This window comes from Coturnix japonica, chromosome 23 (assembly GCF_054131305.1).
Source record: "Coturnix japonica strain WE chromosome 23, WE-NBRP24, whole genome shotgun sequence".
In the NCBI taxonomy this organism is placed as follows: domain Eukaryota; kingdom Metazoa; phylum Chordata; class Aves; order Galliformes; family Phasianidae; genus Coturnix; species Coturnix japonica.
Genome location: NC_140685.1, coordinates 1,173,036 through 1,418,309, shown reverse-complemented (window position 1 = coordinate 1,418,309; position 245,274 = coordinate 1,173,036). Strand labels below are relative to the sequence as shown.

At 42.7% G+C, this 245,274-nt stretch overlaps 8 protein-coding genes and 6 long non-coding RNA genes across 53 annotated transcripts; 8 read left to right on the top strand and 6 right to left on the bottom strand.

Annotated features, from left to right (window-relative positions):
* Window positions 1–3,204: 3,204 nt before the first annotated feature.
* TMEM220 (transmembrane protein 220) lies at window positions 3,205–9,180 on the top strand. Its single transcript, XM_015879640.3, has 6 exons — window positions 3,205–3,312; window positions 3,491–3,520; window positions 4,316–4,376; window positions 6,004–6,127; window positions 6,934–6,993; window positions 7,837–9,180. The coding sequence occupies exons 1-6, from the start codon at window positions 3,226–3,228 to the stop codon at window positions 7,967–7,969; spliced, it is 495 nt and encodes a 164-aa protein (XP_015735126.2). The 5' UTR covers window positions 3,205–3,225; the 3' UTR covers window positions 7,970–9,180.
* On the bottom strand, window positions 8,466–11,773 carry ADPRM (ADP-ribose/CDP-alcohol diphosphatase, manganese dependent). Of its 2 annotated transcripts, XM_015879514.3 has the most exons (3): window positions 11,179–11,773; window positions 10,908–11,024; window positions 8,466–9,731 (listed from the first exon to the last, which is right to left on the bottom strand). In XM_015879514.3, exons 1-3 carry the CDS (start codon window positions 11,741–11,743, stop codon window positions 9,445–9,447), a joined length of 969 nt encoding a protein of 322 aa, XP_015735000.2. In that variant the 5' UTR covers window positions 11,744–11,773; the 3' UTR covers window positions 8,466–9,444. The 2 variants fall into 2 exon arrangements, 1 of the variants encoding a protein (XP_015735000.2); XR_014936702.1 differs by lacking the exon at window positions 10,908–11,024 and having other exon boundaries at window positions 11,060–11,773.
* Window positions 11,774–11,789: 16 nt separating this feature from the next.
* Window positions 11,790–17,956, top strand: SCO1 (synthesis of cytochrome C oxidase 1). 2 transcript variants are annotated; one of them, XM_032448300.2, is made up of 6 exons: window positions 11,790–12,028; window positions 12,243–12,333; window positions 12,882–13,079; window positions 13,486–13,578; window positions 13,689–13,804; window positions 17,105–17,956. In XM_032448300.2, the coding sequence occupies exons 1-6, from the start codon at window positions 11,813–11,815 to the stop codon at window positions 17,231–17,233; spliced, it is 843 nt and encodes a 280-aa protein (XP_032304191.2). In that variant the 5' UTR covers window positions 11,790–11,812; the 3' UTR covers window positions 17,234–17,956. The 2 variants fall into 2 exon arrangements, with proteins under 2 accessions (XP_032304191.2, XP_085378837.1); XM_085522711.1 differs by lacking the exon at window positions 13,689–13,804.
* Window positions 17,957–21,950: 3,994 nt separating this feature from the next.
* LOC146757301 (uncharacterized) lies at window positions 21,951–28,057 on the bottom strand. Its single transcript, XR_014936736.1, has 2 exons — window positions 27,905–28,057; window positions 21,951–22,838 (listed from the first exon to the last, which is right to left on the bottom strand). It is a non-coding gene; the product is annotated as an uncharacterized LOC146757301 (long non-coding RNA).
* A 905-nt stretch (window positions 28,058–28,962) lies between these two features.
* Window positions 28,963–29,667, bottom strand: LOC146757300 (uncharacterized). Its single transcript, XR_014936738.1, has 2 exons — window positions 29,542–29,667; window positions 28,963–29,051 (listed from the first exon to the last, which is right to left on the bottom strand). It is a non-coding gene; the product is annotated as an uncharacterized LOC146757300 (long non-coding RNA).
* Window positions 29,668–29,704: 37 nt separating this feature from the next.
* Window positions 29,705–138,736, bottom strand: LOC107322053 (uncharacterized). Of its 29 annotated transcripts, none has more exons than XR_014936706.1 (5): window positions 135,594–135,725; window positions 96,444–96,679; window positions 95,900–95,958; window positions 50,444–50,532; window positions 40,486–40,625 (listed from the first exon to the last, which is right to left on the bottom strand). It is a non-coding gene; the product is annotated as an uncharacterized LOC107322053 (long non-coding RNA). The 29 variants fall into 29 exon arrangements; XR_014936711.1 differs by having other exon boundaries at window positions 96,573–96,679; XR_014936709.1 differs by lacking the exon at window positions 135,594–135,725 and adding an exon at window positions 114,305–114,442.
* Window positions 37,553–54,717, top strand: LOC107322041 (myosin heavy chain, skeletal muscle, adult-like). The gene is made up of 38 exons (XM_015879637.3): window positions 37,553–37,759; window positions 37,845–37,988; window positions 38,084–38,240; window positions 38,925–38,952; window positions 39,051–39,162; window positions 39,260–39,352; window positions 39,459–39,522; window positions 39,615–39,713; window positions 39,817–39,920; window positions 40,006–40,144; window positions 40,944–41,062; window positions 41,161–41,310; window positions 41,881–42,051; window positions 42,805–43,114; window positions 43,222–43,298; window positions 44,433–44,520; window positions 44,608–44,725; window positions 44,915–45,038; window positions 45,497–45,633; window positions 45,725–45,980; window positions 48,568–48,810; window positions 48,902–49,078; window positions 49,173–49,318; window positions 49,407–49,497; window positions 49,586–49,975; window positions 50,200–50,326; window positions 50,432–50,550; window positions 50,813–51,009; window positions 51,386–51,569; window positions 51,666–51,831; window positions 52,005–52,129; window positions 52,313–52,621; window positions 52,720–52,923; window positions 53,163–53,288; window positions 53,379–53,549; window positions 53,636–53,740; window positions 53,881–53,976; window positions 54,427–54,717. The coding sequence occupies exons 1-38, from the start codon at window positions 37,553–37,555 to the stop codon at window positions 54,577–54,579; spliced, it is 5,826 nt and encodes a 1,941-aa protein (XP_015735123.2). The 3' UTR covers window positions 54,580–54,717.
* Window positions 69,926–86,897, top strand: LOC107322047 (myosin heavy chain, skeletal muscle, adult-like). The gene is made up of 39 exons (XM_015879643.3): window positions 69,926–69,943; window positions 70,712–70,954; window positions 71,040–71,183; window positions 71,279–71,435; window positions 72,640–72,667; window positions 72,766–72,877; window positions 72,967–73,059; window positions 73,561–73,624; window positions 73,717–73,815; window positions 73,922–74,025; window positions 74,106–74,244; window positions 74,702–74,820; window positions 74,912–75,061; window positions 75,334–75,504; window positions 75,670–75,979; window positions 76,126–76,199; window positions 76,885–76,972; window positions 77,066–77,183; window positions 77,504–77,627; window positions 77,711–77,847; window positions 77,950–78,205; window positions 79,773–80,015; window positions 80,107–80,283; window positions 80,368–80,513; window positions 80,602–80,692; window positions 80,778–81,167; window positions 81,323–81,449; window positions 81,622–81,740; window positions 82,308–82,504; window positions 82,881–83,064; window positions 83,161–83,326; window positions 83,500–83,624; window positions 83,808–84,116; window positions 84,215–84,418; window positions 84,658–84,783; window positions 84,874–85,044; window positions 85,131–85,235; window positions 85,378–85,473; window positions 86,604–86,897. Exons 2-39 carry the CDS (start codon window positions 70,748–70,750, stop codon window positions 86,757–86,759), a joined length of 5,826 nt encoding a protein of 1,941 aa, XP_015735129.2. The 5' UTR covers window positions 69,926–69,943; window positions 70,712–70,747; the 3' UTR covers window positions 86,760–86,897.
* Window positions 100,895–107,790, top strand: LOC146757299 (uncharacterized). Its single transcript, XR_014936737.1, has 3 exons — window positions 100,895–101,344; window positions 102,226–102,525; window positions 106,441–107,790. It is a non-coding gene; the product is annotated as an uncharacterized LOC146757299 (long non-coding RNA).
* LOC107322040 (myosin heavy chain, skeletal muscle, adult) lies at window positions 108,143–130,010 on the top strand. The gene is made up of 39 exons (XM_015879635.3): window positions 108,143–108,274; window positions 109,074–109,318; window positions 109,406–109,549; window positions 109,645–109,801; window positions 114,269–114,296; window positions 114,390–114,498; window positions 114,584–114,676; window positions 115,175–115,238; window positions 115,331–115,429; window positions 115,536–115,639; window positions 115,720–115,858; window positions 116,741–116,859; window positions 116,958–117,107; window positions 117,909–118,079; window positions 118,722–119,028; window positions 119,131–119,207; window positions 120,071–120,158; window positions 120,249–120,366; window positions 120,690–120,813; window positions 121,457–121,593; window positions 121,696–121,951; window positions 122,597–122,839; window positions 123,055–123,231; window positions 123,317–123,462; window positions 123,550–123,640; window positions 123,726–124,115; window positions 124,260–124,386; window positions 125,383–125,501; window positions 125,923–126,119; window positions 126,496–126,679; window positions 126,758–126,923; window positions 127,097–127,221; window positions 127,379–127,687; window positions 127,836–128,039; window positions 128,317–128,442; window positions 128,534–128,704; window positions 128,791–128,895; window positions 129,031–129,126; window positions 129,729–130,010. Exons 2-39 carry the CDS (start codon window positions 109,112–109,114, stop codon window positions 129,882–129,884), a joined length of 5,823 nt encoding a protein of 1,940 aa, XP_015735121.2. The 5' UTR covers window positions 108,143–108,274; window positions 109,074–109,111; the 3' UTR covers window positions 129,885–130,010.
* Window positions 138,737–156,330: 17,594 nt separating the features above from the next.
* Window positions 156,331–196,902, bottom strand: LOC107322054 (uncharacterized). Of its 5 annotated transcripts, XR_001558791.3 has the most exons (6): window positions 196,742–196,902; window positions 196,472–196,573; window positions 167,527–167,670; window positions 166,026–166,142; window positions 156,642–156,789; window positions 156,331–156,521 (listed from the first exon to the last, which is right to left on the bottom strand). It is a non-coding gene; the product is annotated as an uncharacterized LOC107322054 (long non-coding RNA). The 5 variants fall into 5 exon arrangements; XR_001558794.3 differs by lacking the exon at window positions 196,472–196,573 and having other exon boundaries at window positions 196,742–196,865; XR_014936735.1 differs by lacking the exons at window positions 156,331–156,521; window positions 156,642–156,789 and adding an exon at window positions 161,149–161,258 and having other exon boundaries at window positions 196,742–196,865.
* On the top strand, window positions 174,285–192,271 carry LOC107322045 (myosin heavy chain, skeletal muscle, adult-like). Its single transcript, XM_015879641.3, has 39 exons — window positions 174,285–174,421; window positions 175,447–175,689; window positions 175,773–175,916; window positions 176,012–176,168; window positions 177,217–177,244; window positions 177,343–177,454; window positions 177,547–177,639; window positions 178,435–178,498; window positions 178,638–178,736; window positions 178,835–178,938; window positions 179,016–179,154; window positions 180,357–180,475; window positions 180,575–180,724; window positions 181,556–181,726; window positions 182,466–182,775; window positions 182,868–182,950; window positions 183,446–183,533; window positions 183,616–183,733; window positions 183,821–183,944; window positions 184,028–184,164; window positions 184,267–184,522; window positions 185,577–185,819; window positions 185,923–186,099; window positions 186,184–186,329; window positions 186,417–186,507; window positions 186,593–186,982; window positions 187,211–187,337; window positions 187,437–187,555; window positions 187,794–187,990; window positions 188,417–188,600; window positions 188,679–188,844; window positions 189,018–189,142; window positions 189,519–189,827; window positions 189,972–190,175; window positions 190,716–190,841; window positions 190,935–191,105; window positions 191,192–191,296; window positions 191,443–191,538; window positions 192,005–192,271. The coding sequence occupies exons 2-39, from the start codon at window positions 175,483–175,485 to the stop codon at window positions 192,158–192,160; spliced, it is 5,835 nt and encodes a 1,944-aa protein (XP_015735127.2). The 5' UTR covers window positions 174,285–174,421; window positions 175,447–175,482; the 3' UTR covers window positions 192,161–192,271.
* Window positions 196,903–205,420: 8,518 nt separating the features above from the next.
* LOC107322052 (uncharacterized) lies at window positions 205,421–235,138 on the bottom strand. 6 transcript variants are annotated; one of them, XR_014936730.1, is made up of 8 exons: window positions 235,012–235,138; window positions 214,805–215,015; window positions 211,909–212,042; window positions 211,547–211,735; window positions 207,130–207,263; window positions 206,835–207,020; window positions 206,492–206,545; window positions 205,421–205,702 (listed from the first exon to the last, which is right to left on the bottom strand). It is a non-coding gene; the product is annotated as an uncharacterized LOC107322052 (long non-coding RNA). The 6 variants fall into 6 exon arrangements; XR_001558775.2 differs by lacking the exon at window positions 235,012–235,138 and adding an exon at window positions 233,214–233,396; XR_001558778.2 differs by lacking the exon at window positions 235,012–235,138 and adding an exon at window positions 233,214–233,396 and having other exon boundaries at window positions 205,526–205,752.
* LOC107322046 (myosin heavy chain, skeletal muscle, adult-like) lies at window positions 210,007–227,803 on the top strand. The gene is made up of 40 exons (XM_015879642.3): window positions 210,007–210,027; window positions 210,209–210,255; window positions 212,347–212,587; window positions 212,669–212,812; window positions 212,908–213,064; window positions 213,655–213,682; window positions 213,781–213,892; window positions 213,984–214,076; window positions 215,133–215,196; window positions 215,289–215,387; window positions 215,479–215,582; window positions 215,665–215,803; window positions 216,054–216,172; window positions 216,266–216,415; window positions 217,391–217,561; window positions 218,415–218,721; window positions 218,826–218,911; window positions 219,096–219,183; window positions 219,266–219,383; window positions 219,472–219,595; window positions 219,679–219,815; window positions 219,918–220,173; window positions 220,487–220,729; window positions 220,893–221,069; window positions 221,154–221,299; window positions 221,387–221,477; window positions 222,651–223,040; window positions 223,182–223,308; window positions 223,518–223,636; window positions 223,910–224,106; window positions 224,421–224,604; window positions 224,683–224,848; window positions 225,023–225,147; window positions 225,522–225,830; window positions 225,973–226,176; window positions 226,397–226,522; window positions 226,616–226,786; window positions 226,873–226,977; window positions 227,118–227,213; window positions 227,519–227,803. The coding sequence occupies exons 3-40, from the start codon at window positions 212,384–212,386 to the stop codon at window positions 227,672–227,674; spliced, it is 5,832 nt and encodes a 1,943-aa protein (XP_015735128.1). The 5' UTR covers window positions 210,007–210,027; window positions 210,209–210,255; window positions 212,347–212,383; the 3' UTR covers window positions 227,675–227,803.
* Window positions 235,139–245,274: the final 10,136 nt, after the last annotated feature.

The window sequence follows — 245,274 nt, the reverse complement described above, 5'->3', positions numbered from 1 at the left end:
ACAGGGGTGTGCAGTACGTTTTGTTTGACTGATCAAACAAAACGATCAGAGCTGATCCGAGCTGAGTTTTCTTTTTGCAAAATCAGCTAATACAGTTGGAGAAAATTGACAGAAATTCACACTTTTGCTTCCCAGCTGAAAAGAGATGGTGTATAAACTCTGTTTTTATTTTCCCATTATATAAATTGCCCTAACAATATATACACTCTGTCTTATGTTCAACTCTCTTATTCTTCCAAGCACCACTGTTACATTTTATCTATCTAGAATTCCTTGGCTTTTCTCTTTTATAGCCTGAAATACCCTTCCCTTCCTTAGCAAATACATTCAGAAGACCTGGACCTGGAAGTTACACATAAAAACTAACAGCTCTTGTGCTGTCCAGAAGGCTGTGCAGAGAGGTGACTGTTCCAAGCCATTACTTCTCTCACTGTCTGTGCTTCCTAACCACTGGACTATTTCAGGCACACACAGTACACTGCCCCCTGCACTCACTGCTGGAGCTCAGCTCTTCCAAGGTTAAGGGACTGGAGTGAAGATCTGGTAACAAAGACTGCAACACAGAGACAAACTCAAGTGCTCTGCGGTGAGGTCTTGAATCCTAAAAAACATGAACTAAGGAATAAAGTGTAGTTCCTGGTGCCTCACCAAGGGGATGCAGCTCCTTGGAGACATACGGAAAATCTGCAAGGACATTTTGCCTGTTCCTCTTGGAAGTCCACAGTTCAAGATGGGTTTGTTGAGAAGAAAACAAGGTGTACACGCACTGCTGCAGTGTAATCCCTGAGCTTTTCTCTAAGGATTGGTACCCTCTTCCTGGAATGCTTGTTAATAGGAAAGTTGTACACTTATGGACACCTGTGGAGAGCAGTTTAATTTTAATGGGCTTCAGGACAGGAGTGTGAATCAATTTAAACATGAAGGGGGATTTAGTTATATTGGATGTGTCCTGCTGCTCTGCCTGCAGCCACCAGCAATTGTTTAATATACAGAATAAAATAATTACTATGAAACACAAAGCCTACTCAGTGGGGCTGTAACAATGACAACCATTTACAAAGAGAGCTCTTGCTTCTTTGTGACATACTCTGCAGCAGTTTAGTTTCTCATAACCTGTCCAAGAGAAGACTTAATTAAAAATAGCAGGACTAGATGAGCATTAATCCCCTCCACAAATGCATTCACATGTCTTCCATATAATAATTTAGTGAGATGTAAATGGAGTTGAATGCTGCTACAGAAATCAGTGGGACTAACAGCCCATCAGTTTGTAACTACCACTGTGGGAGATAAGTGATCAGGAAATGATGAGGAAGTACTGTTTTTCTGAGCAGTGCCCTTTTTGTTCTCCAGGCAATGGAAAAAAAAAAATCCCCAAATCATTTCTTCAGTGCAAAATCCTCAAACATTGGGTCTATACAAAAAACAGTGATTTAAATCCCAGCGTTCTGGTTGGAAAAACCATAAGGCCTCCTTTTATCCCTGACTAGTATTAATTACTCCTCAACACTCCAGGATGCTTTAGGCCACCATGGTGACTAGCACTGTAAGCCCACAACTGTCCCAGGCGGCCCGTACCAAGGCCTGCACTTCAGCCCTCCCCCACTTCCCTAACTGCACCTTCCTGCACTTCCTGGGTGCTGGCACACACATACAGAAGTGGGTAAAGGAACTCCTCAGGGAATAGCAGGGGCTGGCTGCTCCCCCAGGGACAAGAGCTGGGAAGGACAGCACAGGGCAAAGGATCATAGAATGATAGAATTTCTCAGGTTGGAAAAGATCTTAAAGATCACCAAGTCCAATCACAATCTAACCAAACTACCCGAACTCTAACAATCCTCTGCTAAATCATGTCCTTGTGCACCACATCCAAATGGTTTTTAAACACATCCAGGAATAGTGACTCAACTACCTCCCTGGGGAGCCTATTCCTGTGCTTAACAACCCTTTCTGTGAAGAAGTTTTTCCTGATATCCAACCTAAACTTCCTCTGGAGCAACTTGAGGCCATTTCCCCTCCTCCTGTCACCTGTCAACAGTGAGAAGAGACCAACCCCGCTCTGCTGCAATCACCTTTCAGGTACTGGAAGAGAGCAATCAGGTCTCCCCTCAGCCTCCTCTTCCCCAGACTAAACAGCCCCAGTTCTTTCAGTCATTCCTCTTAGGGCATATTCTCCAAGCCCTTCACCAGCCTTATTGCCCTTCTTTGGACCTGCTCCAGCACTTCCATGTCCTTCCTGTACTGAGATGCCCAAAACTGAACACAGTACTCAAGGTGAGGTCTCACCAGTGCTGAGTACAAGGGCAGGATGACTTCCCTAGTCCTGCTCACCACACCATTCCTGATACAAGGGAGATACCAGCCAGGGTCTGTCCTACCATCTCTGTGGGGTGAGCAGTTCAGGACCAGGAGCTGCAGCCAGACCCAACTGAGAGTCTGAGCCACCAGGAAAGGCCTTGGTGACAAGGCAGGTCTGACATCAAGCTGGGCAGTCAGTCTACAGGTGATGGCCAGACAGACCCATGGTGGTGAGACAGGACTGAGGTTAGGCCTGTGAGTCAGTGACTGGGTCAACAGGCAAACAGACCAGGCTTTGCTGAGATGGAGATTGGAAGTCCTGGGGCATAGGCCACTTAGTCCACAGGCAAGGCCGCTCTTGTAAAGGCTCATGCATTTTCATAACTACAGCAATCACAGAATCATTTACCTTGGAAAAGACCACTTACATGATGACGTTTGTCTATTAGTCCAGCACTGCCACGTTCCCCACTGACCCACGTCCTTAAGCACTGCATCTGCACATCTTCAAAATACCACCATGGGTGGAGGCACCCCTAGGCAGTTCTCAAAAGTCTTATCGTGTACATTTCTACATTTATTTCTTGTTTATTTCTTCAGACGAAATGATCTAATTTATTTCCTCAGACCAACGATCTAATTTTCTTCCCGGTACATGATTTTTGGCAGAAACACACAAATGTTGGCATGAGGGATGTCGGGACGGCTGTAGTCCAGCAGCCCATCCGCAGCAGGTTTATCACCATCAGCGGCCCAGCCGAGCTCAGCCCAGGCAAGACTCGGAAACCTCCGCGGTCGGAGCTCCCACATCCCGCCCACACACCCGCTGCCGGCTGCACGACCCGGCGGCTCGAAGGGCAGCCTGCCCCTCCCGCAGCCCGCGGCCAGCCCGGCCCTCTCCCGGCCGAGGCGGTGAGCCGCGCCGCCATGGCGGGCTGCAGCACGGCGGGGCTGCTGTGGAGGCTCTGCAACTTGCTGATGGCCGCCTTCTTCGGGCTGGCGGCCGCCGTGCAGGTGAGGGCAGCGGGCGCGATTCTGTCCCAGGCCGCGGCGGAGCTCGGGCCCACGGCGGTACCGCGGCCTGGCGCAGTCCCGGGCCCCCTCACCCCGCTCCCCTCCGTGTCCCGCATGCCGAGCCCGGCCTGGCCGGTGCGTTGGCCGCGAGGACACAGGGTGCGCTTCCTCCCTGCAGGTGAACGACCCCGACGCCGGGCTGTGGGTGGTGAGTACGGCCTGCAGCTGTGCGGGGCTGAAGGTGGGGGCCCCGCTCGGGTAGCGGCAGAACGGCCGAGCGCTTCGGTCCGGCCGTGCCTGGGCCCTGTGTCCCCGGAGCAGCTCACCGACAGCCCTCTGACACCAACTGTGCTCCGTCTGGGTCACAGGCTCGATTGCCTCCTGCCAGCGCGGGCCTCAGCAGGGATCCCTAACTCAAGAAAATTAAATAAGACTCGCTCTATTCTGTCTGCGGCTGTCGTTCTCAGGAGCAGCCATCAATGGTCCTGGGGCAATGTCAGCAGGGCTTGGAGCCGCAGAGGCCCGAGGGTTCCGTTTATGGCAGGAGCTGTGGGTGGGTGCGGGCTGTTCTTGTCCCTTCTGTGTCCCTTGCACTCCCTGCGCATACCATGAGCCGTGACCCCAGATGGCAGCAGCAGGGCCAGGATGCAGGAACAGGGGCTGCTCTGTGCCCACCCAGAATGGACGAGGATTGGGGTGTGCCGGGCAGTTTGTCACGGCCTTTCCCTAGGGGAACCACAATGTAGCTCAGGTAACCCTGAGCTGGGGCACAAGGGCTGGTGCTTGGCTGATGGTCTCACAGCTGTGCCACACAAGGATTTGGGGTGGCAGGTGTGGGAATACTGGGTTGCTTCTGCTCACAGGGAAGTGCTAGCATTACCAGGGAATGGGAAAGGGAGAGAGCCGTACAGCTGTTCTGTGCATCTCATAAAATGCTATGGAGAAGTGCTGCTGTAGGTGACTACTGGTTCCTTAGCTTGCTAAGTTTGTGTTTGATTAACAGGTTGTCTACTTGGTTCCAGCTGCCCTTACACTGCTTGTTGTCCTTAACCCTTTGGTAACAGGTATGATATTGGTGTGTAAAACACAATCTCTGCTCAAATTTTGCCCCTGAAAAGTTTGTTTTCACTGAGTCATGGGTCAGGCTAATATGGACTCGAGTCCTATTACATTTTGTGTGCTGAAAGCTGACGGACCTGCTTCTACTGAAGGTAGTGTTAGTACTTGTGATTGGAAATGCTGCAAGTGAACACAGGAGCCCCACTTACAGTGCTGCCACTGTGTTGGTGTTATCACTACACCTTGATTCAAGTGCTCATGGAATAAATGGAGCGCAATCCTGGAAGCATGTTCTGAACCTGGCTCCGTTGTTGACCTTAGTACATAGTTTAATCTGTGCAGTCTCCCTGTTGTAAAGTTGGGTTTTTGCTTATCTGTGTCATATACAAGCTGTTAAGCTCTGTTACAGTGCTTTGGGAGAGAGCTAAAGATCTTGTTTAGCATCAAGTAGTGCAGCTGCTCCATACAGCACAAAGGCAGTGGTGCATATGCTCAGATAAGTCTGTGCAGTGACTGAGTTTCCAGTATTGCACACTGAGGGCTGACCTATGTGAAGTGTTGAAAGAACTGTTCAGATCAGATACTGTCCAGCACTCCAGAAAATAATTATTTTTTTAACTTTTAAATGACTGCAGTAAGTGCAGCCTGGCATTCAACTGGCCAGGAGTATCTGCAAGCTAATCTACAGGTATGTCACTTGCACTAGAGTCTTTAGGAAATAAAGATTGAAACTGCACAACTGTTGTGTAATTTGGCATTTGTGCAAATTCAACAAGTGGTCTTTGCCACTCAGGTCTGTGTAACTCAGATTCAGCCTCTGCAGAGCTGCAGTGAGTTTGGCCGTATGATTAATTTACTGTGCGATTGATCATGAAATTAGGTCACACTGAGTTCTTGAATTTTGGCAGCCCATCATTTTTCACACTTGCTTGGAGAGGTCAGTGCCTAGAAAAGACAGCTTTTGATTTTACAGTGTTTGCTATGGAAGTTGCTGACATCAGCTGGAGCTCAGCGTATGTCATTTGCTCACCTCTCCTCCTAGAGGGAGTGGACATGGAAAGCAAGAAAAAAGCATGGGTCCTTTCAGATTTTTCATGTCTCTGTTTCTGTCTTTAAAACATCAGTCCCCAGCCCCAAGGTAGAGATGTCAGGGCTGCTCATGATCACTGGCAAAAGGTCGAATGAAGGCTAGTCAGGGAGCTTGAAGGCAGATGCTCCTTGTGCCATGGTGTTAGCAGCGCTGGTCAGCACTCTGAGCATGCACTCCAGAAGAGCTGTTTCTCCAAATTAAGCAAACTCCCATTTGTAGTCTGTCTTGTGATTTTCTGTGCATACTGAATGCTGGAACATGTTTTGCTTTCTTGGGCTAACAGGGAACTGTTTTCTTTGCAGCACTGCTGCCAACAAGTTGCATTCCTGGGAAAGGAAGACCCCAGCTCACTAGCATACAATTTCAGCAGCACTTTCTAGCAGCTTTCCATAATCATACAGATGCTGGTATTAATTCTGTCTTCCTGTCTAGGGCATATGTGCTTGCTGCAGGCATGTCTGTTAGCAGCTTAGTTACTCTTCAATTCATAGAACGTATTTCATGCTACATTGTAGTTCCTGCCAGCTTATTTTTTTCTTCAGAAAACTTTTTTTGGAGGAGGCTCTGTGACCTTCATTCTGCTGGCTGTACTATCGGGACCATTTCCTTGGCTTACTCTTTGTTTGCATATACTCAAGGAAACATTTTGCACGAAGAGGAGGGCAGGTAAGTACTGAATTTCCATGAAAGACTTTGGTACACCAGGCTGTCTCCCATCGGTCATGTTGCTGAGCTTTGTTGGGCTGCTGCAGTGGTGCTGTTCGTTCTGGTGAATCAAACCAAAGAGTAAGGAACACAGCATTACAAAGCAGCAATCTGTTGGATAAAAGAACTGAAAGGTGGATGAAGGATCATGTCTGAATCCTTCCCCACTGAGGCAGCTAGATTTAACTGGGGACAGTTCTGGCTTTCAGAGACCACAGCACAGTACTGTGAAATAGCTGGGTGCTGTGCTACAGGAGCTGTATAAATTGCATTTAGTGTTAAAAACTCTTGAGGTGATACCAGTTTTGTGCTTAACTGTCACAGCCTGCTGAGTGCTCTGAATTGTTGGGTACTGAGGGGGAGGGAGGATCTTTCACCTGGATATTCCTTTGATTGCTTGGCTAAACTGGCTGCTTGCTCAGCACAGAGGGGAAGCAGTAGCAGCTAATGCTTCTTTTTACAGTGAGGAGTACTGGAGTGTTGCTTTGTTATATATTGATGAGGGAAATGTGCTATAGAATCTACGTTTAGCAATGCAACAAAAAAAGAAGCAGGAATTTCTGCAGCTGTACAGCTTAGTTGCGTGTTTGTAGATTTGAGATGGGAGGCAATACTTTAGTTTTAAGTGCAGACCCTATAACGTATATTTAACATCTCCAAAGGGAGACAGCCCATACTTACCTATTCTTTTGGAGGCAGTTTGCGTTTTTCATAAACAAGCAGTTGTTTACGTTATTTTCTGATCTAGTTTTTGTTTGGCTTTTTAGAGAGTTGTTTGGTCTGGTGATTATTACAGTATGGATGAGTCTTTGTCGCAGTTCAGCAAAGTAAGTTTTTCTTAATTCACTTGTGTTCAGATTTAGTGAGTAGCTTCTTGGAAACCCGTAGGTGATTTTGGCTGCTTATTTTTCTACTTCATGTTTTGATGTTTGCGTGGTCCTTTGTGGAGCCAGGATCCTCTCCAACTCAGGATGTTCTGTGATTTTCTGACTCATGTTACGGTCTAAATCTTAATCCTCAGCTGCAGTATTTGGTACTGCAGCTTGTAGGGTTCTTCACACCTAGAAGTCTGCAGAAGGGGAAGGAAAACTTTCTTTTCTTGCTTCTTCTGCAGTAGTGAGCAGGAGACACATTCCCCTTTTGTACAAGGACAGTGTACTCTGCATGTGGAACAGGCCAATGAACATGAGCCACAACCGCTAATGAAAGCTACAAAACCATTTCTACCATTGCTCCCAAATTAGGAACTTTCCAGTGGGGGAATTTGTCTAATGGCGTCTACTGCATTCTGCCAGCACAGACAGGGATGCAAGTGCTTTCCCTTCCAGCCTCTCTAGAGATCTACAGCAATTTCACTAAATTAATTCCTAACAGCTGGGAGCATGAAAAGTCTCAGGCTGCCAAACAATGTTTTGTAATGTTGAAACATGTAATATGCTCTGGGCAGTGCTTTTGTCACCTGTTTTATATAGCCTGAGATGGTGGCAGAAAACATTTCTGCTGGCATATGGTATGGCCATAAGGCCTAAAGGACTCTGCTGATGCAACTATAGAAGCTACGTAGAGATGACACAGTGGCCAAAGGCTCTCTGCTGTTTTTAGCCAACCACAGCCATGGCAGTGGTAGCAGTCTGATCTGAAACAGCACTGTTGCATTTGCTTCTTTCTAGGAATCCGCTGGGTGGAATTCATTTAACTACTGCAATCTTGGTCGCCCTCTTCCCCTTTGTTTTGTGGCTGTACATTCATATGAACAAAGAGATGCGAGAATCTTGGCCAGAACACTGCAAAACTGTGATTTGACCTGGTGGAGATGGCACATAAAGAAGTATTATGACCTCATTTTACACTGCTTTTTTTTTTTTTTTTTTTTCTTAATGAAAGGTTAGTATCGGTTTGATAGGACAGGAATGTCTGGCTGCTTCCCACAGTGTAGCTTGAGGTTTCCAGAAAAAAACTGAAGAGCGTTGTCAAATCCCAGGGGAGAATTTTTCTATGGACACTGTTCATCCTGCTGCTTTGGATGTTTTCAAAGCACTGTTGACCTTCAGTGTGTTCTTAGATTGATTATTCAAAATATCTGGGCATCCCCAGTTCAGTCTCTCCTTCCACCTTGTATCTGGGAAAGCTACTGTGCTGGAACATTAAGGGAAAAGGAGATCAAACATTTTGTTTCAATAAATGACTCATTATGGATATAAAACTTGAAAGATGTCTGCCAAGATAATCCATTGAGATTTGCTGAAAGATTAACCACTCAGTGTTTCTGTTCCTATGCTAAAATCATAAGTGGAATATATTTAATTTTTTGCTATTATCTTTAATTGACAGTTACAGTTTTGAGTAGTAAATACAATTTTTCTAAAGAAAATCCAGTGAAAGCTTCTTTATTTTCTGCAAAAAGCATGCTCAGAGTGCCGCCAGCAGACATGGTCACTATTACAACTTGCTTCTCCCAGAATGTCTGCTCCTGGAAAGCAGAACCTATACAGCAGCCCAGAGACAGTGAGCATGCTTCATCATCACCACTAGTGGAGAAGGAAGCACAGGTGAATGACTACTCAGGCTGTGAGAGACAGCATGGATCCAGATGCAGCACAGCAACACACTTCAAGTCATCCCAAGTTAGAGCTTGTTCCCTCAGTGCTGCTGCAGGTCAGGCACACATGTATCCCACCTGCTGCATCTGTGGCATTAGAAGATGCCAGTTTTCCTGCCTTCATTTTAATTTAAAGCCTGGTCCTCTCAGCACTGTGCTCTGATGTAGCACAGACAATGCCCATTTTCATTGGCTTTGCTTTTTTTTTACCAAAATGACTCGAGTCTTTTAAAGCAGAGTTCAGAAGACTGCTTTAGGCTACAGGTTAGACTTTCCGGCTAGATGTATGTAGCTACTTCTGGGCAGGTACAACTTTGAATGCTTTAAATCTGACAAATATGCCCATAAAAACAAAACTACCAACTAGGATTTTTGTCTGATGGTTGTTTTTCACAATAAATAACAATCTGTTCAAGACTGCCTGGTTAAGTCAACATTTTGCATTCTTCAAACACGGTTACTGGCCTTCTCTATTCTCCAAGAAGTAGTTGAGTCTTTTTCCTTACAGAAACATGATTTTTAGAGTTCTGCGTCTGAGAGAGAGAAACATGAGAGTTAAAACTGTAAGGATCAGCCATGTAGATCTTTCTACAAACAAAGAACGTGCTGGATCCCATACTACTTAGTCTGAGTACTTCCAAAGAAGAAAAGTTTGCAATTAGACATCTGCTCAGCATTTTCAGAAGCACATCACTCTGTCTGAAATTCTGCCCCTTCCCTTTAATACCATTTTATCATCATAGACATAAACAGTTCCAAAGGCATTGCTTTCGGGTGGAGTTTCAATAACCCCCTCCAAAGTCAAATGATGAACACCATGCGAGTCTAAACAATAGGCACCATGGTGCAGGTGCCCTGCAAGAAAGCAGACCACACACTGATGAGAGTGTATGACAGAAAGGGCATCTCTGTAATTCCAGGCTAGGCAAACTTCATTTGAAGCATCTGGGTGGATGGGCTGATGACCTGCAGTGGGGAGGGAAAGAAGCAGGAAGGTTACTGACCAAATAACAGAATCACCTCCAGTCCAACCACCCACATACCACCGACCACCACTAAACCACATCTCTCAGTACAACATCTTGAATACCTCCAGGGATGGTGACTCCAGCACCTCCCTGTGCAGCCTACTCCAACACCTGATTGCTCTTTTGGAGAAGAAATTTTTCCTAATATCCAACCTGAATCTCTCCTGATGCAACATGAGGCCATTCCCTATTGTCCGTTCACTAACTACAACCTGCAGGAGGTTATGGCAAGGTGGGGGTCAGCTTCTTATGCAATGCCCTGTACCCACACCTTGTTTGGGCATTTTCTATATGAACAGAACCACTTTGATTTGGAGTGCAGGAAAAATGAGGGTGTGGTGGAATTCTGAGCTCACAGTCTGAACCAGTGAGTGACTACATGACTGTGGGTGCCTGGAACAGGGGGTGTCTGCAGCCACCCCTTCCATCTCTGCAATAGCTCCTGTGCAATCTGAGCCTGCACAGGTCCCCCTTTCCCCTGCCCTTCTCTCCAGTGGCACGACTGTACAAATGGGGGATGATCATGTTCCTCATCTCATCCCTTTCTCCAGACTGTTACTGGGACGGGATATCTTTTCCTATAGCACCTATTTCTCAATCAAAGTTCTGTCATTGCCTTCATTAGTTCTACACAGAGCATCTGTAAGATTCTCGTATTTTATTTCTTTCTTCCTTTCAAGTATCTTTCATTTTTTCTTTATGCAGCATCTTGATTTCAGAATATGAGGTCCCAGCTTAACAATACTCACTGACACTGCAAGATCGATTCTGGGGGGATGTGGATGCCCCATCCCTGCAGGCGTTCAGGGCCAGGCAGGATGTGGCTCTGGGCAGCCTGGGCTGCTGTGGTGACCCTGCACACAGCAAGGGGTTGGAGCTGGATGAGAACTGTGGGCCTTTGCAACCCAGGCCATTCTATGAATCAAACTGCCTTCCTGGGTGGGAAGCTCAGGCTGCTGCCTCTATCCAACGAGCTTACCCAAGTGTGAGACACAGCTGCTATTCTCCAACGACACCACTTACATACATACAACTACAATACTATGTTTTCCCCTGCTAACATGTATTGTAATGCTCCCTAACCATTTTGTCTATATCCTTCATATCCACCTACCCATAACGACAACTTTTTCTTGGTTTTCATCGGAGAACTTGAGTACGTCATTGAACCAGTCCAGCTGGGCTTGGCTGAATCCTCCATTGAATAATACAAACCGCGGTTCTTCAAGTCCTGCAATGAAGAAGATTAGGCGCACATATACGCACCTGCTGTATGTCCGTTACTTGCTTCACATTTATCAATATTTAGGCCTCCCTTTACGAGGCCAGGCGCCGCGTCAGCACTGCGGGGCGGCCGTGCCGCACTACCCCGAGCGCGGCGGTACCTGCGGGGCTGTTGAGCTCCGCGTTGTGGTTCTTCTCCCTCAGCAGCCGCAGTGCCGCCCGGTGCTGGGGGCTGTCGGCGTCCCGGCCCAGCGGGCTCAGCTCGTAGCCGTCCAACAGCACGAAGCGGAAGCGCGGCGCCGGGCAGAAGTGGTAGGCCTGGCAGTCCCCGGGCGGCGCGGCGGGCGGGCCGGCGGAGGGCGGCGGGCGGCTGCGGAGGCCGCTCTGTGCCAGGCGGGCCCGGCTGAAGTTGTACAGCTCGTGGTTGCCCCAGGCGTGGTGCACCGGCACCCGCAGCCGCCCCAGCGCCTCCAACACCCGCCCCAGCGCCGCCTCCGCCTCGGCCGCGCCGCTCCGCGCGTTGACGCCGTCGATGCAGTCGCCCAGCTGCAGCACGAAGGCGGGCGGCGGCCGCTCGGCGGCCCAAGCGTCCACGGCGGCCCGCAGCAGGCGGAGGCTGTGCCGGTAGTACCGCCGCTGGCAGCCCCAGAAATCGTGGCCATCATCCGCGTCCGCGTACTGGACGTCCGCGATAACCCCGAAGGAGAAGCGCGGGGCGGGCTCCATGGCGGCGGCTGCCCGGGGCCGGAAGGGGCGGGCGGCGGGGAGGGACGGGGCGGAGCAGCGGGCGGCGGCATGGCGGCACTGCGGGGACCGCGCTGCTGGCGGCTGTGGAGATCGTGCTGCGTCCCGCCCGGCGTCGCCGCCTTGTTCCCGAGCCGGGCGCAGTCGCTGCGGGGCCGGACGGCGGCGTCGCTGCTGCTGCCCCGCGGGGCCGTGCCCGCACCGACCTGCCGCTCCGCGTCACGACTCCCGCCCGGAAGCGGCTCCCGCGCGGCCCCGCAGCGGACGGTGAGTGAGCGGCACGTGGAGCTGGTGGTGGGGATGGGGGGAAGGGGGAAGGAAGAGCTCCGTGCTGTCTCCTGCCCTGCATCCCTGTTATCCCCGCTATCCCTGTTATCCCCGCTATCCCTGTTATCCCTGCTATCCCCGTCCCGGGGCCGGGATCCCGCCCCGCGCGGTGTGCGGGCTGTGCCCGGCCCCTGACCGAGCTCTCCTCCGGCAGCCGGTGTCATGGCGGGCGCTGGGAGCCGCCTTCATCCTGTGCGGGGGGCTGCTGCTGGCCATGAAGAGGGCGAAGAAGGCGAAGGAGGACAGTGAGTGTTCCCGCAGCCCGGCAGCGGTCGCGGGGGGCCGGGGGTGGAATCGCAGCGCCCTTCTGCAAACCGCTGCTCCTTCCTTTTCCTCTTCACGTTCTCACGTGCGCTGTCGCTGTCGCCACTCTCTGATCGTTGTTGTCTCCGCGTGCGAAGCCCCCGAGGGGTGCGAGAACCCTCCGGGAGCTGCGGTTCTCGTGCGCGCGTTTCCTCGCTTTTAATGCTGAAGCTGAGGGACGGCACGGCTTCCACATGCGTTCAGTGCGTATCGAGCCGGGCCACGCAGCCCTCGGTGTGATGCACCTGTGACAGCAACGTGAAGGTGCAGTGACCGTGAAACGTCGTTGTGTTTTTTGGATGGTACGGAAGTTTGGCTAAAGCAGAGGGTGCTGCTGGGGAGCACTGTCTGCCTGGGAGCTGTGTGCGGTGGTGCCAGCAGAGCTCGGTGCTCTGAGCAGCACTTACAGGGATGCTGCTGCTTTGGGTCCTGAGCTGCGGCGATGGGGATGGATTGCAGGGCGGGAATTCACCTCCTGCTGTTCCTGTAGAGCTGGAGAAAGAGCGGAACCGAGGCATCGGGAAACCGCTGCTGGGAGGACCCTTTGCGCTCGTCAGCCACGATGGGCAGCCCAAGACCAACAAGGACTATCTTGGCCAGTGGGTGCTCATCTACTTCGGCTTCACGCACTGCCCCGACATCTGTCCTGAGGAACTCGACAAAATGATGGAAGTGGTGGATGAAATTGGTATGGGAATTCAGCTGGCGGAGCTGTAGGAGGGCAAGGCTTATGGTGGTGACCTATGGGAGTAAATGACTGTCTTACAAAACACTGTTAATTGCTAATTAACAACATGTTCAGTAGTTGAATTAATTACTAAATGATTTATAAATCAAGCTTCCTGTCTCTAGGATCAGGTATTTGGGATGCGACAGCACTGACCTTTCTAGAACAGAGGATTTGTCTTTAATAAGGCACAGCTATGGCAGGTTACATGTGCTCGCGTTCTGCACCAGAGCCTATTTGTTTTCTCCTCCAGCTGGGAGCTGTGCACAGCACAGATTTTGTAGCAATCCGTGTGTGACCGTGTTTGAAGGGAAATGACTTTTAGGTTGCTAAGAAAAACTGTAATTGTTGATGTTTCTATGCACAGATGGGATCCCATCCTTGCCTGATCTGACCCCGCTCTTCATCACCATTGATCCCGAGAGGGACACTGAAGAAGCCATTGCCAAATATGTTAAAGGTACATTTTTCTTTCTACCTTGGAGCTTTATAACGTTCAATGAAGGGTACTGAAAGGGAGGACTCGAGAATTCCTTTCACTCGAATATCTGAATGTCTTTTTCTCTGTAGAATTTTCTCCAAAGCTGGTTGGATTGACTGGTACCAGAGCACAGATTGACCAAGTGGCCAAAGCCTTCCGTGTGTATTACAGCGAAGGTCCCAAAGATGAAGACAATGATTACATTGTGAGTAAATGTAGGGCCTTTGCCTCATGGAATGCTTTGGTTGAGAACGGGATTAGGATTTTAATCAAAAGGCAGCTGTTATAATCTGTGACAGCCCTGCTGCACCTCCATGTTGAGCTGTGTTGTAAGAGGGCTCTGACTGAGAGCTCTACAAGCTCAGCACCTCACTGCAGCGTAGCTCCGAAAACATGCAGTCCAAGTTCTTCATACAGAATGCACGCGAGCTCTCAGGCCTGGTAATGAAGTTTTTTTTTTCATCACATAACCTTTTTGTCTGGCTGTTTTCTCGTGTGCTCCAAAGTGAAGGTAGAACTGAGGAATTACAACAAGACTGAGAGGAAGAACTAAGAGGAAAGTGATTGACAGCTTATTTCCTGCCAAACTGAGACCAAGAAGCAGGATTTTCCTGGCAAGAGACTGGGATGATGCAAAATTGGCCTGTAGATAATATGGGAATCTTCCTCCTGTGTCAAATTAATGTGGTGGGGTTTATTGAAGTGAGCAGTTAAGTCCATTGCTGTAGATGCAAGCAGTAGACATATAGATGAGCCTTGATTATTCTTTGAGAAAAAAATTCTCTTGATGATGATGAAATGCAGAGAAATCATGCACAGACTGGGAGGCCAGTGAGATAGAAATGTTTGGAAACTGGCAGATCAAAGGGGAAAGTAGTACTTCATTCTGGTTTTAGTCTGATCCAGTGGTTTTATTCTTATTCGCATTTTTAAAGCTGCCTGACTGCAGCAAATGAATTATGTGTGTGGACAAAAGGTTGGTGGAACAAGATGCAGGTAAAGAAAAGGCAAAAGCAACACACAGTCTAAGTAAAGGGAAGACAGTCACACGCTCAGCTGAACTCCTAAAGAGTGCCAGGTGGGACATCAAGAACCAGCTTTTGCTTAAAGTGGCAGCTCAGTAGCTAGAGGGCAGTGTGCAAGGCAGTACATTTGGATGGAGGGAGGAGCTTGCTGGGGAAACTCAACAGAAATTGTGGTCAGTCTTCTGTCAGTCAAAACGTAATGCCTAAAATCAGATTTATAGAAGGGAGATGTAAGAATAGGAGGATTAGCAAAGGATGTGGATTAGAGGAGAAAAATCTGTTGGATCTTAAAATAAATGTGCGAACAGAGTTTCAGAAGAGATGAAAAGAGGCCACGAAAGCTGAAGGAGGGCTGCTGTTTGTGAATTAAACCACATGTGGCTTCTAGTAAAGCACTTCGAGGTTTTAATACAGGGATCTTGCCATGATAATGAAGTAGTGAGAGCAGCTTCAAGAGAAGCTGGAAGGAGAAACAAAAAGAGACCATAACTACAGATGTAAGTAATTATGAGAAAGGATTCAGGCTCCAGAGAAAACAGCTGTGCTGTGCCAGGGTTGTGCTGAGCACCTGGAAGCCTGGAGTGTCAGAAGAGCAGTAGGGAACAGGGAGGAAAGCGGTGTTTGGAGCAGGAGAACAGCCTGAGAGCTGCAGCTGTGGTGCCACAGGGAGCAGTGTGTGTGCTTCCTTTCTGGCTGCTACTGCAGTGAGCTCTGCGTATTTGCTGCAGGAAGGTGAGGAGACATAGGTCTCTGAAACCGACTGGAAAGAGGGTAACGGCAACAGGAAATCTTGGAAAGAGAGCTTGAGGCTGGTTTTGTGCCCGCCTGTTACCCAGGCAGTTACTGCTCTGCCACTTCTTTCAATAAGGGTTGTTTTTTTTCCTCACTGTGTCGAGCACGGAGCTGCCTTCCAGTCAGTGAGGAAGACTGATACTTGTGCAGGAGCGAGTGCTGTGTGCTCTGCTTGCTGCTGAGCAGTGGGGAGGAGGTAGAGGTCAATTCTCTGTGTGCTTTGGCTTGAAAAGAACATGGAGATGAGCATTTACAAATAATCATTACTAAACATCTATTTGTATTTTTCAAATATTATTTGAATATTAGTAGTTCCTATGTCATAATCTCAATTCATTATTAACTACATTGTGCAATTTTTTATCTTTTATTTATCTATTTTATTCTGTACTTCCTTGCACACAGGCAACACACCCTTCTGGCTGTCCTTACCCTCCTGTAGGCAGGGAGTTCAGGTTCTATAGGCAGGCTGCCTGCTCTGGATTTTGTTGTTGGTCTGGATTATAATTCAGACTCCCTTAAAAGGTTCTTGTGTTTGATTTTGTGATCATTTCTCAAGTATTTGATACCAAGAGTAAAATATTTTAGATAAACGTAGTTCAGTAAAGTCTTAAGAAATATGAATTCCTTTATAGAAACGCTATAAAATTTAATGCATCCTTTTAGCTTCTGATGCTGGAAATGCTTATGCGATTCCTTGGTTCCAAACACAGGACTGCTTTTGGTCCTTTTTGTCCGGTGGCACCAAGGTTTCATAGTTTCATGCGGGTTGGAAGGGACCTTAGAGATCATCGAGTCCAGCCCCCGGGATTCGAGCCTCTGTGTAGCAGAGCGGCACTTCTACCACTTGCGCCACAGGGGGGATTCAAACTCCGGGCCCCAGTGTTGCAAGGCGGCGTCTTTAACCACTGCGCCACCGGGGCACACACACAGGTTATGTACTAACTGGAGCAATCACAGGTTCCTAACCTCCATTTTCAGTTTATTACATCTTTTCTCATAGAGATGCTGTTAGATGAAGGCTGTGCTTTCAGTGATGCTTTAAAGATACTTTAAATAGATATATTTTTTTAAACATAAAATTGTTAATTTTTTTCATGTTATTTCAAGTTCAGTCCCATTATCTTGGCTCAGATCTGTGTGGTATCTGCAGATGCCATCACAGGGAGCCAGCAGAGGGAGCCCTCTCCCAGCACCTGATATTTGTGCACCAGCTCCCATGAATGCAGCTCCTGTGTCCCAGCGGGCAAATTCACTTCACTGAAGTATCCCCATTTATACTGGAATTACACGATAAGAGCAACAGAAACCTGGATACTTTCTGGAGTTGGAGAATAATAGGAGAATTAGAAGGAAACTAGGAAAAGTGAGGGGAAAAAGACCACCAGCCTGTGCCTTCCTCATGTTTTCCCAGCTCTCTGTGTGATTAGGGAGGGTTGCCTCTGCCTGGGGAGGATCTGTCTGCGATCTGTCATGCGTCCTGAGTGCTAATGAGGCATTTGTTTTGTCAGGTAGAACAACAGAAAGTCACTGAGGTGATGATAAAGTTTCCCCAGATCTTACTTTAATTTGTTGGCAAGAAGTCCTGTTGGACAGCTGGATGCACAGCTGAATGGAGCGTGGTTGCTGCAGTCTTTGAGAGATGTGCGGGATCTTTTTTCACCAGATAACAATGTGCTTTCTTGCAGGTGGATCACACAATAATAATGTACCTCCTTGGGCCAGATGGTGACTTTGTGGACTATTACGGCCAGAATAAGAGGAGTGCTGAGATTTCTGCTTCTATTGCTGCACACATGAGGAAATACAGATTGTAAACTATGAGGTCTCCGGACATTGGCTGTAGAGTTGGCTATAATGGGGCACAGTGGAGCTCAAGCAGAAATACATGAGCGTAATGTCCAGCCACCACACACCTCTTTTCTTCCAAATACAAAAGGCAACAGTACTCAAAAATCTACAGCACCTTTCTGATGGATAGCATTTATAGTGAGATCTGGACTACAGAATGAAGTTCAGGACTTCTTGGAAACGTTGTGGTGTGCAAAAGATAAAAAACACTTTTCAGAAGAACACCTGGTAGAATTAGTTGGTATCTCTCATCCAGACATCATCGAGAGGACCTTTGCTTTATTTATTCATGCCTTCTGGGAATGGCACTTAGAATATTGTGAGTAGAGAGGCTGAGAGTACTCCATTGCTGAAGTCAAGAAGGTGAAGAGTGCTGGAAGCATCAGCAGCTGCCATGCATGGCACCAGCGCTGCGCCGTGCCCAGCCTTCCTCATTTGATGCAGAAATGGTGGTTGTTTTTCCTGGGGATTTCTCCAAGGAAGCAATGTTGGCTTGTAAGGAAATGATTAATGAGATACAAATATGTTTTTCTTCCAATCTAAATGATTTTATGCATAGTCAGCTTGATTGTGCTCTGTTGAGTAATGAAGTGGGGAGGATGAAGAGGGGTGTGTTTCCATGCATAGGACTGTCAAGCAGATAAAATTAATGCATTGCAGCATTTGAGAATAAAGATTGCTTTGTGTAATTGTTTATCATTTTCTGAGGTTTCCAGGAAGTGCCTCCTGGTAAAGTGGCTGCAGTGCATGTCTGGAGTTGTCTGCACTTGGGGACAGCATTATGGAGAGCCTGGAGTGTGTTAGCAGCTCTGCAACGCTAGAGGGGTTTGTGCAGAAGAGGTCTCACTTGCAGAGTGGCTGTGAGGCATCTGTTTGCGTTTTCTTTAATTTGATTTGATTGATAATGGGATATCATCAGAACTTTGCATGCTGGTCAAACCTCGTGCTGGATTTCATCTCTGTAGAAAGTAGTGTCAATATATACAGTATAGCAGGAAAGGCCATTGTGTAGTTCGGATTTGCTCGTCAGCAGGAATTTTTGTGTATTGGTTTATACCAGCTGTTTTGTTGTTGTAGTAGAATTTAACATCCTTTTCAGCTGTTGAGCTTGTGGTATTTTTCCTCTTGTTCTGGATGCTTTGGATGCAGGTAGCAAAGAGAAGCAGCTTCCAAAGGAATTTTCTTATGCTGGGTCTCGTGTCACTTAGAGCCCTGTCACATCCAAGACGTTATCAGTAATATCAGTGTCTGGGATGAGTGGCACTGGCAATAAGAATTTGGTTTTCATAGAGTCAATATAGTTTCTGAGGAGTCTTATCTCACCTTTTATTTTTTTCCTACAATCCTGGAGGCAATAAATTAGTTTAGTTCTAAACTTTCCTTATGATGAAGATATTTGGCACCTTCCAGTTCTTTATTCCTTGTCCAGGTGGGTGGATCAGTTCATCTCCAAGTCCTCCTGCCTTAGGTGGGAGGCACTTTTCCAGCTGGCACTTCTGTGTTGCTGGGAGTTCTGCCTTGAAGTTGTACTTAATTTTGTTGCTTGTCTACATTAATGATGTTACGTACAAAGGCTGCTCTGAAAGCAATGCCTCCTGTTTCATCATATTGGCCCACAGGTGGATATTGGTGGAATGGTAGTAGAGGCTCAGCCTTCCCGCCTGTATCCCGTTGTATGTTGCTGTCTGATAGATGGCAGCAGAGGGCACTGTGACACAATGATGCCTGTCAGAAGTGCATATGAAGCAGAGGTGTGTCATTGAATTCCCTCATGCAGAACAAATGGCACTCACTAACATGCACCAACGCTTGCTGAATCCACCAAATGGTGGATGTGAGCACAGAGAGGTGATGGGTGCTGCATTTCAGCAGTGGTAACAGCAACAGCATGTTGTTTGGTTGCTTGGCACTGCCATTGTCAGTTGTTACCAAGAAACACTGAAAAATTGATTTCCATTCCTGAAAGATTGCTGCTTATTGGCAAATCACTGTGACATGGCTGCTGCTCTCTTCTCATGTGTGCAGTGAAATCTGGCTCTGTAATGAATGCACAGCTGACTGCCAGCTTTGGGGAGAAATATTCCCCTCAATCCATCATGGCACATCTCAGCAGGGCTGCACTGTGCCTGTGCCAGTCAGAGAGGTGGGGAGAACAAGGGCACAGAACCAGCCAAGATACCAAGGCCTACTGCTTCATGTCTGACCCCAGGTGGAGTACACCAAAAGAAAGATCATGGCTGTGCAGAACGGGAAGGAAGCTGCTGGGACAGACGGTGGCAGATTATGTGCGTTCCTCCTGGTCCTCTGAGCTGTGGTTGATAGCTGTCAGATCTGGTGGTTTATCTGCAGTGAACCCACCTGGCTGACAGAGCTGAGGATGTGGCCATACTGACACACCTACATCAATCTGCTGTTCTTCACAACAAAGGGCTACTGCTGCTCTCAGATGGTCTGTGTAAGTTTCCCTTCATTGCAAAGGAGAAAAACCAGCTGTCTGGGAGAGGGTCTTCCATGACTATTCTCTTCTGTTTTTTCTACAGACCTACTCAGGCCTCTTCTGTATCACTGTCAACCCCTACAAGTGGCTGTTGGTGTACAACCCGGAGGTGGTGTTGGCCTACCGAGGCAAAAAGCACTCGGAGGCCCCTCCACACATTTCCATCTCTGACAACGCCTATCAGTTCATGCTGACTGCTTCTGTCAAATACTGCTCCTATCTGCCAGGGGTTCGCTTGCCTTGAAGCCACCTTCTGCAGTGTACTACCTCAGTGCCTTGTTCTGTGTCATCTTGCAGATTTTCTACTCAGTCTCCCAGTTATTGTACTGTGGAATCAGGTGTGCCTACCTGGTTTCTACGTGATGCAAAATCTGCTCTTGACTGCTTTCCCTGTCTCCTGAAAGTGGATTTTACTTTAAAATTGCTGTGCAATAATGGTATGGCGTAATATCTGCATTTCTGGTTGAACACCGTAAGAGGAACCATGGCAGAAGGTGAGTGCTGTTAGGTAGGACATACATAACTGCCTGGTTTGCAGACCAGCATGTGGCTCGAGGCAACTGCAGGTAGGTTCTGAATGGAGCTGGAAGGAATGTTTTCCCCAAAATACATGGTTTCGATTTGAATTAAGTCCTGTCCTGTATTAAATAGCAATAAAGAAGGTAAAGAGTGGAAAAGAGAGAAACAGAGAGGGAAGCAGAAGGTGGAAAAAGGGATAGAAGAGGAAAAGTGGAGCAAAGGAGTGGAAGAGAGGAGGAGGGAAAGGGCTTTGCAACCTTTTTGGTTCTCCCCCTCTATGACACTGGGCTGCTGGTTCCCTACCACTTCTCTGCAGCAGTTCTTTTTCCCTTTGCTGGGTATGAAAATCAGTCAATCCTAGTCATAGAAGTAGATCTGTCCCTTTGGCCAACAAAAAGCGGGTATATAATGCTTTGCTCCATGCTTGATTTCAGCAGCAATGCAAAGAGTGTCATCCAGTGCTTAGTAGCATTCATAGCAAGTGGAGACCTGTCCAAGAAGAAGGAATCATGGATGAAGGTACAAAGCTGAAAAACATTGTGGAGAGACGCTTACCAACTTGTGGCTGTGGACAGCATCAGTGACAGACACTGGCCTCTAAATATGAAGCGCCTTCTATTGGCTTCAGCCACTCTTAAAAAGCAATAAGAGCAGGGGCTGATTGGCAGTGAGAGAGATGCAGCAGATAAAAACCACCAGAGCTGCCAGCAGCTGCTCCTCAAATGCAGATAGATCTGGGGGATGCTCTCTGAGAATAGGCAGAGGCTTCAATTTCTCCACATGAGCTGACAGCAGTGAGCATGAGTGAAAATAGGAATAAGAGGAATTATTTACCATTTAGACAGAGTGCTGATTCTTGGTGCTGTAATGAAGCTGGCACAGCATGAGACTGTGCAGCACATGGTTGTGCACATGACTGCTGAGCTGCAGCACTGTCACTTTGTCCCACCACACACCCTGTGACATTGGAAACTGTTATTCAAATATTCTCACAGGTGCCCCTGAAGATCGAATCATCAGTATCAGCTCACTGCTGGAGGCTGCTGGGGATGCTGTGCTCCACAGGGTTTGTCTCTGCCCTCCTGCATTTTGCATCCTGTTTGCCCATTTGTTGCTTGCATCTGGGAGCCAGTGGGTGGGAGAAGTGCCTCTAGTGACAAAAACATGGTTGTTTTTCAGGTACTGATGTGCTTGCAGCTGTTTCATACTCACACTGCATGGCTTGCTGCCTGTTCCTCAAGACTCCCTGTCTTCAGTGTTTAAATTTCACCACCACATCATTACTCTTGTTTCTTACAAACTGTTCCCTTTATCCCAGGGAGATTTCCTCAGTGTCTATAAACACCTGCGGGGAAGGTGCAAGAGAACAGAGCCCAGTGGTGTCAGTGACAGGACAAGAGGCACTGTGCATAGTGGCTCTGTCGGACCATCAGAGAGCACTGCTGTGCTGCATCGAAGGCTGAACACTGGCACGGGTACCCAGATGTTTCGGAGACTTCCCTTTGGAGATATCCGCACATATCTGTCCCAAACCCTCCACTGTCCCAAACTACTCCATTCTCTCGTTTTTCTCTTGTTTTCTTCTTGTTTAAACTGAAAGGTAAAAGAGCCTAATGTCTTTTTGCTTTAACCACATATGTATATAATTAATATATATCTGACAAAACTTATTTTTAAAATATTTTTTTATTAAAACATAAAAAAGTGAGAACACCAAAAGCACAAAATGAAAGGGAAGGTAACACTCTGAAGATAAAGCAGCTATCAAGTTGTAAGTCTGACTGCATCACCTCTGATCACAGCATTCACCTGCACAAAGTTATGTGCCGATGCTTTAGGGATGTGGCCAAAAACAAAGCAGGCAGTGGAGTGCCTGAGCTCTGGGACAGGTGGGCCTGAGGCCTGCCCTCATTTCCCCAGGGAATTCTCAGTTCCTTCCTGGCCGCCATCTTCTGGGCTCTCAGGTCCCACCACATCGCCCAGCAGCTTCACAAGAGTCTTCCCCAGAAGCGGTGACAGGCTGTGTCAGTTGTGCACAAAGCTCTGGGGGTTGCCTGTGCCAGGAGGATCGCTGTCACTTGTCTCCCTTCATCCTCAGGGCCCAAAGCTCAAAATAACCCCCTCTTGCAAGGCTCCTGCATGGGGCCGGGCCTGCTGCTGTAGATGAGACGCCTCCATGAATAGCACTGGAAGACATTCCTCAGCAGGTAGCTTGCCTTCTATATCTCACTGCAACGTGTTGCCGTGCAGGAGCTGGACAACTGTGCTGTGTCCTAAGATGGCAGGTGCTATTCTTATCCCAGAAAGTCTTGCTCCGTCCGGCACAGCTCCTTTCTGGGCTGAAATGGTAACAGTCAGAAGCCAGAGCAGCCCCTCTAAGCCAGTGGAATGGCAGTGTGTGAAGGCAGCGCCTGGGTGCTTGCCCTGCTCTGCTGGGATGTGCTGTGCCACCAGGAGCACGGCAGCTGCACAGGTACTGCCGGTGTTCAGCTGGGAATCAGCTTGAGATGAGTGAGGGCATCACTTCTGCTGACATCAACCACGAGAAGCAAAGTCTGTGGATGTGAAAAAAGTGAAAGATCACTTTTTGCTGCTTAGAATGAGAACCCAAATCCGTGAATCTCTTCCCACACTGAGGAAAGCAGCAGCGTTTGTTCTAAGCTTCCTTCAGGGCTGGTAGCATTGCAGAGAGCCATGCCCCCCCCAGCCAGGTGTACTAAGAGCAGCCCATGCTGACATCAAACACTGAATTGGGGCCCCGTCGCATGACATGTGATATGAGTCACAAAATGCACCGTGATGTGACTCCTGTTGCTGAAAAAATTAATAAGCTGGAAAAGAAGAGAGAAGTGTGTCTAACCACAGTGCTGAAGGGAGTTTGAAATGGTGATGGTAAGAGCAGGGAGGAGATAGGGAGGGGGAGAGCAAGATGTGTATGTGTGAAGGAAGAGGGAGGAGTGAGAAGATGGTAGAGGTTGTGGGAGTGGGAGAAATGACAACTCAGTATCAGGTTGAGGGAAGAATGGTCAGAGGAAACAGGAGGATAAATTACTGGTAAACACTAAAATGATGACATACACATGACCATCTAACCCATGGGTGTCCAACCTTTTGGCTTGCCTGGACCACGTGGAGTGAAGAGGAAGCCCGGCTTGTGGCTACCATCTTTGCGCGTGGGTTTTTTGGCAGTTTAAGAATAGGACGAGAAGGAAAACAACAAACACAGCGGAGGAGGAGAAAGAAGCAGAGGCTGAGCAGCTTTGAGGGATTCCAGGAAGGAGAGTTTAGGTATATAACGGGGAAAGGATCGAATCAGTGCTCTGAGCCAGGGAGGATGTGTGCAGGAGGAGCAGAGGCTGGGAAAAACACAGAAAGACGTTGCTATAAAGTCTGCTGTACGATCAGGACCAAAGTGGGACACTGATGTGAGAGAAACAGAAGATGAGTTGCTCACTGCTTTATGGAGAATGGGGGTCATTTTGCATTCTCACTCTATTTGTGGAGTCAGAATGCCTGTCATCTGATCAGGGCTTCTGCAAAGGTCTTGAGAAAAACATCAGTTCATAGCAGCCATAAACAAGGACCTTCAAGAGAAAGTTTAAAATAGATGCAGCTGATGGGCTTATATAGAGCTGCTGTCCTGTGTGGACGGTATGAACTGCAGGAAACCTCCTGGGCCCAACAGCAGCAATTCAGTTCTAGCAGAACAAGTGGTTGGAAACATTTTCCCTCAGACACTCTATCAGTAGAGCCACATTCATTAGTTCACAGTAAGGAGTCCTGGGAGAGAAAGAAGTCACGCAGAACCAGAGTTTTGCTGTTAGGGCTTCAGAGCAGTGAGCAGGTAAATTCCACAGAACAGAGAATGTAAGGACTGCTAGACCCCCCAGCTACTCAAATCCCACATGGGGCACCCTGGCTGTGCAGTGGCACATCACCATCACCGTCTCCTGATGGAACTGGTCTGCTCTGTGCAGCTAATTTGCAGTTCAGAGGGAGCAAAGACGTGTGTGCCTCCCTCTGTCTGTCAGGTGGATGCAGAGAGCAGTTAAAAAAACGTTTTGGTTGATCACTGCGGATAAAAAGAGTCTATTGGCAAATTTCCTGAGGATGCAAGAGGAATTTTTCCATAACACAGGAGGTTAGTTCAGAAAATATTCTGCTAAATAGGTAGCTGTGCTGCTGTGACTGTGGCACTCAGAAGATTTTACTGTGTCCTAACCTTAAAAAGTCTAACACTGAAAGAGAACAGGATTATACAAATTCCAGTACCAGTATATTTCCACTTACAGCACTAAAACCTGCCCAGAAGTGGGATTTGTGCATCTAAGATGAGTGTCAGCAAAGGAAGATATCACTTCATTGCTCTCTTTTTTAGGATGCAGTTGTTGCTAGTTCTAATATTACGCTCTTAATCCTGATTTTCCTTCCCTCCCCTTCCCTCCCCCTTTTGCCACTTGCTCTCTTTCTTCTCCGTCTTACCCGGAGGCCTGCCCACCCCACTCCCCTGCTCTGTAACTGGAGCCCCTCAGCTGCTTTGGTGGGTGACAGAAAGGGCATCCTGAATGTCACCTCCTTGGCAGTGGCTGCTGCCCAGATCTCTTCTGCTGATGTTTGCACGAAGAGCCTGAGTAATGGTGCACCTCTGATAGCCCAGAGCTGGTCATCCCCAAATAACAGGCGGCCTCTACCTGTCTCTCTGCAGCTCTGCTTGCTGCTTTGTGCCGCCTGAGTCTCACGCACTGTGATGTTGCTGAAAGCCACTTACTACATCATCTCTGTAAGGGAGGCTGTGCAGTCACCAGACAAAAAAACCCTTTATGTGGCTGCAACCAAATGTCACCTCTGCCCATTCAGTGCCTCTGAGCCGTACATAGGCCAAACCCTGCAGAAATCCAGTCTCTGAAAGGAAAATCAGGTTAAGAGGTAAGAAGGCCACCAGATAGCAAGCGTCTCCAGATGTCGAGTCAGTGCTTGATAGTGGTCACAAAAGGCAATCAGAGTATTAGGAATGATCAGGATCAACTGCCAGCAAAACAGAAATCATTGTGCCAGGCTCACAAACCACGTGCTCTCCACAGCTTTGGCCTGCGCAAAGTAGAAAGGCTGTACAGAAAGATGTAGAAGATGGAAGATGTGTTTCTTAGCATATGTACTGTTTGTGCCTGTTAAGACATTTGCTATTGAACTCAGAGGGGGTGGGAGAGAGGGGGGCAAAGAAACAGTTGCAGCTGTGTCTTGGTGGTAATGCTGCCTTTCCCAACTTAAAAATATCACCGATATCACATTTAAAACCTCTCTCCAGTTTCTTCCAAGAAGAGTAGACAGGAGATGGGGGTGGTCCAGTTAATTCTGTGGAGAGCAGACAGGGGAAGGAGGAGGGGGAAGGGGAGGGGGGGTGTTGTTGTAGTTCTACTGCTTTGCTCCTGCAGCCAAAGAGGGAAGAGAATCCTTCTCTCAGTCAAACATCAGTGGTTGAGAAATCCCTCTAATTTGTTCTTTCTTTTACTGCCATGAACTAAAAGAAGGTATGAGACTGTTTCTGTAAAATCCATTGCAAGCCCCTGAGAGGCTGATAAAGCAATCTGCTTTGATCCCCTTGCCTCTTAGCTCAACTGCTTTAATATCAGACTATCTTATTTAACTGCACAGATCACATTACTGGTGGGCATGTAGAACAGCAGGGAACTCGGTGAGTTTCTGTGTTTTGCTCTGAAGCAGTTCTGTGGTGAATAAGAACACAGGAGGGAACTCCACATCCCCAAACCACCCTTGCTTTTAGAGAGGATGATATTTGCAGAAATACACAAACACACATAATGTAATTTTGCGTCTTTTGTGTCTGCTTTCCCTAGAGAGGGACTGGGCAAAACCTCCCTGTTGTGACAGGTTCCTAGTATTGTCTAATCCCAATTTGCAATTTTTGTTCAAATATAAGATGGAGTTTTTAAGAGAAGTTGTCTTGGAAATGTACCTTGTTTTATATTCCCACATTGTCTGAAATTCACAGTGAGAATTTGGATCTGCTGCCTTACACAGAACCATACTGGAGCCATGGGCATCTGGATAAAACAAAGCAGTACTGGGGTTATTATCCCATAGCATCAGCCATTCAAATTGTAATAGGTTTGCAATCTTCCCTCCATGGTCAATGGAGAGGAATGGACTCCTCCATAAGAATCAAGGCTAAGGAAAGTTTCTTATCTGAACAGATAAGAGAACAGATATCTGTTCTTCCTCTTTTACTATGAAGGGGGCCCAGGAAACACAGAGTACATGCATCATTTTCATGTGGTTGTGGGTAGGATTCCTACCACCCCTTTACACAGACCTTCCTCTACGACCCAATTTTGTGCTAATGAATAACAGTGCATTTGGGAAAATGTGCTTTAAACTAAATTACTGATTGTACTACTTCACAATTATCACTATTATTGCTTATTTTGCAAATAAAGAGTAGACAAAGTAGCAGAAATGGTCTGCTGCTCTGAGTCAGCAGGGATTTCAGGAAAAAAAACCCACTAACAGTTATCTTCAGAGGCTCTAACAGAATTCATTAACAATGGAAAGCCATTTTTTCCTTTTGTGATTCTTCATGATGGAGGATTGCTAAAATCACTCTGAGGTGAACACTCAGAGTCTTGTAATTCTTGTGTTGCCCAATGTGTACCCTCCTGCTACTCTCTCATGACACCTTCATTTACCTCTGCTCCTTCCTTCACTAACTGCCTGACCCAGGTTGTGTGTCCCTAAGTGCTGCTGAGGCACCCATCCTCTGCAGGGGAGGTGTTCTCTGGGAGGGAAGCCCCAGCTGTGCCTCACAAAATGCAATGCTTTCAGCCAATCTGGAGCTTTAGGACTGTGCATGTCACAGAGCAGAAAGCAGCCACCCTCCAGAAGGAATGTTGTTCTAATTCTTGTTTCTACAAGTTCGGCTGCCTCTAGTGATGCCTGCAGTCACATCAAGAGTCCTGAGAGAAAAAGGCCATGATGTGCTTGTAAAGAAAGCCCAAGCCAAACAAATATGATGCTCTTCCACAAACTCTGCTAGCAGCCAGGCCCTCCCAGATTCTGCATGAACACCTCGTTTATCTTCCCCAACAGCTCTTGGCTTTTTTTCCTTCAAAGTCCTCATCAGATCACATCCATGCTGGATGGGGCTGCGAGCAACCTGGACTAGTGTGAGATGTCCCTGTCTGTAGCAGGGGGTTGGAATGAGGTGATCTTAAAGGTCCTTCCAGCACAAACCATTCTATGATTCCATGATCTCCAGGTGCACATTTTTTGTTTCTTTCCACATTCTCATCTCTTACACTGTCACCTTTCACTCGTCATTCTCTCCCATTCCTTTTCCCTTCCTTCCTCTGACCTCAACCTGTCCTGGTGGGATTTCCTTTACAGGGCACTCACAGAGCTGCATGCCAGCCCTTCCCCTGCCCATGTTCAGAACCAATGGTCTGTCGGAGGAGCAGAACATCCACACAGGCATTCCTGGTCAGGGCACCAGGGCTACTGATCACCTGGGGAGGATCAGATGAAGTCACCTGTCCCCAGGTACAGGAGACACCTAACCCTATTCTTCAGACTCACGGGCATTGACCCACAAGAGGAGGTTTCCTACCTGAGCAGAAGCCGAGCAGCTCTGAGCTCTCTCCAGTCTTCCAGGGCTCAAAAACAAGGAGTGTAAGGGGATCCCTGTTAAAGGAGATGTCTGCTCTGTCTGTCCTGCGAGCATTACAGACTCTGTGTGGGGTGGACACATGGACAAGTTTCTGAAAGCTGAGAAGGTTAAAGGGTTTTTAGGCTTCACGTAGAGGTAGCAGGAAAGTGCTTATGCACATAACACAGGGTTAGGTGTCTGCCATTACTGGTGGTAGCACAGATTATAGTTTTCAGTACGGTTTCCCATGTGTGGCTTGTTTTTGCTTTAGTCACATGACGTCTTTCACCAGCTTGAGGGGGTTTGTACTTTAGAAGTCTTCACTACTGGGATGGTGAGAAATATCTCAGGAGGAACACACTGTGCAATCCTTTGATCTCCCTCTGTACAGACATTTGTGAAGATTTTTCCTAGTGACTAACTGGTGCCTCTCAAGTTGTGATTCCTGATCACTGTCCCTTGTTACACTGCCTACAACTAATTGTAAAAGATTAGAACATTATATTTTTAACTGCCCTTCATGGAACTTAGTCCTTTTCCCCTCACATTAAAAACCCCAGAAGTCTCTTTACAGGACTAGTTTTCGAGACCCTCGACCATCTTCATCATCTTAGTTCATATCCTGTTTGAACTGGAGAGCCCCACATTGGACAAACCATTTCAGATGACAACTCACTCATACCAAACAAAAGGGATTATGGCTTCTGACAGTCAGCTGGACATGCTCAGAGCATCATCCAGTATCTTTGCCTTGTTTGCAGGGAGAGCACTCGTTATCCCTCTGGGCACCCATCAAAACTCTGAAGTCCTTTTTAGCAGAGCACCTGCTGAACTGGTCAGTTCCCAGCTCATACTGACACCTCAGGCTACTTTTCTTCCAGGTGTGAGCTTTCCACTTGTCCACACTGATCTTCATAAGCTTTGTGTTGATCCAGTCTTCATGTCTCATAATGTATCTGGAATGAAGCTCTGTCATTTGTCATCTGCCTAATTTAGTGTCATTCACAAATTTGACAAAGTTGAATTTTGTGTCATTGTTTGAGTTGACTCCTTGAATTCCTTTCAACCAAATGCGTGTTTTTCAAGGAAAAAGAGAATACCCAGGAAGCTGGGAAAGAGGAAACAAGTGAGAGTGACTCAATAAGGTTAAAGTTAGTAAGGCTAAAAAAAGCTTTGAACAGTTGAAGCTTGTAGCACTGCACTAATTATAAATGGAAACAGGCAGTTTCCAGCAGTACATCTGCCATAGTGGAATTTGTGAGGACAAGTATTTAATGTGCATTTTGACTTAGAAAAAATATGAAGAATTTCTTTGTCCAGATGAACACAGGATGGCTGCCTACAGCCCGTAATATGTCAGAGGTTTGTAACCGTGTTTTCCCTCCTTTCCTCTGGCACAGCACTCTGTTCTAGTCAGAGGAGCAGAGGGCTGGAGAGTAGTTCTCAGAGGGAAAGGCTGAGGATCACTAGGACCCAGTAAAAAGTAAAAGGATTCCTTTCCATGCTGCAAAACCTCCTGTCATACAAGTACACTGGTGCGTTTCCAACTCATGAACTCAGCCGCACTGAACACACACAAGAGGGAGTTTCCCACTAACCAACATATGGCAGCCTGTAGGTTATTCCACTTTCTCACTTCGTTCTTGTTGTGCCACCCTGCTAAAAAACATCTTTTCATGCTTTGTCTCTCAGGACTCAAGAGAAAAAAACCTATATCTGAAAAGCTAGTAGACAGAGAGGCAGCTGCCCGATATCCATCTCAGGAGTGATCTATTTTCAACATGCCTAAACCCCTCTCCACCACAGACAATATCAGCATTGCCTCGCAGTCCTGATGCATAGGACAGTCTGTATCCAGAGATGGCTTTCTGTCTGCCTCTGCTCCTTTACCCGCTGTGCTTTGCTTCTAGTCCCAGAAGAGTCCAGACCTGCAGAAATGGAAACAGAATTGACAGAAAATTAATGGCAGACAGAAAGTTTTGTGTTCTTAATCCATATCAGTATTTCATCAAATAGGAAAAGCATAAAATAATATGAAGAGATAGATATATGTGGTACTACTACTGACGATATGTTTGATATGGTACTTAGAAGTTTATTTTCTACATCATATAATGTAATCGTACCTTCAGTTACAGTTGGATGGGATGTTATTTAAGCTGATTTGAATATAGGCATGGCTATTGAGTCACTTTTGCCAGCATGAACTGAAGGATTTTAGCTTTCAGACTTGTCCAGATCTTTCCCATTTAAACTGAAGAGTTGCGACTGTTAACAGGCAGCATTAGCAAGCAGAAGCAGCACAGCAAATATACTACAAATGGTGGGAAATGGTGAAAAAATGTGTAAAAAACAAAACCAGAATGCAAGTTTTAAGGGTCACATGAACAGAGAGATGCATTTATTTCTCACAGTAATAAAATCTGAATTTCAGATATGCTGTGGTAGCCCTGGAAGGCAAGGTGAGGTCTGGGAAGATGTCCTGCTATGCAGGGAAAGCTGTGCAGCTGCATCGTTGTGACCATGGTGTTTGACTGCATTGATGAAGTTCCATCTTCCATACTTCTTCCTAGTAACTCTATGCTTGATTAATTCTTGAATTCATGGAATAATTCTGGGAATGACTGCAGCACTAAATGGATCTTCTCTATCAGGGACAGGCAAAGCACTCATCTCTGTAAACAGTGGCGAGACCTAACAGAATGGGCAGAGTTTTGTCAGGGGAGGGTCAGGTTGGGTGCTGACAAAAGACTCTTCTTGACCAGGGGGTGGTCGGGCACTAGAACAGGCCCCAGGGCAGTACTCATGGCACCAAGCCTGCTGAAGCATATCAAGTGTCTGGACAACACTCAGAGATGTGCCCCGGTGGTGCAGTGGTAGGAATGCCACTTTGCAACACCGGGGCCTGGGTTCGAATCCCCCTGTGGCGCAAGTGGTAGAAGTGCCGCTCTGCTACATAGGAGGCTCGAATCCCGGGGGTTGGACTCGATGATCTCTAAGGTCCCTTCCAACCCGCATGAGACTATGAGACTATGATATATATGTGGGTTGATTTTGGAGTGAATCTATGTGGAGCCAGGAGTTGGACTTGATCATCCTCGTGGGTCCCTTCCAACCTGGGATATTATATAATTCCTTCTGCATCACGGCAGTTGCACAAGTACCTCCTTGTTGTGGTTCTTCTAGAGTGATTTCTTTCTTCTGGAGGGGTTTCTAGAACAACTCTGATATCTTGTTTGAATGGCGCTGCACTGTTTCATGATGTTAGGTCCCTGTCGGGTCCCTGCATACTTTCTAACTTAAGCTACCAGGATTTTTTTGTATTACAGTCAGCTGACACAGGAGTAAGCAGACATACTTGGTGTCATCTATAAAGCCTTCTTCATGGTGAAGCAGGCTTTAATGTAAAATGTGTTTAGTCTGAACTGTGTTTGCAAAGTGTTCTCAGCATGAGAGCTACATCTCCATATATAAGATCTTGAAGAATTTTGCTATGTTTCAGTAAACCTTCAGACTCAAGACTGATTAATACTGATCTCTTTTCACACATGGTTCACTCTGAGGTACTAAACAAATCTCACATACCCATAATCACATTATGCTAACTTTGGGGTTTATACTGGTATCAAAGTATTAACAATGAGCTATTAATGTGGACATAGCTCAGTGCCTGTGATAGACACAGAAATCCAACTTATAAATCCACAGTAGGAATAGTTTCTCCTTCACTGAAGTCAGCATATATAGTTACATTGTGGTTTTGTATACGCCTGCATAAATATTCTGCTAAACAAGGACTTGCTCCAGCACCTAATGCAGGGTTATTAGGACAGTATATACTGAAGTTTTTCTGTGCCCCTAACTGTCAGGAATCATTTTCAGTCTTCCTTGCAGGACGAGACTGCCAGCAGTTTTCTAAGTTCTCCTTTGAAGATTTAATACTTTTCACACCCAGGTAAGCTCCAGTAACTATTTTCATTTTATATATGCATGGCTCCTTCCCTTGATGTATGCCTATGTTTGATTGAGCTCTGTACTCCTGAGGCAGACTCCCCTCAGTCAGAGATGGAGTCATTTAACCCATGAAGATTGTTAAGTTTTCAGATCTCTTCATGAAGGGCTGCCCTCTGTGTCAATTTACTGTGGGTGGGACTACCCAAACCTTTCAGGCTCCTAAATTAATCCTCCATAATTCCTCAGCATGCCAGGTTTCTTTCCTTCTTAAAGAGATGACCAAGAGGTGCCTAGTCTGGCACAACCCAAGGTCCGCAGTTTTGGAGCAATCAGAATACATTGGTAGAAAGCCTTTTCCTTCTTGACTCTCGTTAGAGGGAAGCTGCTTCTTCACATTTCAGTTCAACAGTTCTACAGCCAACAATCTACTTGTGTGTTTCAAGAAACATGGTGATTCTTTCTGATGATAGGAAAACTGCCAGATTTCTAATTTTGAGTTAATAATAATGATGCTAGAAGTCTTACTAATCCCTCTTCTGAATGGGGTCATGAGCTCCTACCCCTCAACCTTCAGGTTGCCTATTTCCACAGGGCTGTTATGGCCTTATATGCGGAACAGCTTCAGGCTCAGTGAGCCAGAACCTCTATTAAAATGAGATCCTACTATCTGGTAGTCTGGACTCTCCTCCAAGGATCAATCAGAGACTGGTGTCAGTGAAATGCATAGTGCAATATTTGAGATGATAAAGGCTGAATTCCTGAAGGAGATGGCAGACAGTTTAGTCTCGATACCAACCTATGTATTCTTGCCTCCTTTGCCATTATATTGACTCTACAGGAATCGCATGCTGTTTCTATACAGGGCCTGTTTATTAGAGGAATATCAAGGTGCCTGAGGACTTTGATTGCTTTGTTTTAATGTCACAGGGGACATTTAGATATACCTGAAAGTCCACATGGAAGCTCATTAACTCAATTAGCAATATTGATTAACATGTGAGAGAAACATTAGAGACTCCATCCTGTGCCACAATTACACTGTGAGCAGGACTTAGGACTCACAGAAGAAGCAATGCAAGATAATTGTTCTCCTACTTAACATTTCCTCCTCATGCCAATAAAGTCATTAAATTTGTACTTTACTCATTTCCTCCTGTAAGTTTTCTTCTTGACAGGATGACAGGGGCACAGGGGAAAGTGTTTAACTAGGCTTCTCAATAAATTAAGCTCTTCTTTTCATTGGCTGTGTTTTCCCTTAACTAAGTCGATGCCAAAATAATCCTGTCATTACATCTGTACAGAACCAAGTCCTGCAGACTATTAGGACTGTCTAAGAAATAGTAAAATACTGAAAATGACAGCAAACGTCACATGAAAACTAACAGGTTGGCATTAAAGTTGAAGAGTTATAGGGAGTCCAACTTTGTTGACTCACTTGTAGTAATCAGACAGAATGCAAACCACAATATCACAAAGAATGACCTCATTCCTGTTATCATCAGATCAGAAAACATGTGACTGCATCCTTTTGTGTGAGGTAAAACTGTGTATTAGCTTCCTTAGAAAACCCATATTTTCATGAATAAAAATTAAATGAGGAGATACTGCTTGAAGATATTTTAATATAAATGTGCAAACAGACATTCAGAAATGTGTTTCCTTGTCTTTAAGAATGGATGTCTGATGAATGTTCATTTCCCTCTTCATACTCAGTTCTACCTCAGAGTCTCAGAGGAGTTCTGAATGCTTCCCAATTCTGCAGCTGCTAAGACCCACTTAACGAAAAGAATCTTTTATTCTGTGTCTGCATGTGCACCAATAAGTACTACTTCATCAAAATCCAGGACTGAATACTAGTTCCAATAGTTCTAGGGAAGGGGAAAGTCCCCCAGATGGGAAGGAGCGACTACACAGGAAACAAAAGATGTTGGAGGCCAAGCAGCCAGAAAATGGAAAACAACTTCTGAATAAAGGACATGAGGTTCCTGGTGGACACCAGATTGAATCTGAGCCAGCAACAGGTTCTTTCTATAAAGAAAGTGAACGGTAACTTGGTCTCTATTAGAAGATGTTCTATAGCAGGTCAGGGGAGGTAGTCCTTCCCCTCTGCTCAGCACTTTTCAGGCAACACCTGGAATACTGCATCTATTTCTGGACTGTCCACTATGAGACTACACCAATGTATCTGAGAGTCCAACAAAGCGTCCTGAAGATGATAAAAGGACTGGAGCATCTCTGATATGAGGAAAGGTTGAGAGAACTAGACTGTTCATCCTGGAGATGAAAAAATTCAAAAAAGATCTCATCACTGAATAAATACATGAATGAAGACAGTACAGAAGACAGAGCCAGGCTTTTTTCAGCGGTGGCCAACTGAGGACAAGAGGAAATGGGAGTACAGAAGATGTGGGAGGCTGTGTCTGAACTTCAGGAAAAACTTTCTGACTCTGAGGCTGAATCAGCAATGGAACAGGTTTCCTAGAGAGGTTGTGAAATCTCCATCCTTGTGCATGTTTAACAGCTATTTAGTCTCTCCTTCATTTCCTTGCCCTAGTCACAACATTTTTCTGAGATTTAAACCTCTCTGAAAAGGCATTAGGTTTCTAAAACTGGCTTATAGGGACCTAGTGACCTAGTAACCTCTGAGTGATTGCCAACACTGAAGAGACATTTGCTAACCACTTCCTTTTCAGACTAGGCCTGTCTGTGGCTGACTGCATGCCTAGAGCTGCATCTGACCTAGGACACTCAGCTGCTCCCCATTAGTCCCTGGAGACACAGGTGCATCCTGACAGCAGGGCATAAGACAGGCTTGCTACCTACTGCTGAGAACAGGACCCCACAGGAAAGCAACTGCAGCTACTTAGTACTACACCTGCAGCTGCCAAGGGATGCTGCCTGGACAGTGCAGATGCTGCAGCTTCCCAGGAAGTGGGAGATTGAAGCTCCCTCCTCCACGTGGGGAGAGGAAACCTGCAGCTCTCCCATCCTGGGAGAGGCCTCAGCCATCTCTGCTCCTCCCAGGCCTTGCTCTGTGTTCATGGTCTTCTGAACGCTGAGATTGGAGCTGCCAAGGCCCTCTCGTCCCCTCCTTAGAGAGACCTATAACCACTGGGATGCAGGGCACCACGTGGTGCTCATCATCCTGATTTGGATGGGTTTGAGCTCCAGGTTGAGGCCCAGACACCCAGAATTTGGGAGCTGCAGTAGCAGAGTCCTCTTCAGCAAAGTCAGAGCTTGGTGCTGGCTTTTACACCAATTCTCACAAATCATTTTTCTTACCTTGTCCCTGTTCCCCGTGTTAACTACTGATTTTTGTTAATGACCAGGAGAAGAATATGCTGAAATTTAACAGTTTTTAAAGCAGCTCACATGACAATGCCCATTTCCTACGTCATTCACTCTTCAGAACTACAAGCAAATCCCTCTTTCCAATGCAAACAGCACTGTACTGGCATGTTTGCCAGGCCTGGTGCTCTGGTCTACATAACACTGTGTTTTTTGGACTGTGTGAATGTGTGCAAGATATGTTTGATGAGATGTGAGGTATGTATCAGGCACAGAGAATCTGGAATGTCTAGTTATTTCTAGAGCTATGACTGACTAGAGGGACTTTTCTGTGAATTGTAGGTAGGAAAAAAGCTTTTCTATATAAGTTATCTTTCCTTGGGTTATAGGCATGGAGACACCCAGATAATCTTTTTTTGCTGGTTTTCAGCAAAAGAATGGAGCATCTCTTGCTCGCTGGCACTGACCTACAGATCAGAAGGGATCTTGGAAGGTCATAACCTCTCTTAAAGCACGCATTGGTGCACAAGGTCACAACAACAAATGCACATGCCTCAGTATGTATGCTCTTTCTGATATCTCTGAAGTTGCCTCATGTTGCTCTCAGAGGCACCAGCTTAAAAATCCAGTTAGAACCCAATCTCTCACTTACTGCAACTTCTGCCTTATCATCCTGCTGTACTTCTAACATTTGTGTTGTATGCCCACATTTTTGCTTTCAGGATTTTACCATCACAACTGCTAATTTCTCTTTCAGCATCCTGTTCTATCTATTGTACAGCTGGGGTAGCTGCAGCACACACATACCAAGCAATCCACCCTGGGTCATACAGTGAGTCGGTGGGAAAGCCAGCAATAGAATCCATAAGTCCTGCATCCAAGTTCTCTAAGTGCCTTGACTAGTCCAGATTCCCTCCTTAACACCCTTGTCAAATTGTTTATAGGAGATGTATTCATATAGTCCGTAAGACATCAAAATTTTCTAATTATATCTAGTCATGTCAAATGACAATTATGCCCTTAGTTCAGTTTGCCAGACAATGCTTTACTAAAGAAGGCTTGCCAAAAATTTTTTGACCGAAGAAAGAGTAGGCATCTGTAGCATCTGCAGATGAGATCGTATAAAACGTCCCTGCAGCAAGACTGCCCTGTCGCCACGGAAAGCCTCAAGGTAAGTGGATGGGGTCTGCAGCCGTGCAGGAGTCTTTCTGTGTTACAGCATTCCTCTGCCTCCATTGCTCATTTCCAAGAGGAAGCTCAATTCCTCAGCTCAAGTTTTAAATCTGCTTTCAAGACACCTGCACATTTTCACTCTGGAATTCTGTGCAGCTGCAAGTAGGATTTCTGCATTTCTGTTCTGCAGCATTGACCAGCTGCCAGGCTGCAAGCCACCCATCTGGTGTCACGAGAGGTAAGAACCTGAATTATTTATGCTTTTGGGTGGGATTTCTGTATGGATGAACAATTACCTTTTTCACCCTGCATTCCAAGCTGGTGTGATTACAGTAGGCAGGCGGTGGGGTGCTCATGGCTGGTAAGGCTTTCAAATGGTTGTGTTTATATCTTCCTGCCTCCGATGGCAGATGCAGCAAAACATCTGAAGAAGCATTCTTATTTTATTAAAGTTTTGAGAACTCCCCTGTTCCTGGATTTTTTCAGAAAGTATTTATTTGGGAGCTTTGTGCAGCCATGGCAATTCCAATTTCAGTGCATGGATTTTGTTTCATACAAGTCAGAACTTTGAAGATGAGTGTATTTGGACATTGTAGTCATGAATGACAAATGTATAAACAAATTAAATTACAGCAGAGTATTAAAAGGTCACAGATCCTGCCCTTTTCTTCCTGATGGCAACTTCAGTAGCAAAATTCATTAGTTTTCTCTGCCTTCCTGTTACAATTACAGTTAATAAGTAAATGCCCCACAAGTTCAAAGTTTTTCAAGTTTATAGGTCTTTAAATTACGTGTTATTAGAAATGTTTCTCCGCCTTTAAACAAAATGCTCCACCTTTATTTCAACTGCTAGTAATGATGTCTTAAAATAAATCTTGCTCAGCAACTTCACTCATCTTGCAGACATGATGTTCTTAAAGCCCCAAGCCTACAGTTGTGAAAGGTGATCAGATGTTGCTCTTCTAGAAGTCTGAACACCTAGACTGCATCAGTTATGACCTCTTGTTTCCCAAGTCAACCTAAGTCAATCAAATCTTCCATTAGGACATGTTAGACATTCCATATAGTACAAGTTGAAGAAAAACCAAGTCACAGTCAGTCTCACAGTGTTATAGAATATATCTAAATGAGCTGTGCCATGTTACTTCTCCCTGTTAGAGTATTCTGCTGAGGTGCCTTCAGTGAAGAGCAGCCATGGCTTCTTCAGATGCTGAAATGGCCGTCTTTGGGGAGGCAGCTCCTTATCTTCGAAAGTCAGAGAAGGAAAGAATTGAGGCCCAGAACAAGCCTTTTGATGCCAAGTCATCAGTCTTTGTGGCTCATCCAAAGGAATCCTTTGTGAAAGGGACAATCCAGAGCAGGGAAACAGGGAAGGTCACTGTCAAGACTGAAGGTGGAGAGGTGAGAAAAAAGCAAGTTTCACATCAACATTTAATCTCCACTCTGAGCTTCTGGCTGACAGACAGATCTTTCAATTCCTTGACAGACTCTGACTGTGAAGGATGATCAGGTCTACTCCATGAACCCTCCCAAGTACGATAAAATTGAGGACATGGCCATGATGACTCACCTCCATGAACCCGCTGTGCTGTACAACCTCAAAGAGCGTTATGCAGCCTGGATGATCTACGTAAGTACCAGCAGCTCTTCCTTGGGTAGCGTAGCTTGGGAGGACTGTTGTGCCAGGCTGAGTGGAATGCAACATGCTGTGTCCCTTCCTTGCAGACCTACTCGGGCCTGTTCTGTGTCACTGTCAACCCCTACAAGTGGCTGCCGGTGTACAACCCGGAGGTGGTGTTGGCCTACCGAGGCAAAAAGCGCCAGGAGGCTCCTCCACACATCTTCTCTATCTCTGACAACGCCTATCAGTTCATGCTGACTGGTGAGTGCCTGATCTCCTTCAAAGCAACCTGAAGAGCCCCATTGCTCTTACTGGAGTGTATGAAAAGCCAGTACAATCATCATGGAGCTGTGTGACAGAAACTGATCAAGTTAAGGAGGAACTAATTTCAAGCACTGTACTAGAAGCATGCATACATTCAGCAGTGTGTCTTATTTCTAGCAGCATATCATACATAATGCTACACTCTCTCACTGCAGAATTAATGCTGGACTCATAATTTACTTTTTTTGCAGTGACTGAATTCAACATATTATTATTCCATACAATATTTTACTTTGAACAGAGGTAGGCAGCTTGATCAGATTCCTGCATGAAAACTGTGTGAGGGACAAGAAGGTACACGGTTTGTGTGAGGACCACAGGCCTCTGACAGCTGTATACCTCAATTTGAGCTTATACTTACCACCGTTGGGACATGGAAGGAAATACATTACTTGCTTTGGGGAATTAATGCTTGGACTTTTTGAAGAAGATCCAACTTACATTTTAAGCCAGCTCAGTGCTACTCAGGACAATAGCTAAAACTGGAACTCCCAGGGGTTTTCACTGTCTCCCATCCCTGCACTCCCTGCAGATTTCAGTTCATATTTGTCTCCCACATTTTGTGTTTCTTGTTATTTATGAGCAGTAGGAAAAGCCTCCTTATCTCTATCTCTTTCACAGACCGCGAGAATCAGTCAATTCTGATCACGTAAGTATGCTCCCAGCTCGGGTCCCTGCGGGGCTGCCCTGTGCCAGGGGACCTTCTCCCTGACCTCACGCTCTCTGCTTCTCTGTTTGGTTTGACAGCGGAGAATCTGGTGCAGGGAAGACTGTGAACACGAAACGTGTCATCCAGTACTTTGCAACAATTGCAGCTAGCGGGGAGAAGAAGAAGGAAGACCAGCCTGGCAAAATGCAGGTACATTAAGCGATACTGGCTGAAATAAATGTTTATTCTGTTCCTAGCATGAATTTTGGAAAATAAGGATTATCCAGGAATAATTGTTATCCTGTAGGGAACACTGGAGGATCAAATCATCAGTGCCAACCCCCTGCTGGAGGCCTTTGGGAATGCCAAGACTGTGAGGAATGACAACTCCTCACGTTTTGTAAGTCATTGCTCCCCACAAAGTAATGATGGGGCTAGTGATATTCTTAAATAAGGAGCTGTCCAAAGAAGCCATCCAGGCTGAAATGATCCCATTTCCTCAACAGGGTAAATTCATCAGAATCCATTTTGGGGCCACAGGCAAACTGGCTTCTGCTGACATTGAAACTTGTAAGAGTGGCTCCTGGCCTGTTCAAATTCCTTCCTGAATTTCCACCTCCATGTCCTGTCTTGTACCTAACTCTTTTCTCCTTCCTCGGCAGATCTGCTGGAAAAGTCCAGAGTTACTTTCCAGCTCAAGGCAGAAAGAAGCTACCACATCTTTTATCAGATCACATCCAACAAGAAGCCAGAGCTAATAGGTAGGAGACATCACTGAGCTATTTGGAGGAAGATTACAGAGCAACAATTAATAACATTATGAAAATACTGAAATTTAATCCATGAACATCCATTTATTTTCAGAAATGCTCCTTATCACCACCAACCCATACGACTACCCTTTTGTGAGTCAAGGTGAGATCACTGTCCCCAGCATTGATGACAAGGAGGAGCTTATGGCTACAGATGTGAGTAGCGCATAAAACAGGTCATCTTTTATAGGTCATATATCATATTCAGACAAATATTTCACTATATTGAATCTATTACTAGAGTGCCATTGACATCCTGGGCTTCAGTGCTGATGAAAAGACTGCCATCTACAAGCTCACAGGGGCTGTCATGCACTATGGGAATTTGAAATTCAAGCAGAAACAGCGAGAGGAGCAGGCAGAGCCAGATGGCACAGAAGGTACTGTTAAACTCAGTAGCTAATGGTCCTTTCAGCCACTCCGTGTCTTAGCCAGTGTTGAGCTTGAGAAACCCAGGGAAAACATCAAGTCAGAAACAGTCACTTGTCCTCCCATTGTATCAATTTCTCTGATGTAAAATCTCTGGATTTGTTTATCATATCCCAAATTAACAATTTAAACCATCCTGTGTACACTGCCGGGAGATGTGGATGTTTTTTCTGTAATGTTATTATTACTCATACTTTTCTTGGACATACCTTGCAACCCTTGTGGAACAGTAAAGTGGTTCAGCCCTAATTAAATGGGTGGCCGTGTTCCTTTTCTCCTTCATCTGCCAGACGCTCAGGGAACTCTGTTGTGAAAGGTGCATTTGTTTCCTCTCTGCTGGATTAGGATCTTGAAACCATGTCTCCAGTTTTCCCAGTGATGGCTTCTCTTGCTGAAGGACTGGGCAGAAGGTTGGAAGTACTGCAGTTGCATCTGAGACAGGACAGAATCCAATGTTTTTACTTCTGAGCTACATACATACCACGGATATTCAGCTTTCAGTTGTGTTCCTGAAATTTTAACAAAACATCATTATATTTTGCATGCCTCAATGAAGAACTTCAAACATAAGCTCTTTCAAAAAGCTCAGCATGCATAATGGCTTTGATGTCACTAAGATTCTTTCTGTGAGAGTCTGTCAGCAGATTTCAAAGAACAGAAACCTCAGCACTGCAGTGCTTAGAAAATACTTCAAGATACAAAATGTTAGTAATGCTGAGTTCTTCTTTTCCATCTCTCTTTGCTGATTAGTGGCTGACAAGGCTGCCTACCTGATGGGCCTGAATTCAGCTGACATGCTCAAGGCACTGTGCTACCCCCGAGTCAAAGTTGGGAATGAATATGTGACCAAGGGTCAGACTGTACAACAGGTAAGAAATACAGTAACCTGAAACCATTCTTTGAATTAAGATCTCTTTGGTTCTCCTCTGCTCAGTATGGTAAATGCAGACATCTGCCTTTGTTTTAGGTGCACAATGCTGTGGGTGCTCTGGCAAAAGCTGTCTATGAGAGGATGTTCTTGTGGATGGTTGTTCGCATCAACCAGCAGCTGGATACCAAGCAGCCCCGGCAGTACTTCATTGGTGTCCTGGACATCGCTGGCTTTGAGATCTTTGATGTGAGTAACAAAGATTTGTAAGAGATGATTGGAAGTCACAGCTGGATGTTATCATAACGTAATTTATTGTAATTGTTTGGAACCTGATCATCTTTTAAGGTCTTTTCCTACCCAAGCTACTCTACAATTCTATGGTCCTATTTGCCTATTTATTTATTTTTTTCCTATAAAGCAATTTTGACCCTTTTAAGGATTTTTTTTCATGACAATAGGCTCATTATTAAGAGGTAAAAACTCAAAAGAGCAGAATGGTTCAGACAGAAAAGTTCTTTGGTTTAAATGATCATAACACAAATACTGTTCATGATATGTGTTACCGTTTTTCTGCAGTGTAGCCTCAGGTGATGTAGGAAGTATATTCTATCTTCACAGCTAAATCAAGGATTAAAATATTGTTATGAACAGTGACTTTTAAGCATTTCTCTATTTTGTTACATAGCCTGCAAGCTGAATGAAGAAATGTGCAGGCACAATGAAACCAATATAGCTGCTTTCTGTATTTTTAAAGGATGAGGTTTTGCAGTTAATACTGCATCTTGCAAATATGAGTCTTTATCATTTTATTTCCAGTTCAACAGCTTTGAGCAGCTGTGCATCAACTTCACCAATGAGAAACTGCAACAGTTTTTCAACCACCACATGTTTGTACTGGAACAAGAGGAGTACAAGAAGGAAGGCATTGAATGGACATTCATTGACTTTGGGATGGACCTGGCTGCCTGCATTGAGCTCATTGAGAAGGTGTGAGAATACAGATTTTATAATTACTAGATCTCAAGTTTTCAAAGGAACCTTCCATGTTCATAAGCAAATTTTTAGATCTTGATATTCAAAAATATATTTATGTTTAGTTTATTTTAGCTGTCAATTGAGATATTAAGGCTGTTTATGGCAGCAGGTTTGTACTGATCTCTTCTGAAGTGCAAAAAGATTGTTAAATTCTCAATCAAAATGTTTTCTCAAAACAGCTAGAATAGGTTTCCATTTGAGTTTCCACCTAACCTCTTAGCTGCAACAGACTTGTGCTCCTAAAGCAATATAGCTGTATCTTTGTAAAATAAACTCAGGAAATGGAAATGCATAATTAATAGCAAACAGTTGCACTTTAATCCTTTGACTTTGAATAAGAAAACATTCACATTATATACAGGATGCAGTCTTCGGTGGCTGACAGAATGGTAAGAAATTAGAATCACAGAATTTCAGAGTGCAGAGGATCTATGAGGTCACTTAATCTAACCCCCTTGGTCAAATATGTCAGCTAGAACAGATTTCTAAGGACCACAAAGCTCTTTTGAATATCTCAAACAACAAACTTGGATAACAATGATCTGTTTCAACACTTGATCATCCTCACAGTAAAAAAGTATTTTCTTGTTTAAATGGACTTTCCTGTATTTTAATTTGTGTGTGTTCCACATTGCCATGTCACTGGGTACCATAAGTGTCCTGAAAACTGAATTGCTGATTGTCTCTCCTGTGTACTTCTTTCAGCCCATGGGCATCTTCTCCATCCTGGAAGAAGAGTGCATGTTCCCCAAGGCAACAGACACCTCTTTCAAGAACAAGCTCTATGACCAGCATCTGGGCAAGTCCAGCAACTTCCAGAAGCCCAAGCCTACCAAAGGAAAGGTTGAGGCCCACTTCTCCCTGGTGCACTATGCTGGCACAGTGGACTATAATATCACTGGCTGGCTTGAGAAGAACAAGGACCCCCTGAATGAAACTGTCATTGGGCTGTACCAGAAATCTTCACTGAAAACTTTGGCCTTACTGTTTGCCAACTACGGTGGAGCAGAAGCAGGTCAGCTTTCAAACTCATATTTTTACCAATTTACAAAGTAGAAAAAGTACCATAAAAGGCAAAACCAAAAATATTAAATCTCTTAAATCTATTTTTTTATCTTGCAGAGGCTAGTGCTGGTGCTGGCAAGAAAGGTGGCAAGAAGAAAGGTTCTTCTTTCCAGACTGTCTCAGCTCTTTTCCGGGTACAATACAGAGTTCAATATTTTTTCCTAAGATGAGGAAGAAATTCATTATTTAAAATAGCTTTTCCCCTCAACCGCCCCCCCCCGTGCTGAGCTGTGATAAAAAAGAAGCCCTGAAGTTCTTGAGCCATGCTTTGATAGAAGTGAACCCACTGTAACTTACTTCATCTCTTACACTGACTGCATGAATTTTCTTTTTGTCTACTTTTCATAAGACAGTGTCTTCAGATGGAACAACATTATACAGGAAACTTCAAAGATATATCTAAAATATGCATATTTCCTTCGAGTGCACACCTCTGGCTTCAGAAACGTTTATTGCCCTGTAACAACATTCTTTCTGCCTGCTGGTTTCCTTCATTAATATGTCTAATATTATTTTCATGATTAATGGATCAGCCTATTATGGTTGAAATACCATCACACCTTGGGATGTGGATTTTTAAGATGTTGTATACTTTTTTTCTCATAACCAAGTCTTGCTGCCTGTCAGCACCATACATATCTAAACTCTCCTCAAGGCTATTATGATGTTTGCCCTTCATTTGGTGTTTCCTTCTTAATATAAAATAGTTCCTTCTACAGAAGGATGTTGAGAATGCTTTTTTGGAAATATCCCCTGGGGGTACCTGCCTCCCTCCACTAATTATAGACAATATAAAAACTTACTCAGAGATTAGTTACAAACCAACATTGGGATTAATGTCACCTCATTCTCCTCTAACCTTACTAGAGAAATATGCGACCTAGACATATAATATTCAGCTTTATATTTTTGTTCTATGCAGTGTGATCCACTTTAAGTGCATACTGTAGTATGCTTCAAACTGGATCACAGAGCTATCTGTGTATCTCTCCTGGTACATATAATGGAAAATGGATATCATTTCTACTGAAAGCATTCCACTAGATTCAGAGAATGTCATAAAATGTTATGTTTGAGAATATAATATATTCTACAGACAAAACAGACAAATTTTCTACATTAAATGAATAATCTATGTGGAAACAGAAAAACTTCTGCAGGTGGCTTCAGTTCAGGATTCTGTCTAATAGGTTATATCATTACAGAGGGCTTGATGCTTAGTGGAGATTATATTTGCTAATATAAACTTTTTTTGATGACTCTCCCAGGAGAATTTAAACAAGCTGATGACCAATCTGAGAAGCACCCACCCCCATTTTGTACGCTGTATCATCCCAAATGAAACAAAAACACCTGGTAAGAGACCCACCCACAGACAACCTTGAGTATCTAATCTCTGCTGTACTACAGAATACAGTGCTCATTTATACTCTGAATTGCTAGGTGCCATGGAGCATGAGCTGGTTCTGCACCAACTGAGGTGTAATGGTGTGCTGGAAGGGATCAGAATTTGCAGGAAAGGATTTCCCAACAGAGTCCTGTATGCAGATTTTAAACAGAGGTAAGACTACATTCCATTCCTGGATTTTGTCCCTCTTGAGTAGTTTATGAAATTTAAACTTCTCCCCTGGTGACAAAATCATTCTCTGAACATTTACATTTAGCAGTGCAGTTATGTTCTCTTTCTTGCAGCATACCAGGTAACTGATTGCAACAACAGACCTGTTCATATTATCATTTTGTCCCCTAGATACAAAGTACTGAATGCAAGTGCTATTCCAGAGGGACAGTTCATTGACAGCAAGAAGGCTTGTGAGAAACTGCTTGGATCAATTGATATAGACCACACTCAATATAAATTTGGCCACACCAAGGTATGAGAAGTGTTTGTTTCAAGAACTATGTGTTTTTTGTTTTGTAAAGCTTGCGGATAATACTGAGATTTATCAGATAGCACGTGAAATTAAACAATGAGTATAAAACACATAAACTAGACACATACTCAGTCAATACTTTGAAATTATTGGTGAGGAATAATTCTAAGGGATAATTGAAGATGAAGTGGTAGAAAAGATGAATCAAGAATTAATAAAAACCATGGAATGAGGTCTGGCTTTTATAGTTTTCATGTACTACAATATGACTATAATAGCCAGACCCGCATGACTGAAGATAATAAAAAGAGGAACTACACATGGTAACTACACATATTCTTTGTGTTTTTTGCTTTTTCTCTTAACTTCCTGTGTTATCTGCCATGGAGGAACTGGTTACTTGGCTGCAGTGACCAATAAGCACATACGTTGTACTTATCTTTGTTTTATAACCTAAGGTGTTCTTCAAAGCTGGACTGATTGGCCTTTTGGAGGAGATGAGGGATGAGAAGCTGGCACAGCTCATCACTCGCACACAGGCCAGGTGCAGGGGCTTCTTGATGAGAGTGGAGTACCAGAAAATGGTAGAGAGGAGGTAGACATTTCCGTAAATTAGGTTTACTGGATTTGGTATATTGTGTCATCCGACTCTAAATTGCCAATATTTATTTGACTTAACCTTTCAGAGAGTCCATCTTCTGCATCCAGTACAACATTCGTGCATTCATGAACGTCAAGCACTGGCCCTGGATGAAGTTGTTCTTCAAGATCAAGCCCCTGCTGAAGAGTGCAGAGTCTGAGAAGGAGATGGCCAACATGAAACAAGAGTTTGAGAAGACTAAGGAAGAGCTTTCAAAGTCAGAGGCAAAGAGGAAGGAACTGGAGGAGAAAATGGTGAAGTTGGTGCAGGAGAAAAATGATCTGCAGCTCCAAGTGCAGGCTGTGAGTACTACCAGTATGACTGATTCTAACTGTGAACTTAAGGCTGACTACATTTTCAAAAGACACATAGGAAGTACAATGTAATTTAATTTAGTTGTACTTCATTAAATGCTGAAGTGAAAAACCTACCTAGCTACTGTAGGAGCTGTCAGAAGGCTGCAGTCATGGCATTTCATGACCACATGGATACCATAGGTGAGACATTTCACAAAACCATAGAACGACAGCATATCCTGAGTAGGAAGGAACCCAAGAGTGACTGAGTCCTACTCCTGTCTCAACACAGGATCTGCTCAAATTCAAACCAAGTTTCTGAGAGCACTGACCAAACAATTCTTGAATATTGACAGGTTTGGTGCCATGACCACTTCCCTGGGGAGCCTGCTCCAGAGCCCAATCACCCTCATTTTGAAGATCCTTTTCCTAATATCCAATCTTCTGATGCAGCTTCATGCTGCTTCATCAGGAACTACTGCTGGTCACCAGTTCTGTGGTGTTGGCTGAGACCATTATCACTTACATTCAGTTGAACTGATCAGAGCAATTAAGAAATTTTACTTTTAGTAATATACTTTTGTTCTTCTAGTTATGCTTTCCAACCTCTCCAAAACAGAGAACGTCTGTCCTTATAAATACTTTACTTTAGGGAATATAAAGAGAGCATTTTTTCTTTCTATATCCCAGTTAAACAAGATAATTTCTTCCTTTCCAATATAGGTGGTCTTCCTATTATAGAGATTACCATGTTATAATGCTGAGCTAAGAGTAAACAATATATTCATTTTACACTCTAAAAGTGCTCAGAATTACTAGATAAAAATACACGGTACATCTATGAGATTTCAATCCTGTGAATTCTGAATCAAAGCATTCGTAGAATTGAAGAGACTATATCATCACAGCAGCACTATGCAGCTTAAGTGACACCTAGGAAAGCTTAAACGATCTCCTTTTGAAAATATCTTGAACTGTAAAATGACTGCTGAAATTATCTTCCCCCCCCCCCCCCGTAAAATTTCTACTAGACTGAAAGATGAGATAAAAGTAAACACCACAAGACATCTGCTGGAAAAAAAAATAATTAAAAAATAACTAAAAGCTTAGAAGCACAGAATCAAAGAATCACAGAATGGCCTGGGTTGCAAAGGCCCACAATGCTCAGCCAGTTCCAACCCCCTGCTGTGTGCAGGGTCGCCAACAAGCAGCCCAGGCTGCCCAGAGCCACATCCAGCCTGGCCTTGAATGCCTGCAGGGATGGGGCATCCACAGCCTCCTTGGGCAACCTGTTCCAGTGCGTCACCATCCTCTGGGTGAAAAACTTCCTCCTAATATCTAACATAAACCTCCCCTGTCTAAGTTTAACACCATTCCCCCTTGTCCTATCACTGCCCACTCTCACAAATAGCCGTTCCCCCTCCTGTTTATACGCTCCCTTCAAGTACTGGAAGGCCGCAATGAGGTCTCCCTAGAGCTTTCTCTTCTCCAATCTAAACAAGCCCAGTTCCCTCCACCTCTTCTCACAGGAGAGCTGCTCCAGCCCTCTGACCATCTTAGTGGCCTCCTCTGGACCCACTCCAAGAGCTCCATGTCCTTCCTGTGCTGGGAGCTCCATCTGCAGCACTGCAGATGGGGCCTCACTAGAACTGAGTAGAGGGGTACAATCACCTCCCTCTCCCTGCTGGTAACTCCTCTGTTAATGCAACCCAGCACACAGCTGGCCTTCAGGGCTGCAAGCTTACACTGCTGGTTCATGTCCAGCTTCTTGTCCACCAGGACCCCCAAGTCCTTTTCTGCAGGGCTGCTCCCAAGGAGATCTTCCCCCAGTCTGTATAAATACCTGAGGTTGCCCTGGTCGAAGTGCAATACCCTGCACTTAGCCTTGTTGAACATGATTAGGTTTTTCTGGGCCCACTTCTCCAGCCTGCCCCGGTCCCTCTGAAAGGCTTCCCTTTCCTCCAGTCTATAAGGCACTTCTCAGCTTGGTGTCATATGCAAAAGTATATTCCAAATGACTCAGTTTCTGGCAGCTACTGGAGGTGACAGAAGTATTGCAGAGAAGCTGAAACTACTTAATACAGAGTATTTTTTGAGATATGGTGAAAACCTAAAGCAGAAACAGTTGCTCTAAAAAGCCAGTAGGGTAAAAAAGAGAAACAAAAAATGGTGTCAACATAACTGTCATTTTGATATTTGTATGTATCTTGGCACACGATTATCACTCAGCACTTTGTAAATGTTTGTAATTACGAGAGATATTCATATGATTAAACCCAAATTTACATATTCTGTTCATTATCATGGGTTAAGATGCATATACACTTACATATGTATTTTAATCATAAAGATTAATCAGATCTTTGTATAGATAACAAAGGATTTTGTTTGGTACCTGTTCAATACACCTGTTTAAAAACAGGTGTATTAAAATCACCAATATAAAATAAATTAAAAGGTGTATTTCTTTCTCTTGCAATACAAAACAAACATTTAACTAAAAAATTGCTTGTAAGGAATCTACATCTAAGAAGCTGAGAATCACAATATCCGGCAAAGGGCATATCTAAAAAAAGTGCATTTTTCTCCTCAGGAAGCTGATGCCTTGGCTGATGCTGAAGAAAGATGTGACCAGCTCATCAAAACCAAAATCCAGCTGGAAGCCAAAATTAAGGAGGTGACAGAACGGGCTGAGGATGAGGAGGAAATTAATGCTGAGCTGACAGCTAAAAAGAGGAAACTGGAAGATGAATGCTCAGAGCTGAAGAAAGACATAGATGACCTGGAGTTAACACTGGCCAAAGTTGAGAAGGAAAAGCATGCCACTGAAAACAAGGTATGAGGCAGAACAAGTCGCTCACTTTTGTTGCACAGTACTAAACTGTAAACATCATTTTTTATCTATACTTACTACCTTCTTGTCAAAGGTGAAAAACCTCACAGAGGAGATGGCAGCCCTGGATGAGACCATTGTGAAGCTGACAAAAGAGAAGAAAGCCCTCCAAGAGGCCCATCAGCAGACACTGGATGACCTGCAGGCTGAAGAGGACAAAGTCAATACGCTGACCAAAGCTAAAACCAAGCTGGAGCAGCAAGTGGACGATGTAAGCAAAATGCACACAGCCATTACAGGACAGTTGTAGAGGTAAATGTGGCTGGCACATTTCACATCATCACTGATGATCTCATTCTGTTTAGCTGGAAGGATCCCTGGAGCAAGAGAAGAAGCTGCGCATGGACCTCGAGAGAGCTAAGAGGAAACTTGAAGGAGACCTGAAGTTGGCTCATGACAGCATAATGGATTTGGAAAATGATAAACAGCAGCTGGATGAGAAACTGAAGAAGTAAGTGTGTTTACGTGACACCTGACTGCCGGGCAGATGCACTTGGGAATTTTGTTCAGGCACTAACACCATTTATCTTGTTTCAAAGGAAAGACTTTGAAATCAGCCAAATCCAGAGCAAAATTGAGGATGAACAACTTCTGGGCATGCAGTTACAGAAGAAGATCAAGGAGCTGCAGGCAAGTCTCTGGTTCTTTTCCTCTATCACACAGACTGAGATCAGGTAGGAGAAGGACATGGGTGTGAAGAGTCTCTGATGTTCCCCAGGCCCGTATTGAGGAACTGGAGGAGGAAATTGAAGCAGAGCGAACTTCTCGGGCAAAAGCAGAGAAGCACCGGGCTGACCTCTCCAGGGAGCTGGAGGAGATCAGTGGGCGCCTGGAGGAAGCAGGAGGGGCTACGGCAGCTCAGATTGAGATGAACAAGAAGCGTGAGGCAGAATTTCAGAAGATGCGTCGTGACCTTGAAGAGGCCACGCTGCAGCACGAAGCCACGGCTGCCGCCCTGCGGAAGAAGCATGCGGACAGCACAGCGGAGCTTGGGGAGCAGATCGACAACCTGCAGAGAGTCAAGCAGAAGCTGGAGAAGGAGAAGAGTGAGCTGAAGATGGAGATTGATGACTTGGCCAGCAACATGGAGTCTGTCTCCAAAGCCAAGGTACAGAAATGCTTTTTATAGCACATTTTTAGTATATTTATATTCAGTCTTACCTTGCTTAAACATTGTCAGTTGTACATTCTCCAAATTGAATATATAAAACCCTAAATTAATGCACATTGTCCCTATATATGTAAAGTGTATCTTCTGGCCATATTTTCCTTCTGTAAATAAGATAGAGTCTGGGTATTAACTCTTTTTTCATATGTATGTTTGATAACTAGGCAAACCTGGAGAAGATGTGCCGCACTTTGGAAGACCAACTTAGTGAATTTAAAACAAAGGACGAGCAGAATCAGCGCATGATCAGTGATCTCAGTGCTCAAAGAGCTCGCCTGCAAACAGAATCTGGTTAGACACCCCAGCTCTAGTTTAGAAATGAGATATTCCCCTTAGTTGCATAATTGAATCTAAGATTGGTTGCTGAAGTGTTTTCTAAGTATTAATATTTTCCAGGTGAATACTCACGCCAGGCAGAGGAAAAAGATGGTATAATTTCTCAGCTGTCCAGAGGGAAACAGGCCTTCACGCAACAGATTGAAGAACTAAAGCGGCAGCTAGAAGAAGAGATAAAGGTAAGGATCATTAATGGTTTCTGTGCAATTCCAGTAGTTCAAAAAGTGACCTAATTAAAAGTACACAATAAATGACAAGGACATGCAGTCTAGGCTCTTTTGGTGCAGACTCCCGGCCTTCTGTAGAGCACTGAGCTCTGGCCTCATTTTTTCCATGTTGTGGGTAAATCACTGTTTCACTTGGGAGAAAATACAGTTTTCAGGTGAAAGTAAGAGATTCCCAGAATACTGTAACTCTTTATTCCAATCATTTAATTCCCAGGCCAAGAATGCCCTGGCCCACAGCTTGCAGTCTGCCCGCCATGACTGTGACTTGCTCCGGGAGCAATATGAGGAGGAGCAGGAAGCCAAGGGAGAGCTGCAGCGTGCCCTGTCCAAGGCCAACAGCGAAGTGGCCCAGTGGAGAACCAAATATGAGACAGATGCTATTCAGCGCACAGAGGAGCTGGAGGAGGCCAAGTATGTGGGGATAGCGGGGAAAGCTGGCAGAAAGTAGCAGAAACTGGAAGAAATCACTGACAGACTGAAGGGCAAAAGCTAAATAGTAGTTTGGAGAGGAGTGATATGAAGGGGAAATTGGTGCTGTTGAGATGGTGGTTTCAAAAGGACAAACAGTCCACATGACGGAGAATGAAGAGAAAGGCAATGTATGATGTATGCAGTGAGATGAGGGATTTCTAGACTTGAGGAAAGGAAAAGGGACCAAAGTTTGGGAAAGGCTCTGCACTAGGTGCATTTGGGCAGAATACTGTGGAGTGCCTGAGTATGATGATGAAAACTACAGAAAAATCTCCACTTTCCTCCCAAATACTGAGCTGTGCTTACAACCTCCCAGAAAGAAGCTGGCCCAGCGCCTGCAGGATGCCGAGGAACATGTTGAAGCTGTGAACGCCAAATGCGCTTCCCTGGAAAAGACAAAGCAGAGGCTGCAGAATGAGGTGGAGGACCTGATGATTGATGTGGAGAGAGCAAATGCTGCCTGTGCAGCTTTGGACAAGAAGCAGAAGAACTTTGACAAGGTAGTCTGGGCTCCAGATTGATTCTGAATCACAGCCCTGTGATTCCTGAGCAGAAGGTGGTTGCCACATCCATACTCACACTCTGCTGCTCCTCAGATCCTGGCGGAGTGGAAGCAGAAGTATGAGGAAACGCAGGCTGAGCTGGAGGCCTCCCAGAAGGAGTCTCGGTCCCTCAGCACAGAGCTGTTTAAGATGAAGAATGCCTATGAGGAGTCCCTGGACCACCTGGAAACGCTGAAGCGTGAGAACAAGAACTTGCAGCGTAAGTTGCTCAGCGTTTGTTGCTGGCAGGGCTTTCTCAGAAGCTTTCCTGCCCATCTCTCCACCTGGGTCTGTGCCTGCAGTGATGGGAGGAGACCTGTTTATGCTGGTGCCACGGGGCCTTTCCCTGTATGCTCTATATCTGACCACGTGATTATTCCTTTTTCTCTACAGAGGAGATTTCTGACCTCACGGAGCAGATTGCAGAGGGAGGAAAGGCGATTCATGAGCTGGAGAAAGTCAAGAAGCAGATTGAGCAGGAGAAGTCTGAAATCCAGGCTGCTCTGGAAGAAGCTGAGGTACATGCTCATAATAACTGTTAGCCACACTAAAAATATCAGCAGTGAGAAAATCAGGCCAAGAAAGGCATGCTTGCCCTCTGTTCTGGCTACAGAGCTTATCTACCTCAGACTTCCTGAGATATGCTGTAATGAGCTAGAAAGTTTTACTTACATTATAAGTGATCACGACCATTTATCCAGGCCTCCCTGGAACATGAAGAGGGGAAGATCCTGCGCCTCCAACTGGAGCTCAACCAGGTCAAGTCTGAGATTGACAGGAAGATAGCAGAGAAAGATGAGGAAATTGATCAGATGAAGAGAAACCACCTCAGAATTGTGGAGTCCTTGCAGAGCAGCCTGGATGCTGAGATCAGGAGCAGGAATGAAGCCCTGAGACTGAAGAAGAAGATGGAGGGAGACCTGAATGAAATGGAGATCCAGCTGAGCCATGCCAACCGCGTGGCTGCAGAGGCACAAAAGAACTTGAGAAACACACAGACAGTGTTGAAGGTCTGTCCAGCAAAATACACAGAAGGGAATATCTTCTCTGACAATTTAGGTACACATGTTTGTTGTGCCCCTTGTCATTTCTCTTGCCTCTTCTACAGGATACCCAGATACACTTGGACGATGCTCTCAGGACGCAGGAGGACTTGAAGGAGCAGGTGGCCATGGTGGAGCGCAGAGCAAACCTGCTGCAGGCTGAGATTGAGGAGCTACGGGCAGCTCTGGAGCAGACGGAGCGCTCGAGGAAAGTGGCTGAGCAGGAGCTTCTGGACGCAAGTGAGCGTGTGCAGCTCCTCCATACCCAGGTGAGGCATTGATGCTCAAACTAGTTGTGTAGACACTTTTCTAGTGGCAGGGAATAGCAGTGCCAGCAATGGAAACATGGTCACAGTCCACCACCTTAGCCCTCCACTGAAATTGTGTGAAGAGCCATTTAACAAGGAATTCCAGATTTTGAATAGTTGAAGAGTAAAGTATTCATTTAAACTGCAGCTGGTGTATTTCATGTCTCAGAGTACAAGTCTTGCAATCTCTTTTTGTACAGAACACCAGTTTGATCAACACCAAGAAAAAACTGGAAACAGACATTGCCCAAATTCAGAGTGAAATGGAGGACACCATCCAGGAAGCCCGCAATGCTGAAGAGAAGGCCAAGAAGGCCATCACTGATGTGAGTCGGGGCTCTTTCTCTGCTGACAGCCGATGCATTCTCCCAAAAGGTTTCTGACTCCAACCTAGCTTTGCTGCTTTGTCTCTCCAGGCAGCCATGATGGCAGAAGAGCTGAAGAAGGAGCAGGACACCAGTGCCCACCTGGAGAGGATGAAGAAGAACCTGGACCAGACGGTGAAGGACCTGCAGCTCCGTCTGGATGAGGCAGAGCAGCTGGCCCTGAAGGGAGGCAAGAAGCAAATCCAGAAGCTGGAGGCCAGGGTGTGTGGGACTGGTATTTGTGCAAGTGTGTGTAATCCCAGGTCAGAGAGAGCAGGGAAGCTCCAATGATGGGTTTCTCATTGCAGGTGCGGGAGCTGGAAGGGGAGGTTGATGCTGAGCAGAAGCGCAGCGCTGAAGCCGTGAAGGGTGTGCGCAAGTACGAGAGGAGGGTGAAGGAGCTGACCTACCAGGTAAGGCTGATGGCATCTTTGTGTTGACACAACCACCTGACAGAACGTCAAGGTATTTTTCCATGAAGTCCAAGAGAAAATGTCATTCTGTGTTGTGGGGAAAATAATTCTTTTTCTTTCCTGCTTACCAACTGCTTTAGTCTGAGGAAGATCGCAAGAACATTCTTAGACTCCAGGATCTGGTGGACAAACTTCAGATGAAGGTGAAATCCTACAAGAGACAATCTGAGGAGGCTGTAAGTATTATTCTGAATAGTGGTAAGAGTTTTCATCAAGAAAATGAGAGATTTTGGAAGTGTAGTTTGTTAGCTGTGGTGGGCTTCAAGATCTTTGACACATTTATAGATCTGCTTTGCCTTCCAGTATAAAAGTAATGAGATGATAGAAAGGAAATAGATAGCCCAAATGCACTTAAATTATTTTGGAGCATATGACAGAAATGTGTCTAAAATATACGTCTTGTCAATAATGTTAAATATACAATAAAATGAGAACTTTTCCAAAAAAAAAAAAAAAAAAAGAAAGAAAAAAAAGAAAAAAAAAAGGGGGGGGGAGGGGGGATGGGATGTTTTGACTTTTATATAAGCAAAAAATGCCTATGATCCTTTGCAATTCAAAGAACCTTGACAATCATGTGGAAAGAAAAGAGCTGGGCTCTTCACCACCAACTCCTTGTCCTTTTACAGGAGGAGCTGTCCAATGTCAACCTTTCCAAATTCCGCAAGATCCAGCATGAGCTGGAAGAAGCTGAGGAGCGGGCTGACATTGCAGAGTCACAGGTCAACAAGCTCCGAGCAAAAAGCCGGGAATTCCATAGGAGGATTGAAGAGGAAGAGTGAGGATGTCATGAGGCTGCAAAGAGACCTGAGGAGTGTACAAAATGTGAACTCTCTGTCTCTTTCTTCTGCAATGTCTTTGTAACCGTGTCAATGTCTAGTGAATAAAAACCATAGATTAATATGCACAAGCACTACAAACAGTGGCTTCCTTGTTATTGTTTCTTTTACCCCTTTTTTTTTTTCAATCGTTTTTCCTTTTATTTTTCCTGAATAAGCTTGGGATATTACTGACACAGCTACATATATTGTTTTCAAGCTCCTTGCCCTCATATATTTTTAATGCTTCTCCTAGTGTCCTGTCAGAACAGCTTATGTGCCATGTGAGTGGCAAGGGAGAGTGTTCTCTTCCCTTCTCCGTTCCCTTCTGTGTATTGCCACCTTGGCACTCACAGATCCTGAACACTGGTCTCTTTACTAAGCTATCAGATGGTGCAGTGTATCATACCATGAGGGACAGACAGTTCCTCAGCAGAAGCCGTTTCCTGCAGACAACAAAATTAGTGCACTGTTACAACACTTGGATGGTGCCTCTAAACTGTGCATTTTCTCTTTAGATTCTCTGAGCTGATGCCATCTATTTGTGCTTTTCCTCCATCGTGGCAAAAGGCTGAGCCCTGCTTGGGGCCACCTGCTGGAAGGAAGCCCGCTCAGGGCTCATTTCCCACATGCTGCATAGAAGAACGCATCTCTTCAGCACATCACCTCCAATGTCAGCCTTGTCAGCTCTTGCACAACAGTCTGTGTGTGGCACAGCCTCAGGCAAGGGAAAAGAAAGCTGATGGGTATTTTATCTCTCAGATAGCAGGTCTTTCCTTTTGGCCTACACACAGGCTGAGCTGAAAGTATTCTGGGGGTATAGGGGTCTGAAGGGAAAGGGGAAATTGGGAAATACTTTTCCCTCTATTCAGACCCTGATCTAAACAGGACACATGTGGGGCAGGTATAGCTGTGGTCTCCTGCCCTCTATTAGCTGTCCTGGCTGAAGCCTTTTGACATACTGCAAATGGCCTTTGGCTGGGGTGAAAGGCACAAGGACAGCATCACTGTGTGTCAAAAGCATATGCAAAGATGTCAGCCTAAATGGATTTTTATCTGGCAGATATGTACTTCCTAGTATCTTCTCTCCCTTACTTTCAGGAAGACCACATAGACCTGGAGGATTCTCTCAGAAAGAACAAAGGCCACAAGGCTGAGCATACAATGAATCAAAACCAGGTTAGTGGTAACTGAGGTCCATTAAGTGAGTTTAGTCATGCTTTATGTCATTTAAATTTGTACAATTACACCCAGTGTTGCATCATTTCCCCTGGCTGAAACATTCACCATTCAAACCCATCACTCAACACTGCAGGAGTCTTGGTCCTGACTGATGTGGAGCAAATGAGGAGCCATTAGCAGTAGCTGAGGAACCAGGTTCAACTGAAGGGAAGTAAGAAGGCCATGTAAGAACAGAGAACAGGGAATGTGTTGATGCTGAAATTTTGTGAGAGTCTGTGGGTTTCCCACTCTGTCTATTGTACAAGAGCTGCTGTTCAGAAGTAGAAGTTGGTTCTCCACGGAGTACTAAGCCTAGCAGGGCAGCAAAGATGGGAGTGGGGCTAGTGCTACAAGCTGAAGGAAAATGACTGTGCAGAAAATGACTGTGCTCAAAGCTGAGCCTCTGAGTGTTTTCAACCTTGATTTGCCTACAACGTTTTAAACAGAAAGCTTCTGAGTGGAGTTCCTTGGATGTCATGGGAAGTGATAACAGCAGTCTCTTGGTCTAAGCTTTGTTAGTCCATGCCAACAGCTCTGCCTTCAAGCAGACATACTACTGTGAAGTTGCAGCCATAGCTGCATGTGAAGCTGCCCCACAGCTGCATATCTGTGACAGTATTATCTACCCTACCTGGCTCCCAGGTGCAGTCTCATGAACACACCAGTACTTGCAAGGAAACCCAGCTTGCTTCCAGTATCTCTAAGTACAGCTAGTGAGCAGAACCCTACTCAATGCTGTCTGAAGAGATCAATGAGAGATGTTTCTTCAGGAGCAGACCTCCATTTTCAGTCACCAAGATCTTAAGAAAGCCACACAATGCAATGCAGAGATACCAGACTAGTTTTCCCTTCTCATGACACTGCATCATTTCCCCCCATGGCTCCTTTACAGGCTGCCAACATTTTTCATGCCTCTTCATCTCTTTCATCTAGCTTCCTCACCTGATATCAAGCATGGCTCTGCCATAACGACCAGGACCTCTCTGGTCAGCACTGAATTTCCAGACTCACCTATAATCTCAGTGTTCCCTTTTGGTGTCTCTAGAATCCCTGTCCACAATACCTCACGCCTGCAGGCTTCTCCAAAGCCACCAGTGACACTGAGTAGAGTCTAGATGCCATAGCATATAATGAGCATCCCCATTAACTGTAATGGCAGGGCAACCCTGAACAAACATAAACCTCTAAGACGCTGAAATTCTACACTGCAGACCCTGCACTGCCATTGGCTCCATTGTAGAAGATAAAGGAAACGTCACCACATTAGAAGAATGCAAGGCAGCCACAAAGACAGCCAAAGGGAGAGAGAAGGCAGCAGCTGTGAAGAAGAATAAGCATGCTCCTGGACAAACTGGTTAGTGTGGCACTTGAAACTATTTTCTTTGATAACCTGTACAAAGGAAAATGTTACAACAAGCACTGATATGAAAGGGCAAGTAATTCACTGAAGATAAAGCAGCTATCAAATCAGAAACCTGTGTCTGTTCTCCACTGACCTATCACAATATTCACCTGCACCAAGGTATGTGCCGATGCTTTAGGGATGTGGCCAAAAACAAAGCAGGCAGTGGAGTGCCTGAGCTCTGGGACAGGTGGGCCTGAGGCCTGCCCTCATTTCCCCAGGGAATTCTCAGCTCCTTCCTGGCCGCCATCTTCTGGGCTCTCAGGTCCCACCACATCGCCCAGCAGCTTCACAAGAGTCATCCCCAGAAGCGGTGACAGGCTGTGTCAGTTGTGCACAAAGCTCTGGGGGTTGCCTGTGCCAGGAGGATCGCTGTCATTTGTCTCCCTTCATCCTCAGGGCCCAAAGCTCAAAATAACCCCCTCTTGCAAGGCTCCTGCGTGGGGCCGGGCCTGCTGCTGTAGATGAGACGCCTCCATGAATAGCACTGGAAGACATTCCTCAGCGGGTAGCTTGCCTTCTATATCTCACTGCAACGTGTTGCCGTGCAGGAGCTGGACAACTGTGCTGTGTTCTAAGATGGCAGGTGCTATTCTTATCCCAGAAAGTCTTGCTCCGTCCGGCACAGCTCCTTTCTGGGCTGAAATGGTAACAGTCAGAAGCTGGAGCAGCCCTCTAAGCCAGTGGAATGGCAGTGTGTGAAGGCAGCGCCTGGGTGCTTGCCCTGCTCTGCTGGGATGTGCTGTGCCACCAGGAGCACGGCAGCTGCACAGGTACTGCTGGTGTTCAGCTGGGAGCGTGTGTGTTGGGGGTGATCATCTCTCCCAGGTATCAGCAAATGGAAAAGACCAGCAGTTGCTCTCGGAGTGCATAGCTGCCTCTCCTTGCAGCCTCAGTGGCTGAGGGTGAAGTTAGAGGCAGAGCTTGCTCCCAGCTTCAGACGCTTGCAGACAGTTCAGTCCCCACAGGCAATTAGGTAGAGGTAGTCAAGGCCCAGAGACATCAGCTGGGAGAGTAGCTGCGCCTATCCCCTTGCCCCCTGGCCTGTTTTGGAGCACACGGTCCCTGTGAGCTTTCTCCTCAGCCTCGGGCTCCAGCAGCTGCTGTCAGTCACAGGCAGCCGTGCTCTATTTGTGCTCCGGGCACAAGTTGCCAGCAGGTGGCAAAACGGAGCCACTGAGATGGACCCTCCTTTGGGTCGCATGTGCTACCAGCCAGCAACCAGCTCTCACTAAAAACTGAGCTCTTCTAAACCTGGTGAAACTACCTGGCCCAGCTGTTATCACCAAACTCATTCAAATGAGTTGAAATCTTACTAGATTTGTCACCCAATCTTTTGTACCCACTGGACCAGGACAGAGACAGGTGGTCTGGAGAAAAGAATGGCTTGAAATTCAACAGTTATTAATTAATACATAAGGTACTGAGCTGACATGAACAGGCACTCGTCTCGTCCCTGTACAAGGGCTTATTTGCATTGAGCCTTCTGCTTAGAAAAGACAGCACACAGCTTCTCTGAAGCATGTAACTATTGGAAGGCCAGTATGAAGCCTTAACCACACTGCCAGCTCCACCACACATCTGACTGATCCACAGAGGAGAGCAATTGTAGCAGTTCTCCTGGTAGCTGTGCTCTGACTGGACCTTTACTGTGCAGGGCTCTATAAGAGCCTGGGACTCTAGAATGCTTGTCACAGAGGGAAGAACAAATCATCTCGTCTCCCTCCTCTGCCTCTCCTTTCCAGAAGCTCTGACTTATAGTGGGTTCCCTGGGAGGGTGTGAGAAGAATAGCATGTGAGGTTCTCTTTTCCCTCTGAGACTTGTGAGCAGGACCCCGAGAGACAGCTGCTGTGAGCATCAGTCACTAACAGGCACTGTCTCCCCTCCAGTGAGTAAAGTGGCATGATAGGAGACTGTCAGTGGGGCAAGAAGAAGCAGCACCAGAAGCTGGTGATGAGGACCTGATACCTACACTACATGGTTTTAGGGAAAGGTGTGTGCAGGTTCTGGGACATTAATGGCAGTTTGAGATGGGAGCACAGCGGAGGTGTCCATGCTGCACAGCTGCAATTTAATTAGAAGTTATTCCCAGCATGAGTCTGGAATACACCTTTGTCTACAGGGCCTGAACAGTCCCTAGGATAAAATTCACTATAGCCAGCAAAGAGCACAGAGATATTCTTTGATATCATTCTTTTGCGTTTAAAAGCAGTAATGTTCACTTTCACACTTGGGAACCATGTAAGATTACCAACACATGAGATGCCATTTTCACCTCTCAGAGAAAATGAAGATTACTTCGATGGTGACCATGACACTATGGAGTTTCAGATACTTATAGCAGTAAGGAAGGCACAGATGAAGCTCACTGCTGGGCTCCAGGAGATTAGATGTTGGCCTCTTCAGGGATCTGCTTGGTATAGTACTGTGGGATAAAGCCCTGGAGGGAAGAGGAACCCATGAAGGCTGGATAGTATTCAAGGATCACTTCCTCCAAGCACAGGAGTGATGCATTCCAACAAGAAGTTGGGCAAAAGCACTAGGATGCCTGTAGGGATGAAGGAGATGCTCCTGGACAAAGTCAAACACGAAAAGGAAACCTCCAGAATATGGAAGCAAGGATAGGTAGCTTGGGAGTAATAGAGACACACTGTCTGAGCACCCAGTGATCAGGTTAGGATAACTAGAACTGAATCTGGCAAGGTATGTCAAGGGCAACAAGTAAGGCTATTAAAAGTGTCTCAGTAGTAAAAGGCAGACTAGGGCCTCTTCAAAATATGAGCCCTCTTTATAAGGAGACATGAGACCTGGCATAAAGAGCATGATTTATGAAGGGTTATATACTGATGTTGTTAAATCATGATATAAGAGAAGACCACATGTGGGAGTACAGAAATATTTTTCTAGAATGAAAAATACTTCTATTAAAGGTTGTAGGTGGTTCTATGATCAAAACCATAATTGTTTAATTTGCATTAAATATTATGTGGAGTAAAGATTTACAAAATATTTGAATGAGAAATACTGCATACTAGCACAAAGTATCTATAGTCTAGAATAATCTCCTCTGGCCTATTCTTTGAATGGTTAGATAAGCGTCTGTCAAGGGCTGCCTAGATAGTGAATGGTATTATATGAAATTTTGTAAGTTATATGAACTTTTTAAAGTTCATATAATAATATATTAGTAAGTAAATCAGTAGCTTTCCTACAACTGAAACAGTGTTAATCATCGTGCCTATTTTTACATTTATATTTCATAGTTACTAATCTTGTGTGGAACAGCTGCTGTAATTTCTGAGAAGGTGTGTATGTCTGATTTTGCCTTGTAACACCCAGCAAAATTCCATGGAAGCGTTATACCTGTCTTATTTTATCTATAAAATATTCTTTTTCCAGTCAGAGAGACTTCCCATTTTTGGGTTCTGTTTATTTGCCTACCTGAACAGCAAAGTTTGTTTGGGGATTGCATTCTGAGGTATATAAAAACATCAACTTCTAAAATAGATAAATTAATTAATTGCCTTTAATTTAAGTGAGACTAAGCGCATGTTAAAAATGAGAACTTTGATTATTTTTACTCACTAATTAGGAAACTATTTTTTCAGAACTATTCAGATTGTAAAAACATCCCTAACAGTGCAATGTATCACTGTTCTAGTCTAAACTAGATATATCATATACCGATAGAATATGTGAAAAGGAAACAAAACCAAGCATTCTCGCGGTTTGTTTTCTGCTGATCTAACAGTACAATTCAGCTGGGGAGGCCAGAAACGATAATGAATTATCAGAGCCAAAGAAGCACACCAAGGAGAGGGACACCAAGGATTCCTTACTCATTCTTACTGCCATCACTGCAGAATAATAGCCTTTTGCACTGACATGCTATTTATGGAGTTGTGCTGCCTGCCACCTGACAAGCACTAACTGACCAGGGAGAAAACACTGCTCCTAAATGGCCATAAAGGACCATCCATGCATGAAAGTTTAAAATAGATACAGTGCACATGTTCCAACAGAACTGCTGCCCAACAGCAGAGGACCTGGGATCCATAATTCCTGGACTAGAGGGACATGCACTTCCTGAGTAAGAAAGTGCTTTTCTGTATCAGGAGAATAAATTTCTAGACAACACGAGGAAAAAAAAATCAATTCAAAAGCTGAATTCTCCTTGCATTTACTGACTGATCTGGCATACAAACAAGAAAGCTGCATACAAAGGAGGTCCATTCTCCATTTTCCCTTGAATGCAGAACTGTACTTCTATGAGTAGAGGGTTTCAAGACAGATAGGACTGTGGACAAAATGCATCAGTTTACTAAGAGGCAAACTGTAGACTTACTACGAGTACAGATTAACTGTAGAATACTCTACTGAGGCATCTTGTAGATATTCAATGCAGTTCAGTAAGTGTTTATGCTTCCTCAGTGTGCGACTTAATATGAAAATTAGAAGCGTGAAGAATATATTTATTAGTAGCATTCAGTCAGAGATAGTAACAAAGTGAAGAAAACTATGTTTGCTTGTCTGCTTTTCTCTGAATTATCCTCAGTAGTGCATCACAGCATTATGCTATACATTCAGAGAACAGTCCACAGGTTGAAAAAAATATTTGGACCGATTAATCTGTTGAAATTCATAATGAGCTATTGAATACCCAGACATCATGTCCTGCTCAGGGGTTCCATAAATACATATTGCTGGCATCTGGGTGAGTTTTGATGAAATGTCACTCTACATTGCCGCAGGCAACGTCTCTCCTTCCTGGGCATCACTTTCAAAGACAGAAAGTTGGGTCACAGGGACCTTTAATATCAAAAGTACAGCTCATTCTATGTTGCCCACAGGGAGTAATATCATGCTCCCTCTCTCCTTTCCTTTCCTTCAGCTTCCTTCTCTCTGATTCCTGTCACTTGCTGTTTCCATTACTTTCTTTGATCCAGTGGTCTCCCAGCCTGCACACCCCACTCACCTGCTCTGTAACAGGAACCCCTCAGCTGCTTTGCTGAATTACGGAAAGGGCATCTTGAATGTCATCTTGTTGGCCAGAACATGCTGCCCAGATCTCTTCCACTGCTGTTAGCACTGCAGACAGGAGTCTCAGTAATGGTGCACCTGTGGTCTGCATCTGAAATCTGCCCATTTTCTGATCACAGATTATGGGGTTTGTTTGCCTCTTGTGTTCTGTTAACTCATTCTAGGAACTTCTAGGGGTGCCACTCTATAGGAAGCTACTTCACAACACATCTGTCACCAGTGCTTCTCCTAGAGCAGACTCACTCGCCTTCCTTGACATTCAGTGAACGTAAATCATAACTGCATTCCAAGCTGTAGAAATTAGTTCTTGAATGGAGCACAAGGGACAAGGCATAGCAAGGCCATCATAATTCCTTCACAACCAGTCTGCAACTTTAGCTTATCTTCACAAATCCTCACAGATAAACCAAGGAAGTTTTGTTTGCATTCACCTTAGCAAAGAATGTATGACTCACAATGATTTTCAGCCTGTGGGTTTTAAGTCTCATTCATTATGACCCTAAGTAATTCTTCCTGGGAAAGTGTGTATTGCTTCTGGAAGTTCTCTCAACTCATTCCTTCAGGCACACTTATTGGTAGTGTTAGTTTAATGGCACATTTCCCAAGTAGATGATGCATCAAAAACATGGAGTAAACACACTCTGCAGCAAACACTGAGAGCACATCTAAACTGAACTGATAAATGCCCTTTTGATATAGAAAATGTTTTCTTACCATCTCCAGGGTCTTGTCATATCCTACCAGAAGCACTGGGATGAAAGGTTTTGTCAGAGAGCAGCATTCTGACATTTCTACTTATCCAATGCTGACATTCCTGTGAGCTCTCCTATTACACTGAGAGCAGAATTGCTACAGCAGAGGTAGGGTATTCCCTCTCAGCGTCCAGCAGGAGCTACAGAGCAAACCAATGTCTAGACAGACCCTACCATAAGAACTTGGCCAAGAGCAGTGGTTGCATGCTCAAAATCTTGAAAAGTTTTTTTGGTTTTTTTTTTTTGTTTTGTTTGTTTTTGTTTTTTGTTTTTTTTTAATGGAAAGTTAGTCAGGGAACTTCACCCATTCAGCAGCACAGACTACTTGCTATCCATGGGTTTGGCTATAGCCAGGTTCCTCCTTGAGGAAGTCACTCAGACATCAGCACTGAAGGGATTAGCTGGGGCAGCCAGCTAAGGCTGCCAGCAGGGCCTGGGAGGAAAGAAGGCCTGGAGAGATTGGTGGAGGAAGGGGTGTGTGGTTGAGGAGCTCCTGGTAAAGGAACAGCTAATGAGAATGATCAAGGATGCATAAAGCATATAGAGCCTGCCAAATTCTCCTTTCTCCCTAGCTCAATCCTCAAAGGCAAACCACAAGATTGACCTACATGTACTTTACCCACACAGCCCTATTGCATATACAGCAATCTCCACACAGCACAGAACAGTAATACAGAAACTTCAGGGCTAGGCTGCAAAGGATTGCTCTCCTCATCCAAGCTTCTTGCTGAATTCAAAGAATGCCTCCTGTCACCCAGCGGGACATGGACATAGAGGGTGGCAGGAAGGCCAGAGGAGAAGAGATGCAGAATATGTACTTAGCTCCTCCTGCTAGGCAATGCTGCACTCAAGATGTAGATGCCTGGTCCTCTTCAATATAGCTTAGAGCACAAGAGACCTCCACACTGTTGTCAGATTTTTCACCTCAGAAAGATTTCGGTTCTTACAGTCATTCATGTTAGGAAACACCTCCAGAACTTGCCTCGTGATAAAAGTAAGCATAAAGCCATCCATGGCTAGAGAAAAACTGTGACCATGAGACTGGAGGGATCTAAGTACATTTGTCTCTATGGGAACTACAGCCATAACCTGGGAATAGTGCTGCCATAGGTCTAGTGTGCCTGCCTGCACAGTGGAAAAGCTTTGAGGTGGGGCTGTGGACAGTGAATCCAAACAGAATACATCTTTACCTGCTGGTAAGGGACCAAGATCTCAGGACATGTAAAGGATGCTGAGCATGCACATCCCTCCTTAGTTGTGAAGAGTGGTGCACACAGACCTCTCACTTCCTAGGCAAATGCTCTGCGAATGGGACTCTTAGAGAGACGGCAGTTAATGTTGGGATCTCTGCCCTAGTGATGCCACGTTTAGAATATTGTGCCCAGGTCTCTCTCCCCAGTTCAAAAAAGATGGGGATCTTCTGGAAGGAGTCCAGCAAAGGGCCACAAAGATGATAAAGGGCCTGGAGCATCTCCCGTATGAGAAAAGGCTCGGTAACCTGGGTCTGTTCAGCCTGGGGAAATGGAGACTGAGGGGGGGGGGGATCTGATAAGTGTTTATAAATATCTAACGGAAGGAGGAAGGCAAATGGATGATGTCAGAATCTTCTTGGTGGTGTGTGGACAAGGAAGAGTGGCCCAGAATTTGAACACAGGAAGTTCCATACAAACATGCAGAATAAGTTCTTTACAGTAATGGTGACAGGAGCACTGGAGCAGGCTGCCCAGAGATGTTGTGGAATCTCCTTCTATGGAGATACTGAAGACCTGTCTGGATGCTGACCTGTATGACATAGGGATTTAGCAGAGAGGTTGAACTCAATGATCTCTTGATGTCCCTTCCAATCCCTGTAATTCTGTGATTCTGTGAATACCTTATTTTGTTTTGCTTGCTTTTGCTTTATCTGTTAAGGTATCTTCACCTCAGCTCACAAATATTCTCATTTTTACTTTTTCAGTCTCTCCTGCTGAGATAGCGAGCAAGCAGTTGTATTGCACTTAGCTGTCTACCACAGCTAAACTGGAACTGCAAGGCAGCACTGGGGCTGCAAAGCACTATGGCCAATGACAGTCTAAGGGATGGAAAGGCATCTAGGCAATCCCCTGTGAGGAACTGGAGGACAGTTGGGTGGCATCTTGCCCATAGTTACTTTGATTCTGTTGATCTCTTCAGCCTTACTTCCTGGATTTGTTCCTGTGGTAGAATTTAGGAGCCAGTAGAGGCTGCTGAGGGAGCCTGTAGACTGCTATCCCTTGAAATTGAAGATACTGAGATGAGAAAGCATTTATCCAGCTGTGTGGAACTGTGACACTTTGGGTATTGTACTGCAAAAAGTGGAAGCTCACTGTACTGTTGCTATACAAAGTTTGCATGTCGTTATTCTCACACAAAATCATTAAGTCATAGAATGATAGAACAGTTTGGATTATAATTATATGGAATCCTAAATATCTTTTTGTTCCAACTCTCTTGCCATGAACTGGTCGCCCTTCACCATCTGAAGCTGCCCAAAGCTCCATCCAGCCTGGCCATGCTCACCTTCAGGCACGGGGCACCCACACTTTCCCAGGCAGCAGTGCCAGTGAACCACCACTCTTTGAGTAAATAATTTCCTCCTAACATCTAACCTAAATCTCTCTTCTTTTAGTTTAAAACTTGGTCTCCATCTTTTTTTTATATGCTCCCTTTTAAGTACTAAAAGGCTGCAATGAGGTCCAAAGCATTCCCTTCTCCATTCTGAATAACCCCATAGTACACGGTCAAACTGGAGCCATTCCCAGCTGCTCTGCCACAGTTCACATTGCAGGCATCTGCAGTTCCATGGAATGTTTCCTACTGGAGCAGAAACCAAACATTCTCGAGTTTTCTCCATCCCTGCAGGACTGACTAGCATGGAATGCAAAGGGATCTGTATTTAAAGAGGCATAACAGGCCTCACCTAGGAGTCTTGCATGTTATTTGCAAGTGTGAAGACCAATAATTTAATTCTGTGTACAGTACAGGTTGCCTTACCTGGTCTGCTGCAGGCTGCTATCCGTAAGCACTCTTGGCTCTCCTGCTTCTCCTGCATTGAGCTCATTTTTGATATAAGCAAAATTCACCAAGCCTGAAACTGCTGAAACACGACATTGAAGGGGCAGGGTGAGATCTGTGCCATTTTGAGATCTCCTGCTAATCTTTAATTTGAATGTGTTCTTTTCAAACTTGCAATCAAGTAAAAGAAGATGATGCTGATCAGGATGATAAAAAGCTTTGTGAGAATGTGGGAGAGCCTGTGGATCCCAGTGCAAAGGAAACAACTAAATATCTTTTTAAAAGCATCCTTCATTTGGTGAAGAAGATTCATGTATCAGAATGTCCTATTTTTTGGCATCCACTGGCTGGATACCCACCTGACTTGAGCACACCTCCTCTAAATGTCTGTGAAATCCATAGTGCAGCTGCTCTAGGATGCATGAATGACTAGCAGAATCTAGAGACAGTAACGAAGGTACATGTTCTCATGAAGGTACATGCTCTCATGAGAGCATGAACTGTGTGACAGTGACTGTGATGCTGTGCTTCTTCAGTGAGACGACAGCTCACTTATAAGTACTTTTTGGTATTGGAATTCACCAACTGCCAAGGTTAACTCTTCTGTCATGCATAATGACTCCCAAGAAGATCCATTCTTAAACTTTCCCAGATGATCCTCACATGGTCCTACAGGACTGACTTTATTTGATCCTCTTTAGGCATGATTTTTTGTTTTGTTTTTTTTTTTTTTTTTATTTTTTTCCCTGTCTCCAAGCTCTGCAGCAATGAAAACAGGGATGGCAGAACATCAGTAGCCGTCAGGATCCTCTTCCTTCTTTGTTCTGCATCAAGATATTGCTGCCTCCTCCTGTAGACCCCTAGCTTGTCAAGGACAGGTGCTGACTTGGTCACCCCACGTTTGGACAGAGGAAGTGAGTCAGAGTTTTCTGGGGCTTAACCCATCTGGCTTCTGAATCCAGTAATTCAGATTACTGAGTATTCCTATTCATGAAGCTGGAATGCCCAGTGGATCCTGACACAAAAATGTATTGTTTGTGTAGGACTGATAATCTCTGTAAATTAAAATAAATCTGAATCATGTGATCTGAATACAAGAATTTTTAAAGGGGTATCTGTCTGGGTCTCCTTATCCCTCAGGTTTTTAAATCTTGTGGGTGAAAATTCTCCAATATAGTCTGCCTGCAAGTACGATTTAAAATATTTTTCCTCTTCCAAAAGAACAACTGGAGAATATGTTAAAAAAGGGGGAAAAAACCCACAAAAACAAACAACTCAACAATTTTGGTCTTGTTTTCTCCTGAAAGTTCTTCTGAACTGCCCATGTTCTGAACTGCCCACTCTTTTTCTCTTTTCTTCCAACAGCCTTATCAGTTTTTACTCCCTTCACATCTAGTACAAAGGGCAGGGATTTTGCCCTTTGAAATCTGTTCGAACAAGTAATGCATCATTTGTTGTGAACAGTATGCACACAAATGTCAGTACTGCAGTTCACAATTTTCCTTCTACATCATTGTTTAATACCACCTATTAAAGCTTCGGGGCAAAAATGATGGTTTTATACTCTATTTTGTTTGTGTGGAATGGAAAGCAGGCATTTTCTAAAAAGGAGACTCAAGCCAAGTGTTTAGACAGTGCCAATGAGGCCAGGTGATTCTGGAGATCACAAGCACTAAACACTGCATGCAGCTCTATCTGCTACCAGAGACTGCACTCAGAAATAGACTTATTTAGCACTGAAGATGCAGTCTTAATAGTTAAATCTCCTCACCTACATTATCTTAGCTTTAAGTGATCAAAAAGCCCACTAAGTTTGAGAAGCATGACTTCCTTTTACAAATACAAATAAAGGGCTGTCATTTTTTTTCCTGTGTCCATTATTTCTGGCCTATTGTGCCTTTGATTTGTCCAGTACAGATGTCACACTTACTGCACTGTAGTTCTCGATTTCCCTGTAAGCCCTTTTAATACTATAGGATTCCATTAATCACTCAAATTTTCAGGGAGGAGCTTCCATGCCAAGCTTGGAAATTTAACTTTATCTTTGTTTTTGTCTAGATCTTTGGACATCTGCATTTGAGAAATAAGAAACAAAGTTTTTGCAGTGAAAGTGCTAACCTGCAGACAGGAGTATGAAATTGGCTTCATCATCAAAAGTTAAGTCCATAATTGGCAGAGGAACAACTGCAAATACAACATTTCGAAAGGGAGAAAGCGAACATGTTCAGAATCGTGATGGTATATTGTGCACTACTGGAGCATATGCATAGGAGGGTACAGGCTGCTCAGAAAGAATAGCAGGGGAGATGAGGAGGGGAATTTATGCTTTATGTTAAGGTACTCCTTGATTATGTAGAGCTGCTGTTTGAAAATGTAGATGAACACTGAGATGAGATGAAAATGAGGCAAATTTTGATGGGGGTCTGTTAGAGGATGGTTGATGAGAAGTGAGAATTGGGGAAGGGCTTGAAGATGGAAAGTTAAGGAAACCTACTCCTGAATTCCCTGACCAACATAAGCATGAAGAAATGCTGAAACAGGTCTTCAGTGCTCAACATGGCGTGCATCTTCACAATTTCCAAATCCTTTGAGTACAGTCTATTTGATTTGAATCTGCTATGCAACTGAAAAGAAAGACAGTGCCAAAAGCCATTGACAGTATATGTTCCTAATAACTGAATGCCTAATTTTTCTCCAAGATTCCATGAATGACTGGCTGGAGATCTCCTTTTCTTGTACTGTCAGTGTTACAAAAGATAGTCAGTTACCTCTGTAGCTCTTGTATACATAGTACTGTGGTGTTAGACATTTTATTGGATAGTGAATGTGCAAATACATGCATTTCAATGGAATTGCAGTGGTGGATAGTGGATTTATTAGAATGCACAGTATCTACAACTGTAGGCTGAGGTAATAATATGTGTGATTGTGTCTACAAACATGGTGAAGAGTGGGTGAAAACTGGGTGAGGGATACTGTCTTGGGGACTTGTAGGTAAGGAAAAGATTGGGGGCCTCTGTATCTCTGGTTTGACAAGAGGGGATTAGTTATTTATGTAGATGACACATACATCAAATGCATGTGAAATGTGTAAGAGAGTGAACAGCGAGAAAGCAGAAGTTCTTGGGGAGTCCTTTTTTAATGACATATGCACAAAAGCATATATTATCTATGCATACATAAGTATATATTTTAATTTGATATCTCAAAAGTCAGCTCAGGAATCTGTTTAGAGTTCCATTTCAAACTAGAGTCTCCTGTTACTTGGAAGAGCCTCCTGAACTTCAACTCAATGTATTTCAAACCATCTCAACTATTGTGACTGTCCTATATAGAAACTGCAGCTGTAATACATTTTGACTTCCTGATTTTTAGAATATACTAATGCAAAGTGGTTCTTAAAAGCAATGTGCTGTTTTTTTACCTACCGTTCCTGTTGCTTTCAGTGTGTTTGTTCATAAACCATCATAGACATGATATCATTGCCATTGTATGACTGAAAAACTGGTATAAACATACCAAGCAAACTGCCATGGGTCAAACAGCAAATCACTGAGAAAGCCAGCAATAGAAACTGTAAGTTCCAGCATCCAAGTTCTCTAAGTGCCTTGAGTAGTCTAGATTTTCTCCTTAACACACTTGATAAATTATTTATAGATATATTCACATAGTCAGTAAGATATAAAAACATTCTAATTATATCATTCAAATCAAATGACAATTATGTCTGTAGTTTGCCAGACAATGCTTTGCCAAAGAAATTTTGCCAGAAATGTTTTGACCGAAGAAAGGGGGAGCGAGCATCTACAGCTTCTGCAGGCGAGACACTATAAAATCTCCCAGGGAGAAGTCTGGCCTGTCTCCACAGAAGGCTTCAAGGTAAGAGCATGCATTTTGTGAGCTTGAAAAAAGAGGATGTTGTCCTTGCAATATTCCAGTCAATATATCATGCCTCTGCCAACAGTCATAATTCCCATTATGGACTGTCCACATGAACAAAGCTGTTAATATAATTTCAATGCATGTCTGTAACTGCAATCTAGGAATTTTCTTTAAAACTCTTTGCTGCATCAAGAAACAACTGCCATTCCTGTTTCACAGGACTGACTGGTTTCCCCTGTACAAGTCATTCTTAAAGGGTAATATACTGAATAATACACTTCTACAGTACAGACTAATGCAGGATTATTTACAGCTGCATGATTTCTCATCGTAACAGACTTGTATTGCTACAGACTCTTGCTTAGGCTAGACTGTTGAAAACAGGAAAGATCTCAAAAGTGAAGTAACTTAATTTATAGGCCACCTGGTAATATTTTAAAAAGGAAGGACTATCTTAAAGAATCATCATTTGTAATTAAGGACCAGAGAGTGGTTTTCACTGGCTGTAGGTTCTTTTAGTGAAAGTCTCAAAACTGATGAGAATTCATCAAAGTGAGATGCCAAATTGTAGTCAGGATTGAGATGATATTCTATTATATATTGCTGAGGATTTTTAGAAGTCCAAGTCTCTCTCTTGAGTAGGACTTAGTACTTTTAAGTTTAAGTCAAAGTGAATGTAAGTGGTTGTTGCTAGGAGGTTTTCTGGAAGATTAGCTTAAGTGTAAGGAGTTCTATCCGTGATCCACAACATTTTTTCCCTACCAGACTACTCTGCTGACGTGCCTTCAGTGAAGAGCAGCCATGGCTTCTTCAGATTCTGAAATGGCCATCTTTGGGGAGGCTGCTCCTTATCTTCGAAAGTCAGAGAAGGAAAGAATTGAGGCCCAGAACAAGCCTTTTGATGCCAAGTCATCAGTCTTTGTGGCTCATCCAAAGGAATCCTTTGTGAAAGGGACAATCCAGAGCAGGGAAACAGGGAAGGTCACTGTCAAGACTGAAGGTGGAGAGGTGAGAAAAAAGCAAGTTTCATATCAGCATTTAATCTCCACTCTGAGCTTTTAGCTGACAGACAGATCTTTCAATTCCTTGACAGACTCTGACTGTGAAGGATGATCAGGTCTACTCCATGAACCCTCCCAAGTACGATAAAATTGAGGACATGGCCATGATGACTCACCTCCATGAACCCGCTGTGCTGTACAACCTCAAAGAGCGTTATGCAGCCTGGATGATCTACGTAAGTACCAGCAGCTCTTCCTTGGGTAGCGTAGCTTGGGAGGACTGTTGTGCCAGGCTGAGTGGAATGCAATGTGCTGTGTCCCTTCCTCGCAGACCTACTCGGGCCTGTTCTGTGTCACTGTCAACCCCTACAAGTGGCTGCCGGTGTACAACCCGGAGGTGGTGTTGGCCTACCGAGGCAAAAAGCGCCAGGAGGCCCCTCCACACATCTTCTCCATCTCTGACAACGCCTATCAGTTCATGCTGACTGGTGAGTTGTTCCCAAATTCATTCTACTAAAAAGGTATTTTAAAAATAACAAGATTTTCCTGATGAGATATTATGAATGTTTTATTTCAGTTATAGCATTAATCACTGCTTATTTAAACATGCTTTTTGACATCTATATTTCTACAAAGCAAGTGTACAACCACATGTCTTACAAAAAATGATATGCTAGCTGCTAGCATATATGCTAGCTGATGAGTTCTTGATCTCCTTCAAATTGCTGTTGTAAGGAGCTCTTTGTAGGAGGAAATACTGGAGTCTTTTTTTGGAAATTCAGTGCAACAATCAAAATACAATGTTTGAGATTAATAGAAGATAAATGCACTCAGCTGTAAGGATCTGTGTAGGCTGAGTGTATTCCCATTACAATCAACAAAGACCTGGACAATGTAATGAATGTAGTCTAGGAGTAACTTTTTTTGGGAAGAAGACACCTAGTGTCTGGTCCAGACTATACTGATCCATTGAGAATGAGCATAAGATGCTGTGCTTTTAGAAATACAGTGTAAAGGGAAAATAAAAAGCTTTTAGTATTCAACCTGACTGGCTTTCCTTAATTTATTTCATTTAGACTTTTTCTTTTCCTTATTTTCTCTTCTCTATGAGTGTATTGAAATCAGTGGTGTACAGGCTTTGTATCTTCTTTTCCTGTTCTTCTGTTACATGATGGAAAGTGCATAAAATATAGAATAAACCTGTCTTTGTATGATCTCAGAAATATATGATTTCTGTATACGTAGGATAAAAAATGAAATAAGTTAAAAACGATGAGAAGGATTGGTTAGGTATTATTGTTTGTGAGCTCTCCAGATTTTCTCAGCTATATTTTATCTCCAGGAGAATTCAAGTGAGATCAGTCCCCATCTCAATAATTGTGTTGTGTATACTTATCAAATATTAGAGAAATCAGATGAAATAAAGAATACCTTTAAAGGCATATGGAAGGCATGTAACTTTAAAACAACATAAAAGTCACTCTAAAGTGGTATCTTTACCTAACTTGTTGAGAATGCATGTGGTGGGGCTACATAGCACTGCTGCACATTAACTGGAATATCCAGGGATTTTAATTGCCTTCCGTCCCTGCAGCCCCTGCAGATTTCAGTTTGAATTTGTATCCTAGATCTTATGTTTGTTGTTATTTATGAGCAGTAGGAAAAGCCTCCTTATCTCTATCTCTTTCACAGACCGCGAGAATCAGTCAATTCTGATCACGTAAGTATGCTCCCAGCTTGGGTCCCTGCGGGGCTGCCCTGTGCCAGGGGACCTTCTCACTGACCTCACGCTCTTTGCTTCTCTGTTTGGTTTGACAGCGGAGAATCTGGTGCAGGGAAGACTGTGAACACGAAACGTGTCATCCAGTACTTTGCAACAATTGCAGCTAGTGGGGAGAAGAAGAAGGAGGAGCAGTCTGGCAAAATGCAGGTACATTAAGAGACACTGGCTTAAAACAGTGCGTTTTTCTGTTTCCCCATTTTTGGAAATAATAACGAGGAATAATGATCATCCTGTAGGGAACGCTTGAGGATCAAATCATCAGTGCCAACCCCCTGCTGGAGGCCTTTGGGAATGCCAAGACTGTGAGGAATGACAACTCCTCACGCTTTGTAAGTTGCAGCTTTGGACAAAAACTTCCATAGAATCAGAACATGGCTGAGGTGGGAAGGTATGTTTGGAGGTGATCTGCTCCAGCCTCCCTACTCAAGAGAGTGTACCCAGAGCAGGCTGTCCTGCAGCACATCCTGGCAGCTTTTGAAGGAAGGAGATTCCACAGACTCTGTGCAGTCTGTGCCAGTGCTCAGCCATTGGCAGAGTACAGATGGAACCTCTTGTGTTCCAAGTGTGTTTGTTTTGTTTTTTTCTCCTAGTGTTTTGCCCTGTCATTAGGTAGCTCCGGAAAGAGCCTGGCTCTGACCTGTTTGAACCATCCCTTGAGACATTTCTAGACATTGAGAAGATGCCCCTGACATTTCTCTGTTCCAGACTGAACAGGGCCAGCTCTCCCAGCCTTTCCCTACAGAAACTGTGTTTCAGGCCATTATTCTCCCTGTTTTATATGGGGGCAGTGAAATGCAGCCAGGCTGAAATTGTTCTTTTCCCCTCAACAGGGTAAATTCATCAGAATCCACTTTGGGGCCACAGGCAAACTGGCTTCTGCTGACATTGAAACTTGTAAGAGCTGCTCCTGTCTTGCTCACCTTTCTTCTCAAATTCTCACCTCTGTGTCCTGTCTTGTACCTGACTCTTCCTTCCTTACTTGTCAGATCTGCTGGAGAAGTCCAGGGTCACTTTCCAGCTCAAGGCTGAAAGAAGCTACCACATTTTTTATCAGATCATGTCCAACAAGAAGCCAGAGCTAATAGGTAGGAAGGATCATTATGTCTGTTTGGAAATGAAAACTGAGCAACTGTTTCCTCTACTGCCCTTCTGAAAATGTAAGCCTGTGTCCTTTCCTATCCCTGCTTTCAGACATGCTCCTTATTACCACCAACCCATATGATTACCACTTTGTTAGTCAAGGTGAGATTACTGTTCCCAGCATTGATGATCAAGAGGAGCTTATGGCTACAGATGTGAGTAATACATAAAACAGGTAATTTTATGGACAGGAGCTCTAGTACGAATGTATTTATTTTACTGAGTCTGTTCCTAGAGTGCCATTGACATCCTGGGCTTCACTGCCGATGAAAAAACAGCCATCTACAAGCTGACAGGGGCTGTCATGCACTATGGGAATTTGAAGTTCAAGCAGAAGCAGCGAGAGGAGCAGGCAGAGCCAGATGGCACAGAAGGTATCAGCTAACTGAACAAACTTTGCAAAAGATTTGGTATTTGTCACTAAGATCATTCAGGAAGATTTCAGGTTTTTAGTATGAAAAATTAAGATAAAATATAGAATTACATGGTTGTGTAATCTTTGATACATCTACCTCATCTATCATATTTCCATTTTAATTCTATGACTACTTTTTAAATAAAAGATTTGACATACTCTGGCAGGAATTCAGTATCCATAGTTGCCTTCTGCCATAATGTTATTGGTCACTAATTCTCACTAATAACGTTTGTAGAAACCAAAGCTTAGAAAGGACTTTGTGTTGTACAGAGAACAGAGACATTGGCTTTGTAGCTCTCAGATACCTTCTTTGCAAATCTTTAACAGTGAACACTGCTGTTACTTTTGAGACAGTCTCTAAGGACCAAACTTAAGGCACCATTCAACATTTGTTTCTCACTCCTGGTGCTTAGTTGCAGACAAGGCTGCCTACCTGATGGGTCTGAACTCAGCAGACCTGCTCAAAGCCTTGTGTTACCCTCGAGTCAAGGTTGGGAATGAATATGTGACCAAAGGTCAAACTGTGCAGCAGGTAAGAAACACATTAAATTGAAACATGCTTTGAATTAAGAACTCTTTGATACTCCTCTGCTCTATTCTCCAAACCTCTTTCCATGCATCAGGTGAACAATGCTGTAGGTGCCTTGGCAAAGGCTGTCTATGAGAAGATGTTCTTGTGGATGGTTGTTCGCATCAACCAGCAGCTGGATACCAAGCAGCCCAGGCAGTACTTCATTGGTGTCCTGGACATCGCTGGCTTTGAGATCTTTGATGTAAGTAGCACAGTTTTCCTAGCAGCTTCTTAAAATGGCAATTGAGAATAGAGCAAATTCTGAGACATATTTAAGAGAAGATCTAATCCTCCTGCACTTTTTTCTTTGACTCCTGGAATTACCTTTTCTTTAACCACGGGGAAAAAAAAAAAAAAAAAAAGGAAGAGGCCTTGAACTATAATCCGTGAAGAACTGGGATTACACAGCAAAAAATCCTGCTGTTATTCCTGAACCTTGCAAACATTTTTTGCATCTCTTTTTACTTTCTGCAGTTCAACAGCTTTGAGCAGCTGTGCATCAACTTCACCAATGAGAAACTGCAACAGTTTTTCAACCACCACATGTTTGTGCTGGAGCAAGAGGAGTACAAGAAGGAAGGCATTGAATGGACATTCATTGACTTTGGGATGGACCTGGCTGCCTGCATTGAGCTCATTGAGAAGGTATATTTCCATCAGTAAAAAAGATGAGCCCCAGTTAATTTTCTCTGTCAAATGATCGTGAAATTCACAGAAACAATCTTTTCTTTTTCATTTATCTTCTTTTTAATCAAAATATGTCTCCTTTTTAATCTGTTTCTCTGTCCTATCTGTTGTAATATCTTCCAGCCCATGGGCATCTTCTCCATCCTGGAAGAGGAGTGCATGTTCCCCAAGGCAACTGACACCTCTTTCAAAAACAAGCTCTATGACCAGCATCTGGGCAAGTCCAGCAACTTCCAGAAGCCCAAGCCTGCCAAAGGAAAGGTTGAGGCCCACTTCTCCCTGGTGCACTATGCTGGCACAGTGGACTACAACATCACTGGTTGGCTTGAGAAGAACAAGGACCCCTTGAACGAAACTGTCATTGGGCTGTACCAGAAATCATCTGTGAAGACGCTGGCCTTACTGTTTGCCAGCTATGGTGGAGCAGATGCAGGTCAGTTCTGTAAACTCTATCCTTTCATAAACGTTCAAAGTTAATTAGAGCAGGGAACAATAAATGTTTAATGTTATTTGTTGTTCTACACTCTCCAATATGCAGAATCCATTTTTATTACTCTTCTTCATTTTTGTCATTTGCAGAGGCTAGCGGTGGAGGCAAAAAGGGGGGCAAGAAGAAGGGTTCTTCTTTCCAAACTGTTTCAGCTCTTTTCCGGGTACAGTACTGTATTCCTTATCTCTTTGTAACATGGAGAAAGGGTAAAAGCAATATTAAATAATATGGTACTACTTTTGTATTACGGTGAAGTTGATCAATTATTTTGAAAACTCATTACCATTTTTTCAAGATTAATTTTAATATTGCTAATAAGTATTGTTCAAAATCAAGCATTTAGGCTTCAATGATTAAAAAAACTGAATCCTATTTTTTATTTGTTTTTGAAAAGATTGTACTAAATTTTTTTTTTTTTTAAGTCTTTGGGTCAGACCAGCTGTAATTTTAGAATACTTGCATTTCTATGATTCTTGCATTGTGGTGGATTCAGAATCTCCTTAGAAACACTTTCCAAGAAGGTATTTAACTTACTTAAAAACAGACTAAAACTGATTTTTACTCAAACAGATTAACTTTTGTAGGTAGAACACAAAAAACCTAGTTACTTTGTATGGAAGTGAGAAACTGTATAATAGTTTCTACTGGATTAACAGCAATATAGAAGTATATCAGTCTTCAATAATGACATTAACTGTCTACAAATGGAATAAATGTTTGGGTTTTGTGGCTTTACAGAAGTGCTCTGAAGCCTAGCTAATTCTGACAAGTCTCAAAAGTCATTCCCATATGCTTGATGTATCAGACACCAGACATACAAAACTGACATTACTTACTGATCCCTCTAGGAGAACTTAAACAAGCTGATGACCAATCTACGGAGCACTCACCCACACTTTGTTCGCTGCATCATTCCAAATGAAACAAAAACACCCGGTAAGAAGCTTAAGCAAAAAGAGATTTTCCTCTTATACAGTCATTCCCTCTGTACAAAACCAGTATTCAAAAAAAAATGCGATGAATTTTTAGGTGCCATGGAGCATGAACTTGTACTACACCAGCTGCGTTGTAATGGTGTGCTGGAAGGGATAAGGATTTGCAGGAAAGGCTTCCCCAGCAGAGTCCTCTATGCAGACTTTAAACAGAGGTAAAAGGCTTTCTGTCCTTAATGATTTTAGCTATGCTGAGCACTTTGTACAACTGATTAAACCCTCTCTATTTCCTACTCTATGCACTGCAAGTTTTCTTCATTCTATTCAACAGAGACTAACTCTATGGACTCATCTCCATAAATATCAGCTTCATTAGAACTGAAATTCCACACACATCTGTTTCATACAAATGACAGAATTCATTAGCATGAAAGCAGTTCCTATTAAACTATCATTTCTCTCACACAATATCAAGGCACTCAGTATAAGCAGTGGTTTGCTGGTTGAATACATCCTAATCTGTTTTTGACTGCAGATACAAAGTCCTTAATGCCAGTGCCATCCCTGAGGGACAGTTCATTGATAGCAAGAAAGCTTCTGAAAAACTCCTTTCATCTATTGATGTGGACCACACCCAGTACAAATTTGGTCACACCAAGGTACCAGGTCTCCTCAACTCAGTGTCTATGTTTGTGTTTTGTTCCACCTGACAGTGATGTGCTGCAATGTTCCCTATCTCCAGGTGTTTTTCAAAGCTGGGCTGCTGGGACTCCTGGAGGAGATGAGGGATGAGAAGCTGGCACAGCTCATCACTCGCACACAGGCCAGGTGCAGGGGCTTCCTGATGAGAGTGGAGTACCAGAGAATGGTGGAGAGGAGGTAGGTGTTCCCCATCCTCACTTAAAGGCACCATACTTTGGGGAAAGTGTGGATGATCACATCACACAAAATAATCAAATGTACATTTTAACTGTGCTTTAGGGAGTCCATCTTCTGCATCCAGTACAATGTTCGTGCCTTCATGAATGTCAAGCACTGGCCCTGGATGAAGCTGTTCTTCAAAATCAAACCTCTGCTGAAGAGTGCAGAGTCTGAGAAGGAGATGGCCAATATGAAAGAAGAGTTTGAGAAGACTAAGGAAGAGCTTGCAAAGTCTGAGGCAAAGAGGAAGGAGCTGGAGGAGAAAATGGTGAAGCTGGTGCAGGAGAAAAATGATCTGCAGCTCCAAGTGCAGGCTGTGAGTTTACCATTCACTTATCACAGAGAAAATAAGTTAGTATGTTCAGATTTTTCTTTATCAAACAAAAGGTCAGATTACAGAAGACTATAAGACAGAAATTTGGTGATTTATGAATTGAATGTATGCATTGTTTAGGAAACAAGTGTTTCCTCATGATAAGTCCTCCTGAAAGTCCATACAAAGAATAAGTGAACCTGAAGTCAGTGCTTTTGTTACCTACAGCTAGTGAACATGAAATACTCAGAGTAGAGTTCTACCTAAACCCTAGATACCCTAAGCAGGTGAATTCTGCAGAGGCTGTCTTTATAGCACAAGGACATAGAGCAATGAACTCCTTCTGTAGTGTAAATGCAAGCAAGAGTTGAAACTAGTGTAAACTGTTGCAGGGAAAGCCATCCACCCTTTTCTTATTTACTATAGACTGACTAGTCATTCACTCAGAAATTGGGAAATACGTCTTCTAATTTCCACTTAGTTTAAGAAGTTACAGACACAAAGTTCATGTTTCTTTCTTTTTCCTCCTCTATTTATTACATAATAGAACTCTATGTGTTTTAGACTTAACTAGAATGAACCAAGGTCAGAAATTCAATTTATAATGAAAAAAAAAAACCAAACACATTTTAAAGTTGGTCTTTTTTTGTTCTGAACACTGAAATTTTTTGCATTTTTTTTTTTTTTCCTGCTATGCACTGTATGGTAGCTTGCTGTAAACAGTGCTGAGAACCCTGTAGAGATACGGCACTTCACAAAATAAAACACTGATTAAGAAAAAGCACAAATATATTTATCATTCACAAATCGCCATAAATATCAGCTTAGATTAGAAAAATTAACAGCTAAAGCCAGTACACAGCACTTAATTATTCAGTTATTTGAACATTCCCATAGAAAAATATGAAAATTGTGTTATCTATTTTCTCTGGTATTTGAAGAAAAATAAATATCACATTAAATTTTCTTGTAAGATATTTAGCACTGAGGAGTATTTGGGAAAAAGCAAATTCATAATATCAAAAATCTCACCAGAGTAAGAGGATGTGGTGTTTGGTTGAAATCTGCATATGAAACTCCAGGCAAACCTTGGGAAGATGATATGTAGGAAGAAGATGTGCACAAGTTGTATCTGATTTAATGAAGGAGCATTCTTAATAAATTTATAGAAAGAGTCCTCTTCTTCCATTAAATTATTCCTTAGATTACCAAAACTATTACTTCCCACACAATAGTGTTTTCTACAGAACTAAATCACAAAAGAAAGTCTATTCACTACAGCATTTTTGAAAAACAAAAAGTGCTTAACATCTGTATTTTCTGTGCAATTGATAATTTCTCACACTTACCCCATACATTACGTATATTAAGGAGACAAAAACAATTGGGAATCAATGTATTTTCCAGAGAAAGGCTGCATACCCTTCTCAGAAACAAACAAAAAACCAAAAACAACAGATTGGGCAAAATAAGTGAGTTGTGTGAGAAACAGTCAATTTCATCCCTGCTTTTAAGACATCCTTAGAAAACTTCAGAACATAAATGAAGAAAATATGTGTCTTCCCATCAGGAAGCAGATAGCTTGGCTGATGCTGAAGAAAGATGTGACCAGCTCATCAAAACCAAAATCCAGCTGGAAGCCAAAATTAAGGAGGTGACAGAACGGGCTGAGGATGAGGAGGAAATTAATGCTGAGCTGACAGCCAAAAAGAGGAAACTGGAAGATGAATGTTCAGAGCTGAAGAAAGACATAGATGACCTGGAGTTAACACTGGCCAAAGTTGAGAAGGAAAAGCATGCCACTGAAAACAAGGTATGAGGCAGAACAAGTCGCTCACTTTTGTTGCACAGTACTAAATTGTAAACATCATTTTTTATCTATACTTACTACCTTCTTGTCAAAGGTGAAAAACCTCACAGAGGAGATGGCAGCCCTGGATGAGACCATTGTGAAGCTGACAAAAGAGAAGAAAGCCCTCCAAGAGGCCCATCAGCAGACACTGGATGACCTGCAGGCTGAAGAGGACAAAGTCAATACGCTGACCAAAGCTAAAACCAAGCTGGAGCAGCAAGTGGATGATGTAAGCAAAATGCACACAGCCATTACAGGACAGTTGTGGAGATAAACATGGCTGGCAGAGCACTGATAGTCATATTCTGTTTAGCTGGAAGGGTCCCTGGAGCAAGAGAAGAAGCTGCGCATGGACCTCGAGAGAGCTAAGAGGAAACTTGAAGGAGACCTGAAGTTGGCCCATGACAGCATAATGGATTTGGAAAATGACAAGCAGCAGCTGGACGAGAAACTGAAGAAGTAAGTGTGTTTACGTGACACCTGACTGCCGGGCAGATGCACTTGGGAATTTTGTTCAGACACTAACACCATTTATCTCATTTCAAAGGAAAGACTTTGAAATCAGTCAGATCCAGAGCAAAATTGAGGATGAGCAAGCCCTGGGCATGCAATTACAGAAGAAGATCAAGGAGCTGCAGGCAAGTCTCTGGTCCTTCCCTTTTCCCTTCAGAAAACATCAATTTGAGGAAGGCATGGTTGTGAAGGGTTCCTGATGTTCTCCAGGCCCGTATTGAGGAACTGGAGGAGGAAATTGAGGCAGAGCGAACTTCTCGGGCAAAAGCAGAGAAGCACCGGGCTGACCTCTCCAGGGAGCTGGAGGAGATCAGTGAGCGCCTGGAGGAAGCAGGAGGGGCTACAGCAGCTCAGATTGATATGAACAAGAAGCGTGAGGCAGAATTTCAGAAGATGCGCCGTGACCTTGAAGAGGCCACACTGCAGCACGAAGCCACGGCTGCCGCCCTGCGGAAGAAGCATGCGGACAGCACAGCGGAGCTTGGGGAGCAGATCGACAACCTGCAGCGAGTCAAGCAGAAGCTGGAGAAGGAGAAGAGTGAGCTGAAGATGGAGATTGATGACTTGGCCAGCAACATGGAGTCTGTCTCCAAAGCCAAGGTATAGGATTACTTTAGGCTTATGACCAAGTACATGATACCAAACTTTTAAACTGCAATTTGCAATTGTACCCAGTAGTGTTACTTTTCATCAAAAGAACAACATGCCAGAATGTAATGATATTCTTACTGTACTTAAATGTTTTTCATACCTAGGCAAATCTGGAGAAGATGTGCCGCACACTGGAAGATCAGCTGAGTGAGATTAAGACAAAGGAGGAAGAGCATCAGCGCATGATCAATGACCTCAATACTCAAAGAGCTCGTCTGCAGACAGAAGCAGGTAAAGTATCCATACACTCCTCTAGATTGCGAGAATTTGCAAGAGATCTGCCAATAAAAGTGTCAAATTGTATTCAAGTTGGTCTATCCTCTATAAGCTGGCATACAGTGCTATAAGCACATCTTGTTTTAGTATTTCTCTTAACAATACCATCTATCTGTAAATTTTTCAGGTGAATACTCACGGCAAGCAGAAGAAAAAGATGCTTTGATATCTCAGTTATCAAGAGGCAAACAGGCATTTACTCAACAGATTGAGGAATTAAAGAGACATCTAGAGGAAGAAATAAAGGTACTCCCTGTAGCAGGATAGGCTTGGGATTTAGCTAATTTCTTATTAAATAATTCCTGATTCTATAAAGAATCAGAATTTTCATTTTGCACATTTCAAAACTGGTGGACAACTCTGAAAACCCTATGTATTAGGGGAAGAATGCCAGTGAAGGCATCACCTCCAAACTGGATATAAAAATACAAAAGGACATCCTTAGATTTTCAATTGGTTTAATAATGGTGTATAATGTTTTATACCACTGGCAAATGGTTTATAAACAAGGCTCAGATATATTTATATAGACTGAGTTTCTATTTTACTTTAATGAAATATGACATTCAGAACAAATTTCAAAGAATTCAAAATTTCCAAGATTCTTGTTTAGAATTTACTCATCATATCTCCTGAACAAACATTCCATAATGTGATGAATGGACTATTAAGAACATTTGAGAATACATATGCACTTTATCAGTTGGAGCTGACTGCACATTTCTGATTCCAATTGCCTTAAACAATGTTCTCTTTCTTACCATCCTACTGTTTCAGAGGCTGTTCATTACCTTAATACAATTTTCTTCACAGGCCAAGAACGCCCTGGCCCACGCCTTGCAGTCTGCTCGCCATGACTGTGACTTGCTCCGGGAACAGTATGAAGAGGAGCAGGAAGCCAAGGGTGAGCTGCAGCGTGCCCTGTCCAAGGCCAACAGTGAAGTGGCCCAGTGGAGAACCAAATATGAGACAGATGCTATTCAGCGCACAGAGGAGCTGGAGGAGGCCAAGTATGTGGAGAAAGCGGGGAAAGCTGGCAGAAAGTAGCGGAAATTGGAAGAAATCACTGAGATACTGAAGGGCAAAAGCTAAATAGTAGTTTGAAGAGGAGCAATATGAAAGGGAAATTGGTGCTGTTGAGGTGGTGGTTTCAAAAGGACAAACAGTCCACATGACGGAGAATGAAGAGAAAGGCAATGTATGGTGTATGCAGTGAGATGAGGGATTTCTAGACTTGAGGAAAGGAAAAGGGACCAAAGTTTGGGAAAGGCTCTGCACTAGGTGCATCTGGGCAGAATACTGTGGAGTGCCTGAGTATGATGATGAAAACTACAGAAAAATCTCCACTTTCCTCCCAAATACTGAGCTGTGCTTACAACCTCCCAGAAAGAAGCTGGCCCAGCGCCTGCAGGATGCCGAGGAACATGTTGAAGCTGTGAATGCCAAATGCGCTTCCCTGGAAAAGACAAAGCAGAGGCTGCAGAATGAGGTGGAGGACCTGATGATTGATGTGGAGAGAGCAAATGCTGCCTGCGCAGCTTTGGACAAGAAGCAGAAGAACTTTGACAAGGTAGTCTGGGCTCCAGATTGATTCTGAATCACAGCCCTGTGATTCCTGAGCAGAAGGTGGTTGCCACATCCATACTCACACTCTGCTGCTCCTCAGATCCTGGCAGAGTGGAAGCAGAAGTATGAGGAAACGCAGGCTGAGCTGGAGGCCTCCCAGAAGGAGTCTCGGTCCCTCAGCACAGAGCTGTTTAAGATGAAGAATGCCTATGAGGAGTCCCTGGACCACCTGGAAACGCTGAAGCGTGAGAACAAGAACTTGCAGCGTAAGTTGCTCAGCCTTTGTTGCTGGCAGGGCTTTCTCAGAAGCTTTCCTGCCCATCTCTCCACCTGGGTCTGTGCCTGCAGTGATGGGAGGAGACCTGTTTATGCTGGTGGCACAGGGCCTTTCCCTGTATGCTCTATATCTGACCATGTGATTATTCCTTTTTCTCTACAGAGGAGATTTCTGACCTCACGGAGCAGATTGCAGAGGGAGGAAAGGCGATTCATGAGCTGGAGAAAGTCAAGAAGCAGATTGAGCAGGAGAAGTCTGAAATCCAGGCTGCTCTGGAAGAAGCTGAGGTACATGCTCATAATAACTGTTAGCCACACTAAAAATATCAGCAGTGAGAAAATCAGGCCAAGAAAGGCATGCTTGCCCTCTGTTCTGGCTACAGAGCCTATCTACCTCGGATTTCCTGAGATATGCTGTAATGAGCTAGAAAGTTTTGATTATGTTATAAGTGATCATGACCATTTATTCAGGCCTCCCTGGAACATGAAGAGGGGAAGATCCTGCGCCTCCAACTGGAGCTCAACCAGGTCAAGTCTGAGATTGACAGGAAGATAGCAGAGAAAGATGAGGAAATTGACCAGCTGAAGAGAAACCACCTCAGAATTGTGGAGTCCTTGCAGAGCAGCCTGGATGCTGAGATCAGGAGCAGGAATGAAGCCCTGAGACTGAAGAAGAAGATGGAGGGAGATCTGAATGAAATGGAGATCCAGCTGAGCCATGCCAACCGCATGGCTGCAGAGGCACAAAAGAACCTGAGAAACACACAGACAGTGTTGAAGGTCTGTCCAGCAAAATACACAGAAGGGAATGTCTTCCCTGACAATTTAGGTACCCGTGTTTGCTGTGCCCCTTGTCATTTCTCTTGCCTCTTCTACAGGATACCCAGATACACTTGGATGATGCTCTCAGGACGCAGGAGGACTTGAAGGAGCAGGTGGCCATGGTGGAGCGCAGAGCAAACCTGCTGCAGGCTGAGATTGAGGAGCTGCGGGCAGCTCTGGAGCAGACGGAGCGCTCGAGGAAAGTGGCTGAGCAGGAGCTTCTGGATGCAAGTGAGCGTGTGCAGCTCCTCCATACCCAGGTGAGGCATTGATGCTCAAACTAGTTGTGTAGACACTTTTCTAGTGGCAGGGAATAGCGGTGCCAGCAATGGAAACATGGTCACAGTCCATCACCTTAGCCCTCCACTGAAATTGTTTGAACTGCCATTTAACAAGGAATTCCAGATTTTGAATAGTTGAAGAGTAAAGTATTCATTTAAACTGCAGCTGGTGTATTTCATGTCTCAGAGTACAAGTCTTGCAATCTCTTTTTGTACAGAACACCAGTTTGATCAACACCAAGAAAAAACTGGAAACAGACATTGCCCAAATTCAGAGTGAAATGGAGGACACCATTCAGGAAGCCCGCAATGCTGAAGAGAAGGCCAAGAAGGCCATCACCGATGTGAGTTGGGGCTCTTTCTTTGCTGACAGCCGATGCATTCTCCCAAAAGGTTTCTGACTCCAACCTAGCTTTGCTGCTTTGTCTCTCCAGGCAGCCATGATGGCAGAAGAGCTGAAGAAGGAGCAGGACACCAGTGCCCACCTGGAGAGGATGAAGAAGAACCTGGACCAGACGGTGAAGGACCTGCAGCTCCGTCTGGATGAAGCAGAGCAGCTGGCCCTGAAGGGAGGCAAGAAGCAAATCCAGAAGCTGGAGGCCAGGGTGTGTGGGACTGGTATTTGTGCAAGTGTGTGTAATCCCAGGTCAGAGAGAGCAGGGAAGCTCCAATGATGGGTTTCTCATTGCAGGTGCGGGAGCTGGAAGGGGAGGTTGATGCTGAGCAGAAGCGCAGTGCTGAAGCCGTGAAGGGTGTGCGCAAGTACGAGAGGAGGGTGAAGGAGCTGACCTACCAGGTAAGGCTGATGGCATCTTTATGTTGACACACCCTCCCGACAGAAAGTCAAGGTATTTTTTCCTTTAAATCCAAGAGAAAATGTCAATCTGTGTTGTGGGGAAAATAATTTTTCTCTCTTTCCTGCTTACCAACTGCTTTAGTCTGAGGAAGATCGGAAGAATATTCTTAGACTTCAGGATCTGGTGGACAAACTTCAGATGAAGGTGAAATCCTATAAGAGGCAAGCTGAGGAGGCTGTAAGTATTTCTTGTAGAGTTGACAAACATAATTTTCTGAGGTGGACAAGAGAATATATCATGTGCTTGGGAAGCACTGAAACTGGTGAACATTGGACAGGACATTGTTTTGTGTTTACCTTCAAGAAACTCCTCCTTAAGAAACCTGTGAGGGATGGCTTCCCTAAAGAAATTTAATGGCTCTAGTAACATATGCTTGATAGTATAACTGGCCTTGTTTTCTTTGGGCCATGCTGTTTTCAGGAGTAAACTGAGAGAAATGCTGCAGACTGTTTCATACTGGAGGACAGACTGGCAGTCAGGGCTCACAACCATTCTCTTAGATGATAAATTTCTGTGATCTGATTCCTTCTTCCATACAGCCAAATACAGAGAAATGCTGCTGAACTATGATGAGTAGTTGATTTGAGAGGGAGATTTAGGACATCCTAACTGACTTACCGCTTCCAAGTTCCTCACCTTATATTAGGGACTGCAGAACTAGGACACTGAACCAGAATAGGAGACAGAAATTCTTAGTTTATCTGTTGAAATATCTGGAACTTATCTGGAAATAAGTTTCCATTTTCTCTGCAAGGCAACCAACTTTCTAAAAAAAGTAAGAGTTACCTCCCACAGAGGCTAGCATTGTGGATTGTAAGAGGTTTGTTTGGCTATGGAAGGAGATACTATGCATTTACCTATCAGTGCTGTCACAGCAGATGTAAAGAAGGAATGTGAAACTACACTCATAAGTGGCACAAGAAGGCAGTTCCCTAAAGACCACTTATAAACGCACCTGTGGGGAACAAGTGTTCTTCCATGGAGCTATTGCTCTCCCCTAGCCCGAACTTTTGAGGATAATGACTAAACGGACTGTCAAAATTACATTATAGTTAGACTGTTAAGCTATGCTCCTTCTATAGAGGGCAAAAATGAGCTAAAAATTAAAAAATGTTTTGCTTAGTTCAGATGGGATGATTTAAATAAGTGATGATGAAAAGGTCTTTGAGAGGGTTCTGGGCCAGCAATGAGATACAGGAGGCCTGTGCTTTGTGCTGGGGAGCCACCACAGCCCCTGAAAGCCTGTGCACAGGAAGACTGAAACCCTTGTCTTGAGTCCTCACCACCAACTCCTTGTACTTGTACAGGAGGAGCTGTCCAATGTCAACCTCACCAAGTTCCGCAAGATCCAGCATGAGCTGGAGGAAGCCGAGGAGCGGGCTGACATTGCAGAGTCACAGGTCAACAAGCTCCGTGTGAAGACTCGGGAGTTTCACAGTAAGAAGATAGAAGAGGAAGAGTGAGAATGTCATGAGGCCACAAAAAAGCCTGAGGAGTGCACAGAATGTGAACTCTCTCCTGCTTTATTCTGCAATGTCTTTGTAACCACGTCAATGTCTAGAGAATAAAACCCATAGATTAATATACATAAGCACTACCAACAGTGGCTTCCTTGTTGTTTACTTTTTCTTTTCCTCTGATTTTCCTTTTTCTTTCTGTTTTTTCTTTTTTCTTTTTATTTTTATATCTTTTTCTTTTTCTTTGTTCTTTTTTTTAATTATTATTTTAATCTCAGATTCCTATTATGTTTCATTTTCTTTTGAGTAAGCCTGGTATTCTACTGATGCAGCTACATACATGGTTTTCAAGCTCCTTGCCCTCTCATATTCTCAGTGCTTTACCTAGTGTCCTATCAGCACAGCATACGTGCTGTGTGAGTGGCAAAGGAGAGTGTTCCCTTCCCTTCTCCCTTCCCTGCTATGTACTGCTGTCTTGGCACTCACAGACCCTTAACACTGGTCTCTAACTAAGCTATCAGATGGCGCAGTGTATCGTACCATGAAGGACTGACAATTACTCAGCAGAAGCAATTTCCTGCAGACATCAAAATTAGTGCACTGTTATGACACTTGGATGGTGCCTCTAAACTCTGCATTTTCTCTTTAGATTCTCTGAGCTGATGCCATCTATTTGTGGTTTTCCTCCATTGTGGCAAAAGGCTGAGCCCTGCCTGGGGCCACCTGCTGGAAGGAAGCCTGCTCAGGGCTTATTTCCCACACTCTTCATAGAAGAACGCATCTCTTCAGCACATCACCTCCAATGTCAGCCTTGTCAGCTCTTGCACAACCGTCTGTGTATAGCATAACCTCAGGGAAGGGAAAAGAAGAAAGCTGACGGGTATTTTACTCCCTCAGATAGCATGTCTTTCCTTTTGGCCTACACACAGGCTGAGCTGACAATGCTGATGGGGTCTGGGAGATGTAGAGGAAGGGAGAAATTGGGAAATACTTATTATACAAAGTAAAATGCTACAACAAGCACTGATATGAAAGGGCAAGTAATTCACTGAAGATAAAGCAGCTATCAAATCAGAAACCTGTGTCTGTTCTCCACTGACCTATCACAATATTCACCTGCACCAAGGTATGTGCCGATGCTTTAAGGATGTGGCCAAAAACAAAGCAGGCAGTGGAGTGCCTGAGCTCTGGGACAGGTGGGCCTGAGGCCTGCCCTCATTTCCCCAGGGAATTCTCAGCTCCTTCCTGGCCGCCATCTTCTGGGCTCTCAGGTCCCACCACATCGCCCAGCAGCTTCACAAGAGTCATCCCCAGAAGCGGTGACAGGCTGTGTCAGTTGTGCACAAAGCTCTGGAGGTTGCCTGTGCCAGGAGGATCGCTGTCATTTGTCTCCCTTCATCCTCAGGGCCCAAAGCTCAAAATAACCCCCTCTTGCAAGGCTCCTGCGTGGGGCCGGGCCTGCTGCTGTAGATGAGACGCCTCCATGAATAGCACTGGAAGACATTCCTCAGCGGGTAGCTTGCCTTCTATATCTCACTGCAACGTGTTGCCGTGCAGGAGCTGGACAACTGTGCTGTGTCCTAAGATGGCAGGTGCTATTCTTATCCCAGAAAGTCTTGCTCCGTCCGGCACAGCTCCTTTCTGGGCTGAAATGGTAACAGTCAGAAGCCGGAGCAGCCCCTCTAAGCCAGTGGAATGGCAGTGTGTGAAGGCAGCGCCTGGGTGCTTGCCCTGCTCTGCTGGGATGTGCTGTGCCACCAGGAGCACGGCAGCTGCACAGGTACTGCTGGTGTTCAGCTGGGAGCGTGTGTGTTGGGGGTGATCATCTCTCCCAGGTATCAACAAATGAAAAAGACCAGCAGTTGCTCTCGGAGTGCATAGCTGTCTCTCCTTGCAGCCTCAGTGGCTGAGGGTGAAGTTAGAGGCAGAGCTTGCTCCCAGCTTCAGACGCTTGCAGACAGTTCAGTCCCCACAGGCAATCAGGTAGAGGAAGTCAAGGCCCAGAGACATCAGCTGGGAGAGTAGCTGCGCCTATCCCCTTGCCCCCTGGCCTGTTTTGGAGCACACGGTCCCTGTGAGCTTCTTGCTCAGCCTCGGGCTCCAGCAGCTCCTGTCAGTCACAGGGAGCTCACACAGGCAGCCGTGCTCTATTTGTGCTCCGGGCACAAGTTGCCAGCAGGTGGCAGAACGGAGCCACTGAGATGGACCCTCCTTTGGGTCGCATGTGCTACCAGCCAGCAACCAGCTCTCACTAAAAACTGAGCTGACACACAGGCTTACTAAGTTTTCAGGGATACGTGGCTTTCCAGGACATTAATGGCAGTTAAAGGTGGGAGCACAACAAAGGTCTCGATGTTTCATAGCTTTCATGGATGCAAATACCTGAAACTGAGATATCTGCTACAAGATTGAATTCCTCTTTAGCACTAAGCATTAATGAAGACATGCTCAAAGATTATGCATACAGTTTGTTCTAATTACACCATAGTGGTTCACACAGACCTCAGGTGATTCAGCAGCTGGGTAACAACATTCCCTAGAGATGCTGTCTGCGCCAAAGAGAAGAAGATCAAAATAATGAGAAGCTTCTGTAAAATGAAGAAATTGTCTCCAAATCAAGAAAGAAATTTATTGAAGAGGATCAAAGCAGTTTTGGGAATATATGACAGAGAAATGCAGGTTTTAGCTGTCAAACTGAAAAAGAAATGAACTGAGGTCTGGATCAAATCACATATTGGCACTGTGTTACAGCCACGAAAAAGGGATATTTTGATGTTTGTGAATATGTTCCTAACAATTTATTTGGTTTGTCTTGTTGTTTGGATGCTATTTTTGTAAGCCTACATTGTTTCTATAGAAGGAAACAACTTATATTTCACTGAGTTGGACTGGTAGTTACATGAATGTGAAAATTGCTAGCTTTATCTTATAGTTTTTAACAAAATAATATCATATTAGTATTTACCTTAATTTAGAAATACCTTAAGTATGTAATCTATCTTACTTGAAAATTATCCTATTTGAATCAGAATTATAGAATCCTTAGAGCAGGAAGGGACCTCTGAGGACCATCTAGTCTAACTCCTGTGCAATGCACAGGGACACCACAGCTACATCAGGTTGCCTGTAGTCCAGTCTCACCTTGAAAGTCTCCAGGGACGAGGTATCAACCACACTAGGAAATCCGTTCCTGTGCCTCACCACCCTCATTGTAAAAGATTTTTTCCTTATATCTACCCTCCCTGAGGTTAAAGCTATTTCCCCTTGTTCTACTACCACAGACCCTACTAAAAAGTCTGTTCCCTTCTTTCCTGTACCTCTCCTAAGATACTTAAGGCACTGTTTTCTGATTATGTGCCATGTGTGAAGATCAAGGGTTGATTTACACTGAGGCACTATTTTTGGAGTGAAATTGCCTGTCACCTGATTGCTATTAGTGCAAAGGTCCTGAGAAAAACATTGGTCTCTGGTGGTCTAAAGAAAGATCTCTCAGAAGAAAGCTTAAAATAGGTGTAGATGGTGCACTCATATAGAGCTGCTCTTCTGCATGGTCTGAATGCATGATCTGTGTTTAGTTGCAGCAGCAAAAACAGCTGCAAATATTACCCTTCAGACATTTCTCTATGTCACTAAAGCCATACCAAATGGTTCACACTTGATCTCCTGATAGGAGCTTGAAGAGGAAAACACACAGTACCATAGCCTTCCTGCTTGGGTTTCATGACAGTGCTCTTACATCTCCAGCAGAATAGACACCACCACCTTCTCAGACCAGCAGCTCCCTGAAGTCAGCACAATGCTGCTTGAAAAAATACAATTCAGTGTACATGGAAGGTTTGGACATGAGGCACTAAGGGATAAAATGCTGGCTTAGCAAACATGAGAGGCAAACCATAGTGCAGTCATGAGATACCTCCGCTCTGAGGCCCAATGAGGCAACCTGCTCACAAATGGTACTGGTCAATAGGAAAGCTTGACAGGGAGCTGAAGACACTGATTTGGCATGGAGATGATATACACCTGTGCTGCCTAGCAAAGCAGTGACCAAGTGAAATGGTCACTGAAATTTAGCTGATTAGGCTAATTTAACTTAGGCTAATTTTATATCAATGACAGTAAAATCTGTTATCTGTGAGAGGTATTCTTCCACAGACTAGTCTCCAAACTGAAAATAAGTTTTAAGAACATTGCTCTTTCAATGTAAATAATGAATATAGGAATAACCAGCAGAAAACATTTCACGTTATATCAATACTGTATGTTGTTTCTGCAGATATGAGTGCCTTTTATAATTTATTACTATGACTTTTTAATGTTCAAAAGCCTATTTTTATTTTTTTTAATAGATAAATAGATCTATCTGAGGGTAGGGATGCCCTCTAGAAGGATCTGGATAGACTGGATCACTGGGCTGAGGTGAATGGGATAAAGGTTCAACGTGCCAAACAACCAGGCCAAGATGCCCTTCATATGACCAGATTAATCAGCCTTTTCATTTGTTGGGCTTATCACTGGGTTTTCCCAAGAAATCTTTCCCAACTTCTTTTCTTATCCATCCTTTCTAGCACTGCTCATATGGAATGATAGCTAAAAACCCTGAAGAGGTCTTATCCATATAAACCACAGTTATTCAGACTAGATAAACTACACCAGGAACAAAAGAAAACTCTCATCATAGTCCATTTAAGCTGACACATCATCCAACTTTCAGCAGAATAAAGGGAACTATTTAAATGGAAAATGTCTTTACCATCCCCAACATCCATTGCTCAGCCACATCTTAGTAGAAGTGTCAGGATGAGGGGATTTGCTCCAGAGAATTAGTATTCTGGCATTTCTCCTTGTCTCATGCCAGCATTCCTGAGAGGTCTTATTTTACTCAGGGGTATGAAGCTACACATTCATTGTCAGCCTGTTCATTAAGGATCCAAGGGCGCAAAGATTCCTCTTGGAATGTCCCATAAATATTAACAGCATAGCTGAGAACAGCATTTGCAAGCTGCAAATCCCATCAGGAATGTTCTTTAAGATTACTGTAAAAACTAACATCAAACAGTAAAAAGTACTGAACATCTTTTATTATTAACAGGACACATGTATGTTTTAGCTTTGTGTTCTGTGAGCATTTCAGCATTGACAAAACCTATTTTGTTGCATGTTGACTGTTTCTTTAGCTGAAGACTTGCCATATCCTATCACACTCACTCCCAAGACAAATTATTATAGTAACTCTGTGCATGTTAAGTCCACTTCCCAAATCAATGCATTAAGAAACACAATTTGGCAACAAATATGTTTTCTGGGTCTGGTACTTGGCTAAGTTTTTGTTTGTTTGTTTGTTTGTTTGTTTGTTTTTGCTGGGTTCAGTCCACAGAAACAAAGCTATTTCTATCACCAAAACTGAGAAAAACCTTGAAAACATTCAAATATTAAGAGTTTTGTCCTTAATTACAAAGAGAAGCTTTAGATCAGAAAATATTTGAAACACAAATGAATTTTATGGAAATCCTAGAGAGTCTTTTGTTCTGTGAAGTATGTATCTTCTAGTGAAACATGTCAGCAGAGGGAATCTAATCATACATCACTTGATTTTCTGAACAGATGATCTGTATTTTGCCAAAAGCCAGAAGGAGAACCTTGAGTTTTCCCCACTTCACAGTAGAAAATGAAAAATTAGGTGATCTGTGTATGACTCCTTACTCTCCATCTGTACAGGAAACATGATCAAGAACAAAGGAACAAAGACATACAAAATTTAACTCCAGTATCTCTGGTCATAATGGAAGCTAAGTATCTCTCTGCCTAAGACTGAACATTGTTGTCTTGCTGTTTATTCAGTGTTGTGTGGTTAATGTCTTACACCAATACTTAAGACCTTTTGTTTCCTTCAATGGAATTCCAATAATCATATTAAGTGGTAAGTCCCTACTTAAGGGAACTACAGTGTAGGATATCCACTTTGAATCCAAAAAATAATCACAGAATATATTTAAGAAAAAACATAAGGTGATGTTTCAATTAAGATCTTTCATTGAAAGATCTCACAGAGTGAATTGCCTGAAGGTTTTATTTGTAAAGTCTACTTGCATTTTTGTGTTTGATTTCTAGAGGCTACAGCCTGCAAATGACTATAATGTATTGGCAAAAACTTAGAACTGATGAAATGTGGAAATGTCTATGGAAAACCTGACACACTACTATGCTCAAATTAACAAGTCTTTATTAGTTGTCTTCAGCACTGCAGAAGAGAGGGCAGGACATAGGAAAGCTTTGTCCCCCCTGCTTCAATATGGGTAGGGTGAAGTCTTCTGAAGAGAAGACTGGACCTTATGTCATGGTTTTGTAATTTTGTAATTTTGCTATCAGTATTCCACATCATAACATCATGTCAAGTATGGATACTTCTATTGAATGTGCAGTCCACAGAAGAAGACTACATATCCCAGAGAACAACAGGAGTAACAATAAGTCACGGGACCAGGACTCTATATAATCTCGTTCCCAAGCTGGAGTGCCCTCCTTCTTCTCTCGAACTTCTTGGAGAGTGGGAAGCATTCCAGCCGTGTCGCCTAGAGTTCACAGTAGGCCTCTCGGTTTTCGGAGACTCTCTCTCTCTGTTTCGTTCGATTTGTTAGCCTTAATTATATTATATTGTGTTATCTTGTATTTCGATATCATATTTAGTAAAATAAGTTTTTCCTCCTTAGATTGTCGCTGTTTTATCCCACTCCCCTTTTCCCCCTCCTTTCCGGGCCCCGGGGGGGGGGCCCGCGGGGTGGCTTCCCCTGTCACGGGCATAGGTAAATCTAAATAACCCGTGACACCTTATCTGACAACAATTAAACAGGACAGGAACATGATGAAGTAACTTCCAGAGTGAGTGTGAGAGATGCAAGAGAGAGATCTGAACACAGGGCCTGCAGCATGACTAGGGAACAGCGGTCAGCATAGCAGGAAGCAGGCACACTCAGGTATCAAAAGTGTAAGGCAGGAAGACTTCCCACAGTCAGGAAAGCTCTGCACATAGGAGACTTTGTAGAGCTTGTTGAACTCAGACAGCTAAAATCTTACAGCTGGTGAAAGACCTAGGTATCCAGTGTATAGAAATTTGACCTAATCATGTTCATCTTCCAGGCCCTTTCAGAAAATCACAAAATGGCCTGGGTTGGAAGGGACCTCAAGGATCACCAAATTCCAGCCCCCTGCTGCAGGCAGGGTTGCTAACAGTCCTTTGTCCCTATGATTAGCTCAGGCTCTGTCAGAGGTATTCTGGTGACACCTCAGTAAAATTTAGAAGTTGTTTTGATTATACCTTTTTTATAAAAAGACTCCAGTCAACATGGAGCCTTAAAGTTGTGCCCAAGTACCCAGGTACTTGGCACAGAAGGCAGCCACATGCACTTTCAGCAGGAATTTCTGAAGTTCTATTGTTCTGACATGAGAGCTCCTTATTTTGAAACTCATGGGATGAAAAATAGGTGGCTTCTTATGAACTTGAATTTGACATTTCAAGCTATGCAGGGTAGATGACTGACTACCATCCATGCCCTGCCATGTAACTGGTTTAAATAAAGGACAGTGAAGATAGCTACACCCCTATAGGAAAGCGCTGCAGGCTGTGTGCTTTCCACTAAATGCTTTTAGGGTCCACACTCTTGAGAGTCACAGAGAAACATTCAAATAAGAAAATGTTATGCAGGAAGCCAGTGTGAAATGATAATTCACAAAGACAAACTAAGTTTTGAGGAAAAGATTTCTCAAATCTCTCATCTACTTTTCAACTTCAATGTAATCAAATTAGACACCAAGACATCTGCAGCTCCACAGAATGCACTGCATTCCCACATCGCTCCTACAGAATGCACTGCACGTTGACATGTTGCATGTGCAAAAAAATATGATTGTGGTGGACATGCAAATTGGCATGAAAGGGTACAGAATTTCATCACAAATGTAAACTTTAATCCCCAGAGGACACAGCTCCTCTTGGCACTTTTGTTTGTTTCTCTGAAATTGAAATGTTAAAGAGAAAACAACCAACAAGCAATCAAAGAACACTCTATTCTGAAATTGCCAGTGTTTTAACAGGTCTCCCTCTTGGATTTTGACAGGTACCATATATGAGATTAGCTAAAGCCCTTTCGGTTCCCAAAATTCGTGGTACATCACCTTCTAGTATACATGTGGTACATCACCTTCTAGTATACAACACACATTTTTGCATCCAATTCCTATCCTCTCCTATAGGCTCTTTACTCAATTCTTCCTCCTCTCACCACATTCACTATCTTGCATTCTTCCATCTCATCTTTCTCACTCAGTCTCTTTCCTCTCCTACTCACTTCTCTGATTTCAGTCTGTCACAGAGCTGTATGTCAGCCCTTCCCCTGTCCATGCTCAGGGCACTATGTCTTTCCCAGCTGCATTCACAATCAGTTCATGCAGGGCCACAGTCTATCAGAGGAGCAGCACATCTACACAGGTATTCTAGGTTCTTTCTGTGGCCTTGAACCTTCTTTAATTCATTGTTAGGGCATCAGGCCCCCTGATTAATGGGGGAGGAGTAACTGAAGTGAACTGTCCCCAGTCACAAGAGATACTATCTTCTGAGTAAGCTCCTAAGCCTGTTTTTCAGGCATAGGACTGTTAAACTATAAGAGGTTTCCTACCTAACAGAAGCTGAGTAGTTTTTAACATTCTCCAGCATCTCAGGGCTCAGCAGAAGGGGCTGTTAGCTGTATCTTGTGAGTTTTATAGGCTTCATGCTGAGAGGGGCATCAGTAGTTCACTTGGAGTCATGAAAGCTAACATACTTTTAATCTTCATCTGCTGGCAACGCATCTTGTTATCCACACAGTCACTTTCCATCTTCGTCTTTCCAATGCCATGCTGATACGGAAACAGTAAAATCTTGTAAGGCACAGATCACAACTGTTTTACACTGGAAGCTTCTGAAGCTTATTGACTGGAATGAATTCTCTTCAAAACAGTTTTCAGGAAAAGTTGCATGACCGAAAACAACAATCACACTTTTTAATTCAAGGAATTATACTACAAAAATTAGAAATTACTGATGTTGAACATTTCTTTATGAGATGAATCTGTAAACTAGGAAATCCTAATTTATTGCCCATTGAGCAGATTACCTAGTGGATAAGCCAAATCTCCACAGCGTATCTCAGTTATTGCGACTGTACCAGGAAACCTAGTGAAAAAGAGGGAAGCTAATGAGACTCTCGCAAACACTCTCTCTCTGCTGCGCTGTAATTTTCTGGCTGCCACTGTGCATCCTGTTAAGTTTTACCCTAGAGAGGATGCAAACTGAATGTAAGAGATAAGCAGTATTTTCAATTACTCCCTTCAAGTTGTAAAATAGAACAGATGAGTGCTAGATCATTCTTTTCCTTGGTTCACTTTGGTCAGAAGACTTAAGAACAGTGGCCACTGGGTTTCTTCCACTGATGACAGTACTGAAACCAGTGGATAACAGCAATGAAAGAAAGCACTACTAGATTGTGAAATTTCTTTCCAGTGGAACATGGCAAGGTCATGATGTCAGTTCAGAATGTAAACCTAAAAGCAAAATTCACTGTTTCTGCATGAAGGCTGCAGAGGGAAATCTGTGCCTATATGCATATTTTCATTTTAGTTGTGATCTGTTGCTAAGTATTCTCTCTGTGTCTTACTAACCTTAAAGACCAATTGTGGAAAAGGGCTGGCAGAGAACAAGGCAGCTGCATGATCCCTTTCTCAAGATGGTTCTATTTTCAGCATGCCTGAAACTCTTCACCTCCACAGGAAATGTCAGCACTGCAGTACCTTGCCCACACATGACTTTGAAGGACATTCTATATCCAAGTCTCTCTCATTCTGTCTCTTCTCTTTTTTGTGCTGTGCTTTATACGCAGCTGCAGTAGAGTTCATCCCTGTAGAGACAGGAACAGAATTGGGAGAAAGTTAAGTTACTAGATGATCTAGTTCATTATTCCTTTTCCAACATCTTCAAATCTGATCCATCCTTCTTTCCTAAACCTGTACTGGGAATTCTTGTCAGTCTTGTAATCAACATCACATGCTGTGTCACAGCTGCCATTGATAGCAATCATTTTTCCTTGCTTAAAATATATGCATTTTATTATAATTCATAGAAAAGCATGGAATTCCTTGTTGATGATAAGAACTGGAAAAAGAAAACTGTATGTTACTACAGATTTTAAAAGAAATGTTGTTTTGTATCTCTTCCTCCCCCCCCCCCCCCCACGCAGAAAGTTGTTAATTACCATTTGCAACAGCAGAGCTTACTTAATTTACACAGCTGTTTATTTTGTTAGCAGTAAGTGGATGTCATGGGGTTACCCCTAGATATCAGTCCTTGACGGGGGGCATAGGGCCCTGGAACAAGTAAAAAAGAGAGAAAAAGGAGTGGGGGAAAAAAAAAAAAAAAAAAAAAAAGGAAGGAGGCCACACGCTCTGGGAAAGGGGGAAGGGAGGAGAGCGAGCAGATCGTTCTAACAAAGAGAAAACACAACAGAAACAATCTGAAGAGGAACAGGAATTATGACCGAAATGTAACCAAACCAAACACAATGAGAGAGATGAGAGTACCAAAGGACGAGTCCAACCACGTTAGTGCGAGGGCAGCACATGCTTTGCTCCATGGCAAACTGAGACAGGTCCGGTCCTCAGTCCCACCCCAATATTGTTGTTATGTCCTTGAAGCCATCATAGTATCTTAGTATCATAGTATCATAGTCTCCTGCGGGTTGGAAGGAACCTTAGAGATCATCGAGTCCAACCCCCTGGAATTCGAGCCTCCTGTGTAGCAGAGCGGCACTTCTACCACTTGCGCCACAGGGGGGATTCATGTCCTCCCTGTTCTCTCAACCAACTCCCAACAATTCCCCCTTTTTCTTTTTGGGCTATAAATACCATGGGAATCATGTTATGTCACATTGGCTTGTTTTTCAGCCCAACAAGCAAGTCTCTCAATCTGCTTCATGGCATGTCCAGCAGCAAAGCCAGGCCACAGGAGTGATGCAAAGGTCTTAACAGTAAGAGATCATAGTTCAATCCGGTCATTGGCAGAAGGGAGTGATCGTATCTCTGTCGGCTCGATGCCAGTGGTGATGCAAGACTAGTAACCGACTCGGCCATATCTCGATGCTGTGAAGCCAAAACCACTGATCTTCCAAGACAACATGGCTCACCCTGAGCATCTGCAGGAATACCATTCCATGCATGATCCCCACAGATCAGGAATATATATGGGGGCAATGCTCTAGTGCTCTTATTGTTCCATAAATACGGTCCACTATTGTTCCCATTTTTTTGTAGTCCCATATGGGACAGCACATTATGGCTGCTTGTCTCCTGTTGTATCATTATGCTGGCCACACCAACATGAGGTTGGTGCAACCTGAATTTTTTCTAGCAATTTCTCTCAACAGCCAATTGGGTATCTCGTTGCCAAAGATCAAACATGCTGATTCACTCATTGGCATTGGTCCCACCACTTTTGACCTTAATATAATTCAATTCCTGCAGATCCCATTGAAGAGTGATGTTTACATTTTTAGTTAAGCATGCAAAAAGATTGCTAACAGACAAGCTATTGTTACGTTCAACGTTAGGATAACTAGTAAACTCATGAAACAATTCTGATCAGTTAAGTATCAGAAGACCTGTCAAGCACATCTGAAATGGACTACTAACAGAATGTAGGCTAAAGACAAATCTGACTGGTTAACAGAATTGGCCCATGTTACATTCGTTTGAGGCTCAATCTTGTGAATGATTGCACCCATCTGACTCAGCAACAGGAGGATGGTAAGGGCAAGTCCAGCTAACCAGAACCCACAGAAAACCTGGCTGCTTCAGACTGTACCTGTTTTCTGCAACCATATTTTCTAACTACTGCAGCAGTTTTCCAATCAAAGTTAACGTGTCAGGCCACCTTGCATCCTCGTCGGGGTGAGGAGCTTCTGACCAAACCTCAGGTGGGGGCTCTGGTGGCAGGACGGGGCATTAGGCGCCATCACAGGATCCGATGTGTCAGATGCCGCGGCACGATGGCGCACCGACACCTCAGGGACGGTCGGCGGGGGACAGAGATCGAACAGGGACTGCGGACCGGCCCCAAACGTCGAAGCTGACGAGCCTGGTGCCCTCCCGTCGTCTCCTGTGCTTAGGACCTGCACGGTGGACAGGACTTAGGACACATAATGTGAAGTTCCTACAATATGCAAAACAGCAAATGTGGTCTATGAGATCTCTGCTCACAAGCTACTACTACCCCCTGAAATTCATATTGACACACTGGTCGCTCCAGAAAGGAGCAAATCCCCAGCTCTCCCATCCTGGGAGAGGCCTCAGCCATCTCTGCTCCCCAGAGGCTTTTCCCTTTGTTCATGGTTTTCTGAATCCTGTGCTTTGAGCTGCCAAGGCCCTCTTTTCCCCTCCTTGGCCAGACCTATAACCACCGGGATGCAGGGCACCTCAGGGCACCTCGCATGGCACCTCAGGGCAACAGAGTGGTAAAGAAGTCTGTCAGAGGAATGCTTACAGGCCTCACCCTGGGGAGCCCATTTGTACTCTATCTTGCTGGAGGCAGGTGCCCACAGTGTCCAATCCCAGATAGACAAGACTTTATATGTACCCTGTGGACACCATTTCACATTGGTTTGTTCTGAGCATATCCTGGACAGGACATTTCCATCAGTGAGGTAGAGATAAGTTCTAGGTTTGGGCTGCATGAAGGGACCTGGACATAAGAAAAAACAGGCATGGCAGTGCAAGAGTCACCTTTGGAACAAGTTTTCTTGTACATGGCAGTCCTGATGCTGGATTTTGCATCAGTTTCTATGCATTGCTTTTTTAACCTTGTCCCTGTGTTTTTCACTGAACTCTGTTAATGATCAAAATACCATTGACCAAAAGAGGAACTTGTTTAGTTCTGAAACAATTCAAATTTGCTCAATAACAGCTGTTGAATATTTGCTGTGGCTGAACCCTGTAAATAAGGAATTTTGTATTTGCTCAATGGATTATACGTCATTTTTTTTTACTTACACAAGGATACTGTGTTTTTAGCTGTTAAAAGACAGCTTTTTGATGCTTTTTGAACTTAATAGATGCTTTTTGAACTTCTCACAATGCATAACAAATGTTAAGATTTGCAATTCCTTGTTCATTACTAGTGACACACGCAATGTCTTTTTCTCAGCATTTTTAAGAAATACAGTATATTTATGTATCCATCTGCATTTGTATTTATCTTCTAACCATGGAAATCACCTCAAAAGCTCTATAAAAAGCTGTATTTCAAGAGCTGACACAGTGCCTATACAGTAAGCTGAACTACAATAAGTTTCTTGTTTCTGCTATTCAAGAAAACTTTCCTGGTTTAAGAAGCAATGGGTTTTATGAGTTTTAGTTTTGTTATTTTTCAAGTACTTCTTTACACACCTTACAGCATCATGGGGTGAAAATCAGTGCATTGATCTGCCTACATTACAGACTTGGAATTTTTGCAGCACTATATACAAAATAATCTGTCTTGGATGGATCAGAAAGTAATCCGAAAATCATGGAATCGCAGAATCATAGCATCACCAAGGTTGGAAAAGACCTCCAAAATCATAGAATTCAACTGTCCACCTACCACCAATATTTCCCTCAAAACCATAAAACAGACACAGAATTTGTAAGATATTAAAAAAAGAAAAAAGAAAAAAAAAAAAGTATATCTAGTCAAATCAGTTTACAGTTACGTCTCTTTAAGTAAGTTTGCAACACAGTGCTTTGCCAAAGAACGTTGTCCAAAAATGCTTTAACCAAGGAAAGAAGATGAATCCAAAGCATATGCACACCAGATACCATAAAATCTCCCAGGAAATCCTCTGTCCTGTCCTCGTTGAAAGTTTCAAGGTAAGTGTGCTGGTTCTGTAGGACTGCATAAACTAAACAATGTCTGTTTAGAAGGAGTTGCTTCTGTCAGCTAGAATTTGCAATCCATTTTCCACAGTCTGTTTCAAACTTAACATTTCTCTCTGGAATGCTGTAGAACATGAGAGGAAAGTTAACTTGATAATAGACTAGTAAGTAAGAACATGTGATGTTATGACAAGCAACACCCTAATAGTGCCTAAATGTTAGGCAAGTTAACTGGAGGTAATTCTACCTTATTTTCTCCCCTTTTTCTGTTCTCACACATTGCACAAAGATAAGACTGAGCCTGATAACGTGTATTTAATGTAAAAGTAAGTAAATGTATTTTCTACAATCACGGGCATCAGAAAGACCAATTAGAGATTCATTGATGATAGTCATGAATAAGAAGAGACCTCAGTCTTTAAGAGTGAGAACAGCACGGGGCCTTGTGACTGTTACACCTTAAGAATATTCTTTTTCTTAAATATGGCAGTTCAGCAGCTTTGAGCAGCTGTGCATCAGCTTCACCAATAAGAAACTGCAACAGTTTTTTAACCACCACGTTTGCATTGGAACAAGAGGAGTGCAAGAAGGAAGTAACTGAATGGGCATTTATTGACTCTGGGATGGACCTGGCTGCCTGCATTGAGCTGATTAAGAAGGTACCCATCCTATTCATATGCATTAATGTCTGAGTTCTCTAGATAGTGAAGGATAAATAATGAACTGGTGTATGTTGAATTAAAATGTTAAATTTCAGTTAATAAGCTGCTCTCTATTTTTGTGATTTGTCATGGCAAGAAAAAGATTTTCCAGACTTTCTCAGATCTTTTCCATAGTTTCCTCACTTTGACTCTCCTTACTTGAAGAAAGAGAATTTAATGTTAAAAGTGAAGTTATAACCTAAAGCTGAAGAACATATACTATAAAGAGAAATGGAAACGAGTGTTCCTTTTTTTTCACATGGCATATTATGATGCTCACATTAAGATTTGAAAAAGAAAACTATTTTAAATGGTTGTGGATGTTGTTGTGCAGATCTTTTTTCATGCACCTCTTTTTTTAAGCTAAGTATGAAGCTGCAATACATCAAATTCTTCCTGCTGATTCACAACATTCCAAACATTCTTACAAAATGAGGTTTGGGACTTGTGAATATTTCAGCACTGCTGCCACACACCACTCATAAATAATGGAATAATTCTTAGAAAAAGAGAGACTATCTATAAGACCTTTGCATAGAAAAGCTTAGCTGTTCTAATGATTCATGAGTGCGGACACAGAGAATTGTTCATTGTTTCCAGAGCTACGGTCTTGGGATACTAAATGAGTTATATCCCAGCCTCTGTAATAAAGAAATTATGATGACAGAATAGCCAAATTGTATTTTCTGTTAATAGATGGACAAAGACAAATGAAGGATAAAGCTATTTGCATTAATATGAAAACATTACAATCCAAAGATTAACTCCTTTCCATGGCTGAAATACAGACAGCTACAGGGAAGAGATCTTTCACGTTTGTTCTAAACTTTATCTTGCAGTCTCACAGGAGAACTTAAATAAGCTGATGATGAACCTATGCAGTACTCACACCCACCTTGTTTGCTGCATCATCCCAAATGAAGAAAAACCATCTGATAAGGAGTTCAACAGGAGGAAAGAAGATTTTCTGCGTGTCAAACAATAGGGTAATAATGAATAGTGATGCTCGGCAGGTACTATGGAACATGAACTGCTGAACTGCTGCTACATGAATGGTGTTGCAATGGTATGCTAGAATGGATCAAGATTTACAAGAAAGGATTCCCCAGTGGAGTCCTGTATGCTGGCTTCAAACAGAGGTAAGAGTGTTCAGTATTAAATTAAGCAAAGTATGGACTTCCACAAGAGCAGAGAGGCCTTGCAGATTTTCATACAGCACTGGGCAGTCACCAACTGTATAAGATTTAACAAGATCTAATACCAGATTCTGCATGTGGGACAGTGTAATCCTGGATATATGTATAAGTGCAGGACAAAATGCCAGAGAGCAGTCCTGTGGAAAGCAATTGGGTGGTTTTGTTAGATGGCAAGATGAATCTGAGTCAGTATTATGCCCCAGCAGCCAAAGTGACCAAATGTGTTCTGGGGTGCATTTAGAACAGCATTGCTAGTCAGGAAAGGAAGGAATTGTCCTGCTCTGTGCTAGTATGGTCTCGTCTTGAACACTGTGTGCAATTCTGGGTGCCACAATATCTAATCACAAAAAGGACATTAAAGAATCTCCCAATATTTAAAAGTTTTGGCCATGTGGTTCTTTATCATGTTAGGAGGCTTTGCTATCTTTGGGGTATGCTTCAGTCAGGGATGGACTGAGGGATGTTCTGTGACCTGTTTTATCCAGATAAATCAAACTAAAATTGCCACAAGCCACATCCATTAATTAGAAGCTTATGAATCTCTGTCAGTGCTCAACATCTCTGGGTTTCCCATCCCTGGGATGGGATTCACACAGACATATGCATCCAGATGAAGCAGCAAATGCCACACAAGTTTGGGGTTGTTTGGGAGTTCATTGTTTCTGCAGTCACAGTTTTCATCCAAGGGCTTATCACTGGTGTTGAAGATAATGACAAAGAAGGCATTAGATATTTCTGCTTTATATGTGTCCCTGTTTGTAAACTGACCATCAACTCATCAGCTAATGGATCAGTATTTTCTCTGGTCCTTGGTTTGCTGTTCAGCATCTCAACAGGACAGGGGATGCAAGCACTGTTAGATCCCCTGATAACTAGTCTCCCACAGTGGGCATCATCATCCTATCTATGATCGTCGTGGCTGGCTACCTGGAGTCACCATCAGTTTTCCTGCTGGCACTGGTCTGCTTTATACAGCTGACTTGCTCTACAAGTGAGTAGAGCCTTGTACCTGTCCCTGTTGATATGAGAAGGTTGCCATGCAATGAGCTAAAGAGACAATCTGACTACCCGAGTGAACTTTAAGTGTGGAGATGAGCCTTTCCAGTGACAAGAGCTGAGGTGAGCAATCTGGCTTCCAGTCCTAAAAAGAGCTGTGAAAAACATCATTGTGAAATATTCAGCCCCCACATAAGTAAGGGTATGTGTACTGCAGCCCTTTCTGGAAATTATCAGTTTATCTCTAGAATCCCACAGATGGTTTAAGCATTGAAGTTAAAAGTGTCAATATTATACCCTTCCTTAGCTGTTCAAGAGTCAGACTGATAAGCCAAGCCTGTATACAGACAGAGTGGGACATTTCTGATCAGCAAAGGAAAAAAAGGACATGCCTGCCTTCTTTCAGAAATAAATTACCTCTGTTTTTATTGCTTATTAATTATTTTCTAACCTACACTAACCTCCTCTTATCCAAGAGACCTGCTTCTCTCTTCACCTGCTCTGTATCAGGAGTCATCCACTTGCTTTCATGGCTGATGGAAAGAAAGGACATTCACAAGGTCACCTTATCAGCCAATATCCACTGCCCAGCAATGACTGATTAGCTGAGAACGTGAGAGGTGTCTGAGCAAGTATGCATCTTGGACAGTTGTTCATCTGAAGCCAGACAGGACTGTCCTACTGTCCTCTCTGCTTATCTGTCAGCTAACTCTGGTTAGCTGATCTGGTTCTTCTCCAGTGAGATGCTCAGTGGAGCTTGGGCTACAGGAAGACATGTAAGGTCAATCACTGGAGAGAGAAAACACAAACAATGCAAAAAGCTGCTATTCGAACTCCCCATAAGAAAGCTGCATTCACTTCCCTTTCCCCTTCCTTCAAGGAAGACCTGCAGAAATTGTTCTCTGGATGGAGAAGCAGGGTTAGGAGATGGCATCCCGGTCTCTCCATGGCTATCCTGACATAGAGTATGTCTTAATCAAATAACGCTCAGACTCCTACATGGAATAGGTATGTTTTGCTAGGAGTGGAGAAAGCACTCGTTTTTAATTCAACATGACTCAATGCCTATAAGCAAAGCAGACAGATTCTTAATGAGGATCATATGCCTGTACCATACCCAGGTTTGAGCAAACACTCAGCTGTGCTTCAGCACAAAGGCAGGGAAGAGGAGGTTTTCTCTAAAGAATTAGAGTGCCAGAACTTCTGTTTGGCTGGGGCCAGCATTCCTGGGAGGTCTCCTTTTACACAGAGGGCAGCAGAAACTGCTGAACTTGTAGGCATCCTCTGTCACACTGCCCATCAGGTTCAATGACATCTCTCTCAGCACGCATAACAAATAGCTGTAGCATAACTGACAGCACCATTTGGAAGCTGCACCTTTTGCCATGGTGTTTTCAAACATTTCTTGCCCCTGCTCATACTGAAAATTCCTTTGCTTTATCTCTAAGTTCCTTCCTTGGTTCAGTGCTGAGCAAATGCCACACAACTCATTACTTGAATGGATGTTTACAAGGACTTTATTTATTCGCCTGTGAAGAGCCATAAAGCTCCACCCATGGGAGACAGTACCCATTAATGCCGTGACAAGAAATCCACTGTCTGAAACAAATCACAGGTTCTGGAAGGATATAGATGTTTTGATGACAAATTAACATCTCATCTCTCCTGTAGCTGCCACTTCAGAAACCAGCATTCTCTGTCAAGTCTGCTTTGGTACATACCAGCTTTAGGCCACATCTTCCATATCACACTATCCACTGGTCATTCACAGGACACAGTGATCTCTACAAGCATGTTCTGCTTAGCCTGGTAGCATGGCTGATAGCAACACTGGCATGCTGCAAATCCCTCAGGGAATGCTCTTCCAAGTCTATCAGAATCACAGATTCTATTCCACTTTTCTAGACTTAGCAGAAGAGGAATAGGTCCAACACCATTCCACACAAGCACTTAAAAAAACACTGAGAAAGTGTCTGCCCTCTGCTTTTTCTAGGGATGTCTGATTCCTTTAGTTAGGAATGTGTTCAAGACTGAACTATCTGTGTGAAATAATGGCACCAACAGCAACTGGGGGAGAAGCCCACTCTGGGTGGAAACAGGCTCTGTGGTGCCCAGGGAACGTAGATGCTTCTGCCAAGACTCCAAAGGCCAAGCTGAGACCTCATATAAACCATGGTTGAGGCCTGGAAGAATGTCTGCTGGCTGGTATGAAATGGAATCCCTCCTGCTGTGTGCAGGACCAAGAGGCACCTTCCTGTTCACTGACAGTCACAGGCTTCACTACCAAGAGAATGCATGATGCTGCACAAGGAGCTGGTGGGCAGGTCTGAAATATGTTTGACATGCTCTGCAATTGGTTCTTGGGGGCACTTCCACCAAAGGCAATCAGGCCAAAGTGGGAAAGAAATTTTAACGTGTATAGGTACATTGATTTCTTTCAACTACACCCATTCAGCAGCACAGACTTCTTACTCTCTGATTGCTCCAAGGGTTCTGCTCTAGCCAGGAGACCTTGAGGAAGTCAGTCAGTCATCAGCACTGAAGGCATTAGCTGAACAGCCAGGTAGGGCTGCCAGCAGGGCATGAGAAGGTGGGGTATGGAAGGAAGGACTGGAGAGATTGGTGGAGGAAAGGGTATGTAGTTGAGCAGCTCTTGGGAAAGGAGTAGCTAAGGAGAATCATCAGGCAGGAACTAGGACGTATAGAAAATGGGGCCGTGATCTTTTTCCAGCATTTCTGGATACTCTCTCCACTGTGGGGAATGTCATCACCATGTTCACGCTGTGCTGCTGTGCAAGACTGCTTGTATCCATGGATTTCTCACACTCTGCCCCTTCCAGCTGTGCTGTGGTTTCCTTCTAGGACCACTGGACTCCAGGCTCTGCAGCAATGAAAGCAGGGATGGCAGAACATCAGTGGCTGTGAAACATGACCTGTGTGGATTCTGGACCAACAACCTCCCTTGACAGACTTCCAGCGTCTGGGAACCTTTAGGTGCATGCCCCAGACACCCAAAACATGGATGCCATAGTGCCAGAGTCCTCTTCATTCACAGGTCTATACCTGGTTCTGGGTATTAGATCAGTGATATTCATTAATCTTTTTTTTCACGCTTTTAATAACCAAAATGTCAACTACTAGCAGAAGAGCATGTTTAGATTTTACAGCATTTAAAGCAGTTCAAGTGACAGTGCCCTTTACCTATACCTAGGTTAGTCACTCTCCAGGATTACCAGCAAATTCCTCCTTTCTCAGAGCATTAGCATTGTACAGTACTGCCTGTCTCTTCTCATATTCTGCTATAGACATCATTGTGTTGATAGCTTTTGTTGTGCTGAAAGTGTATGAATGTGTAAGTGTACAAAATATTTGGGATGGTATGGGAATGCTGAACTAGGAATGTGTCAGAGTGCATTGGGCTGTGAAATGTATGTGAGTGATTGTGTGTACAGTTGTGGTTGTGTGGAGTGGCTCCTATTTTTGAAATTGTAAGTAGTGAAGGTCTACAAGGACCCACCTTGCTTTCTGGCATGGTTGAGGATATTGCTTGCACAAACAATCATGAGACAGATGCTTAAGAAGTTTAAGCTGAGGTAATAGGGCTTGTTCTAGTGAGGGGAAATGGGTAGTATCACTATATATTTATGATTTATAAATATAGTTGTTATTGAAGGTTTTTATAGGTCTAGGTTACTTTTGCCTATTTGTTGCTCAGATGTCTTGGAGTATTTTCAGTAAAAGTGGAGAAACATAAATAAATAACTGCTAGTGACTTCTCTGTGAGGGTGTACAAGTGCTAGTCATTAAATGTTATGCATTTCTTCCAAATAATCTTTTAAAACAATCACTGAATATTTTAAAACTAGAACTGTTTCAAAAAATACTGTATCATTTCTTTCCTTTGAGTATGAGGTACTGCAAATAATTTTTGTTTTAGACTACATGTGCCCTTTCTTTAGTATCAGTTTTGTCTGACTACGAAAACAGTAAAAATTTCCCTAGCTTGCATTTTTTGATTATCTAGTTTTTGCTAACAAGTCAATTTCCACACTCTAAGTACAGATGACATGCCCCAAATTGAATTCTTATTCTGATATGCTGTATCATTGATTTCCTTCTTCTGGCACTGTTAAAGTCAATGTCCTGGCCCAAGATATGTGTTTGTTTTTCTTTTTTTCCGTATAAAATAGAGTGAACTAGTAAAGAACATTCAAAATTTTTCTTTCGTAAAGTTGTCTTTTCTCATACTTTAAAGATATTCCTTAAATTCACAGGACTGTATATTAAATATATTTTGCATTATTCCCTTTTTACTACTAATATAATTACAGTACAGAAATGTCAAACTATCTTACCTGACTCAGAGATCAAGCTATTACCAGAATGGTGAAAAAACCTATAAATTCTGCATCCAAGTTCTTTAAGTGTTTTGACTTACCAAGATTCTCTTATTAACAGCACTGTTAGACTATATATAGTAAATACATCCACAGGAATGGTAAGATATAACACATTTCTAAATATATCTTGTGAAATCAAATGAAAATTATGCCATTAGTTATGTTTGCCAGACAATGTTTCTCCAAAGAAAGTTTGCCAAACTTTTGACTGAAGGAAAAATCCAAAGCATCTGCATACCAGACTCTATAAAAGTCTCTATGGAGTGCTGTGCCCAGTCTCGACAGAAAGTTTCAAGGTAAGCACATGGCTCCTGTGAACTTCTGGGCAGAACCTTTTATTCCAGTTTACTTCCTACAAGCCTTGGATACCTACTTCTGTGAGGAACCATATCTATTACCAGTATAGGCTTGAAGGCTGAGTTTTTGTGTTTTTGTGTGGGGTTTTTTTTTGTTTGTTTTTTTTTGCTATCCACTTATACATTAACTGGGGATATATCTTATCTGTGCAAAAGACAAAGTGAGTTACAGTATTTTCAAGCAGCAGTGACTGACTTCCAGCCTCTGCCATCAGAATTGACAACAAATGTATGAACTTTTGAAGATGAGGAACAAATGCTGCTGCTTGACATTTTGAGAAAACAGAGTAGACAATCATGATATTTATGTGTGTAAAAGTGCAAAATGAATTTTCCATAACAAGTGAATTCTATTAGCCAAGGAAGTCTCTCAAAGACTTTCAAGATAGTGCTGAAGCCAACATCACAGACTAATTTCATCTGAAGTCTCTATAATGGCATGCATTATCAAAATTCATTATAATCTACCAAGATAATACAACACGGAAAGATTGTATTGCAATATTTCAGCATTCAAAAACAAATTCTTCCTTTCATAGCCAGATATGTTAGGAATTAATCTTAATCTTAATTTCAGGAAAGAATACAGGTATTTCTAACCAAGATGTAGGCTGAAATAAAATTTTTGAGATATTTATACCTACTTGTATATTTTAGATTATGTATGCTTTATACTGTAGATTTTCACTCTTTCACAGAACACATTATTCAGTGACCCAACATACTTTCTTTCCTACAGAGCACTCTTCTGACTGTGCTTCCTGTGTAAGCGCAGCCATGGCTTCTCCAGATGCTGAGATGGCCGCCTTTGGGGAGGCAGCTCCCTACCTCCGAAAGTCAGAGAAGGAAAGAATTGAGGCCCAGAACAAGCCTTTTGATGCCAAGACATCTGTTTTTGTGGTGCATCCCAAAGAATCCTTTGTGAAAGGGTCAATCCAAAGCAAAGAATCAGGGAAGGTCACTGTCAAGACTGAAGGTGGAGAGGTGAGAAAAAAACAAAGGTTAAGAACTGAAATTAATTACAACTCTCAACTGTTAGCTGACATTAACAGATCTCTGTTTTCCTGTCAGACTCTGACTGTGAAGGAAGATCAAATCTTCTCCATGAACCCTCCCAAGTATGATAAAATTGAGGACATGGCCATGATGACCCACCTCCATGAACCCGCTGTGCTGTACAACCTCAAAGAGCGTTATGCAGCCTGGATGATCTACGTAAGTACCAGCAGCTCTTCCTTGGGTAGCGTAGCTGGGGAGGACTGTTGTGCCAGGCTGAGTGGAATCCAACGTGCTGTGTCCCCTCCTTGCAGACCTACTCGGGCCTGTTCTGTGTCACTGTCAACCCCTACAAGTGGCTGCCGGTGTACAACCCAGAGGTTGTGTTGGCCTACCGAGGCAAAAAGCGCCAGGAGGCCCCTCCACACATCTTCTCCATCTCTGACAACGCCTATCAGTTCATGCTGACTGGTAAGAAAAGTGCATTGTCTTTATAGAAATTTAATATTTGCTTTTTTTGCTTTTTTTTTTTTTTTTTTTTTTTTTTAAATCAGTCTGCATAGAGATGTAAACCTCAGCATTAACTTTAATGAACTGTTATTTTAATATTTGCTAATATTGTGATTGAGACACAGTTCTATCCTAAATATTTCTAGAAGTCTAATAATAGCATGCAAAAATGGGCACAGAGTTACAGTAAGAGTAAATAATAAGGCATAGTGGGTCAAATGATACAAATCATCAAATCATAGAATGGCGTGGGTTGGAATGAACCTCAAGGATCACCAAGTTCTTACCGCCCTGTCACCGACAGGGTTGCCAGATACTAGATCATGTACTAGACTGCCAAGGGCTTCATCCAACCTGGCCTTGAACACCTTCAGTCAGGGACAAGGCATCCACAGCCTATCTGGGCTACACGTTCCAGCACCTCACCACACTCTGAGTAAAAAACTTACCCCTCACATTTATTCTAAATCTTCCTTCCTTTACTTTATGAACATTCCTCCTCGTCCTATCATTATCTGAATGTATAAAATGTTTATTTCCCTCATGTTTCTATATTACCTTGAATTATTGGATGGCCACAATGAGGTCTCCCTGTAGTCTTCTCTTTTCCAGACTGAATAAGCCTAGTTCCTTCAGCCTCTCTTCATAGGAGAGGTGCTCCAGCCCTTGGATCATCTTTGTGGCCCTCCTTCGGACCCTCTCTGAAAGCTCCATGTCTTTCCTGTGTTAGGGGCCCCAGACATAGACACTCCAGATGGGTCCTCACAAGGGCAGAATAGAAGGGGACAGTCTCCTCACTCCCCCTTCCGGCTGGCTGTCGTCTGATGGAACTCAGGATTTCATTGGCCTTCCAGGCTACAAGTGAACTGCTGGCTCATGTTAAGTTTTTCATAAACCAAAAACCTTAAGTCCTTCTCAGCAAGGCTACTTCCAAGGAATTCTCCTCCCAGTTTGTATACATATCTGGGATTATCTCACCCAAATGTAGAACCTTGTACTTTGGTTTGTTGAACCTCATGAGTTTCACAAGGGCCCAGCTTTAGAATTTATCAAGGTCCCTCTAGATGGCATCACTTCCTTCTGCTGAATGAGTCACTCCACTTAACTTGGTGTCATCAACAAATTTGCTTAAGGTTCACATCTTAAGGTGCACTCAAGATGTTCAAGAGTACCAGACTGAAGATGGACCCCTGGGGGATGCTGCTTGTCACCGGCCTCCACCTGGACATAAATAGCCATTGACCACAAGCCTCTGGTGTAACTTTCCAACCAATTCCTTATCCACTGAACAGTCTATCCTTCAAATCCCTCTTTCTCCAATTAAGAAATAAGAATATGGGGGACCATGTTAAAGGCCTTGCAGAAGTCCAAGTGGATGACATCAGTTGCTTGTCCTTTATGTGCCTTAACATGTCTTCCAAGATGAGCTGTTCCATGATCTTTCTGAGAACAGAGGTGAGGCTCACCAGCCTGTAGTTCCCCAGGTAATCCTTCCTTCTCTTCTCAGAAATAGCAGTGATGTTTCCTTTTTTCCAGTCCCTGGGGACTTTGCCTGACAGCCATGACTTTTCAAATATGATGGAGAGCAGCTCAGCAATCACATCAGCCAGCTCCTTTAGGACCCTGGGTTGCATGTCATCCAGCCCCACTGACTTGTCCAAATTCAGCCTCATGAGCTGGTCTCGGACTTGCTCTGCCCTTACAGTGGGGGGTAGTTCACCACCTAGAGGTTCAGATTCAGGGAAGTGAGAATCCTGGCTGCCAGTGAAGGTTGAGGCTAAGAATTCATTTCTGTTGCTGTCAGTTCTCCTTTTTCATTTAGCAGAGGATGTACTCTCTCTGTGGACTGTCTCTTATGACCTATGTACCCTGCTTGTTGTTGTTAACATCCCTTTCCAATTTCAATTCCATTTGTACCTTGGCTTTCCTTGTCAAATCTCTACAGTCCATACAGCATCCCTGTGTTCTTCCCAGGTGACACACCCTTGCTTCCACTGTCGATACTTGCCCCCAGTTTGACCACCAGATCAGTTCAGTCATGCTGGTTTCCTGCCTCCCTGGCCTGCTTTCTTATTCTGAGGGATGGAGAGCTCTTGTGCTCTCAGAAAGGCATTCTTAAAGAGTAGCCAGCTTTGTTCCACTCCTTTGTCTCGAAGGACTTCTTCCCAGGTGATCTCATGCAACAATTCCTTAAGCATCCTGAAGCCTGCTCTCCTGAAGTTTAGAATCCTGACTCGACTCTTTGCCAGGCCCATGCTCCTCGAGATCACAAACTCAACCAGGGCATAAGCACTGAAGCGCAGGCTGCCTCCAGTCTTCACAGAATTACCAAGGTTGGAAAAGACCTACAAGATCATCCAGACCAACCATCCACCCATAACCAACAGTTCTCATTAAACCATATCCCTCAACACAACATCCAAATGTTTCTTGAACACCTCCAGGGTCAGTGACTCCACCACCTTCCTGGGCAGCCCATTCCATTTCCTGACCACTCTTTCAAAGAAGTACTGTTTTCTAACATCCAGCCAAAATCTTCCCTGGTGCAGCTTGTAGCCATTCCCTCTGGTCCTATCACCAGTTACATGAGAGAAGAGGCCAACCCCTAGCTCACTACAACCTCCCTTCAGGTAGTTATAGAGAGCAATGAGGTCTCCCCTGAACCTTCTCTTCTCCAGACTGAATAATCCCAGCTCCTTCAGCCACTCCTCATAAGCCCTGTGCTCCAGACCCCTCACCAGCTTTGTTGCCCATCTTTGAACATGCTCCAGGGTGATATCTTTGATATCTTTGATATCTTTTGATATCTTTAACAGTCTCCTCTGCACTAGTGAGCACCAAAACCCTATTAATTATTTGGATCTCAGTTGCTCGAAATGTTACATAAAATATTAGTAGAGTTCATATGATTTAAATTGATCACTTAAAAATATATTGTAGTCCTTGGTATTAATATATTAAGTCCTTGGTATTTTATCTTCACAGTCATATCTTCACATAGATAGATAAGTCCTTGGTATTTTCACATAGATTAGACATAAATTGAAAAAAGAAAATGGTCTGAATTCAGGTGTTACTCTGATATTTACAACTTGTTGAGAAAGGAGTCAGGATCTCAGCAAAGTTGCTTTATCCAGAAACAACAATAGAGGTATTCATTTCAAATTAGTTGTTAGCTAATGCTTTTGAAGGACTTGTTTCTTCTCAGACAATAAAGTTTCTAGATCAGAATGGACTAGTGTCCTAGCACTGAAACTGCAGTTTTTTTGAAGACAATCAAATCTTTGATGTTCATGCATCCACAATAGATTCATAAGTACATAGAAACATAACTAAACATAATAATGTTGCCTTTTAAATAAACTACTTGAATACTGAAGAAAAATAGGAAGATAATTTGTGTTTCTTCTTTTCTACTTGCACATTTTAGCACTAGAGCAAGTTCATGAAGGAGAAGTAGTTCAGCATTTTCTATCATATATGCTTTCTTCATACTTCCTTGTCTTAGTTGGTGCCTTTAAAAACAGACTTGCAAAGGCAGAAATAAGCAAAGAATGAACAGAATAAATCTGAAACAAAAGACAACCAAAACAATATAGGAACTTTCTTTTCCACTTTGGAAATAATTAATCCCTTTGAATTCACCATTAAGAACAAACAAACAAACAAACAAACAAACAAAAGAAGAAGGAATAAAAGACTGTTTAAACATTTCCAACTTTGATTAAGTCTCTACAATTTTAGAAACCAGGGTTACTGAGGAAAGAAAATTGTGAGAAAAAAGGAGTTTAGTAAGAGGGCAATCAGAATTCTTTTGATGCATACATTTATCATCTATAACCTCTTGATAGACAGAGAGGAAAGCTAATTAATCAAACTTCTATAATGGCATTTTGCTAAAGGGAAGTTGAAAGAAACTGATTACAGATTCTTCCACTATTTGAAGTCTCCCCGATGTATAAGTCTTCAGTTGTACTTCCTGGAACATTCAAAAAATGCATAAGAAATATAAGATTAATCTCTGTAGATTCTACAGGGAGTTGCTTTATATGAGCATTTCATTTCAGTATCAATAATAATGACATCTCTGAGGAACATAATTCTCCAGAGTATCCAAAATGTAAAATAATGCAAATACTCCCAGCACTCTTCATGTCATATTTAGACAGATTATAGAAATAGGTCAAGAAGAGATATCCAGTTTCACTGCCCCAAGATGGATTTTTTTTCTCTAAGAAAAAATACTGTAGATAAAATCTGTCAACAGCAAGTAAAATCTGTAAAATCTGTCAACAGCAAATATTTTTCTCACTGAAGCTGCCTGTATGTAAGACTCTCCAAAAATACTGTTGTATTTATCTCACACTATAAGTTTGATCTTATTCAAGAACACCACTAACAGCATTTTTATTTCTGCCTCTTTCACAGACCGCGAGAATCAGTCAATTCTGATCACGTAAGTACCTTCTTTATTGGAGTCTGTGTGGGGCTGCCCTGTGTTGGTGAACTGCTGTTTGACTGCACACTCTCTGCTTCTCTGGTTTGACAGCGGAGAATCTGGTGCAGGGAAGACTGTGAACACGAAACGTGTCATCCAGTACTTTGCAACAATTGCAGCTAGTGGGGAGAAGAAGAAGGAGGAGTCTGGCAAAATGCAGGTAAGTTAGGAAAAATAAACAGAACACTTGATCTATATTTGCCCTTGCAACTAAACAATAGTAATGAATAATTATCATCCTGTAGGGAACGCTTGAGGATCAAATCATCAGCGCCAACCCCCTGCTGGAGGCCTTTGGAAATGCCAAGACTGTGAGGAATGACAACTCCTCACGCTTTGTAAGTTGCAGCTTTGGACAAAAACTTCCATAGAATCAGAACATGGTTGAGGTGGGAAGGTATGTTTGGAGGTGATCTGCTCCAACCTCGCTTCTCAAGACAGTGTACCCAGAGCAGGCTGTCCTGCAGCACATCCTGGCAGCTTTTGAAGGAAGGAGATTCCACAGACTCTGTGCAGTCTGTGCCAGTGCTCAGCCATCAGCAGAGTACAGATGGAACCTCTTGTGTTCCAAGTGTGCTTATTTTTTTTTCTCCTAGTGTTTTGCCCTGTCAGTAGGCAGCTCTGGAAAGAGCCTGTCTCTGACCTGTTTGAACCATCCCTTGAGACATTTCTAGACATTGAGAAGATGCCCCTGACATTTCTCTGTTCCAGACTGAACAGGGCCAGCTCTCCCAGCCTTTCCCTACAGAAACTGTGTTTCAGGCCATTATTCTCCCTGTTTTATATGGGGGCAGTGAAATGCAGCCAGGCTGAAATTGTTCTTTTCCCCTCAACAGGGTAAATTCATCAGAATCCACTTTGGGGCCACAGGCAAACTGGCTTCTGCTGACATTGAAACTTGTAAGAGCTGCTCCTGTCTTGCTCACCTTTCTTCTCAAATTCTCACCTCTGTGTCCTGTCTTGTACCTGACTCTTTCTTCCTTACTTGTCAGATCTGCTGGAGAAGTCCAGGGTCACTTTCCAGCTTCCAGCAGAGAGAAGCTACCACATTTTTTATCAGATCATGTCCAACAAGAAGCCAGAGCTAATAGGTAGGAAGGATCATTATGTCTGTTTGGAAATGAAAACTGAGCAACTGTTTCCTCTACTGCCCTTCTGAAAATGTAAGCCTGTGTCCTTTCCTATCCCTGCTTTCAGACATGCTCCTTATTACCACCAACCCATATGATTACCACTATGTGAGTCAAGGTGAGATTACTGTTCCCAGCATTGATGATCAAGAGGAGCTTATGGCTACAGATGTGAGTAATACATAAAACAGGTAATTTTATGGACAGGAGCTCTAGTACGAATGTATTTATTTTACTGAGTCTGTTCCTAGAGTGCCATTGACATCCTGGGCTTCACTGCCGATGAAAAAACAGCCATCTACAAGCTGACAGGGGCTGTCATGCACTATGGGAATTTGAAGTTCAAGCAGAAGCAGCGAGAGGAGCAGGCAGAGCCAGATGGCACAGAAGGTATCAGCCAGTTCTGCTAGTAAAACTGATGTAAAAACTTCTGTTTATTGTCTGTTTAATTGCATCCCCAATCACAAGAAATGCCAGTCTTTTATCCAGTGGATACTTCTCAGAAACATGCTGCTTGAAATTGGGAACCTGAACAATGAGTTGCTCTCAGAAAAACCTTCAAGCACTATAGCTGGTTTGTTGTTTGCTTGTTTGTTTGTTTGTACCAAAATATGTCCTACATTTCTTGCTATGCAGAAATTCTGTTTCCACGGAACAAGAGTGTGCTACAGTCATGCCTGATATGATATCAGAGAGTTTAGGAGTGGTTCTGGGAGCTTCCAGACTCAAGCTTTCCCTATTCATGCAGTGCCTGTTCTTGCTTTTAACACAAGCGAGCATTAGCTTCTGCAATCTTTACTCCTTCCCAGAACTTATCACAGAATCATAAAGGTTGGAAGAGACCTCTGGAAATCATCTATTCCAGCTATACGCTAAAGTATGTTAGGTTACACAGGAAAGATTCCAGGAGGGTTTTGAATATTTCCAGAAAAGGAGACTCCACCACATCTCTGGGCAGTCTCTTCCAGTGCTCTGTAACCCTCAAAGGAAAGGTGTTTATTTTCATGTTAATATGGAACTTCCTATGTTCCAATTTTGTCTGTTGCCTCTTGTTCTATTTCTGGGCACCACTGCTTTACTCCCACTCAGTACATATTTATAAGCATTGATTAAATCCCCTCCCAGTCTTCTCTTCTTGAGGCTGAACTAGTCAGAGCAGACTGATACCTTCCCATTTCTAAAAAATGAAGAGATGATTTAATCATGCGGACCAAATTCTAGCCATTGTCCAATGATACATGCTCCCCTCTCTCTTACTTTCTCCCTTTCTAGTGGCTGATAAGGCTGCCTACCTCATGGGCCTGAACTCAGCTGAATTGCTTAAAGCCTTGTGTTATCCTCGAGTGAAGGTTGGGAATGAATTCGTGACCAAAGGTCAAACTGTGTCACAGGTACAATCTTAAGTATGAAACTACATGAGCTAAAGAATATTGTGGATATTCTTCTTTTGCAGTAGAAGGTAACCCCAGTCCTTTCATCTCTGTTCTAGGTGCACAATTCAGTTGGTGCTCTGGCAAAGGCTGTCTTTGAGAAGATGTTCTTGTGGATGGTTATTCGCATCAACCAGCAGCTGGATACCAAGCAGCCCAGGCAGTACTTCATTGGTGTCCTGGACATCGCTGGCTTTGAGATCTTTGATGTAAGGAACAAAAGCTTGGCATCATAGTTCTGAGAGGATCAGAAAGAGATCTTGAGAACTCAGAAGCACATTTCTTTTTAAGAAGATTCTGAAGTGTATGCTCCTCATTTGCTGTTTTTTAGATAACTATATTCTCTGTCACAGTAGAATGCTTAAATTACTTTATTTGTATACAATCTGACTTATATTGTCAACAGGTATTAAAAAACACTGTTTTGACAGACAAATTTAGACAGCCTTGACTGGGAAAAGATCTTAGACTTTTCAGAGACAGGTCTATGATTAGAGCTCACACAGATGTGGACCAGGGGTGTGAACAATCTTGGAAGAGCCAAGGAAAGGGAAATGCTGTGGGAAAACATAGAGCATCTTTCCTGTGTCGTGAATGCAGTGATGATACTAGGACTTCTGTGTCAGAACAAAGATAACTCTAGATTCTTGATTTGAAGGCAGAGAAATTCTGGTGTAGGATACTGAAGAAGCTTCCATTTTCCTAGTAGTCAGAGACACACCTCTAGTGGTGCAGCAACTGAGGTTCCTGAAGAGTCTACTTTTGAGTAGCACAGTAAAAAATAAATTTTAATTGTAGATTGATTTCAAAAATAGTCACATTAAAGCCCTGCAAGGACACTAAATTTGTTTACAGTAGGAATCCTTCTAAGGAATTAGGTGTCATTACAGTATTGCCAGGTTTGGTGGTTCAGTTGGGGAACTTCAAACAGAATCAGAAGATTACTAACACAACCCTGTGGTCGTTGCTGCCTCTTTGAGAACATCTGTACCTCTCTTTGCTTTAAACAGTTCAACAGCTTTGAGCAGCTGTGCATCAACTTCACCAATGAGAAACTGCAACAGTTCTTCAACCACCACATGTTCGTGCTGGAACAGGAGGAGTACAAGAAGGAAGGCATTGAATGGGAGTTCATTGACTTTGGGATGGACCTGGCTGCCTGCATTGAGCTCATTGAAAAGGTACTTTCTCCATTTAAGTGTATGATGCATTCTGGAATTTGGAGATGTTTCTCAGTCAGAATCAGCTGGGAAAGAACTTGCAGATGGACAGACAGACTCATAGAAACAAAGCATTTTGCACTGGAATTAATATTTTACTCAGGTGCTGAGGAATTAGTACAGATAAATGCAAATCTGTGTCACCAATCTTGCATCACTGTGTCTACAAGCATGGAAAAGGTAGCCTAGACTCCTATCAGCACAATTCTTTAAAACATAACTAGAGTCAGTTTACTTTTTCCTCTGAAGATTTGAATCAAAACTCCTCACACATTGTTTGGGAAATAAATATGGCATGGCATGATTTTCCAAGACAATGTGCATCTTGTAGCTATTTTCCCAGCTGTATTTCTGTTTGCCACTTCTCCTCATTCTACTGCCAATTTTAACCTGAAATGGTGAGTCATTCTTACCAGTTTAGTGAAGACAGGCTGCTGAAATGTAATGGAAGGAAAAAAATCTCACTGGCAGAGAACTCTTGACAAACTTATCCTCTTATCCAGGCAGAGATGCTACCAACAATACACAGGTACCTCTGAATCGCATAGCACGTGCTTCATGCTTAGGTGATCTTTCTCTGTTACTTCTTGTGCTATCCTTCAGCCCATGGGCATCTTCTCCATCCTGGAAGAGGAGTGCATGTTCCCCAAGGCAACTGACACCTCTTTCAAGAACAAACTCTATGACCAGCATCTGGGCAAGTCCAACAACTTCCAGAAGCCCAAGCCTGCCAAAGGCAAGGCTGAGGCCCACTTCTCTCTGGTGCACTATGCTGGCACAGTGGACTACAACATCACTGGTTGGCTTGAGAAGAACAAGGACCCCCTGAATGAAACTGTCATTGGGTTGTATCAGAAATCATCCCTGAAGACACTGGCCTTACTGTTTGCCAACTATGGTGGAGAAGCTGGTAAGTTTTCCACAATCCAATTTTTCATATGTTCATACAGAATTTAAAGGCAATGCTAAAGATTTCTGATCTTTTTATTTTATTTTTTTTTTCAATTTTCAGAGGCTAGTGGTGGTGGTGGCAAAAAGGGTGGCAAGAAGAAGGGCTCTTCTTTCCAGACAGTCTCAGCTCTTTTCCGTGTAAGTACCAAACTTCCTTTTTTTTTCAAAGGAGCAAACTGTTAGGATGGATCCAGAGGTGGGCCATGGAAAGGCTCAGTGGCCTGAAACATCTGTCCTAGAAAGAAGGGCCAAGAGTGCTAGGTCTGTTGAACCTAGAGAAGAGAAGACTCCAGGGAGACTTTATTACAGCTTTTCAATACTGAAGGTTTATAAATCAGATAGAGAGAAACTTTCCACACAGGCATGTTGTAGACAAGAGGTAATGGTTTTAAATTAAAATAAGGTACATTTATATCATGTATTAGGAAGAAATTCTTTATTATGGGTGTGGTGAGGCACTGGAACAAGTTACCAAGATAAGATGTTGATGCCCAGGCCTGGATATGTTCAAGTTTGGAATGCATGGAACTTTGGGAAACCTGTTACTGTGAATGATGTGCCTGCCCACAGCAGGAGTTTAGAACTAGACAGTCTTTAAGGTCTCACCCAATGCAAAACCATTCTGTGTTTCTTTTCTGTGAAATCTACTACCAAATTAGATTGTATTCAGGCTTAGCCAAGAGTCCAGATCATGAGTATCTACAGCTTAAAATGCCCAACTATGTACCAAAAGATACACCAGCTGGAAGGAAGCTGTAATATGATAGCTCTGTATTAGTATTGTATTTGTATGAGGAGATTAAGAAAAAATAATACAAAGCATTACTCAAGGGAGGAATTTCAAAATCAACAAAGCAGGGTGTCTGCAGTTTCTGAGTTTCCCTCTAGGAGTTCTGCAATATGTTGTAGGGAAGATAACTCTGTATCCAGAAACATTAAGTTTGATAAATCCACTATTAAGTGGATGACAATTAATAGTAATTAATCTCATACATCCACAGGAGAATTTAAACAAGTTGATGGCTAACCTGAGAAGCACTCACCCCCATTTTGTACGCTGCATCATCCCAAATGAAACAAAAACGCCTGGTAAGGAGTTACAGTTGGTAAAATTTGAACTGCAGAAGATCTTTCCCTGAGTATCAGAGTGGGGTAGTCACTAATTGTGGTGTTTGTTAGGTGCCATGGAACATGAGCTGGTGCTGCACCAGCTGCGATGCAATGGTGTGCTAGAAGGCATCCGGATTTGTAGAAAAGGATTCCCCAGCAGAGTCCTATATGCTGACTTCAAACAGAGGTAAGAATGGTGCCACTTGCTGTCCATTCAGACCAAAGAAAATAGCCTGGATATTGTAATGCATGTGAAACATACACTTTACATTGGTACTAAGCAGCAATATGTAAATGTTTCTCTATCAGATCATGACGATATGACATTGACGAGGATTAGGATTATTTTGGATTCTGAGCTAACAGTAAAAATATTCTCTGAATCCCATTTACAAAGGATGACTTGGCTTCAGGCATTAGACTGATTCAATGAGGCAGTCTGAGATGGGGTTCACTTGTACTGGTGGTTTCAATAATGGGTATTTCTTCATATTTTGTTTTCTTCTACAGATACAGAGTGCTTAATGCGAGTGCTATCCCAGAAGGACAATTCATGGATAGCAAGAAGGCTTCTGAGAAGCTCCTTGGGTCCATTGATGTAGACCACACCCAGTATAGATTTGGTCACACCAAGGTATGAGCAAGTCCTGTGTTCAAAGACAGAGCAGTAAGGGCTGGTTGATTCCTGAGGGTCAGGGAGTGTAGTGCAGTGTAATAACACAGCTGGCAGCTCAGGTGCTTCAGCCAAAAAGGATCCAAGCACACGATATTATGGCAAGGCAAGTGAAAAAGACCAAATAAGGACAGATTCAACTAAGAATCCAAAGCATGTTTGTGTCATGTTTGGGTCACAAGAAAGAAAGGTGTGAGGTGAAGCTAGAAGGTCTTGTTTTAAATATTGGTTGTGGACAGGTCTAGCTAAGATACCAAGGGTCAGGCACTACTCAGCAATTAGTGAAATCTAGACTTTATCAGTGAAACAGGTCTAACATTTAGTCAGGAAGAAGAGTTTACTGTGGTCCGTGGCCAGGCAGAGGCATGGCTGAGGCAGTGGTTGAGTGGGAAACCAAAACTGCAACAAGATGATTTAGGCAGGGACTAAGGTCTAGAGTTGAGCTATTGAGAAGTTCCTAGGCACAATGGAAAAATGATATGGGAAGCAAGTCAAGGTGAGGCTGGTCATGATCATTAATGTCTCCTTCTGAAAGCTGAAAGCCTGTTGTGTCTCCTTTCTGGCTTACCTGACAGTTCTGTGCTGCAACATTTTATTTTTCAAGGTGTTTTTCAAAGCTGGCCTGCTGGGACTCCTGGAGGAGATGAGAGATGATAAGCTGGCTGAAATCATCACTCGCACACAAGCTAGATGCAGAGGCTTCCTGATGAGAGTGGAGTACCGCAAAATGGTAGAAAGGAGGTAAATATTATACATATTTAATTTATTCTCATGATGCTTGATTAATTAAGTTTAAATATTTCACATTCAAGGTATGTAATAACTATTTGAATTGTGTTTCAGGGAGTCCATTTTCTGCATCCAGTACAATGTTCGTGCCTTCATGAATGTCAAGCACTGGCCCTGGATGAAGCTGTTCTTCAAAATCAAACCTCTGCTGAAGAGTGCGGAGTCTGAGAAGGAGATGGCCACCATGAAGGAAGAGTTTGAGAAGACTAAGGAAGAGCTTGCAAAGTCTGAGGCAAAGAGAAAGGAGCTAGAGGAGAAAATGGTTGTTCTATTGCAGGAGAAAAATGACCTGCAGCTCCAAGTGCAGGCTGTGAGTACGATTGCTTATTTGTTCCTTGGAAAAAAATGTTGCACAGGCAAACTCCAAGCAGAGACTTATAGGAAGATAACTAATTTACAGTAGGAAAAGAGGTAATGCACTCAGAGTTACGGAATGATGAATAAATGGACAGAGGCAGGGATGTCCTCTAGCAGCCAGTGAAGAAACGTGGCAATGCCAAATCAGACTTGATGGCCTTTCTGTCCTAAGGAGAGAGAGTCATAGCACTGATCAGTTGAAAAAAGCAGCAGACAGATCTGTCTGAACTGGATAGACAATATCTCCATTAGTTGAGCCTTCAAATCTGGCTTCTAATGCTCTTATGCAATAGAGTAAAAGCAACCATGAGAAGGACCCATTTTTCCTAATCATGAATGCACCATAATGTCTAGATTACTAGATATTTGACATTCAGCTATCAATCAGGAGTCAGTTTCTTAACTCCAAAAAACCTGCCAACTTCTTTAGTTCATTATTCTCACAAATGGGAAGGCCTAATTCCCAAAACATTATAAAAAATCAAAAAACAAAAAAAAAAAAAAAAAAGGAAGCAATTGAATGTTGTGTATGTAAGAGAAAATGACAACAAAACAGAACTTCAAAACATAACAAAAACAAATCTGTGTCTCCTCATAGGAAGCAGATAGCTTGGCTGATGCTGAGGAGAGATGTGACCAGCTCATCAAAAACAAAATCCAGCTGGAAGCTAAAATTAAGGAGGTGACAGAACGGGCTGAGGATGAAGAGGAAATTAATGCTGAGCTGACAGCCAAGAAGAGGAAACTGGAAGATGAATGTTCAGAGCTGAAGAAAGATATAGATGACCTGGAGTTAACGTTGGCCAAAGTCGAGAAGGAAAAGCATGCCACTGAAAACAAGGTACAAACATGAGACGTCACATAATGTGTGAAGCTACTCTCAGAGTAGAAGTGTCTACTACGGCAGAACGTGTTGGCTCTGGAAAAATTTTGCAGGGTCTCATGTAAACAGTAAAAGATGAAATAAACCTCATTGAAAAGCATTACAAAATGCAATGGTCACTGAAACAGCAGGCAGGTTTTGGGCCATGTTTTTATGTTTCCTCCAATTCATAGGTGAAAAACCTCACAGAGGAGATGGCAGTCCTAGATGAAACAATTGCCAAGCTGACAAAAGAGAAGAAAGCCCTCCAAGAGGCCCATCAGCAGACACTGGATGACCTGCAAGTAGAGGAAGACAAAGTCAATACTCTGACCAAAGCTAAAACCAAGCTGGAGCAGCAAGTGGACGATGTAAGAACAAAAGCATATGGCTATCATAGGACAGCTGTGGAGATAAACATGGCAGTCAGAGAACTGATGATCTCATTCTGTTTAGCTGGAAGGGTCCCTGGAGCAAGAGAAGAAGCTGCGCATGGACCTCGAGAGAGCTAAGAGGAAACTTGAAGGAGACCTGAAGCTATCCCATGACAGCATAATGGATTTGGAAAATGATAAACAGCAGCTGGATGAGAAACTGAAGAAGTAAGTATGGTTATCTGACACCTGAGTGCTGGTGGGTACATTTAGATATTTTCTTCAGACACTAACACCATTTATCTTGTTTCAAAGGAAAGACTTTGAAATCAGTCAAATCCAGAGCAAAATTGAGGATGAGCAAGCCCTGGGCATGCAGTTACAGAAGAAGATCAAGGAGCTGCAGGCAAGTCTCTGGTCCTTCCCTTTTCCCTTCAGAAAACATCTGAAGGAGAAGGACATGGTTGTGAAGGGTCCCTGATGTTCCCCAGGCCCGCATTGAGGAACTGGAGGAAGAAATTGAAGCAGAGCGAACTTCTCGGGCAAAAGCAGAGAAGCACCGGGCTGACCTCTCCAGGGAGCTGGAGGAGATCAGTGAGCGCCTGGAGGAAGCAGGAGGGGCTACGGCAGCTCAGATTGAGATGAACAAGAAGCGTGAGGCAGAATTTCAGAAGATGCGTCGTGACCTTGAAGAGGCCACGCTGCAGCACGAAGCCACGGCTGCCGCCCTGCGGAAGAAGCATGCGGACAGCACAGCAGAGCTTGGGGAGCAGATCGACAACCTGCAGCGAGTCAAGCAGAAGCTGGAGAAGGAGAAGAGTGAGCTGAAGATGGAGATTGATGACTTGGCCAGCAACATGGAGTCTGTCTCCAAAGCCAAGGTAAAGAAAGGCAAAAGAATGTGTTCGTAGACAAAAGGCATGGTGCTTAGGCTATATCTACAAGTCACACTCATATAAGAATTCTCCAGTAAAAGGCAGAGTCTAGACTTTCATTTCCTTTCCTTCCTTGCTTTCAATACCTAGGCAAATCTGGAGAAGATGTGCCGCACTCTGGAGGACCAGCTGAGTGAGATTAAAACCAAGGAGGAGCAGAATCAGCGCATGATCAATGACCTCAATACCCAAAGAGCCCGTCTGCAGACAGAAACAGGTGACACATCCTAATTCCTGATGTCCAATGAGAGAACCTCTAAATTGGAATGATGTTTTACAGAGTAAGGGGAGAATTTAGTTAACATCTCATTTCTATTCCGGATTACATGGCTTTACAGTATTCCCAAGTGCCTGTTATTGTAGATATTTAAAATATTTATATCATCTATCTTTAGTTAAACATGAGCTCAGGTTGCCAACGATAGCAATGTCCACCTGGACCACATCAGTAAAAGTGTGTCCAGCAGGACTAGGGAAGGGATTAGTCATCTGGGAGAAATTCTTTAGCCAGAAAGTGGTGAGGCATTGTAGCAGATTGTTCAGAGAAACAGTGTGTGTCCCACCTGTAGAAGAGTTTAAGGCTAGGTTGGATGGAATTTTGAGCACCTTATCTCATGGAAAGCATCCTAGCCCAGGGTTGGGTGACTGGAATTAGATCGATTTGAAAGTGCCTTCCAACCGAAACTATTTGTTGACTCTATGATTGCATGACTTTATGACAGTCCCCCTCTACACATCACTGGTGGGGCCGATTTGGACCTCTCACTACACAAAAATTCTAGAGCTGCTGTAACAGCAGAGCTGATGATGCCACTAGAAAACAAGACATATGAGGGAACTGAGGATGGTTAGAGGAAACTTCATCACGCTCTACATTTTCCTAAAAGCCAGTTTTGATGTTTGTCTAAGTGGTGTAGGGATAGGGAATAGTTTCCATTTGCACCAGGGGAGGTTCAGATTAGATGTCAGGAAGAATTTTTTCATGGAAAAAGTGGTTAGGCATTGCAAATGGCTGCCCAGAGAAGTATTAGAATCATTGGAAGCATTTAAAACTGTGAATGAGGCACTTAAGGACATGGTTAAGTGGTGGACTTCATAATGTCACATAATGATGAGACTTAATGATACCATGGGTCTTTTTGAGACCAAATCATTATATGATCTGTGATTCTACTGTTAGTATAACACTTTTTTTTCCCCTTTCATTTGCCAGGTGAATATTCTCGCCAGGCAGAGGAAAAAGATGCTTTGATTTCTCAGCTCTCTAGGGGCAAGCAGGGATTTACCCAACAGATTGAGGAACTGAAGAGACATCTAGAGGAAGAAATAAAGGTCTGGAAATACCTTCTTTCGTCAGACCACATTACCATGACATGCATGTATAGAATCCTATCTAAAACAAGAGTGGTTCAATGTTCTTTCCCCAGACACATGCAGTACAGTACAGGGGGCAGAATTTATACTTGAGGGGGTAGGAATCATAGTGAATTTGATGCTACAGAAAGTCATCCTTTGAAGAGATTCTGATACTATGTAAGACAAGATCTGCACTCATTTCTGGAAAATGTTTACAGAACCATCACAATACTGTCCCCAGGCCAATTTTCATTAACATATCTTGATCCTCTTGCACACATTTTTAAGGGATTCATTGTCCCTCAGCCTTATGTTTCTTTCATTAGGGTTTACCCATTCTTTCCTCATCAATACGTATCTTAAGATATTCAGATTACCAATCCCAGTGTCCTCACAGGCCAAGAATGCCCTGGCCCACGCGTTACAATCTGCTCGCCATGACTGTGAGTTGCTCCGGGAACAATATGAAGAGGAGCAGGAAGCCAAGGGGGAGCTGCAGCGTGCCCTGTCCAAAGCCAACGGTGAAGTGGCCCAGTGGAGAACCAAATATGAGACAGATGCTATTCAGCGCACAGAGGAGCTGGAGGAGGCCAAGTATGTGGGGAATTAGGATGTGAAATAGATGGAGATATCAGAGGTTATCAAGGGAAATTACAAGTCTCTGATAATTGGTTATGATAGGGAGTAACATACTCTCTTTGTGGTAGAAGAGAGAGGAAAAGCATGCTGTGAAAATGTGCAGACTGGAAGACATACATGCACATTGGGATTAGAAAAGCTAACCAAGGGTGAATACTCAGTAGGTGTTAGGATGAAGTCGAGACAAACCCTTTAGACTACATGCAACCAAGATGCAGAAAAACCACTGAACAGATGGAGGGTTAAAATCCCAAAAGTGAGCCCACTTATGAATGTAAAACACTTGTTCCCTCTTCATCTCTAACCTGCAGCTGTGTTTGCCTCCTTCCAGGAAGAAGCTGGCCCAGCGCCTGCAGGATGCCGAGGAACATGTTGAAGCTGTGAACGCCAAATGCGCTTCCCTGGAAAAGACAAAGCAGAGGCTGCAGAATGAGGTGGAGGACCTGATGATTGATGTGGAGCGATCAAATGCTGCCTGCGCAGCTCTGGACAAGAAGCAGAAGAATTTTGACAAGGTATTCTGGGCTCCAGCCCTGTGATTCCTGAGCAGAAGGTGGTTGCCACATCCATACTCAAGCTCTGCTGCTCCTCAGATCCTGGCGGAGTGGAAGCAGAAGTATGAGGAAACGCAGGCTGAGCTGGAGGCCGCCCAGAAGGAGTCTCGGTCCCTCAGCACAGAGCTGTTTAAGATGAAGAATGCCTATGAGGAGTCCCTGGACCACCTGGAAACGCTGAAGCGTGAGAACAAGAACTTGCAGCGTAAGTTGCTCAGCATTTGTTGCTGGCAGGGCTTTCTCAGAAGCTTTCCTGCCCATCTCTCCAACTGGGTCTGTGCCTGCAGTGATGGGAGGAGACCTGTTTATGCTGGTGGCATGGGGCCTTTCCCTGTATGCTCTTTATCTGACCACATGATTATTCCTTTTTCTCTACAGAGGAGATTGCTGACCTCACGGAGCAGATTGCAGAGGGAGGAAAGGCAGTTCATGAGCTGGAGAAAGTCAAGAAGCAGATTGAGCAGGAGAAGTCTGAACTTCAAGCCTCCCTGGAGGAAGCTGAGGTACATAGTGCTAAAAAATTGTTTCCAGTCTTATGGAATGGAAACAGTAATCTGTAGATACTGTGGAAAATATGGATTATTTCCTGAAGGATTGCATATGAGATTCTTTAGAGAGGAAGTTTTACTTCTGTTGACTATTTCTTTTTGACTTGTCCAGGCCTCCCTGGAACATGAAGAGGGGAAGATTCTGCGCCTCCAACTGGAGCTCAATCAGATCAAGTCTGAGATTGACAGGAAGGTAGCAGAGAAAGATGAGGAAATCGACCAGCTGAAGAGAAATCACCTCAGAATTGTGGAGTCCATGCAGAGCACCCTGGATGCTGAGATCAGGAGCAGGAATGAAGCCCTGAGACTGAAGAAGAAGATGGAGGGAGACCTGAATGAAATGGAGATCCAGCTGAGCCATGCCAACCGCGTGGCTGCAGAGGCACAAAAGAACCTGAGAAACACACAAGGAGTGCTCAAGGTATGAAGTTAAATAAGTGCACATAGGCATATGATGTCCCCCCTGTTACATAGAGACATCATTACAATTGTAATTCGTTAAAAGATCAGGAAATGTCACTGGGCTCCAGTGCTCTGCCACCATGTCATCTTCTTTTCCTGTTTAACAGGATACCCAGTTACACTTGGATGATGCTCTGAGGACAGAGGAGGATCTGAAGGAGCAGGTGGCCATGGTGGAGCGCAGAGCAAACTTGTTGCAGGCTGAAGTTGAGGAGCTACGGGCAGCTCTGGAGCAGACGGAGCGCTCAAGGAAGGTGGCTGAGCAGGAGCTTCTGGACGCAAGTGAGCGTGTGCAGCTCCTCCACACCCAGGTCAGATTATTTCCAGGGAACTAATCCTATCAGCATGAAGTAGTGTAGAATGAGATTGCTATGTATTTTACTTATTGCTGTGCACCTCACTGTGTAAACACTTGGAGAGCAATAATATGACATGTTTAATCCATCTATCCATTCCTTTCTGATTTGCCACTATGGCTGTAAGTGTACCCTTGCATTATGGACTTTAACAAACATTACTCTCCCTCTTCATTCTTGATGTGGGGGTATCAGGCCTAACAGTAAAAATCCTAACATTCCTGTTATGCAGAACACCAGCTTGATCAACACCAAGAAGAAGCTGGAAACAGACATTGTACAAATTCAGAGTGAAATGGAGGACACCATCCAAGAAGCCCGCAATGCTGAAGAGAAGGCCAAGAAGGCCATCACTGATGTGAGTCGAGGCTCTTTCTCTGCTGATGGCTGTTTCATTACCAAAAAAAGGTTTCTGACTCCAACCTGGCTTTGCTGCTTTGCCTCTCCAGGCAGCCATGATGGCAGAAGAGCTGAAGAAGGAGCAGGACACCAGTGCCCACCTGGAGAGGATGAAGAAGAACATGGACCAGACGGTGAAGGACCTGCAGCTCCGTCTGGATGAGGCAGAGCAGCTGGCCCTGAAGGGAGGCAAGAAGCAACTCCAGAAGCTGGAGGCCAGGGTGTGTAGGACTGGTATTTGTGCAAGTGTGTGTAATCCCAGGTCAGAGAGAGCAGGGAAGCTCCAAAGATGGGTTTCTCATTGCAGGTGCGGGAGCTGGAAGGGGAGGTTGATTCTGAGCAGAAGCGCAGCGCTGAAGCCGTGAAGGGCGTGCGCAAGTATGAGAGGAGGGTGAAGGAGCTGACCTACCAGGTAAGGCAGGAAGCCTCCTCGAGTTGACGCTCTTTACACTCAGCATGTCAAAATGGTTGTGTACCATCCCCATGGGGTACTGTTGTCTTCACTTGCTGGGAAACAATTCTCTTTCCTGCTTATTATCTGCTTTAGTGTGAGGAAGACCGAAAGAATATTATCAGGCTCCAGGATCTGGTGGACAAACTGCAGATGAAGGTGAAATCCTACAAGAGACAAGCTGAGGAGGCTGTAAGTATAACTTGAAGAATGGAAGAGAGTAATTTTCCTTCAAGGTAGCATGATCGTAGAGATAAGAGTGAAAACCAGAAAAGGGCCTGAAAGAATCTCCCAAGATGCAGCTTATCTTGGCGACAATGTTCATTGTCATGTCAGGAGGCCTTGCCTTCTTTGGGGCATACTGCAGTCAGGTAATGACTGAGGGACGTTCTGTGGCCTGTTTTATCAAGGGAATCAAACTAAAATTGCCAACATCCATTAACTAAGAGGTTCCTGACTCTGACAGTCATCAACATCACAGGGTTTTCTTGATTTTCTGAATCTAACAAATGAAATAAAAGTCAGGCACTAGGGAGGAGGAGAATAAGTACAAGAAATGATAAGACCATGTGACAAAATACCTCCTCAAAAGTGACAAATTTCTGGTGCTGTTTGTTAAGGTGGGTTTTCCAATATGGGAGGATGAGCAAGTCTTTGTGAGTCTTACGTTTAAGCACTGTTAGGCAGGAGACCGAAGGTCTTTGCTTTCCTCTGTGGAGCTACCACAACCTCTCAATGCTTGGGCACAGGAGGACCCCTGCCACAGTCCTCACCAACTCTTTGTCCTTGTACAGGAGGAGCTGTCCAATGTCAACCTTTCTAAATTCCGCAAGATCCAGCACGAGCTGGAGGAAGCCGAGGAGCGGGCTGACATTGCAGAGTCACAGGTCAACAAGCTCCGAGTGAAGAGCCGGGAGTTTCATGGCAAGAAAATGGAAGAAGAAGAGTGAGAATGTCATGAGACAGCAAAGTGGCATAAGGAATTCACAAAATGTGAACTCTCTGTCACTTTCTTCCATTATATATATTTTTAACTCTCTCCATACGCGGCAAATAAAAATAGTACTTCACAGACACATCATGAGCATTAGTTTTCATCTCTGCCTCTTATAACTGGTTACTGTGTCTATTACCTTTTGCTTTTGGGCCCAGCTTTGGCTTATACCCTTCACATGTCCACACCATGGTAGAGCTTTCTGTCTCCTAGCTCACAGTTGCTTACCACATCTGTCTCAATTCAACAGTTGTGAATTAGTGATTGGAACAAGATTAGGAATGACAGTTCAAAGGCAGAGAAATCACAGCTGTTGCTCTTCATACAATAGAGGCTGTATGCACTTGACTTATTCATTTACAGTATACATTTCACATTAAAGGGAAACTTCTGCAGTAACATCCATATTCAAGTCTAACCCTTGATCCTGAGCCCATCTTCAGGATGCATCTCTTCCTTGATGACCTGAGGTATCATGGGCATACTAAGCTAGATAATTCACCCTTATGTTGTCAATCCAAATCTACCTCAGCCATTTCAATCCTAGCAGCCTGATCCACCTGCTTTTTGTTGTGATGTTCTTCAGTGTCACGACTCTTGGGTACATGAGCATCTATGTAATGTACTGAAGGGTGAGAGAAGGTCCCCACAGCAAGGGAGAGAAAGAAACTGTCACAGAAACTGGAACAGGGGGGAGAGTGAAAAGATAGTTTATGGAAAAGTTGTTAGAAGAACGGGGAGTGCAGACACTGGGACTGGAATAACAAGAGGGATGAAGGCCATGAAGATAAGGGTGAAACAGCCCAAAAACAGTGTGGTGATTAGATGTCTGCAGGGCAAGCTGGAACGAATTTGGGGGGTGCCCCTCCTGAAGGGTCGAAAGTTTACAGAGAGGAAGACAACGAGCCTTTGCAAGGAAGATGATGAGCCTTCATCCCACGACCACCCCCACGACTCACTACGCATGTGCAAGGGGGGGGGAGGGACTGCATGCTAATGGGGTATGTAATGAATATGTATCCGAATCCCCCCTGTGGTGCAAGTGGTAGAAGTGCCACTCTGCTACACAGGAGGCTTGAATCCCAGGGGGTTGGACTCGATGATCTCTAAGGTCCCTTCCAACCCGCACGAGACTATGATACTATGATACTATGATACTATGATGAAATTCCTGCAAAATATTGATTATGTATTAGTTCAGCCTATATCTGTCTCACACTTTCTCCTCACAGTGTGCAAGTGAGGTGGAGCTATCCTCCTTGCACCAGGGTGTACGTGCATCACTCATTAAACATACCTGCTTTATAACTACTTTAGGATTATGGAGTTTGATAACGCAAGTCAGTACCTTCACAACCATGTTCTCTACCAGGGCAGCAAGATCTTTCCACAGTGCAGTGGGCCAGTTGGGTTTATCTCTACCAGTTTTTCTGCTTCCATAGAGCATCTGCCACCATCCAGGAGTCAGTGTAGACATAGAGCACTGCCACTTATCTCATTCAGCAATGCCTAAAGTCAGCTGGGTGACCTTCTGTAAATTGGCTTCAGTACAGAAGGTCCTTCAGTACCTTCCATGATTTATTTTCCTTGAGAATTTCTGACAGAGGCTACAGGTCTGGCCATTCTGTCCATCTGCGGTATAGAACATGTTTTTTATATCTTTTACAGCCCAGAATGACCCAAGGGCTACTACATGAACTATCTCCCATTTAATTTGTTCAAAGGCTGTTGTTGCTCAGGTTCCTGTGTTAAATTGTTCTTCTGGATCACTTGATGGAAAGAGTTTACAATCAGACTAAGCCAGAATATGCATTCTCCAAAAACCCACAGGACCTAAGAAAGCTTGTTTTTCCTTTTTGCTAGTCGGTTGGGACATAACAGTTTATTTACTGAGCACATCCATGGGGATCTGATGATGTCCATCTTGTCGCTTTATTCCTAAGTACTGGATTCCCTGTGCAGGTCCCTTGACCTTACTTTGCTTTATGATAAAAAACAAAAACAAAAACAGCTTTTGGAAGCATTTGAATTATTTTTTCCCTCACTTTTGCCTCACTTTATAATGTCATCAACTTAATGCAGTTTCAGGAGCACCCCCTGTGCCAGAGCAGTCTGGATCAACCCACTGGAAACTAGAGCAGCCATTTTCCAAGAAGAACACTCTCTTGTGATGTTTTTTCCCTTGCAATTCACATACATGTGCCTGTAGATTCAAGGTGAGTTTTCCATCCTGTCTTGAACACCTCCAGGGACGGGGCATCCACAACCTCCGCGGGCAGCCTGTTCCAGGACCTCACCACTCTCCTAGTAAAGAACTTCCCCCTGACATCCAACCGAAATCTTCCCTCTTTCAACTTAAAACCATTTCCCCTTGTCCTGCTAGGACTGTCAGCTGTTAAACCTTCTGCACTTGCTCAGGGGTGAGTTGCAGATCCATCAGAAGTGATCATCTGCCCATATTCTCCCACACATCTTACCACCTACAATCATCTTGCCTCAGGGCAGATCTCTGGGTGGGACTTTTGAATAATTTCTTAACCACAAATAAAACAGTATACACATACAGAAGACATAGCAATAAGATAATGTCTATTTGAACTCTCCAGGTATATTCAAAATTTTCAACAACTGTTTTAGGTTGCCTGGAGTAGAGTGTGTACTTGATAAGAATTTCTGCAGTAAGGTTCTTGGAGTCAGAGAATAGTGGCAATATTGAATACAACCCATGACTACATTATCCCTGGCTGAAACTGTACAAATGAGGCAAGATTTATCAGCTGCTGGAGGCCTAACTGCAGTGCCCTGTGGCCCTGCCCACACAATGTGCAAGAGGAGATAACTTTGGAAGGCCAAGAATCAGAAACAGTTGCTCTGTTTGTGCAAGCTGCGCTTTGTGCCCTTGTCTGTGTGGATCACCTCTCAAAGGAGGAGTGAGGACGCACAAATGAGATCTGAGAGAAGATGAGAATTAACAGAGGTTGAGGTGTCTGGGATATGGGCTGGAAAACTGTTGCTACATGTGAAAGGAAAGGATATTAAAAAGTGATGAGGACGTTTGGGAATACAAAGTGATGCCAGCTTCAGGGGCAGAAGAATAAGGAAACAGACAGGGTTTGGGAAGAGTATAGCAGGTAAGGGTGACTGGAGAGGGTAAGGAACAGAAGACAAAGGCAGGCAACAGAGACAAGAAGATTTTTTTTTTTTTTTTTTTTTGTAAGAACTGATAGACTTGAGGCTACTTTTTAATGTGTATTTGGTACAATTATGATTATATGAACAATTATAACAATAGCAGTGTTTCATTTATTTTACTAATGAAAAAGCAATGTGAGCACATGGCAGAACATAGGAAGGACTCTATCTTTGTTTTTCTTGCTAATCAATGGTTAAGGTCATTGTAAGTATCTTGGGTGAATGAAAATGTCTAAGGATCAAAGAACTAGCAGTTGAGGATTTGGTGTTTCTGAGGGAAAAAAATTCAGTACACAGTCAGTACAGCTTTGTGAAAAGATATATACTTATGTCAGTCCTCTGCTATAGGCAGGGATAATTAACTGAGCAGCCTGCAGGTGCCACCAGGTTGCATTTGACCAGTAGAAGCCCATAAATATTATGTCTTAAATATTTGTTTATGTCTTGTGAATCTGGAACTGTTTCTCATTTATTTCAGGAAAATACTCTCATTAATTCATCTAAATGAAACTATGTTTCATATCCTATGTGTTTGTAGTTCAATGCTATACTTTCAATATTATAATCAACTTTTATAAACACCCTGTACAGTCAGGCTGCCAATTGGCTGATAAATAATGTAGAGGTCACTGATCTTAGGTAAAATAAACATTGGCCCACAGATACGGTATATGAACAACTCTGAGAGAAAGTTTGACACAGATTCAGTTGGTGTATGGACTCCAGTAGTGCTACATGGATTGCAAAGGCTTTCAGGGGTATGACAATCTGGAGCTCAGTGATGTAAATAACTGTTTTGTTAATGGAATTAGGATTAACTGAAAACATTCTTGTTCTAAAAAAAGAAGCTCCTATTTAGTGAATTCTGACAAACCAAATTAACCAGTTCCATTCACAAGTCTTTTTGAACAGTGGATATAATCATTAGTTGTGAAAAATCACACATTTCTCATGAAGGATGGAAAATGAAATAAGTTAAAACATTCTAATTCTGTGGATATCCCTGTGGAGGACTAGACTGTACTGCTGGGAACATACAATTTGACATACAGAAAGAGTTCAGGTTGGGAGTACTAGTAAGTAAAATCCAAGTACAGGTAATGTGCAAGGTAGAGCATGGTGCAGAGCACCAACACGCTAATTCTTTTCCAGCTTTGCCTAGAAGCCTCTAGAGGTCACCCTGCTTCAGGAGGTTGCAGCTCAGCTGGGAAAGTCCCCGAGGGAGCAGCAGAGCATTAGCAATTTGACAGCGTGGATGAATATGTCAAAGGTTACATCTGTGTGCTTGGTAAAGCAGTGATTGAGTGAAAGGGTCTCTACAGTTTAAAATGAATAGGAAATATTCACACAAAGTTCAGGCAAATCACAGTTTAGTTTTACTTTCCATGTATTGTGACTGAGAGTCACACATTGGGGTTACCTTCATCTTACTTACATCCTACCTCACCAATTTTGTGATAGATGAATGGTCAGCTAAGGAGCATGCCACCTAACATCTTCTCTAGAGTCATATGAATCCAAATGTTAGTATCATATTAGTAACTCTATTTTCCCATCCATCTGCCTCCCTGTCCTTCCCTGACTTTTGGCCACCTGTTGTTCCTCTGCTTTCTGCACCTTACCCAGAGGCTTCCAGGCTTTTTCACTACACTCACCTGTTCTGTAACTGGAGCCACTCAGCTGCTTGAGTGTGTGAAGGAAAGGGTATTCTGAATGTCACCATCTTCATCTGAGTCACTTAATACTGTCTGAACTGTAAATCCTGATGGTACAGTAATGCCTATGTTTAATCACAGTTTGAATATTTATATACCTTCACAGTTTCAGGTGGCTGCTTCAGAACCTTTCCAAGGGACTAATTGGCTTTTAGATAAAAGCCAGTTATGTGAGAAACAGAGTTATTACTGGAAAGAAAGGGCTGTGTGTGTCTATAAATCCCCTATGTGAGTACATGGAATTTTGCTTTCCTTTTTATGTAGTAGTTTTAAACTGAAAATGAACAAGGCACTTCAGGTACTAGTTCTCAAATGCAAGTGCAGGATTGGGAAAGAGGATGGTCATCTCCGCTGTTGCCTTGTCTGAACTGTGACACCAGCTAGTCATCATAAATAATATCCTCATGAAATTTACATTGAGACCAAGAAAGTGCAACTTTCGTTGACATGCATAGGCAAAGCGTTAGTCCCAACTGTCTTTAGTACTGGAAAATTAATCCACAACTCATATTAATCATGGCCATTATTGTTTTTTTGTTAAGAAATCAATTCAAAATCTTCTATTCCCACCCCTCTTCCTCAGCACATGAATTTTCTACCACATACAGATTCCTAGTGGACATCTTTAGAAGGCACAAGAACATGTGAAGCTCCACATTTAACAGACATGTTCTGTAGGGAATACAGAAGATGGTCCCTGTAATTAATTTAACCTGATCCAGTACTTATCAAATCTAATAAAGAAAGTGTGTCCTTACCATTTCCAGGTCCTGTTCACAGCAACATGTTAGTCAAAGTGTAGCAATGAGAAGATTTGCTCTGTAGGATTTGTGTTCTGGCATTTCTGCTTATCATCTGCCAACATTCCTGGGAGCTCTCCTTTTACCCAGGGAACAGTGGAATGAGGCTATGTTTCCTACATCATGCCACATACACTGACAGTTTACAGGCCAGATTGATGTTCCCAAGCATGCCCTTCTAATTCTGATAGCATGGCTGATAACAGTATTTACAAGATGCACACCACCGAAAAAATGGTGGTTATTTTTGGAATGAGTGTACCAATCAGCTCTAGAAAATGCATATTTTGTCCCAGTTTGTTGTTTTTAAAAGTAAAGATAGTAAGCTGCATTTTGTGGACAAACTTCCAGGACCAGGAAGTGCTGATACTCTACACTCAGCTGATTGATCTCTCACATATAGTTCTGTTGTTTATCCTTAAGTTGTGCTAAACTCACAGATTCATATCACTGACAAATATAAGCTTAAATATATTTTCTGAAAACTCCTTTTTTTCAGTGTAATTTGTCAGTGGTCTTAAAGCCAGCATAGAGAAGTATTCACTTCTGCCTAGTTTGACAAGTCTGTTTCATAAATGGGATGTTGACTGGACATAGTCAGTTTGTTAAACTTCCTACAACTTGCTCAGATCCTTAGCATTCCATACTTCTGAGGGAAAACAACTACTGAGGAATCATGAAATAAGTAGACACAATCTCTAGTTTCTACAATATCCACAGAGCTACTCTCAAAATCAACTGAAATGGGAACAAAATGTCTCAGACAAGAATGTAATGAACTTTTTTGTCACTTAAAACTTGCATTAAAAAAAACAGCACATTTTAATTATGTGAAAAAACTATGGATTTTCTTCCCCTTTTCTTCCTCAAATTGTAAATTTTTGATGGTCCCTTTTTACCTGACTCAACCAGATCTAATGATGTCTACAGCTTTCTTACTGCCTACTTGACTTATCCCTGCCGCATTTAACTGTTACTCACCCATAAAAGCGTTATGACCTAGCTCTTGGGATTTTTAAAATCATATTATTCATTAGTTCAACCTCCTCTTCATGTCTCAGACTTTCAAGTTTTCCTTTGAAATGGATGCATTCACATTTCAATAATATTTGTATATTTTTATCCCACAACATTTTTTGAAACTTTTGGTCTTGGGCACATAACTGCACTTCCAGATTTGTTGCGTATTAGAGAGCATTTAACATAACAATGACTTGTTCACATAAGATTAAGTCTGCCTTCCAATAAATTCCATAAATACCTAATGAGCTCTGTGGGTCTCTCTGATCTTTCATTTTCTTTTTAACCATGTAGCAGAAACTAATGAATGAACAAAGAAAACAGCCTCATATTCCATTTGCCGCCTTCTCAGCTACAGCACAGGTTCTTGGATTAACTATATAGGTGGGGCAGCAGTACAGCTCCCAATCAGTAACTGAGTAGTCTCTTTTTCAATAAGGACTGTTCCACATTTAGTATTACCAGAGCCATCTTTAATGGGATTTTTAACCTTTCTTATTTCAGTGTCTATCATAGAAGTATTTTGTAAGTACATCCTGTTTTCAAATCAAGTATTTTGTGAGTACATCCTGTTTTCAAATCAGTCCTTTTCTGTACAAGGACTTGGGCTTCTGAACCTTTTGCTATAACCTTCTTGATAGTTACCTGGATTTCAGGATGGCATTCAGGTCATTCTGCTGGAGGATAAAAAAGATGGCATCTCTCTTTACTAGCAGACCAGCTAAATTATATGACAGTCAAAGACACAGATTTTATGACCCGTGAGTTTTCTTCAAATTCTTATTTAAGTCATTCTTTCTGTAATTTGCAGAAATCTGTGGGTATAATCACCATTAATTGGAATTAAAAAAAAAAAAAAAAAAAAAAGACTTTTTCCCCCTTCTCTTTATACTCTTCTAACACAACTTCCATCTATTGATAATGTTGAAGTTTTTAATAGCAGAGAATAACTCTCACTGGTAGTTCAGTATTCTTGTGCCCCCCTCTCTCGAATGATTTTCTTATGGTAAATACAGCTTTCTAACTTGGCTTAACTGGACTGAAAGAAGTGCAATAATCTCCACTAAAGATACTCTGGCAGTCTTAGTTAACAAGTGAATGACAAGCATGTTTGGAAAGCTCTACATTCTGACTGGGTTGTAAGACACAAACCTTAGCATTTCTCATCTATTTTAAACACATTAACTAATCAGCCAGCGTTGACAGGTAGGAACCTTGCTGGAAAGCAGATCGGTCAAAATAGAAGGGAGAGGAAACCATCAGAATAGATAGGATTCAAGAAGGCAAACTGTCTTTCCAAGGGAAAGTAAATCAATCTGAGTAGAAGTGAAAGGAAGTCTTCAAAGTAAGTAGGACAAGGAGGTGAACTGTCGTCATACTCACGGTACTCTGAGTCCCCTGTATTCTTTTTGAGTAAACTCCAGATTATTATCATAGAGTCATAGAATATCATAGGTTGGAAGGGATCCATGAGGATTATCAACTCCAACTCCTGGTTCCACATAGGACTACCTAAAAATTAAACCATATTTCTGAAAGCATTATCTAAGTGATTCTTTAATTACAGCGGACTTAGTGCCATGATTACATTCCTGGGAAGCCTGTTTCAGTGCCCAGCCAAAAGAACATTTATTAATATTCAGCTCTCCCCTGTCACATCTCCATGCCACTCATTCAAGATCAGGAAAGACAAAGAAACTGCTGCAGCCATTTCTTAGTGGTATGTGTGTTCCTCTAACATAAGCTGCTACTGCTTCCCTAAGTTACACTGATGACACATATGAGATCTCTCCAGCAGTATCCCACCCTATCTACCACCTTACTACTGTTGCTGAAGGAAGTTAATCCATGTCTCAGTGTAAAACAAGTGTTGGAGAAATCCTTGTCCCAGACAATCTAAAGAAAGTTTCTAGTCTCTTGCACCCAAAAACTTCTTTACTTACCAAAGGGAGCTTTGAATGTGATGGAATGTGAGACAAAGCATAATGAGGACAGTCATGTTCCAAAAAGTTTGTGGAAGAGTTCGTTAGTCTGTACCTCACTGTAGAGATTTTCTCAAGGTGAGCCTGGATCAAGTCCTGGGCAACCTGATCTAGCTGTGCATGTCCCTGTTCATTGCAGGGGAGCTAGACTAGATGACCTTTAAAGATTCTTTCCAACTCTAAGGATTCCATGATTCTGTGATTCTATGATTTCTTTCCAGGAACACTTCTAGGCTGCACATAGCAAACACAAGACCTACTCCAAAGGAAAAATGGTGTAGAGGTACATGCAGGCATAAGTGAATATATGTGTGTATGCTGGTCCAGGGAGAAGTTCTTCTTAAAATGAACTTATGATGTCCAAAACAAATGTGTAAATCCACAAGTTCTAATGTCTGACTCAGATCATGTTCCTGAGCAGCTGGCAGAGACAAATGTTTTACTCCTCCTCAGAGTGCTCGTATCTTAACATGTCAGCGAAAGTCTAGCTTCTTCCAACTGAAACCCAACACCAAGGAGTAATGATACTAACTGCCATAAAAATAAGTATCCAGGCTGGAGTCTTTAGAGAAATGTTTGCTATTGGATTCCTGAGCCCAGTATAGAACAGGAATTTTCACAAGTAGGGTTCCCATTCCACTTGGTCCATTTGAAGAAGTCATCACACACTTCAGATGTGTGGCAGGGAGAGGAGAAACTTTAACTTGTGTCCCTGTGTGCTCCCAAACCAACATGACATATATTTCACAAACTTCTAGGGTCCTTCCAGTCTTTTACCTACAGTAAACCATGATGACATAAACAGTTGAGAAATTATATATATATATTTTAAATGATTGTAGTTGATTAGAAATGCATCAAGTAATGAATTGGGATGAATACAGATCAGACATGTACCTTTATCTCTCATTCACTATAGTTACATTCCATTGATCTGGACTTAAATCCCCTTGGAACAGATGTCTTATTTTTAACTGTGGACCAGAGTAGCGTGTAATTTTTTCTGTCCCCAAATCTTCAAAACAAGAGTATCCACTCTGATCAAATTATACCAGAAGAATATTTGCATATTCTATTAATAAGTGAAGAAAATGCAAGTCAGTCTGTTATTTAATCCAATTGCTATTAAAATTTATTTGCACTGAAAATTATACAAGCCATAATAATCAGTTTTCAAACATGATGCAGTGCAGTTTTGCAGCTGCAATGTCCTTAGCTGCTGATAAGAGGACTGAGTCAGATGAAGACACTGATTACAACCAATATTTATTTGGACACCGTATTAAATAAATTCCTACAATTATTACACTCAAGGTGTTGGACCACCCTCTTGGATGTCATCCCAGTTATGCAACCCATTGTTGATACCTTTGTGTGGCAGCGATGTAGGGCAAATATGGCAGAGTTTAGTGGTCTGAGTTCAGACTGGTGTCTTTTGGTAACTGTTTTTCCATTCGTACTGATTAACACACTGCAACACAAAGGGGACATTTGTGACTTCATTCTGTCTATGCATCCTGCACTTTACATACAAAACTGGAAATTTCTCTTCCTTTCCAAACTCGAATTTAAGTGTTATGTTTCAGTGTCAAAAGGGTAAAAAGTACAATATATGTTTCTCAGATTGGTAGAGTGATACACAATAAAACTGCAAAGATGGTTGGGAAATACAATTTTTTTACATAAACTTCCTTACACATGAAAAGTTCCAGTGCCATCTTGCATTGTGTGAATAAGTGGAAAATTGTCTCTAAGGCCATTTGGAATGGAAAACTGTTATAGAATAATATCATAGAATGGTTTGCATTGGAAGGGACACTAAAAATCAACTCACTCCAATGCTCCTGCCATAGATGCCCAGAGCTTCATCCAACTTGACCTTCAGCAATGGGGCATACACAACTCCTGTGGGTAAACAAAGAATTTCTTCTTAACATCTAACTCTCACCTCTTCTAGTATAAAACTGTTTGCCCTTGTCCTATAACTATCTGCCCAAGAATATCTTGCTATCATTTTTTTTATGTCCCTTCTTTAAACTTAAACTGAGAGGTGTGTTTAGCTCCAAGGACTATTCCAATAAGCAGCTTAGAGTGAATTACTCTTTTTTTCCTTCTCTTATGTTACCGCACTGGGGCTATTACAGAATCGCAGATTGGAACACTTACTCTAATACGATTGGCCTTGGCCCATCAATCCAGCCTATCCAGATCCCTCTGTAGAGCCTTCCTATCCTCATGTAAATTCAGCCAGGCTAGTCTTTTTTCCCTCCAGCTCAACCTTCAGAATATGGGTATTACCTGCTCCTGTGCCTTTCATATTTCCTTCTTCAAGTGTGCCCAGTCCTTGCCCTTCAGGACTGGATCCTGAAGTAGTCTGTCATCCAGTCCCCAAAATAAGCTAAAGTCTGCCCTCCCAAAGTCCAAAGTGTTAGTTTTCTAATCCCCCTCCTTACTTTTCCAGTAATCAAAAACTCTAACAATTTATCATTGCTATGTTCAAGGCAGCCTCCAAACTTCACATCTTCCACAAGTCCTTCTCAGTTTGCAAATTCAAGTCTAACATTGATGCCTCCCCTAGTTGCCTCACTCACTAGCTGGGTCAGGAAGTTATCTTCCACACACTCTGGAAACCTCCTGGACTGTTTATTCTGTGCTGTATTGTAGTTCCAGTTGGTGAATTAAAGCCTTCCATGAGAACAAGAGCTAGTGATAGTGAGACTTCTCCCAGACATATTTCATATGTCTCTTTATCCTGGTCAATCTGCAACAGACTGATACCTTGACAACTGCTTTGTTGGCCTTCCCCCTGATTCTTGCTCATAAACCATACTGTCGCCATCACTAAGCTCTATACAATAATTGTATTCATCAGGTTCTGACCACTTCAGAGTTAACCAATGCATGTTACCGACCACTGACAGACACGGAAAATCAGACACCTCTTAGGAATCCTGTTACAGTGTTTAACCACTGTGACAGTAAATATTTTTTTCCTAATGTCCATTTTGAACCTCTCCTGGTTCAGCTTTGTGCCATTCCCAAGAGTCCTGCCATCCGTGACCATGGAGCAGAGACTGGCATTTCCCACTGCTTCCCCTCCTCAGGGAGCTGTAGGGAGCAATGAGATCACCTCTCTACCCAATTGTAGAACATGTTTTCTAATCCCTTTTCTTAGCTTTGTAGCCCTCCTTTGGGCAACAAAAATTCAATTACCTTCAAATCCTAAATATAGCGGGAGACCGGATGGCTATGATGTGTTTAATACACCACAAAATATGCCTTGCCCTCTTTGTTGCCAGGGCAAACCACTGGCTCACACTGAGCCTGCTGTCAACCAGCATGCCCAGATCTCTTTCTGCTGAGCTACTCTCCAGTTACTTTTCCCCCATGGTATGCTTGTGATTGGCACTACTCTGGCTCAGGTGCAGCACTTAACCTTTGTTGAATTTTATGCCACTGTCAATTGTTAGTGCTCTAGATCCCTCTTCAAGGCCTCTTGTCCTTCCACAAACTTGCAACTCCCTCATCCAGATCACTGATAAAAATTTTCAGCAGAACACCCTAGAAATTAGTCCCAGGGAGCACTATTAATGACTGGCCATCAGCCAGATGTAGGCCCGCTCATGATTACCTTTAAGCTTTAGTCTTACTTTTGGTTATAACAAACTAAACAATACAGATTAAAGAAGTTCCCTATGTTGGTACTTAGTACAGTACACTATGATCTTTCTGATGATCCTTTTCAGTCATTCTCAGTGCTTCTCCTAGTCTGTCACATCCTCCTGGGTCAGCCAGGGACATGTCTACCAATTTCTTCTTAATGAACCACCACCAAACACTGAAAGTCTTCTAAATGCTCAAATAAATGAAACAAAACAAAATAAAATAATAAAAAATCTTAGCAGCACATCACCTGGTTGTTCCAATTAAACAGAAAAGACTAGAGAAAGACAGAAGACAAGGAGACAAACATAGTACAATTTAAGTGTCCACTTACTTTGGTCTAGGCAATGGCACACTGTAAATCACATTTATTATATAACCCCACATCTTTGCATACTGGAACCCAACCCATAGGTGATCTATTACATACATACAGGAAAACATTTATATGTGAATAAAGGATGTATGGTTATTTTAGGAGGTATAGTTTCCATATTTATGATTCAGATTTCCAATGAAACAATCTGCTTACACATCTCTTTAGTAGATGAGAAGAAATGCTTCTGAGTTGGGAGAGAATGAATGTTGCTCCCAAAGTTATAGCTGTGGAGCAAACTTGAACTGAGAACTGGATCTTGTATGACTGTGATTAGGATCTGAGAGTAGATGCATTTTTTGCCTTTCCAACGGTGCTGCTGTGGAACTCTGTACACCACTCTAGTGTATGTCTGTGCCAGCACTTAGGCAGATCAGCATGTTGTGATTGGCGTCATGACTGGCAGTGCTTATACTGAGTAGGAGTGTGAGAACTGATTTCTCTGCATCCATCTGCTGGCAGCAGGGCACCATCCATCAGAGCCACTGAAGAGTCATTTTCATTCCACCAGCCAGACCATACTTGTTTTAGGATAATGGCACTGATTAGAATATCTTTTGGATGGCTTTAATCTGCCTTCTCCAAGAGCCTGAAGTGGGAAGTTTTATACTGACAGCAGCTGAGTAAAGCAGTTTTTTCCTGTCTGGATCTGAAGTTGCCTTCTATGGAAATACTGGAGTGCTGTCTCTTAATATCACTGCAGAGGAGTTGTTAATTCCTCAGAAAACAGTCAAATGCTCAGAGAACAAGACGGCAGGGATGTAGGATTTTTATTTTCAAATATTAAATGGGACAGGCAGAGAAGCAGAGTACAGTAAAATGATGATCCTTCTACCATTTCATTCAGATCCACTGATTTCTCCAATGTGTGCCCCAGTGGCACAGTGGTAGGAATGCCGCATTACAACACTGGAGGTCCGGGTTCGAATCCCCCCTGTGGCGCCAGTGGTAGAAGTGCCGCTCTGCTACACAGAGGCTCGAATCCCGGGGGTTGGACTCGATGATCTCTAAGGTCCCTTCCAACCTGCACGAGACTATGATACTGTGATACTATGACTCCCATGAGCCCTGGGAGGTGAAAACAAATGATGTCAAGCTAGGTGATGATATACTGTAAACACTGTCTCTTAGAATCTATGCTTTCTCCTTCATTTCCCTTGTGAGCTATTGTGATGGGTCCATAGAGAAAGTTTACATGTAAAGAATAATTTCCTCTAATACCTGATTTATTGGTGCAATAATGACTCTCTGAATGACTGTTTTCAGTTTATTAAGACAATAGGTCTTAATAAGCATGGCAGTTCATCACGGTGAGATGAACTACTGTTGTTCTCCTTTAACTGCATGAGGTGGCTGTGTTAACGACAGCCTCAGAAATCTCAATTTTAGATGCCATAAATCCAAAGAGAACCCTATTTGTAGACTTCTTCCGGCTATATCCAATGAGGAGGTATTGAAACTGTGAAGGACAGAACTGTTTTTCTTATTTGTCTCAAAGCTTGCTTCGTGAACGATAAGACTCTGACTGGCAACTGATAACTATCCAGGAGAGTGAATGATGGGTGTCATCGTGACACGGCACCTCTGCTCATGATTGCAAGCAGGACAGGCAGCCTTTCTCAGGGGTGCGGCTTGGAGGAGCTGACCACTGCGAAAGGTGATAATGCTTGTGCCTGGCAACAAAGGCACCACTCCCTTCTGGCTTATCTGTTGGGCCAGGTATGTCACACCAAACTAAGGAGAAAAACAACCTCACAGAAATGGAGGATAAAAGGCCCTCGCTAAACTGGGGACTTTGGAGACAAACTCCCAAAGACACCTTTGACGGAGAATTCCCTGAGGGGAAAACTTTGTCGGAAGAACCCCCGGGACCGGCTTGCTGCAGAGCTCCCTGGCTGTCTCCCATCCCCCGCGGTGATCAGACGAGTTCCTGAGATCAACGGACCTATTGTGTACCTCGCTGGACCCACGGTGGTGACTATATCTCTTTTGCTATCTGCAAAGACTCCTTGCTTATATTTCCTACTTTCCCTATCGCCTACCTTCCCTTCCCCATCTCCCTAAAATCGGCTAGGACTTTAATAAACTGGTTGGACCAACATTTGAACCGTTGCTTCTTAATCTCACGCCGGGTATATACACAAAAGAACCTTGCCTCCCTCCTACAAATTGGAGCGAGACATTTTTATTGGCGTAGTCGGCAGGATACCCGCCGTGAGAGTGTTGTCCTCCCAGATATTGCCTGAAACTTTTCTGTGTGCACCTCCTGGAGTTGCAAGGAGCGATAAACTGGGTAACTTTTACGTGAGTACCTCTCCAGGAAGATCGCTCCATATTCTGGTGAAATTTGGACCTTTTAGTGCGTGTCTCTTGGGGAAGTGAATAAGTGATATTTTTTGACCAAAAAAGTGTGTGCCTCTCCAAGAAGTATATTCCCTTTTATTGAAGCCTAGAAGGTGTCGTTTAAGAAACCTAGAAGTGTACTGTTGCCTAGGTGTGGTGCTTGGCGTTGTTATCGCGCCTCGAGGGGAAGTGAGGAGCGATTTGCGTAAAGCGTTTTCTTTGAAAGTGTTGTTTGAGCCTCTTTGTCTCCGCACAAAGAAGAGGAATAGTGATTTGAGTATCTTTGTTTAATTGGTGTGTGCTTCCCTGGAGAGGGGTAAGGAGTTAAGTGTACCTTCCCTTCGTGTGTGTCTTTTAGGGTATTGAGAAATGAGTGACAGTATTGCCACTACGAAAAGTGAAGATGTGTTATTTGACCTTTTAGAAAAACATGGTGCTCGGCCCTCTTTATCAGGGGTGGATTGGGCACGACAAAACTGGTATAACTTGCAGAGTGTTTCAGACCGTATTAGTGTTCTGCAAAGGAATGCTCGTAGCAGAGCTAGAAAAGGAAAATCTTTTATTTGTGCAGTATTGGGTTCTGCTCTGGTTGCAGCTATAGAATTCCGAGACCAGCAGCTTAAAGCAGAGAACCAAACTATAGAATCTCTGCTAGAGCTGGTTAAAACTCTGCAGAATCAGTCAGGGGAGCTCAAAAGGCAATTAGAATGTGAAAAACATGATGCAGCTCTTTTACTAGAGGCCCTGAAGGAACAATTAAGGTGTAAGGATAACACTGACTCTGTCGTTCATAACTTGTCTCAAGAAAAGATCTATCCTCTAGAAGGACTGAAAGAAATAAAGTCCAGACTTAACAAATTAGAGGACTCGCCAGCCCAATTGCGTCCTTTGATAAAAACTGAATATACATTTGATAACAGTGAGGATCTGGACCCTCAAATGAATGTTAAAGAAATCCCCTTCTCTGCCACTGAATTGGCAAAGCTGAGGAAGGATTTTAGCTGCTCTCCAAAGGAATCAGAGACAGAGTATGTTTGGAGGGTTAGTCTCACTGGCGGAGACCAAATTCTGTTAACTGAAAAGGAAGCTGAAGGTTATTGGGGGCCTGGAGTATTTTTAACTACTGGTAACAACCGTGCTCCTTGGTCCCTAACACAGAGGGCTGCCTATTGGGCAGGTGGTCTTAACCCTTTAGAAAGGGGAGACCCGCTTGCTATTAATGGGACAGTTGATCAATTGGTTGAAAGTGTTCAAAAAGCTGCTTGTCTGCAAATGATGTATGATAGAAAGCTACAGCCACATCATGAATCACCTATGATGATGCCTGTTGACCCTGAATGGATGACTCCTTTAATCAGGGGGCTTCCAGAATCACTGAAACCCATAGGCATACAACTACAAGGAAAGATACAGGCTATGCCCCAGGGAGAAAGAGCCCGGGCAACATTAGAAGGAACTATAACCTCAAACCATTTGCAGTCAGGACATAAGGCATGGACATGGGGTGAGGTTGCCCAAGAATTAATTAACTATGGGAGAAAATATGGGCCGGTGATTTCCTCCACTAGTAAATTTGAAACGAGAGGAGTAAGGCGTGCTGTAGCCAATTCGTCCCCCCCTCTATCCAGCCCAGAGAAAAACGGACCTAAAGGGGTCTCATTTTCTATGAAACCAAGTGGGCGAAATATAGATCATAAACGTAATAGTCTTTGGACACTAGGCTGGCAGAAGGGCATTCCGCGAGACTTAATGAATGGATTATCTACTGATAGGTTAGAGAGGTTAGTTAATGGATGGCCAAAACAAAAGCTCGAAAAGAGTAACACTCTAATTCCGAGCGCCCCTCCTTTGGAATCGGCCCAGACACTAGGGCCGCAGGAAAACTAATTCCTTCGCTCCCCTCAAGTGAGCGGGGGGGCGGAGGTTGGATGCACATTAGAAAGCTCACAACAAAAGGAAACGACCTGTTAATTACATGCATTGTTGAACCTAGACTAGTTCCTCTGACATTCCTAGTAGATACAGGAGCACAAATTTCTGCTATTAAAACAGAAGACGCTGACCGTGCGGGTGTAACCCTGTCCCGCAGAAAAATGTTTGTAGCAGATGCAATGGGCGGTGTACACTCTCAAGCCACAGCAATAGTAAGGTTGCGATTGCCTGGAGAGGAAGCAGCGCAAGAAATCTCCATGGTTGTAGGAAAATATCCTCTTAATTTGTTAGGGCTAGATATCCTGAAGGGTAGGAGCTGGACAGATGACCAGGGAGGGAGCTGGGTGTTCAGCGTCCCCACTCTAGATATTCGTCTGCTGCAAGTGGCACCCCCGCTTCCCCCCTCCCATTTGACTTCCGTTAAGCCTTATCCTTTACCCCTGGGGGCACGTAGTGGTATTGGCCCCGTGCTGGCAGAATTAAAAGAACAGGGAATTGTGATACCCATTCACTCCCCTTTTAACTCTCCTGTGTGGCCTGTCAAAAAACCAAATGGCAAATGGAGATTGACTATAGATTATCGTAGGCTAAATGCTAACACAGGGCCGCTAACTGCAGCTGTTCCTAACATTTCTGAATTGATAGCAACTATCCAAGAGCAAGCTCACCCAATCATGGCTTCTATTGACGTTAAAGATATGTTTTTTATGGTCCCCCTACGTTCTGAGGACCAGCTCCGTTTTGCTTTTACATGGGAGGGCCAGCAATATACTTTTACCCGCCTCCCTCAAGGGTATAAGCACTCTCCGACTTTGGCTCACCATGCATTGGCACAAGAGCTGGAACAAATTCCCCTGGAAGAAGGAGTCCGGATTTATCAGTATATTGATGATGTCCTGGTAGGAGGAGATAAGCTGATAGCAGTTAAAACAATGCATGACAAAATAATAAAACACTTGGAAGGGCTGGGTTTGACTATTCCTCCAGGTAAAATTCAGCCTCCAGCTTCTGAAGTGAAATTTTTGGGTATCTGGTGGAAAGGCGGTATGGCCTGCATTCCACAGGACACCCTCGCAGCCTTAGATCAACTTAAAATGCCAGAGAATAAAAAGGAATTACAGCATGTTCTTGGACTTCTAGTGTTTTGGAGAAAACACATCCCTGACTTTTCTATCATTGCCCGTCCATTGTATGACTTATTACGGAAGGGGGCATCATGGGAATGGACCCCAGTTCATGAGGAAGCCTTGCAGCTTTTAATTTTTGAAGCTATTACCCACCAGTCCTTAGGTCCTATTCATCCCTCTGACCCTGTACAGATAGAATGGGGATTTGCTCAGTCAGGATTGTCTATACATCTCTGGCAAAAGGGTCCAGAAGGTCCCACTAGACCTATTGGATTCTATTCCCGCAGCTTTAAAGATGCAGAGAAGCGATACTCACAGCTGGAGAAGGGGCTGTTTGTTGTTAGCTTAGCTTTGCGAGAAGCGGAGAGGACTATACGACAGCAACCTATAGTACTGAGAGGCCCATTTAAGGTTATCAAGCCTGTAATATCCGGTACCCCCCCTCCTGATGGGGTAGCACAGCGTGCTTCTGTCCGGAAATGGTATGCTCAAATTGAACATTATTGTAATATCTTTACAGTCACAGAGGGTGCTACAAAAAAGCTTGCTATTCAAGATGATGTTCTCTCTGTCACTGATGCTAATCTTCCCTCTGTTATCCAGATTGCCCCCCCATACTCAGACCAGTTGCAGAATGTTTGGTTCACAGACGCCTCTGCCAAGCGTGAGGGAAAAGTATGGAAATACCGGGCTGTTGCCTTACAGATAGGCACTAATTTCACTATTATCACTGAGGGGGAAGGTAGTGCTCAGGTTGGGGAGCTGGTAGCAGTATGGAGTGTATTCCAGCATGAGTCACAGTCTGCTGTTCGTGTGCATATTTACACTGACTCATATGCTGTCTTCAAAGGCTGTACGGAGTGGCTTCCTTTCTGGGAGCAAAATGGTTGGGAGGTTAATCGTGTCCCAGTCTGGCAGAAAGACAAGTGGCAGGAGATTCTTGCTATCGCTAAACAAGGCCAATTTTCAGTTGCATGGGTTGCATCCCACCAAGAAGATGGCAATCCTGCAAGTCAGTGGAACAATAAAGCAGATGAACTAGCCAGGATTGCTCCACTGCGACAGGGAGAACCAGACAGTGAAAACTGGGAGAGACTTATGGAATGGTTACATGTAAAAAGAGGGCATACTGGTGCTTTTGATCTCTACCGTGAGGCCCAAGCCCGTGGCTGGCCTGTTACTAGGGAACAATGTCGCACTTGCATTTCTGCCTGTGAACTATGCCGCACCCGCTTAGACAAGCACCCTTTGCAGGATACCCCTCTCCATTTAAGGGAAGGGAAACATATATGGGAAACATGGCAAATTGATTACATTGGCCCCTTCAGAAAATCTGAAGGCAAACAATATGTGTTAGTAGGGGTGGAAGTAATCTCTGGCCTACTACAAGCTGAATCCTCCCCTCGAGCAACAGGGGAGAACACTGTAAAAGCTCTAAAGAAATGGTTTAGTATTCTCCCAAAACCTAGTTCTATCCAGTCAGACAATGGCTCCCATTTCACTGCAGGGGTAGTACAAGAATGGGCCAGAGAAGAAGGCATTAGCTGGATCTTTCACACTCCCTACTATCCTCAAGCAAATGGTATTGTGGAACGATCCAATGGCCTCCTTAAGAAATTCCTGAAACCAGAAAAACCCAATTGGACTACCCGCACTTCTGATGCAGTCAGAAGAGTTAATGATCGCTGGGGGATTAATGGCTGTCCTCGACTTAACGCCTTCTGTCCCAGGGCCCCTCCACTGCTGCCCATTACTTTTGACCCAGATGCAGATAAGCAAGGGAAACCTTCTTATCTCCCTGGCCAGCCTGTGTTAGTTGACCTGCCTAATGTGGGGCCAGTTCCCCTGACCCTTACAGAACCTCTTAACAAATATGCATGGAAAGCTAAGGATGCCCGGGGAAAGGAATATAAAATTAACACTCGCTGGATTATCCCTTCATTTTAACCATATTAACAAAAGCCCAAAAGGGCAAGCCGATGTCTTGTTTTATTTTACAGAAGATCTCCGAGGGACCCTGACTGAACACAGAAGGGCCAACAGCTGACTTTAATCATTGGTGTTTTGGTGATTGCCTCTTCAACACCTGAGCCAAATGTCATTCTTGTTATTTTTGTGTTTGTCATATATTTCAATTCCTGTAGCAATTGGTTATCCTCCCCAAAACTTTGGGGATGGGGGGGGTGGCATAAAAAACTCTTTTCTCCAACTGGCTGAACAAGTAGCAAATGTCTATAACCTGACTAACTGCTGGGTATGTGGGGGACCCATGGGACTTGAAACCTGGCCCTGGGTTTCAACCCCTATTGCCCCTAAATGGCTGGCAAGTAACTACAGTGGAATTAACCACACTACCCATTGGGAAATTAAGAATACATCTCCATGGCCAATTCAGTATCCCTCTATGGGAATTTATTGTCTGAATCGTACTCAGCCAGGTGGTATCTATGTTGGAACAAGTAATTGCACTTGGACTTATCGTAAAATGGCTTATGAAACAGGGCCCCATTTACATAGCCCCATAGTATATCAGTGGGGGTGGTACAACCGATCAGGGTTGGGACAAGGATTCTCTCACTTTTGGTCCTCCACCAACAACACCCTGTTTACTGAAGCTGGGGGTATGAAATGTACCTGGAGGCCTGATGCTGGGGCTTGGAGGTGTAAGTGGTGTAGGAATGAGAGTGATACTGGTCACGGCTGGAACTGTAATGTGGCCGGACATCCTTTTGGACCTTTCAACACCACATACTTTCAAGCTAAGGAACATGTGAATAAACTGGCTGATGAATGGGATGGACCCTTTGAAAATGGATCAGTAGCATTGAAAGGACATTACTGGATTTGTGGCCATTATGCATATAAACAACTACCTGCAAATTGGACCGGGGTGTGTTATGTGGGGGCAATCCGCCCACTATTCTTCCTGCTTGCAGGAGATGATGGCAATGAATTAGGTATCAAGGTATATGATGATCTCAAACGACAACGGAGGTCTATTGATACCTCCCTAACAAGTGGTAGTGGCCAAACTTGGGGCAAAGATGACTGGCCCCCTCAGCGTATAATCAAATACTATGGGCCAGCTACCTGGAATCCCAGTGAAATAATTAATGGTGCTCGAGAACCCATTTATAACCTGAACCGTATTATCAGATTGCAGGCAGTCCTTGAAATCATTACTAATGAAACGGCTTATGCGCTTGACCTCCTTGCAGATCAAGCCACACAGATGCGGACAGCAATTCTCCAACATCGTATGGTTCTTGATTACTTGCTAGCTGAAGAAGGTGGTGTTTGCGGCAAGTTGAATGATTCCAATTGTTGTCTGAAGATTGATGATAACGGTGAAGTTGTTAAACAAATTGCCCAGGGTATAAGGAAAATAGCCCACGTTCCTGTCCAAACCTGGAAAAACCTAGACACCGAGCTCTTTTCCTGGCTTCCAGGTGGCCCATGGGTGAAACGTATTCTATTTTATCTATTGTGTGTTGTTGCAACTCTTATGTTTGTTCCTTGTATGATTCCATGTTTTATTCAACTTATACAGCATGTGGTATCCTCTATGTACTTTGTGACCGCTTCAACTGATGGAGAAGCAGTCCAACAGATCAGGGCAACATTTGTAACCAAGCCCAAAAAATCCTTTATAACAGTTGTGTAACCTTTAATTCCCCCCATATCACCTATCCCTCTTTTCCCTTATGCTTACTTTTTTTTTCTTTCCTCACCACCGTGAATGGTCATTTGCGTATCAGTTTCAAGCAACCTTTGAGCCACCGGGTGGTGTGAAGGACAGAACTGTTTTTCTTATTTGTCTCAAAGCTTGCTTCGTGAACGATAAGACTCTGACTGGCAACTGATAACTATCCAGGAGAGTGAATGATGGGTGTCATCGTGACACGGCACCTCTGCTCATGATTGCAAGCAGGACAGGCAGCCTTTCTCAGGGGTGCGGCTTGGAGGAGCTGACCACTTCGAAAGGTGATAATGCTTGTGCCTGGCAACAAAGGCACCACTCCCTTCTGGCTTATCTGTTGGGCCAGGTATGTCACACCAAACTAAGGAGAAAAACAACCTCACAGAAATGGAGGATAAAAGGCCCTCGCTAAACTGGGGACTTTGGAGACAAACTCCCAAAGACACCTTTGACGGAGAATTCCCTGAGGGGAAAACTTTGTCGGAAGAACCCCCGGGACCGGCTTGCTGCAGAGCTCCCTGGCTGTCTCCCATCCCCCGCGGTGATCAGACGAGTTCCTGAGATCAACGGACCTATTGTGTACCTCGCTGGACCCACGGTGGTGACTATATCTCTTTTGCTATCTGCAAAGACTCCTTGCTTATATTTCCTACTTTCCCTATCGCCTACCTTCCCTTCCCCATCTCCCTAAAATCGGCTAGGACTTTAATAAACTGGTTGGACCAACATTTGAACCGTTGCTTCTTAATCTCACGCCGGGTATATACACAAAAGAACCTTGCCTCCCTCCTACAAATTGGAGCGAGACAGAAACCCAACAAATTTCTGAGATCAAAATGCATTGATCTTGGAGGACTGTTTTGCAGGGAACAAACAGCTTCAGAACAGCTTGGCCTGGTTTATAAACTAACTTTTAACTGAGTCTCAGTGAGCAAACGATGGAAAAGTGACACCAGTGTTTCAAAAATATTTCAAGAATGGTTTTAAGGATCTCAAATCTGAAGAAACTACAGCCAATAGTGTAATTACTGAACACATGGTTAAACATTTATCAGAGGTCTTTGGAAGCACAAGAAAGGGACAGGAATAGTTATTCTAGAAGTGCTATTCAGTCTCCTATGACTTGTCTTATTAAAAGATGAATGCTCAAAGAATGCCTGTTAATCTGGCTTCGTGTCTGAGGGAATGTTGAGCATGGGAAATTCTGTGCATGGAGCTCAGTCAACAGGAAGTGCAAAGGCCAGTAACCCTCTCACCAATAGACAAGGCTTAAAGCAGGTTCAGAGTCTCTTGTCTGCGCTCCTGTGACATCTAGCTACTCCCTGGCGTCCTAAGCAAGGTGTCTCAACATGTGGGAGTACTAGATTTCTGAACAGCTCAGCCACTGCTCTAAACTATAGCAAAACTAAAAGCTGCTACAACCAACCTGGGAGAACTGGCAACTAAAATCAGAACTAGTTTCTAGATTAGCTACCAGAAAACAGCTTCTGTGAACTGCCCAGAAGGATAAGTCCTTTCTCAGAGTGCTGTGACCGCCATTCCAACCCAGCATTGTCTCCTGCTTTTCTCCACACTCTGGTTTCCTCCTGCTCTTTTGCAGGAATCTGTTACAGGACCATACAGTTTGTTTCTATGCTTAGCCCTACATTTAGACTTGATTATCATCACTAGCCCTTTTGCTTTTGTCCTCCCTCTGGTTTTGTTTACATGACCTTCACAAAGCAGTATCTGTTCTTATTAAACCTGGCAACAGTAGAGAATCATCTTTCTTTGTGAATTCATATAATCTGTTGCCCAAAAACTTGTAGCATTCATTGGAGTTCCGAGTAGATATGTTCCTCTGTCTCATGAGAATACAGTGCATAGTTTTATGTCCCATTTTGTGTTGAAGACTGAAATGAAAAAGGATTAAGATGATTTTGGTACTTCACCAGCTATACTGTCACAGTAAGACACTCGTGACTCCACTCTGTAACTAGGAGCATGACTAATAGTCTAACTATAGAGGTAAAATTTGTTACAAGAAACCTGTTGTCACCCAGCACTACAGAAGACAGACAGGTTCGTTAGGGTTCTTTGGGAAAATGAGGACTTGCCACAAGGTTGTGGCTATAATTAGAGACTGATTATTACATTTAAAAAAAAACAAAAAACCACATCTATTTGCAGTCAGCATAAACAGAGCAGTTTTTCAGTTACCTGGACAGACCCTTGGATCAAATTCGGATCATTGAGAGTAATCGTATCCCAAACTGAGACTTGGAACATCAGTCACTCTGTCAGTCTCAAGAGAAAGATGATGAGCATGGAGGCAACCCTATTCCCTGGGGGCACTGCAGTTTTGCTGACCTGCAGGAAAGTTTAGCTGAAGTCCCACTTAGGGCTTTTAATTGCCTGATTTTATAATGTGTATCACCCAGAGAATGGGTGATAACACTCAGGGGCAGAGAGGAGAGAGAGAGAAGTGCCCAGGGATATACATTAACAGCCTACATATTTATTATAGGTATTGACCTTACTGTTGGTTATGCCAGAGGTCAGGAGCAGAGGGTGCAGGTCACACCTGTTAATGGAGAATTAAGCTACTGTCTGATCTCAAAAATTGTTCAACTTTATTTTGCTTGTTGTGAAATGAAATTACACACTTCTCGAGATGTGTCAAAGTCCAGAGATGTCAGCGTGATGTACTTGTTCCATTTTTACTGTCACATAAAGTGTTGAATTTCTTCAGTAATTTACTAGCATGCAGTGACTACTGCTGATCCAGCAGCAACTCTGGCTCATAAGCATGAACTGTGCTATTAAGAATGAGCATTTTCAAGAATGCTTTCACACATGCTTTTAATATGTCATGTTGTCCTGACATTTCTTAACTCTTTGATCTAGATGCATCATTTTAACTCTTGTAATATGTTATCATACAAAGAATTGTGGAAATGCTTAGGACCATAAGATGGATTGTTTTCGAGTTTGCACTGGAAGACAGGGATGGGAAACAGAATAGGCCCTGCATAATCTATGATGAGATGGTTTTGGACCTACTCTGAAAGCTGCATGCTCTCAAGTCTATGGGGCCAGATGGACTGCATGCTAGGGAGCTGAGGGAGTTGGTGGGTGTGGTTGCCAAGCCACTCTCCATCATCCTACAACAGTCCTGGCTAACCAGGAATATCCTGGTAGACTGGAGACTAGGGTAGTTTGGTTAGATTATGGTTAGACTCAGTGATCTTTAAGGTTTTTTCCAACCTGAGCAGTTCTACAATTCTGATTTGAAATTATATCCTGACAGAAATGTGTGCACAAGAAAAATAGCTGAGATGTGTGACAGGCAGAGAAAAATCTTTGTACAGAAAAGCATGGCACAGACTTGATGTTTTCCTGTGGGCTGCTTTTGAGAGCTACAGCAAGTTCTGTCGCCAGAGAATAGAGAAAAGTTTATTCTGAGAAGGTACATTGATGCTGGATCTTGCACAGGAGTAGCAGCTACTGTGTCAAGAAATCAGACTCTTTAGGGTTGATTTTTTGTGTGTTGGTCAAAACAGAACCATGATTTTTACAGCCTAATTTTCTCCACATAAAAATTATCATCAACAGCAACAAATCCTGAAAAAATATTTGTGTTAGAATGTGGGAATACAAGAAGGACTGTACAGAGCAGCAGCTGTGGAGCAAGATAAACAACATGAGAACCAAGGACACCTCTAGAAGAAGAAAGAATGGCTCGAGGCTCTGACTGGACAAGCACCTGCATGAATGGTTGAAGAGTGTTTGTGGAATGTTCTGTTGACACGTAGGGGCAAATGGGAAAGCTAGGAAAAGAAAACTTGTGAAAGTATATAGGTGATGTGAGAACTTGTAAAAAACGATCTGGATTGCTCACACCTGAGTCCGTACATCAGACGCAGCATTAGAAGATTAAAATGCCCTTATTCCAAGGAACTTTGAAAGTCAGTTTATGTACTTAATCAGATAGACAGTGAATGAAAAGCTGTGATTAGTACGCTGGTCTATTGGATACTTCCTGTGAAGCAGTGCTACCACTCTCTATGGCAGATATCTATGAAAATTTCCAGATGCTTGTGAAAATTCATCAATTGAATAGCTACATTATGAAGCCAAAGGAGCTAATGTGATTATTCAATGTAATTAAGAAGAGCCACAGGACTGATCTTGAAAGCAAAAGATTCATTCTGACATGGCCAACATAATGCACCCTGAAGAATGAAATGTAAATATCCTATAAAGCTTCCCAGACCAAAAGTTTTTCATGTGCAGAGGCCATCTATCCTGAACTGCATTGGAATTCTTGAATAATGAATATCTTGTCAGTCAAGATGAACAGCAGAATCATGACTGCAGCCAAAATTACAGATTCTAACTTCAGTGATGTTACTGAGGATCCTCTTTGGAGGACAATGTTCTGCAAGGATGCTATTGGAAGCTGGATGATGAATGAGGGCTGCCCTTCCAGAAGCAAGCTAGAACATCCAGTGGTCAATGGTGCAAAGTGTAGTTGGAGGTCAGCGGTGAACAGAATGGCCCAGGAGTCCAGTCCTGTTTAATTAATTTTTATTAACTGTCTGGAAGATCATGTTGAGTGCACACTCAGTAGAACTGTAGATGGCACAAAACTGGCAGGAGTGGCTTACTCACCAGAGGGCCATGCAGCCATCCAGAAGGACCTCGGCAGGCTGGAGAGGTGGACTGAAAACAGTCTCATGAATTGAGACTGTAGAAGCATTCCTGGTGTCAAGGAATAGGATGAGAGGCAATTAGCACAGACTGAAATGCAATAGATTCCACCTAAATATCAGGAAGTCCTTTTTTACTGTGTGAATGACTGAGCAATGGAAACATGCTCACCAGAGAAGTTGTAGAGTCCCCTTCATTGAAGATACTCAAAAGCTGCCTGGATGTGGTCTTGGACAACATGCTTTAGGTGATCTTGCTCAAGGAGGGTTGGATGAGATGACTTCCAGAGGTCCCTTCCAATCTCAGCCATTCTGTGATTCTGTAATTGAGCAAGGGTATAAGACTAAACATCAAGACACTACACTCATAGATTTATTTCTTGTAAGTGTTGTGGCAATTGGCAACCAACTTCAGCACAGTGACCTTGAAGAAACTGAGTTTAAACACTTTGTTGATAGTGAAAAAACTAGCAACAAAATTTCAACTCCTGTTATGGGAAGAGCAGACTTCAGGCTGCTCAGGAATCTAGTGAGAAAGGTACCCCAGGAATCTGCTTTTGAAGGTTCTGACCAGGGGAAGTAATTGTCCTGGTATGGTGCCACCTAAAATACTTTGTACAGTTTTGAGCACCATAAGGGCATAAAACTTCCAGCACCCACAGGAAGGTTGTAAAGATGGTAAAGGGTCTAGAAGAGAAAACATAACAGGAACAGCTGGAGTCACTTGGTTTGTTCTGCTTACAGAAATGGAGATGGAGAGTTGAACACATCATGGCCTACAGTTTCCTCATATGGGGTGCAGAGGAGCAGTGCTTATCTCTTCTTTCTGGTGATAGCAACAAGACCCAAAGGAATGTCATGGAACTGCACCAGGGGAGGGTCAGGTTGGGTATTAGGAAGAGACTCTTCATTAAGATGATGGTTGGCACTGGAACAGATTCCCCAAGGAAGTGGTCATGAGAATCCTGCTCGAGTTCAAAAAACTCATTTGATTTCTGGGCGGTCTTTGGTGGATTCAAGAACTGGACTCAATGGTAATTGTGAACCCCTTCTAATATGGAATATGCTATTATTCTGTGATCAACCTGGGTAACCTGGGTCAACCCAGGTCAACCCGTTTAACCACTCTCACAATACAAAATGATTTTTCTTATGTTTAAGTGAAATTTCCCATATTTCAATTTGTAACCAATGGTTCTTGTCCTGTCAATAGATGACAAGACTTTGAAGAATTTGACTTTGACTTTTTTGTTTCCCCTGCTCAAACATTTTCACACATTGAAATGACTCCCTTGATTCTTCTGTTTCTGGGAATACCAATGTTATTTTACTCAGCTTCTCGCCATAGTCAGATACCTCAGTCACTAAAACAATTTCCGTAAGGAAACTGCTCAAGAATATCCATCCATTTCTTGTCCTGGGATTCATAGACCAACATAATCATGACCTCTTCCCCAGTGAGCCTGTTCCAGTACCCCACCACCTTCTCAGTGAAGAACATTCTCCTGATATCCAATCAGAATGCAAATCGGTACCATCCCTTGAGTGCTCTTACTGATCACCAGAGAAAAGAGAACACTCCTCCTGCTCCTCCTTATTAAAAACCATAGATCATGAGGAGGTAGAATAGGGCAGTTCTCTCCCTCAACTATTTAGCAATACTATGCTTAAAGCACCCCAGGATTCAGCTAGCCCTTTTAGCTTACAAGGCATGCTGTTGACTCAGACTCTACAGTTTTCTTTCACCTATGTTTACATAGGGCAACAAGCTCGATGCTGTAAAGTGTTACTGGGCACTAGTTAAAAGATTCTGTATCTGGATACCAGTCCCATGTAGCACCATAATACCAGAATTGGTTGGAGCCATCTCTGTCTTCCACAAACAGGAAGGAGACAATGCAAAGCCTTTTGGTAGAATCCATAAAACAGTTTGTGCTTAATGGTAGAAAAGGTAGAAGCCTGTTTAGTGAAGTGCAAAGTCTCTAGTTCAAAACTGGGGAATTTATAATCAGTTATAATACATTCTGTTTACTTTGGATGATTGAATAAAGAATAAAGAATAAATAACATCTTAAAGCAATTTTAAAATATTTTAATATTTCTTACTGATTCATTAATAAGCTATTGTGTTACTCTGTTTTGCACAAAGTATTGATTTTATAGACAATTTTATATAGGAAATGTCTGCAGACTTTTAAAATATATATATCAATTAGATTTTCTGTTATAAACAGTGCTGTCAGGAAACACAAAGTTCCCACGCATTGCACTGCAGAGAACTCCACTAAACAGCCTGTATAGTCTGCAGGATTATCAGGATAAAAATGGAACATTAATAGAGATGGAATGGAAAATGAATTTATCCCCACTTGGTGATTTGCTGCCATAAATGGAGGACAGGAGTCATCTTGCATTGAACTACTATTTCTGGGGTTAGGCTGCCTGTCAGCTGGTAAGTGCTGATGCAAAGGTAACTGATCATGGGGAAAACATGGGCCCATAATTGGCATAAAGGAACATCTCTAAGAGAAAGTTTAAAATAGATGCATCTGATACCTTGCTTGTACTGCATGGACTTTCAAGTTCCAAAGGAAGTATTTTTCCTTGAGAGTTTAGTTCTATGAGACTTCTTAGTGAAACTGCTTTAACTCTAGTAATCTGACACCCAGATGCCCTGTGTATCTTAGGCCTGAAATGTAATTTAAGACTTGAGAACGGTAAGTTTTTTTCACTGAGAGGAATGTTCACCTTTGACATGTGTTACTGGAGCTCCTTCAAAATAAAGTGGATAGTAGCATAAACAGGCAATACTTAAGCAGTGATAAGCAGAGATTTGCAAACTTAATAGGCAAAGCACAGCTGAGAAGAAATAATGTGGTTGAATCTTTGCAAAAAGCCTGAAAAGAAGATCTACTGAGCCCAGGCAGATTCTGTATTTTTCCATCTACTTTTCCATGCTTGCTGCCTGATTGCCTGAATGCCTGTCTTATTGCGTGGAGACTGTGCCCTGGGAAACACACCTGGCTTCTGAATCTCTGCTTTGTTCTGGCACTGCAGGAGAGATGGGCAGGCAGGCTGTGTCTGGTGCCTCTGTACAACCTAAACAGCCATCAGACTAAAACAAATGGCTGGAAACAGTAAGGGAAAGAAAGGCAGAGGTACAGGTGGGAGCTGGGAGGGGATATGGTGTATAGGACACTCCTGATAGAGCTGAGAAAATGAGAGAGTGAGTGTATGCTAGTCAGGTCTGAGGCAGTGTACTCTGTACAAAAAAAAATCTGGGGAATTTTAGGTGGAATGGAAAAGACTGTTATGTCTCTAAAGAAGTACATATCTCCAGACAAGGTGCACATTATAGCTGATGCTGAGCTGTGAAGGTTTTCCAGCACTGATTCAAACTAGCTTTCCTTTTTACTCACCAGCCCATATCTTTCTGGCTCCTTTTGACTCTTGCTCTTTACTGCACATGTCCCTGTCTCTCCAATTTCATTCCACTGATAAACTTTCTTAATGAAATCTGGAAGTTGCTCCAGTGTTCACTAGGAGCACTGCCAGCAAAACATTTTTGAAAGACTGAAATTTCTTTCTGTCTTTTCTGTCCAGCAGAAAAAAAAAAGCATGAAGCTCTAATACATTGCCCCCCAGCACTATATGGCCAACATTTGGAGACATAATGTGTACCGTTTATCCTGTGGCACCACTGATCAACCTTCCAACAAGGAGTGTTCAGCTGGTGCTTCATCAGCATTCCCACTGAACTTTGCATAAAAGAAAACTTAACCTCACTCTTTATCTTAGGAAATGTTATTTGTAATTTGAATAGCTTGTGTGCATCCTTGCAGAGATGTACCTGTTATCTGGGAAAGGATTTACTTTTCCTGAGTATGTTTTTCAATTTCAGTATGTTTATAGCTTCTAAATTTCTGGAATCATCTGAAAAATCTATTTGAAAGCTCTATGATGTGCCATCCATATGTCAGTGGCAGAGCTCATCTCATACTCATTATGCAACGTAGTATATTCTTCTAATTTGACACAGACCTATTGATGATTACTCCTTCCAAAGAATGTTTCTTCAGCTTTTTTAGACAATGTTATGAAATCAGTTTTTGAGGGCTCTTGCAAATAGGAGAATGATACTTAAATTGGGCATAATGACAAGTGCTAACAAAAAGGCAAGGAATCCTTCCAGGGAACAGTGAGGAAGTGGCATGAATTACAAAGCAGTTTTTGCCAGTGTAAAGCCACGAGTAAGAATAAAAATCACAGACACCTTGTATCTCATCCTCTCTAAAGGGTGGTGAAGGAGCACATGGAAAAACAGATGCAGGGAAGTCTGTAGAAAAATTTAAAAAAAGAGGTGGAACAAGTAAAATAATTATTAACAATTTAAAAGAGATAAAAAATAATGCGAGTACTTCAAAACCTATGTTGGAGAGTTTCTGTTGGTTTTTTTTTTCTGTTTTTTTTTCTTTTTAAAATTTATTTATAATAATTGTAGATACAAAATATATGTGTATTTAAAATAGCTGGAAATAAAACTAAGGCTCTCTTCTCTATTCTGAGTGCCTCTGCCTTTTTATTTGGCTTCTAAGTTCTGCATTCCTGCATGTGGCTCCAGCTGGAAGAGAGCTACTTCTAGCAGTATAAATGTTCTGCTGCCTGTGCTGAAGACAGAGACACCTTCTTCAGAATTCCAAAACGTGGGTTTAATCCTTTCCAGACTGAGAGACTACTCCATTCCATGGCTAGTTAATGAATCTATGAAATCAGGAATCACAATATAGCACTAAAAAAGAAAAATAAAAAAGGAAAAAAAAAAAGAAAAGAAAAGAAAAAAATGCAATAGCTATACTGAAGAATGGGAAAAATAATTTTATCATCAAGAATGATCTCAAGATTGCAATAAAATAAGGATTGATGAGACAGAATGGAAAGATTCACTTAACTGGAACAAAGGCAGGTCAGTACTATTAAATGAATCATGAAAATCGAGTTTCTGATGAGTGACTAGAAAAGCTTGACTTGCTTTGTCTAGGGAGAAGAAACTGATGCAAAGTGGACTTATCTGTGTAACTGTACTGGAAAGAAAAAAGAAAGAAATCATGCTAGCAGTTGAATCAATGATTATAAAACAGCATGATTATAAAACACATTCTGAGGATGAAGATGTGCATTTCTGACCCTCAAGCATACACTGGATCTATTTTCCAAGTGTCTTAGATGTAAATAAATGAATTTTATAGAATTTTATAGAATTATATATAGATGAAATTTATAGAAATAGAAAAGATGCCATCAAATTCTGTTTGCAGTAGTAGCAAGCACTATATAAAAAATTCTTGACTGCATTTCATTACTACTGGTAGTAATCTGGGACTTGATGAGTTTACAGAATTGATTATATGATATGTTGATTGACACAAACAGACACTCTGACTGCGAAGCTTTCTAGTTCTGAGTTCCTCGCCTTCTGTTGTTTAAATAACATTATTCTTGCTTCTAATTTTAAGCTCAACCTCTTTTTGGTTCCAGTTCGACTGTCATGAGTGCAATGCCCTTCTGCAGAACTTCTCAACAGCTTTGTCTGTGTCATGGTTAACAACTGAATGGCAGGGATAGTTGGTAACTTCCTCTGTTGAGCCAAATTTTTAGACCACAATCTGTAATATCATAAAATGTAGACAAATATGCTCACGTGCCCACGCAGCAACAGCGGTATGTAAATAACAAAAATCATCCAACAAAAACTTTCAAGATATGTCAAACATTTTTCATCCTTTAGGAAGACCATTGCAAGGGGAATAATTTTTTTGCCTTCTAAATGCTGAATTTATAACACGGGGTGGGAATACTGTACTGACTGCAGTTTTTTTTTGTTTGTTTTTTCTTTCTTTTTCTTTTTTTTTTTTTTTTTGTTTTGTTTTTTTGGTTTGTTTTTTTGGTTTTTTGCATGATCTTCTTAAATGTCTGATACAGTGGCCTCTTTCCACAGTTACTGTGGTTCAGCTTTTCACTTTTCACACTTCTTGTTTTATAACAAGTCTCTTGACAGAGCCTTGCTTTTCGTTGCTTATGACAGTAGCAGAAGATTACTACTATGGCAGCTACTGAAGTTCGGTATGAGCTGCTTGATGGAAGTTACACATGCTGCAGAACAGTTCATTCATGCTGCATTGTACTCACTAAACGTAACACAATAAGTGGAACCACATTTTCTCTGCACATGCCTACCGCTTTGTTGGGCTGTATCAGCAGAGCTCTGAATGCACTGCAGAAGCCAAACTTCCTTGTCATGCAGATAATGCACTGGTTTAGTGACACTAGGGCTGCTCCCAAACAATCCAAGCATCCATTCAATGTTTGGATTGTTCCCTGGGCATGTTAACAAGCCCTGTGCTGCAGGACTGCTTCTGGGAGGACTGCCACATACATGGACATCTCAGCTGAGAACATGGGGGCATGAATGCTACTCTGGCAAGAGTGAACTGATGGAAGCCCAGCACCTTCGTCTGAGCCAAATACAGGGCATAGTTACCCACAACAGGGCCCTACTCTTATGGCAGCTGACCCATTTTTTTCTACAGGAAGGAAAAGACTGTCAGAATGACAGAGGGTCGGTGTTGCCTTCATACTTTGGAAAGGGTGTGTGAGTGACATCAGCTGCACCAAAACGAAGCATCAGCTTTAAGGCTCCACTCCAGCACAACTTTCGCTTCCTTCCATCCTTACCCCCAAGAGAGGCATGTCTGTTTGATTCTGCCCTGCTCCTTAGCTGACTGAGATATACTGCCACTGACCATCTGCAGCAGTGAGCTACCAAGCTTTCCCACTCCTACCTGTTCAATGAATCTGGGATGTAGAAGAGGGGACAAAATTCCATCACTGCAGAGCCCCCAGAGCTGACATATCTCACAAAAAACACATTCTTCCTTTCACATTGCTGCAGGGATGGCTTTCCCAAACCATACCCCCCACTCACTCATTTTCCTAAAAGTTTTATGGACTACTTGGTAATGCTGCAATTAAGGGACATCAAAACACAGAGCATGCTGCTGCACAAAATCTTCCATGATCAAACTCAGGAAGCTCCTTGGCAACTTTGCTGAGTTAGTGCCAGTTACAGGCTTTGATATTGAAGACAGGGGTGGAAAAAGAAGCTTCTGGAGACATTTCTTGGGGTACACATGTTACACCAAGAACCCAACACATGACGATCTTGCTTCCATAGCTGGGTATATGTGGGTATACATTCATTTTTTTCTTGTGTGCAGCTTCCTGCATGCAGACAAAATAACTATTTTGGATGAACTTACACTGACTAGAGTTGTATAAATCCTTATATCATTATAAAGATGGATCATATGTTCTGTACAGCTGACAGTCAAATGCTACACTTGCTCCAGAGAGAGCCCTAATCTCCCTCTTGAATTTCAAGTGAAGAGCAAGCTTCGTTTTGTTGAAACCCGGCCCCAAGAAGCAATGATACTAACATCAATAAAAATACCTGCATGGGCTATCCTTAGGGATGTGTTACTGATGGAAATGCTTAGGCCAAGAAACAGTCAAAATATCCATATCAAATGAAATGTTGCTTGGCTCTTCCAAATCAGGAAAATAAACATAAAAAAGTTACTAGACAATTCATGTTTGTGGAATATGAACAGCTCTCAATCGCATTTCAGCCTGTAACAGGATCGTAACAACAGGTGATCCTGGGAGTATGTTCTCTACTCCAGAATGTAACTCTACCATGAGGACGAGTCTGTTTGCAAGCTTACCATCATTTCTTGGCCTCAGCACCAGCGAGGCTCACAGTCATTGCCTTAGAGACTCTGCTCTGGGTACATCTTTGGGCTGACCAGAGCAGCTCCCACCTCCTGGCAGGTCTGTCACCACACAGCAGTGATGCAGGTAGGTCCCTGGTGCCTGGCACAGACAGGACAGGCACTGCACCCAGCAGGAGCCAGGTAGGCAGCCTTAGCTTCAGCCACTGCCCATAGCTCCATAGAAGGGAAGCACTCCAGACCCCATCCCCAGGCCACCAAGCCATGGCCTTGAATGCTCACCAGGTTCAGACATGGAGATGTGACTATAGCAGAGCTGGGTCTGCTGACAGCTGAGTGAATCCCACCTGTGGGGTGTGATGGGCACTGGGTACAAACCAGCGGGGCTCACAGTGGGAGCCAGGCCAACTGAGGTCCTCTTCTTGTCTGGGCAGCTCTGCTCCTGCTGTGCCTGGTGGGTGATACTCCAGGCTGCTGTTCATATCAAGTTCATCAAGTCGCTGATGTGAAGTGCATGTGAGTAGAGCACACAGGCTTGTTTTGTGTGCAATGTGCCCTATCTGAAAGCAAGTGGGCAGGTTGTCAGTGCCTCTGGGGAGAGTCTTCACTTCTCTGAAGCTTCAAAATATGGCAGCACCTACCGTGTGTTGGGAATAAAGGTACTTTATATGGTACTTTACACCCACATGGCCAGTGTTTGATTCAGTGAGTTGCCCCCATTCCAAAGTTCCCTGGCAGACACTGCACTGGTAACCAAGGCCCAGAAGTGAGGAGGAGCTGCAGAGGGTGAAGCTGTGCTGGCACTTCTTGAGAAGAGGAGGAGCTGAGTGACTGGGACAGATGCAGGCCTGAGACAGACTCAGGTGTGTTGAGAGGCTAACAAAGTGTCCTATCAAGCACAGGTAGGAACTCATCTACAGAGGAAAGGTCAGAGACTGGGCTCACACTGGCAGAAAAGACACTAGAAGAAGCTCACATTTGAGTTTACTGGGTATTTACAAAGTGTTAGTGCTGTTTGTTAGAAGATACATTATCATAAAATGCAGTAGGAAACTTGAGGTAGAAATGCGAGATGGACTGTAGTGTCCCCAGAGAGATGAGAGGGCTTGTACCTGTCACATCACCTCTTGGCATTAGAATAAACAAGGAACAGCCACCAAATCTCAGAGCAGTTGAGAAGCACTGATGACCTTTATACGTCAGGTTTGAATATAGCCAGTACAGCTGGTGAGATACTGCAGTACCCACTGAGTGTAGTATTTCCACAAGCAGCTTTGCTGTTTCCACAGCTGCAGTACCTTACAGGAGGAAATCAGATGTCAACAGCACCTTCTTTTCTGCTGGAGCAGGCCACCCAGGGAGGTTGTGGATTTTCCTTCTCTGGAGATACTCAAGTCCTGCCTGGATACTTACCCATGCTGCCTGCTGTAGGGAGGTCACTTTAGAGGGGGGTTGGACTTAATGATCTCTAGAGGTCCCTTCCAAACCTTACAATTCTGTGATTCTTTTATGCACTATTACATATTGCCACACAGCAGTGCTTTTAACAGTAGTGTGCTTTGACTCAAAGAAGATATAGAAAAATTAGTTGTTTAGCACAGAATATTGGTGGTTTTTTTCAGTCACTCTCCCAGACACACAGAAGTAACCACGGAGCTGTAACCACATTTCTTCATGGACGGACAAGTTTCTAACTGTGGAGGCTTGAGGGTATTTCCAAGGGTGAAGATGTGGGATCACTGTCTTAGAGGAAGAGATCCCTTACTCACCTGCAAGATCTCCTTCCTTATAGGTCTGGAAGCATAGAAATGTTTGTGGGTAAGAATCCCTGGAAACCTCCAGTCTGACCTTCTGTTTGATGCAGATGAATTCCCAGCAGTGTATCACTGTATAGAGAATGATCTTAATTAGCTAAAAATAAACAACTTTCCAGAACAGAGCTCTCTCTCTCTCTCTCTCTTTTTTTTTTTTTTTTTTCCCTGGATGGGTTGCTGCCAAATTGCACTTCCCTCCTTATGGAAACTTTCTTCCCTATATCAATCTGACTCACTGAGTGCTACCCATTTATATATCATCTACTCCTACTTCATACAGATCTCAGTTTTATAGCTGCCATACAGATAGTTGTAGGCTGCCATTAGATCATCCCTCCACCTCAGACTAAATAAACCCAGCGAAAGGTGTATTAGCCCAAGTAACTTGCTCTAGTTCAGTCATTATGTTGGCATCCCTTCACTGGATCCCTTTCATGTTTCCACATCCCTCTTGAACTGTAGAACTCAAAATGCAATACTGTATTCCAGGTATGGATGCACCAGCCCTGAATTTAGGGGGAAGAACTTCCTTCAGTCTGTTGCATACACTGCTCCTAACATATCCCAGTATGTAATTTGCTTTCCTCACAGTGAGAAAGCACTGTCAGCTTGTATTCAAACTAGCATGTCCACACCCATCCCAGCAGAGCTAACCCCAGTCCCTAGGGGTTGTACTGACTGTCATGGTTTTATGATTTTTGGTTATCAGTATTCAACATCATAGCATCAGTATTCAACATTATAGCATCATATAGTGCACTAGAGAATTAAAGAGTTAATGCTCCAGTTCTGGGTGCCTGTCCCAGAAGAGAAGAACTACATACTTCAGACAACTTTGTGTTTGGAGAGGAGATAAAACACCTGGGTGAATTCTGTGTCATGACTTATGGTGTTAATGAAGACTGTGAAAGATAAGGGCCCCAGTCAGGGGGGAACTGTTCTCATTAATAGCCATCAGCCAGCTGCTAATTAGCTGCTGGTTGCTGCCCTTTGAACAGTCTTGACAGTCTTCAAATCTCAAAATAGGCAAAGTTTGAAAGAGGACAGGTAAGTACCTGTCCAGCACACACCTCCTCAGCTTCCAAATAAGGCACTTGCAAAATACACTGAAAAAAAATCCTTACTAGTTTCCACAGAACCTAAAGTTCTGACTTTCCTTATCCCCATGCTTATTTCAGCTGAAGTAGTTTCCAGTTCATAAGATGAATGATACCAAGATACAAGCAGATGATGGGAAAGTTTTTAGTGGGACACAAACCAGCAATCTTGAGATACTTCCATCTTCCCACTCTACCTGTGCTACCTTGCTAAGACATGACCTTTCATTCCAATCTCTCATACAGCTACAGAATGTGGGGAAGAGGAAGCTACATTGTCAGGGCTGGCCAAGAGTAAAGCAGCTGCCTGATCTCCATCTCAGGAGGGATCTATTTTCAGCATGACTGAATCCCCTTACCTCATGGACATTCCCCTCATGGGAATATCAGCACTGCTTTGCTCACACCATGCTGCTGTGCAGGACAGTCTGTATGCAGGGAGTGTGTTCTTCTTCTGTTTTGATTGTGCTGTACCTTGCCTCCAGTGCCAGGGGCCTGCAGCCCTGTAGAGATGGAAAAAGTAATGGAAGAAAGTAGACCAGGATCCATATCCTTTTCTCTTTTTTGCATCAAGGTACTGCTTACTCTTCCAGTGGGTTTTTCTTTTCCCAGGGACAGGTATCACTGTGTCTGCTCAAGAACTTTTTATAGTAAGGTTATGCTACACTAATAATTAAACATGTCCAGGAACTTAGGCCAACTGGCATAGTACTAGTTATGCCCATCAGAGTAAACTATATCTGTATCAAGAATGGTGAGGCTGGGTGCAGGCTGTGCATTGGTAATGGTCCCAGAAAATGCCAAACGTCCAGTTATGCTTTTGAATCTACTTAGGAGAGTGGCAGCTGGTGCAGGTCAAAATCTTGACAGCAAATATGCTCCTATTTTATCAGTATAAATGACTCCCTTCCTGTACCTGAAAATGTTCCTTGGCATGGTGCAGGGCACTAAGAAAACACGAGACACATTTTTCTCCAGTGCAGATCTCCAACATCTGAGGCCTTAGAGTACGCAAGAATTAATCTGGGTACATTGTTTTCTATTCTCTTTGTAAGAAACTTATACGTTTGCATGCCAGGAAATATAAATTAATTGTTAGTGGGAGGAAGTTCAGCTTTGTGAAAGAAAAAAAATGCTGCAGCCAAATGCTGCAGCTCAAAATCCTTTTGAGGACAATCCTGTGGCCAATCAAGTGACTGAACGTGAGTCTTCAGAATTTTTTCTTCTAAGGACAGCCCATAATAGACTATCTGCAAACTTTCTTTGATTTTACCATGAAAAAAACCCTCAACTTTAGGGAATTAAAGATGTGCTATTTGTATTGTTGGGAGCCTTTCATGTTCAGTGTTTTTCCATGTTCTTCATCTGTTGCTCATCTCCATCTTTGACCTCCACAACCTTTCTCCATCTGACTTTTCTCTAGCCACTTTGTCTTGAAAACCTGAATCGAATATATAGTTTATTTTCCTTTTGGTAAGGGCATGTAGAAGGAGAGTGTTTGTTCTTTTAAGAGTATCTGGTGAAGGAGCTTATCCAATGCAACAAAAGATAATAAGAAGTGGGGGCTATGATGGGAACCAAATCTGGTCAGTCACACTTATTGATGAGGGCATGTGAGAATGTGGGTATGGTTTTTCCAGCAGTGATATGTGACTGAGGACTTCTCAGTTAGGAGTCAATGGTGACAAATAAACTTGGTCATTTGTACTAATTAATAAGGAAAGAGACGGAATGTGGTAACATTGATACAAACAGTGTTTCTAAGAATTTCTGAAAGGGGATGATGAGAAGTAGGGAGAACAATAAGCAGAAATGTCGAGACATTTATCTGACAAAAGAGAAAGAGGTAATGACATTAAACAAACCTCTCAGTCATACTAGTTGGTGAACTTTCCTCAGCTCTATGCGTACCTGCATTAGCAATCTTCTGCCCTTTGCTATCTGGACTTGAGGAGTGGGACTCAGCTGTTCACATCCATGTTTTGTGTCATTTTATTATGTATGAGCTGTTGAAAGCAGACCTTGGCTGGAACAACCTGTGACCAATTGTGTTACTGTCCTGTCTGTGTGTGTGTTCAACTTTGCTTCTGGCTCAGTCTGCAAAGGGAAAAGCAGCAGCAATGTCCCCCACGCATGGGGGGAGACCCTGTGTCACAGGCACTGGGCTGAGCCATTGGGCATTAGCACTCCTCAATTATAGGAGATAGAGGAGATGGATGCACACTTTACATCACTTGACACTTGCTAGCAATGAGATTGCTCATTGAAATCTTCATCCAGTGACCAAGAACAGGTAAGCAAATAATAATACTAATAATAAGAGATCTATGAAATATTTTTGTTTGTGGTTGAATAATGCAAAAAGCAGAAAATTTCACTGGCTTTTTTTCCAAGGATCACCTAAGTTTTCAAATGTTTTAATTCTTTTTTTTTTTTTTTTTTTTTTTTCCCCATCTGAATTACTGTTCAACATTTCATGTCTGTGTTTGTTTTCTTTCTGTCATCTTTGCTCTCATAGTTAAAAAAATAATGATCATACTAAATAAATATCTGCTAAATATGTTTGCTATGGATGGTGAATGCATAAATCCACTCTTGGAAGTCTTGTGCAGAACCATGCTAATGTTATGGGTTGCAGGTTCTGGCAAACTTCTGTCATATGCTGTTCTGGAATGATTTTACCAATAAACTGTTAACTAAGACCTATAAATAAGCAATCTTTTCATCTGTATTTCTGATCTTTAGAGTTTTGTTGTACTTAGTCAAAAGTAAAATGTTGGCAATATTTTCCTCTATAGTCCTTTATTTCAGTCAAAACAGTGTTTGTTTTACTGCTGCCTATTAAAATCTGAAGAATTTTCCCGTTTTTTAACAGGGGAGAACTGTTTATATTAGGACATGAGCCTGAGAGTGCAGTGCTTCATGAAGCTGAAGCAAGATGGCCTCATCTGCAGGCTCCCATTTATCAGGCATCCTATAGTAGCCCCTAGCCACCAGATGTCCTTCATCAGCCTGGTCCTTAATTTTTATCCACAAGCTCTCAGTCTGAAGCTGTTTCTCAGAGGCAGCTCTTCACATTTCTTAACATAGAGGAGAACATCTCCACACCTCCTTCCCTGTCTACATCTTCTAAACAGGTTGCAGCCTTTGACTGCAGTGTTCTAGTTGTGAGATTTGTCCTTGCATATTTCCATGATAGCAGTTAGGTAGTAGTATTCTAATTGCATCATGGTTTCCTACACCTACTTGTTTCCCATGCTGAGTGCATTGGTACAGAAGCAGTTCAGCTGGATTGTCACCTGCATTACCTTTATGGAGGAGCACTCCCTAATTCCTTTGGGATAACTTTGAGGTATTTTCCTGGCCTTTCTCTGTCACACAGAAGTACATTCTCTTCCACCCGCTGAATCTAGCTTAAAGCTCTGCGAGTCTACCCAGCTTACTGCCCAGAACATTCTTGTCCCACCTGATTGGTTGCATCACATCCAGTGTCAATATGCTTGGTTTCTCCAAGATCATTGAACCCCAAACCCTGAGCATGGTACCATCCACACAAGAAACCATTCTCCTAATCTCCAATTCTATTGTCTCTTTCCTGAGTCCCAGTCTCCAATTAGGAGGGTAGAGGATTACAATACTTGCATTCCTGATCCCTTCAACATCTGTCCAAGGGACAGATTGATATTTCAGGATTTCCTCATTGCAGTCTCATTTAACCCTAATTAAAGAGTAAGAATTTGTATTAGTCCTCTGACTTCACCAGGTTTGGTAGCCTCTTTATGATACTGGGAATTTGGGCTCCTGTAAGGCAGCAAACCCCTCTCTTGAGAAATTGTCCAGACAGCAAATGAGTACTTCAGTGAGGGACTTTCAATTACTAACACCCATCCAAGTTTTTGTTGGCACTGGTTCTAACACAGGTGGTTAGCTGGACCAACTTTGTGAGGTTGTCCTTCTCAGAGTCTTGACCTTCACAGATTCTCCTTCTTCCAACTCCACAGCACTGTATTCTCTTGTGTAGGAGTATTTTAGGGGCAACAGGGAGACCTATCCCTCTGCTCTCAGCAGAGACAAAGGCACAGTCTCCCTGGTCTTGAAGTCAAGTCCATCAGCTCACAGTTAGAAGCTAGCTTACCTTCCCCTTGCAAAGATTTAAGGCTGGGCTGTTGCTCAGCCCATGTCACTGCACATTACCAGGCATCAGTCACTCTCAGATTTGTGGATACCATGCTGCCTGGTGAGGCATGGCAACTTGGCTGAAAAGTCCATCCGGCTGGATATATTTGCACCCACAACACCCACCTCTGTATTCAGGCCCTAAGAAGGCTAGCAGATTTTGGAATTCCCTTTGATTTAGCATCTAGGCAATTCTTTCAGTTTTCAGAAGATCTGTATCTCTGTAAACATCTGCCTGGGGAGATGGTGGCCTCCCTGGATTTCAGCCTCAGCCCAGCAGTGGCAGCAAACAGTCAACATTTCCAACAGAATCTGTGCTTGTACAGAAGAGACTTGAGAGGGACAAGGAAAACAGTTCAGTTGTATGCCTCCCTGGGAATGGTGGCAAATAGCAGGGGACATTAATATCAAAGAGAGAACACAAGGAATTCATTTCTCCAGCCATCTCCTGCTGTGCTTCCACTAAGTCCTGGCAGTAGTAGAAATCAGCTACTTCTTTACTTAGCTGTTGCCTCAAACTGAAAAGAGCAGCGAGTGTCTCCTTCAGGGTCACGATGAGGAGATGGGACAGTTCCTCAACAGACTATGGAGTTTCTGGGAAAGACAGTGGAATGGTTTATTCTGTGAGAAGCCATCATAATTTAAATACCTTCAGTATGTATGTATTTTCCTAAACATTCCTGGCAGAGCACAGATAATGATATTCTTCTATCTGCAGACTGAAAATCAATTGAATTTGGCACATATATGTCATCAGATTTAAGTTTTGACTGCTGTACCCAAATCCAATTAATTCTAAGCGTAGAAATTTTGTGTGGCTTTGAACTAACTTCAAGTCCTTTGTAATTTAATTCTTTAAATATTTGCATAATCTTTGGACAGTATGATACAGCCACAGTGGGGAAAACTGTTTATAGTTTTAACCTGTTGATACAATTCAGTAAAAGTATAATTCTGTAATGCAGTTTTTAAAGTAAAGATGCATACTGGAAAAATTGCAGAGAATTTAAGAGAATCTGAAAAGACAGAAGGAGAACTATAATTCTGTTGATAATAACACAGATAGTCACCTGAGTTTAGGACGGTGAAATACACTGGCAAATAACATATTGCTCACATACAGAAAAGATGTGAAGCAATGTAACTGTTAATATCTGATTAGGTACATACAGATATTTTCTGCTATACAACTGTGCTAGTATAGTTATACTCTGCTGGTAACAGTGACCAATTGCATTTGAACTTCATCTAAAATTCTTGATGATCATCTAACTACAGAGAGGTTATTAGGAACAAGGAGGAGTGAGGAAGGAATTCTTTCCTCTGTTTTGATTCTCATATGGAAAACTACCCTGGGACTGGGACCAATTCTAGGACAGTCTTCTAGTTCCTAAGCTGGCGCTTATGAACAGAGTTGATACTACATCAAAGCTTATCATCCTAAAAGCACCAATTGTCAACACTTGGAATGATCTAGACTTGGTAGCCACTTCCTTTTCAAACTAGGCCTTCCTTTGACTGACTTTGCACTTAGAACTGTTTGGCCTTGTGCCACGCTCCTGCCTATTACATATCTGGGCCCACCCTGAAGAGCTGTACTGAGAGTCTGGCTTTATCACTGGCAACTGGAAATTAAAGACTTGCAGTTCCCAAAGTCAGGCATCTGACTTAGGACACTCAGCTGCTCCCCATCTAGTCCCTGGAGACACAGGCGCATCCTGACAGCAGGGCATAAGACAGGCTTGCTACCTACTGCTGAGAACAGGGCCCCATAGGAAAGCAACTGCAGCTACTTAGTGCTACACCTGCAGCTGCCAAGGGATGCTGCCTGGACAGTGCAGATGCTGCAGCTTCCCAGGAAGTGGGAGATTGAAGCTCCCTCCTCCACCTGGGGGGAGGAAACCTGCAGCTCTCCCATCCTGGGAGAGGCCTCAGCCATCATACTGAGGATATATCAGAGTGTGGATTTCAGCTGCACTGACCTACATATCACAAAACAGCTTATGAACTATCCTAAAATCTCATTCTCAGGCTTATAAGAGTATTTCTTGAAGAATCTCTCACTCCTTTTCAGTTTTAAGTACAATGATTGACACATCTGCACATGAATGTATGCATGCAGTTCTTCCTGTGTCAGAGGGAACCTCACGTCTCTTCTCAAGACACTAGTTCAATTGGACCCCAGCTTTCTACTAGTGTGACCAACTCTTTGACTCACCAGTCACTTCATCATGTCCATGGCGCTCTGGCACTAGCACTATCATCTTGAAAGATGCACATTACTCATTTACTTTAGGGTTTTTTTTTACCAAAACAACCACCAAATGTTTCTGGCAGTACTTATTTTCTTTTTAGCGGCTTGTTTAATGCATTGACCTAAGGTATTTCTTATAAATTTCACGCTACAATGATGTAGAGAAGATAAATGTTGTCATCTCCATTGTACAGCTGGGGTAGCTGCAGCACACACATACCAAGCGATCCACCCTGGGTCATACAGTGAGTCGGTGGGAAAGCCAGCAATAGAATCCATAAGTCCTGCATCCAAGTTCTCTAAGTGCCTTGACTAGTCCAGATTCCCTCCTTAACACCCTTGTCAAATTATTTATAGGAGATGTATTCATATAGTCGGTAAGACATCAAAATTTTCTAATTATATCTAGTCATGTCAAATGACAATTATGCCCTTAGTTCAGTTTGCCAGACAATGCTTTGCCAAAGAAGGCTTGCCAAAAATTTTTTGACCGAAGAAAGAGTAGGCATCTGTAGCATCTGCAGATGAGATCGTATAAAATGTCCCTGCAGCAAGACTGCCCTGTCGCCACGGAAAGCCTCAAGGTAAGTGGATGGGGTCTGCAGCCGTGCAGGAGTCTTTCTGTGTTACAGCATTCCTCTGCCTCCATTGCTCATTTCCAAGAGGAAGCTCAATTCCTCAGCTCAAGTTTTAAATCTGCTTTCAAGACACCTGCACATTTTCACTCTGGAATTCTGTGCAGCTGCAAGTAGGATTTCTGCATTTCTGTTCTGCAGCATTGACCAGCTGCCAGGCTGCAAGCCACCCATCTGGTGTCACGAGAGGTAAGAACCTGAATTATTCATGCTTTTGGGTGGGATTTCTGTATGGATGAACAATTACCTTTTTCACCCTGCATTCCAAGCTGGTGTGATTACAGTAGGCAGGCGGTGGGGTGCTCATGGCTGGTAAGGTTTTCAAATGGTTTTGTTTGTATCTTCCTGCCTCTGGTAGCAGACCAGAAAATTCCCTCTGGAATACTCTTCATTTCTGCTTAACTGACCAAACAGAGAGTGAAGCATGCTGCCTTCACATCATTGCAGCAGTAGAACTGGACCAAGATGAACAAAGGAGGAAGAAGTGCAAAATTGTATATTCTTCCTCAAAATGTCATCAATAAATCATCTGAGAATACAGACCTTCTCACCATCTTTGTAAAATGTCAAAGCCCTCTTAGATATGCATTTAATTTTTTAAAAAATCATTTATTAAAATAAAAAAAGAATGTTAGCTATTGAACAGAGGGAATCAATTACTAATGTCTGTAGAGATTTTTCAAGTGCATCTGGCAAAACTTAGCATCAAAACAAAGCATCTGAAAAATCACTCTTATTTTATTAAAGTTTTGAGAACTCACCTGATCCTGGACTTTTTTTCAGTAAGCATTTATTTGAGAGTTCCATGTAGGCATGGATGTTCCAAATTCAGTGCTTGAATTTTGTTTCACCCAAGCAATTCGAGTATTAGAAGACGCATAACCTGTCCTTTTCCTATACTACAGTTTTGCAGAAATGATCCTCCACTTTTCATCCTTCTATCAGGATGTTCCACATGTATTTCTACTAGTAATGATTTCTTATTGAAACTTGCTCAGCAACTTCACTCTCATCTGACAGACACACCGTTCTTAATGATCCAAAACTGCAATTGTGAAATATTGTTCATGTAGAAGTCTGAAGATCTAGACTACATCACTTATAAGCCTATGTTTTTTGAATAAACCTACAGATTAGGATTTCAGAAAGACATGGAAGTTTTCCCAGTCTTACAGAAAAAACATAAATACTGTTATATTATTTCTCCCCATTAGAGTTTTCTGCTGAGGTGCCTTCAGTGAAGAGCAGCCATGGCTTCTCCAGATGCTGAGATGGCCGCCTTTGGGGAGGCTGCTCCTTATCTTCGAAAGTCAGAGAAGGAAAGAATCGAGGCCCAGAACAAGCCTTTTGATGCCAAGTCATCTGTCTTTGTGGTGCATCCCAAAGAATCCTTTGTGAAAGGGACAATCCAGAGCAAAGAAACGGGGAAGGTCACTGTCAAGACCGAAGGTGGAGAAGTGAGTGAAAAGCTGAGGGGCACCATTTGATTCCCACAGTGGTCTCTGAGCTGTCATGCAGGGATCTGTCTTCTCTTTGGCAGACTCTGACTGTGAAGGAAGATCAGATCTTCTCCATGAACCCTCCCAAGTATGATAAAATTGAGGACATGGCCATGATGACCCACCTCCATGAACCCGCTGTGCTGTACAACCTCAAAGAGCGTTATGCAGCCTGGATGATCTACGTAAGTACCAGCAGCTTTTCCTTGGGTAGTGTAGCTGGGGAGGACTGCTGTGCCAGGCTGAGTGGAATCCAATATGCTGTGTCCCTTCCTCGCAGACCTACTCGGGCCTCTTCTGTGTCACTGTCAACCCCTACAAGTGGCTGCCGGTGTACAACCCGGAGGTGGTGTTGGCCTACCGAGGCAAAAAGCGCCAGGAGGCTCCTCCACACATCTTCTCCATCTCTGACAACGCTTATCAGTTCATGCTGACTGGTGAGTGAATCCATCTATCTTAGAGTGATTGCTTCACAAAATTCTTACAAAGGAGAATTCTCCTGAATATGTGACAGCAATGTGCCCTTTCCACAGAGAAGGAAGGTTAGGGATAAAATGGACTCCATTAGGCAAACCATTGTCAGCAGATTTAAGGAGGCAATCTTTCCTCTTTAGTCAGAACTGATGTGCCACACATGGAGAACTGTGAGCAGTTTTGGGCTCCCCAGTATGAGGGAGATGTGGAAGTGTTCGAATGAGTGCAGTGAAAAGCCACTAAGCTGATGAAGGGACTGGAGCATATCACATATGTGGAAAGGCTGAAAGCTGAGATTTTCAGCCTGAAGAAGAGAAGGCCTAGGGGAGATCTTTTTAGTGGATACAAAAACTTGAAGGGAGAATGCAAAGAGAACAGAGCCAGGATCTTATCATTGGTGCACAGGAAGAAGACAAGAGGCAAGGGACACAAACTGAAACACATGTGGGTATTCTCTCATCATTAGGAAACACTTGACTATACAAGTGATTGAGGACTGGAATAGATATGCCAGAGAGCTGAGGCTGTAGAGTATGGATCATTGGAGATATTCAAAAGCTAAATACCACCTTGGATGACCTGTTCTGGGAGGCCCTGCTTTGGCAAGGTGGATGATGACAACCCTTCTTACCTTATTCTGTGGTTCTTTGAAATTCTATAGCAGTAGTATGAATTTTTCAAAGATTTCATTGTTTTGGTTCATACAGTTCTAAGTTTTTCTTTCTTCACAGCATTCTTTTTCCTATTTGAAATGAAAGACAAGGTTGGATTCAGAGGAAGAATTCTTCCTTTTCTGCCCCCACTTTTTTTTTTTTTTTTTTTTTTTTTTTTTTTTTAAATTTAAAGGAGTTGAAACCAATCTGGATATGAATTTCTCATTGGTTTGTCTTTGTACTTTAGATGTAATGCTTGACCTTAGCAATCTCAAATTTTAATTCACTTAAACTTACCTGTGTTCCATTCCTTCTTATTCATTGAGTTTTATGTCCTGTATTACTGTCTCTTTCACAGACCGTGAGAATCAGTCGATCCTGATCACGTAAGTACACTCCCTGATCGGGTCCCTGCAGGGCTGCCCTGTGCCAGGGGACCTTCTCCCTGACCTTACACTCTCTGCTTCTCTGTTTGCTTTGACAGTGGAGAATCTGGAGCAGGGAAGACTGTGAACACGAAACGTGTCATCCAGTACTTTGCAACAATTGCAGCCAGTGGAGAGAAGAAGAAGGAGGAGCAGCCTGGCAAAATGCAGGTACATTATGAGAGAGATACTGGCTTGAATCAATGCTTTCTTCTGTTACTCATTTTTAGAAAGTATAGCCAGTAACAATTATCATCCCATAGGGAACGCTTGAGGATCAAATAATCAGCGCCAACCCATTGCTGGAGGCCTTTGGAAATGCCAAGACTGTGAGGAATGACAACTCCTCACGCTTTGTAAGTTTTGTTTAAGCAAATTTTTTCTGAGTTATAATAAGAAGGAATTTATGGCAGTCATCCTTTCCTGTTGTTCAGCCATGGGTTTTATAAGTGTAAAACTGAATTTTCTCAGTATGATTGTAACACCCTGATGTTAGTTAATGAAATTTTGAAATCAGTGCTTTTATGGAAAAAATTATCTCTATTGCATCAAAGTACATATTAAATTAACAGATCACATGCTCATTTTCCTGCACTGTTTTTATACAATATTCTTTAACCTTTCCTCATATTCAGTTCAGTTACTGTCGTTCAGTTACTACAAGACACACAAACAGAAAAAGAAGAGGGAGTGAAAGAAGGAGGAAGGAGGGAAGGAAGCAAGGAAGGAAAGAAGCTTCTACCTGAATATATCTTTGCTTCATATCAAATTGATTTAATCACAACTTAAATCACTTATTTGATACCAAAACATATTTACACAGCTGTACTAGTTAAATGGATATTCTCATATAATTCAGATGGCTGTTTCCAGTGAGCAAGACAGAATTAGAAGTGTTTGGAATAAGGCATTACTGGGCTAATGAAATCTGCTCATTACTTTCCATACGTATGTTCAGCATACATTAGATAGACAGCTGTGTCTCTATTGGTTATTTCTGTGGACAAAAATTTAAAATACTTCATCTTAGTGTCCAAACTCATAATAAAATATTTTAATAAGAAATCTTGCACCCAAAAAAGAGCAAAATTTACCATTTCAGATGCATTTTTTATTACATAAATTTTAATACAGTTTTTATCCATTCAAAGGGGAAATTCATCAGAATTCACTTTGGTGCCACTGGAAAACTAGCTTCTGCAGATATTGAAACATGTAAGACACTTTCCTAAACTATCCATATGTTCACTCATCAGTATCCATCTATCCTTTTTACCCTTCCCTCTTCATACCTTCTACCTGCTTTCTCTTCTGCTATTTCTTCATGTTTATAATCTTTCTGTTTTCTCTTCAGATCTGTTGGAGAAATCTAGAGTCACTTTTCAGCTGAAGGCAGAAAGAAGCTACCACATATTTTATCAAATTATGTCCAACAAGAAGCCAGAGCTAATTGGTAGGGATGATGACTAACTTGGAGAAGATTGCTGAGCATCAGCTCATGCTGTTACATACTTGACTGAACTAAACCTGCATGTTCCTTCTTACTTTCAGACATGCTTCTAATTACCACAAATCCATATGATTATCACTTTGTGAGTCAAGGTGAGATCACTGTTCCCAGCATTAATGATCAAGAGGAGCTGATGGCTACAGATGTAAGTAACATTTAAAAATGCTGTGTCTATTGTAATCTCTCCCAGACAATTTTTTAATTTTATATTTTCTGTTGTAGAGTGCCATTGACATCCTGGGCTTTACTGCTGATGAAAAAGTGGCTATTTACAAGCTGACAGGAGCTGTCATGCACTATGGAAACCTGAAGTTCAAGCAGAAACAAAGAGAAGAACAAGCAGAGCCAGATGGCACAGAAGGTACTAGCGAACTCTGTTGTTGACCTATTGTTGGGAATAGGTTCAATAGTAACAGTAATTTGAAAGATAGAAGATTGGAAATGTGTAAAAATAAGTATCTAGGTGGAGCTGGTACCCAATGGAGCTAGTATAAAACTGCTATCACTTTTTTCAAGGACTACCTGATCTTTGACGTATTAATTGTCTGTATATCCCTAAATTAAATCCTGGGCTTTCATAGTTTTAGATAGCACAGTCTGATGTGCTCACATTGGATAACGACTAACAAGAAATTGTTTTCAGAAAACACAATTCTAGTTGCCTTTTTTTCCCTGATAAAGTAGGTGTACTAAATTCACCATTTATAAAGCACATAATAGGGATTTTTTTTTATTATTTTTTTTTTTTTCCCCTCAGGAATAAAGGGTACTCTAATTTTTTCTCTTTTTGTCATTCAAACTTGAAGCTATCCTTCCATAATGGAATTCTTTGAACAGCAGTCTAAGTGAAGCATAGGTACATACAATGGGCTAGGGAAGAAGTGACTTAGATCTTGTTTCTCAGCTGATCACTTAATGACTTGAATATCATATAATGTAGACATGACTTAAATAAATTAAGCCCTGAATACTTCTTCCAAAAAATGTTTTGAGATGGTCAGCATCAGGACTAGATTTTGAGGTTTTGATCCTGGCTGAATGAATGCACCTGCTATTTCACTAAAGCTGTAATAACCAGGCTCAAAAAAGGGGCAACCAATTTTTGCCAGTGATTTAGGAATGCATTTCTTTTGAAGGTTATTTTTGCTGCTGAAGAAATATGCAGGGAGACCAAGTGCCTGAGTATATGCTTTGGATTATTATCAGGCAGTAATCCTCATAACACCTTGTTGGTTTTGTTTCAGGCTTATAGATTGGCTCTGGATTGAAGGGAAAACTTCAGTTTCTAGTGTGAATTTTTAGTAAAGAATTTGTTTCCAGATGATTTGGGGAAGATTTGAAAAAACACAAATACCACTGTAAGCATTCTACTCTGAATGATGTTCAAAACAAGGATGAATTTTCATTCAGTGACTGCCATACATCCTGTGAGATACAGCAAGCAGAAACTGATCACAAGAACATTTGATACAGCAGTAGCTTCAGAAAGGGTTTATTACTCAGTATGCTGCATATCTTGCTAATCTTAATTTTTTCTGTCTGTCTCCTTCTCCTGCTATTTAGTTGCTGACAAGGCTGCTTATCTAATGGGTCTGAACTCAGCAGACCTGCTCAAGGCCCTCTGCTATCCCCGTGTCAAGGTTGGGAATGAGTATGTGACCAAGGGTCAAACTGTGCAGCAGGTAAGAAACATCTGATGCACGGGAACTTCTGGCTTGTAAGACAGGCACATTTTGCTTTATATATTGATTTTTCTTCTGCTGTACTCTTCTTTGTTTTAGGTGAACAACTCAGTTGGTGCTCTGGCAAAAGCTGTCTATGAGAAGATGTTCTTGTGGATGGTTGTTCGCATCAACCAACAGTTGGATACTAAGCAGCCCAGGCAGTACTTCATTGGTGTCCTGGACATTGCTGGCTTTGAGATATTTGATGTAAGGTGTACATGTTTGAGGTCTGCTTTTAGAGAGTTAGATTATAATGTCAGAGATCTCCAAGCAACAATATTCTAAATATCTTCATCATTTTGCAACTGCCCCTGCCATGAGCTCATTGCCCTCACCAGATCAGGCTTCCCAGGGCCCCATCCAACCTGGCCTTGAGCACCTCCAGAAATGGGACATCCGCAGCTTCTCTGAACAACCTGTTCTAGTGCCTCAGTACCCTCTGAAATAACAGTTATGTTGTTTGCATGAAGTAGCAGTTATAATTCTATCTGCAGTAATATTTTAATACTTACCTTAGAGTAATGATAAAAAATACAAAGAAAGCAAACAAACAACAAACCCATGCATACATATATGTATGTAAATATAAATACATTTAAAGAGCTCAGGCATCCAGATCTTAAGATTTGGAAATCTGGTGGCAAATATGTAACAGGTTGAAGATGTGTGATTTGTTCAAAAGGCAAACAAATTACTGGATTAATGGCTGATCAGAGAGATTGGGTAATTAAAACTGAAAAAATACAGTCTTTTTTTTTTTTGTCTGAATAAAGAAATGTAGAAGTACTTTATTAATTTTAGGAGATTCATCAAGAGTCTTGCTCTCATTAAACTGGTATTTCTTTGGGGAATTGCTTATTGGTCTTGCTGTGATGCAGTGCTGTAAATGTTTTAATTATTTGTTAATTATGTTTTAACAAGAGAGGTGTATAAAGATTAAGAACTATGAAGAAATCACACAGTAGTATTTCATCTTAATAACTGACATGTTGCTTGTTTTGTTTTGTTATATTTTGTTTTGTTTTTGTCATACGGAAGTTCAACAGCTTGGAGCAGCTGTGCATCAACTTCACCAATGAGAAACTGCAACAGTTCTTCAACCACCACATGTTCGTGCTGGAACAGGAGGAGTACAAGAAGGAAGGCATTGAGTGGGAGTTCATTGACTTTGGGATGGACCTGGCTGCCTGCATTGAGCTCATTGAAAAGGTAAATTTTTAATTCAAAATGTCCTGCATTTTCAGAAGCTAATAGTTGGAGGTTAACTATTAAAAAAGCCCTCCTTTCTTCCTTGTTTAGTTTAATGCACTCATTTTTAGTTAGTGATGGATCTCCTAACATCTACAATTGCTTATTTTTCATTACAATGTTCATGAATAACTACGGAAGTAATCCTTTACTCACCTTCTCTGCATACAAGATGTCTCTGATTACTTTAATAAAGAATACTATTTCAAAAAACATAAAACAGCTCCTAAAGTAAAATAAATGCATTTTCTTAAGGATCTGGAATTAATTTATTTGTGAAAAATACATTGTTTTTCTTGATGATTCATAGTACAGTAAAGTCTGTGCCTCTCCTTTTAGTGCAACAGAATGAAAGATATTTATTGTAGCGCTGTACAATTTGGGTAGTCGGATAAAAGCACAAAAATGAACTAAAAAAAATGGAAACATTTGTAAAAGACATTTTAAAAAGTAATCCTTGATTTCATGGTTTTTTAAACCTTTTTGCATTAAAAAAATTCCTAAATTATCATGGCAAAGTTAGAGTAAAGAAGGTGAACCACAGGTCATGTAAACTCCCTTTTTAGAATGAAATTTACATCATGTCAAGGATGTAAGTTTCTTCTTCATCTTCCTCTTTTTCTGCTTTCAATTGAAGACCAAATGGTGATCATATTATATTCTACATAATATTCTATTTTATGTATTTTAATATTTCCAGCCAATGGGCATCTTCTCCATCCTGGAAGAGGAGTGCATGTTCCCCAAGGCAACTGACACGTCTTTCAAAAACAAGCTCTATGACCAGCATCTGGGCAAATCCAGCAACTTCCAGAAGCCCAAGCCTGCCAAAGGCAAGGCTGAGGCCCACTTCTCCCTGGTGCACTACGCTGGCACAGTAGACTACAACATTACTGGTTGGCTTGAGAAGAACAAGGACCCCCTGAATGAAACTGTCATTGGGTTGTACCAGAAGTCATCTGTGAAGACACTGGCCTTACTGTTTGCCAACTATGGTGGAGCAGAAGCAGGTCAGATTTCTAATACTCTGAAGTTCTCACCTTCATAAAATGTAAAGATTTACCCTACAAAAATGACTTATAAAATACATTTGTTTTTGAAGAGGCTAGTGGTGGTGGTGGTGGTGGCAAGAAAGGTGGCAAGAAGAAGGGTTCTTCTTTCCAGACTGTCTCAGCTCTTTTCCGGGTAAAGTATGAATTTTATTATCACTATAATGACATGAAAACAATTATGGATCTGAGCTGTATGAACTTCCATTTTTCTCATAACCTTTGCTTTATGATGAAAAATGCATAAGTATAAAATGGGCATATGTTATTTCACTGCCTTTTCTTCCTTATTTGCTGCTCACATTTATGATATGTTTTGAGTACTCTTTGGCTGACTCCCTGAATTTGTTTCAAAATTTCACTTATGTTGTCTATGAAATTTTCTGTTTTACCAATGATTACCAAAAACCATAATTATGGATTGTCATTTTTTTGTTTCCTCGAGATTATGGTAAAAAGATTTAAACTTTCCATTAATAAGAATATATACTTATGTAGGAGATTTCATTAAATTTAAATTTTGGATCTGAAAGCTACAATCTCCAAAGATTCATTATGTTATTTTTCACCTAGATACAGAGTGTGTAGAAGTAAAAAATTTTAATCTAACCTTCTACACATGTTCCCACAGGAGAACCTAAACAAACTGATGACCAACTTACGGAGTACTCACCCTCATTTTGTGCGCTGCATCATCCCAAATGAAACAAAAACACCTGGTAAGATGGTCCAGCAGAGACCATGAAGTCATTTCCCTTGATGGTGGAAAGAGTGGTATTCATTTGTAAAATTAATTGTCAGGTGCCATGGAACATGAACTGGTGCTGCACCAGCTGCGCTGTAATGGTGTGCTGGAGGGGATCAGGATTTGCAGGAAAGGATTCCCCAGCAGAGTCCTCTATGCAGACTTCAAGCAGAGGTAAGAGTACTCTACCTTTAAGCATGACTGTAAGTAATGTCAGGATTTGGGAAGAATGGCCTTAACTTCCTCTTTTGCTTTTCACAGGTACAAGGTGCTTAATGCCAGTGCCATCCCTGAGGGACAGTTCATTGATAGCAAGAAAGCTTCTGAGAAGCTTCTTGGGTCAATCGATGTGGACCACACCCAGTACAAATTTGGTCACACCAAGGTACCAGGTCTCCTCAACTCAGTGCCTACGTCTGTGTTTTGTTCCACCTGACAGTGATGTGCTGCATTGTTCCCTGTCTTCAGGTGTTTTTCAAAGCTGGGCTGTTGGGACTCCTGGAGGAGATGAGGGATGAGAAGCTGGCACAGCTCATCACTCGCACACAAGCCAGGTGCAGGGGTTTCCTGATGAGAGTGGAGTACCAGAGAATGGTGGAGAGGAGGTAGGTGTTCCCCATCCTCGCTTAAAGGCACCATACTTCAGGGAAAGTGTGGATGATCACATCACATGAAATAATCAAATGTACATTTTAACTGTGCTTTAGGGAGTCCATCTTCTGCATTCAGTACAATGTTCGTGCCTTCATGAATGTCAAGCACTGGCCCTGGATGAAGCTGTTCTTCAAAATCAAACCTCTGCTGAAGAGTGCAGAGTCTGAGAAGGAGATGGCCAATATGAAAGAAGAGTTTGAGAAGACCAAGGAAGAGCTTGCAAAGTCTGAGGCAAAGAGGAAGGAGCTGGAGGAGAAAATGGTGAAGCTGGTGCAGGAGAAAAATGATCTGCAGCTCCAAGTGCAGGCTGTGAGCATCATTATCTTATTTTTTTATTAATTAAGGAAAATCACTGAATAAGTTCTGAGCCTTCTTTAGGAGTGCAAACTACACTCTAAACTGCTTTAGTAAATATTTTAAGCCAAATAGCATGTATTCGAAGGTAAAATTTGGGCCACTTCCTTTACACACTCAGTGTTACTATTAAAAACTGGTGTTCCATAAAATTCAAATTTCACTCTTATATTCTACATGTAGCATCTTCATGCAAGTTCATTGCAGAAAATGTTATTGTCACTTCTATTTACTTAGTGGAGTGGGACAATCATTCCATTGACAACTACTGCACCTCAGCTGAGTTATAGCTTGTTAATGTTATTGTTAATAGCCTGATGAGATTTCTTATGGCATGTGTGCTGAGCTACTGATCTCAGATTATGTATGTGGAAATGCCATGATACGTCTGGTTTGTGTCCAATGCCATTTGGCCTCCAGATCATTTTTAAACAATACCTTTGTGCTGAAGTGTCTGATTCAGAAAACTATCAGTGGTAGGTAGTGTCCGCTAAGTGTAACAGCTGTGTATCAGTCTCTTAACTAGAGTCACATATCTGGCTTTCATGTAAGCACTCATTTAGTGATGTTAATTCCAAACACATTTTCAGGATACAGAAAGAAAGCCTCTTAGTGTGTACTAGAATAAATAACATAAATTTGAAATTATTTTCTCAGTGATGGATGAACCAAGAGGAAGTATTTACATTTCTCAGTAGATCCAGGTGACTTTGAAAAAATGAAAAATGGAAAATTATGATAAGACATAAATTAGTGGCACATTTGAACAATTAACATAAAATGAATCCAATAACCTTCTAACATACAAGAACTAAACACTGTATCTGGTGATGCAAAAGGTCTGAAAAAGTTGAAACCTTATTCAGATTTTCTAATTTAAATTGTAACTGCTCAATATCTGCTAATAATATAATAATATAAGCCTTCCTGATCTATTCCTTGAGAATTAAATAGCCTTTCTTTTTCTGTTAAATCCAGACATCTTCAAAATAAACTGTTTTTCCCCCAGGAAGCTGATGCTTTGGCTGATGCTGAGGAACGATGTGACCAGCTCATCAAAACCAAAATCCAGCTGGAAGCCAAAATTAAGGAGGTGACAGAACGGGCTGAAGATGAAGAGGAAATTAATGCTGAACTCACAGCCAAAAAGAGGAAACTGGAAGATGAATGTTCAGAGCTGAAGAAAGACATAGATGACCTGGAGTTAACATTGGCCAAAGTCGAGAAGGAAAAGCATGCCACTGAAAACAAGGTATGAGGCAGAACATGTTACTCGTTCCAGAAAAGAACTCTGTGCTGCTATGGGGATCTTGTAACTGTTTGCCTTAATTATACTTTATCCCCTCTTATCAAAGGTGAAAAACCTCACAGAGGAGATGGCAGCCCTAGATGAGACGATTGCCAAGCTGACAAAAGAGAAGAAAGCCCTCCAAGAGGCCCATCAGCAAACACTGGATGACCTGCAGGCTGAAGAGGACAAAGTCAATACGCTGACCAAAGCTAAAACCAAGCTGGAGCAGCAAGTGGATGATGTAAGCAAAATGCACACAGCCATTACAGGACAGTTGTGGAGATAAACATGACTGTCAGAGCCCTTATGATCTCATTCTGTTTAGCTGGAAGGGTCCCTGGAGCAAGAGAAGAAGCTGCGCATGGACCTTGAGAGAGCTAAGAGGAAACTTGAAGGAGACCTGAAAATGTCCCAGGACACCATAATGGATTTGGAAAATGATAAACAGCAGCTGGATGAGAAACTGAAGAAGTAAGTGTGTTTACGTGACACCTGAGTGCAGTGCAGGTGCACTTGGGAGTTTCTTCAGACACTAACACCATTTATCTTGTTTCAAAGGAAAGACTTTGAAATCAGTCAAATCCAGAGCAAAATTGAGGATGAGCAAGCCCTGGGCATGCAGTTACAGAAGAAGATCAAGGAGCTGCAGGCAAGTCTCTGGTCCTTCCCTTTTCCCTTCAGAAAACATCTGAAGGAGAAGGACTTGGGTGTGAATGATCTCTGATGTTCCCCAGGCCCGCATTGAGGAACTGGAGGAAGAAATTGAGGCAGAGCGAACTTCTCGGGCAAAAGCAGAGAAGCACCGGGCTGACCTCTCCAGGGAGCTGGAGGAGATCAGTGAGCGCCTGGAGGAAGCAGGAGGGGCTACAGCAGCTCAGATCGATATGAACAAGAAGCGTGAGGCAGAATTTCAGAAGATGCGTCGTGACCTTGAAGAGGCCACGCTGCAGCACGAAGCCACGGCTGCCGCCCTGCGGAAGAAGCATGCGGACAGCACAGCGGAGCTTGGGGAGCAGATCGACAACCTGCAGCGAGTCAAGCAGAAGCTGGAGAAGGAGAAGAGTGAGCTGAAGATGGAGATTGATGACTTGGCCAGCAACATGGAGTCTGTCTCCAAAGCTAAGGTACAGAATATATATTAAAAAATCTTGAAAATAAATAATGTTGTACGATACCTTTTTATATATGACCTGGTTACGATAAATAGCTCTGTGTAATACTATATTTTTAAACTCCAAACTAATGAGCATTATATAGCCTGTATTTCTGGCCACATTTTTCTGATGCAAATCCAGCGGTTACACAGTTTACTTCAGATATGAATTTTCTTTCATTCTTCCTGAACTCCTCAGGCAAACCTGGAAAAGATGTGTCGTACTTTAGAAGACCAACTGAGTGAGATTAAATCAAAGGAGGAGGAGCATCAACGCATGATCAACGATCTTAACACTCAAAGAGCTCGTCTGCAGACAGAATCAGGTGAGAGTGGCTAATCTGTCTTGTGGAATGAGTGAGCATCCTTAAAATTTTCAGTTTTGGTCCCAAGTGACCAAATCTCCTTTCTGTATGCTTTCCCAGGTGAATATTCACGCCAGGTGGAGGAGAAAGATGCTCTGATCTCTCAGCTGTCTCGAGGCAAGCAGGCATTCACCCAACAGATTGAGGAACTCAAGAGGCATTTAGAGGAAGAAATCAAGGTGATATTATTTCTTATAACTCACCACTAAAAATATCTTTAACTTCACATTGTTTAGTAGGGAAAGGGACTACTTCAGGGAGTATAATTAATGCATTTTGTCCACTAGTCTTCCATCTGTCATTCAGTGTAACACATGTACATTTCCAGTGGTCACATCTGAAGTGTTAAATTAATTCACTGTGAGAGATTCTTCAGGATATTTGTATTCTTTATCCAACTGATGTTTACTCCCTCAGGCCAAGAATGCCCTGGCCCACGCCTTGCAGTCTGCTCGCCATGACTGTGACTTGCTCCGGGAGCAATATGAGGAGGAGCAGGAAGCCAAGGGAGAGCTGCAGCGTGCCCTGTCCAAGGCCAACAGCGAAGTGGCCCAGTGGAGAACCAAATACGAGACAGATGCTATTCAGCGCACAGAGGAGCTGGAGGAGGCCAAGTATGTCGAGAAAGCGGGGACTGAGGAAGTAGGGGAGGGCAAAAAAAGGGAAGACTAACATGATAAACAGGAAGAGACAAACAAGATACAATCAAGAAACTTAAGCTGTGCTTTAGAATGGACTGATGGGCTGAGGTACGTTTTTTGCTGTAAAACAAATATTTGAGAAACATAAAGCAAAATATTCCTCTGATAGAGAGAACAGTAAAGACACTCTAAGAAGGGTAGATGCAGAGGGCAAATGTATTTTTCAAGAAAGTGAAACAGAATTGGGAAGATAACAGCAGGTTTAGAGATTCCATTCAGTATTTGTGATTAGTGTACATAGTACATGAAGAGGTAAATGAAGTTTTTGTGAAAATTCTATCAACCATAAAGCATAGCCTCTTCTTTACTCACAAATCATTAGCTGTGCTCATCTCACAGGAAGAAGCTGGCCCAGCGCCTGCAGGATGCCGAGGAACATGTTGAAGCTGTGAACGCCAAATGCGCTTCCCTGGAAAAGACAAAGCAGAGGCTGCAGAATGAGGTGGAGGACCTGATGATTGATGTGGAGAGAGCAAATGCTGCCTGCGCAGCTCTGGACAAGAAGCAGAAGAACTTTGACAAGGTAGTCTGGGCTCCAGCTCTGTGATTCCTGAGCAGAAGGTGGTTGCTACATCCATACTCACGCTCTGCTGCTCCTCAGATCCTGGCAGAGTGGAAGCAGAAGTACGAGGAAACGCAGGCTGAGCTGGAGGCCTCCCAGAAGGAGTCTCGGTCCCTCAGCACAGAGCTGTTTAAGATGAAGAATGCCTATGAGGAGTCTCTGGACCACCTGGAAACACTGAAGCGTGAGAACAAGAACTTGCAGCGTAAGTTGCTCAGCGTTTGTTGCTGGCAGGGCTTTCTCAGAAGCTTTCCTGCCCATCTCTCCACCTGGATCTGTGCCTGCAGTGATGGGAGGAGACCTGTTTATGCTGGTGTCACAGGGCCTTTCCCTGTATGCTCTATATCTGACCATGTGATTATTCCTTTTTCTCTTCAGAGGAGATTTCTGACCTCACGGAGCAGATTGCAGAGGGAGGAAAGGCGATTCATGAGCTGGAGAAAGTCAAGAAGCAGATTGAGCAGGAGAAGTCTGAAATCCAGGCTGCTCTGGAAGAAGCTGAGGTACATTCTTTTTTCTTTAACTGTTTAGCTATAATTTCCTATGTACAGTTGTTTATTTAACATAGATTAGAAACCTTACTATCATTTGTGAAACTATATGCATGTAAGGATAACTTCCAGGCATGGGAAGTGTAGGGTGTTAAACATAATTACAGTCTTCCATTATATGGCAATCCTTTTTTTCTTTTGTGCTGTGATGATGCTATACAATAGACTCTATGGCATTTTGGTTTCTTTAGTCTCTATGCCATTTAATGCATTAAATGTTTTTTTCATGTATTCAGTGATGTTTTATTTATATATAATTTTATAATATATAAATTTTATTTAATTTTGTATTGTTTTGGTTTGGTTTGATTTGATTTTTTTTTCCTAGGCCTCCTTGGAACATGAAGAGGGGAAGATCCTGCGCCTTCAACTGGAACTCAACCAGGTCAAATCTGAAATTGACAGGAAGATAGCAGAGAAAGATGAGGAAATTGACCAGCTGAAGAGAAACCACCTCAGAATTGTGGAGTCCATGCAGAGCACCTTGGATGCTGAGATCAGGAGCAGGAATGAAGCCCTGAGACTGAAGAAGAAGATGGAGGGAGATCTGAATGAAATGGAGATCCAGCTCAACCATGCCAACCGCATGGCTGCAGAGGCACAAAAGAACCTGAGAAACACACAAGGAGTGCTCAAGGTATGTTATGCGCCTGTAGCTATCTGTCTTGCATGGCATTATATAGATAAAATAATTACATATCTAAACTATTATAGAATAGCAGTCACTACTATTGTCCAACGATTTTCTGCCATGTTACAATATCTCTGTCCTCTTTTACAGGATACTCAGATACACTTGGACGATGCTCTCAGGACACAGGAGGACCTGAAGGAGCAAGTGGCCATGGTGGAGCGCAGAGCAAACCTGCTGCAAGCTGAGATTGAGGAGCTGCGGGCAGCTCTGGAGCAGACAGAGAGGTCAAGGAAAGTGGCTGAGCAGGAACTAATGGACGCAAGTGAGAGAGTTCAGCTCCTCCACACTCAGGTTAGACTGTTGGCTGAGAATATAAAAAATAAACATAGATATGTAAATAATATCAATGGAGATACATTTGTTGTTCCAATCTCTTCTTCTGAGTTGAGCAGACATTCTATAGGAAAAAAGAAAGTTACCGCTGGAATGTTACTTCTCATTTTTCTCAAGGTCACGAGGTGCCGTGATCGCCATTATCACTTTCCCATTTAAAACAGCCAATTTCAGTATATCTTTGAGCCATCTTTTGTTTTTATTTCCAGATTTTTCTTCTGTGAATGTTCTTAAATCATCCATCCCTTGTAGAAAGAACCTTACTCTACATCACAATTTTTGTACTTATACAAAGAACTGTATTATAGCTAAGTGAATAGAATTGCATTCTGGAGTGATTCATTCTATTGTCTTTTGGTATATGGTCTGACAAAATAAGCTATTTGAAGGTAGATGGTAATAACAGATTCATAATTTTTAATTTAAGCTACACAGCTCTCAAATTAAGTGTTCTTTTTTTGGGAACAAAATGCAGAAAACACTTTTGATTTTATATAGAACACTAGCTTGATCAACACCAAGAAAAAACTGGAAACAGACATTGCCCAGATTCAGAGTGAGATGGAGGATACCATCCAGGAGGCCCGCAATGCTGAAGAGAAGGCCAAGAAGGCCATCACTGATGTGAGTTAAGGAACTGTTTTACTGCTGATGGTGGATGCATTCTCCCTCAAAATATCTCCAGTCACAAAATGCCTGTGATTCTTCCTCCTCCAGGCAGCCATGATGGCAGAAGAACTGAAGAAGGAGCAGGACACCAGTGCCCACCTGGAGAGGATGAAGAAGAACCTGGACCAGACGGTGAAGGACCTGCAGCACCGTCTGGATGAGGCAGAGCAGCTGGCCCTGAAGGGAGGCAAGAAGCAAATCCAGAAGCTGGAGGCCAGGGTGCGTAGCACTGGTATTTGTGCAAGTGTGTGTAATCCCAGGTCAGAAAGAGCAGGGAAGCTTCAAAGATGGGTTTCTCATTGCAGGTGCGGGAGCTGGAAGGGGAGGTTGATTCTGAGCAGAAGCGCAGCGCTGAAGCTGTGAAGGGTGTGCGCAAGTATGAGCGGAGGGTGAAGGAGCTGACCTACCAGGTAAGGCTGATGGCATCTTTGTGTTTACATACCATTCTACAGGAAGCCATTGTATTTTTCCATGAAGTCCATGAATAAATGTTTTGTGGTGTGGGGAAAACATCTCAAAATAATTCTCTGTCTTTCCTGCTTACTAACTGCTTTAGTCTGAGGAAGATCGCAAGAACATTCTTAGACTCCAGGATCTGGTGGACAAACTGCAGACGAAGGTGAAATCCTACAAGAGACAAGCTGAGGAGGCTGTAAGTATTTATGGGAAAATAAGCCAGTATTGCTTTCCATTGGTGTTGCACAGGTCCTGATGTGATGAATATAAGAAATCTGGAAAATACCATTCTTCATGGAAGTTTCAGGATCCTTGTTATCCAAACAAACCACTCTTATACCTGAGCACCAAATTAGTGGTGTTGAGTACAAGAAGTCACAGAATCACAGATTCGTAGGGGTTGGCAGGGACCTCCGGAGATCATCAAGTCCAAAAATAGCCCAAAATAGCTGCTCAGTTGCAACAAAGATCTAGTGTAGTTTGTTGTCGTGGAGTTTTGAATAAGGGAGGATGAGGAAGTCTGTGTTAGTCTTATGTTTAGGCAGTAGTAGGCAGGAGACAGGGGGTCTGTATTCTCGCCCAAGGAACCCTGCTAAACCTGGCTGCAGGAGGACTGAAAACCCTACCCTGGTTCTCACCATATAACCCCTCTCCCTGTACAGGAGGAGCTGTCCAATGTCAACCTCACCAAGTTCCGCAAGATCCAGCATGAGCTGGAGGAAGCCGAGGAGCGGGCTGACATTGCAGAGTCACAGGTTAACAAGCTCCGAGCAAAGAGCCGGGAGTTTCACAGTAAGAAGATAGAAGAGGAAGAGTGAGGATGTCAAATGACAGCAAAGTGGCCTGAGAGTGCACAAAATGTGAACCCTCTGTTGCTATCCCTTAATAACCTCAAAGTCTAGATAATAAAGACCCTTGATTCCTCTGCATATGCAGCTGAAGCAGTGTGGTTTTTAGTTTGTAATATTTCAGTTCTTTAGGTATGTAAATTTGGAACATTTTGGAACATTTTCAAATGAATCTTTTTTCAGTTTTATGGTTGTATGTCCATATAATTTTCTTAGTCTCGTTCCCATAGTTCCTGTACTCTGTCATGTCATATTACAGTAACTCAGTTTCCATACTAACAATAATGTATAGGGTCGGGATAGAGGCAGAAGGAGTACATGATATATTCTAGCGGAGTAAAAATGATTCTCCTCTGGGGACCTGTCTCCAAATGAATGCAGTACACTGAGGCTTTCTGTGGTCTGTGCTGGTCCTAACTCACCTTGGCAAGCTGGATTTAGAGTCACGATATCACTTATAAATAAATAAACAGGTAAATGAATACACAGATAAGAACCATCTGGAGTCCCAAATGCATCTGTATGGCTCTGAGTCCTCATGGAGAAAGTTATGCAAGGACTGAGCTGCCTTCTCTGAACAAGTGGCCATTTGTTTGCAAGCAAAATTAAAAATATCAGGCAGGATCCATAACCCAGTTTCTTTGTGGAAGAAGTTTTTAAGAATCAATTTTAAAGTAGAACAAATAATTTATTTGGAGAAGATGACATGGCATTTTCTTACTTTCTCTATTCTATAGGCCAACCAGTACTAAACAGAGGGTTTCTATTATAAAATAAATGGGGACTGATTGGTAGAAGCAAGAAAAAAAGAACTCACTAGGCTATAAAACCCTATGCAAGATAACATATTGAGAAAGTATAACAATGCAGAAACCACTGCAGTAATATAGAGCTTTTTTAAGTTCTGAGATGTTAATATAAAATCATAAAAAACTTTTGTGAAGTGAAATAATGTGGAGCTATGCATATTTATTAAAAAAAATGTAGAAGAATAGGAGTGTTTTTTTTAAATCACATAAGACTTGATCTGAGAATAATACTGGTCACATTACATACTAACAGAACCCTGGATGGACAGAGGAGAAAAAGTCACTCAGACAACATTTGCTGGTCTGGAAGTTTAAAAAAGAAGACAGATGATGATGTGAAGGGCAAGCAGAAGTGGAGACAGAAAAATGGAATAGCCATCCTGACAGCACTGGACCCTGGTACTAATATCAGTGGCGTTCACTACGGGGACTCTCATGTGCCCCCTGAGGTCGTAGCTAGCTCTGCACCACTGTTTCCATAGAGTACTTCAAGGAGCTGTGAAGCTCCTGGAGAAGGAGATTGGAGTTGCTGGCAGAGAGCTGCGGAGGAGGGAGTGTGGTGAGAGACTCTGGCACTGACCACATCCAGCGGCATACTTGCAGTACCAGCATTTAGGATCAGGAGGTTCTCTGTCTCACAGGTACACTGAGGCTTAGACCCATGTTGTAACCAAATATGGATGTACTTTGCTAAGCAGCAACTAAATATAATGAAGGAGAAGATGACACCCTGTGTATGACTGCTCTTAAGAGACAGCATCTTTATGTGTGAAACTGTGAAAGTTGTATCAATGCCAGTGATATCTGGGATCCAAAGAAGGGAAACAAACAGCCCCTCTCCACTCTCCCTTCTTCATGCATGTTCCAAGAAGATGCAACAGTCTTTTTTTCCAGAGAAAATCTTTTTTTCCCACACACCAAAAGGCAGAAAAAGAATAATTTCTTTATTAAGATGCATATTTGTTTGAACTCTAGCCAAGCTCTTTGCTTTTTGATAACGGTATCAGAAAAACTTCTCCTGTGGATGTTAGCCCAAAGAATATTTCTGCACTGTTCAATTCCTCCCATGTGAATGACAAAGAACACAGAGCTGCAGAGTGCAGAAAAGGACACACTGGACAGTATTCAAGAACATCCTGGGTTAATCTCCTCCATTCACACTGCATGGTAAACATCAGACAGCGAGTGCACTCTCTGTGAGGCTTAGTTGCAAGTCAGTGTCTTACAACTGACAATGAACCACAGTGGGTTCAGGATCATAGTTTGATGCTTAAAATCCCACTTCCCCTTGGATGATATTATAACAACTATTCAAAACATATGGCTTGGTCCATGAAAGAATCTCATAGCGGCTGAAAATGTTACAACTTCTCTCTCGTCTGTAAGATTCATGTCTCTGTGTCTTAAGAATTTGTTACTAAAAGCTCAGATGGTGAAAGGTAACATTACTTACAGGTTCCCTGAATTATGACATCTCAATCCAATTATGGAAAATTAATAGAAGTAGTAAGGAAAATTAGTTTTTTCCCTTTGAGATTTGCTGCCATACTTGGAGGATAGGAGTCATTTTGTTTTGACATACTATTTCTGGAGTCAGAATGCTTGTGATTTAATAAGTGCTGATGCGAAGGTAACTGATCTTGGAAGAAACTTTGGTCCATAATAGGCATAAAGTAATGTCTTAAGAGAAAGTTTAAAATAGACGCAGCTAATGGACTCCATTAAAGCTGCTGCCACTTATGTACTGTGAAGATCTCTTATCTACTACAGCTTGGAAGGAAGGTAGGAAGGGAGGAAGGAAGGATACCTCTTTCTGAGTGTCCTTGGTCCCGACACTGCTGGAGAGATGGGCAGACTGATGCCTCCTCAAACTCCAAGTCCTTGTGAACCATGGTGTCAAAATAAGTGAACTAATAACAATATAAGTGGACTGCAATTAGGGAAAGAAGTACTGGTGGGAAACTGGGAAGGATGATAGGGTGTGGAATGCTGCTGGGATTGCTGACACAGTAAGGACAGATAGAAGGACCATACACAAGGTGGATAGTACATTATAAGCAGATAACTTTTTTATATATATAGGGTGAATGTTAACTTCATGCAAACATCTACCCAGTACAGAGCAGTAAGGCCGTGGTCCTTCTCCTTGTATCTCCTGTCTGGCCACAGCACTGGCAAAAATTAGTCCTGCATGGTAACTACATTATAACATAGCATAATCACAGTGCTCTGAGGAAGGCATAATATAAATTCCTGTTTTGAGATGTTTTCTTTCTTACAGAAAGCTGTATCAAAAGAGATACAGCACCTGTATAATTTCCATTCATGCCGTCAAAAGATTCAGGCTTGAAAATGAAACAAAAATATTTCCATGTAAACATCTTAAAGATCCTACTGTAGAATTAAAGAATAATGTTTCAAGATCATTTGGTTCTCTTGCTAGGTTTTTTTCTTTCTTAATAATCTAAATATTGTCTCTTTCGATTTGAAACAATTACCCCATGACCTATCACTACAAGCCTTGGTAAAAAGTATTTTACCATCTTTCCTGTAAACCTCCTTTAAGTACTGAAGGTTGCTGTCTTGTCTTCCCAGACTTTTGTCTTCACCATGCTAAACAACCACAGCTTTATCAGTCTCATTTTGTTTGTCAGATGCTTCAGGCCTTGGGTCATTTTTATGACAATTTTCTGGACTTGCTCTAATAAGCTAAGATGCTTCTTTTGCTGAGGGCCCCAGAACTGAATGCATTACTCCAGGTGGAATCTCATGAGGGTGAAAGAGAGGAAGAGAATCACCTCCCTTGATCTTCCAGCAACACATCTGTTTATGCAGCCCAGAACACAATTTACCTTCTGGGAAAGAAACAAACTTGGCCAGTTCATGTCCAATATCCCCCAGTCCTTCTCTGCAAGGCTTCTGTCAATCAAATCCCTACCCAATCTATACCAACACTAGGGATTACAGTGGCCCATGTGAAGGACCTTTGAATAGAACCTGGACTGGCTGGAAAAATGCCTTCCTTCTGGTGTATAAACTGAGTCAGTTTATGTGTAACTGGACAGTGAGTGGTAGAAAAAACATTCTTTATGTCAGTCTCATCTTATTTAAAATATTCCTCATATGCCATCCTTTCAAATTTGCTGTGTTGGCAGAAGGAATTTAAATAACAAGCTAACTCTGATGCAATTTCAATAACTACTTATCCTGTTATTCCAGGAGATGATTTTTTTTACCTTCCCTTCCACTACTCAGGTAATTGCCTCCCCACGTTATCTGTCACTGTAGCTTATCAGGAAGCTGCTCAATATCTGCACTGAAAAAAGATAGCATAACTTTTACAAAAATGCACTTTCCAATGTTGCATCCCAGAAGTAACTATTTTGGTTTCTTTAGATTGAATCTAGATCACAGATATATCAAACACTAAGAATAGTGAGATTTTGAAGAGAGAAAAAACAGCTGTTCTTACCACAAACACAAACTCTCATTAGCAGCTTTCTTCCAGAGGTCAGTTCATGTTTCCAGCTTTTTTTTTTTTTTTTTTCTCCTGCTTGAGCAAGATATTCTCTGTCTGGAATAGCAGAATAGATTTATAAAGCCCATTTACTATCCAGACAGCGTGTTGTAGCAGTCACAGTATGGCATGCTAATAGTCTTCAAGGAACATAAAAAGTTTCCCTCACTTTAACTTAGACTGACCTAATTACTATTAGTTTCTATACAGAAAATATGTTCTTACCATTGTCATGGTCCAGTGCTCAGCAGCATCTTAGCAGAAGTGTAGGGAAGAGAGAAGCATTGCTCTAGAAAATTAGAGCACCGACATTTCTTTTCGGGTTGTACTGACATTCCTGGGAGATCTCATTTTACACAGAGGGCAGCAGAAATGCTGCTGGAAACAGAGGCTGGGCATTCTCTGTCAGTTGGTTCATCAGATGTCTGCAGGAGGCACTGATCCATCTGGCATGCTCAGCTCATACTGAGAGTGTGGCAGACAACAAACACATACAAACTGTAAATCTGATAGGGAACATTTTTATTTAAGTTGTATATCAGATAATCTGAAGAAGCTCAAAATTCAGTTTAAATTCAGTGTGTTGCTTTGTTCATCGGTGTTCTATGTAAGCTTTTTAAATGTAGATTATTATATGGCAAATGTGCCTTTGCATCTCTGAGTGTAATAATGTTTGCCACAACAACTTCAGTCACATTAAAAGTGACATAAACTAACACTGGAGAGCAACCCCATTAACCAGTATCACTGGGACTAATCTGTTTCAATTTGAATGAAGTTTATAAAAGACTATCTGAATGGTCTCAAGCATCAATAAATATAGATGTTAATCACACATATTTTATGATCACTAAAGGAAAACAAGGGTTTCAAAAAAGCTAAACAAATTATTTATGCTGTTTTTCACTCCAAAAGGGAGGAAGTTTGTAGAAAAAATAACATCTACTAATTGAGAAAAAATCTGAGGAACCTTATCAATTTAAGGCTGGATACTTCAGGTTGTGGACAAAAATAATGTATTTGCTGCAGCAAATTTTACAGAATAAGGAATCATTTTTCTAAAAATCAATGTTGACGGTTGTTTAATGGCTCTTCAAATCATGCTTAGTACCAAAGGGAATAAAATACTTCACCTGTAATGTTAGACTTTCAACTTTTTCCTAAATGTGGAGAAGCAGCTCAATCAGTGTGATTTTTGTGTGAGACAGATTGGTAGAAAACACAGTAAAGAGTAATTTAAATTGAAAATAATGTTTCACAATAGAGTTGACTTCAAGAGAGTCAATGGGGACATCAGTAAAGAATGATCTGGCCAATGCAGTTTGATGAGATTTTGAAAAGTATGTGCATGCTCCCATATTGCATGGGGGAAAAATACGTATAACAGAGGACAAAAAAAAAAAAAAAAAAAAAAAAAAAAAAAAAGAAGGAAAAAAGGAAAAAAAAGCCTTCTTCTTCTTCTTCTATGGGCACAGACATCTTCCACTAGATCAGGTTGTCCAAAGACCTGCCCAGACTGGTCTTGAGCTCTTCCAGAAATGGGCCATCTGCGTTTTCTCCCAGAAACGTGTTTTAGTGTCTTAACACCTTCAAAGTAAAGAATTTCTTCCTAATGTTCAGTCTATCTAGTTTAAACTTCCTTGTCCCGTCACTGCACTCACTGAAAAAGGTCCCCCCCCATGTTTCTTGTTGGACTCCTTTAAACAGAGGAAGGACACTATATGATCTCCCTGGTGTCTTCTCTCCTCTGCACTAAACAACCACAGCTCTCTCAGTCTTTCTTCATAGGAGAGGTGCTTCAGTGCTCTGATCACTTTTGAAGCCCCCCTCTGAACTCACTCCAACAGCTCTGTGTTCTTACGTTGCAGTGCCCAGAGCTAAATGCAGTACTGCAGGTGGGGTCTTGCTAGAATGGAGCAGAGTGGAAGAATCACCTCCCTCAACCTGCTGGCTGCTCTTCACATCAAGCAGTCTATGGTATGAGTGGCTTTCTGAGCCACCACTGGCTAAAATCCACTTTTTCATCTATCACTACCTTCAAGCCCTCCTTTGCATGGTTTTCAAACCACTCATTTCCCGGCCTGTATTCTTGTTCCAGATTGTCCCAGCACAGGTGTACAATCACGCACTTAACACTGTTGAAATTCATGGGGTTCTCATGGGCTCATCTATCAACACAAACAAGGTTCCTTCGGATGGTATCCCTTCCTTGCAAGCCCTCACATTCCTCACACATATAATCTTACAAAGATCTATATACCTGTGTTTTACTTTGTGTAAGAGGTTTTGACTTAGCCAAGATGTCCTCTTACCTTCCTTTCCTGACTTCTTGTATGCTGGAACTGAGAGCACCTGGTACCCAAGAAAAATGTCTTTAAGTATTTCTTGGCTCACATATGCTCCATTTTCTCCAAGAACAGTTTCCCAAGGGATTCCATGCACTAGTGCTCTAAACAATACAAAGTTTGCCAGTCTGAGTCTTAGGGTCTTGACTCTAATTTTTCCTTTTCCTATATCCTTTAAGACTGCAAATTCTACAAGGGCACAATCACTACACACCAGGCCACCTCCAATCTTGGCCTTTCCAATAATTTTTTTCCATATTGCTGAGCAACAGAACTCGTAATACCTCTCTTCTGGTAGGGCTTTCTATCATCTGTTCTAGGAGGCTGTCCTCAATACACTTCAGTAGTTTACTATACTGTTTGCAATATACGGTGCTACTTTTGTAGCCAATACAAGGGTATCAAAATTACATAGCACAATCAGGGCCTGCAAGCATGATGCTGAAAAAAGAACTCTTCATCAACATTTTCTCCTTGATCTAGTGGTCTGTACCAGACAACAACCATACAAGGGCTATTAGCCCCCTGCCATGGAAAAGTTTGCTACTCACTAGATCAGACTGCCCAGGTTCCCATCCAGCCTGGCCTTGAACACCTCAAGGGATGGAGCATTCACAGCTTCTTTGGGCAGCCTATGCTGGTGCCTCGCTACCCTATGGTTGAAAAATTCTCCACCAACATCAAATCTTAATCTCTCTTCATTTAGTTTAAAACCATTCTTCCTTGTCCTCTTGCTATCTGACTATGTAAAAAGAATTATCTCCTGATTATTATCTCTTCTTAAGTACTAGAAGGCCACAATGAGGTCTCTTCAGAGCCTTCTCTTCTCCAGCCTAAATAAGTCCAGCTCAGCCTGTCTTCATAGCAGAGGTGCTCTGGTCCCTTGATCATCCTCGTGACCCTCATTCAGATGCACTCCAGCAGCTCCTCATCTTTCTTGTGCAGGTGGCCTCAGACTTGGGTCTGATATTCCAGTTAGGGAGGGCAAAGTAGAGGTGGACAGTCATGTGCCTTTTCTGCTGGTCCCTCCTGTTTTGATGCAGCTCAGGTCGTAGTCAAATTTCTGGGCTGCAAGTGCAGCATGTTGAGCTTTTCATCCACAAGAAGTCCCAAGTCCTTCTCTGCAGGGCTGCTCTCGATGAGATCAACTTGCACTTGACCTTGCTGAACCTCACTAAGTTCATGTGGGCCCACTTCTCAAGCCTGCCCAGGTTCAACTGGATGTCATCCTTTCTGTCATATCAACTGCATTTCTCAGCATGGTGTCATATACAAACTTTCCGAGGTTCTTGATCCTGCTGTGTCACTGATAAAGATATTAAAGAGTGCAATGAAGTTTCATTTGTTAGTTTGATTTCTCATTGTCAACCATAAGTTCTCAACCTGTCTACTGCTGTTTTTCAAAGACAACTATGTGCAGTGAGTCCTTCTTTTTGCATAGAATGCAAGTCCTCCACCTTTCTTTCCTTGCCTGTCCCTTCTGAACAGCTTTTAGTTATCAATTGCAGCACTCCAATTGTGTGATTCATCCCCCCATATTTCCATAACAGCAATAAAATCACCATATTCCAGCTGAAAAATGGTTACTAGCTCTTGCTTTTTCCTACCCCTATTGTAAGCACTTTTATAGAGGCAATTCATTTGGGCCTTTGACTTTGTAATCTCTGCGACTGAACCTTTCTGGAGGACTGAGAAGCATTTCTCACCACTCTTGGTGTTGTACACTTCCACCCTAGCAAGAGCATGAGTGTGTGAGTGTCATGGTTGAGGTCTCGAACTCACAGGATGGTTAATTTAAAGAACAATGTCAGTCAACGAGCCAGAGAAGAGTTTCTTCCTTCCCAGAGGATACATCTCTCCCCAGTAATCTGTTTTTGTCAAAGTACCTTCCATGATCATAGAAGCCTGCTGACAATATGTAGCCTGGTTTGGTTTGGAATAGAGTAAATTTTTATCAAAATTCTGTGTTTTGGATGGAGCAATGATGTTGGGCTTTTTGCTGAGCACTCCTAAGCTCATCTTCTCATACCATATTGCCAGAAAGGAGCCTAAAGGAGTGTGAGAAGATGGGAGGAGACACAACCAGGAGGGCTGACCAAAGATCAAAAGGAAGTTCTGTATCATATGACATTTTTTCCCTCAATTGATTCTTCTGTCTCACTGGATGAGGCAGCAGGGGAGAGGAGGGAAGAGGAGTGAGTGGGTGGCTGCTGGGTTAAAGGACAACACTGATAATATAGAGAAGACTGCCTGTGCCACCATTCCATTCACTTCTGCCCCAGGGACCCTGAAGTCCTAGACAGTCTTGCCAAAGCTATACTGCAACATATTGTTGGTGGCCAAAAAGAAGAGAGGTAGATGGCTGCAGTCTGCTTTTTACCAGTTGTGACAGTCTTTCTGCAACACTCTACCCCCTGGCCCCTAGCAAGCAGTAGATATCCCTCAACCGTATGTAACAGTGCATCTCAGCAGAAAGTCATATATTACTATCCCTTCCAGCTTCCTTCTGTGGCTTTTAGCATGTGTAGCTGTTGCTGTTACACCCTCTGAGATTTGCATAGTATTTCATCCACTGCCAAAAATTTGTATTTGTTGCTGACTGGAACTCTTGAGGAAACAAGCAGAATTGTTCTTTTGTGGCCATGAATTACCAGAAACCATCAAATCTCCTATTCCAAGGTCTTATCTCTGTCCCGTTGACATTATTTGTCTGCTAGTCCTTGGAGGAGAGCATTACAGGGCCCCAGTAATCTTCATACAACATCTCAAGTAATATCAAGATATTTCTTGTTCCCCCTCCCTAATGCAGCATAACCTGCGGGCTTTCTCTATAGATCCTCTGTTCATGGCCTGAGTGACTTCACCAGAGCTTGCCACCCAGGAAAAGAGCACAATAACACATTTACAAGAGCAAATTCTCAGCTACAAAACACTATTTTTCAACACAGTCACCACCATTAGATATATGTTTTCATGAGCAAAGAAAGAGAATGCAGGCTGCACTCATCAAAATCCACACCAACAGTGGTTACCCACTGCTACTGCCACCACTGCTGAAATACACCACCCACCTCCTCGCTGTACTCACATCCAGTGTGCGCTTTCCATAAAGTGTTTAATAAGTACCAATAAATGTCAGTGGGTGCCATTTCTTCCATGTGCAAGAATTCAGTGATACACCTTTTCTTCATAAACTCTTCTGTGTCAGATGACGTTTTGTCAGAGTGTCCCTCTGCTGCCATCAGTCACACAGTAACCGCATGGAATAGAATACTGGCAAGAAAGTCCAACCTCTACTGCCATCCCACCAGCTACTGCCTCTGGCATTCTGGGACAACATGATAAAACAGGAGGCATTACTTTCAGAGCAGCCCTCATCATGTAGACAATATAGTTAGAGTATATAAAGTAACAACACTTATCTTAATGTTAATTTATCTCTATTAAAATGTATTTAAAGGAGGGCAAAAACCTCCACAAAACTAGTAGGATATTAGACCTTGTTTCTGTGAAACAAACATCATGCTGGCTCGATGGCAGTGGTTGTAATTCTCAGTGAGCTCTCAAGGTGCTCATCAGAGATGTCTGATGACATTGTGCTCCTCCTGTACTGTTCAAAACAGTAGTTCCCCAACATGTGCACTGCCAAAAGTGATGACATGAACGATGCATGACTCTGATGTGAGGGCTATTTCTTTCAGATAATGGTCTGGTGAAGTGACACAGTAACATTTTTTGAGTCCAACTCCAAACATTACATTTGAAAATCTGCAGATAATGTATTTATGTTGACTGAGAATGGAGTTGCAAATAAAACAAAACTGATGATTTTTTTTTTGCAATCTCGAATCCTATTTCCAAATTCCTTTACCAAACTGGAAGGCATGGCTGCATATTTTTGCTGTTTGCAGGATGATGTTTATCCAGTGTATCAGAACCCATCCAGTCACCGGCCATCAGGTGAGCTGTCCCTGCCCCTCACCCCATCCCCAGGCTCAGCCCAGAGTGGCTCATGGCACAGTGAGGTCCGTTTGGTGCTGAGGGGGAGGGCAACCATGATGGTGTGGGGCAGGGACAGCTGAGCTTTACAGAGTCTGTAAAGTACAAGAGCTACAAGAAAGAGTGGAGAAAGGTACTTTGTTGATGTTGGGCACAGAAAGACAAACCTTTCTTCTTCTACTGATGCTAAGCCAAAATGTAGGAACAAATAAGCTGTGACACTTATGATCTGACTGAAATTCAGAGCCAGTTCTGGAATAAAGCCATCAGGAAAACTGCTGGCAAATAACAAAAAAGTCATGGACATTTTCCATGCACCTCATTGGGAGGTGCAGAGAGAGATGTTTCCCTGCAGGACAATCTTCTAGCTGACCCCTTGTCAACTGGCAGCGCTGCAGGGATCTGCTGTTCTATATAGTCTAGCAGTGTTTTTGATAACAAGGGAATGACAAACATACTTGGAAAGTTCCTATATCTGACCGGGCCAGGAAGGACAAACCTCACTATTTGTGTTCTATATTTGGAACTTGTTATTTGCTCAGTGCTGACAAGGAGGAAGCTTGATGGAAAGCAAATCAATCAAATAAAAGAGAAGGGAACTGAATAGAATGGCGTGGTTTTGTGATCACCATCTCCAGCTCAGTATGCCCTCAGAGAACTGTTGGTAAAGGCCTTGTTCATCTGGGACATTTTCCAGGTTCACCTGAAAGGAGCAGTTCCTGGGTGACATAAAGTAGGTGTTCCTGCCCAGGCTGGGGATTTGGGCAAGATGATCTTCGAGGTCCCTTCCAATCCCTGGCATTCTGTGACTCTGCGGTTCTGTGAAATGTCCAAACAAAAGGACGCGATGGAAGTGCACCATTCAGAGCAAAACGCAGACACGTTGGCACAGGGATGCTGAGCTCTCCCTTGGCTGATGGTGCAGGTGGCATAAAAGTGGGAGAGCACTTGTCTCAAGGCTGTAGGAGATGCAGGAGTGTGTGCAGGCAGCTGCACAAACACATGTACTCTCACATGTGCACGCACTCCCTCACCAAACTACACAAAGCCTGGAAAGGGCTCTTTCTTGTCACCTGAAATTTGATGCTCACAACCCAAGAAACAGCATTCCAGCATTTTCTCCTCTACACAGAAGCAGTCTTAAGGCAAACCCCTTCTTTTCCCTTCTCCCATCTAAGAGGACAAAGCTGTGCTAGTGTCAGCATCCAGTCCATACTCTGTCCTGTTCAGAACTACCAGCTCTGTGTATGCCTCACACCTACCACACTGAGCCCTTGGCTTGTGCTGGAAGCTGCCTGAATGCTTTGCATTATGTGGAAGCCAAACTCTGTAGGTGCCAAACTTCCTTGTTATGCAGATAATCCACTGTTTAGCAGATTCTATGACACTCCAACAGTTCACAAACAATCCAAGCAGCCATTCAATGTGTGGATTGTTTCCTGGGCATGTTAACAAGCCCTGTGCTGCAGGGCTGCTTCTGGCAGGACTTCCGCATGGACATCTCAGCTGAGGACATGAGGGAACTGCTGCTCTGGTGAGGGTGAACTGGTGGAAGCTCAGCACCTTCTCCTATGCTAAATGCAGAGCATTGTCAACTGCCAGATCTTCTCCATCCCCGTATTCTGTTGTCAGTTTCCTGATAACACTGCTCCTTTTTCTGCAGGGCTTCTGTGACTGCTGAGCACACACCATTTTCTCTAGCAATTTTGAATTTTTTGTTGAACTGAAGCATTGTAGGATGGCAGGATGCAAAGTGTTATCTTCCATGATAACATTCAGGAAACACCGTGGCAACTTTGCTGTGCTAATAGCTGTTACAATCTTTGCTGTGCTGTTTCAGTCTTTGATATTTAAGTCTGAGCAGACAGTGAAGATGCTGCATAAATTACCCAGGGGGTATTGTAACCAACATAATGTACACATTTCTTAAAGAACGTTTGCTATATAAGAGACTGCTCTTCAGGTTATCAGCATGCTGACCAGACAAGGGGGACATTTCTACCACCTCAATAGCACAAAAAAATGAGTAATGGAAAATAAGCAGAAGGAAGGAATTGTTCAAATGACTTGTATTTCATCTGCACTGCTCCTCACTGCCAGTGGAGTGGATGCCAAATGCTGACAAAAGCAACCAATTGCTGCTTTACATGGTGACATGAACACATGGTGACTGGGCAGACAAGGTCAACTTTGTGTTGCACTGTGTCTGAAGCTGAGCATGAGAGTGGTCAGCAGCTCCTGTGTAGGATCAGCTGAAGCTCGAGGACATTTTTTCTCTCCACTAGGTTTGGCAGAGATTTTGCAGAATATTTCTGCTCAGGTGCCATCAGGGCTTAATGCACTGTCACTATTGTACCTGCATCAGTTTCTTAACTTCAGCTAATGCATTCAGCATCATTTTGTCTCTATGTGAAATCCAAAGCAGGAGGTGTATTCCACTGATGCTCTGACCTCTCTATCTCATACATTCTTTCTGATGAGTTCTCATCTCATTTCAAATAGATTTGGGAGGGTTATAGTATCATTCGTATCACTTGACTCATGTAGATCAAATACCAAATTATCATTTGAAAATAATTTTTATTTTTCCTTTCACCTGTAACTTTATTTTTATGTTTTCTTTTTGTCATTCAACACAAGAAGTTCAGCCTCCAACAGCAATACCTTTTCTTTTTCTTTTTCCTTTTTTTTTTTTCCAGATGACTTATCTCCAGTCTCATAGTTGCAGAATCAGCTTATCCGAGGCAAGAATTTCCAAAAGTACTTCAAATTGAATCTGAACAAACCTCCATTTCTAGCAGTGACTGAAGACCCTCCTGTGTACAATGGGTTGTTATTATACCTGCAGCATAGTGGAAGAATCTCTTTTAGTATCAGCAATCACCGGGCCTTCTGAGAAATGAAAAAAAGTAACACCTCCATTTTAATCTCAGTCAAATCTCCATGGTGAAACTGTACAACTGTGCTTGTCTTTCTTTATCTGAATCACAAGATGGAGAATTTTGTCACAGAATACATTAGGTTTTGAACATGGGTAGCACATAAAGTGTTTAACTTCTTGATCATGGCTGTGTTCTGCACAACTCCAGGAAGTAGTCAAATCCATAGAAGAAGATAATTTATTTTATATTACATATAAAATTACAAATAAAAGCAACAAGTCAGAAGGACTATAGAGATATTCTTAGCAAGCATCACTATACACTTGCTATGTGAACATAATTGGGCATCTCTTCTTTGTCAATGTCATACACAAGATCTTGGTCTAAGAAAACCTTAACATAGTTATTCTTATGTTCATTTCCATAAGATGAATGGTCACTAAGATTCAAACATTACAGGGGCATTTTTAAGGAGTCAGGAATTTGCATTCTTTAGACATTTCTGCTTAATTCAACTACTCGAACTAAGTGTCCTCTCAGGCTCTTCAATAATCACAGAATATGCGGAGAAATATTTATATTGTAAGGGGTGGCAGTAAGGGAGGCAGCTGCCCAATATCATTCTCAAAAAGGATCTATTTTTAGCATGCTCGAATGCCCACTCCTTCATGAGGAATGTCATTCCTCCAGTGCCTTGCTCACTCTGCAGTGCTGTCAGACAGTCTATATTCAGAGAGCTTTCAGCTCACCTTTTCTCTTCTGATTGTGCTGTCTCTTCCTTTCAGTGCCACTGGAGCCCAGCCCTGCAGGGAAAGAAACAAGAATGGTAGAAAATTAATGGTTGACAGGGACCACTTCATTCTCCTTTTCACTACAAATTTTGCAACGTGGCAGCAGTGCAGACAGTTAAACCATTTAACCCAATAGAATTAAACAAAACATTGCCCAAATGTATGCATCAGTTTTAAGTGATGAATGTTTGACTTCTCATTCTTTTTCAAATGTAGGTTTAGGAAAAAAAAAAAAAAAAAAAAAAAGAAAAAAAAAGAATGTTTGCTGTTAGAAGCAGGAGCTGTGATAAAAGAACCTTACTTGGCCTTTGAACTCCCTTAGCTGGTCTAAACTGAAAATGACAGAGATTCGTCTCTGAAACAACAGAACTTCTGCTGGACATAAAGAAGCTCTTTGAGAGCAGGAGAGTACAAATGGGAAAGCAGTCAGCATACAACAGGAAATCGCTCTTCTATGTAACAATTTCTTTTCCAGGACTGAGCAAACCTGAAGAAAATGGGAAAGAGCAGGGAAAGCAGAATCAGAATCAAGCTGTTCCAGTGGCTCACTAGGGCACAGAGACACTGTCACAGCCATTATAAAAATACATATTTACCCAGTGGGAATGTAGCCTTTCTGGTTGGGAAAAACAGCCAGGAGCATGCTGCATCATGTTCAGAACATGAGGATAATTATCTATTGTTCTCCACATCAGTTGGTAGGAAAGGCTAGCCTCTTTTTCAGCATGACCTGAAATAAATGGCAGCTGATTGTTAAGAGATTTATGTTACTTTTGAACCATATAGTCCATGCTCAGGAACATAAATGGCATCGACCTCCTTATGTTGTGCAAGATTGTCATGGACTGTGAGGCCAGGCTACCACATGAAATACAAAACATTGGGATCCTCAATTAGATAAGACAGTAGGCCAAAGTGATATGAAGATCTGCAGTGATTCTTTGTAGCTGACAGCTGAGTGATGTCTGGAGCAATGTTGGCGACCATGAGAACATTCAAGTATACAAAATGAGAAAAAGCTCCAACAGATTCCTCTCTGGTGGACTAGAAAAACACTATTCAAATGTCAGTAGACCAGTCATGACTAGCTGAGCTGCTCTGCAATCTACAACAGCTACCACCAAGTATGTTTCCAAAGAGATGGGTCAGGTCTAATTTCAGGGAAATGCGTAGTTGAAATTTAAGTAGTCCATCTGCAGTGCTATGACTAGTTTTCCTCAATTTGGAATGCAGTTAAGTACAACAGTGCTAAATGCACTGCAAAATGCATCAGATACCCATGAAGACAGTTGGATCCACAGTCTCCTTGAGGACATTTAAATCTGACACCTCTGTTACTGAACCTGAGGTGACCTGTCTCCTCAGTTCCCCAGAATGGATAGTGGTGGAAGGCCACAGAACAGGCACGCTCCTGTCAAGAAAGTGCCCCTTCCCCAGCCTGGTATAAAATTTAAATGTTGAAAAATTTCAGTTGGTCTTGTTTCTGAGTTGGATGAACAGCAAAACACCTCTTGTCTTTGTGTCCTTGTGATATTTGGGTCAGGAGGATGGCACTGAAGCCCCCTAGGAACTGCCTGTATGGCTAACTCCCTGGTATGATGTGTCTCCTGCAGGTCTCAGTATAGTTGAAGTCCCCTATGAGAAATGGAAACATGGAAACATATGAGCCTGGAAACATGAGGCTGTTCCTGTAGAGGTCATTATCCTTCTTCCTGACCAGACATCCTGTAGCAGACAGACTATAATGCATGGGTATCCAACCTTTTGGCTTACCTGGGCCACAGTGAGTGAAGAACGGGGTCTTGGGCTGCATATACATGGGTTGCACCAAAAGTAACTCCTTTGAATTATTTCCATAGAAATTACAATTTACAGGAAGAGCACAGTAACACTATTAAATAAAGCAATTTCTTAACTGCAGAAACTTTTTTTCAATGTAGTCACCACCATTAGATATACATTTTCACCAGCAAAGAAAGAGCCTACAGGTTTCAGTCATTAAAATTTGTGCCAGCAAAGGTTACCAACTGCTACTGCCACCACTGCTCAAATGCACCACCTACCACCTCACTGTGCTCACATCCACTGTTTGCTCTCCATAGATGTTCAGCTAGCACTGATGAATGTCAGTGGGTGCCATTTTTTTCACGTGCAAGAATTCAGTGACACACCTTTGTTTCATAAACACTTCTATGTCAGATGTCATTTTGTCTAAGTGCCCCCTCTGCTTCCATCCATCATACAGAAACAATATGTAATGGGACATTGGCAGGAAGGTTCAACGTCTACTTCCATCCCAACCTCTTGACACTGTAGGCCAATATAATAAAATGGGAGACATTTCTTTTGGAGCAACCCTCATAAAATATATAATACAGCTAAAGCAGATAAGCAACAAGACACTTTTATCATTCATATTTTTATTTGAAGGAAGTAGGCTACAGAAACAGAAAACTAATGGGATATTCAATACTGGTTTTATGAACCTAACACATCACCCTGGTTCAATGGATGTGATTGCAATTCCCAGTGAGTTTCCAAGGTGTTTGTCAGAGCTTTTTAATGAAAATTTACTCTTCATATGATTCATCCTTGAAAACAATTGGTCACAAATGTTTGTAATGCCAAGAAGAGATTACATGAATAAGGCATGATTGTGAAGTGAGGGATATCTTTATCTGATAGGAGAGGTCTTACAGCAGGATGAAAGAAATATGATCCAGTTTTTCTTTGAGTTGAATATCTGATTACAGTTTTATACATTCCGCCTGAAAATTGGCTGGGGATACCTGAACACAGTCATCTGTCCTACTACAAATCTGTAAACTCAAGATTTCCAGGATGTTGTAAGGTACAAAAAGCAGTGTTATTTTTTGTTTATACCCAGAGATGAAATACAGCTTAGTGAACACTCATTTTGGTTTGAGGTGGCAATTCTACCTCACATAGTATGCTAAATTATGTTGCAGCTGGCAGAAGTAGAATAATCTGATTAAGTGCAGCCAACGGTAAAATCCACATCTCATATCCAAAGTCTGTAAGTGGAGAGCTTTGTAAAAGGACAGCTGTCATTAGATTTGTGCTGACCTCAAGAAAAGGTTAAGGTATGCATCCAAATGTCACCATGCTTGCCCAGTGAATGATTGTCCCTGCTGCCTCAGATTCATGGAGCATCCATGGCCTACAGTTAATAGTAGTTACTCTCACCCTCAAGTCAGCGTTAGCTGAAATTCTCTCCCTAAGAATCTTCTCATATTATTTATAGGAGATTTATCCACATAGCTAGACAGAGACCAAAAATTTCTAATTATATCTAGCAACATCACTTTCCAGTTTTCAGTACGTTCAGTTTGCCAGACAATGCTTTGCCAAAAACAAGGTTTGCCAAAAATGCTTTGCCCAAAGACAGAGGAGGTATCTGTAGCATGTGCTGACCAGACTCTATAAAAGATTCCTTGAAGCTGTGCTGTCCTGTCTCCAGAGAAAACTTCATGGTGAGTATCTGTGATTGGCAGACAGGGACAGTGTCCCTGAAATCCACTGCTGTCCTAGTGTATATATCTATGTCTGCAAGCATTTAAAGTCTGTGACATAAAGCATGTTTGTATCTCAACTTTAACTGATTTATGGAATTCTGTGCAGCGGTAAGAAGGGACTAACATTTCTGCTTTACAGCACTGATCATCTTCCAGCCAGCACAGGACCTTCTTGTGTCACAAGAGGTAAGAGCCTAATTTACTCACGTTTTAAGGGGACAGTCAAAAAGATGGATGATTTCTGTAGACCTGATTTTGTTTTGCTTTGTGGTGGCAGATTTCTGCGCAGTTGCACAGGCAATTGAAATAAGCCCATACATTCCTGGCCACTGCCCTTTTATGGTAAACACAGCACATTTATGGTTGAACAGGCTAGGCTGCTCATGGCAAGCAAGCTTTTCAAAATGTATGTGCTTGAAGCTACTAGCCACAGTTGCCATACCAGGAAATGCTTCCTTGGGGATTCCTCATGTTCAATCATGGATCAGTGAAGTAAAAGACCAGTTCTGGCATGAAGTCTATCTAGACAAAGCCAGCCAACAGAACAACTAATGGCAAAACCTTATATGTTTGCAATAACATGTATGAATTACTGTACAGAACATACACTGTACATTGGCCAGAAATTGCAATGAAAATGTCTATCAGACCATACTGTGGGCTTATAATCTGCATGTAGTAATTATATTAGGAAACCTGGTAAAAAAGTCAAAAACAACTAACATACTTACAAAAAAACTGTAGACGTACCTTTCTGCTTTACCTCTGAAGTTAAACAGAGTAAAATGGAGTCTCTGCATGCTATTAGGAACTGTGCAAATGGTGGCATTTGGTTGATTCATTTAGGCATCTACAAGTTCTAACATAAAATCTGCCTGACATCCTAGGAACTCAGGTGTTTTCCATTACTAGACATGCAGTGTTCTCTTGGGAACTCAATACTGCATTTCCATATCCATTTTTGATATGTAAATTCTTGAACTGAGGCTGATAAATATTTAGCATAGCTATTCTCTGATGATACAATATTTTAACATATTATATTATCCATCCTTATGTACTATTTGCACAGTGCTATTTTCCAGAGCTAAAGCTCTTGCAACTGGTTTCTCCTGTTGTCAATGAAATAACAGTGCAGTTTATTTATGGTGAGATCCGCACTGAAATTTAAGCATGAGATTAAGCATGAATTACACTGTAACTTATATATGTGCGTCCTCAGATGAAACACGGAAAAAGTCTTACTTTGTTTAGATGTTGTTTAGAACAGATCTCTGAATTTTCCTGTATAATTTTTTTAGATCATTGACATTGCCTCCAATAAATTAACAACTAGAATTGTTTCTGAATAGAACCTAGTAATTCTCTCAATTTAAACACACACACAAAAAAGTTTTTTGTAACTCTTGTACACCTAAAAGAGTCAATTTGATAAGCAGGGCTCAGCTAGCAATGACTTGTATGGCTGATTACTTACTTCAGAGTTTATGCAGAACTCAGTTCGACAGTAGGAAATGTGTGGAACACATCTAACTCTTTCTACTGGAGCAAATGTGCCACCGTGCAACCAGGGATGCAGCATCCATTGGTACTGCAGGAGGACAAGCAGGATGGATGTTGCTTGAAGGGTATAATTGTTTAGAATCTGCAGCTAGTGTTTCTAGTCCTATAACCAGAAAGACACAGAGAAAGAGGAGTTGCACATATTATTTAAAGTGTGAATTCACGATGAAGGACTCCTTAAGAAACTTGTGATGGAGGGCAAACTGGTGAATGATTCAGAGCACCAGCAATGAGCATCAAGCAATAGTCCTCAGAACACCTTCTGGATTCACCCACCTCTATTTTGTCTATAGGCATGTATAGTTGTTTGTGTTGGCATTTTGATTGAATAAATCCAGGTAGGTGGTATGAGTATCTTCTTCTGGCATGCCTCTGTGATGATTCACATCTTCTCTGGAACCCAGTGCTTGCTGAAAGACAAATTATTTACAAAATGCTTTTAACTCATTGAGATCATAAAATAACAGATGCTTTATTGATGTTGATTTCATCACAGTAGCCTGTCAGTATTCCTGCAGAAGTACTCTTAATTAAAAATTTCCTGGTGAAATCTAATATTGTACCTGCTTTGTGCAGAAAAAAAATGGACCATAGACAGATGTTATAATATTCTTCCCAGCCAAACAAGTGTATGATGCTGTGGTAGTTTTCCAGAAAACTGAAAGGAAATAGAATTTGTTTACTTATTTGGGCAACTTATTTGTTCTTCCATAGTGTTCACTGTTGACGAGACCCTCCATAAACTGCAGCCATGTCTTCAGATTCTGAAATGGCCATATTTGGGGAGGCTGCTCCATATCTCCGAAAGTCAGAGAAGGAAAGAATCGAGGCCCAGAACAAGCCTTTTGATGCCAAGTCATCTGTCTTTGTGGTGCATCCCAAAGAATCCTTTGTGAAAGGGACAATCCAGAGCAAAGAAACGGGGAAGGTCACTGTCAAGACTGAAGGTGGAGAAGTGAGTAAAAGGCAAGATTTACAGCATGAATTTAATTCAGTCTCTGAACTGACATGCAGGGATTTTTCTTTATTTTGGTAGACTCTAACTGTGAAGGAAGATCAGATCTTCTCCATGAACCCTCCCAAGTATGATAAAATTGAGGACATGGCCATGATGACCCACCTCCATGAACCTGCTGTGCTGTACAACCTCAAAGAGCGTTATGCAGCCTGGATGATCTATGTAAGTACCAGCAGCTCTTCCATGGGTAGTGTAGCTGGGGAGGACTGCTGTGCCAGGCTGAGTGGAATCCAATATGCTGTGTCCCTTCCTCGCAGACCTACTCAGGCCTCTTCTGTGTCACTGTCAACCCCTACAAGTGGCTGCCGGTGTACAACCCGGAGGTGGTGTTGGCCTACCGAGGCAAAAAGCGCCAGGAGGCCCCTCCACACATTTTCTCTATCTCTGACAACGCCTATCAGTTCATGCTGACTGGTGAGTTGTACTCAAAGTAAATGTGCTAAAAATATTTTTTACTGATAAATATGTTGATATCATTTTAACATGTCATCTGTGCTTTATTTCAGTCGTAGAATCAATCATTTCTGGCTTGAACAGGTGTTTTTTTTTACATCATTATTTCTAAAAAGAAAATATAGAATAACAGATAACACGTTAGGGAAAATGAAAAGCAGAATTTATAATTCAGGAAGCTATGAACTCCGTATGTTCTGTGAAAATTCTGCGTCTGCTGAAAACGCAGTTTAAGTAGAAGAAAATTATCAAAACTATCAAAACTAATAGAAATGAAACCTATTCTCTGTACTTCATGTAGGAGAAAATAGACCATAACAGTGCAATATGGAGGAAAAACACATCTGATCAAGTTTCTTTAAAGTTTATGGAAAATTATTAATTTACAAAAGAATTAAATTGAATGAACTATTGGTAACAATGGAAGTTAAACAACAACAACAAAAAAAAAAACACTTTTTTTTTTTGTCAGTGCAATTTAAGTTAATTGCACTAATTTTCAATCTTGTTCTATTCTCCACTTAAAAATTTTCTTTCTGTCTCTTTCACAGACCGCGAGAATCAGTCGATCCTGATCACGTAAGTATGCTCCCGGCTCGGGTCCCTGCGGGGCTGCCCTGTGCCAGGGGACCTTCTCCCTGACCTCACGCTCTCTGCTTCTCTGTTTGCTTTGACAGTGGAGAATCTGGTGCAGGGAAGACTGTGAACACGAAACGTGTCATCCAGTACTTTGCAACAATTGCAGCTAGCGGGGAGAAGAAGAAGGAAGACCAGCCTGGCAAAATGCAGGTGAGCTCCTTGATGGACAGTCTAAAGGCTCAGCCTTTAATTTCTACATGGATTAAATATACACTATAAATGAAAAATTATCATTCTGTAGGGAACACTTGAGGATCAAATCATCAGTGCCAACCCATTGCTGGAGGCCTTTGGAAATGCCAAGACTGTGAGAAATGACAACTCCTCACGCTTTGTAAGTTTTTGATCAGATTTTTTGACATTCATGGGTGAGCAAGGATATCAGAACAGGAGCTGTCACTTCTGAAGTGACATGGTAGGATGGCTGGATGTCTTGAACTAATCAATTCCTTGTATTTTTTTAAAAAAAATCAATATACTTCTTCAATTAACTATGTAGTTGTTCTACATAGTTTAGAACTGTTTTTACGTGAAGTGTTTTACAGCTAGTAGATGTATACAAACATGCATCATTTAAATATATGTAAATGTATTCATTATTTAGTATTTAGAATTTCTGTACATATATCAAAACACATCCATAGTATCTGTCATACAGACTGTTGATACTAAATTGTGTAAATTTTCCATAATGCAAAACAAAAATGTTGTATCTAAACAGTGAAATATTACTGTCACTTTTGTTAGATACAGAACTGGGCAGGTCTGGTAATTTAACTTTAGACCTTGACATGAGCTGAGGGATAGGACAAAAAGTTTTCAAGACATCCTATAGCAAACTGAACTGCTCTATGGCATATTTGTGGCCTTTTTCATTCAAAAGGTGTATAAGTAGATAAGCTGTTAAATATCCTTGAAAGATTGCAATGCCAATCCACAGTCCCTGCTTCAAATTCTACATTCTATGTACCTCCATTATTCAGAAGATAAATGCTACTTTCCATTCTCCATAAGATCCAAAACAAACAAACAAACAAACAAACAAACAAAATTAATACTTACTCCGTAAGTTCTTTTCCACTATCCCACTCCTCTGCAATCAGGGACATCCAGCAAAACTTGGCCCAGGTCTTTATCTTACTGTTGACAGTTTTTCCTGAATTTAATTCTTCTTTTGTTTCTGGTGGGATTTCTTTGGTTGTTTTTGTTTGCTAGGTTTTGGTTACTTCTTCTGTTTGTTTGTTCGTTTGTTTGTTTCTGTTTTATGAAAACTCTGAAAAACAAATTCACAGAACTTCTTAGTTCAGCATGTGTTCTCCATGAATAATAGTGTTAAAAGATTATGGTCTTTCCTAGCAAAATTTCAAGGAATGTTTTTTCCCCTCAACAGGGTAAATTCATCAGAATCCATTTTGGGGCCACAGGCAAACTGGCTTCTGCTGACATTGAAACTTGTAAGAGATGATCCAGGCCTGCTCACATTCCTTCCCAAATTCCAACCTCCATGTCCTGTCTTGTACCTAACAATTTTCTCCTTCCTTGACAGATCTGCTGGAGAAGTCCAGGGTCACTTTCCAGCTCAAGGCTGAAAGAAGCTACCACATCTTTTATCAGATCATGTCCAACAAGAAGCCAGAGCTAATTGGTAGGAAGTGCCAATTTTTTTAATGAAGTCTGAACGTAGTTAATATTTGTCTTCATTCTTATGCCCAGATATGTCCTATACCCTTTTACAGACATGCTCCTCATTACTACCAACCCCTATGACTACCAATTTGTGAGTCAAGGTGAGATCACAGTGCCCAGCATTAATGACCAGGAGGAGCTAATGGCGACAGATGTAAGTTACACATAGAAATTGTACTACATTTATTAATGCATTAAATATATGTGGCATTTATATTCACTGAATCTGTTGCCAGAGCGCCATTGACATCCTGGGCTTCACACCTGATGAAAAAACAGCCATCTACAAACTGACAGGGGCTGTCATGCACTATGGGAACTTGAAGTTCAAACAGAAACAGAGAGAGGAGCAGGCAGAGCCAGACGGCACAGAAGGTATTAATAATATGTAGAGCTGCCAATAACAGAAATAGTTCCAGAGCTAGCAGGTAGCAGTCAGGTATCTTGCTCCAATTCACTTTCATGAAGGCATAAATCTCAGTTTCCACAGTAATCATGTTTCTAAAATTTCCTTTAAGCTACTGAAGTATTGCAGTTAAAGAACTTCCGGATCTCTACTTAACTCTTAAAGAAAATCCACAGTTCACTGATCACTGCCCGTGTCACTCTTTCCCTCTGCATACAGTTGCTGACAAGGCTGCATACCTGATGGGTCTGAACTCAGCAGACCTTCTCAAGGCTCTGTGCTACCCCCGAGTCAAGGTTGGGAATGAGTATGTGACCAAGGGTCAGACTGTGCAGCAAGTAAGAAACAGCTGATGACTGGGAAGCTCTTGGCTTAATGTACGATCTTGCTACTCTGCTATTCTGCTCCTGCTGCATTCTTCTCTGTTCAAGGTGCACAATTCAGTTGGTGCTCTGGCAAAGGCTGTCTATGAGAAGATGTTCTTGTGGATGGTTGTTCGCATCAACCAGCAGCTGGATACCAAGCAGCCCCGGCAGTACTTCATTGGTGTCCTGGACATCGCAGGCTTTGAGATCTTTGATGTAAGGAAGTCAGAAATAACAGTAAAATCTTTAAAGACTATTGCAGGTCATAAGAAACTGGAGATTTATGTGTTGCTTTTATTCTGTTCTTTGAAAATGTGCTATTCACTCACAATTTCAAATAAAGGTCTGCATTTCATTGCAATCAATGAATTTCAAATTTTTTGGAAATGCTTGCCTTTTTGAATATGTCACAGCTTTTGAATATGTGACTGCCTTTTCTCCATCTCGAAGCACAAGCTTCAAATATTTTTCATGTAATAGCATTCTGAAGTAGAAAAGGAAGAAATTACTGCATTTTATATAGTTGCTACAAATGAAGTTTTTCACTATCTTGAGCTTATTTAAAAAAAAAAAAAAAAATCCACTGACAAACAGCATACAACATCACAGACTGTCTAAACAGAGAGCTAAGCCCAAGTCCCATACACGTTTGTCCCAAGGTTTTGAAAAAAGTGGGCAATTCATACCCTTTGCTTTTGAAGACCTAGAATGTGATTCCAAGAGGAGGATATTACGGACTTCCTTCAATGCAAGCACAGAAGGCAGACAAGCTTTTTTGTCAAAATCAGGGTAAAGAACCTGAGTTCAGGCCACTATTGGCAAAAAATTGTAACATCTAATAAATTTTGTTAGTTCAGTAGGGAAGTGTATATAATAACAGGAAAAAAAATCCTAAAACAGATGTAAATTGAACACTGTTAGAGCTAAGATTACAAAATTATTTTGAAATTTGCTTTTAAAATAACAGGAACAAAACAAACAAACAAACAAAACACACACAGACACACAAAAAAAAAAAAAAAAAAAGAAAAAAAACCCACACCACAAAATGAAACAAATATAATCAAAAACCTGAGATGTTTAAACTGTAAAAAAAAAAATAAAAAAAATCCAAAAACTTTAACTGGATGCACAGAATTAAGCTGTACAGAGAGTACTTTATCTTGACAAGTAAATCTTATTTTTGTACAGTTCAACAGTCTGGAACAGCTGTGCATCAACTTCACCAATGAGAAACTGCAACAGTTCTTCAACCACCACATGTTCGTGCTGGAACAGGAGGAGTACAAGAAGGAAGGCATTGAATGGGAGTTCATTGACTTTGGGATGGACCTGGCTGCCTGCATTGAGCTCATTGAAAAAGTACATTCATTATATCTAAGATGGTTTTTGTTGTTTGTGACAGAATTTTAAGACTTTTCTTCAGCCTCAGGTTTTAGTTCAGAAAATAATTTTTAAGAAATGGCAACTTGGTTACAAATGAAGTACCTTTAGAATATCCATTAAGTACATTAGTAAGCATTTTAAAAAACAAGCTACAAACCTGCTCATCTGCAAGTAGATGAGCAAAACAAATACGTGTTTCATCCATAAGTTGATATGAAGGATTTTTTGGAGTGTATTTTTAAGTTTGAAAAGATAAATCAGTTCTTTATGGAAACTCAGGCACTATTTACAGTATTAGGATTATGCTTTCAGTATTAATGTTGTGATTTCACAAACACAATTGCTAAGAGGTGTACATAGAAAAAGGTTATTGGATGTACAGGACCAAATAAGTATATAACCGTATGCCAAAAATTTTGTGTAATATCCTCCCCTGCATTAATGAAAAAACAAGGATATCTCAGCAAAATATTTCAGGAAGTATTTGAAACATCTGTTGATCTGTTTGACAAATGTCAAATTTAACTGACACCTCTGTCAACATCATGTTAGCTAGAGAAAAGCTTAATGCAAAAATAATAATCAACTTTTGATCCACTAGATTTTTCAAAAAATTCATAAAGATCTGTGTGTCTCTTCTGATGAGATCAGTTCTGAAATGCTTCAGATTCAGTTTCAGACATAAGAAATTCACATTTTTTTCAGAAATATATGTCCAAAGCTTAAAAAAACTCAGATCCATTTCTCAGATTCCTATGCCTTACTCCAAACTCCTTATGAAAGCGGATTTATATTCTATATCTGTTTTATTTCCTGCTGTTTCTCCCAGCCCATGGGCATCTTCTCAATCCTGGAAGAGGAGTGCATGTTCCCCAAGGCAACTGACACCTCTTTCAAGAACAAGCTCTATGACCAGCATCTGGGCAAGTCCAACAACTTCCAGAAGCCTAAACCTGGCAAAGGCAAGGCTGAGGCCCACTTCTCCCTGGTGCACTACGCCGGCACAGTGGACTACAACATTACTGGTTGGCTTGAGAAGAACAAGGACCCCCTGAATGAAACTGTCATTGGGTTGTACCAGAAGTCATCTGTGAAGACACTGGCCTTACTGTTTGCTTCTGCTGGTGGAGAGGCAGGTCAGTTCTTCTGAAATGTTTACTCTTTGGTGTGCAGTGATTCTACAAAATTGCAGAACAATGAATTGGTCTGAAAAAATATTTTATTGTCTTCACTGTATCAGAGGCTAGTGGTGGTGGTGGTGGTGGTGGCAAGAAAGGTGGCAAGAAGAAGGGGTCTTCTTTCCAGACTGTCTCAGCTCTTTTCCGGGTAAGAATTTTATTTATTTATTTATATTTTATCTCTGCAAATTAGAAATAAACTAATTTTGCACCAGTTTCAGGCAAGTACCTATCTATCACGAGGTGTGTGAACATTTAATGGTAAGTTGAAGGAATCTAACAGTGAAAATCTAAGCTTTTATTTAAACAAATACCAATTTGTGGTCCCACAGGAGAACCTAAACAAACTGATGACCAACCTACGGAGTACTCACCCTCATTTTGTGCGCTGCATCATCCCAAATGAAACAAAAACACCTGGTAAGATGGTCCAGCAGAGACCATGAAGTCATTTCCCTTGATGGTGGAAAGAGTGGTATTCATTTGTAAAATTAATTGTCAGGTGCCATGGAACATGAACTGGTGCTGCACCAGCTGCGCTGTAACGGTGTGCTGGAGGGGATCAGGATTTGCAGGAAAGGATTCCCCAGCAGAGTCCTCTATGCAGACTTCAAGCAGAGGTTAAGAGTACTCTACCTTTAAGCATGACTGTAAGTAATGTCAGGATTTGGGAAGAATGGCCTTAACTTCCTCTTTTGCTTTTCACAGGTACAAGGTGCTTAATGCCAGTGCCATCCCTGAGGGACAGTTCATTGATAGCAAGAAAGCTTCTGAGAAGCTTCTTGGGTCAATCGATGTGGACCACACCCAGTACAAATTTGGTCACACCAAGGTACCAGGTCTCCTCAACTCAGTGCCTACGTCTGTGTTTTGTTCCACCTGACAGTGATGTGCTGCATTGTTCCCTGTCTTCAGGTGTTTTTCAAAGCTGGGCTGCTGGGACTCCTGGAGGAGATGAGGGATGAGAAGCTGGCACAGCTCATCACTCGCACACAAGCCAGGTGCAGGGGTTTCCTGATGAGAGTGGAGTACCAGAGAATGGTGGAGAGGAGGTAGGTGTTCCCCATCCTCGCTTAAAGGCACCATACTTCAGGGAAAGTGTGGATGATCACATCACATGAAATAATCAAATGTACATTTTAACTGTGCTTTAGGGAGTCCATCTTCTGCATTCAGTACAATGTTCGTGCCTTCATGAATGTCAAGCACTGGCCCTGGATGAAGCTGTTCTTCAAAATCAAACCTCTGCTGAAGAGTGCAGAGTCTGAGAAGGAGATGGCCAATATGAAAGAAGAGTTTGAGAAGACCAAGGAAGATCTTGCAAAGTCTGAGGCAAAGAGGAAGGAGCTGGAGGAGAAAATGGTGTCCCTGCTGCAGGAGAAAAATGATCTGCAGCTCCAAGTGCAGGCTGTGAGTATTGCAATTTATTTTCCACTCACAGAAAGGGTGCATAAATTCAGATTGCTCTTTCCCAAGATGACATTCAGATTATACATGACGAAATGTCATCTATTTAGTGAGGTAGGTAGCATATCGATTATGAAGCTGAATAAAATACTATCAGGTAGTGTCCTGGTGAGCCTTCTCATATTCACTACAAAGTAAAATGGTGCCTTGTCAGTTTTCTAAGATAAAATATATAAAAGGTAAAAAAGAAAAAAAAATAAAAATATTGTAGCTATTATAAATACAGAAAATAAAGATATCTTGTATCTCCCCATAGGAAGCAGATAGCTTGGCTGATGCTGAAGAAAGATGTGACCAGCTCATCAAAACCAAAATCCAGTTGGAAGCCAAAATTAAGGAGGTGACAGAACGGGCTGAGGATGAGGAGGAAATTAATGCTGAACTCACAGCGAAGAAGAGGAAATTGGAGGATGAATGCTCAGAGCTGAAGAAAGACATAGATGACCTGGAGTTAACATTGGCCAAAGTTGAGAAGGAAAAGCATGCCACTGAAAACAAGGTATGAGGCAGAAGATGTCACTCGCACTCCAATAAAGCACATTGTGCTTTTGGAAATACAGACAGTCTTGAGATAGAAAAGACTCAAGAGGGTTGTAAGTCCAAATGTTACAGGAGTCTTGAACTGACTTCCATTAATTATACTTGCTCCCTTCTTATGAAAGGTGAAAAACCTCACAGAGGAGATGGCATCCTTGGACGAGAACATTGCCAAGCTGACAAAAGAGAAGAAAGCCCTCCAAGAGGCCCATCAGCAGACACTGGATGACCTGCAGGCTGAAGAGGACAAAGTCAATACGCTGACCAAAGCTAAAACCAAGCTGGAGCAGCAAGTGGACGATGTAAGCAAAATGCACACAGCCATTACAGGACAGTTGTGGAGATAAACATGGATGTCAGAGCCCTGATGATCTCGTTCTATGTAGCTGGAAGGGTCCCTGGAGCAAGAGAAGAAGCTGCGCATGGACCTCGAGAGAGCTAAGAGGAAACTTGAAGGAGACCTGAAGATGTCCCATGACAGCATAATGGATTTGGAAAATGATAAACAGCAGCTGGATGAGAAACTGAAGAAGTAAGTATGGTTATCTGACACCTGAGTGCTGGTGGGTACATTTAGATATTTTGTTCAGACACTAACACCATTTATCTTGTTTCAAAGGAAAGACTTTGAAATCAGTCAAATCCAGAGCAAAATTGAGGATGAGCAAGCCCTGGGCATGCAGTTACAGAAGAAGATCAAGGAGCTGCAGGCAAGTCTCTGGTCATCATAGAATCATAGAATCACAAGGTTGGAAAGGGCCTACAAGATCATCTAGTCCAACCGTCCTCCCTTTACCATACCTACAGAAAAACCCCTAAACTATATCTTCTAGCTACCTATCCAGACACCTCTTGAACAATGCCAGGGATGGCAACTGTCATCAATTTATAAGCAATACGCCAATGTGTCAACGATATTCCAATCAGAAAATTTTATTAAATGTAGCGGGTAAAACAAAAAGGCAATTCAGCGCTGGACGACAGGGGGATTATCGTTCCTCCAACTGCCGCGCGTTCCTGCTCCTTGCAACTTCTTTTGTATTGTCAGTTCCCGGGTGTGCTGGTATCCGACTGGTCGGCCGTGGTCGTTCGGCTAGTGTGTCGTTAGTTGATTGGTCCTTCCTTGAGACTTGCTGAGACTTGCAAAATCTACCTGTAAATTCGCGCACTTTACAAACATTGTTGCCACATCCTGGTCTTAATGAGCAAACACTTTATCACAGCAACTACACCACCTCTCTGGGCAGGCTATTCTAGTGCCTGACCACTCTCTGTGAGAAAAAGTTCCTTCTTATGTCCAGTCTAAACCTCATCTGATACAACTTGTGGCCATTTCCTCAGGTCCTGTTTGTTGCCTGGGAAAAAAGGCCAAGCCCCTCCTCATCACAACCTCCCTCCAGGAAGTTGTAAAGTGCAATGAGGTCTCCCCTGAGCCTCCTCTTCTCCAGGCTAATCAATCCCAGCTCCCTGAGTTGCTCCTCATAAGACTTGTGCTCCAGACCCCTCACCAGTTTTGTTGCCCTTCTCTGGGCACTTTTCAGGGCCTCAATGTCTTTCTTGTAGTGAGGAGCCCAAAACTGAACACAGTACTCGAGATGGGCCTCACCAGAGCTGAGTACAGAGGGATGTTCACCTCTCCACTCCTGCTGGCCACACTATTTCTTATACAGGCCAGGATGCTGTTGGCCTACTTGGCCACCTGGGCACACTGTAGGTTCATGTTTGGCCGAGCATCGACTAAGACCCCCAGGTCCCTTTCCTCTTCACAGTCATCAAGCTACTCTGCCCCAAGCCTATAGTGCTGCATGTTCCTTCCCTTCTGCCCTTCAGAAAACATGTGAAGGAAAAGAACATAGGTGTGAAGGGTTCCTGATGTTCTCCAGGCCCGCATTGAGGAACTGGAGGAGGAAATTGAGGCAGAGCGAACTTCTCGGGCAAAAGCAGAGAAGCACCGGGCTGACCTCTCCAGGGAGCTGGAGGAGATCAGTGAGCGCCTGGAGGAAGCAGGAGGGGCTACAGCAGCTCAGATCGATATGAACAAGAAGCGTGAGGCAGAATTTCAGAAGATGCGCCGTGACCTTGAAGAGGCCACGCTGCAGCACGAAGCCACGGCTGCCGCCCTGCGGAAGAAGCATGCGGACAGCACAGCGGAGCTTGGGGAGCAGATCGACAACCTGCAGCGAGTCAAGCAGAAGCTGGAGAAGGAGAAGAGTGAGCTGAAGATGGAGATTGATGACTTGGCCAGCAACATGGAGTCTGTCTCCAAAGCCAAGGTATAGTTCTTACAGATTGCTCACAAGAGCAGTCTGTACCTTGTTTCTCTCGAATACTTAGCAGATAATTATGAAGTTGTATTATTTTTCTTTGAATAACATTGTTATTCAATAAAGCTTGTATTGTCCTTTTATATATAGGCAAGTCTGGAGAAGACATGTCGAGCATTGGAAGATCAGCTGAGTGAGATTAAAACAAAAGAAGAGGAGCATCAACGGATGATCAATGACCTCAATGCTCAAAGAGCTCGTCTGCAGACAGAATCAGGTGAAGCTTTAAAATCTTTGATGTGTCACTGTACAGTATCAGAATTGGTATAGAAGGACTTTTCTGTCCTTTGAAGATAAATTGCATTGAAAAGGATATTAAATTTCGATAAGCTCTACCAAACATATTGTTTTAAAGCCCAGCTCTAATTGTCCACAACACTGTCATCAATGGCAATTAAAGTCCTGTGTATCTGTGAACTTTCGCAGGTGAATATTCACGCCAGGTGGAGGAAAAGGATGCTCTGATTTCTCAGCTGTCTCGAGGCAAGCAGGCATTCACCCAGCAGATTGAGGAACTCAAAAGGCATTTAGAGGAGGAGATAAAGGTGAGGAGGCTTTCCAAATTTCTGTCTTATCCTGTGGATCCTCCTGACCAAGAGGTGCTTCAGAACTGATATGATGCCATAGAAGAAAACAGTGTGTCTTCCCATGTTAGCTCTGCTGCTCATTCCCTGCCATCCATTTATTAATCTTCTTGTAAATGCTAAACATTTCCTTCTCCATTGAAAGGAGTGTTTTAACTTGATAAAGAAACAATTTTGGAAAACATTTCTGTTTGGAAATTTCAATTCATTTTCCTAACACTCTTGTTACTCTAGGCGAAGAGTGCCCTTGCCCACGCATTGCAGTCTGCTCGCCATGACTGTGACTTGCTCCGGGAGCAATATGAGGAGGAGCAGGAAGCCAAGGGGGAGCTGCAGCGAGCCCTGTCCAAAGCCAACAGTGAAGTGGCCCAGTGGAGAACCAAATACGAGACAGATGCTATTCAACGCACAGAGGAGCTGGAGGAGGCCAAGTATGTGGGGAAAGCAGGGAATGCTTGCAGAAAATAATAGTAGAAAATTGAAGAGATCACTGACGTATTGTAAGGAAAAACCCAATTCAGTGCTTTGGGATGGATGGCATTAGGATGGAAAATACATCCTCTAATGTGTGTGGAATGAAAATGAAAATATACACCGAAGGCTGAAAATGTCAGACTGAGAACTAAGGGTTATAGATTACAGCCTTCATAAGTGGTTACCACTTCATAAGTGGTTAGGTACACTTTTAAAAAAAGCAACAGAGTAAGATTGTACTCTTTGCTGACTGAGGCATGCTTCTTTACAGGAAGAAGCTGGCCCAGCGCCTGCAGGATGCTGAGGAACATGTTGAAGCTGTGAACGCCAAATGTGCTTCCCTGGAAAAGACAAAGCAGAGGCTGCAGAATGAGGTGGAGGACCTGATGATTGATGTGGAGAGAGCAAATGCTGCCTGCGCAGCTTTGGACAAGAAGCAGAAGAACTTTGACAAGGTATTCTGGGCTCCAGCCCTGTGATTCCTGAGCAGAAGGTGGTTGCCACATCCATACTCACGCTCTGCTGCTCCTCAGATCCTGGCAGAGTGGAAGCAGAAGTACGAAGAAACACAGGCTGAGCTGGAGGCCTCCCAGAAGGAGTCTCGGTCCCTCAGCACAGAGCTGTTTAAGATGAAGAATGCCTATGAGGAGTCCCTGGACCACCTGGAAACACTGAAGCGTGAGAACAAGAACTTGCAGCGTAAGTTGCTCAGCCTTTGTTGCTGGCAGGGCTTTCCCAGAAGCTTTCCTGCCCACCCCTCCAACTGGGTCTGTGCCTGCAGTGATGGAAGGAGACCTGTTTATGCTGGTGTCACAGGGCCTTTCCCTTTATGCTCTATATCTGACCATGTGATTATTCCATTTTTCTCTTCAGAGGAGATTTCTGACCTCACGGAGCAGATTGCAGAGGGAGGAAAGGCGATTCATGAGCTGGAGAAAGTCAAGAAGCAGATTGAGCAGGAGAAGTCTGAAATCCAGGCTGCTCTGGAAGAAGCTGAGGTGCATTCTTTTTTCTTTAACTGTTTAGCTATAATTTCTTATGTACAGTTGTTTATTTAACATAGATTAGAGACCTTACTATCATTTGTGAAACTATATGCATGTAAGGATAACTTCCAGGCATGGGAAGTGTAGGGTGTTAAACGTAATTACAGTCTTCCATTATATGGCAATCCTTTTCTTCTTTTGTGCAGTGATGATGCTATACAGTAGACTCTATGGGATTTTGGTTTCTTTAGTCTCTATGCCATTTAACGCATTAAATCATTAAATGTTCATTCATGTATTCAATTATGTTTTATTTGTATTATTTTGTATTGTTTTGTTTTGATTTGATTTAATTATTTTTTTTATTATTATTATTTTTTTCCTAGGCCTCCCTGGAACATGAAGAGGGGAAGATCCTGCGCCTTCAACTGGAACTCAACCAGGTCAAATCTGAGATTGACAGGAAGATAGCAGAGAAAGATGAGGAAATTGACCAGCTGAAGAGAAACCACCTCAGAATTGTGGAGTCCATGCAGAGCACCTTGGATGCTGAGATCAGGAGCAGGAATGAAGCCCTGAGACTAAAGAAGAAGATGGAGGGAGATCTGAATGAAATGGAGATCCAGCTGAGCCATGCCAACCGCATGGCTGCGGAGGCACAAAAGAACCTGAGAAACACACAAGGAGTGCTCAAGGTATGTCTGAACTGATGATGTGATCACCATTTTCTTATACTACTAATTTTTTTTCTGTCTTCTATCAGTTTAACAGTGATGGAAAATTGGAAATATGAAAACAGGAAGAACATTCCTCACAGTGTCTCATATCTCCAACCAGGATACCCAGATACACTTGGATGATGCTCTCAGGACACAGGAGGACCTGAAGGAGCAAGTGGCCATGGTGGAGCGCAGAGCAAACCTGCTGCAGGCTGAGATTGAGGAGCTACGTGCAGCTCTGGAGCAGACAGAGAGGTCAAGGAAGGTGGCTGAGCAGGAACTGATGGATGCAAGTGAGCGTGTGCAGCTCCTCCATACCCAGGCAAGTCCATGGGTTGAAAACATCCAATCATCAAGCCTATTTTCATTTATTAGGAAATACATAACTTTAACAGACCTCTACCATTCCTATTATCAGAAGCATCATTCTTCATATTAAAACCTAATAGAACTCTAAATAAAAGTAGGGAATGTTTTTTTACTGAATACAAGTGATGATAAAAAATATATGATATATCTGCTGTGTGTTTTTTCTTCTACAGAACACCAGTTTGATCAACACCAAGAAAAAACTGGAAACAGACATTGCCCAAATTCAGAGTGAGATGGAGGATACCATCCAGGAAGCGCGCAATGCTGAAGAGAAGGCCAAGAAGGCCATCACTGATGTGAGTTAAGGGACTGTTTTACTGCTGATGGTGGATGCATTCTCCCTCAAAATATCTCCAGTCACAAAATGCCTGTGATTCTTCCTCCTCCAGGCAGCCATGATGGCAGAAGAACTGAAGAAGGAGCAGGACACCAGTGCCCACCTGGAGAGGATGAAGAAGAACCTGGACCAGACGGTGAAGGACCTGCAGCTCCGTCTGGATGAGGCAGAGCAGCTGGCCCTGAAGGGAGGCAAGAAGCAAATCCAGAAGCTGGAGGCCAGGGTGCGTAGGACTGGTATTTGTTCAAGTGTGTGTAATCCTAGGTCAGAGAGAGCAGGGAAGCTCCAATGATGGGTTTCTCATTGCAGGTGCGGGAGCTGGAAGGGGAGGTTGATGCTGAGCAGAAGCGCAGCGCTGAAGCCGTGAAGGGTGTGCGCAAGTACGAGAGGAGGGTGAAGGAGCTGACCTACCAGGTAAGGCTGATGGCATCTTTGTGTTTACATACCATTCTACAGGAAGCCATTGCATTTTTCCATGAAGTCCATGAATAAATGTTGTTTTGTGGTGTGGGGAAAACCAGTTCTCTCTCTTTCCTGCTTACCAACTGCTTTAGTCTGAGGAAGATCGCAAGAACATTCTTAGACTCCAGGATCTGGTGGACAAACTGCAGATGAAGGTGAAATCCTACAAGAGACAAGCTGAGGAAGCTGTAAGTATTATGCTGAGTGTGATCAAGAGTCATTTTCCAAGAGAGAATCACACATTGGGTTATAAGCATTGAGACAGAATTAGGTTTTTGTAAAGTTTAGTGGTCAGCTGTGAGGCAAGGCGTTTGACCTTACAGTGGTGTCATGAATAATTGAGACTGAGGAGGCTTATGTTTAATCATTGACTAGTGGTTGATAAAAAATCTATGCCTTAACCTGGGAAAGACCTGACAGACCTCAAGAGGTAGGGACGGGAGGACAGAATCGCCTCTTGGTTCCTCACCACCAACTCCTTGTCCTTGTACAGGAGGAGCTGTCCAATGTCAACCTCACCAAATTCCGCAAGATCCAGCACGAGCTGGAGGAAGCTGAGGAGCGGGCTGACATTGCAGAGTCACAGGTCAACAAGCTCCGAGTGAAGAGCCGGGAGTTTCACAGTAAGAAGATAGAAGAGGAAGAATGAGGATGTCATGAGGCTGCAAAGAAGCCTGAGGAGTGTACAAAATGTGAACCCTCTGTTGCCTTCTTCTGAAATGTCTTTGTAACCATGTCAATGTCTAGAGAATAAAGTCTGTAGATTCCTTTGCATACACATCTGAAGCAGTGGTGCTATTTGTCAGAACTGAATTCTACAGTTACTAATGGGTGTGGTTTATTTTCAAAGGATGTTTCTAAGAACAATTAATTTTATGGAGTAGAACTCTAAATGTTGTAGCAGAGCAAGCAAATTTTTGCAACAAAGTAGTGTTTCCCAACAGTGTGGTTTTAAGTTAGTATTTGAATTAATTTCCACAGGAGTGAATCTTTAAGGGTAAATAGCAAGAGAAACTGATTATTTATTTGTTTGTTTGTTTGTTTTTAAAACTTGAAATGGGAAGAACTCCAGGAACATGACAGTATGAAAGGAATCTCTTAACCTGACACTATGAGAAAACTTAGAAATGAAACAAAATGAAATTTAGAAATGAAACAAATAAGAAAACATAGAATGAAACACATTCCCATCTGTCCTCCTTTTGCAGTGAAAAGCCAGTGTTTTTTAACCCTAACAGAGTAACAAATAAAAACAAAACATACAAACAAAAAAACCCCAAAAAGCAAACAAACAAAAAAACACCAAAAAGCAAACAAACAAAAAACACACAGGAAGGACAAAAATGAGGAAGATCAGGCCAAGAAGAAATCTTCAAGGCCCAAATGGTGCTGACTTCAGCTTTTCTCAGCAGTGAAGCAAGAGGTCTACGCAGCCTTAGCAGACAGCACTTTGGGGTCTCACTAGAAGATTTACTCTGAAGCAAAGAGTGTTGAAATCTGGGTCACTTGGAAAAACATAATTGCTTCATTTACATAGAATGTAAATGAAAGAGTTTTATAAAGGCAACTTTCTGCCAGGCAAGCAGCAGTTTGGCTAGAAATAAGGAACAGCCAACCTGTCAGCACTCAACAATGCTGCATTGTGTATCTGCTAAGGCAGGCGTATCCAACTCACGGCCTATGGTCTGAATGCATCCTGACCCAGCTGTCCCTGAGGCCATCCCTGCTCCATGCCATTATGGCAGCCCTTCCCATCAGCACTAAGCAGACCTCACTGTGCCATGAGCCACTCTGGGCTGAGCCTGGGGATGGGTTGAGGGGCAGGGACAGCTCACCTGATGGCCGGTGACTGGATGGGTTCTGATACACTGGATAAACATCATCCTGCAAACAGCAAAAATATGCAGCCATGCCTTCCAGTTTGGTAAAGGAATTTGGGAATAGGATTCGAGATTGCAAAAAAAATCATCAGTTTTGTTTTATTTGCAACTCCATTCTCAGTCAACATAAATACGTTATCTGCAGATTTTCAAATGGAATGTTTGGAGTTGGAATCAAAAATGTGACTGTGTCACTTCACCAGACCATTATCTGAGAGAAATAGCCCTCACATCAGAGTCATGCATCGTTCATGTCATCACTTTTGGCAGTGCACATGTTGGAGAACTACTGTTTTGAAGGATGAAGCACATGAGGAGCACAATGTCATCAAACATCTATGATGAGCACCTTGAGAGCGCACTTAGAATTACAACAACTGCCATCGAATCAGCATGATGTTTGTTTCACAAAGTCTGATATCGTACTATTTTTGTGGGAGGTTTTGCCCTCTTTTAAATACATTGTAATAGAGGCAAACATTAAGATAAGTGTTGTTATTTTATATAATCTAACTATATTGTCTACATGATGAGGGCTGCTCTGAAAGTAATGCCTCCTGTTTTATCATGTTGTCCCACAATGCCAGAGGCAGTAGCTGGTGGGATGGCAGTAGAAGTTGGACATTCCCACCAACATCCTGTTACATTCTCTTGTTATGCAGTAGATGGCAGCACAAGGATGCTGACAAAGTGGGGCCTGACATGGAAATGCATATGAAGCAATGGCTTGGAACTGAATTTTTCAATGGAGACAAAATGGCACACGTTGACATTCATTGACACTCACTGAATGTTTATGAAGAATAAAAACTGGATGTGGACAGTGGATGTGGAGTGGCATACAGTGAATTCATGTCTGGTGCATTTCAGCAGTGGTGATATAAAGTGACAGTGGATCATCTCTGCTGGTAGATTTTTACAAAGTACAGCATTCAGGATTTTATTCATTGCTAGCAAAAATTCATAGTTGATGATGGTGACTATGTGGAAAACTTGTGTTATGTATTTGCTCAAACTGTGGTATTGTGTTCTTTGTTTCTGTGGTAGTTTCTGTAGAAATAAATCCAAGGCTTTGAAACAACATTCAAGTATGCATGACAAGACAGTTCCTCTTCACTCAGTGTGGCACAGGCAAGCCAAAATGTTGGACACTCATGGGATATGGGCAATACTAATGTCAGGGCACTCACTAATGGGACTCTCATGTGCCCCCTGAGGTCCTAGCTAGCTCTGCACCACTGTTTCCGTAGAGTACTTCAAGGAGCTGTGAAGCTCCTGGAGAAGGGAATTGGAATTACTGGCAAAGATGTGTGGAGGAAAGAGTGCGGTGAAAGACTTAGGCACCAACCACAGCCAGCAGTGTACTTGCAGTACCAGCATTTAGGATCAGGAGGGTTCTCTTCTCAGGTACACTGAAAGGTCCAGGTACATTGAGAGGACCCATGGAGTCCTCTCATGTTGTAACCAAATATGGATGTACTTTGCTAAGCAGCAACTAAATATACTGAAGGAGAAGGTGACACTCTGTGTATGACTGCTCTTAAGAGTCAGCATCTTTATGTGTGAAAGTTGCATCAACGCCAGTGATATCTGGGATCCAAAGAAGGGAAGCAAACAGCCCCTCTCCACTCTCCCTTTCCTCAGCATGCTCCAAGAAAACATGAGATTCTTTCTTTCCACTCAAAATCTTCCACACACTGAATGGAAGAAAATGAACAACAACTTCTGTATAAAGACGCGTATATATATGAATAAATATATATATATGCACATATATATATATATATGCATAAAGTCCTTTTCATGCAGCTGGTGCTGTGGGAAACTTTTCCCTTGGATGTTAGCAGAAGAATGTTTCTGCACTGTTCAGTTCCTTCCATGTGAATGATACAGCCCACAAAGCTGCAGGTGCAGAAGAATACACTGAGTTAATCTCCATCCATCCAGCCACAGGGAACATCAGACACAGTGCTCAGTGCTCTCTCAGAGGCTTGATTTACTCCTTGCTTTTTTTTTTTTTTCCAAGAGGTTATGCAAACTAAACTTACAGATAAAGCTGAATTCTGAAATCAGTGTACTGCAACTGCAGATCATTAAAACATGCAGAAATATTTCTAGGTCCATGGGTACCTTATTCAGCCTGTTGACTGACTAGAGAATACCACAATAGACTATAGTTTGGTCCCTATAATTCCTCTTCCCTTGGACAATATTATAATGACTATCCAAAACAAATTACATGGCCCATCTGTGAAGGAGTCACAAAGCAGCTGAAAATGTTAAATGTTCTTATCTATCAGCAATTATGTCTTGAGAATTTGTTCCTAATTACTGAAGTGATGAAAAGTAACATTACAGGTTCCTCTTTTTTACTTTAAATTGCACATTGCACTGGGCCAATCTAGTCTTACCACTGAGCATCCCAGAAATGAGTTCTTGGAATCTAAGTGCAAAATTAATGGCAAGGGCAAGGAAAAATATTTACTTCTCCCTTTGTGATTTGCTGCCATACAGGGAGGACAGGAATTATTTTGTGTTGACACACTATTTCTGGAGTCAAGCTGCTTGTGACCTGATAAGTGCTGATGCAAAGGTAATCGATCTTGGAAAAAGCATGATTCCTTCCAGACACCTCTTGTCAATAATACTAGATTCAGCATTCCTGTTCCCAAAGCATGTCTAAGACATTAACTCAGGCCACTGCTCAGGCCCCATTAGCAGTGCCTTGTCAGAAAATTTCATTCCTCTCTACTGATGAAGGAAGAGAGAAAAATAGAAAAGGGAGAGAAGAGGAGGAGGGAAAGAATGAGAGGGGGAGTGAAAGGCTGAGAAAGACAAATGCAGAAAGAGGAAAAGGTAGAAATGCAGACATATTAAGGGGGAAACATGGGCAGGAAGAGAAAGCAATAGAAAGAAAGCAATGAAGTGAGAAAGGAAAAGATAGAAAACAATCAATAAAATATCATCTTGCTATTGATACATGACTTCAGATTTTGCGTATGTTGCTTTTCATCAGCTTTGGGAGCTACAGCCTTGGCAGCCTTCACATGGTTGGCTCAATGTAAAGGTAGTGCTTTTCCTAAGTACAGAATGCTGTTTCGATGGCAAAAGGTGTGCTGATAGGTACACAGGAATGCAGAAGACTCTCTTGGCAGTGTGTTTAACAGCTGAACGTACTCAAGAAGGGGGATCCACAGTGCTTTTGTGAACCCAGTGTCCTTCCAGCCATTTCATGCCCATTTCCTGACTATCTGAATACTTAATCATAGAATCATAATAGAATGGTTTGGGTTGTGTGGCCTGAACTCCCTGTCATGGACACTTCAAATCTGTTTTCTAAATTTCTGCTTGCCCTGGCATTGCAGAAGGAACAGACAGGCAGGCTGTGCCTAGAGCCTCCTCGCATTACAAGCCCCTGTGAACCACACTGCCAAAAAAATTATTGAAAAAAACATAAGGGAGATGCACTTTGGGAAAGCACTGGTAGGGAAGTGGTGGCATGGTAGCAAGTAGCTACCACATCATTCTTGTTCTTAAGTTCTACCACCTATTGTCTCTCTTTTTGCCTGTTCTACCCAGAAACTCCTAGCCTTCCCGTCCCACTCACTTCTCTGTAACAGGAGTTCCTCAGCTCCTTTGGACAGGAGAATGTTGGAAGGGCCATTCTTAATGTCATGTCCTCATTCAGAACTCTCTGTCCTTGATGCTTACTGAGAAGAGAAAAGCACAATACCTGTGAATTTTGGCATTCATTCTGCACTTGTCTGGGTGCTGTTTTTAAGATGCTACTCTATTTCATAATTAAGTGGTGCTCTGCTCTTCTAGGAGTCACAAGCTTTATGTGTGAAACATCACACAAAGAGCAGCAGATTTTTCTATACTATGAAGTGGTACCACAAATGCATAGCAAAACTAAATCTTGAAGCAAAGTCAACAGAGTAAAATTAAGAGACAGTAAGACCATGACAGACATTCCATGGTTTGGTGCTTGGTTCAGAGCAGTCTTCAGAAGTAATTCTTAGTCCTATAAATGACAGCTTATCTCTGCCATGTGAAAAGACACAAATGCCCCAAACTGCCCTGCACACATTCTCCCCAAATACATTCAAATTCCTGATAGATCTGTCCCTCAGTCTGTCCTCTTCAGAAGTTAAGCAATTCTTTTAGTCTTATCTTGTAATCATTTTGAGATTAATTTATTTCTAATTTAAATTACAGGAACACTTCAGACTAGATACTTCCCACAGATAATAATAAAAGCATGCACTTCATTAGTCAATAGATTTTAATAAGGAAAGTGTGTCCTACCATCTCCAGAGTTGGGTGCCCAGCTGCATCTTAATGTTGGGGCATGTTGAGATGAGAAGTCTTGCTCTGAAAGACTGGTGTTTCAGCAATTCCACTTCTTTGGTGCTAACATTCCTATGTGCTCTTGTTTTACACAGAGGACAGCAGAAATGCTGCTGCACAGCAGGCTGGGCATTCCCTGTCAGCTGGTTCATACACTACTCCACAGGGTTTACTGATCCCTCTAGCATGCACTGCTCATACTGAAAGTGTGGCTGACAACAGCATTTGCAAGCTGCAAATCCCAGCGGGAATGTTTCTCAAGTAAAATGTTGTACTGAATAATCCATTGATTTGTATGATTGGACATTTATTTTATTTTATTTTTTTTTCCAAATGTTTGCTCTTCTGCCTGACAAGACTTATGTCTGGTTCAGCTAATTGCAAAGAAGAATAATACTCCCCCCCTTAATAGGGGGAGGAAAATGGCTTTTGTGAGTAAGGTTGGCAATGACTGAAGACACAGTGGTTCATACACTGATTATTCAGAGTAGCCTACTCTAACAGCAAAGACACTGCAATAAAAATGATGTTTATTAATGGAATTAAGAGAAACATTATTTTTAACTGACAGCCATTTATGGAACCATTTTTAGATCTTTAGATAAGTCGACTCACATGGGAGGGTTCTTGTGGGTTTTTTGAGGGACTTTTTGTTGTTGTTATTTGTTGGGGAGCAGTGAAGATTTCAGGCAAACTTAGAAAGCCAACAGGTAACCATGGTGTAAAGTAAGAAAAGAAGGCCTCTGCAGAAAAGTTGTTTTTTCATTACAGAGAAATTAAGGACACTACCACAATTATTTAAAGAATAATTTTCAGGGCAAACAGAAGAGTTACAATGCACCAAAAATAGACAGTACTTACCACAGTATTGTTATTAATTAAACTATGAAGAAAATTATTTCTTTTCTAAGACTTATAACTAATGCTTAAATAAATGCCAGAGACATGGAAATGGTTAAGTGGAAAACCAGGCTTCAGAATGGGCTCAGGAGTGAATCCAAGAATGCATGCAAGCAACTATGAAGTCTATATCAATAGATACTGCTAAAAAGTATAAAATAAATACACCGCATAAGTACTAGCACAGATTTTCTAAAAAAAAAATTCATGGCTGCCAAGACAGAGAGCATGGGCAGAAAAGTGTCTGAGTCACTGCTGGGTGCCTCAGTGCTCACACCTAGCAGTGCTAAGACTGCCCTGTTCCTCTGTCACTCCAGGTATTGACAGATTCCTGTCTTTGGGCAATGTGTTTCAACAGGATCTCATCACAGGAACCTCAAATGTCAAAAAGCAAATGGAATAGTTCACAATGCAGCATAATATTAAATGGACAGTCATGATGAAGGTGCCTTTATCTGCAGTAAGGACAAGACTTCTCCTCTCTGGAGGGCAATGACTTGTAAGTCTCTATGTTCATAGAACTAGCCTTGTATTGGCCTTCAATACCAGCACACTAGCTTTCCAGAATCCCTCTTACGTTGATCACTTTTCTACCACCAAGGCAAGCGCACAGATAGGAGCAACACAGAGAATGGAGAAATGTTTGACCTGGTTTAACTTAAAGCAGCGCCACACAGTCTTTCACTCACTCCCGCTCTTCCCACTGGGATGAGGGAGAGAATCAGAAAAAAAAATAGACCAAAGAATGTTGAGATAGAACTAAGACAGAGAAAAGGATAATAGTTATTATGTATATACATGTGTATATAAATGTGTATAACAAGTGACGCACAAGCAATAGCTTACCACCACCTACCTGATGCCCAGCTAGCTCCCAAGCAGTGGAAGAGAGCAAGGTATCCCCTCACCTCCTTCAAAACTCTTTCTGCATGATGTCACATGGTATGGAATATCCCTGTAGGCAGTGTAAGTCAGCAGTCTTAATTCAGTTCCCTCCCAGCTCCTTGGGGAGCTCTCCTTCACTGAGAATGGTATTGGCTCTGTACAGCACTGCTTAGCAGAAACTACAAACACAGGTGTGTTATCAATATCATTTTTATCCCACAACCAGAACATCGCATTACTCCAGTCACTCTGAAGTAAACAATTCCACTCCAGATGAAACTAAGACACACTGCTAGTCAGTGCTTTCTGGAAGCAGATCTGTGACCATGCTTATTCAGCTTGAAAAATTTAGCGGCATCAGTATAAGAATATTCCCACTTCTTTGGCTGAGGCTAGGTCCAGCGCAGAGATATGTCTGTTTAAACATATATATATATATAAAAACGGTAACAAAGGGAATTATCCGTCAGTGGTAGCTCATAATCCTTCTGTTTAGATAAGAATACTCCGTCCACACCACTATTACTTTCACCCTCAGCAAGTCTGCAGACAATACCAAGCTGAGTGGTGCAGTCAACATGCTAGAGGGAATGGATGACATCCAGAGGGGGACCTGGACAGGCTTGAGAGGTGTACCCATGCCAACCTCACGAAGTTAACAAGGCCACGTTCAAGGGGCAATCTTAAGCACAGATGCAGGTTGGGTGGAGAATGGCTTGAGAGCAGCCCTGAGAAGAAGGATTTAGGAGTGTTGGTTGATGAAAGATTCAACATGAACCAGCAATATGTGCTTGCAGTCCAGAAGGCCAACCATATCCTGGGCTGCATCAAGAGAACTGTAACCAGTATGCTGAGGAAGGTGATTCTGCCCCTCTACTCTGCTCTCATGAGACCCCATCTGACCCCATACACAGACACAGAGGGTCCTAAAGAGGGCCATGAAAATGATCAGAGGGATGGAACACCTCCTGCAGGGAAAGGGTGAGAGAGAGTTGGGGCTCTCCAGCCTGGAGAAGAGATTCCAGGGGGACCCTATAATGGCCTTGCAGTACCTGAAGGGGGCCTACAGGAAGGCTGGTGAGGAACTTTTTATAAGGGCATGTAGTGAAAGGACAAGGGGAAATGGCTTTAAAATGAATTAGGGTAGATTTAGAACAGATATTAGGAAGATATTTTTAAAGATCTATTCCAACCCAAGCCATTCTGTGTTTCTGTGATCCTATGTGGAAGTGTTTATCCACATAAATGACTGTAACAGATCTACTGTGCACCATTATCACAATTCCATGTAGTACAGAAAAACAGTTGCATGCTTATATTCACTCCAAAAAGGTAGGCCCAAATTAATAACAGCTCTGGTGATAACTGCAAAGAAAATACAATCACCATATAATTGCAGCTGCTGGGACCAAGGGAAAGATATCTAATACCTGCCCAAATTTCCTTTAGAAAGGACTTCTGAAGATGTCGTCTTGCATGCCAAGGGGAGCATGCCATGTAGGGCCCACAGCAGGGCTTAGGAATTACAAGACCTGAGAGCCAATGGCTGTCCTGTGGGGGCACATCAGGGAATGTGCTCTGGCCATCAGCAAGTGGAAACAGTCTGTAACAGTGTCTGTAAAATACTACAAAGAGAAAAGGATGAAAGGCACTTTGTCAAAGACGGGCCAAAGATAGACTAACCTTTTGTCTTACTCTGATAATAAGCCCAATTGTCGGGGGAAAAGAGCTGTGATGTTTCTGATGTGGCTGCACTTCAGCAACATGAGGCAACATAACAGAAGTGCATCTGTACATCCACAAAGGCACACAGAGAGACAAGGCCACTAGGGGAGTCCCAACCCATTCTGGGTGGGTGCGCACATGCACATGCATATCTCAGTGTGCATGGGCACAACAGTCTGTACCAGCAACTGGAATGGTGCCATGGCCACAGTGTTTGTACTAACGGCCAAGAAGAATGGTATCTAAGAGCAGTTATGGGACAGACTTCATGCCTATGCCTGGATATCAGAGAGCTTCACTTTGAATGCGTAAATATATTTCCACTACTAGACCTTCATCCTGAATTGTCAGAAAGGGAAACAAGAGGAGTCTGTTCAGGCTGTTTGTATCTCTCTGTGACGGTGTAGTGTGTTTGTGCTGATCTGTGTGGCCGAGTGTGTATGTATATATATATATGCTGCATGTCTAGGATGTCTTCTGTTTCCCCCTGGCTCTGTTGCTGCAGCAGCCCTGCCTCTGTCAGACTACCAGATTCAGCTGTTGTCTTGCAAGAAATGGCTCTAAAACAAAGCCAGCAGGAAAACTGCTGGCAAAAGAGAAGGAAGGAGATGATCATTGTAAGGTGGGGAAAGAAGTGTTTCCTTGAAGGACAGACAGCCTTCTAACTGACCCCTGTCAAGTGGCAGCATTGCAGGAACACGCTGCTCAAAATACTCTGGCAGTGTTTTAGATAACAAGTGAATGACAAACATAGTTGGAAAGTTCCTGTGTCTGACTAGGCCAAGAAGGGACAAATCTCACTATTTGTCTTCTATATTAGGAACTTGTTATTTGCTCAGTGCTGACAAGGAGGAAGCTTGATGGAAAGCAAATCAATCAAATAAAAGAGAAGGAAACTGAATAGAATGGTGTGGTTTTGTGATCACCATCTCCAGCTCAGTATGCCCTCAGAGAACTGTTGGTAAAGGCCTTGTTCATCTGGGACATTTTCCAGGTTCACCTGAAAGGAGCAGTTCCTGGGTGACATAAAGTAGGTGTTCCTGCCCAGGCTGGGGATTTGGGCAAGATGATCTTCGAGGTCCCTTCCAATCCCTGGCATTCTGTGACTCTGCGGTTCTGTGAAATGTCCAAACAAAAGGACGCGATGGAAGTGCACCATTCAGAGCAAAACGCAGACACGTTGGCACAGGGATGCTGAGCTCTCCCTTGGCTGATGGTGCAGGTGGCATAAAAGTGGGAGAGCACTTGGCTCAAGGCTGTAGGAGATGCAGGAGTGTGTGCAGGCAGCTGCACAAACACATGTACTCTCACATGTGCACGCACTCCCTCACCAAACTACACAAAGCCTGGAAAGGGCTCTTTCTTGTCACCTGAAATTTGATGCTCACAACCCAAGAAACAGCATTCCAGCATTTTCTCCTCTACACAGAAGCAGTCTTAAGGCAAACCCCTTCTTTTCCCTTCTCCCATCTAAGAGGACAAAGCTGTGCTAGTGTCAGCATCCAGTCCATACTCTGTCCTGTTCAGAACTACCAGCTCTGTGTATGCCTCACACCTACCACACTGAGCCCTTGGCTTGTGCTGGAAGCTGCCTGAATGCTTTGCATTATGTGGAAGCCAAACTCTGTAGGTGCCAAACTTCCTTGTTATGCAGATAATCCACTGTTTAGCAGATTCTATGACACTCCAACAGTTCACAAACAATCCAAGCAGCCATTCAATGTGTGGATTGTTTCCTGGGCATGTTAACAAGCCCTGTGCTGCAGGGCTGCTTCTGGCAGGACTTCCGCATGGACATCTCAGCTGAGGACATGAGGGAACTGCTGCTCTGGTGAGGGTGAACTGGTGGAAGCTCAGCACCTTCTCCTATGCTAAATGCAGAGCATTGTCAACTGCCAGATCTTCTCCATCCCCATATTCTGTTGTCAGTTTCCTGATAACACTGCTCCTTTTTACTGCAGGGTTTCTGTGACCACTGAACACACCATTTTCTCTAGCATTGATGCAGAATTTTGTGGTGAATAGAAGGACAGAAGTCATCTGAGCATAAAGCTATTCACAAAATCACAGAATGGTTAGATTTGGAAGGGATTGCCTAGGTGCAACTAGCCTTGCCACAGTCATGAACAACTGCCACTAAAGCCAGTTGTCCAAAGCTTCTTCCAGCCTGGCCTTGAGCACTTCTAGGGATCATCTGGAACTTTATAAACAACTTCTCTGGGCAACCTATTCCACTGCTTCACCTCCTTCGTGTCTACGTAATCCTTATTCTGGATACTTCTTATTTTAAGCTGAACAGACTACTGCAGGCCGTGTCTTATAAATGGAGCAGAGAGCAAGAATCACCTCCCTTGACCTGCTAGCTACACTTATTTTAATGCAGCTCGGGACACAGTTGGATTTCTGGCTTGCAAGTGCACACTGATGGACCATATTCACTTTTTTATCCACCTGTACCCTCAAGTTCTCGCCTGCAGTTTTGTTATGTATCCACTCATCATCCAGACTTTATTTGTGCTTGGGATTCCCCCATCCTGGGGCCTTGCAGCTGGCCTCAATTCTAAAAGATATTATCAATGACAAATACTACTGGAATAAGTATGTTTATAATTTATTCAAATGGCAAAGACTGGGAGGATAAATGTTTATCCTATAAGGAAGGAAATAAGATTTTAAGATAACATTAGGAGTATACATGTTTCACAAAGGCAGAAGTGCTTACCATGCCTGTACTTCCAAGCTATAATTATATAATAGACAACCACAAATTAGTTAATTCTAAGTTGGCTATTAAATTGGCCTTTGTTGATTTTAGTCTAAAACTCTGTGAGTCCTGAAAGTCATTTGAAATTGTAGAACTATTGTGTGCCCCGGTGGCGCAGTGGTTAAAGACGCCGCCTTGCAACACTGGGGCCCGGAGTTCGAATCCCCCCTGTGGCTCAAGTGGTAGAAGTGCCGCTCTGCTACACAGAAGCTCGAATCCCGGGGGTTGGACTCGATGATCTCTAAGGTCCCTTCCAACCCGCACGAAACTATGAAACTAATACACAATCAGTCGTGACAAATAAATGAGGATTTAGATTTTAATGCAGTATTATGGAAGTTGTCCCCATGTGTAACTGTAATTTTATTCACAAAACCCATCTTCATGACATGATTTATCAAACATGCCAACTTAATGTGCACATTTCTGTACGTATATATACCTGAATATGTGCTCATAGCTGCTCTACATCTAGGTGTATTTTCCAGCAATATACTGGAGCGCACAGCAAATTGTAACAGGAAATATCTCCATGTAATCTGCCAGATGGTTTGATACATGCTGGTCATGTCACATGTGCCTAAGATAATTCTAAGATTCATGATACTTGAATATAAAATAAACCCCAAATAAACCCAAGTTTCTGCTGAACAAAGCAGTGGTGGGTTTATGTTTGGACTAAACGACCTTAGATGTCTTTTCCAACCTTAACAATTCAGTGATTCCCCTCTACTCAGCACTGGGGAGGCCACACCTGGAGTACTGTGAGCAGTACTGAGCTCCCCATTGCAGGAGAAAAATGGATGTACTGGAGAGAGTGAAGGGCTACAGGACTGAAGAATCCTAGAATCACCAAGGCTGGAAAAGACCCACAGGATCACCCAGTCCACCCACCCACCCATCACCAACAGTTTTCAGTAAACCACGTCCCTCAACACAACATCCAAATGTTCCTTGAACACCTCCGGGATTGGTGACTCCACCATGGCTCTGGGCAGCCCATTCCACTGCCTGACCACTCTTTCAGTAAAGTATTTCCTAACGTCCAGCCTGAACCTCCCTCTGGTCCTATCACCAGTTACATGAGAGAAGAGGCTGGCCCCCAGCTCACTAACTTCCCTTCAGGTAGTTACAGAGAGCAATAAGATTTCCCCTGAGTCTCCTCCAGACTAAACAATCCCAGACTAAACAATCCCAACTCCCTCAGGCACTCCTCATATGGCCTGTGCTCCAGACCCCTCACCAACTTTGCTGCCCTTCTCTGAGCACACTCCAGGGCCTTAATGTCTTTCTTGCAGTGAGGGGCTCAAAAGTGGGTGCAGCATTTGAGGTGCGGCCTCACCAGAACTGAGTACAGGGGGGGACAATCACTGCCCTGTTCCTGATAGTAACACTGTTTCTAATGCAAGCCAGAATGACATTGGCCTTCTTGGCCGCCTTGGGAATTGGAGTATCTCACATGTGAGGAAAGGCTGAGAGAGACGGGACTATTTAGAGAGCAGAACACTCAAGAGAGGATCTACTGTGTTCAGTTCTGGGCACCTCAGTACAGGAGGGATATGGAAGTGCTGGAGCAGGTCCAAAGAAGGGCAATAAGGCTTGTGAAGAGCTTGAAGAATATGGCCTATGAGGAGTGACTGAAGGAACTGGGGCTGTATAGTCTGGGGAAGAGGAGGCTGAGGGGAGACCTTATTGCTCTCTTCCAGTATCTAAAAGGTGCTCCCAGCAGAGCGGGGTTGGTCTCTTCTCACTGGTGACAGGTGACAGGAGGAGGGGAAATGATCTCAAGTTGCACCAGGGAAACTTTAGTTTGGGTATCAGGAAAAACTTCTTCACAGAAAGGGTTGTTAAGCACAGGAATAGGCTCCCCAGGGAGGTGGTTGAGTCACTGGTCCTGGATGTGTTTAAAAACTATTCGAATGAGGTGTGCAAGGACATGATTTAGCAGAGGGTTAGGGTAGTACTGTTAGATTGTGGTTGGATTTGATGATCTTTAACATCTTTTCCAACCTGAATGATTCTATAATTCCATAAACACCTGAAGGGAGGGTGCAAAGAGTCAGAGTCAGGCTATTTTCAGTGGTGTCCAAGGACAGGACAAGAGGCAATAGGAACAAACTGGCACACATGAGGTTCAGGAAACACTTTACTGTTCGTGTGACAGAGTGGTCTGGAGATGGACTCTCCCTCCTTGGAGATACTCAAAAGCTGCCCAGATGATGGTCTTGGTGACTCTGCATGAGTACGACAGGTTGGATCACGGGACCTCCAGGGGTCCCTGCTGACCTGAACTGTGATTCTATGATTCTGTGATTCCATGACTGTAAAATGACTGTCTAACTATATCTTATATACAGAATCTTATACAGAAACCTTATATACAGAATCTTCTTTTGTTTCCACAGTCTCACTTCTGCTGCTGTCAAAGGAGGAAATAAATGCTCTTGCCAGTGCAAAAGCAGCAGTGCCCTCTAAAAATAACAATTTTATCAAATAAGAAGAGGATAACTTTTATTCTCTTGCACTCTGTAACTAGTTCAATTACAATTAAATAAAAAAAAACAAAAAAACACAAAAAACATGAATGTTGTTTCATTTAACTGGCAATAACTGAGAACTGTCCTGATGAAACAGAAGAGTGAGCATGGTCAACAGTGTCTATGATTCTCTGAGGAAAAACCAGTCCATCTACACATTCATCCAGAGATTACCTCCTCCCAGGAAGGCTTCAGACTCTGCACAGCAACAACATGATCAGTCCAAAGGAGAAATATTAAACTTCCATAAATAGTATGGGCAGGCACCAGTGCAGGTATGGGTGTAAATAGAACCATCACTTTAGATGAACTTCTAACATCTAAAGCAAATGTATAAATCTGTGAGTTCTTATATTTGGCCCAGATCATATTCCCTGTGCAGCTGGTGGAACCAAATGCTTCATTTACTCTCCAGAGACATTTAACCTCCCCTTCCAAATTTACAACGTCAGCGAAAAATTATATTCTTTCTACTGAAACCTGATCCCAGGTTTGAGAAGGTGCTCAGTGGTATCAATAACCTTAAAAATAGACACTTCAGCTGGGGTCCTCATAGACGTGTTTGTGCTGGAATTGCTGAGTTGAGAGATTTTGATACCAAATCAGGCTCTATTGGGTTCCCCCAGTATAGGCAAGTCCATTTTGAGGAAATCTTCATACATTTAGTGTACAGGAGGGAGGCAGGCAACTTTTTCATCTATTCCAACATGCTCAAGAATCAGAAGGAGTGAGATTTTCAAGCACCCTGATGGGGTCCCTCCCACTGGAAAGAACATTCAGTGTCATCTGGTGCAGGCATCTGAAATGTCCTTCCATGCTTGAAAATGCCCAGTCAGCCTTTGGCTTTTCAAGTCTGAGAAGACACAGCCAGCAAGGGTAAGATAAGGTCTGTAAAATCGAGAGAGGACAAGAACAGGCTGTAGAGAGTGGATGGATCCTTGAAATCTGCCTGCACAAGAGTGCATCAATTAGTGAAATTAGCAGGTGGCCAAAGACAGAAGGGATTCTTCAATTGACTTGCAGTTAATCTGCACAGCTCCTCACCACCAGTGGATGCTTTTTCATTGTTCAAAGAGTTTCCACAAGCATTCATGGGGGAAGCCCAGGTGCAGATGCCCAATACCCCCACAGCAAAGACAATGGGATCAGGGTGTGCCTGAGTTAGGAGTTGCTGGAGAACAGGGCAGCACCCAGGGGAAACATCAGCCTCTTGGCTGGCCTGCTTTCCTTTCTCATCCTCAGCACCAGAGAGGCTCATGGCCACTGCCTGAAAGACACTGCTCTGGGCGCATCTTTGGGCTGACCAGAGCAGCTCCCACCTCCTGGCAGGTCTGTCACTTGCAGCCGGCACACAGCAGTGATGCAGGTAGGCCCCCAGTGCCTGGCACAGAGGCTGTGCCACAAAGAGAGTGGAGCCAGGGAGCTGCTGAAGTCAGTCTGCCTTCTACTGCTTATGTATGTCAATGAAAGTCTGACCCAGAGATCCTGGCTCACTTCTTTGGTCCCTGGCCCATTACATTCTCACTGTTAATACCTTCTGACTAATGAGATATAAGCTAATACAGGTGCTGCTATTGCACATCTGTACTGCAGTTTGCAATGTCATGCAGAGGTACATAAAACAGCCGCCTGCAGCTTCTTGCATGAGAGAAACAGCCTTCAATGCAGTTTCGGCTACTTTGTAGCTGAGATTATAGAATCATGCAGAAAGGCTGAGATTGGAAGGGCCTCCTGATGTCATCTTATTAAACACCCTGCTCAAATCAGGCCTAAATAGATTAGGTTGTTCTAGCAATTATCCTATGAAGTCCTGAGAGGTTCCAAGGATGAATATTCCACAGTATCTGTGGGGAATCCATTCTTGCATTGAATCAGGCTCAGCGGCAAGGGGAAACTGCAAGAGCGGGATTGTGGAACTCAGAGATGACTCAATGTGAGTTAACAACTGAGTACAACTTTATTATGGTGCAAACAACCTTTTATACCTTCAAACTGCAGTCATGGCATAATACGATTGGATAACCCAGACACAGCATAACAAATGATTGGCTGTCTTCCATCCCCAACTAAACAGTTTAACAATACCCTGACACCATGACAACTTGAGACCCTCACCACCTGGTCCCCACCTCACTAAGCCTCTCACAAGGCCATTATGTCCTTGAAGCCATCATGTCCTCCCTGTTCTCTCAACCAACTCCCAACAGGAAATGGCTTCAAGTTCAGGGAGGGTAGGTTTAGGATAGATACAGGGAAAAAGTCTTGTACAGTGAGAGTGGTAAGACACTGGAACGGATTACCTAGTGTTGTGGTTGATTCCCTGTCCCTGGAGACTTTCAAGGAGAGGCTCCATGAGGCCTTGGGCAACCTGATGGAGCTGTGGTGTCCCTATGCATTGCAGGGGAGCTGGACTAGATGGCCCTCAGAGGTCTATATTCTTCTATCTCATGTGCCTTATATATTTATTTAGATCTGATATTCCCGTGTTTCAGCTTGCATCCACTCTTCCTCATCATATCAGGCAGCAGCAGACATCAGTCTCCCTTTTGCTTCTTTGTTGTAAGACTGAAAAAATCCATTTCTTTTTGTTTCTTCTTATACATCATGTGCTTCCATCCCCCGACCAACTTGGTGCTTAGAAATAGAATTCAAACATAGAGCTATTTGGTCCATGATATGTCCTTGTTGTTAGAAACCAAGCAGGCTTAGGAAGATGTGCAGTCTTGAAAGTCTGAAGTCTGGTGAAGTCTCAGAGAAAAGGTGGGAAGGTGGTTAATGCTGAAGCATGGCTGAGGGAGATCAGCATTTCAGGAATGGTCACAGGAAACTTAGCAACTCCCATAGAGTCCCTACCTGGGCTACATCCACCAGCTCTACCTCTACCAGTTCATCAGTTAAGCAACTCCACTGGTCTCTTTTCCATTTGCATCACACACCAAAGGTCACCAACAAATGTGGGAGTGGCTCCATCTCAGCAGGACAGGAAGGGGATATGTTCCCAGCTGTTGTGGATGCCCAGTAATGGTGAACACAGAGACCAGTAATGGAAACTGTTTTGTAATTGAAGAATATATTGCAGTTGCTATACTGCATTTGTATTGTATTTTCATTTCTTTGTATTGCTGTTTCACTCTGCTAAATCATAATCCTCTCTAACATCAAATACCTTCAAATAAGCAAACTTGGTATAATGCATTAAACCCTCCTC

Excerpts from the sequence above, each read along its gene's own strand:
- LOC107322047 (XM_015879643.3), top strand. The coding sequence starts at position 70,748 with ATGGCTTCTTCAGATTCTGAAATGGCCATCTTTGGGGAGGCTGCTCCT. Across the intron at positions 72,878-72,966 it reads AGCAGTCTGGCAAAATGCAG|GGAACGCTTGAGGATCAAAT; the intron begins GTACATTAAGAG and ends ATCATCCTGTAG. Across the intron at positions 80,284-80,367 it reads TGGAGCAGCAAGTGGATGAT|CTGGAAGGGTCCCTGGAGCA; the intron begins GTAAGCAAAATG and ends TATTCTGTTTAG.
- LOC107322041 (XM_015879637.3), top strand. The coding sequence starts at position 37,553 with ATGGCTTCTTCAGATGCTGAAATGGCCGTCTTTGGGGAGGCAGCTCCT. Across the intron at positions 41,311-41,880 it reads CTGGCTTTGAGATCTTTGAT|TTCAACAGCTTTGAGCAGCT; the intron begins GTGAGTAACAAA and ends TTTTATTTCCAG. Across the intron at positions 44,726-44,914 it reads TATGCAGATTTTAAACAGAG|ATACAAAGTACTGAATGCAA; the intron begins GTAAGACTACAT and ends TTTGTCCCCTAG.
- ADPRM (XM_015879514.3), bottom strand. The coding sequence starts at position 11,743 with ATGGAGCCCGCCCCGCGCTTCTCCTTCGGGGTTATCGCGGACGTCCAG. Across the intron at positions 11,025-11,178 it reads GGAGCTCAACAGCCCCGCAG|GACTTGAAGAACCGCGGTTT; the intron begins GTACCGCCGCGC and ends TCTTCATTGCAG. Across the intron at positions 9,732-10,907 it reads AGAAAAAGTTGTCGTTATGG|GTCATCAGCCCATCCACCCA; the intron begins GTAGGTGGATAT and ends TCCCCACTGCAG.
- LOC107322045 (XM_015879641.3), top strand. The coding sequence starts at position 175,483 with ATGGCTTCTCCAGATGCTGAGATGGCCGCCTTTGGGGAGGCTGCTCCT. Across the intron at positions 189,143-189,518 it reads CTGCTCTGGAAGAAGCTGAG|GCCTCCTTGGAACATGAAGA; the intron begins GTACATTCTTTT and ends TTTTTTTCCTAG. Across the intron at positions 191,106-191,191 it reads TCCAGAAGCTGGAGGCCAGG|GTGCGGGAGCTGGAAGGGGA; the intron begins GTGCGTAGCACT and ends TTCTCATTGCAG.
- LOC107322046 (XM_015879642.3), top strand. The coding sequence starts at position 212,384 with ATGTCTTCAGATTCTGAAATGGCCATATTTGGGGAGGCTGCTCCATAT. Across the intron at positions 214,077-215,132 it reads ATGACAACTCCTCACGCTTT|GGTAAATTCATCAGAATCCA; the intron begins GTAAGTTTTTGA and ends TCCCCTCAACAG. Across the intron at positions 226,523-226,615 it reads CCAAGAAGGCCATCACTGAT|GCAGCCATGATGGCAGAAGA; the intron begins GTGAGTTAAGGG and ends TTCCTCCTCCAG.
- SCO1 (XM_032448300.2), top strand. The coding sequence starts at position 11,813 with ATGGCGGCACTGCGGGGACCGCGCTGCTGGCGGCTGTGGAGATCGTGC. Across the intron at positions 13,080-13,485 it reads GGAAGTGGTGGATGAAATTG|ATGGGATCCCATCCTTGCCT; the intron begins GTATGGGAATTC and ends TTCTATGCACAG. Across the intron at positions 13,579-13,688 it reads CATTGCCAAATATGTTAAAG|AATTTTCTCCAAAGCTGGTT; the intron begins GTACATTTTTCT and ends TTTTCTCTGTAG.
- TMEM220 (XM_015879640.3), top strand. The coding sequence starts at position 3,226 with ATGGCGGGCTGCAGCACGGCGGGGCTGCTGTGGAGGCTCTGCAACTTG. Across the intron at positions 3,313-3,490 it reads GGCTGGCGGCCGCCGTGCAG|GTGAACGACCCCGACGCCGG; the intron begins GTGAGGGCAGCG and ends TCCTCCCTGCAG. Across the intron at positions 3,521-4,315 it reads CCGACGCCGGGCTGTGGGTG|GTTGTCTACTTGGTTCCAGC; the intron begins GTGAGTACGGCC and ends TTTGATTAACAG.
- LOC107322040 (XM_015879635.3), top strand. The coding sequence starts at position 109,112 with ATGGCTTCTCCAGATGCTGAGATGGCCGCCTTTGGGGAGGCAGCTCCC. Across the intron at positions 114,677-115,174 it reads ATGACAACTCCTCACGCTTT|GGTAAATTCATCAGAATCCA; the intron begins GTAAGTTGCAGC and ends TCCCCTCAACAG. Across the intron at positions 124,387-125,382 it reads CCGTCTGCAGACAGAAACAG|GTGAATATTCTCGCCAGGCA; the intron begins GTGACACATCCT and ends TTCATTTGCCAG.